A 235,115-nucleotide genomic window follows, 5' to 3' on the forward strand; every position below is an offset into this window, starting at 1 on the left:
CGGCGAAATCTGTGACGGAAAAAAACGAAACAAAAGCACGGATACGGAGATGATTTGGAAATCAAACAATTCATTGTAAGACTGCACAGTGTTTCTTACTGTGTGAAGGGAGACAGAGAGGGAGCTGCAAGAGATTCCAGTGTCACAGTATCCTAGCAACTGTCTCCATCTCCTTGGAGACAAGGACTTACATCATTTCCTGTCCGTGTATGAGAATGTATCTGTTTGTTTACGGCGAGCTTTTTTTTTTTTTTTTCATGTGTGAGTACGTACAGGTTTGTGTTTGCAAGGCATACAGATGTGTGTTCATATAGACTATGAATGTGTATATAGTGGGTGTGCTAGAAAATTGTATGTGTGTGTTTGCGCTGCGTACAGTATGGCTGCAATCCCTGTGTATGAGCACGATGTCGATATACAGTATAGTATGTGTCTTACTGGGGTTATTAAATTAATTGCAATTTATTTATTTTTTAAAAACAGTTTATCAAATGTAAAACTTTATGTATTTATCTGAGACGTCATGTAATAAAATTGTCTTTGTGCCTTGATTACAAGGGCCGAAAGTACTATAGTTTTTAAGGAAACAGGCTTGTAACCTGAAGGTTGGCAGTTCGGATCCCAGGAGGAGGCCTGCTGTTGTTCGAATTTTTTTTTTTTTTCCCCTCTTGAGAAAGTTTCCATTTATTGCTCTGGTGAAAATATTCTGCTTACAGAAGGGGAAAACGTTACTTTGGATAACAAGCTCACGGCAGATATTTTCAGGATATTTCAAACACATTAAACAAGTGTTGGTGTTTGTGGGTTTGAATCCTTATTCTCTGCCAGATCGCATTACTGCCAAACTGGGCCATCTGGTATAACTACTAGCAGGGAGACACTATCTGGCACATATTAAGCTTCTATGGTCGCACAACATATGAGTGTAGTTAAATTTAACACTGTGACACCATTTGGCAGCGAGACACTAAATAGTCAGTGATTTTCTCCTTGATCGTCTCTTCCGCCTTTTCTCTGCTGTTCCCCTCACAGTCATTCTGCCCGAAACTGCATAAGAAGGGATTAATCCTCATAAGAATATCTTCTTCGACATGCGGTGCCGAGACAAATCGGTACAACATGACAATTAAATAATTCATTTGGAGCAGTCGGTTTCAAAGCTAAAAAATAATGCATTATCTTGTAGTAAAATGTGTCTCTTAATGCACTGTGCACCTTGCACACTTATACGGGAAGCTGTGAAATCATCGGCGGCTCTTTTTCGAACGCGCTGCACTCCTGCACTTTTTTCCGGCTGCAAATTGGTGGCTGGGGTGAACGACGGGGGGTTTTCGCACTCATAAACAAATGTGCGATTGGCGTGCCTTGGTCTGGTTCGCAGGTCCAGGAGTGGAAATCAAAGTGTATTGACCTGGACTCTGGCAGCGTCCACCATGCGGTAGGTTACGCCGCTCCAGGCTGACTGTGCGTAGTCCAGTGTTACCCCTGCGTGGCGGCTCCTCCTCTGGAGCAGGACACAGAGAGAAAGCAGTCGCCACCACCATCAACGTGGACTTCTGGAGGCCAGGGGTCTCCGCATTGCAGTGGACGCCCAGAGACCAGGGACACCTTCGGCACAGTGGACACCCCGAGACCAGGGACACCTTTACCACAATGGACACCCAGAGAACAGGAGCACTTTTACCACAATGGACACCCAGAGACCAGGGACACCTTCAGCACCGTGGACTTCACAGAGAAAAGGGACACCTTCGGCACAGTGGACACCCCGAGAACAGGGGCACTTTTACCACAATGGACACACAGAGACCAGGGACACCTTTACCACAATGGACACCCAGAGACCAGGGACACCTTTACCACAATGGACACCCAGAGAACAGGAGCACTTTTACCACAATGGACACCCAGAGACCAGGGACACCTTCAGCACCGTGGACTTCACAGAGAAAAGGGACACCTTCAGCACAGTAGACACACCGAGAACAGGGGCACCTTTACCACAATGGACACCCAGAGAACAGGGACACCTTTACCACAATGGACACCCAGAGAACAGGAGCACTTTTACCACAATGGACACCCAGAGACCAGGGACACCTTCAGCACCGTGGACTTCACAGAGAAAAGGGACACCTTCGGCACAGTGGACACCCCGAGAACAGGGGCACTTTTACCACAATGGACACACAGAGACCAGGGACACCTTTACCACAATGGACACCCAGAGACCAGGGACACCTTTACCACAATGGACACCCAGAGAACAGGAGCACTTTTACCACAATGGACACCCAGAGACCAGGGACACCTTCAGCACCGTGGACTTCACAGAGAAAAGGGACACCTTCAGCACAGTAGACACACCGAGAACAGGGGCACCTTTACCACAATGGACACCCAGAGAACAGGGACACCTTTACCACAATGGACACCCAGAGAACAGGAGCACTTTTACCACAATGGACACCCAGAGACCAGGGACACCTTCAGCACCGTGGACTTCACAGAGAAAAGGGACACCTTCGGCACAGTGGACACCCCGAGAACAGGGGCACTTTTACCACAATGGACACACAGAGACCAGGGACACCTTTACCACAATGGACACCCAGAGAACAGGGACACCTTTACCACAATGGACACCCAGAGAACAGGAGCACTTTTACCACAATGGACACCCAGAGACCAGGGACACCTTTACCACAATGGACACCCAGAGACCAGGGACACCTTTACCACAATGGACACCCAGAGACCAGGGACACCTTTACCACAATGGAGACCCAGAGACCAGGGACACCTTTACCACAATGGACACCCGGAGAACAGGGACACCTTCAGCCCAGTGGACTTCAGAGGGACCAAGGTACAGGAGACCAGCGAGTGTATGAGGGGATTCTAATCCTTCTCTAACTGTCCTCTGAGCAGGATTACCGTGGTTGAGGGTATATAAAGCATTACATGCCATGTCCTCTCCTGAACCTGGCCAAGCCCGTCCTCTCATTAGTGCTGTTTTTTCTTCCAGTGCCAATTACATTAATTTTTTTTTTTTTTTTTTTTATTATTACTTGAGCCCAAACTGATTCCAACATGTCCCATTACTTGATGACAAACCAAGGACATTTTTAACAGCACTTTTTCAGCTCAAAGTATCTGACAACTCATTAAACATTGCACGGAGCCATTACCTTGACATATTTCAGAGAAAATACTGGCTATTAAAGTTCACCCTAAACACTGGAATATTACCTCTGCAGTGGACTTTTCATTAATAGGTCTAAAAATATTCATTTAAAATTTGACTAATTTCATTTTGGCATTACACTTTCACTACACCACGTTCTTCCCCTTTTCCTTGGGTCAGTTTAGAAAATTAGACGCCTTATTTTAAATGATTAAAATAGTGGGACAGGCGGTGGACATGTTTTTTCCTATATCTTGATCCTTTTTCTTTTTTTTAATTTTCCAGATGTGTTCAATCAAAACCATAACATATAACATAGAGTAAATGCGATAGAAAGATGTTATATAATCTAAATTATAGAGAGGACCCTAAAATAGAAATAAACCTTACGTGTGGTGTATAGTCACATCTTACTCAGGCAAGGAAAACATCCACAAACATCATCTTTCAATTAACCCCTGTTAGCCCTGAAAAGAGCGTTAAAATTGCCAGTAACCTCCAAGGCGTAGGGCTGTAGGCGTGAAAAACCGATGGTTTTCAGATGCGAACATCATCAGCACCGGAGCGGCACAGCGGGTAGCGCTGGTGTCTCGCAGCACCTGGGCTTCAGGTTTGAACGAGAAATTAAATCCAGCTCAGTCTGTGTGCAATTTGCGTGTTCTCCACATGTTTGTATGGCTTTCCTCTGACAGTCCAAAGGCATGTTTTGGGTGTTCAAAGCGCAAAGGTTCTCAGTTCCGGCTCCGTTGTGGTGAAATGACCTCCCCTTGTCACTCAGAACTGCTGAATCTCTGTCCACATTTAAAACAGGTCTTAAAACTCACCTCTTCCAGACTCACTTTGCCCACCATCTCCTAAGTTCATGTAAGGTGTAAATGTTCATGCACGATAACTTTATGATCATGCCTGATAAACCTTCACACAGCTACTCCTGTAAATTTTTATACGTATCACAAAATATATATATATTGCTAGGAAGGTGATCATGAATTGTGGATATTCGGATAAAGTTTTATGCAGCTACTCGTGTGACGAACATTGGTTCATATGGTGGAAAGAAAAACTAGCTGTATTTAACAATTTGTCTGCATCTAAGTGTCTCTTCCTGCTAACGTAATGAACGCATTGTATTTTGTATGAGATGTGCGTCACTTTGGAGAAAAGCATCTGCCAAATGAATACATGTACATGTACTGCTGATCGGCATTGCCCATACAGTGTGTGTGTGTGTGTGTGTGTGTGTGTCGCTGTGTGTAAATCCCCTGTAATGAACTCATGTGGTCCAAGGTGTATGCTGCCCCTGACCCTATCCCTCCAGGATAGGCTCTGGACCGCTGTTACCCTGTGACCCTACATTGTTCAGGAGGTAATTAACAGTTAATGAATGAAGGAATCAACAGGACTAAGAAAAGAAATTTACTCTGATGAAATATGAATCACAAGTGCTCCGAACAACGTTTTGCGGGCCGAGAGAACTAACCTTTACTAAAGCGATGCTTGGGTTTGTCCCTAGAACAAGGACAGGTCTGCAGAGTCCCCAGCGTCCTTAAGGTAGTGACACTGCCTGGTCTTCCGTGGCAGCCTCTGGAATTGGCTTGTGTTTATTGATGACCTCACCAAAGTATGATTAATTCCCGAGTTTACAGAAGCGTTTTGTCAGCCCGTAGGAGGACAAGCCTCTGGACATATTAGTCATCGCTGCACCACGTAGCCAAACAATGGCCGACGGCAGAGTTCCAGAACAGCGAGGGTTCCTTACGACAGAAAAGTGGACCTGCTCCGAGTGTCCGGGAAAGGATTTAAAATTCTGCTGAAGGTGTCGATCTTGCAAACGGACATGTCTGCTACACGAGAAGAAATGCCGAGATGCAGAGCTTTTAACATCTTTCAATTCACTCGTTTCGCCTACCTCCTCGGCTAAGAGTCTGGGAGCGACGACCGCCTCGAGTCTATCTTTCTCTCAGCGCATCGAAGCCACAATCTGGACCTGCAGATACATCCTGCATAACATCCGCAGGATCCGTCCCTACTTCACGACTGACGCTGCCCAACTACTGGTCCAGGCCACGGTGACATCCTGTCTGGATATTGCAACTCTCTCCTATCTGGCCTTCCTGCTACTGCCATCAAACCTCTACAGCTGATACAGAACGCTGCTTTCCGAGTTATGTTTGACTTGCCGAAGCGTTTCCATGTATCTCCTCTACTCATTTCTCTGCACTGGCTTCCTATAGCTGCCCGGATCAAAGTCAAGACCCTGGTTGTGGCCTACAGATGTATCAGTAGAACTGCTCCCAGCAATTTACAGGACTTGATCAACCACTACACCCCAGCCGGACCCCTTCGCTCGTCTACTTCTGTCTGCTTGGTGGTCCCGCGCACGAAAAATAAAGCACGGAGGTTCTCGGTTCTGGCTCCGTTGTGCTGGAACTACATCCCCCTCCCGCTCAGAACTGCTGAATCTCTGTCCACATTCAAGAAGGGTCTGAAAACTCATCTCTTCCAGACTCACTTTGCTCAAGATCTCTCAAGCTCGTGTATGGTGCAAATGTTCATGCGCCGTAACTTTATGATCATCCCCAGATCAGCCTTTACACAGCTACTCCTGTATTGTATGTTAATGTTTGTGTACCTTATATTTAAAAAAGAAAGAAAAAAATTGTAGGGCGGTTATCAGATTCATCTATCCTGCGTTTTATGCACCTGCTCGAGTGATGAACATCGGTGCATCAAGTGGAAAGTAACAAACTAGATTTCCTTAAGAGTCACACGTCTGGAGCCGTGTCTCTTTCTCCTAATGTAATACACAAATCGTATTTTCGCATTGATGTACGTCGCTTTGGAGAAAAGCGTCTGCTAAATGAATAAATGTAAACGTAAATGTAACATGGAAAGGTTGTACTAATCATTTATACGATTCATTAATTGATTATCGAATTACTTATCTATCTGTCTACTTCCTTCTGCATGGACCTGTGCACACCTGCTGGCAAAATCAATAATTTTGACTTGACAACAGTATAAAACGGAAAGACTAACAAAAGGATTCTGGAATATATTGTATGTCACCATAGTAGGGAATTCCAAGTATCATTAGGGTTTTTTTTTTAATTTTATTTAACAGCAACAGTTACTGCAGTAATTCCTAAGTGATAAGGGCTTGCCAAAGCTGTATTACCCCCTTTAAATGAATATGTGTGGCTGTTTATGCACTTTTTCAGCTCATATTTTGACACTGTCAGCTCTACTGGTTTATCCCTGAGTTGTAACCATGCAAAAATGCAATTTCTTTTCACCCATTCTAGTTTTATACTCCAAAAAAAGGCTGAACAAAGTTTTAAAGACACAGGATTCAGTAACTGCCAACTGCATTGCCAATCTGACCAGCAGAGACCTCTGACTGAGACAAAATATTGCATACATTTTACTAGTTGAGAACGTATTAAAAAAAGAACAAAGCAGTTCCGCTAAAAGCTCAGCAAGACGTCTCAAATTGCTATACAGACAGTTTTTCCTCAGTGTCAGGATAAAAAATAAGAGCTGACTTTGGGATACTTTTTTGAATAAAAGTAATAAATAAGAAGGAGGCTAAACTGAGCAAATGGTGTGTATCTTATAAAGGTCTGTGTTATGTCGACTGTGACGACGCCGTCTGTATGTTTTCACTTCCAGGGGTTCTCTTGTGCGGACATTACAGCGTAAATAAAAGTCCAGAATGGGGCTGTCTTCATGAACCTTAACCATTGGTTAACCACCTTAAGCATCTTAACTTTAAGAAACCTTTAATTCGCCCATTTCTCCCGCCGTTTTGCCCATTTTCGCTGGCTGGTCATCCGTTACCAAGTGTACTGTACAGCACAAACGAGAAGCCAGGCCATCCCATGGCAGTCGCTCACACACGTCAAAATTCACGCACATAACCATACACCAAGAGTTTTTACCATTCCTAAGTCTCTAACCATAACCCTGACCCAATCACCATTCCCAACCCTAACCGTAACCCTGACCCTAACCCAATCACCATTCCCAGCCCTAAACCTAACCCTAACCCTAACCCTGAGCCAATCACCATTCCCAACCCTAACCGTAACCCTAACCCTAACCCTGAGCCAATCACCATTCCCAACCCTAACCGTAACCCTAACCCTAACCCTGACCCAATCACCATTCCCAGCCCTAAACCTAACCCTAACCTAGTCACCAATCCCAATCCTAACCCTGACCCTGACCCAATGATCATTCCTAACACTACCCCAATGCTAACCCTAACCCAATCACCATTCCCAACCATAACCCTAACCCTAACCCTAACCCTGAGCCAATCACCATTCCCAACCCTAACCGTAACCCTAACCCTAACCCTGACCCAATCACCATTCCCAGCCCTAAACCTAACCCTAACCTAGTCACCAATCCCAATCCTAACCCTGACCCTGACCCAATGATCATTCCTAACACTAACCCTAATGCTAACCCTGACCCTGACCCATTCACCATTCCCAACCCTAACCTGAACCCAATCACCATTCCAAGATGCCCACCCTCTGGTCACCACCCACTGACCACCCATCCGCCACTGTACTATCACCACCACCACAATGAGTGTCTGTCTTTATAATGCCCTTGTCTCCTGCAACCCCATAATCCCCACCACTAGCAATGTTTTTTTTTTTTGCACATCATTACTTGCATTTACTGTTAACTTCTATTTATTTATCCATATATGTACTTATTATCACCTCTAACTACTACAGTACCAGCTGTTATGTATTTATAACAGTATTCCTTTTTTACAGGTTTTATAAACATCACAGGGTCAGGACAGCGTACAGGTTGAGACAGCATACCAAGAAAATGCAAATACTGTATGCCCACAGAGAGCGAAGGTTTGGGGTCAAAGGTTACAATTTATATCCACGATAATTGTAACCATGTCACTTATTATTATTACTCTTATTTATACACCTCCACTACCTCAGTCTAGTTTTACACCAGCTGTTAACTGATTGCCACCTAGATGCTCGTTGCCACCCCTGTTGTTCCGTGTTTATGGTGCTGTCTGTCAAGTGTACTGTTGCACCTTGGTCCACAAGGAGCTCTATTTCATTCTCTCTAATACAACTGTATCAGTTTAGAATGACAAAAGCTTAAACGTTGAACTTTGACGTCTTGGAGGAATACTGGCAAATACAAGGAAAACTCTGTGCTGGTATTTTAACATAATTAATACTCCCCCTTGGAAATATATGCCAGATGATGTTCGGCTAGGATTCTTATGAAGATGTAGGTGCATTCCTGATTTACACGGTACCAACCGCCTGCTGACCTGCGACCATCGTTGAACCAGACAAGACCTATAGATGCATGCAGAAATAAAATCTAATAGAGGGATTATTTTTTAAAAAACGATACGTACATCATTTTCATCGGCTGTGAATAATGCTGCTGGATATATATTGACACAGTGAGTTCTGGTGGACCGAGGACCGGACACAGTACAGGACGCACTGAAGAAAGAGCTGCAGCTTCAAGCTGCCTTTTTTTACTCAACATGTATTCTGTGATACAGACACCCCTCTACTTACGTAAATTCGACTTACGTAAATGTGGATCTACGTAAAAAATTCTTGGCGCGCACATTTACGGATAGCGCTTATGCAAAACATCTGAAATACGTGACGCGCAAGTGGGCGTAACCAGATAGGGCAGGAAGCTCCATCTTCCCAGTTCTCGTGTGTTTTGAGCCGTTAACCCATTTCCTCTCGTTACTGTAGTGCTTTTTTCCCATATTTTTTACCCTTTTCATTATTCACAGTGCCTGGTGGTGAACGTGCACTTGAAGGAAAACGAGAAGCAACTCACAAGCATACAGTAATTGATGTGGAGATGAAACTGAAAATAGGGAAGTATGAAGGTGGACAAAGACTATGGTCTATAACACGGGAACCAGGTATAGCCGTATGGACTATAAATACGATAGTGAAGGATGCTGCACGTATAAAGGAGCAGTGAAAGGAACAGCTAGCGTAAAAACAACAATAATAACGAAGAAACGTCAAGGTGCAATAACTGAGATGGAAAAATTATTAGTGTTATTATATAGAATGGTGAGAGAGGAGGGGGAATCCAACATACGTAAATTTTGACTTACGCAAACTTTTGAAGAACGGTCTATTTGCGTAAGTCGAGGGGTGTCTGTATTTATGTTCGCCGGTTCTTTTTCAGCCAGGTGATGTACGCTCTACTGAGATGCCAAGTCTCGGTGTACCAATCCCTGTTAAAAAAAATAAAAGTGCTGCAACTCTGCAGTAGAAAGTGCCACAATAGCAGCAGGCATGTAAGATGTCGGAGATGAGCGTACCGGTAATAACTAAAACATGACCTGACATTATGCAAGTCTGAAAACAAAATCTCGAAGTGCGAGTTGTCAGCCTCACACCTCACCTCATTAATAGCAGCCTCACGGGAGATGTGCAGGCTTGTCCAACATTATAATTTGTGGGTTTGTGCAAATTGAAGGCAACTTTCACACATGTGCGGCGAGAACGAGGAGAAGAATGACATCACGCTTAGCATCTAACACCTCGCATTACAAGAGCTTAAAGCAGGATCATATATTCCTTTTGGGTTCAGTTTTTATGGGATTTCAGCTTCAGCTACAGAAAAAAGGAGATGTGATCCATCCAAATTCTAAAGCTTTTTTTTTTTTTCTATTGAGGTCTGGCAAAAAAAAAATAAAAAAATCACAACTTTTCTGTTGTTAAAGTTACAATATGTACAAGGAGCCGGTGCATACTGGTGTGTTGTGTGTTACAGTGTTTTACTGGAGGCCGCTCTCTTGAAGACTGGTTCCTAGAGTTGAGGGTGGCCATAACGTCTGACAGGATGGATCCTGCTGCCCTGACCTAGAATGAGATTTCATTTACTATAGTAACAAGTGAAGGTGGTACAGCAGGTAGTTGTGGTGCCTCACATCTCCTGCGCAGTAAAACTGGGATGTGGATTCAATTCCATATTGATACCAGCTTAATATGTTTGTGTAAAGTAATTAATCTGGGTTTTTTACATTTCTTTATTTAGCAGATGCTTTTCTCCAAAGCAACTTCCAATGAACTCTATGTAGTGTTATCAGCCCACACACCTTATTCGCCGCAGTGATTTACACTGCTAGACACACCACTTACACTGGGTCACTCATCCATACATCAGTGGAACACGCTCTCTCTCACTCACACAGGAGAACCTTGGCAGCATGTCTTTGGACTGTGGGAGGAAACCAGAGCACCCAGAGGAAACCCATGCAGACATGGGGGGAACATGCAAACTCCACACAGACTGAGTGGGGATCGAACGCACATCCTCTCGCACCCCTGCTCTCTAAACAGGTGAGTAATTGTCCTTTAGTGCAGTGTATGGAACATTAGATAAAAGATTTATCTCAAGACTTGTTTATAACCAGTGTATTGTTTGGGAAAAAGTGCCTATTAAATGAATAAATTCAGCGAAATATGGGGTCAGCTAAACAAATAAAATAAATGCAGGAATACGCCTTTCCAATATGTGTAATTTGGAACACCAGTATGCTCTTTAGTAATGTCACCCTGCCCGCTGTGCACTAAGAGCTGGGTGACTGGAAGAAGGGGTCAGTGTGAAAAGGAGGGAGAAACACCGCAAACCGGAGCTGTTCACAAAAGAGCTACTTAAATATGCAGCACGAGTGCGAGCCTTACAGAAACCCACACTCGTTTCGTTCATCGTTCCTGTTGTGGCCCACTTGTCTGGAGGCAGAACTTGCATAAAGCATAAGAGGCAGAAGAAAAATGGGAGTAAAGCAAATGTACATATCCATTCCATTTATTTTTATTCCTCACATTCCATATCCCAATATGCGGCGATAATCATTACAGGTAGCTGCAGTGACCTCTCTATCGTACCTCTCTTGCTCCCCGTCGTCTTCGCACGCGCTCGGCTCCTGGCTGGGTGTTACTGACCAAGTCCCTGCAATAACTGATCTCTAAGCAGCTGCGGGAAAAGCACCTTTAATGTGGAAAGAATAGAAATGCCGCACACTGCTGTAGAATCAGCTATTTATAAGCTCTGTGAAAATTACAGACACACCGGCTACTCAACAACACGCTCTCGACTGGAAGTCTGTGCATAGCTCGATTTGTTCCAACCAGAACGTCACAATTAATAAAAGCTTAATGTCAGTCATCCCTTGATTTTTTCCTCTGACCAAGCTGTGATGAATTAAAAATGCACTCAATAATTTTTATTTATTCCATTTTCATCAACCACTCATCCTTTTTTTCTTTAATGTGAAATAACATGCACCACATTCAACAGCATCTGGCAACTTTCACTTTGCTTTATTATTTATTATTTATATTATTTATCAATACCTTGTTTATTCTCGTGGTAGCTTCTGTAAAAGTCTGGGATACAGCTTTAGTTTAAAAATGTGTTCTCATGCTTTTAATTATAATATTTTAGCTACATGTCTTACAGTAATACCGCTTTCTAGATACTCAACAAATTTTTCATATCAGTCAGTAAATGGAAACATTTGGAATTCTTTTAACCACTTCTTTTACAACTGAATGTATATGTTTTCAATATACAGTACATTGGCTCCTTAGGTTACAAACATTTGAATTTTCAAAGATGTACACATTTTCCAGATTATTTTTTTTTTATTTTTCAGTTGCGTTTTGTTCACTTATTTATTACGTAAAATTTCAGTCTGACCCGCGTATCCACCCCCCGCTCTTAGTCTGCAGTAAAAATGCACCAAAACAGTACGGGACCAATCATCTTCATTCCGTTCCCTTCCACGGCGTTTACAGCTCATGTCTGGTGTTAATGAGCGTCAGTGATGAATAACAAAGTGAGGAATGTTGCACATGTTTATGGAATTAATTTCTCAATAGTCAGCTTTAAATAAAACCTTGTGGAGACAACAAATTTTTATTTTCAGTCATTTGAGTTATGTAGTTCTAATTTTACAGTAGTTAAAAGTTTAAAAAATCTTAAAAACTTTTTTAGTATTAGTATTAGTATTTTTTTACTATGGCTTTTGTATATTATAGCTTTATCCTAGACTTTTACAGATCCTAACCCATAAATAAATCAAAAGATACCTGCATTGTTAATCTTTCAAATGTGTAGATAGTAAAGAAAACTGTAAATGGCCAGAAGATGAAGAATACTGAACGTGCTATGGGATGAATTGGCCAACCGTTAGTATCGATTAAGTGGTCGTGAAAATTATGCATTTTATTTTTGGTTATTTCTTTCAGTTTTAGTGTTATTTGAAATAGGGGGGTGCGGTGGCACAGCGGGTTTGGGTCTGGTGGGTCTGCCTCTCTGGTGGGTCTGGGGCTCAAGCCCTGCATGGGGTACCTTGCAACAGACTGGCGTCCCGTCCTGGGTGTTTCCCCCCCCCCAGCCTTGCGCCCTGTGTTGCTGGGTTAGGCTCCGGCGTGCCGCGACCCCGCTCGAGACAAGCAGTTTCAGATGATGTGTGTGTGTTATTTGAAATGAATAAAAATAATTGTCTTCTTCATTAATAGGGGGTGAGGTGGTGCAGTGGGTTGGACCACAGTCCTGCTCTCCGGTGGGTCTGGGGTTCGAGTCCCGCTTGGGGTGCCTTGCGACGGACTGGCGTCCCGTCCTGGGTGTGTCCCCTCCCCCTCCGGCCTTACGCCCTGTGTTACCGGGTTGGCTCTGGTTCCCCGCGACCCCGTGTGGGACAAGCGGTTCTGAAAATGTGTGTGTCTTCTTCATTATACATCTTAAATTTAGATTTATTAACAAATTGCATTCTTAAGTCGAGAAACCAGTGTGTGTGTGATTTTATTTACGATACACTCATACATACGCAAGCAGAGTACATATAAATATGGAGTTGGGGTGATCCAATTATTTCAGAAAAAGTCATTAGAGAGTTGAAAAAACTGATAGCCAAAAGGGAAAGGAAAAAAATTACATCCTTTAAAAAGCATACTGTATTTGGCACATTGCTGCTTTACCCTCTCTCCTGGGCATCATTACACTTAAAAAGTAGCTCGGCACTGTTGCCAACATGTTTGTAAATGACACGGTAACAGGGAGGAACACTAGTAATACGTTGATATAATTAGCTGGTGTGCTGGATAATGGTTAGTTTGCAAAATTTTGCAGCTTTCTGCCTTACAAAGTGTTAAAAATTAGTTGCTGGAGGTATACCAGTACCAATATATATCACAAAAATGTGTATATATTCCATAGGCTAATTGCCATCCGAATATATTCAAGGAACTCCACAAGAAAAGATGCGCATCATATTAATTCCAGGGCTTCCACTGACCTTTTCTGTAGCATCTTCATGTAAGGCAGGAACAGAGTAATGATATTTCAGAAACGACTCATCTAATCCTTAAGCAAGTGAATGAGCAATTCTTTCCAAAGGGTTTGATAGAGGCTGTTTCAATTTTGTAACTGGATGGGGGTTATGTGTTATTATGTGATTGGCTACTGTGTCATCATGTAAGAGCAGCTCATCTCCCAAAAGCCAATATCCCTAAGTACATACTATAGGTTACATTATATCTGAAGATAACACCTGAATCTCAAACAACACACCACGGCTAACAGATGAACCATAATTAGATTTCAGCAGGAGCCTCCCAAGACCGGCAATACGAGCGGCCAACACCGTCCATGCAAAACTATGCAGCAGTGAAGATGTACAGATGGATTAAAGAGAAATCATTTGGCGAATTAATAATTTACACATCTGAGCTCATGAGTAAAAGAAACAGCAGCTCTTTACAATGTAACCGCTGTGGATTTGAGAATACGGTCTGACAGGGAAGCCTGAACTGAAAATGTGACTCTTCCGTGCTGGAGAGCTGACTGCCGCAATAGGAATAAAGAAAATGCTTGAATTTACCGCATTATAATTGTTACTTGATGTCGCGCAAACCCTGCCTCTTTTCTGGGGCGCTGTGGTTTAATCCACGTTTCGTTATCTTTAGCTTCTGATGAGTTCACGCAGAAACTGCGCCGTGAGGATGCAGTTTGCGGATCCGCTCTCTTCGCAGACTGAAAATCAACTTTAAGGCAATTCTGTGTATTATAACATTCTGACACCTTTTTCATTAGTAGCAATGAATAAAGTATGAAGATTGCTGCCTCCCCAGCCGTACATTCTGTCTTGGCTTCCTGGGTTCTTTACAGGACAAACGCTTGCGCTCAGTTAATCTGAATATGTAATTTTGCCGAAGCCCTATGGTGATAGTGTATCGATATTCCACTGAAAAGCAGTGAGAATGGGGGAGTGAGAGAGTGTGTTTTGGGAGGTGTCTCTAGGCGCATGCTCAAGTCACTGAGCATCATAGTGGTATGCCCCCCCGGCAGTGGCTGAAGAATCTCACTGCAGCTCAACTGAGGTAATGTTCAAACATACCATGTTTCCCTCCCCTCAGCTGCATCAGCCTCAGAATTTTCACCAACCCAGATCTGCTGCCCCCTCCTGGTCATAGAGAGGTTTGCGGGACAGAGTACCGATAAGAAATATAAGGGGCGCCTCTCTACGTAGGCAAATAGACCGCTCTTCAACCCCTTATGTAAGTCAAAAGTTACGTATGTCGGATTCCCCCTCCTCTCTCACCATTCAACATGATAACAAGAATAATTTTTCCATCTCGGTTATTGCACCTTGACGTTTCCTCGTTATTACTGTCGTTTTCATGCTAGCTATTCCTTTCGCTGCTCCTTTATACGTGCAGCATCCTTCACTATTGTATTTATAGTCCATACAGCTAAACCTGGTTCCCGTGTTATAGACCATAATCTTTGTCCACCTTCATACTTCCCTATTTTCAATTTCATCTCGAAATCGATTACTGTACGCTTGTGAGACGCTTCTCGTTTTCCTTCAAGCGCACGTTCACCACCAGGCATTGTGAATAATGAAAAGGGTAAAAAAATATGGGAAAAAGCACTACACTAGCGAGAGGAAGTGTGTTCAAGACTCAAAACACACAGGAACTGGGAAGATTCAGCTTCCCGCCTTGTCTGGTTACGCCGACTTGTGCGTAACATATTTCAGATGTTTTGCGTAAAATAAAAGCGCCATCAGTAAATAATGTGTATGACGGATATTTTTTACATGATGAATCCAAATTTGCGTAAGTCAAGCTATCCCCATATCTGGCTTTCCACTCATCTAGTTATTAATATCACTTCTTTTAAATTGGTCTGAATTTTCATGTATCTGGTCTGCAACATCCAATCCGGCCCTGCGAAATTCTGTCCGACACGATAAACTGAGACTGCTGTGTGAGAACGGTCGTGAGACACACTGCATTCTGGGAAATGTGTACCCACGCTCTCAGCTGTGTTCAGTCACTCTACAGTCTCTCTTTCTTTGTTGTGTTTACATTTGTATCCTCCCTTTCATACCATCATGCTTTAATTTTCAAATTTTTTTGTATTGAAATGTGGCATTTCCAAAGTACTTCATACAAGATTGTTGTGGAATTTTTTAGTGTTACAGAATGGTTGCAGAAAACAACATGAAACCATTTAGTGTTATTAAAAGTATGAATGGAAATGAGAAATGGAATTATTTTATAATTTTAAAAGGACCTGAAGTCAGCTATTTTCAAAGAAGCTGAGTATTTTTTTTATTTCTTCCAGTACATTTTAATTAGTGCATCTGTACTCATTTTCTACTCTTATGTTTGTGAAGAAGAGAGTAAGGAGGTCTGTGATGCTGGAGCACTTAGAAGAATTGATGTTCAAGCCAACAGACGAAGACATTGTTATGTTCCTGGACCTCACAGAATGAGGTGGCAGAGACATTCTGAGATGATCTCTTTATTTCAGCACCAACTGCACAGCACACTTGTAAATAACGTTGCACCTGAGGTCACACCAATTTACATCTGCATCTGAAGGTGATGAGAAGAAACAAAGCACGAAGGTCCTCGGTTCTGGCTCCGTTGTGGTGGAACGACCTCCCCCTCTCACTCAGAACTGCTGAATCTCTGTCCACATTTAAAAAGGGTCTGAAAACTCTTCCAGACTCACTTCGCCCACCATCTCTTAAGTTCATATAAGGTGTAAATGTTCATGCACCGTAACTTTAAGATCATGTCAGATAAACCTTTACACAGCTACTCCTGTAATGTAACGTAAATGTTTATATGTATGTCCAAAAAAAATTACTAGGAAGATGATCAGGAATCATTGATATTCAGATAAAGTTTTATGCAGCTACTCGTGTGACGAACATTGGTTCATATGGTGGAAAGAAACAAACTAACTGCACTTAAGAATCACACGTCTGCAACTATGTCTCTCTTCCTACTAATGTAATGTACATTATGTAAGTAATTATGTACATTAATGTAATGCACACACTGGATTTTCTATGAGATGTGCATCGCTTTGGAGAAAAGCATCTGATAAATGAATAAATGTAAATGTAAGCTGCAGTTAAAACTGTTCTAGTGTCTTGCTTCTGGTGTGATTTTTCTTAATTTAGCTGACACTTAACTTAATATGTTAGGGTACCTACAACAATTTACCCATTCATACAGCTGGGTACTTTTACTGGAGTAATTCAGGGTAAGCACCTTGATCAAGAGCACTGCAGCTGGTGGTGGGATTCAAACCTTTGCGTCCAAAAGGCAGCAGCTCTAACCACTACGCTACCAGATGCTCCGCTTATGACACCATGTTCCTTATACATAGGCATGTAAAGAGAGTTCTGAAAGCTGAATCGTAATTTCTCTTCAAAATCAGCTCTTCTGAAAGTGTTTCTGTAAGATTTTTCTATATTGTTTGGTGAACGGGCACCTGGATCTTTTTTTTTTCCAAGTGTGTGTGTGTGTTTAGGGTGGAGAGGAAGGTCATTGTAAGAAGAACAGTGTTCAGTTCAGAGCCCATGCTGCTATGGTTATTTTTTAAACTCGGCAATTAATTATTCTTGACTGAGCTCCATAAAGTGCATATTAAACTGAACACTTTACAATAGCAATTCCTACATTTGCATTAATGGAACAATTAAAATATAATTAAATACACATTTAACTATGTAAGATGCAGGAAAAAATACTTTTTTACTAATGAATCGCTCATTACATTGAATTTGTACTCCATCATTGTCATACTTTCATTAAATCATTTAAATGAATCAATCTATTTGTTTTCAGGAACATTTTATGCTGTTGTCCAAAACTTTAAATGGGTTCATGTAGTAGATTTTACTCACAAAGAGCCCCACATGTCAACTTTTTACAGCACATGAATAAAAGTCGTCCCTATATCCTGATGAAACATGTTTACATGTCAGATAAATAGTTTCTTCACTGCAGATTTCTTGCCCACACTATCATGTGCCAATAATAATTATGAGAACAATTTGTAAGTGATTGTATTTTATTATGTTTGTGGTAATATTTGTGCCTCTAGTTCAACTCTTTAATGCAATTAGCATATCTGAATGTATAGTAATTAAGACCCATCACCTGCAGTGATTTATCTCTGTTCCTGGTGGCATGTACTGTGTATCAGCACTGAATAATGTATTTTTGAAACAAAAAAAAAGATATTCATGGGTCTGGTCTGGAAAACAATGCAAAACATTTAGATAAAATAATAAACTGTCAGCGATGTGGTCAGATACTGGGTTTTCTGGGGTTAACGCTAGAATGATGAATGAGAAGTTTTACTTGAAAAAGGAGCAAACAATTCCTGATGCGATTCATCCCTGGGATGATGAACACGTTTTTTTCATCACATAAAAATCAATGCTTTATCAGTATCACGAGAACTTAAATTACTTTCTGGGTGCCATCAAACACGCTGCGATTCTTAGGAACATGCGGGCTCATTGCTAATGACATCTACTCATCTTATTAAAGGTGTGAGACCGAATTAAGAATACTGATGGTTAACAGAAGGACAGGAGACTCCGTTATTGGCCATTACTGCTTCACGAACACTGCAGCTTCAGGGTTGTTACATATCAGAATAATAACTGAGCTTAATTACCTCTGGGATACCAAGAGATACCACAGTAATATCTATATAGCCCCCTGTTATCTATATAGCCCTCTGTAATGGACTATTAGTTTTTTATATAAATGTATAAAGAGTTATACTTGGGAAAAACTGCAGTGATCCTAAAAGCAGAGTGGAATCAATACCACTGATTAGGGCCAAAAATCATGAGATGATTAAATGCTGGCTTTAATGATTATCAATAATCAATCAAGAGCTCAGGTGGTAATATAAGAAATTCAGGAGCGATTTAAATTCATTTGCATTTCATGGCTGCTAAGTCTGCCCTACATTCAGTCATTTCAGGAATCTTCTCCTGACTCATCTTCACGCCAGTCACAGTTATTTTCGTATTTTTTTCATGATGAGGAAGGAGTGGCGCACCACCCACAACCTCAACCAGAATAGCCACAAAGTCAGATGTTGAGATTTTTATCATAAGATTGCTATTAATCATATATGTAATAGAAGCACATTTGCTGAGGGGCTACATCTGAAATAATATATTGCTTACAATGTATAGTTAAGGGGTGCATGCAGAGAACTGCTGAATATTCCTTCTCATTTATTTATTTAGCAGATGCTTTCCTCCAAAGCAACTTCCAATGAACTCTATGTAGTGTTATCAGCCCACACACCTTATTCACCGTGGTGACTTACACTGCTAGATACACTACTTACAACGGGTCACTCATCCATACATCAGTGGAACACACACTCTCTCTCTCACTCTCTCTCTCTCTCTGTCACTCACACACTATGGGTGAACCTGAACAGCATATCTTTGGACTGTGAGAGGAAACCAGAGCACCCAGAAGAAACCCACACAGGGTGAACATGCAAACTCCACACAGACTGAACAGGGGTCAAACCCATGTCCTCTCGCACTACCCAGGCGCTGTGAGACAGCAGCACTACTCGATGTGCCACCGTGCCACACACTGTATCTTTATTTGCTGCTTTGCAGTTATTTAGTTCTTTATGTCACAGCAATGTTTTACATATTCACAATAAATCTTCATGAATATTTAATATAGTCCTTGTGTAATAAATCTTGTGGCAGTAGTACTGTTGTGGTACTATGCAACAAGGACTCAGGGATCATGAGCAAAAAAGGTGTTGATAAAGCAAAAATGTCATTCATTTAATCCTGTACCTTCACCTTGCTTGTCTAATGCACAGCTGAAATGGAAAGAATGCTCAGATTTGAACAGTTATATTATTGATTATTGACTGAGTCTTTAAATAGTGGATTTTGTCTGAAGAAACAGAAAAAGGAGCCAATAAACTGTACTAATACACATTAATACATGCGCCGCATAAATGTCGCTGTGAAGACCGTTTACATCTATAGAGTAAATGTTCTTCCACCATAACTTTATGATCATGCCCAGATAAGCCTTTACACAGCCACTACTCCTGTATTGTACATAAATGCTTGTGTACCTTCATATATTGAAGAAAAAAAATAATAAAATTGTAGGAAGGTGATCAGGAATCGTCTATTCTGAGTTTAATGCACCTACTTGTGTGATGAACATCGGTGCATAAAGTGGAAAGAAACAAACTAAGCTTACTTAAGAATCACATGTCTGCAACTCTGTCTCTCTTTCTCCTATGTAATGTGCACATTGTATTTCTCTGAGATGTACGTCACTACGAAGAAAAGCTTCTGTTAAATGAATAAACGTAGATGTAAATGTAAGACCAGTGCCAGAGGCCAGGTTCAGACAGCATGTGGGTTTTACTATGGTGTAGTTGAGAAAAGCAACATTCCAGTTCTGTCTGATCCGCCGGGGGACTGCGGCTGCTTTTCATCAGGTCTTGGGGGGGGGTGAGACCTAATTTATATCTTCGATAATTTAAAAACGAAATAGTGTGGGTGAGGAAAGGAGGTTCGATGCCAACAACTCCACCTCCTCCCCCACTACCTACACTTGTGTTAATAGGCACGGAGCAGTAATTTATGATAATCGAGCAATCTGACCTGAGCCGACTTGAAATGAATTTAGGCGAGAATGAAAAAAAGAAGGCGAGCTAAAGAGAAGATGAAAAACAGGCCTCAGCTTCATGCAGGCAACCCCCATTTATTAATATCTCCTAAATAAATAACTAAAATCTGCCCGTTGTCCGGGTCAAATTGAAGACCCTGGTTGTGTCCTACAAAAGCATCAATAGAACTGCTCCCAGCTATTTACAAGACTTGATCAACCGCTACACCTCAACCAGAACGCTTCACTCGTCTACTTCTTCCCGCTTGGTGGTCCCGCACACGAAAGGTAAAGCACGGAGGTTCTCGGTTCTGGCTCCGTTGTGGTGGAACGACATCCCCCCCTTCCACTCAGAACTGCTGAAACTCTGTCCACATTCAAGAAGGGTCTTGAAACTCATCTCTTCCAGACTCACTTCGCCCATCATCTAAGTTCATGTAAGGTGTAAAACGTTCATGCACCGTAACTTTAAGATCATGCCTGATAAACCTTTACGCAGCCACTCCTTTAATGTAATTTAAATGTTTATATGTATCACAAAAATATATATATACTACTAGGAAGGTGATCGTGAATCGTGGATATTCAGATGAAGTTTTATGCAGCTACTCGTGTGACGAACATTGGTTCATATGGTGGAAAGAAAAACTAGCTGTATTTAACAATTTGTCTGCATCTAAGTGTCTCTTCCTGCTAATGTAATGAACACACTGTATTTTGTACGAGATGTACGTCGCTTCGGAGAAAAGTGTGTGCTAAATGAATAAATGTAAATGTAAATTTATTTATTTATTCCCAGTAAATAAAATGCCATAAATGGATTTCCATGAGCGAATAACCCTTCAAAAGGTTGGCATTGCTCATGCCGGCATGTTAACTAGTGAGCCACATCAAAGTCCTCCAGGTAATGACCGCCACAGATGCCCACTGCTTTCTCACTGAGAAAAAGTGTAAAAGAGAGGAAAAGAGTAAATGTGCTACTAAGTACTGAAAAGTAAAGGGTGCATTTGTATTAATATTTGTGTGGGTCTTGCAGTTTCTCATCTGTTTAATGAGCAATTATGACGTGTTTCTCAAAAATATGTCCGTTATTATATGTACTGACTTATTCTATGTTCACTATGATATTACTGCAATCTGTGCTATATTGACTAGTGTAAGTGCAAGCTTACTGTGCCACATCCCATAAGGTTTTACAAGGTGAATGGGTTATGTGTGATTCTAAGCTTTTTGTGCTGTCAATCCCACAATCCCCATGTGTGCTGATAATGCACATCCATACTGTATCCTGGGGTAATCTGTCTGCACCTCTAGAGAACCAAGTTCACAGGATGCTCTGCTCCGCCATAGTCCACTGAGGCCTCTGATCAGGAGTTATATGGGTTCAAGTAAGAGAGTTAGGAAAGTCAGCTTGATGGACTGACTGCAGCCTCTCTTACACACTGTGCTTCTGCCATAGGCTGTGGACCACCGTGATAGATGGATGGATGGATGGATGGATAAGTTGGTGATTTTTTTAGGGTTTGGGTGGATGGATGGATGGATGGAAAAGTTGGGGATTTTTGTAGGGTTGGGATGGATGGATGGATGGATGGATGGATGGATAAGTTGGGGATTTTTTTAGGGTTTGGGTGGATGGATGGATGGAAAAGTTGGGGATTTTTTTAGGGTTTGGATGGATGGATGGAAAAGTTGGGGATTTTTTTAGGGGTGGGATGGATGGATGGATGGATGGATGGATGGATAAATTGGGGATTTTTTTAGGGTTTGGGTGGATGGATGGATGGATGGATGGAAAAGTTGGGGATTTTTTTAGGGTTGGGATGGATGGATGGATGGATGGATGGATGGATGGATGGATAAATTGGGGATTTTTTTAGGGTTTGGGTGGATGGATGGATGGATGGATGGATGGATGGATGGATGGAAAAGTTGGGGATTTTTTTAGGGTTTGGGTGGATGGATGGATGGATGGAAAAGTTGGGGATTTTTTTAGGGTTTGGATGGATGGATGGAAAAGTTGGGGATTTTTTTAGGGTTGGGATGGATGGATGGAAAAGTTGGGGATTTTTTTAGGGTTGGGATGGATGGATGGATGGATGGATGGATGGATAAATTGGGGATTTTTTTAGGGTTTGGGTGGATGGATGGAAAAGTTGGGGATTTTTTTAGGGTTGGGATGGATGGATGGATGGATGGATGGATGGATGGATAAATTGGGGATTTTTTTAGGGTTTGGGTGGATGGATGGATGGATGGATGGATGGAAAAGTTGGGGATTTTTTTAGGGTTGGGATGGATGGATGGATGGAAACAATGGTGAGGTGAGAAAGACATATTTCCTGTTGAGGTCACAAGTTCAATAATTGCAATGATTTTCTAGAGCAGAGAAAATGTTTAAGGGTTAAAGAGAAGTTTTTTATTATTATTTTACTTTTTTTTTTTTAATTTGTTAGTTTTTTGGGTATTGTGTAATGGCTAAAAAGTATTTGCTTATCAAAACTTCGGTGATTTCACATAATAGGGACCGGCAAAATTTTTTTATGGATATGACATTAGATTAGTTGTGATTTTTTTCAGTTTATAGAATTTTTTTTTTTTTTTAAATGCAACATCAACCTAAACAGTATTTGTCAAATCAGTCAGTACATACATTCTTTGGCTTATGAAAGTGTACCTAGCGACATGGATTTATTTACATTTACATTTGTTCATTTAGCTGAAGCGTTTCGCCAAAGCAACATTAAACGACCTGCAACTAATTACCCATTTATACAACCAGGTTTATTTATTTATTTATTTATTTTTTTAGTTATGTATTTCAGCGTATAATTTTGCAGTAAAATAAAAGCCATCTCCTAGGCTTTTCCCACAGGAAGCACATTTTCTGCAGTGTTTCATTCCCTTTTTAAATTCCCCCCTCCCGACAAGAAATTCTATCCACTTTTCGGTACTCAAAGTTATCGTTAATAAATGTCCCATTAAAACTGCAGGAAAATAAATTTTGTACGAATTTAATTATAAAAGAGACCAAAGTTCAAGATAAGTGTGCTGTACCACATTTACCGCCCATAATGCTGGTTGGTTCTTACCGCAGTTCCAAATCTAGGACACCGCATTAAGTGCAGGTGGTACACTGGTAAAGGTGCTGGTTTCGGGGTAAATTCCAAACAGGGACACTGTGACTGTTCTCTGTGTATGGCACTGCACAGAATTGCTTCAGGAAAATACCCAGCTGTTTAAATGGGTCATGTATTCTTGTGAGCTGTGCAAGTGGCTCTGTGCAAGAGAATGTGCGGAGCAAATGAATAATGTTATGTAACACGGCAGCTCCCCTGACTAATGTCTTACACTCTCTCAGACACTTCATCCGGAGCTTCATACTGCAGCGTTCTATCTGCTCCTCTGCTATCCATGAAAAACAGCTGCTGTGACAGACTCAATTAACTATTACTATTATTATTATTATTCTTATTATTATTATTATTATTATGAGCTGCCAGAAACATTAAAACCAATGTCTTTTCTTCCTTGCTGATGGAATTTCATTGTATTGTATACAGTGACAATAAAGTATCTTTTATCTTATGTGCACAACATGATCCTATGAACTGTAAATTGAGGTGCAGTGTCTACAATAAATGATTAGTCCCACTTTTTACATCTGACTCTCTTTTCAGTCCTTCTTTCGAGGCAGCGCCGGAATGTCTTTCTGTTCGTCTGTCTGTGAAAAACATTTTAAAGAAAAGGATTCAATCCCCCACAGGGAAAATGACGAGGATGAATAGAATTTAAAAAGAAATGGAAATTCAAATTTTTCGTGGTGTTTTGCACAGTGTGCAGTGTGAGTGTTTTGCTTTACTTCACACTGTGGGAAAAAGAAACCGGAAGGGCAACTAATTCAGAAATTACATAATCTCATGAGGGTAGATGCATGCAATAATAGGTTAATCGAATTAGAAATTAAAATTAAAGCATGGGCTGGGTGGCACAACAATGCATTGGGTACCATTGTCCTTCGATCATTTTCAGGGCTGTGACTTTGAATTGATCCTCAGGCCCGAACTCTCCTTGCGTTCAAGTGGGTTCTCGCGAATGTTCTGCCGCTCCTAAAGTCGTGCTGGTCGGTTGAATTTCTAGCAATGAATTACCTTTTTTGTGAATGTGATTTTGCATTATTGCTGCTTCTTATTGTGGACTTCTGGATAATTCCAGCATAGACTGGATAAGAGATGTTTGAAACTGCGCTTATTGGAGTAAAGTGGTGTGTCAGTGATTGGCTGTAATTCGTCATATGGCCGCTAGATGTCAGCGCTGTAACAATAGAGGGACCTAGACGGATAAGAGGCCCTACTGATTAAGAAATTTCCCTTTTTTAATTTAGATTTTTCTCCAAAGCAACCAACAGTGCTAATTTACTTAAAATTATCTTCCCATTTATACCGCTAGGTAACGCTAGTGGTTCAATTTAGGGTAAGTACTACAGTCGGAGGTGGTATTCAAACCTGCAACCTTTGGATCTGAAGCTCAAACCACTCAACCCGAATAGGGTCATCTACTACTTACAGAAGCAGCATTTTTCTAAGGGAGTGGAAGAACTCTAAACTGAAAAAAAGATGTTATATTACTTTGAATAAAATAATTCAATAAAAATAAAAATACTAAATTTAAATTAAAACAGAATTTACTAAATTTAATTTAAAATTTAAATTAAATCAGTTTTTCTCATTTAAATTTAAACTTAAATATAAATTTCTTTTCCTCAAGAAATGGTACTACCCAGAGAAAGCGAGACGGGGTGAGACAGCAGCGGACGAGGACAAGTGTACGAGGCCAAGGGCAGCAAACAGAAAGGCCTTTCTTTCCAACTAAGCACAGCTGCATGCAGGAAACAGCCAATAAATCGTGTCGTGGCACGGACCAGCATTGGATTAGTCTGGAAACGTAACAAATTTAGTAATGATGTTATCTTCCAATTTCCTATTGCATCACCTTTGACCTTAAAGAATAATCCCATCAGTGGTTTTTTTGTAGATAAAAAAATAATAATAAAAAGTCAAAAAAAAAAAAAAAAAGCCATTCCTAGCAATGCATTGAGGTGCAATTTGCAGTGCTTCAGGGTTTCAGCAAAGGCTCCAGTTTTCTGTCCGCGCAAAATCCACCGTCGCCCTGAAAGGCTGCTTTCCAGGCGGGAAACACACAGACAGAGCAGCAACACGGAGAATTTTTTAAATGCTAACCCGTATTGTGCGATTTATTATAAGCAAGTGTGTCATCTGCTGTCTCTCAGTCTTGCTGTGTTGCTGTTAACTTTCTTTCACGGCTCCTCAAATCTCCCACCTAAATGCTTGTGTCTCTAAACACACACTTCCCTCTTGGTCTCTCTGAACACATACTTCCCCCTCGGTCTCTCTCTCTCTCTTTCTCTTTCTCTCTCTCTCTTTGCAGCTCACTGAACTGAATGAAATCCCTGTCTGACTTAATGATTTTTTGCATGTGGGAAAGTTACCATGGAAACAGCGGTTCCCCCCGTCGCCCCTCCTCCGCTCAGCTGAAAGAGCTGTCCACTTGGCAGCGGTGCTGAACTTTTGCTAATCGCAAATTATTTAATTTGAGGTGAGGGGGACGTGCGACATCCGTGTCGGAAAAGCCCTCGACGTGCACTCCGTTGAGTTGCCGTGTTTAGGGACGGTGCGGAGAGCGTGAGCGGTGAAAGGTGGAGACTAAGTACCCGGTAACCCCCAGAGTGAAAGAGTGAGGATGCAAGAGATGAAATAAGTGTAACCAAAAGATGACAGGCGAGAGGCTGAGACAGCTGTTTAGGGGAGTTTGGTACAAGAACCTTGAGGGGGTAGGAAAGCAGAGGGAGAAAGAGGCGGTGAGGATGACGGGAGTGAACGAGAAGAAAGTGACAGGGTGTGATGGAAAAGTGCTTTGAAGACAATAGCAATTGTAACAAGTTGCACAGCGCGGCATTACTGCACGTTACGGTTATGAACTCCCACATGCGGAGCACTCGTTGGGCTGCGACCGAAGCTGAATCCCCACCGACGGCTCTCCTTTGTTCCACGGAGAAGGGGTGCGCAGAGCAGACAAGGAGGCCTTTGTGAAAGGGTCAGACAAACTAATGCCTCCGTAAAATCAAACAGATCCCGGTTCTCAAAGGGCACGGAGTTGAGCGAAGTTACCCTGCTGCACAGTACTTTACATTTATTTACTTAGCAGAGATTTTTCTCCAAAGCGACTTCCAGTGAACTCTATGTAGTGTTATCATCCCACACACCTTATTCACCGCGGTGACTTACACTTCTAGATACACTACTTATACTGGGTCACTCATCCATATAATCAGTGGAACACACACACTCTCTCTCTGTCACTCACACACTATGGGTAACCTGAACAGCATGTCTTCGGAGCGTGGGAGGAAACCAGAGCACCTGGAAGAAACCCGCACAGACATGGGGAGAACATGCAAACTCCACACAGACAGAGCGGGGATCGTACCCCCATCCTCTCACACCACCCAGACGCTGTGAGACAGCAGCGCTACCCACTGTGCCACCCACACTTCAGTAACGGTAAATTGAAAATTGCACTCAATAAAGACACGGCGTGATGGCGTTTCTTTTATTTCAACTTTCACAGTTTCATTTGCATGAACATCAAAACCATTCTCATTGTTCTGTCTTAAACAACCACTCTTAAAAAAGTACATCCCCATTCTTATTACAACACCTTTGTTTTTTTCCCCCCCAAGTTATCAGACAAAATAAATTTAATTTCAAAGCGCGACATTAAAAAAAAATGAACAGAAATACCTTGTCCAGGTAGACAGTACAGTATTAACATTGTTATCATCATACTGTAATCATCAGTATAGGAGTGTTTCATTATTGTTAGTAGCATTAGTATTAAGTCTGTTGTCTTTGTTTTGCATCAGTTATCTCATTTAAATTATATCAAGTTGACATCATTCATGCTAGTTTAAGCATGCAAACATTTTTTTTTTGTCACCATAGTCATTCTGAACAGCACTGACACTGAACTGAGAAACACACAGCAAAGGGGTGCCCACACTGTATAGGAGGGGGGGGGGGGGGGGGGCAGAGAGAGGGGCAGAGAGGTCAGGAGATACGGCGGAGATACCGAAACTGTTGAAGAATGCGGCGGTGATGTACAGAGGCACATGAGGTAGAGAAAGGCCTAAAGACAAATAGAGACACACTCAGGCAGACAGGAAGCCCAGCGGCGATAAACATTATAATAAGAAGAGATGGAAAGCATGGAATGTGCAAAAACTCCTGCCTTTTCATACAAAATATACATATATGTAGACATATATATATATATACCGTATATGAAGCACAACCGCGGAAATGAGGCCCCGGTCCTAAAAAGCCGTATGAAGAAACAAAAGGGAGGCGAAGGGGTCGGTGACACAAACGAAGCGCGGGAGGGCGAACCGGCTTCCGAACGGCGTCTCGGCTAAATGCTGCGAATCTGTGAATCAATACCTGAGTAACTTCTCGCATTATTGTGTCGATGCGCGAGGTTCTCGATGGCCCGTGAAGCCGCTCGGCCGCCCGGAGGACCGGAACGTCTCCGCGCTCCCGTGGAATTCAGGGCATCTATCCGCACATCGCCGCGACCGATCTGTATGAGAATTAGACCTGTCCAAAAGCGTCCGGGTCGGTGGCAGCGGCGAATCGGCGTCGTTCTTTGTCTCTTGTAACGGCACCTGGCGATGCTTTAACAGCGGTGACTATTAATACTTGGAGTAGTTAGTGTGGATAAGAGCGAGTAGCGATGAAATATAATAGTAATAATGAGTAAAACACAGTAATACAGTAGTGAAAGTAGTGCAGGAATTAAGGTTGACGACGGCTCTGCTGGAACTGTCTGCCTTAAATGAATTTAAAAAGGATGATAAAGGGAAAATGCTTTTCATCATTCCGTAATGACGATGACAATGACGATGAGAACGATGATGATGATGATAAAGACCATGCTACAGTGCTGTAATCCCAGCTAATGGTCATCTCTTTCCCTCTTTGTCCCTCCAGTCTGGTCTCATTGTCTATAAGCGGGGACTATGGGGGTTGGGGGTTGGGAGTGGGGGGGCACTAAGTCACAGAGATGTGAATCAACAGTCCTCACCGGATGGTGTCAAAACCGTTTTTCTTTTTTTCCCCAACAATGTGCATGTTACGTTGGATGGTAACGATCCCTCACACAGTTATGTACTAGAGTAGCTCACAACCGACGCGACCGTGTGAACAGGTGAGAGGCGACGAGAGCATCGCCCCGCCCGCGAGGGACCGGCAGCGCGGCCGACACCTCCCTCCCCGCCAAGTTCGACGTGTTACGCACACGCATTTCCTTCCACGAGCAGCGCCGAGGGCTAAATTTAGTGCAGGGAAGGGGAAATTAGCGCCCGTGAATGACCGGAGGAGGTGGCGGAAACGATTTGCGTTGCGGATAAAGTTACAGGGCAGGACGTAAAGAGAGCACGCGAGGGGCCTCGCGATCGCCGAACGTGGACGTAGGCGTGCAGGATCGGAAATGCAAAAAAATATTTTAAAAAATGCGACAACGCAACGTGTGACTGTTGTTTTCTACTGCACCCCCCCCCCCCCAACCCCCGCTGAGAAAAGAGTACAAAGGATTACCCCTTCAAAAGGAAATAATGACATTAGTCAGGAAGCAAGGAAGAAGGGTAGAAAAATAAAGTGTGATCCAAATCCTTCCCAGAAGGACATTTTTTTTGCCACGTACAGCGAGCGCACACAAACCCGAGTAGGTGCATCTGTAATTGGGCCCTTCGGCACCGACGTGTTTCGCTTCCCGGGCAGCGGAGCCACACGAACAGTCGGTTTGTCGTTCAGGAATACGGGCAACACGCCTCTCCACAGCAAGGCGAGCTCCCGTGTTCCCTCCGCACAATCTCAGGTGAGCAAAAGGAAAACGGCACTGGAGTGATTACCTTCAGAGAAGAACAAAATGTTTAAAATATGATTTTTGGGGGAGGGGGGAGAGGGAATTGTACTGCCAGACTGACTCGGGGGCTTCATCCTAAAATGCGACTCCATCTCCATTTCTCACACAGACAAGTGTTAAAGGTGATAAATGTCATGGCACCGCCAGAGGGAAAAAAAAAAAAAAAAAAAGCAAATAAAAAGTCAAATAAAAAGTGAGCAATATGAGAATTTCTGACTCTGATCCCACTTCTAAGGAATATTTCAGAATTTCACTATAAATCGACGAAGATGTTCCAAAGCAACCTGCGATGCTGACGCGCCACTTCTCTCGGCGTTCGGACTTTTCAGACACACGAGTTCCAGCGTTTCGCCGAAGGTTAGTTTCAAAAGCTCGCGTCTATTTTTCTATGTGCACCCCACACACACACACACACACACACACACACACACACACCTCCGAGATGTTTATATACACTCACGTTTATATACAATGGTTAGAACATGGTCCAGTATTACTCAGTCGCCTGGCTTTATATCCACGTGTACTATATGTCGAAACTGCGCGTGTGTGTGTGTGTGTGTCTATGTGTGTATATTTCCATGAGATGTCTGCACTGCCCATTCCGCGCAGTGTGTAAGAACTGACCGGTACTTTTCCCTGGGTGCCTGCGCTACATGGTCACACAGAGCCGCACAGGAAGCTGCAGTCACGCGCAATGATCCTGTTTGCAATCTGTACACTGTTTTTTTTTTCTTTTTTTTTTTTTGCTAACTAGTGGTGGATCGACTTCGGAAGCTTGTCTTCTCTCTCTGTCCCCCCTCACGGCCTCTTTCCGAAGCGCCGAAAACCGGTTACCGTAGAGAAGGAGCATCTGGAGCTGGAAGGAGGGTGGCAACCGGGAACCCTAGGACGGGACCTAGGACAGGACCTAGGACGGGACGAAAGGGAGCGTCATGAGGCGGGGGGCGAACAAGCAGCAGGAAGGGCGTCCGCTCCTCGACCGTGGCCTCGATCCAACGCCGAATAGTCTCTAAATCAGTTTTGCCAATGGAGCTAAATGCTTTTATGTGGAGCGCTGAAATGTGTATTCCTCCGAGTACATTGATCTACGCTGAGATAATAATGAAGGTGATCCGAGAGGAACGGACACTTCCAGTCGAGCTCGGCTGCGTTGCCCAAGGACACGGCAGAGCATCCTTAAATCCCTTCGCGAGGGCAGAGCAACACATCTTGCTAAAAAGCCAAAAAAAAATGACAACCGGCGATAAAAGGGTTATTCACATACTAGTGCCGACTTTAAAATTTTAACAGCTTCATTACTGACTCTTTGTTACATATTTGTTTGCCGCACCACCTAACGATGAACAGCCCGGAGGAATGTTCCAGAACTGTAAAGAACACTCTGTAGCTGGAAGTACCAGACAGTACAGTATATCCACCAGAAAGATGGGATTTACACTCTTCCGAGTGAATGACGTTGAAGGTAAACACCTCGATCAAGGGCACTATAGAAGGAGGTGGGATTCAAACCCGTGTCCTTTGAGTGCATTGCTGCAGCCCAAACGCCTACACCGCTTGCGTGGCGGTAAAGATTCCTACACTTCCATGAAACTAAAGGGTAAAACTGGATTTTTCAAAATTAAAAACAGATCTTTAAAGCACCTTCAATGCTTGTTTTACATTTATTCAGTTAGCTGATTCTTTTCTCCAAAGTAACTTACAGTGTTAAGGTTACAATTATTTACCCATTTATACAGGTGGGTAGTTTTACTGGATCTAGGGTAAGTATCTTAGTCAAGGGTACAACAGCCAGAGGTGGTGATCAAACCTGCAACCTTCAGCTCTAAAGGCAGCAGCTCTAACCACAACACTACAAAGTGTCGGTCAGTCGGTCGGTCGGATTTCAATCAATTTGAGCAGCTTTGCGAATTTTTCTTATTGTTTGCTACTACATATTTACTCTGCGGGGGGTGCAGTGACGCAGTGGGTTGAACCAGGTCCTGCTCTCCGGTGGATCTGGGGTTCGAGTCCCGCTTGGGGTGCCTTGCGACGGACTGGCGCCCTGTCCTGGGTGTGTCCCCTCCCCCTCCGGCCCTTTGACCTGTGTTGTCAGGTTAGGCTCTGGTTCGCCACGACCCCCGTATGGGACAAGCTGTTTCAGATGATGTGTGCGTATCTACTCTGTAAATATGTCATTTATTTATTTTGTAGTTCTGTGTCAGCTGTTTGTTGTCTGTAAATACTGGAAGCATTTAGAATCACAGCAAATTCCTTGAGTGCGTCAGCACACTTGGCCAATAAAACTCATTCTGATTCTGATACATAAAATTAATTACACATCAATTTTAGTGGTGGCGACTCCACGTGAAAGGGCTGCCTTCTAACAGAGTTTTAACCACTGTGCTGCCTGCCAGCACATGAAGAAAGGTTTACCCTTGCATCTCTCACTCATTTTCATTAATACTAATCAAGGCTGAATTGTATTTCTCGGCACGGAAAATAGTCACGAAAGCGATAAAAGCAGAACTCACAGTTCTAGTCCGAATGGGGGCTGTCCACCACAATGTTTGGCTTGGAAGAAGAAGTGGCAGTCTTCGATACAAATGAGTTTATATTCTTCTCCTGTTCAAGAAGAGAGACACGGGGCTCATTGGACTTTAACGGACAGAGCAACAGAAAGAATACCTCTATGTTTATTACGTTGGCTCCTCATAAACCTAATATAGCCTAGAAGTCTGTCTGTCAATTCAGCTTGTGCAAAAATCCACTTCTGCAAACATATCACAATCAATTACAGCCACAATACATAATACAGATGATGCTCATTTTTAGTCATCGGTTTGGCCTTGTTAAAACCTCAGATGAAGTTATAATTAATAAATAGTGCAACACCTCCATCTATCAATCCATTAACTTAATGTACTAATGCAGAGTTATCATGGTCTGTACACTATTCCTCAAGCAGAAGGCATGAGGCAGTTTACATTGTGGATAGGACAGAAGTTCGTCACAGTGTAAAACCTATTTTATTACACTTCTACCCCACTATGAACAACCAGCTTATGAATTTTCGAAGCCACAAACACTTCCCAGTTTATTTAATTTTTATTGAATTTTTCTAAAATTTCACTTTCGCAGAGCAAAAAATTGCCTGCATTTCTGCATCTTGCCATTAGTGGGCAGCAAAATGCATTCAGACACAATAGAAACTTCAATGGGGCTGCAGGCTGATTTCGGTCAGTGTATCTTTTAAATGTTATTGCTTTATCCAAGACTTTTACAGAAATGCTCCAGCAAATAATTAGAAAGTAATTAATTAGAGGTATGTTTCTATTACTACAACTTAGCAAAAAAGGGGTCAAATTACCAACGTTTCTTAGGGAGTAAAAAAAAACGCTAGGTTTCTGCATAAAATATACGCTACTGAAAAATTAATAACTAATCAAAATATAAGGTTTTTTATGCTTGACAATAATAACCATCATGTTCCATAACATATACGACAAAGTCATTGAATTCTAAAATACCGCAAAATTACAGAATTCCGAAAAGTTTGTATTGAATCTGGTGAAACAGATTTACCATAATCGACATTGTGATTGACTGAGATTTTCAAAGTGACACAAAGAGGAAAGTAAGAAGTTCTACAACAGCTGGCTTTGTTATGTACGATTCCTATTTTCTGTGTGTTTTGCAGAGTGAAACACACTAAATGAAAAAATCAAACATATTTTCACAAGCAAGTGCAGAGGGTTGTCAGTGTATGGGACCCTGTTATAAGGGAACGGTGTAATTTAAAATTGCTAACGGATCATGTAAAACTCTCACAGTTTTTCTATTTGAGCTCCATTTACTGGCAACTTAATGAAGAAATATGGAAATACATTTTTGCTTGGCTATTTTAATAAACAGAATAGTGAAGAAACTACATTTAAAGATAAATAAATCAGAAAATGTTTGTATCGTTCAAAATTTGTTACCTGAATGTTCGTAACACGAGGAGCCAGTATATAAAAATTCATCGGTCGATATGAATTCTCATTTTCGTGCTTCAGATTTATGTTATTATCACTTAAATTCGAGAGTGTGCTGTACCTGCAAAGGCTTCAGCAATACTGTATTTAGCAAGTCTGTAAATCTGCTGTGATTTGAAATGAATTGACCTGGATTAAGCTGAACTGAAGGAAATTTAACTGATAGATAAAGAAACTGACAGGGGGGTATGCGTTTATTATTGCAAACATTAGACGTAAGCTCAGATGTACGCACAGGAAACCAAATTACCAATTTGAACGTGCCGACAGGCCTTGAAACTGGAAGAGAAATGGAAGTGACAATGTTCTATAAGAGCGCATCTGCATTTAAATGTACCGCATGCAGGCGCATCCCACTGACAAAAGGCAAAAAGGCAAATTCTAACAGGAAAAACAAAACACATCGACACATAAATTGGCAAATAGAGAATGTGCATATGAAGGGAAGCACGAGCCAGGAGGGCGTGCGTTTGCTCCCTACCTCGACTAGCTGGTGCCAGTGCTCGATGGGCTTCCTGGGGTTGGCCAACATAGCGGCCCAGTGCTCGCGGCCAGGTCCGTCCGCATCGCTCCCCACGCGGCACACCCCTATCACCTCGTTGTGTCCGATACTGACACGCACACAAACGCAGGGAAACACAAAGGGTCACGTGCCGAGGGACACGGAAAAGCAGCACCGGCACAATTCCGTAACCAGACGTCACTGAAACCACTTCAAAACTCACATAATGTCCTCCAGCTAATCACTCGTGTCACTGTGACCATAATAAGAGCGGGATATTTTTAGACACGTGAAATGAAACCCAGACGCCTGCGATTATACTGAAATTGGTAATTTTATTACCAAGTTGTGGAATGTTACAAATGAATATTTGCCTTCTTTGAATATAATCTTGCAGCAATTATCTACAGAAAGCTATTTGATGGGGACATTAACTGTGCTCTGCTGTGATTCTCATTCCCCACACCTCACTGGCGTGACTCTCCTTTCCTATCACGTCCGGAAATATTTCAAGTTGCAATAAAGTCGGAATACTATTTAACATTAAACCGAATGCTCAACCCCACACCCACTAAGTGAACTATAAAGACTACTCTAAGTATGGCTATAACTACCCTAGCGCATTTCGTGGTCTGGAGTAAGGAAGTAAAAATATAGCAGTTTACTTTATATTGCAACAATCAGCTGAGCCCAGATACTCTGGCAGCTCATGCATTTTGCACTCGAATAAAAGGTTCTGTTTAAAAGATCAGGTTGTCAATTTGTTTTTTTTTTTTTTCCCCCCCAGTGCAATGCTGTGATTCATGTACTCCATAAAGCATATTATTTTCTCAAAGGGCAAGCCTACTTGATTTGACCATCAAATTTTTGTTTCCCAGTTGGGTTCAAAACACATTATTATATTTGTTGCTACATGAATAATTGCATACAGAGTGCGGCATTTTTTGTTTTAATTACTTTAATTCAGAGCACCATGAAGCCTTATCGTAAGCTCACTTGATGAATATACAGGGATTCTTATTTCACAAGGGTCACAAATGGTCATTACCGCTAATGAGTATTGATCAGAGTTTTTGTTCCATGAATATATCGAGGGCTCACTGGGTAATTTACAAAATGAAGAGTCCAATTTTTTTTTTGCCTTCTTTACAGATAGGCCTGTCAACTGGGCTTTGTGGCACTTCCATACATATCATTTTTTGTTCTTTGTATACTAATTAACCAGCATATTTTGGAACATCTTAAATAATGCCAAAAAATAATTTAGTAATAGAAAAAAATATGCTAAAACTGAATCTATAGAGTACAATAATCCACCCTTGGTTCAGTCGTCTCCTGTTTGTGAAATAAAGATACAGGCCGACCACGCTCTGAACCTGGATTTGCCACAAGGAGACGAGCTAAAGACACAAGACATGGGTGGTGGGGTCTTATCAACCTAACACAGGTCTGCTAAAGCCACTACTCACTCACAACATACCGACAGATATATAAAATAAGGCAAAAAACATTTCACCGTGAAAAAAATCCATTTTCAGAAATCACCTTATTGATAGTAGTTTAATTAGGGATGATGATTTTATGTCAAAAGAGAAAAAAACATACGGCTTAAAGCTCATTAGTAAGGAAATAACTAATCACCTTTATTATATTGTATTAATTATAATAAACTTAGAGCTTCATTAAAAGAAACACACAAGAGCGGAGTCCGTTTAGGGTAAAGTGACGCTTTACACTACAGAATTCATTGAGATAAATTGTGCTGTGACAAATAAATAATCCCAGTGGAGTGTCCAGAGCTGTATATACAGAGACCCACAACGTCTACGTTAACCATCTTTGCATCCTTTAGAGCCCTGCTGACACCATTACAGCATTATTACCCAGGACAAAATGAAAGAGTCCAATTCCAACTACAGCAGTAGCTCTAATAAAGTACTTACAGAAATATCCGTGTTGGTTTCCTCTTTCTCAGAAGGGAAGTCTGCCTAATGTACTTTCATGCAAATTTTAGGAATACAGATATAAACTATTATTCCTCTTTATTCAGCTGATGGCTTTGTCCAAGGCAATTTACAGTTAGGATTCCACACTAAGCTACTTACAATGATTTACCCATTTATACAGCTGGGTAATTTTTACTGGAGAAATTCAGGGTAAGTGCTTTGCTACTGTAGCTGGAGGTGGGAGGCAACAGTCAAAGGCACTTTCACACGACCTGCAGCCTAACTGCTAATATACAGATGCTCCACTACTTACGATTTTTCGAAGTTACGATGATAGGATAGCGATACACGTTTGGTAGAATCCATACTTTGAATTCTGCATTTCGATCTGTTTCCGCACTTGCGATATGCAGAACGGTACTCTCTCCTGATGCTGGGTGATGGCAGCGAGCCGCAGCATCCACTCAACCACGCTCGCAGGCTCTATTGATCACGCCAACGAGTGTAAACAACCGCAAGTGTAAACAAGCGAAACTGCGTTGAAAGCGTTTCTTTATTTCGTGTTTTCGCATCCCATCATGTCTACTCAACGCCCATGTGTGTCTCCTTCTTAACTTTGCCCAACTGTAGGCTATGGTAAGTGTTCTGAGCACGTTTAACATAGGATGGGCTAGGCTATGATGTTCGGTAAGTGCGGTACTGTATTTTTTATCGATTTACGATTTTTCCACTTACAATGGGTTTATCGGAACGTAACCCTGCCGTTAGTCGAGAAGCATCTGTATAAGTGAGAATTTTCCTTTAACAAGTGGTGTCACAACAATGGTTGCAAATTACCGCCCGGTATGAACACACTCAGTTTACTTTTAGTTAGTTTACTTACCAGTCATAGTCCATTACCGCGATGATTAGAGATACGTTGTCAATGTTCTCATTGGGAATGTCAAAGACCAGTGCTTCATTGTAGACGGGATTGAGTGTGTTCTTCTTGATGGATGTCTTTCTCTTCTTCAGCCTACGGCCATCACAGATCAGAGAAGCTTTCACATAAGGGTCTGACAAGGAGAGCGAAGGAGAAAAAAATTGCAGAACACTGCGAGGAACTATCGTAAACAGCCTAACAGTACGTTTCAGTTGCAAGGACAATAGACGTAAGAGAGACAAAAATGGACAGCGGCACATGTTTTACTGCAAATGTCGAGTCGATTTCCAGAACCGCTTGTCCCATACAGGGTTGCGGGGAACCGGAGCCAACCCGGTAACACAGGGCGCAAGGCCAGAGGGGGAGGGGACACACCCAGGATGGGACGCCAGTCCGTCGCAAGGCACCCCAAGTGGGACTCGAACCCCAGACCCACCGGACAGCAGGACCGTGGGCTAACCCACTGCGCCACCGCACCCCTTCTACTGCGAATGTTCTGGGTCAAATACATCTTGGAGTGTGTAACAGCTGCAGTTCTGATTATTCATTATGATTATTAGTTATTCAGTGCAATGCTCTGATTTGTTAGCAAGAATAATAAAGGTCACAACATTACCATGACATTTGCTGATGAAATCTATAGCTAAATAAATAACTAAATTTCCCCATTTTTAGCCAACAGCAACCACCCTGCATCATTAAAATGGACAATAAGTGTCATAATTATGTGTGTACATGTTAAAGCAAGATGACTCGTTGTTGCTTGTGTGTTACCTGAGAAGCCGGTGAGGTCCATAGCTTTCAGATTGGTGGCTTTGATGACTGTGGCAGTGAGTCTCCCAGCCGTGGGTAAATAACAAAGGGAAAAGTTCAGCTCTCCTAGGTCCGCTTTTTCCTGCATGGGACACGGACGCTTGATATTTTCATGCCTTTCATTCCCTTACCACTCACTTCTATTCACATTCTTGCAATGTGTCAATTCAGGAAATGAGACATGCTTAGACATTTTCGACCGAATTCACGAGGCAGGAAAATGATGTAGAGAACAACAGCGCAGCCCGTCTTGTCACGAAGCAGGATTTTTTTTTTACTGTACAGTGCAAGTCCGTAATTACTGTGATACTGGATGTTTGCCTGCACTTCGCAATATGCAGCAGAGTAAAATCAGTGAGACATAAACAGGTCATTTCCGTCCGCCTGAGTCTGATGACTATCCTGCTAATCGACATCAAGAACGTTTAAGGTAAAAGAACACTGTTACAGATTGCATTAATTTACTTAGATGGCACTGTTCCCCAGAGGGACTTACAATATTAAGTTACTTACAACAATTTACCCATTTATACAGCTGGGTAATCTCTGCTGCAGTAATTAAAGATAAGTATCTTGCTTAAGTATACCACACCATGAGGGGGAGATTTGAACCTGGACCCTTTGAGTACAACTGGACAGCTCTAACCACTACGCCATCTGCTGCCCACATGAGGCATACGTGAGTTTGCTAAGAAGTCAAAAACACAAGGAAGGGATCTTCGGACCGCTGTCCACCACCAGGCTGGGCTCTTACCGCCGTCCCCTCCACAATGTCCCTCCACACGGGCTTTTCACTGTTTCCCTCGCTGAAGTCCAGCAAGTTGTCTACCACCACCTGGCCAATGAGGTCGTGTCTGGAAAAGCGGTCGAAGTCGTAGATGGAGAAGTGGAGCTTTCGTGAGTGGAGCTCGGCGAGCGCAACCCCAAACTGGAATGTTTCGTTGAACACGGGATTTAAGGTCTTTCTGTGCACCTGTCGCAGACACAGAGACGTAGGAGAATTAGTTGGGAGAACAGCGTCTCCTTCCTCACGACGCAGGTCTCGTATCTACAGTGCTTTAAAAACAGTAAATCAGCACAGAAAAAAAACTAAATTTTTGACATAATTAACAATTTTGAGAGGATTTCTATGCAAAAATCACCGCACACTACATGAATTTTATTTTTAACAAAATGTAGCGCTGATTCTAAGGGGGATGTGGTGGCGCAGTGGGTTGGACCAGGTCCTGCTCTCTGGTGGGTCTGGGGTTCGAGTCCTGCTTGGGGTGCCGTCCTGGCTGTGTCCCTTCCCCCTCCGGCCTTATACCCTGTGTTGCTGGGTTAGGCTCCGGTTCCCCGCAACCCCGTATGGGACAAGCGGTTCAGAAAGTGTGTGTGTGGCACTGATTCCAAGAAATAGTCGGTTGTCAAACACAAAATCTATATTCTCAAAGACCTCTTTGAAGATCCTTAGAAGTAAATTGGAGAGTTTTTCAGTAAAACATATATTGGAAACCGCACCACAGAAGAAGGTATGGAAACTGAGGGGAAAAAAAAAAAAAAATTTGCTTGACCAGCCACCCAGCAGCTGGTGACATTCAGAAGGAGCAACAAGGCCACCGAGGTTAAATGGAAGCGCTACCTTGGTCTGGAATTTCTTCTTTCTATCTGGGAGCAGATAGATCTTGACATAAGGGTCAGAGAAGCCGTTGGCATCTTTAGCAGGCAAGTCAAGAGCTTTTAGGATCTTAACAACCAGCTGCTCTGTGCTGAAAGAGAACAAATGAGCACATGAGCTCAACATGCATTGAAGAAAAGCAAAAAGAGAACAATTCAAGAGTCCAAAAACCAACACTAGAGCTGCCTGTGTCTTAACTGTCACCAACACTGCAAAACACTGATATTACGGCACAACTGCCAGTTGGTATAACATCAAAGTCCTGGAATTTCTTTTTTTTTTTGGGGTGATTTTACAGTAGATTTCATTATGCCAAAAAACTCACAACAGAAGGAAAGCTGATAATGGCCATTCAACCATCCTGAAACTATATTAATTTATTAAAGAATCATAATGAGTCATCCCTTTAAGTTTAGACTTTAACAGCTTCAAAGTGTAAGACAATAAAAATATGCAATAAATTCAATTACAATATAAATTCGGAGTTTTCTCACACTGTGCATCTGATTGAGGTAGCTGCACTTTGAATGTTTGTGGATGCATTAAGAGCAAAATGACAAATTATTTGGCCTCTATTTATTTTGTCCTTTTCGGCACGAAATGCTAACATTTTCGAGATATGAATAAAGGGAGAAGAGCTGTTTTTACCAAAACAAACAAGCGGGTCTTAAAACTCATCTCTTCCGGACTCACTTCGCCCATGATCTCTTAAGTTCATGTAAGGTATAATTGTTCATGATCAAACTCACATCAGTCCTTTACAGAGCCTAATTACTTTCCTAGTGTTTATTTTATTTATTTTTTTTAAATAAACACTACTAGGAAGGTGATTAGGAATATTCTGGTAAAGTTTTATGCAGCTACTCGTGTGATGAACATCGGTGCACATGGTGAAGGAAACTAACTGTACTTAAGAGTTACACATCTGCAGCTATGTCTCTCTTTCTCCTAAAAAAATGCAAAAATTGTATTTTCTATGAGATGTACGCCGCTTAGAAGAAAAGCGTTTGCTAAATGAATTAACGTAAATGTAAATGTAAGTAACCCTTAACCAGTCCATCACAGACAGATGGACAGAGAGAGATCGTATGGTCTTATACGCTGGAGCTGAGGAGCACCCATAGATCAAAACTACACTTAGTTAATCAATGAACCATATGTGCTCATTTGCACACAGCTGCGGCTTAAGTGAAATACAGTAAGTAACAGAATTTCAGGCTTTCCACATTCTCCACCAAGACATATGTTGAGGCAGATACTTTGAACCCTCGGGTTGTGTTCTGATCAAATGTGACCCATTTATAACTTTTCTCCATCATAAATAAGGTTTATTTCGCCATAAGGCTTCGTGACATCCTCTGAACCAGGCATCTGAATACAATATTAATGATTGCCAGTTTCAATGAATATTATATGTTTTATTCACATTTTTTACATCTGTGGTGTGCGGTTACAACTTGCTGCAGGAAACGAATGGGTGAGACTGTTATGAAGAGCAAAGAGCATCAAATGGAGAATTCAAGAACACCTGATACGAATGGTATCATTCCAAGCAAATGAGGTCTTATAGACCATGAATTCGAAAAAACAAGTGTAAAATGACCAGGAAAAAAGTTGGTTAAAAGGTGTAGCAATATTAGGAAATAATCTGTTTATAGTTGGTTTACAGGCAATTTTAATCAGCAGTCCAGATTTTACCAAAAATAGAAACCAGTTTAAAACATGGCCTGAGGTTTAAAAAACACCAATGTCACATCTCCTGGGAGATGCCAGCGTAAACAGAATAATTCCCACAATGGAAATGTGCCTGTCAACGGCCAAGGTGTAAACACACCTAGATTTCCTGGGTGTGCTTCAAACATCTAACTCCATTGTAGAACTGATGACCTACAATTCCCAGCGTGAACCTCGGCATAAGGTTAACACAAATATGGACACACATAACCAGGGTTAGCTTTCAGCCAATTAAGCCTCTTTGAACTAATGGGGACCCGGCAGGGTTGCCCCCTCCAGCTTTGAAAAATAAGGGACTACCTACAAAAGAGGGTGACGGTGGAAATCCCTTTGAAAATCCCATAATTCCTTGCACTGAATGCAAAAGCTACCGGATTTCCACATTTTCTAATTGCTCTACGCATATTTTTGATAATTCCAGTCACAGTGGCGCCAGAAGACAGGAGCTCTTCCAAATTAAAACAGATAAAATCTTATCTAAGGCCAAACAGGCTCCAAGATTGACTCAACAGCCTTGCAATATTATCCATAGAATGACATGGAGTAGAAACCTTAAACTTTGACATTTTCAAAGGGTTTGCAGAACAAAAATCAAGAAAGATTTCCTAAAAAGTATTTTTTAACACATTTTAAGTCTAAATAGAAATGAATAAACATGGATTTTGTTTTTAATACAATGTGACAGCATGCACCCTGCACATAATCAAATAATGCTCAGTGCAATAAACTGACAGCAAAGAAGCTAAATACTTCATTCATTTCTGCAGGAATTATTGATAAGACAGGACTGGAAGGAGATCCGGAATCAAAGCGCTGCCATAAATCGCAAAACTTGAGTGTCAGCTGTGCCAATGGAAACGGTCAGTGACCCTTCTGCTGACGTCTCGCTGGAAAGCCAGAGGTTACCATGCCAACAGCCAAAAATGCAGGCACATCAAACATTTCATATAGGAGATGCCCATATTTTACCGTACCCCCCCCCCACGCCTTAAACATGACATGCCTTCCCTCATTCTTCTTCCATACAACACCCTTTCTGAAATATTGAAATATTGCTCCTCTGTTATTCCTCCCATATTTGTCAGACTCCCTCTTTCCGTCTCCATCCCGTCTGTCCGTCTCCTTCTCTATATTAAACAGCGAAGTGTTAGCATGTGTTGACAGCATTCACCCTTTAAAGCAGAGGCCCATATATAATTCATGCCAGCACTACCTCCTGAGCACTCGCTATTTTTTTCCCCAAACATCAGCAGTTTCTTCATTTTAAACAGTTTTCACTGCGACTGCAGAAAAGGACCCGCACAGCAAGTTATGAGTGCCCTGCTAGACCCGGACTGTAACGAATAGTGTTATTAAAACCTTTCCTCCGAGCTGCTTGTCTTATTCAGACCTTTGCTTCCACGCGTCCTGCTCATTTTCCACATAGTTTAGAATGTGACATCGGTGGGGAATCCATATATAGGCTGCACAACTGGAATGGCGATCAGCGACCAGCGAGCCGCGTGGCCGGACTTCAGACGGGGCTTCACTCACTTGAAGGCGTAGCGCAGAAGGAAGCAGATTTTCCCACAGGTGTTGCCCTGTTTTGCATCTCCCTGCTCCCCCTGCCGGAGTTTGTACAGCTCCGGCTTGATCTGACCGATGCTGGTCACCTGTTCGCTCTTCTCCTCGCTGTGGAAGTCGGGGCTGGAGAGCTGGTGTGTCATGGGGCGCGGCCTATGAGAGAGAGGAGCAGTGAGGGAGTTTGCATGCTTTCCCAGTGTTCGTGCCAAATTCCTACAGGTGCTCTGGTTTCCTCCCACAGTCCCAAGATATGGGTTTCAGCTGAACTGGTAAGTCTACCTGTGGGCAGCACACTGGGCAACAACCGCAGGAAATCATTTCATAACAACGCATGTCCAACTCAATTTAGGTGAAACTAATAATTATGTCTGTGTTAAGTATTTATTAAATAATAGTGTGATATCTGTGATTTTTTTTTTAAACAGGGTATGAGTGTATGTCACCGAAAGATTGTTCATCGGACTGTTTATCCACGACGTTCCAAAAGTTGTTTTTCACTGTAGGAAGCCTATGTTTGGTGTTTAGTATGCATTTAACACTGAATGTCATTAGAGCTCTGAAATAAATTTATTTAGCAATTTTTTTCTGGTCATTGTGGTTGACTGGCCACAAAAATGGTCAAGAAAAAAAGGATTCCTACCCTTATCCTGAATTCCCCACAGTGCGTATGTAGAAACTGTGTGTGTCACATTACACGGGTGTGTGAATGGATGCATGGTTGTAGGGAGTTGACCGTACTGACCGCGCTGTGACCTGCTGCTGGGAGTGGGCATTGGGCAGCTCTCTCTGGGGCTGGGAGCCAAGATCAGATGACGGCGGCAGTTCGGGAGAAGTCTGGCTCAGCTTTAACCCGCCTGCGGGAGACAAAAAATAAAGGTAATACAGTAGCTTGCACGTCCAGGTGGTTACATGACTGACACAATTCAAGCTTATACACTGTCCTTCAACTGAACATACAATAAAATAACAGAATTATAATATAAACAATCTATCCGTAAGTTATCGATAACTGCTTGTACAGTACAGGGACGCGGTGGGCTCGAGTCCATCCCAGAAACATCGGGCATGAGACACCAGTCCACCACATTACAATCACACACACTCATTCATTTATTCACTCACACACACACACACACACACACACAATGGGCAATTTAGAGTGACCAATTCACTGGAAATATAAAGGAAAAAAACCATCTACAAATTAGAGAAAGAATTCGTTCCCTTTCTTGCCGTCCTTGGTCTGCCGTGATTACAGTGTTACACACCAGAGGAAAAGCCTTCTACCCCTCCTCCACACTCATCTTTCTGTTTGCTTCTACCCCCCATTGAGCAGCACGCATAATGATGAGGGCTGTGGTGTACATACACCGCCACGCAAACATAGCAACACATAAACATATACAGGTGGTCCTTGGCTTACGACGGGGTATCATTCCGACAACGTCGACTTCGAAAATTCCAGATATTAGATATAACGATATATGTAATCACCATGCATGAATGCACATTTATACAACAGTCCTTTGTTAGTTTTTCACAAATTTCACATATTCCTGCTTAAATGATATTAACGTATAATAACGATATTATTAATACCATAATAATGATATATAATCATGATCATTGGTAAAGTGCAATCATTTTAAAATGAAAGGCAGGACGTGTCATTTATGAGCACTGTTGTTAACGCTGTGCGGTATTCATTAATGATAATAAATACTTGATTTTATGCTTTCCAGCTATTTTAAATTAAACGTGACTTGGAGGGAACGATGGACGAAAAGTTTCGTGAACAAAAGTGCGGCCGGCCGATGTTATCGTACGGATGGAGCCATCGCCGTCAGACGTTGCGGTTGATGGGTCGGCCGTCATAAGTCTAGGCCATCAAAAGTCACGCACGTCGTAACTCGAGGACCCCCCCGCAAAGGCATGCGGGAGCTGCGTGAGTGAGCTCACCCCCGGTGGCGTTAGGGTAGCTGTCCATGTCCAGGTAGGAGTGCTCCTGTGTCTCGAGGGGACCCCCCGCCACACCGATCGGGGTTCTCTCCGGCCCGCCTATCACTCCCCCGACGCCAAGCCCGCCTGCTTCGCCCCTCTCCACCACCAGCATATCCGAGAAGTGCGGGTGGTGCTGGCCCGACTGGGAGAGGGACGGGTAGAGGGAGGAGGAGGAGTGCGTCTCCTTCCTTTGCAACAGTGTTGGAAGGAGGGAAGACCCTCCGCCCCCGCCCACTCCCACCCCTCCAGGAAGGAGGCCTGAGGTCAGACTGAGCCCCCCACCCTCCTTGTCCCTCCAGGGCAGCCAGCAGAGCTTCCATGACACAAAGAGGGAGACGGAGAGCAGGACGATGCCGCAGAACGTCACGATGACCGACAAGAGGCTGACCGATATCTCTGAAAGAGAGCAACAGAGGGCAGTTAACAAATCCCACTTTAGGGGCAAGTTACTAGTCTGACCAGTACTTTCATTCAATGATTATTAAGTGACAACATATAAAGACCCTCTGAAATGTTAACTAGCAGGTGGTGTGGTGGTTTGGGCTGCTACCTTCAGACTGTAACAGTCCAGGTTCAAATCCCATCTCCTGTGGAAGTATCCCTGACCAATGTAACCACCCAGGATTAACACTTTAACATCATATCCACATATATGGGTAAATAAGTGTAAAAAGTCTAACACTGCAAGTGACATTGGCTGGAGGGGGAAGGGACACACCCGGGACGGGACACCGGTCTGCCACAAGGCACCCCAAGCAGGACTCGAACCCCAGACCCAACACAGAGAAAGCCCCAGCCAAATGCACTGCACCATCATGTTGCCGTGTTTAAAACATATATTCCTACCAATTCCATGTACAGCTCTTCATAGCACATGCTGGGAAAAACGGTGGAATCAGACAAAGCTTTGACGACTGCATGTGTGCATCTCTATATCTCTGCGTGTTGGTGAAATGCTCTTTTGTTTACTCTGAGTTGTACAACTGTCTGCCGCATGAATAAATATCGATGCAAATGTTAATGCGGTAAAAAAAAAAAAAGCCATGCAAATGGACATAAGCGGGACAGTAATGCGTAAAATAAGCCACGAGGTGGTACTTTGCAGTATACAATATATGCAGCCCCTTTGTTGAATTGCTCCAGCAAAGAATCCCACTGCATAACAGGGTAAATCATTGTAAGTAACAACACTGAGACCGACTTTGGTGAAAACCGTCACCTAACTAAATAAATGTAAATCTGCCGTAAGACACCTGGACAGGTAATAATTGGAGCATCATAAAACTCAAAGGGACACAGTGGCGCAAACAGGTTGCTGTTGCTCGGGGGTGCAGAGTTTACATGCCCCCCCTCCAATGTTTGCACCACGCAGGGAAGACGGCGCTGGCGAACCGTCTCCTTTCATCCCTTTCCTCGGAAGCCACGCGAGCGATCGCTCAAGGGTTCGACCTGACGCCACATCCATCAACAGAACTCAGTCTCTGGGAACTTATGAACATTTAATGTGAGCTTCTCTTTGTAGGAGCCACAAATTGTACAGAAACCCAATATGAACCCAAGACTGCCACAGATCAATTATTCCACCACATTCAGCGACCGAATCGGCAGAAACCATTAAAAGCGGAACAAAGTCGGCCAATTACATCTAACCACACTTTACATAACACAATATCGATAACTATATTTTTATAGAATGGCCATCTGCCACAAACAGAATAGCCATCTGTTGCAACTTATTTTCCTTAAAAAAGGAAAGAAATTGGGAGGGGAAAGAAGTGTATTTATGTGACCGCTGAACTGGCCCAAGCGAAGGATGAGCCGTTTCAGAACCGGACAGCTCCCCTCACACACGGAGGACCGTCAGCGTCGGCGCAAAGTCACATCTGGACAGCAGACAGGCGGCTCCGGCCTTCGGCGTGTCAGTCAGTCATTAACCGCGTGCTTTTCAGGGCTCCCATCGCCGCGTCTGCGGATCCCGCGCGCCGCTCCGCCCCCCCTCCCCCCTTTGTTAGAGTGTCGCTCCATCTCGTTTTGTTAATTATTCAGCAGTCAGAGAGCGTGTCATTAATTCGGAGGCTGTTTGACGGACGCGATGGGAGAGACACAAAGCGAAAGACAGAGGCGGCTGGAGGAAGGAACGGCAGCCGAGGAACAAATTGATCGGTTGCAGCCGACGGAGAGAAAGACGCAGCTGGAAACACACGGAGGGAGAGAGAGGCACGAGTGCACGGGGGAGTAGTAAATGTTGGAAAAAAAAAGGACACGGACACGTGCTGGAGACTGTAACCCTAAGGTTGAGTGACCGCTTTGAAGCAACTTCGTTCCTGGTCAGTATCACAAACTCTACACTTCCGTTTCGCACGTATGGTCCGTGGAGCTCGCTGACCTGAAATGATACCACTCCTGTGTGTGAGCGCGCAGGTGCGTGTGCGTGAACACCTGAACTCTGCATTTGAGCATCTTTGCTCTTTATTACAGTCTCACTCGTTCATTTCCAAGGACCAGATCTGGCCGCACGCACCGCACGTGCGCGAAACGTGAATAAAACATAATACCCAACGGACGTGGTGATCGCTGATCAAGACGCCTGGCGTGGACGATGTCACGAAGCCTTTTGGCAATCAGACGAAATGATCCATGTTTTTTATAGAGAAAAGTTATAAATGGGTCACGTTTGACCGCAGCACAAGTCTAAGGGTTTGAAAGGCCAGAAACCCGCGAGTCCTGAAATGAGCTTCACCCTGATGGGGAATGTGAGAGAATGAGAGGGCGAGCGAGAAGGGGACAGAGAAACTAGGAAAGAAGGTTGAGGAGGGTGGGGGGGGCTGGAGGGCTGGAGGGCTGGAGGGCTGGAGGGCTGGGAGGAGGGGGTGCAGCAGAACTGTACAGAAGCGGAGAGAAACAACAGTGCGGCCGCCACTATTTATGCGCTGTGCTCTGGGTGATTTATACATATCTCCCGTTACAAATGGAGTAATAACGGGACAAACTGCGTGAGGTGCTGCAACAGCCAAGAAACCGGACTATTGATCTCTTGCACGTCAGCACGCCAGTACATCACATCGCCATTTTTATAACTTAGCAGCACTGCAGTGGAGGAGGAGGGAAAGGGGAAAAAAAAAAAAAACGTCTCGGCACTGTCCCAGTTCTGTCTGGTGCTGCTGGTTTTGTGCTGCTGCACCTGAGATGCTCTGAAAGTGTGCTGCTCGCTAGCACACGCCCCCCTCCCCCTCCCCGCTCCCTCCGCCCTGCCTCGGTGGCCTTTCGCCCTCGAACCCGGGGGGGGGGGGGGGGGGGGCTTACCGGAGTCGATCGGTCTGTTCGGACCCCCCAGCATGTAGTTGAACTCCTGGCAGCGTTCGCTCTGGCTGTAGCCCCCCGGCGAGTGGAAGCACAGCTCCTCCACCAGCATGAGGGCCTTTTTGCACAGGTCTTCGTCCCAGTCTCCCGACATCCTCCTATGAGCATTGCACTCGCCGCTCCGGCCAGCCGATCACGGCACAGTCGACGGCAGCCGCGCCGAGGGCAGCCTCCCTGCGAGGAAACAAGCCGCCCACGCTGTCTGAGTCGAACCCAAGGGCTCCTCCGAGGCACCGGCACAGCGGGGGGGGGAAGTGATCCGGGGTGACGCCGTCCACCGCCGCTGTGACGGTGGGGCCTCCCCCTTAAGGTGACACCCCGCTGCGCGCGAGTAACGCCCTCCGCTCCCAAGGGTCTTCCACACACACACACACACAGTGAGACACAGCGCAAAGAAAAGGGAGATGGAGGGTTTGAGGAACAGCTGTGGAATTATGGAGGCCGACAAAAGAGGAGGACGGAGAAGGGCACACAGTGGGAGAATAAGAGAGAGAAGAAGATCTGCGGTGCCACGACAACGGCACCGCGTCTAAAGGACCGACGTGTAACTTCAGGGTCCGTGAAAAGAACGTCAGCAATGCGGATAGTTTTTTTCTAAGTTGGAAAATAAGAATAAGTCAATATGGTGCTCGAGAACATACCTGTGCTGGGAAATAGTTCACCGTCCACCGCCAGCCCCTATAACTAGGCCAAAGCTCCTGATTCGGCTGCTTCCTGCGGCAAACCTCTTGAGAAATATCCAACAGAAAGGCTTTCTTTTTCCCTTCTTGCGTCTCTTTCCCAGCCTTGTGTTTTACGACTATGGAAACTATTCACGTATTCCTCGTAATACTCCTAAAAAAATGCCCATCGAAGCACGATCTTTGCGTCTGTATGGCACGTTGTAAGGATTATCGATCACACTCTAGCAGGTATGCTTCCAGACTGAGGTTCATGTAATTTTTTAACACTAGGGATTTGCGTTGTTCTGGGCTCGAGTGTTCTCTTTAAATTCTTCCAGCTCTTGCCCTGGAAAAAAGGAGAAAAAAATTTGGATGTATCTAGGGACGTATCCAGACACGCATATACATGATACGTATAATGAAGCTTAACGACCCTCCCTTCCATCTCCCATCTTCCTCCTCTTTGGGTCCTCTGCCTTCTGGGCACCGACTGCTTCCAGGGATTTTGCATATATGCAAAACATATGACCTCATCATAATGCGCCTGACACACCTGAACGCATTCGGAATGGTTAAATTTACCGTGAGTCACGGCGGTGACATCAAACGAACGGCTCAGCCATCTACCTGTGGGAGCCTCAGAAGAAGAAGAAAAAAAAAAAAAACACCTTGAAGTGCACGGTACAGCAGCTCAATGAGGGGCACTTCTTGCCTCCTCTGAATCTATTTATGCCTCAAGATGTTACAAGTCATATTGTCTATTGACAACTTCCTCCCATGCTTTAGTCGATACAAACTAAGAAAACGACAGCGCGATCTATATCATCCCCCAGACGAGTCTGTCTGGAGGTGCTCTCAAAGTAAAGTAAGAAATGTGCATTTTGACGGAGTCGTTTATCTGCCTTCGTCTTTCGGTGATCCCGATAAAGAGCGCCCCATTACGGAGGGCCCGCTCTCGGCCCCCCTTGCCTTCGAAGCGTCCGTAAATCTGTCCACCGTCGCTCTTTAAACTCTGCTGTATTTCACACCGAGAAATGGCTGACTGGCACGGCGTGTTGCACGGAACAAAGAGAGCCGGCGAGAGCGGCGCCGCACACATGGCGCAAAGCTCCTGGATGGGGGTGATACACCGGGAAATGGAAGAGGGGAGAGGAAAAAGGCCGGCGAAGAAGCGAGGGGCAGAGGGGGGCCCTGAGGACGAGGGGTGCAGGAGTGAAAAATAGAACGAGGCTGAAATAGAGGTAAGAAACAGGTCGGGGGTGGGGACGAGGAAGAACGGAAAAAGTACGGCTCGGATGTGGATGTGCTGTTACGTGGAAGAAGAACGGAAAGGGAAGCGAAGCGAACGTGCGCTCCTCTTCTCCGGCAAGATTGATCTGTTTTCTACTCAGTGTGATCGCAGGCTGTCTAGACAGGCAGAGGCAAGTTACAAACAAACAGACACAAAGAGGCCTGTGCGGGACATGGTGAGGTGCGAACGAGCCAACGGACCGGGAATATGACACATGCAAATGAGGAATATGAAAAACCACGATCGAGAGGAGAATGCAGGGACGATCACGCAAGACAAGATGTGAAAAGACGAGGATTTGGAAAGGGGGGGGGGGGTTGTCATCTGCATGTCATACAATAATAGGCTTTTGTTTCATATTGCTCATCACTTATAATATGTGTGCCAATGGGCCCCTCTTTGGAAAACTAAGTGAATTACACCTGAATATTACTGCCAGTACATGGAGCTCTCCAGCGCACGAGCATGCACGCTCATGCACCGACATGCATCCAGAATACATCCCAAAATATTACGGACAACATTAGAGCCCCGCACTTGATCAGATGCTGCGCGTAATTATTCATAAAGGAGACGCGCTAGAAATCTGAATGCAAATCACATGCAAAACGTCCGGGGTGGGGTGGGGGTGCGGTTCCAGAGGGGTTTGAAATAATAAAAGGATATGTAAACATTAAAATAAAGGGAATGCCGGGAGCGAGACCGGTGCGCGGCGGGGTGTTGCGCACGCACGGGCGCGGACGCGCCGCCACCGCGCGCGGAGTAACGGTCCCGGGCAGCGCCCGCTCCGTGGCGCATTGACAGCCGTCCTCCGCGAGGAGCCCCCGTGCAGCGCGCCCTCCGCGCGCCTGTTTACCTCCATCCGCACCTACGCCGCGCACAGCCTCGCCTCGCGCGCGCACCCGTATGCCGCGCTCATCTCCCCCCCACCCAGTGTCGGGCGCGACGCGCGATCGCGCCGCAGGGAAAAATCGTGGGCGCCGCCGGCGAGGAGCGGGGACGCGCGGGATACACACCTGAGAGGACGGCGGAGGGGCCGGAGAGCGCGGAACGCCTTCCTCTCCTGTCTGAAGGTGCTCTGCCGCGCGTGGACTGTGTGTGTCGGCTGTCGGTGTGTGTCCGCCCTCCCTCCGTCCGTCCCTCCCTCCGACTCTGCTTCCCTCCGACTCTGCTTCCTCTCTCTCTCTCTCTCTCTCTCTCTCTCTCAGTGTTGTGTGTGTGTGTCTCTCTCTCTCTATTCCATCATCATCATCATCATCATCATCATCTCTCTCTCTCTTTGTGAACTGAATACTAAGCTCTCGACCGTTCACCCTGTAGCAGGACATGTGGTGAACATATGATGACTCGTGTGTGTGTGTGTGTGTGTGTGTGTGTGTGTGGTTACATGTATCATAGGCGTTTCCCCCAGCAAGGTTCAGGCAAAGCTTATGTCCCCCACATATTTCTGGAAAAACTCACTGATAATTATTATAATGCTCACGGGGGGACGGTACCGGGTAGAATAATATTTTTATCTGGTGCCCCCCAACAATTGACAGCTTGTTACGCTCTGGTGTGTGTGTGTGTGTGTGTGTGTGTGTGTGTGTATGCTTGTATGTGTGTGTAAAGGAGAACGGGAGATCCACCAGGTGTGGGGGGGGGGGTGTAGTGGGTTGGTTAAGGTAGTGTAAAGAGGCGGGGCTGGCGGATGGGGGCGGGGCTCGTAGAGGCCCGGCACTGAAACACGCGACCACCCACCTCCCAGGGAGCTCCGCGTGGGCGACCAGGTGGCCCGGTCTAAATGTGGAGCGCCGACCGCTTTGTTGTACTGTGATGTTATTTTATTTTTACTCCCCGACGGTGAGTGTGTGGGCGCGGATGCGCGAAGACTCGCCGCCGTCCCCGTACCGCGCATGTCAGCGCTTTTACATAAGTGCGCGCGCTCCCACCGGGGGGCTCCCGCGATCGGGCGGCCAAAGAGCGACCCTTCCTTCGCGGGGCTCCAGTCCCGCGCGCCCCCCCCCCGCGTCGACGTGAATACCTACAGCGTGATATGAATCGATGGCATCTCTGGGAAAAGGCCGTCAGCTGAGTGGGGCCACCTGCTGTTTTGTGTTGCGCTCTGTGTGTGTGTGTGTGTGTGTGTGTGTGTGTGTGTGTGTGTGTGTGTGTGTGTGTGTGTGTGTGTGTGTGTCTGTCTGTCTGTGTGTACAGTCGTTCTAACGGTAAATATATCACTTTTATGTATTTTAATAACACGTGTTTCATTATCAACAACAACAATAATAAGAAGAAGAAGAATAAATCATTATCATTATTGGAAATATTAAGAATTCTTTGTTAAATTATTTATTTTATCCATTATTTAAATAATACAATTTTCTTCTTCTTCTTCTTATTATTATTATTATTATTATTATTATATGGCTCAGTCACTAACCACTTGTCCAAGTCAGTGTCACAGTAGTCCGGAGCCCATCCCAAAAAACACAGGCTAAGTAGGGTACACTGGACCACACACACACACACACACACACACACACACACACACACACACATTTTCTGAACCGCTTGTCCCATTCGGGGTCGCGGGGAGCCAGAGCCTAACCTGGCAACACAGGGCACAAGGCTGGAGGGGAAGGGGACACACCCAGGACAGGATGCCAGTCCGTCGCAAGGCACCCCAGGTGGGATTCGAACCCCAGACCCACCGGAGAGCAGGACCCGATCCAACCCACTGCGCCACCGCACCCCCCCATAATAATAATAATAATAATAATAATAATATTTATATGAGGAGCTCTTTCCGCCGAAGACTGTAAAGAATCCATTTGCCGTAACAGCCAGGGGGAGGCCCGGCTGGGGGTTGGGAGCTAAGGTACCTACTGAGTGACATATAAATGAGCATAAACAGCTGCCTCTGCTAAGTGTCACTGCGGAGCACACGGGAAAAGATACCAAGGGAACAATCTAAGACAGCGGAGACAGACAGAGCGGGATGGAGGCAAGCAGAATGAGATCGCGGTAAAAGCCGACTGACAATTGAGGGAGAGGAGACGGGGGGCTTAGGAAGTAGAAGTGCAGGCAAAAGACGATGTGAGAGAACAGCTCAGATTTTGAGGAAATAATAAAGATTATATTGGGACAACGAGTGAGGGGTTATGAGATGGAGGGCTGTCATGGTTTGTGTCTTGTTCGGGACATCCGTACTTACGGGGCTCCGGAGGGTGAGTGTCCCGCTGGGTGAGTTCTAGCTCCGAGCACTGAACGGGGCCGAACGTAATCTTGCTCAAAACAAAGAGCCCTTTACATTCCAAGCACGCAATGTCAAATCCTCTCCCCTGTCCAACTGAGCTCAGACACAATGTACAAAAAAGGGAACATGGTAAATTTAAGCGCTAGATGCATGAATGCACATCATACGCTCACGTACATTTGCAGTCAAAAGTTTGAGTACCAGTGAGGAACCCGGGCACCATTTATATAGGATGAACTGCTCAAAAGCGTCAGTGCAAAGCAGCATACAAGTGTCCTGCATTTTTGGGCATCGCTGCAGAAAAGCTGGAAAGACATGCTGGTTCATTTCACAGTCAAACATGTTAGCTTTGTGGAAAAGACTAGTTTCCAGCCAGTGAAAAATTTTTGACTGCTCCTGTCCACGCACACTGCACACCCATTCCTCACATAATGAGGTTCATTTGTTCCATCAAATAACCCAATTAGGCAAATTCCCATTGTGAGAGGGTCAAGTTAGTATTATTTCAAAAATAATTCAAAAATTTTCTGGACAAAAATACCTCACATTTATATTATATGTCATATAATATTAATTTAAATGCCAAAATGATAGTTATTTTTCTACGTGATAATGACAATGCCAAGATATATTATATTTGTAATGAAATTATTTATATTGTGGGGGGTGCGGTGGTGCAGCGGGTTTGGCCGGTGCCCGCTGTGTGGCGGCAGGTCTGGGGTTTGAGTCCTGCGTGGGGTGCCTTGCAATGGACTGGCATCCCGTCCAGGGTGTATTCCCTCCCCCCTCAGCCTCGCGCCCTGTGTTTCCGGGATAGGCTCCGGCTCACAGCAACCCTGCTCGGGACAAGCAGTTGTTGACGTTGGTTGGTTGCTTATTTATAACAGGACTTGTAATGTTATATTTTCATTTATCATTATCAATAACTGCTTTTTAATTTTAAGGTTGTGGAGGTCTTCATAGGGCTGGAAGGCATAGGGCAAAAAGCAAGGGTGCATCAAGGGCTGTGATCGGCTGGGATTGTCAATTGGACAGTAAGAAGTTGGAAGTTGTGTGCAGCAGCTAGTTTCGTTATGAAAAAAAGCATAGCATCTGGTGCAGACGTAGCAGGCCATGAATAAAATGCTTCTTTTGGAAGTAAAACTATGATCAGCGGCAAAAATGCTGTTGTCCTGAATAATAAGGCTGTTGTGTGAAGAAAGAGTACCTATTTTCATAAACCACTGAAGCAGCATTTCGTTGTACAAGACCCCATTATAGAAGGACTCAGAGTGTTTTAGAATGCAAAATAAACTACAGGAGGCACAGCAACGGAAACTGGTAGATCTGACCTGCCGAGAGCCTGAACTTTCTCCAAGTCAGCAGTGTGGATAGCAGGGCTAAACACTTACTTCGTTAAAGAGTGACAAGAGAGTAAGTTTGTACACAAGGAGTGGAGACCTCCCGCTCTCACTCAGAACTGCTGATTCTCTGTCCACATTTAAAAAGGGTCTTAAAAATTACCTTTTCAGAATTTAACTAAAGACAAGTCACTTCGCCCATGATCTCTTAAGTTCATGTAAGGTGTTAATGTTCCTGCTCTATAACTGTAAGATCATGCCTGGATAAACCTTTACGCAGCTACTCCGGTAATGTAATGTAAATGTTTCTATGTATCTCAAAAAAAAATTACTAGGAAGGTGATTTGGAATCGTGGCTATTCTGATAAAGTTTTACGGAGCTACTCGTGTGATGAACATTGGCTCATATGGTGGATAGAAACTAACTGAACTTAAGAATCACATGTCTGTATCCAAGTGTCTTTTTCTACTAATGTAATGAGCACATTGTATTTTTTAAGAGATGTACGTCGCTTTGGAGAAAAGCGTCTGCTAAATGAATAAATGTAAATGTAGAGAGCAAAATCAGTGCAGAAAAAAGTAAAATATATTTTGTTTTTTCAGGCTTTCACAATACTCATTTATGTGTTGTAACCATTTTCACACCAAAGGGTTTATTTTAAGGTTTATATTAAGGGTTTTCTCTGCTAATTTTCATAACATAGACACAAAATACTGTAAACCGTTTCCCTCCGCCATGTCTCGCATATATTGTGTGCATGCCATGAATGCAGCATTTCCTTCCTGTTTTTGTTTCATAATTCTACACACAGACAGTGACACAGCCTGGATTGTGGTTCGAATGCATACTCTGTCATTCACTGATTGTGATCAAAAGCCTCCAGCAGTGAGCAAACTGGCTTCGTTCCACTCAAGGAGGGGAACTGGAAGGGATTTGTTCCATGCTGTTTCGACAGTCTGTCAGGTGCCTGTGAGTTACCGGGTGCCCGTGGTGGGGGTCCTGCGGCTCCTCCTATCGCGACGTAGCCTACCGACACATGGCCAGTTGATTTGCGGTATGCAACGTGGGCCGAGCGGGTAAGGCTGCGGATGGGAGGAGTGCCGTTCAGCTGCCCTCTGCCTCCTGGCGGATATGAGGCCTATGTGTGGAGCCGAGCCCAAGAAGCACAAGATTTAAGTCAAGCCGCACTGTATGAAAAAATATAAAATTTATTATTTATTCATTTAGCCAGTGCTTTTCCTCCAGAGTGACTTACAGTGTTAATCCACCCAGAGTTACTTACACTGGGTAATTTTACTGGACCAATTTAGGGTAAGTACCTTACTCACTTATACTACAGCAAGTGAGATTTAAATCTTCATATCCAACGGAAAAAGCTCCTACTACCGTCCTATCAGTAAAAAATTGTGTTAAATAATAATGCAAAAATCTTCTGTGATTGGCTGAAAATGGATTGCGTGCAACCAGAGGTCATGATTAATATTATAGATTAACTAGTCTACCATCTGCTTAATTCAATTAATTTCTATTCAGTTCAATTTATTTTCGGAGAGCTCTTCTCGCCAGGGTGACAGAGAGCGCTGAACAAGGATCCAGGGACTGATGCAAAGCAGAAAGGCGGCAGTTATAGTTCTCTATTAGGATAAGCCAGCTAGCAGTTGAGGAGAGGAAAACAAAAGAACTCTCACTGTGATGAAGTACAAAAAATGAAACCCTGGGGGTCAAAGTACCAGTGGCGGCTCACTCCTCCTGGGTGTTCTGCTGTAGTGACAGGGGACCAGCGAGGATATAACTAGTACAAAGAAACTAGTACATCTGTCAAGGCCGAGCTAGAGTCTGTGGAAGCCAAGGTGGGTATGCAGGCTCACGGTTGCTGATCTCTTTGCTCAAGTTGGGCTTGTCATCAGCTCTCTACTTAATGTATATTTATATCCAACTGAAGCTTTACGAGGCAAAATGCAGCATTTTTTTTGATTTTATGTTCCAAGTAGTTGAAAAACATTCAGTATCTTAAAACTTGGGATATGGCAGCTTCCCAAACATTATCTATCCAAAGTCCCTTTTACAATGTACTTATGCATACTGTATTAAAATGCTGGTGCGAATTGTGCACTGACTGCAATGTGTTTTCATTGTTGTTAAGTTTTACAAGAGCATCTTTCCTGTTCTTTGTATATATAAGTTATATAAGTTTTCTGCAGTTTTAGTGTGAACTTCCTCCAAGTCACTGTCGTAAATCTCTTTCTCCCAGGAATAACGTGTTGCATTCAATCCAGCAGGTGACCGTAAAAGAGAACGTGGACCAACTCTCAGCATCACTCTCATTTTCTCGTGTTGAATTATCTTCCTTTATGGCGCTTTCTTCCCTCCATCTCTTCGGATCATCACGTTTCCATGGTAATAGTCTTCCAAGACGAGTCACCTGTACATGCGGAGCGGTTGCTCCTCGGTTCTGTTTGCGTTTCCTTGTTCTCCTGATATACCTTCGCTTCTGTACCTTTCACCAAATGAAGATCTTTCTCCGTAGGCCTTTCCCTTTCAAAGCCTCCTTTCCAGCTCCTTTGCTCCTTCGCCCTTCCAGTCGACCACCCCCACTCTCAGTAGATTTAAATCAATCTCGCTCGTTTTCCCTTCTTCGCAAACAACAAAGACGTGCTTTTTGAAATTGGTCCCTTTATGTCTCCTTTTTTCTCCTCTCACCGTCTTTCTTTTTCAGCGCGTGCGAGTGTTTCTCGCAGATATTAAATTATTGAGAAAAAAGTCAACTGTATAATGCTTAAATTTCACATATGAATAATGTATGTATTATAAAACATAAATCCCGGTATTGTAAACCCACGTTCCCCTTATTTGTGGTCTTACGATATCTGACTCACCGACTCATATTACGGCTCGGAAGGCTTAAAACGTAGCTGTGATGCTGAGCGAAATAGTTTCAAAAAGGGCGGAATTGGGAAAATGTGCGAACTGCAATAAAACAGTGTGTTCAAAAGCTGTGCTTCCCTCTGTCGCACCATGACATTAACGTTCCCACTGAGTCACACATTGACTCTTATTGTTCCGTTTCCCTCATGCTGCTTGAGCGAAAAAAAAAACATTTAAAACACTTTTAAATGTCACGGAAAATAAAATAGACGCTTTTACGCATTTACTGATATATTTGCAGATGTTCGTTTATTTACAAGCACCTCGAAGTATATAGAGAACGTGGAGGCAGAGAGGAGAAAGGGTGGGAAAGTCGTAAAGATAAGCGTTTGGGAGAGCGGGATAAATCAGTCTTTCTGACAGACATTAAAGCTTCTGCTGGAATAATCTCTTCCTTAACGACAATGATAATCCTCATTACGTCGTTTCTTAGCCCAGCGTTAGTTTCAGCGTTCAGCGTTACTGTCTTTTTTTCGTGGCTGGGAAGCGCACGCTCATTGAAACCGCTGCGCAGTGGCGGATTTCCCATTAGGCACTGCAGGCAGCGTGTAGGGCCTACGAGGGAGGAAAAAAACGGAATAAGCGCGGGCGAAAGTAAGGGAAAGATTCGGAGAGAAATTTAGCGCGAGTAAAATCTACATTTATTCGTTTATCAGACGCTTTTCTCCAAAGCGACATACATCTCATAGAAAATACAATGTGAGCATTACATTAGCAGGAAGAGACAGATGCCAACGTGTGATTCTTAAGTGCAGTTAGTTGCTTTCCGCCATACGAACCAACGCTCATCACACGAGTAGCTGCGTAAAATTTTTTCCGAACATCGGCAACTCCTAATCACATTCCTAGTAATTTTTTTCCAAGATACGTATAAACATTTACGTTACGGACATTACGTTAAATATAATTACGTTTCATTTACGTTACAAACGTTTCGGACACTACATAAATTCAAATTTGCGTAAATCTTACGTTAAACATTTACGTTACATAAAATTTCAAAATTAAATTTTGAAAAGATGATTCCAAAATTTTCATGCATTCCCTAGTTTCTTTTTTTTGGCTTCCCTTAATAATGTTCTCAAAGTCATTATTGCGAGTGATGTCGCTCTCAGTTCCCACAAGAGACGATAAACATCATTCGGTTGGCGTCCGCTCGTCTTTTTTGCACATTTCGGAGTAAAAGTGCCCTGGGCCTAAACACCAAAATGTGGCCCTGCCGCTGTGCACTCCACTTTTGGGATTACCTCTCTCTCCCTGCCACTTTCCACACACTACAATCTGTCATAATTAAGAAAAAACCCTTTTGAGCGCAGAATCATCGGTAAAGATGATATTTTGTTTGAATGAAGCGCCGCGAATGACTTCGTTAATACTGTTCGGAGAAAATGCGAATTAAATTATTGGAACTTCGAAAAGGCCACCGAGAAAAGGGGGCGCGCTTCGGTGCTCGGCGAGCGGAAGCTCATCATACCCTAACGGCTTTGTCGTTAACTCTCTTTTCGATCACAGACTTGTCGCTCTTGTAAACGTTAATTGCCTTTCGACATTTAGAACCTTTAGGGTGTCGGATCATTGGGAAACGCGGCTGCTTGTTTTTTTCCCCCCCATTTCTCTTCCTCTGCGCGAACACTGTTACGTCGGCAACCGTCTCGGAACCGGACTGCAGCTCTGTGCATTTCGCTAAATTATATCATAGGCACCATGCCTCGCTTTGCCCTGTTGTCACATCGCTCACTTAAAAGTGCCGTATCCGATTTGGCCCCCATGGCAGCGTCGTGGTGCTCTGATGCCAACAAAGCACTCAGGGCTGGAAAAGAATACAAACCGAATGGAAAGTATGGCAATGACCCCCCCCATCCCATCCCCCACCCACCCCTCAATGACTCCTGCTTAAATTGGACCATCTTTACGAAGGAATAGCAGAGAGCACGATGAGTGCACTAAATACCTGGACTCGGGGAGGTGCAGCGAATGGAAAGAATGGTGGCGGGGGTGGGGGGATGTTTGTTTGTTTGCTGTCTGTCGAGTCCGTGCGTTGCTGGTTAGCGGGCGACGTTTAGGGCACGGAGACTGGACTGCGGTTGCCCAGCTGAGAGGGAGCAGGGGGAGAGAATGAAAGATGCAGAGCGAAGGAGGTGAGGTGAGAGGATGGATGGGAGCCGGGGACGAGAAAAAGAGGCTGGGGGGGCAGCGGGGAGGGGAGCGGCGGATCCTCGGATGAGCCGCGCTGACGCTGTCCCCGGCCGGCAGGATTATCAGCCACTGCGAATGTTCGCTTTCCATCTCCCCCGATGCCAGCGCGGGCCCGAATACGTGATGTCAAGCTGTCGGTGCGACGCAAGCACGGCCTAAGTGCTTCTCCCCCCTTAAGGATGCCGCTCTTTTCGCCGTGGACCGGATCGCCGTCCGGCACGGGCCCCCGGATGGGGGAGGGGGGCGGGGCTTCACGAACGGGGTTCGGCCCCGTTCCTCCGTAGCGGAGACGTCCGGTTCCCGCTCTTCAAGCCGAAGAACAGCACGGCGCCCGCGTCTGTGAGAGACTGATGGGGGTTGAGTGGAGTAGGGGTTGGGTGGTGGGGTGGGGGAGGGGGGGGTGGAGGGTGGTTAATACATAATGCACGCATCCGCGGGCCGCTGCAGTGCACTCCCGCCGCGCTGACAGACACCCCTCACTGCACTGCAGGCTCTGCCTCCTCCAGGACGGGCACCTGCTGCCCACCCCACCCCCCGCCCCCCTCCGCCAGCCCGGCCCCCACAGTAATTAGGCTAATTGAAAACTCAAGGGGAGCCATTTTCTTGATTGAGTCTCCATTTAAATGGCTGTTTTAAAAAAATGCACATTAATTCTGCCTCCTGGCTCTGTTTCAGTGCCCCTCTTTACTTTGCTGCATTGTTTAACTTATCCGTCAGATGCCTGTCTCAGCATTATTTAGGGTGAACGGAGCTCAGGCCGGGGGGGGGTTAAAAAAATATCTGTCTGGCCTTCTTCGGCAAGACGTGCAGTTTATTAGGAACGTTGGCTACGAGGACATAAATACGAACCAGTTTTTAGAGACCGGGGGGGAAACGCGAAAACACACCCAACTCCTGGGCTCCGAGACATAATTCACTTACTTGCGGCAGATGCCAGACGCCAGGCAGCCGCGGTACAGTCGAGACACAGAGCGAAACGCGCAGGCCGACGACGGCAAACCCCGTGCGCAGACGCGCGCACGCACACACACACACACAAAACACGCAGACACACACCCTCAGAAAGACACACGTACACATGCAGGCTCGTAAGACCGCTGGTCATATACCTTACCTGTACGTCCGACATGGAAACAGGCTTGGTCTAGAACCAAGAAGGAGAGATGAATAAATAATAGCGCGAGAATAACAGAATAAATCACAGCAGCAGAATGCACAGCCGCTGCCTTGCTACCGTTTGGCGTGAACTCCGTCGCTTCCGGTTCGTTCTCACCTAAGGCCTTATTACCTCTCACTCGTATTGAACTCATTCCGTTTGTGTCCAGGATACACTACGCATACACGCCGAATCACACTGAAAAAAACCAGCATTCGCTTGTCCAGTATTAACATAGACACCCCTCGACTTACGCAAATAGCCCGTTCTTCAACCCCTTACGTAAATCGAAATTTACGTATGTCGGATTCCCCGTCTCCCCCCACCATTCAACATAATAACATTAATAATTTTTCCATCTCAGTTATTGCACCTTGACGTTTCTTCATTATTATTTTTGTTTCCATGCCAGCTGTCCCTTTCACTGCTCCTTTATACGCGCAGCATCCTTCGCTATCGTGTTCGCAGTCGATACGGCTAAACGCGGTTCCCGTGTTACAGACCATAATCTTTGTCCACCTTCATACTTCCTTATTATTTTCAATTTCATTCCCAAATCGATTGCTGTACGCTTGCGAGACGGTTCTCGTTTTCCTTACATTTACACGTGTTCATTTAGCAGACGCTTTTCCCAAAGCGAAGAACATCTCATAGAAAGTACACCGTGTTCATTACATTAGGAGAAAGAGACATAGTTGCAGAGGTGCGATTCTTAAGTACAGTTAGTTTCTTTCCACCATATTAATCAATGTTCATTACACAATGAGCTGCATAAAACTTTGTCCAAATAGACGATTCCTTCCTAGTTTTTATATATATACGTATGTATAAATAAACATTTACATTACATGACAGGAGTAGTTGCATGAAGGTTTATCTGTTGTTTAACAGACATGATCTCAAAGCTATGATGCATGAACATTTACACCTTACACGAACTTAAGAGATCACGGTCAAAGTGAGTCCAGGAGAGGTGAGTTTTAAGACCCTTTTTAAATGTGGACAGAGATTCGTCAGTAAGTGAATCAATCCTTCAATCCTACATTTACCATGAGGCACCGTGAATAACGAAAAGGGTAAAATATATGGGGAGAAGCACTACGCTAACGAGAGGAAATGTGTTCACAACTCAGAACAAGCGGGAAGTGGGAAGATGCAGCCTCCCGCCTTGTCTGGTTACGCCAACTCGCGCTTAACGTATTTCAGATATTTCGCGTAAAATAAAAGCGCTTTCCGTAAATGTGTATGCCGGGAATTTTTTACGGAAATCCGGATTTACGGAAGTCGAATGTACGTAAGTAGAGGGCCGCCTGTACGCTGAAGACGTGTTTTTAAATTGTAAAAGCATTTGATGAGATTTCCTGTGGTCATCGACTGGAGGCCTCGTTCGGTGCGGAGAAGGACAGCGAAAGCCTCACCCTTGTGTACTTGCTAATGCTGCTGCAGAGGGGGTCCATGATCTCTTCCCATTCCCTGTGCTTCTGCGCCTCCTCTGAACTTTGGACGTAATCTCTGTAATGACAAATTGAGGCGTTTGGGTGGCCCAGTATGGCAGGCGAATCGTGCCCTGCAGCGGCGGTACAAAAGCCTCGAACATACTGCTCGAATCAACGTCTCCCGCTGAAATTTACTCATAACAGGCACATGCAAAATTAAATTCCGTTGGATGTTTTCAGAGGAGGACGTGGTGGCACAGCGGGCTTGGCCAGGTCCTGCTCTCTGGTGGGTCTGGGGTTCAAGTCCCGCTTGGGGTGGCTTGTGATGGATTGGCATCCCGTCCTGGGTGTGTCCCCTCCAGCCTTACACCCTGTGTTGCCGGGTTAGGCTCCAGCTTCCCATGACCCTGCTTGGGACAAGCTGCTTCAGCCAGTGTGTAGGAGTGTGATGTGTGCATGATTTGATGGTTCATTTAAGTGCTTGGTGCCACAAAAGAGGAAAGTTGAGCAGCAGCGCTCCCTGTCAGCAGTGCAGTGTAATTGCCGCAATGGTAATTCCACAGTTTCTCACTGGCTGTACTGTTTGTATTTATATTCACTCGTTTAGCTGACTTTTCCTACAGTTATTTGCCCATTTATACAGCGGGGTAATTTTTCTGGTGCAGTTTAGGGTAGGTAGGTTGCTCAAGGGCACTACAGGGCAACAGGGGCCAGTGGCGCAATGGATAACGCGTCTGACTACGGATCAGGAGATTCCAGGTTCGACTCCTGGCTGGCTCGGACCTCTTCTCCAGCTTCACTCGAGTTACTAGGGCACTCCCTTCTTAATAATTTCCCTTGTGGGATCAATAAAGTATATCTATCTATCTGGAGGTGGGATTCGAACCTGCAACTTTTGGGTACAAAAGCAGCAGCTCTAACCAATGATAATACTTAAAGATACTTAAAATGATCAATTCATTTGTACAGGTAATATTTACTGGAGCATTTCTGGGTTATTACTTTGTTATTGACAGGGGTTGCTGATACTCTAGTGGTTCGAGCTGCTTTTGGATCTGAAGGCTGCTGGTTCATATCTCACCTCCTGCTGTAGGACCCTGGAGCAAGGTACTTACCCAAATTTCTCCAGTAAAATTACCCAGCTGTTTAAATGGGTAAATAATTATAAGTATTTTTTCATTGTGAGTCACTTTGGCAAAAAGCATCAGCTAAATAAAGAAATGTAATGTTCATGGGAACGACAGCAGGATGTGGGATTTGAATGTGGGCCCTGCTGATTGAAACCTGAACCGGCATTTGTAAATTGACAGATGCTGCATAAATTGTGTATGTTCCCATCTGAATATGCGGTTCTTGTTAATATTCCTCTTGTGCTACTTACAGGATTCTCTCCATCAACTTTTTCTGCATCCCTCCTTCATTCTGGGCAACTTTATAGCGCCCCCTTAATGCCAGGGCAGCACAGGACTGAGAGACGTGTAGCTGAAGAATGGAGAGGGACGTGGAGGAGAGGGCCAGCGCGCTGAAAAGCAGAAGGGGCGAAACAGGAGTCGAGTGAGATCCTGCAATCCACTAATGCAATGATCCAGCCTCATAAGGTGCTGACTGAACAATACAGCCCATAATCATGGGCAGCATGGTGGCACAGCGAGTAGCGCTGCTGTTCCACTGATGTATGGATGAGTGACTCAGTGTAAGTAGTGTACCTAGCAGTGTAAGTCACCACGGTGAATAAGGTGTGTGGGCTGGTAACACTACATAGAGTTTATTAGAAGTTGCTTTGGAGAAAGTGTCTGATAAATGTAACGCACACCAAAAGTGAGAGGAAAGTCAGCAGACGAGGATGTATTTTTAAAATAAATATTGTGCCCTCTCGTCAAAGCAGACTAAGAAAAAAGATGTCTTCGGCCGATTCCTGAGTCGACTGAAAGCATGCGTCAGTAGAGTGAAGTTATTGGTTTAATGTCATGAAAGGCTGTTAAATACAGTGGGACCTCATGCTCTGAATGTTCAACTTTTTAATAAAAAAAAAAAAAAAATTAAAAAATAGTCTAAAAGCTAATATTAACTTCATTATTGAATTACTGGAGGTTTTTCACAGAAGCCTAACCTGTGAATACATTGTGGGATGTCTTTTATCTATAATTCATTGACTGGGATGCAGTGATTGGATTTACAAACCAATCAGATCACAAACAGATTTCCAGTCCTGGTTGTGCTTGAAAGTTAAAAACCCGCCGCAGTATAAATGACACCACAGTAGATTGTGTGTCCCACACTTTCCACGTTTTTCACCTGTCTCCGGTCACCATTCTCCTGACCGACAGCACCCTGCACACGGACCGTCCATCTGCTCGTCTGTATCGTACCTGCAGCTGGATCTGCACTTTGCCAGTGGAGAGCAAAGCTGGGGGAAAACACAGTGAAAGAAGTGTAGATATGAATTGAAACAGTGGTTATGAAAGAGGATCTTCACATAATTTCATTGAAATCGTACTGTTGATGGCAACGATTCATTTGGCTCATGCTCTTTTCCAAACATATTTTTTATTCCTTGATACAGCTGGGTAATCTTACTGGAGTAATTCAGCATAAGCACCTTACTCAAGAGCACTACAGCTGGGATTCAAACTGACAACCTTTGGGTCCAAAGGCAGCAGATCTAACCATTACACTACCAGCTGTCTTTTTTTTTTGAAGTTAATGTATTCATTTTTATTCTTTATTGTGGTCTACACTTGTTTTTTCTTTATGTATGGAGGATCCTAGTGATGGATTGTCTTTTATCGTATAAGATTATAATTGTCGGATCTGAATGGCAGCTCATAGTCTTTCTGATAACAAACTTGGACAACGGCACTTGATCACTTGATTGACCTCTTCTGAGAAACCTTGTAATGTGCTATCCTTGATTTATACTTGCAGCTGTGTGCAATATTGCTCTGCATTGTTGCCTTTTCATGTCACAGTGACTCACTATTGCTGTATATTGCAATAAAAACTTTTTTTTTCCCCCCAAAAAGGAGGGTCTTGACCCATGAGTTTGCAGTGATAGTTCCAAAATAATAACTGACAAGATAATTTAGCCAAAGCATAAAAATAATAATACGTAATAATATGATACATTTTTGTAGCTCCAACATGTGAAGTAAAGAAATAAAGCCTTAACCTTAACGATATTCGGCTATGGAATCTTTACTCAGTAAGAAAATGTAACTCAATAATTCAGTAACTCAATAAATAAATAAATAAATGCAAATGTAATGTATGTAATGTAATTCTGAGCTAGGTTCCCTTTCCACGAGATCTAAGACCTTTCATGTAGTGTTTTGCATATAAAAAAGGCAACACCCCTGTTGTGCTACTGCACCGAGACCCCGGAGGAGCAAAAGAAGCCGAGCGAGGAAAGAGGAAGAAAGACAAAGCACCGGAGAGGATTTCAGACAACCAAGCGGGGACGTTGCGAGAGAGACGACAGATTGTGGACGGCGGCTTCCGCTCATACTGACCCTCGGTATCCTCTTCACTCGCTGTGAACTGGAAGGTGATCTCAGTTGCAGAAGTCACATTGCCCACATCCCTGGTTGCCCTGTGGCCAGCCTCCCGTTCCCCTCTCACACATCTGGGAAGAGATGGAAGAGCCAGCGAAGGAGAGGGCATTACTGATGGGAGTAAACCGCGATTCGCACCCAACCTGACCGCTTTCGCTTCAACGGTCTTCTCAACAGAGGTCGAACACCTGTGAAGCGCACACGTGAGAACATGCGTTGATGCACGGAATCAGCCGCTGGAGTGTGTGTGTAGCGTGTTTGGTGGGAGCGTTCTGTTCCTCACAGAGCAGTTGGAAGCAGCACGGTGACAGTGCAGTGCGTGGCAGCGGTCACCCTCTCCACCGCCCGCAGAAATTCGGCACAAAGGGCGCTCGGACAGGCGGTCACCACCTGCGAGTGCGGGCAGGACACAGAAGGTCATGGTTTCCGCAACTGGTTGCTCTACGGTTGAGTGCGGTGATGCGGTGAACTCAACCGGGACTGAATGCGAGCGAACATCAGGAGAGACGCTCACCCTCCCCCCTGTTCTGTCGGCCAGCTTCCCAAGTTCATCCAGTCGGCAGTCCGTCCCCTCTAACGTCAGCACTGACACCGTCACCCTAAGAGGGGCGAGTTCCATCAGTGTTGTTTAAACTTTCCGTAGCGTTACGACTCATTTTTCGTCTAAATGAACTGCGATCAGTGGAGTTTTACAGCAAAGTGTCAACATGCAATGACGACTGCCAAGATGACGTGTCTTGGTGGGAAGTGGCTAAGAAAGTGCTAATGACCCATGATTCGCAGCTTGTTCTCCTAGCTCCTGGTAGAAGATGGATGAAGGGAGAAGCGAGTGAGAGTCGGTGTCGTCCACTTCCAGGTTCCCTAACTTGGTGTTGGCCTTGCTGCTGGTACAAATCACCACCTGGTGGAGAGAGAGTCATCGCCGTTAGTAACCAAATAGAACGCCGCTGCCCGAGTTGTGTTTGACTTGCCGAAGCGTTCCCATGTATCTCCTCTACTTGTTTCTCTACGCTAGCTTCCTGTTGCTGCCTGGATCAAAGTCAAGACCCTGGTTATTGCCACAAGTGCATCAGTAGAACTGCTCCTACTATTTACAAGACTTAGTCAACCGCTACACCCCAGCCAGACCCCTCCGCTCGTCTACTTCTGCGCGCTTGGTGGTCCCACGCACGGAGGTTCTGGCTCCATTGTGGTGGAATGACTTCCCCCCTCTCCCTCAGAACTGCTGAAACTCTGTCTACATTCAAGAAGGGTCTGAAAACTCACCTTTTCCGGATTCACTTCCATGATCTCTTAAGCTCATCTATGGTATAAATGTTCATGCATCATAACTTTAAGATCATGCCCAGATAAACTTTTACACAGCCACTACTTCTGTATTGTATGTAAATGTTTATATGTATCTCAAAAAAAAAAAAAAAAAAATTACTAGGAAAGTGATCAGGAATTGTTGATATTCAGATAAAGTTTTGCGCAGCTACTCGTGTGATGAACATTAGTTCTTATGGTGGAAAGAAACAATCTAACTGCACTTAAGGATTACGCATCTGCAATTATGCCTCTCTTTCTCCCAATATAATGCACACACTATTTTCTACGAGATGTGTGTCACTTTGGTGAAAAGCGACTGATAAATGAATAAATACACCACTGGATGCATTTATCTGACACTTTTCTCCAAAGGGACTTACAGTGTTAAGCTGCTTACAATTATTTACCCCTGTGGGTAATTTTACTGGAGCGATTTGGAGTAAATACCTTGCACAAGGGTACCACAGCAGTAAAAGGGATTCAAACCTGCAACCTCTTCCTCCGAAGGCAGCAGCTCTAGTCACTACGCTGCCAGCTGCCCATTTAGCATATGTGAACGTTCATCGTTTTCCATCTCTAAATTGACGGAAATCCAATATAAGTCATCATTCTTATGATACAACGCTTTCAGTTGTTGTAGGTGTCAATAATCCAGCCAGGACATTTTCCAGGCAGCACCTGTCAGTCATTTAGGTTTTCTACATTTATTTATTTAGCAGATGCTTTTCCTCCAAAGCAACTTCCAATGAACTCTGTGTAGTGTTATCAACCCACACACCTTATTCACCAAGGTGACTAACACCGCTAGATACACTACTTATAAAGGGTCAGTCATCCATACATCAGTGGAACACACACTATGGGTAAACCTGAACAGCATGTCTTTGGACTGTGGGAGGAAACCAGAGCACCTGGAGGAAACCCACACAGACACAAAACCCTACGCAGACTGAGTTGGGATCGAACCCATGTTCTCTCACACCACCCGGGTGCTGTGAGACAGCAGTGCTACTCAACAGGCCACCGTTCCACCTGTATTATTGCACCTGTCACAATACTCTAGAGTCAACATATACCTGTTCATTCCACATTTCACTTTGTATCCCTGGGTGAGAATCTCAGTACAGAGTGAAACTGGATTTTACCATCACAACATTTTCAACATAACTTGGCATGAAAATATTCTCTGCCTGGGGCTTAAATTAATGTATGAAATGAGGAAGGACACAAGCTGGGAGAGTTAAAGCGTACCTATTCACCCCAACAGCTATTCCGGGGATGGAACGGCTGATGTGAAATGCCAGCGGAAGATTATGCACCTGAAAGCTACGATGTTTTGCACGAGCCATTCAGAACAGTTGGATGCAAGCTGACCTTGGACCCCGGCTGTCGGGAGGCCATTGTGATGGCAACAAGCAGAGCGGGACCGGTGGCACACTTCCCATGCCTCTGCAGTCTCAGCGGTGAAGTGGACAACTGTGCAGGCGAAGAAAGACTGCAGACACAGTGAAACAAGTAGAGGTATATAGACTTTTATTGTGGTTATCCTTTCAACCTCACTTTTTTATTTTAATTAAACTGCATACTCTGCAAAACTATTTAATTAAATATCTATTTGTTACCACATTATTTCAGGGTGAAAAAGTTCAGCACAATTGAATCACAGTGACAGTACGCAGAGAAACCGCAATTATCTCCAACAGGCTACAACACTTATTCATTTAGCTGATGCTTTTCTCTAAAGTGACTTACAATTACTTACCAGTTGACACTGCTAGGCAGTTTTTTTTACCCTTACTCAAGAGTAGCACAGCTGGGATTGAACCTGCGGGTCCAAAGGCAGCAGCTCTAACCACTGCATTACCAGCTGGCCCAACATTTCATGCATTGGAGTTAGGGTTAACATAGTCTAATAAGTTCTGGAAAAGGTGTTTAGACATTCAAAAATTCCTTGAAATTCTCATGCAGATCAAATTTTTTTAAAAAAAAGTATAATATACACTTTGATTGATCACAAATTATAACTTTTCCCACACTTGCAATTGCCATGTGTTTCGGAAGAGTTAGTGGCAGAAGGACCCATATGCTACAAGAGTATGAGTGCAAAATAGAGACTGAGTCACCTTCAAACCAACAGCAAAGCGGCTGTGAGGCATCAGCACTGGCTGCTGTGTCATGATGACACCCGCACCTCAACCAGCAGCACCTGGCTCCAATTTAGCACCTGGCTTTAATTGGAGCACTTGGCTATAAAAGACAGAACTCAACTTTTTCCCAGTAGTGGTTCAATATCACCTGAGACAACTGGCCTGCCTTAGCCAAGTCCTGCTCCATGGCTCTTTTGTAATGACCTCCTACCTTGTGCCCTGACCACAACTTCAGCTCGTCGCCTCTGTCCACTTTGTTAATCGCCTGACCATTCGCCCATCCTGGACCACAAGAACAATCCTAATCCTTTGGTACCGAATAAACTATCCTGCACTTGGATCCAGTCTCCTCCGCATTCTCCGTTTGACACGACATGCTGGGCCACCAAGCTCGCTGTTAATTGGCCGTAGCCCTCCTATGCGCCTGTACCTGTGGATCTCTCTGTCCAGCCACTCTCTACTTTCCGAAAGCGGAGGAGGACTTGGGAATCCAGCCGCGGTCTTCTGCACATAATCTCTGTCTTCCAGCTCTTTTCCCCAAAGGAACGGGGAGCTGAGGTTCCCACGACCATGCAGGACCACCTGGCGGTGTAAACACAAACAGCTGTATACACAGCGACACACAGGTGAACGCTAACAGAGGCAGTCGTAAACACACGGACACACGCAAGAGCGTGTTAAACTGAGCAAATTACTTTTGCTGTTAATGAAAGGATCCCTTCTAGCGACTGCTCTGACACACAGTGACCGAATGCATGGGGGGGACCGGAAAATGAGGAATACAGTTAATACAAAAACAGTGGCATTTAAGACGTGAGCAAACTAAAATATGCAAAGAAAGTGCAATATGAAGTAGAAGTGTTTTAACTTTGTGTGAGGTTTGACCAACAAAGGCCTTAAAAGTAAGTCGACAGGAGATACCCGGTCCTTGAAGGTGATGAGTCCCACCCTGGTGTTCGGGTCTTTCTTGCTGAGGGTTTGTACACACTGCAGAAGAGCCTGTTGCACATACTGCAGAGAGCAACATGAAGAAAACATCAGAATTGTCATCTCGATCACCATCGGCTCAGCTCACGGTCAACACGGTACGCAGCCAAAAATGTGGGAGCTTGAACCGCAAGCAGAGGGAAAGCGCAACTCACACACACACACACAGTGATATGGCCACACATAGACACGCAGGCGCACGCAAATTGAAAGCACTGTTCTACTCCAGCTTGGATGTCTTCCCAGCTTTTATGATCAGCTCAACAGTAAAATCACAGCTATGCCACCGTTTCAGAAACTGACACTCAGTTAAACTACCTTTTAATTAAACCACTTGAATTAACTGCAGTTCATGACTTGACTGGTTCTCATAACTGGTGCTATAAATAAGATTTGGGATAAGAATAAAATCATGAAAAGGCAGTAGTGTAGCATACTGTATACTGCTTTATCCTTGCAGAAACCCACACCTAATAAAAACTGTATAGACAACATACCTGGATGTGCGGTTTGGATACAGCCTGTCCAGATTCACTAATCTGAAACCGGCAAAGAGAAAGCACTCTTTACACATTATTTAGAAGACACTTTTGTCCAAAGCACCTTACAGTGAACTCTATGTAGTGTTATCAGCCCACGCACCTTATTCACCGCGGTGACTTACACTGCTAGATACACTACTTACAATGGGTCACTCATCCATACATCAGAGGAACACACTCTCTCTGTCACTCACACAATGTGAGGGAACCTGAACAGCATGTCTTTGGAGTGTGGGAGGAAACCAGAGCACCCAGAGGAAACCCACGCAGACACAGGGATAAACCAAGAACTCCACACAGACTGAGCGGGTGTCAAACCCATGTCCTCCCACACCACACAGGTGCTGTGAGACAGCAGCGCTACTCACTGTGCCACCGTCCTGCCTGTGCACATCTGCACACACACCCCCGTGATACACAAGCATAGTGAAATGAGTTACCTCTCTGTGACATGACAGATGTGTTTCTTTGTGGGACCAAGACTAGATTTCATTTGCTCATAGAAAAAAAATCAGGATTGCTTTCTCTAGCTTTTAGACTTGTACACCGAAGCTTGCTCAAACCCATATGTTCCCAAAACTGGGCAAACAATCTAATTATGTATAACACACAGAAAACCCCGTAAACTGCAAATTCTCATTGTGTTACACTGTTGCAATACATGGAAAGAATTTGCAGACTATAGGGTTTGTCTGTATGTATATTACAGACAAACATCCATCCATCCATCCATCCATCTTCCTCCGCTTTTATCCGGGGCCGGGTCGCGGGGGCAGCAGTCCGAGCAGAGTCCTCCAGACTTCCCTCTCCCCGCACACCTCCTCCAGTTCCTCTGGGGGAACCCCAAGGCGTTCCCAGGCCAGCCGGGAGACATAGTCTCTCCAACGTGTCCTGGGTCTGCCCCGAGGCCTCCTCCCAGTGGGACAAGCCCGGAACACCTCCCCAGGGAGGCGTCCAGGAGGCATCCGGAACAGATGCCCGAGCCACCTCAACTGGCTCCTCTCGATGCGGAGGAGCAGCAGCTCTACTCCGAGCTCCTCCCGGGTGACTGAGCTCCTCACCTTATCCCTAAGGGTGCGCCCAGCCACTCTGCGGAGGAAACTCATTTCTGCCGCTTGTATCCGCGATCTCATTCTTTCGGTCATGATCCAGAGTTCATGACCATAGGTGAGGGTAGGAACGTAGATCGACCGGTAAATTGAGAGCTTCGCCTTACGACTCAGCTCCCTCTTCACCACAACAGACCGGTACAATGACCGCATTACTGCGGACGCCGCACCGATCCATCCGTCAACCTGCCGCTCCATTTTTCCCTCACTCGTGAACGAGACCCCGAGATACTTAAACTCCTCCACTTGAGGGAGCAACTCCCCCCTAACCCGGAGGGGGCAATCCACCTTTTTCCGACTGAGAACCATGGCCTCGGATTTGGAGGTGCTGATTCTCATCCCCGCCGCTTCGCACTCGGCTGCAAACCTCCCCAGTGCACGCTGTAAGTCTTGATTCGATGAAGCCAACAGGACCACATCGTCCGCAAAAAGCAGAGACGAGATCTCGCGGCCACCAAAACAGACACCCTTTGTTCCCTGACTGCGCCTAGAAATTCTGTCCATAAAAATAATGAACAGAATCGGTGACAAAGGGCAGCACTGGCGGAGTCCAACATGCACCGGGAACAGGTCTGACTTACTGCCGGCAATGCGAACCAAGCTCCTGCTCCGGTCATACAGGGAACGAACAGCCCGTAGCAACGAGCCCCGAACCCCATAATCCCGAGGTACCTCCCACAGGATGCCACGAGGGACACGGTCGAATGCCTTCTCCAGGTCCACAAAACACATATGGACTGGTTGGGCAAACTCCCACGAACCCTCCAGCACCCTGGTGAGGGTATAGAGCTGGTCCAGTGTTCCACGGCCAGGGCGAAAACCACATTGCTCCTCCTGAATGCGAGGTTCGACTATCGGTCAGATTCTCCTTTCCAGTACCCTGGCATACACTTTCCCAGGGAGGCTAAGGAGTGTGATCCCCCTGTAGTTGGAACACAATCTCCGGTCCCCCTTCTTAAAAAGAGGGACCACCACCCCGGTCTGCCAGTCCAGAGGCACCGTTCCCGAACTCCACGCGATGCTGCAGAGGCGTGTCAGCCAAGACAGCCCCACAACATCCAGAGACTTGAGAAACTCGGGGCGGATCTCATCCACTCCCAGAGCCTTGCCACCGAGGAGTTTTTTTGACTACCTCAGCAACTTCAGCCAGGGTAATGGACGAGTCCCCCTCCAAGTCCCCAGCCTCAGCTTCCTCTACGGAAGGCGTGTCGGAGGGATTGAGGAGATCCTCAAAGTACTCCTTCCACCGCCCGAGGACATCCTCAGCTGAGGTCAACAGCGCACCACTTCCACTGTAAACAGTGTTCGTGGAACACCGCTTCCCCCCTCTGAGTCGCCGGACGGTTTGCCAGAATCTCTTTGAGGCTGACCGAAAGTCTTCCTCCATGGCCTCACCGAACTCCTCCCAAGCCCGAGTTTTTGCCGCGGCGACTGCCAGAGCCGCGCTCCGTTTGGCCCGTCGGTATCTGTCAGCTGCTTCAGGAGTCCCATGAGCCAGCCAGGCCCGATAGAACTCCTTCTTCAGCTTGACGGCATCCCTTACTTCAGGTGTCCACCACCGTGTTCGGGGATTGCCGCCGCGACAGGCGCCGGAGACCTTATGGCCGCAGCTCCGAACCGCCGCCCCGACAATGGAGGCGCGGAACATAGTCCATTCAGACTCAATGTTCCCCACCTCCCTCGGGACCTGGCTGAAGCTCTGTCGGAGGTGGGAGTTGAAGACCTCTCTGACAGGGGACAGACAAACATATGTACTGTATATATGAGTACATGACATGCACAGAATGCATGTGTACAGTAATTAGCCTCTTAGTGAGCATTACACTTACTCATTTAGTCAATGCTTTTCCCCAAAGCAGCTTATAATGTTAAGGTAACAATTGTTTACTCATTTACACAGCTGGGTAATTTTATTCGAGCAGTTTAGGGTAAGTACCTTACTCAACAGTACTACAGGCAGAGGTGGGGTATCAATCCAGCAACCTTTCAATCCAAAGGCAGCAGCACAAACCACTAGGCTACCAGCTGCCCTTTAGCAACTTTCAAATGAAGGCCATGGTGCACTGATTGGTACCACAGACATTGGTAACACGCATTTGTACATCTCAGCACAGACCATGACGTACTTGTGAAGAAGCAGTCATAGACTCCGAGATATCAATACAAAATATGATGAGTGAGTCATGAGGAGACTTCGGCTTCTCAGATTCAGGAGGCAAGAGAAAGAGGCAGTCTTGACATTCCATTGAGGGACAACAAGGCTGAGAAGATGAGGAATCTGAAGATTTCCATGACTGGCAGAAATAACAACTGTCCACCTAAAGACAAACGGAAAGTTTGAAAAAAAATGTAAGCATTTATTTCAAGGCCTCATTTCTATTTCAAATTTCAGCATTAAAAAATTAATAACAAATGGCATGTATATGGCAGCGCGGAATAATGGTCAATGTAATGGCTCGTGTAAATTATTCATTATCCATTATGATTACTGTGGCAGTTTCTTTGTGGGCTTCCATTTTATCTTAGTGTATTGAAATGACTGTTATAATGAATGCAAATTACCAAATTTTCATAAATGGATTCTGACGCTGACCCACAGCGTGCGCAGGTCGCCGGCTCTTTTTGTACGATGTTCACTGCGATTGGGCACACAGAGGCAGATTCACCATCTCATTGGCTGTAGGCCATGTACCATAAAATTTAGGCCGACCGAAAGCATTTTGAAACGTTGAAAGAATTAAAAGCGACTAATGACAATGCTGAAAGCACATAAAAAAACAGAAATATATTAATTATAGCAATAGCGTTCTCACCATTTTCCTCGGTCACTATTTTTCCGAGAGTGACGAGAATAACGTTCGGGTTGCCCGGCAAGGGTTGCTTGTCAACCGGAGCTGCATAATTGATCAAGATTTATTCAGAGAATATGAATTAGCAAATGATCACCATCACTACAAAAAATAAACCATGTGCTGAGTCTAAACGAGAGATAGCAAAACAAACAGCTTTTCCATTACATTATGCATTAGGTGATTTGGAGATTAACACACATACACACACATAGAAGTGTAGGTCTAGGTAGTGATTAGCATTTACTTTGACATTAAATATTGTATGAAACACCAATGACACCAATGACAAACTGAAACCAGCAAAGTCTTACCCTCAAGTGGGGCACCTGGAAAAGGGGGATGAGTAACACTGGCTGATGTGGAAGAGGAGGAACTATCAGAAGACAAGGTGGTGTTGGACCACATCTGGTACTGTGGAAGTCTTTTCATGAAGGATGGCCTTGGAGGAAGTGGCGGCAAATCAGCTGAAATCAGAATAAAACATTACCTTTTACTGTGGAGTTCATCACACTTTTGCCCCTATTTGTAATATACCAAATATACCTATTTGTTGTGGATGAACACATAATCTGTGCAGTGTTATGTACAGTTTTGCTGCAAGCTCTAGTTGAAATGAGTATGCAGGATATGACATCATAAGGTGAAGCAGATATATTGACGGACTTATAAAAATAAAGTATGTCTGGATGTGTGATCAATGGCCTGCTGATATTTGCTGGTGACAAATGCTGACAAATGAATTTTAAGGGTGTGCAGATGTAGAGAGCAACACTGTGAAAATTTGGTACCCGATTTCTGCGGCAGTTTGATTTCAGGCACGGTGTCAGGGTATCTAAGTTGAATTCCGGTGCCTTCTGGAATGCTGTAGGAGTACTCGGGTTCGAATGGATTTGCCTCGTCATCTTCCTCTGGTTCAGGTAGGTCATAGACAAGGCCCTGCTCCGGAAAGGCAATGCAGTCTGAAGCAGAATCGAGACCAGAGGGCAAGGAGCAGCTTTTGACCTTGGGCAAAAGAGCTATGAGACACAAAGTGTGTGCGGACATAGTCAGTTTGGTGTTGTGCCATACGGTCTCCGTCAGTGAACCCAAGTAGGCTTATTGACCCCTCCATCTCCTGTTATCAGTCAACTCACCCTTCTTTTTCTCTCCTTGCTTTGGCTGAGGGAGACAATTTACAACCAGATTAGGGGCAACCGATTCACCCATTTGTGTGTTTCCTTTCTGGTGAAAGGCTGCATTCTGATAAAAGGGTTCCTTGTTGAACGTTCTCATTCGATCATCTCTTTCAATGACATGTTCCTCCAACCTTTGTCCAAGATTAGGGCTTTGGTGGCTTTTCGGTTCTTTAGAAGTGTTTGGAGGGGGAGGAGGAGGTGTAGAGGGGCGAATTTTATGTTTTGGTGGGAGAAGGGCTGTGGATAAGAGAGAGAAAGCATTTAAAGACCATTACATAATATATAGAAAACATACAGAGTGTCTCAAAAAATGTTTACACTCTATTGGCACTTTTGACTCACTTGTCTACCTAATTAGAAACTGTCTAGAAAATATTAGTGAACATTTCAAATGCTTTTTCTGAAACTCACTTATATATAGCATTATCTATCTATCTATCTATCTATCTATCTATCTATCTATCTATCTATCTATCTATCTATCTATATATATACCCCAGACCCACAGGAGAGCAGGACCCAGTCCAACCCACTGTGCCACTGCACCACCGTGCCCCTCTTAATGTATGAGTATTTATTAATAAAGTTTTGGTAGTATTGACATTTTTATTTCTATAATTTGTGAGTAACATCTCACCTGATCGTTTAATGCCATTATTATTTGGTTTCTGTGCTGATTTCAGAGGGAAAACATAAGTGTACCCACAGGCAAATTCCATTGGTCGAGCAAGCTTCCGGACGTTATCAGTCTATGAAATAATTTTGAAGAAATAGTTTAGTAAGATTTCAAATGAAATGCTCTCTTGCAGTTTTCTCAGAATTACATGAATGGCCTGTATTGTGTTTTGTAACATTTCCAGTATAAAATGCATCACACACAACCCTGGCTGTGTCACGTGGGGTTTGGCTTCTCATTGCTCATTTTTGCTTCTGAAGGATGCAAAACACTGACTGAAGTTACTGTCTTACAGTCCCAAAGATGAAAGAACTGTTCTTTAATCACATTTTTGTGGAATGCCTTACCAGACAGAAGAAAGAAAATTGTATTTAAACATTAGATTTCCTGTTCTCTTCCTATAAGAACCTCCTAGACACAACAACCACAACCACAGAGTTATTAATTTAATCAGATTAGTAAATAATTGAAACATGAGCAGATTTGTTGGACAGTCCATTTACTCATTTTCGGCTGTCTTATCTACACTGCATATTAATTGATTGTTTTATCGTAAAAAAATTTGCAGAAGCCGCCTCGTGTAATGAAGAACGTAATAGAAGTAAAAAGAGCAAGGCAGCCTGTTTGTTTCCTGTACTCTGTGCACGTTTATGTTTACCTGGACTAACTTGTTTTACTAGTTCTGTCTTTCAGATTCTTACCACACAGACACATGTTTTACAATCCATCAAAGGGTGAGTGTGTAACATGGTAAAAAAGGGCACTGTATGCACACAAAAGAGGACATTATGCAGTATATGCAAGTATACACACAGGCCAGTCGGTGTAAGTGTACAGTTATATCAATGTAAGTGTGTATATGTATATATGTACATATATATATATATGTATATACATACACCACATACTCTGCCAAAGCCACACAGCATGAACATAGCAATAAACTGATTTGCCGATGGCAACTTTTCCAGACTCTCTTCTCCCATGATCTCTTAAGTTCATGTACGGTGTAAATGTTGATGCACTATAACTTTAAGATGATTCCCGGATAAACCTTTACACGTCTACTCCCGTAACGTAGCGTCAATGCTTTTTTACCTCAAAAAAAAAATTACTAGAAAGGTGATCAGGAATCGTCGATATTCTGAGAAAGTTTTATGCAGCTACTCGTGTGATGAACATTGGTTCATATGCTGGAAAGAAAGAAACAAACCGTACTTAAGAATCACACGTCTGCATCTAAGTGTCTCTTCCTGCTCATGTAATGAACACGTATTTTTTATGAGATGTACGTCGCTTTGGAGAAAAGCATCTGCTAAATGAATACATGTAAATGTAACCGACTGACAAAACACTTAGCCAGACAAACTAGAGACACAGTAAAGTCATAGGATTTTATTTACTGTAAACCAGATTGAAGACAGTAACATAGGAAGGGATGTGTAGGACGTGCACAACAACAGCAGAGATACAGGAAGGCACTTACCAGCCTTTTCTTCCAGCGTGAAGGAACACGCCGGTGCTTAGGCGGAGTGAAAACATGGTGAGTGGGTGGAGGAAAGTGAAAAACGGAAGTACGCGGGAGAGATAAAGTCAGTTATGGTTCACCTGTGTCTTCTGTTGACGGTTTAACGTATTAATGAGAAACCATACATAGCAAACATACCTCCCACTGGATCCCACCCCCACACCGCATTCCTCCTTCTCAACGAAATACAGGTGCAGACCTGGGTCGGACTAGTTTATTTATTGGTGAGTGCACATTACACCTCCATATTAGTTAACAGTAAATTTAAGGGCCCAAGAATGCTGTAAACGTGAACGTGAGCAGGAACGCTCTGCTGACAAATGGAACAACTGGTGCTGATCATCAAGCAGAGTTTCTGCCATCACTGTGTCCCATGGCTCTTTGGTGTATTGTGTACAAATATTGATAGATATGGACAGAAAGAGATACAACCGACGCAGAATGATACTTAAAAACTTTGTCACACAGACGCAGACATCAGATGCACCAAACATATTGCGAAAATTAGAATATTCTAATAAACTTTCTCTTAAACTAAATATTTCTGTGTGCAATAGAGCAAAGCAAAAGGTAAAATAAAGAAACTCCGGTGAGAATAAACAACTCGCCATCCCTGTACAGACCTGGCAGTGATACTTGTAATGGTACAAAAGAGTAGTAAGGACAATAATTACAGGACTTTTCAGCTGAAAGCAACATGCAGTCAAATGCAGCTTTTTGAAAACTTCTGGTGGGTACATATATTAAACAATCTCAATATACTCAAATATGAATACATGGGGGGAAAAAAGGTCTGATCACACAATACACTCTCGACAGATGGTGTAAATTTTGCCCGTTCTGTCTTGGTACCATTAACCTCTTGTAAAACCCATCAAAACTGGCCTTTTCCCATGGGGCATTCCTCAACTCTGCATCCATGCACAGGATTAGCTTTGTAACAGAACAAAAAAATAGGAGGAACAATTAAGAATAAAGAATCTTTCGAAGCTCAACAGAAGATTCGGTTCAATGTAATACTGAAAGCGAGGATGGCTCAACATGTAACTCCAAGTTGGACTCATCTAGCCAATTATGGGCAGAAAAGAAAAAAAAATATCTTGGCACAGATACCTCCAGATTCTGGAAAGTAAAGATATTTGCCTGTGACGTAATGTAATAGGCAGCTGAGGGGTATTAGCTTCGATCAGCTGTTGTGACCCCAGGCCCAGGGTCGTGAACCAATGTCCCAGACTGTGAAAGACTTTCCTAAATTATGGCCACATTAAGGCAATTGTGGAGGAAATATTCTCTTTGCTGTAGCATTACACTCCTCTTGTGGCAACATTACATTACTGTATGACTTCAACGTAATTGGCTGGGTACAGCCCTTCTCTTCCTCCATCCTTCATCCCTCGGCACCATCCCTGGTCATCCTCCTCTTCGGTTTTGAGGAATTCCTCACCTGGAAGAACGCAGATTTGAGGATGGAGGAAGGGTGTTAGACAAAATCCAAAAATCCTTTCTAAGACGGTGAGGGACACTTGCTAAATTTCCATGGCAAATTTCTCACTTGAGAATGGATGACCTGTGTGCATATCTAGGAAAGTCTGGGCTTTGGTCCAGCTGGAAATCAAAACACAGTGTCCCATAATGGAGAGGGCCTTCTTTATAACTTCAAGGACATTAAGGTCATAATATGAATGTCTCCGTGTCTTGCTGGACCATCTCATCATTCCATTTGCCAGAATTTACAGACTCCTATTAAGTTAAATATAAGAGTGCATGAACCTCCTGGCAGCCTGACAGAGAATGAGCCACTTTTTCAGCCAGACAAGGATGGTATGACAACAGTAATCAATAACCTCCAGAAGTAATTTCAGCCAGTAACAATACATTAGTTGAAATAATGTGGAAAAGTGAAACATCAAGGATCCATACTTGGAGGAAAATGTGCATGAAAAAGGAAGAGGTAGGTAACATGTTCTAGGAGAGCATTACCTGCTTTAAAGGATAGTTCATCCGTTTCTTGACCCACGTAGTCATATAGAGCCCTCACTCTTATACCTCCGATCATCACACTGATGCAAAGTCATCAGAAAAGACTGCAGGTTAGCATTAGGGTAGGGTGAGTTCTGCTGAGTCAGATTTGAGTCATGGCAACCACTCACATCATTTTCATAGTAAAGGACGGTACAAAAGGGGTCTACCACTGCGTTCATCCATGCGGGTCCTCCGATTTCAAACATGGGGAGATCATGCTAACTGAGCCATGCATCATGTGGATATGTTAAGACTGCTGAGAGCAAAATATGACCACGAGAAGATCCAAGCATCTCACTTTCTTTCTGGGCTATTCTGCACAACCTCCTTCTTTCCTTTCTTCTGCTTCTTCTCAGGTGGAGTCCACTCCTGTAAAAAATGACATCAACTGTTTGTTTATTCTGTCAACTGCATCCTTCTCAAGGCATGTGAAAAAGTGCAACTCTATTAACACCGCACACAGCTGGACAGTCAAACAGAAGTTGGGAACATGTCCTGATGGCCCTGAGCATCCTTCTGTTCAGCACATCATGCGTTAAAGCTTTGATGCCAAAGCCAAGCATAGCATACCTGGAAGTGTGGCCAGTCAGTCGGCATGCCGGGGCCATGGTTGTTCTTCCACCAGCGCAAGTCGTCCTGCTCGCTGATGGACATCAGGGTGTGATGGAGTTCACTGTATACAGCCTTCACACTGAAGTACAGGTTGGATAAATTAGCATACTGAAGTATCTAGACCATGTTGACAACTGCGGTATTTACTATGTAAGTGGCTATTAACGGGTGTCCACTACAGAAGAGGCAGTCGGCCGTTAGGAGAAGCTCAGAAGTCCAACTGGAGGCCGCAGGTACCATCGTAGGTATAGGTGCTGCCGTATACTTGAATGAACAAGGTTCAAATCCCACCTCCTACTGCGGTACCAAGGTACTTACTCTAAATTGCTCCATTAAAAAAACTTCCAGCTTTATATTATAATAAAATAATTATGGAAAATTGTGTCTCCTTTAGAAAAGTGACAGCTGTTAATGTACAGATGCTCCTCAACTTATGGTGGTTCAACTTTACAATGGTGAGTTGGCGATAGACATTCAGTAGAAACCGTACTCCGAATTTTTAATTTAGATTTTTTCCCAGGCAACCAATATGCGGTGCAATACTCTCTCGCGATGCTGGACAGCTGGGCAGCGGCTGTGATCCGCATCCCCCAGTCTGCTACGCATCGCTAGTGTGTACAACCGATACTTGACAGTGTTCCATGTTGTCAGCGTTTTACGTTGTGTTTTGTGGATCCATCATGTCTGCGAAACGCCCATTCGTGTCTCCTGCTACTGGTGAGAAGAATAAGGGGAAGGCAATTACTCTTGAGGAGAAACTCAAGGTAATTGGCCAGCATGAAGGCGGCAAGCTCGTAATGGCCTTCACACGTGAACTTGGACTTTCGCAATCGATGATCTCATCCATCTTAAAGGATAAGAAGGAATGATGTTCGGTAGGTTAGGTGTATTAAGTGCATTTTCAACTTACGATATTTTCAACTTACGATGGGTTTTGCGGAACGTAACCCCATCGTAAGTCAGGGACCGTCTATAAATATAACACCATAGGCAGAGAATGGAACGTCGTAAGAGGTGAAAGCAAAGCATGGATCCAATCCAAATTCAGGGGTACAACAGAAAAAGCTGCGAAAAAATTCAAACAGCCTGGGGCACTTTCAGTCTATCTTTGTTGCAAACACACAGCAATTTATTGTCATTACCTAAACAGTCTAATTGATGGTGTGAACTTGTATGTAAAATGTAGCACCTCTCTTGTCATTGCAGGGTTTACCTCTCATTGTTGGTGACATCGAGGTGTCTGTGTATGGAGAGGAAAGCCTGTTTGAGGAAGCTGATCCTCTTCCGCTCTTCCTCCTGGCACTGGTCAAAAACGGACTCCATTTCCTCCATGTAACGTGGAGCATAACGTGTAACTTCTTCCAGAACCTTCTCATAGCGGGCACGCACCTACGGAAAGGCCACAGTCCCATGCAGGTTATAAACCAGAGTTAGCTAAGGTTCTGTTCTTCAGTCTCTTCTAATTAATACATGTTAACTTTGTGGACACATCCCCTGTTATTTGGTTTCCCAGTATCCAGTTTTTCTCGTATTTAGTCAGTGGTGATTATTAAAACCTATTGTTAAAAAGTCCACATTTTCATTCATTCAGTGTCCACATCCACAGTGTGGGCCCATAACGTTCAGTGTACTGTGATACACTGAGACTGCATTTAAAAATTATGCCAAGGGGTTGTGTGAGAGAGACTGTGAGAAGCGATGTATCATGGGAAATGCGTACCAACGCTCTCACCTGCATATTGGCGCTCTACGGTCTACCTTGTGTACTCAATCCTTTGTGTTTGCATACTCTGATTTGTACTACTGTGGGTTCATTTTCTAATTATTCATTAATTTCAATGCGATATATAACTTTCTTCCAGCCAATACACAGACTGTGATGGTAAATTTATGTTATGAAACTGTCTTTTTTTATTTATGCTTTATACATTCAATCCTTCATGAATGGAATTTATGTGTATAGCTTCCCATTACTTTACAGACCCTTTAAACCTCAAAAATAGCAATTGTAAAATAACAAGTCTTTATCTAATTTCTGCATTTATTCCTAATTTAGAATACACACACACACACACACACACACACATTTTCAGAACCGCTTGTCCCATACGGGGTCGCGGGGAACCGGAGCCTACCCGGTAACACAGGGCGTAAGGCCGGAGGGGGAGGGGACACACCCAGGACGGGACGCCAGTCCGTCGCAAGGCACCCGAAGCGGGACTCGAACCCCAGACCCACCGGAGAGCAGGACTGTGGTCCAACCCACTGCGTCACCACACCCCTTAATTTAGAATAGAAGAAGGAAATTAAAGTATAAAGAAATAAAAAGAAAATGCATTGTTTTTACCACTGTGACGGATGTTTTTGTCTATTTTATCTACAGGGTGTGATGCCTCATGTGACACTCACTCGCTCTTTCTCTTCTCTAGCCTGCTCCCTCTCCTCCTGGATCTTCTTCTGCTTCTCAATGGCGATGTCAGGGTTCCCTCTGGCGTGGGTCTCCCGCTCCTGGGCAGCATGCTCCTTGCGGCTGGCCTTGTGGTACGCGATACGTGCTTTGTCCAGCTGGGGATGATCACAGCAAAGCTGCATGGGCAATGGCCCAAAGCACAACCACCCCATGTTCTCTCTCAAATTGACAAGAAACAACCTGCCATAACGAACAGGAGTGTGTGCTAATGTAAAGGAAATCCATAACACATATTTAGAATGAACGTTTACATAGTAATGAAAAACACTAGAACAAAATATATGATGCCCAGTAAAATATCAGCCTTTATGTGCTGAAAATGAGAACAAGCAATTTTCCTATGAAATTAAATGCAAAGATGCATATTGCCACTCACTATGCAAATTGATCTTAAAACACTGCAAAAATCTGTGACCTGTGTCACGAGAACAGTTGTCCACACATCACAAAACACCTTAATCCTGAGCTACATTGCCAGTCGACCATGATCACTTAATAATCACTTTAACATTATGAAGTACATGAGGGATGGTTGCATTTCTTCGGTGTTGAAGCATTTATTCATTTACTCATTTATTTAACAGTTTGTTTTTAATCCTTATTATCTTAGTTGTTCTTACTTTCATACAGTAATCCATTACACCTGTACATCAACTTATGAACACAACTGGCACCAGAAGTCTGTTCACAACTCAGATTGATCATAAGTCCATACCACTACGTCATCCATAAAGCTTAATAATACAGATGTCCCTTGATTAATTCTATTCTAAGTTCCTTGAAAAATATCAGATAAAGTAGTCATGAATTAAAAATTAGCTGTATTTTACGTGCTTATGATATTTTCATTAACAGCTCACCCAGTAGCAGATGCGACTCCATCATCTCCAGAACTTCCCATTCAGTGTGTGTAGTGCTTTGCTTTATATATGTAAGACAGTGTCATGTTCCTCTTCTATATAAGGAGTATATTTGAAAATAGTGTGAAGAGAATGTACTAAAAAATGTTTGTCCTTAAATACAGACTGAGTGCCTCATTTGCAACTGAGGATACAACAAAACTGGCGACCAGGACGGGAGCCATTCTTCACACAAATATGTGAATCATTTGTCTGCACGTTGCAACCAAAAAACTGCAGCAATAGATACATAGATCTATTTATTCACTTTGTAGTTTCTGTAAAAGCCTTAGACACAGCTATAATAAGCAAAAAATATGCTGAATGAAATTGGTCCTGCACTGTTCCATCAATCTGCCCCAATACAAACGGCATTATGGTTTCCATTCTGTTCTAGTGTGTTTTGCTGACAACTAACGGCAGTAATAGGAAAGGCGGGACATCTTCAGTGTGCAACACAGAAATCTTACAAAAAATAACTGTATACAAAAACTAGGAAACTTCGAAAAAAAACAAATTTTTGTAACTTGAGGCAACGGTGAATGTGTCATATGTGATGTTTTGTCATTTGTTTTATCTGTAACCTTTGTAAATGCACTGTGAGCCAGTCTTCATAATAGTTAACTATAAGAGAATACATTGCATTTTTTTCTTTTATGCTCAACAGCATATACAGCCTTTTCAGTTCACGTGATAGCTTTTACCTTCTTCAGCCTTTTAGCCCAGGGTTTCTGGGCACGAGCGAAACCCGTTTCGAAGTCATGTGACTCTCGAAAGCCCCCAAACATCTTCTTGTGAAAGGTCTCCTTCTGCCAGGTCCTCACCCTATCACCATCTTCGGAAACAAGGGATCGACAGATGGATGCGTGCAGGACAGACAGGCGGTCGGCAGAGGTGAGAAAGCACTGCCATGCCCGTAGTAGAGAGCCGTAGAGTGGACCTTTGGAGGGAAGAGAGGGTAACGCATAGCATATCAGCCTCAACTCTCACCTACTACAAGGATTTTTTTGCCCATCAAAGGGACTCGGATGAAGAGGCCACAGTACTCACTGGAATCCACCACGGGCTTCCACTTGCTGCTCCACTCACTGAGCTGCTGTGCATACTGCCTCTCCACTCGAGCCCTCTCCTGGAAGCACGCTACAATGTCATTGCATGCTTGGAAAGCGTCTTCGGTGCGTCGGACGGTGCGCTGATAATTCCCTGGCTGACAGAGAACAGGGAGTGGGTTGAGACGTGGAGAAGGTGGGACAAAGATCATCCATGCATCCATTGTTTGGTGGGTCTGAGGTTCAAGCCCTGCTTGAGGTGCTTTGCAACGGACCAGCATCCTATCCTGGATGTATCCCCTCCCCCTTCAGCCTTGCACCCTGTGGTGCCACTTGGGTCATGCGGTTGTTGACAAAAAATGGATGGGCCAAAGATCACATCCATTAATCAATGGGAGATGGGAAGGGACTGTGTGAACAATGTTTGGATTATCATTAGGCATTAACATCAAGCATTATTTGCACACAAAGCTGCTGTTTTAGAGCCTCTTATGATGCTTCAGTCTGTCTGAAGCTATGTTTCTCGGACTGAGCTACTAGCTATGGGACAGCTGATAGCGTAGCGGATAAGGTTGCTGACTTCAGATCCGAATGTTAGAGGTTCAATCTTTAGCTTTGGTATCCCTAAAGAAAAGTGCAGGTGGTCCCTAATTTATGATGGCTTGACTTATGATTTTTCAACTTTACGATGGTGAGCTGGCAATAGACATTCAGTAGAAACCCTGCTTCAAATTTTGATTTTTCCTGGGCAAGCGATAAGCGGTGCGATACTCTCTCGCGATGCTGGGCTGCGGCTGTGATCCGCATCTCCCAGTCTGTCACACAGAGGTGTGTATTAGTTGTATCAAATGCATTTTCGACTTACGATGTTTTCGACTTACGATGAGTTTCGCAGAACTTAACCCCATCGTAAATCGGGGACCACCTGTCCTTACCCTAAATTGTTCCAGTAAAATTACCCATCTGTATAAATGGGTAAAAATAGTCGTAAGCCTCTGACCTTAACATTGTAAGTCGCTCTGGAGAAAAGCGTCAGCGAAATGAATTAATGTTACTGTATATTTCTGTATGTTCTCTGTTTCTGCACTCTCGCATGGCACCAGCTCCTGCTCCACTGGAATGAATTAAGGCACCGTAAAAGGGATGACGCCACAGACTGAAGTCACCGCAGAGCACATTAAAGGACCAGGCTGTAGAGGGAGAATTTAAAACAAAGAGTAAAACTCGCTATTGCGCTGAAAGCGAGTCAAAAGAAGAGATGGCGTAATGGTATTTCCAGAGCGGGTATTTGTTTGTTGACGTGGAGTCTGGTAAATCCATCTGCTATTTTCCTGGCAGTGCGGAGGCTTCCCTCTCTGCTGTTACTCCAGGAATCTCTCACTCCCAGTGTGAGAAAGCCAAAACCAGCCAGTACTCCCAGTAAGATTTCAGCTCACAGTAAGGGGCAGCGAGTGGTGTAGCAATTGCAGCTACTGTATTACGCTCGAAGGACATAGGTTTGAATCCCACCTCCTACTGTAATACCCTTTTATCAATTTACTTACTCTATAAATTGGAACCCACCTCTGTTCCTCCCTTGACTTGCCTTGAAGACCATGCAAGTGGTTGCTATGGGTCAGGTTTGACTCGGCAGCTTGCATGCATGCATTCATAAATTGGTAAATGATTGTACATGGTTTGAAACTGTAAGTTGCTGAAACTGTGAATTGCTGAAAGGTTGCAGGTTTGATTCCCCCACCTGTAGCACCCTTGAGCAAGGTACTTACCCTAAATTGCTCCTGTAAAATTACCCAGCTGTGTAAATGGGTAAAATAACTATAAGATTATAACCATTGTAAGCTGTTTTAGAAAAAAGTGTCAGGTAAACGTAGTGTTACCACCATGCAGACAAATTTTGATTCCTCTAATGTCTCTGACAAAGGTCCAGTTCTGATTCAGATCAAAAAGTGATAGAAGGAAGTTGAAGGACAAAGGTAACAGTCTGCAATCAGAACATAAGAAAGCCAACTTGCATTGCAGGAAAGGTAAACAAAAAACTGCCCAAAAAACAAAAATGGGTGAAAGTAAACCTCCGCGGTCCGCTGCTGTCTCACAGCCCCTGGGTGGTGCGAGAGGATGTTGGTTTGATCCCCGCTCAGTCTGTATGGAGTTTGCATATTCTTCCCCTGTCTGTGTGGGTTTTCTCTGGGTGCTCTGGTTTCCTCCCGCAGTGCAAAGACATGCTGTTCAGGTTCACCCATAGAGTGTGAGTGACAGAGAGTGTGTGTGTGTGTGTGTTCCACTGATGTACGGATGAGTGACCCATTGTAAGTAGTGTATCTAGCAGTGTAAATCACTGCAGTGAATAAGGCGTGTGGGCTGATAACACTACATAGAGTTCATTGGAAGTCGCTTTGGACAAAAGCATCTGCTACATAAATGAATGTAAACATGAGTCAGTTAAACACATTCATCATATCCCAGGAAAGACGACGCTCTCTGCACTTCTCCAGGAGTTAAGTAGAAACAGCAGTAGAACGAACTGTGAGCCAAGAGCAACAGCAGAAAGCAGAGCGGCAACAGCAGCGCTCCTTGAACGGGAGCCAGTCAGCGAGTAAAACCAGGGGTGCAATGTAGCATAACACAGTTAGTAGAAAAGAGGTGCATCCAATGGCACGAGCGCCAGAGCGGGTCAGTACTGCAAGAAGAAACAGAAAGAGGAGAAAACAGGAGAAGAGACGTTCTTGCAGGAAAGTGCATGCTCAGCGAGGACGAGTGGAGCGTGTTCAAAATAAATTCAGGGCGGCGCACGCAGAAGCCACGTCAGACGTTTCTCCGAAGAATCAAGGGGCCCGAAATCCAAATCCACATATGTTCTGCGAAGCACGGGCGAACAGCAGCTGGGGGAAAAATATGGGCTCATGTCTGCTGTTTTAGTGGTCCTTTTATGGGGCTCTTTGGTGAACTGCACTGAAACATTTACACAACGTCAGTGTGCCAGCGTACAGCCTCTGCTCAACTTTGACTTGTTCTTTTACTTCTTCTCACCATCCAGAAGCTCTGGTTGTTGGAGTCTTCAGGCGTGGTGTCTTTTTGGAGGCTCGACATGTTGGAGACTGAGAATGAAACGAAACGCTTTATGTAACAGCACCTTAATTTCATCCTGCTGTAATTTTTTTGCCAGCATTTCACAATTATTTGTGACATGTGCAGGTATTACAATCAATATTTAGCAGTGGTATGAAAGAAGGGTACCTTAGGTAAAAATTTAAGAAAAATAACTCCAGTGAAATTACAGGCACAGAGGAAGTTTAATTCATTTTAAATAAAAAAAACATAAACCCTCCAAATGCATAAATTAAAAAAAAATAAATAAATAAAATTGCTTTTGATCATTTTAAGCTGCAATCACTGTGGACTGTAAAAAGTATCACAGTAATATGTTAATACCTCAAATGGTAGCTGCTATGAATTTCTGATCAGAAAGGTTTTCCAGATTTTGCAAAATGCTAAAATATTAGTCTGCATTACACTGAAAGTTACAGTAAAATTAAAAGTGGTTTTAGCCTAGGCATTGAATTTCCAAATAAATGTCATTTGAAGTGAACATTTTATGAACGGGTTATTTTCGGACACCACATATTTTTCAATATTCCCATTTCATGATCCCAGCTCTTCAAACAACAGGTTTTTGGTACATAATGAATATCATCATATTGCATAATGTACACAAGTGATAAGATGCAACCCAGGTGAGTGAAAATGGTCAAACTTCCCATGCTCTGTTGTCCCTAACCCCAAAATTATTACAATGGCACAATGGTTTTACTGTATACATTGCAGAATGCTGAAGTTTAACTGCATCTCAGAAATATTATAAAACATAACTGCTGTATAGGGGAACCTGAACAAACATCAATGAAAGTATCAGTCCAGTACAGGAAAATCAAATGTATAATAATACCTCTATAAAGGTCTTAACTAAATTGCTAAGTAATAAAAAAAATCTGTGTCATTCACTGCATTTACATGTAATAAATGATGCCAGTGATGGACTTCATATTAATGTACAGGCCAAAATTTTAGTAAAATGAATAACAAAAGGATTTTTAGACAACTATGAGTTTTAAATGCCTAAAAATTAATAAAAGGTAAATTTCTCATGTACAAATAGAAGTGAAGTAGAAGTATGTGCAACCAGTTAAAATGCAGAAATTTCAATTTCTCTTTAAACTTTAAAAGAACATTGGGATTGAAAGTCTCTTTTAACTTGCTTTGTTTGCACCTCCCAAGTCACTTTTACCCCCTAAATGTAAAACAATTAAAAATTAATTATACATGCATCCTGTGATTTATTTACAGGTTACGGCCTTTAAAAATCTCAGCCATAACTATAATATACTTTGAAAAATTACTCCATAAAATATATTTTACTAGCTACATGATGCATTAAAAATAAAAATACTTTAAAATAAGTTAAAATATGCAGTCTCTGCTAACTTTTATTCTATCATGACTGTTTCATGGTCAGTTTCGGTTTATTATCTACATTATCATCTCCATGGTAACAGGACGCTTTGCCTTTTTTGTGGTACCAGAATCACGAGGACTCACAAACACCAGATACACACTGTAGAAGCTACTTGAATAAGGTGATTCCACACCCATATTATGTCTGGGGGTGTTTTACTGACAGGTTGCTCCATTATAAAGCAAAGCTTTATAAAATATACGATTAGAAATTTTTTTTTTAAGTGTGTCTGAGAACTGGTAACTTGACTGTTCCTAACCTGAGGAGCAAGAGGTGGGGTAACCTACATGTTAACCACCTTTACATTACTTTTCACTCCCTTTTAACAATGTTCCTGCGTGTGTTAAAGCTGCATTTATCCGCCAATAACTGCCCAGTATGTGTGGATACGAAAGCAGGGCTCGAGGAATGCAGTAGTAACTGTGCTGTGTCTGTGACCATTTTATGGGTGCTTGTGGTTTGTTAATGTGTAATAACCAAGTGGCAGCAGTATATAAATATCCATATTAAAGCAATTCAATAAATGTTTATTTTGGGAATACGATCTTCTATTGTTTCCAGTGACACTCCTTGGAAAGTGACAAAAAAAAATTTGTCGGAATGAAAAGCGACCCTAAATTTTATGTCGGCTCACACTTGGTCCATCTATGGCACCCTTCTGGATCACAAGTGTCAATAGCATTCTCTCACTCTGTGCAAAATAGTATTTAAAAATTATGATATCGTTACAGAATCCGAAAAGATATTTGTAAGTAATGCGGCTGTTGTGTATATACAGTTATACATAATTAGCACTGTATGTGTACAGTGTACTGTTTGTTTTTCATTGAAACAATCAAGATGCTCATACTCATAGTCATAAACTCTACTAAGAGTTCTGGATAAAAATATCTCACCCCATTACATGATACAGCAGTATGTGATATAGCACATGATACCGACAGAGAAAAAGACCATAAGAAACAAGCACGTACTACAGATGCGGACATAAAGACGGTAACTTACTTCCCAGCCCTTCTGCAACGGAGACGCACTGTAATGAAACGCACAACTTTGACAGTCCAACCTCAGGGCACCAGCAGAAGGTGATGGAACGACCGACTTGGTTCAGTTAAACAAAGTGTAGCCCCTCGACGTGAAACATACACAGCAGCAAAGTATGTTTTGAATCAGGGGCGCGGTATTCCACGTGCACAGCTGGTAGGGTAGTGGTTGGGGCTGCTGCCTTTGGGCTCCAAAGACCCATGTTTGAATCCCTCCTCTGGCTGTAGTGCCCTTGAGCAACATACTTATCTTAAGTTACTCTGGTAAAATCACCCAGGTAAATTAATGGAGCAGCTGGTAGTGTAGTGGTTATATACGGTATATAATACTTTCTCTATGTATGTATATATATCACGTATAAACCATACAACTGTGAATTACATATAAAAAATATATAGGACTATCTTTATACTGTAGTGGCTAGAGCTGCTGTCTTTGGATCCAAAGGTTGCAGGTTCAATCCCCACCTCTGGCTGCAGTGCCCTTGAACAAGGTAGTTACCCTAAAAATTGCTCCAGTAAAATTACCCAGCTGTATAAATGGGTAAATAATTGTTACCTTAACATCGTAGATTGCTTTGGAGAGAAGTGTGAGCTAAATGTAAATGTAATCTGGAGGTGGGATAGTGGCAGACAGATGAGAGCGGTGCTGGAGGACTCGGTGCTCCCTACTGTATATAGTCCATCAGTCAGAGGCTTGGCATTCTGGGAGTGGAATCTGACAGCCAGAATAGAATACCCCCACCCAGCATTCCTAGCTGTGAAACCCTAGCCATCCCGAAATAAACAAGGGGGAAAGGTCATCCCATCCCGATCGCTGCCGCGCTCCATCTCGGCCGATTTTGGAAATTTACATCGCATTCCCTAGTCGTCTTTCCTTCCGTTTCGTTTCGTAATAGAGAGCGAAAGAAATCATAATAATGTGTGGAAAATGCAACCTGCTAGATGCGGGGGCGGGGGGGGGGGGGGGCTACAGTTGCGACAGCTGCCTACTTCACCCTGCGCGGCTCAGGGCTAATAATGTCGCACAGCTTTCGGAGCTGCTCCATTAGAAATAAATAAAAAACACAGCCAGTGGGGAACAAATCGGAACTGGCGTATTATACGTTAACACACCATGGGCCCCAGAAAAATGGTAAATATAATATAGCATAAACAAAGTATATGCTAATATAATAAAAATCAAAAAATAATACAATACTGTTTCCTCTTTGAGTGATAAATATATCGAAGCATAAGATTCAGCTATTTTTCGAGTTCGAAGATTTTTTTTCGGATTACTTTCACCCTGCCTTGTGGACACTGTTTACATACTGGACTGCCCCCACCCCCCCCCCACCCCCCACCTGGTGGGGGAGGGGTAACTGTCCAGTCTGTGAGGTCATTGCCAACATCCCACAATCCCAGGCTGGACACGGCCACTGTATTCTGGAAGGATATTAGCAGGACCCCCTTCTGTGTCGTCTTCCGGCCCGAGGTTAAGGATTTAATTCATTATTTCGTCGACGACCTTTGACACCGCTTCCTGTAAAGTCCACCGCTTTCTCATGCTCGTCTTCGCCGTGCGTCACGGACTCACGGCACGACCGGTCTCCCAGACTTTACCCGAGCGTCACACTCCTTTCCCTACTTTCCGTACGAAAGTTGTCAGCAAGGGTTCGGCCCATGCAAATCCGAGCTCATGTCAAAATTTTTCTTTAACTTCAAGAAAAGCAAGAACTTGCTCACTTCACAATAATACGTAACTTTCTTTCATGTAACGCTGGCACTTAATTTGTAAAATGCGGCTGGATTGCTTTTAACAAGCCGTCGCAGTTATAAATAGGTATAAAATACCGAAAGGTGCGCTTGAGTGCCTAGTAATATATGTACCGCACTAACAATAGCACCTGACATTACGTTTCTAGAAGACGTATTGTCGTGTTGCACAGAAAAACTGAGCTTTGAGAACAGCTGGAAATATGAAATATTAAATTCAAAACATACGAGTTATCCTTCGCTCCAGCCCAAACGTTCCCGTTTTTCGGCATCCAGGCACGAAGCGCATGAATTCGGCAGCTTATAAATCGGCCCATAAGTCAGTGACGGGTTCAGATTGTCTTCCCCCCGTTGACTTGAGCCTCCACCACCCCCCCGGCCGCTCTCCGCTACCGTGCTCCGTGCTCAGCGACAGATAAACGCGAACAGCCTCGCCTTCCAAAACTGCAAACCGCAAAGCGTGAAAGTTCAGAGACACAAGTGATGCACTGAAGGAAAGAGCGGTAAAAAGGCCTGTCTCTAACAGTCGCCTGCAAGACGGTTCATGTGTAAAGTATCAAGTTTCTTACGTTCCAGTCTTTCACTGATGACTTTCTTCACCGCTTTTCGTTCACTTCTTAACGCTCCGGTTTTTTTCCCTGCTTTTTTTCTCGTCTTGTGATCTTACGCCCCTTTTCCTTTCTCTCCCCTCAAACTCTTTTTCTCCACAGCAGCCTCCCTCTTCCTCTGGCTCAGCCAGTCACTGTCAGATGATGTGGCTCTCTCTCTCTCTCTCTCTCTCACACACACACACACATACACTCTTTTTCTATCTCTCTCTCTCTCTCTCTCTCTCTCTCTCTCTCTCTCTCTCTCTCTCACACACACACACACACATATACACTCTTTTTCTATCTCTCTCTCTCTCTCACACACTCTCTCTCTCTCTTTCTCCCTCTCTCACACACTCTCTCTTTCTCCCTCACTCATCCTCTCTCTCTCTCTCTCTCTCTCCCCCTCATCCCCCCCCCCCCCCCCCCCCCCCCCCCCCCCCCCGATGCTCTAAACAACAGCTGCAGGAAGCCGGTTGTCTTCCCTCCCTTTCTTGCTCCTTCCTTCTCTCAGTGCGGCACCAATGAATCGAGTGCCCCAGAGGTCTGTATATTTATGCGAATGTTGCCCTGAACATTAACCTTCGGTCAGTTGCAGCTCGCTGTTAATGTACAACAACGTCTAGTGAGATCATTAGTGCAGCATGTGGCAGAAAGAAAAAAAGGTTTATAGCACCTTTGCTACTTGTACATGGGGCTACAACAAATATTCAGTTGAAAAATACAGTTTGTGAGGAATACAACATGGAAATATATAAAATAATATATGTAAGTATGAAAACACAGTCAGCTCCATAAACCAGTGGAGCTTTGAGATAAGAGATGTTATGCAGAGCTAAATACAGCTTAAAAATCATATTAATGAAGATAGTGATTCACTCCACTTTTGACATCATTATTTTAGGGGTCAAACTTAGAGATTATAAACCGCTTGCCATCGGCTGGTAAAGGTGCAGCTCTGTGTTGGTGTCAGATGGGTCACAAATAATAACTGGTAGGGATGTATATACAAGGATAGTGTATAGAAGGGTGAAAAATTAATGAAATAATGAACTACTGTACATCGTTGCTACTATATTGGGAATTTCCTGGAGCCACATGTTATTTCCACAACAGGAGCTACAGTATGTTAATAAGACAATAATAAATATTCCCTAAGGTAATTCTGTCTGTTGTAGTCGGATGGACCAAACACAATGGTACACTTTATTAGCAACTGGTACTTTCTCTTTAACCTTCGGGGAATTACCATTTGTTTCTTTTGCATATACTGTTTGATGATCTAAAAATAGCCGGCGACAGCTTCATAGATGATAGATAAGAGATGTTCAGTTATTTGGTGCACGAGATAAAGTTAGTCTCTTAGATTTCACTGCTGGTCCCACCCATCGAGTGTGTCAGGTGGTTGCAACAGCTGCCGCGGTCATCCGGAGCAATTTGGAGGGGAAAGCAGAACGCTAACATCTGTGTCAGGGCAACGGACTCTGTAAGACAACATATTTACCCAAATGGCGGTCACATTGTTTCAGCAGATTTGTGTATCATTTATGTAATTTTCTTTGGGATCTATCGATCTATCTATCTATCTATCTATCTATCTATCTATCGTACAGGGGTAGCCTGTATTTGAGTACAGGACTTAAGTATCAAATAAATAAAGATATGGTTCAAATAGGGGCGGTTGGTAGCACCATGGTTAGAGCGGCTGCCTTTGGCTCCTAAGGTTGCCAAAATGATCTCTGCCTCCGGCTGTAGTGCGCTTGAGCAAGGCGCTTGTCCGGCAATTGCTCCGATACCCTTACCCAGCTGTGTGCCTGGGTAACTAGTTATGGCCCTGCGATAGACTGGCATCCCGCCCAGGGTGTGCCCCCCCTCCATTCCGTCAGCCTTGCGCCCAGTGTCTGGGCTAGGATCCAACTCTCTGCGACCTCCGCTCAGAACAAGCAGGTATTGAAACTGGTTGGTCATGATTCAAATATGTGCTTATTTTACAATTTAGGAGGTAGTGTAGAGATTAGAGTTGTTGCCTTTCAAACTGAAAATTCCCAGTTGGATTTCCACTCCTCCAATACTACCCTTGACCAGGTTACTTCATCTGAATTGATTAAGCGGAAATACTCTGTATAAATGGGTACAATCATTTTTCCTCATGGTGTTTCCTGAATTTAAAGGTAATAAAGATGTTTAAGTACTAAGGCCACTTTCAACCGAAACATAAGACTTTTTTTCGTGTATTTGTCCACCTGGCATAAGCTTGAATTTCACGGTTGCTCGATGCTGCTGCTTCACAGTGTGGGATCTTGTGGGCAGGAAGCAGTGTGTGAAGGGTGTGTCTGAAGGCAGCGGAACCTCCAACCACAAAACGGTCCCCATTCACCATCCCCCGCAGCAGTGAACCTTCAGAGGTCCCACCCCACCGACATGTGTTTGGTGCTTTTTTTTTTGGTAGTAATAATAGTACCACTGTCCCTTTAAGAATCACGGCCGGCAAAATGAAGAGCTTCTGCCCCCTGGCGGTCGGGTCTCACACTGTTGAAACTGCATTTTCTCGAGAGGAGGCCGAGCGGAACGGACGCATGGTAGGTGTAGTGGTTGATGAAGGGCTGTTTTTAACATCTAAAATGAGAGCAGGTGAAAGTTAGAGTACTTGTTTAGCTATACATATTCACAAGCATTTATAAGTATTATTGTATTCCATTATGCTTCCAAAATTCCAACTAGTTGGACAACTCGGGGATGGTGCTGTTGTTGCTCAGTTTACACTCGTGGAACGTCGACCATTTTTGATTATTTTTCCTATGCTATAAATTATAATTAGCTTTAAGATCACTTGCACAGTAGTATAAATGTAGTAAATTGTTTCCGCTGAATTACTATGATTTCTGTAACTTAATGTAAAGTATGTACTACATACTTTTTTTCTTCAAAAATAGTAACAAAATTAAAAATCTCACGTGAAAAAACGTAGTTACGTATATGCCCGGTACCGGTACGTAATGAGTAAGATGAATCTATTTCAGCAATTTCTAATACCATACGTACATACGACTATATATTAATAGTTGTCTAAACATCACTGCAAAATCTGTTAAACGTTGTGTAGTTTTCCAATTTAAGATAAAGAGCTCACGTATTTTGTTTTAAAATACCGAAGTAGCCAATGGGAACTCAGGTGGGCGTGTCCTAAGTGACGTATTCGCTGCGCCACGTTACGTGGGGCGGGGGACCGGTGAAAAAGCGCGCACGTGGCCTGTGTCGTCATGCATAGACTTGAGTGCTTGGCGAGAGTTTCAGTTTGTATCGTCTGCTTAAACCCTACATCATGGTGGCGCATAGGAGCTGCGTGTTCGGGACTGCGGTCGAATCCGAATCGGCGGTGTGTCTGTGGAGTTTGCAGATTCTCCCCGTTGGTTTCCGACAATCGTTCAAAGACATAGCAGAAGAAAACTTAAGTACGCGCGCACATCACGGAAACCACGCGGTGTCGTCGCCACCAGTCGACTGGCGCGACGGAGACAGAAGGGTTAGTACTACTACTGTCACGCTTCAGATGAGCTTGCACTGCAAGTTTTAAACCGGTAAATAGTAATATTGTTGTATAACATTTTAAATATTTTCCCGGCTCTGGGGGTTATCGGATTTTCTTTCCCCAGGAAGCAGCGGTTCAGCAGAATAAACTAAACTTTAAGCGTATTTTCTAGCAGTACTATTTCTATCTATAGACTATTGTATGACGTGCTACACAGGCCACGTGCGCGCTTTTTCACCGGTCCCCGCTCTCTTTGTTCTTTGACTTTGTTTGGTCGACAGTCAGTGTAACGTAATACTTTCGCTATTGAATTGACACGAACTACGAATAAAAAGCGTAAGTAGCGACGGATTGGTCGTGAGAAATATCGTAGCTTCGCACCTTGGTAGACCACGTGGCACGTGCCACATATACCATACATAGTAAACACCGAAAATTCAGGTAGTCTTTTCAAAAGCGCACGCATTGTGAGCGGGGCGGTGCTTGTCTTTTTTTATGCTGTACGCTCTTTAGTCATGAGCTGCAGCCCCAAACTGGGGAGACATTTGTATTCACGTCAGGGAGTAAAGGATTTAGCGCGCAGACCGCGTGCCAATTCTTCCGGCTCCACCATGTGCTTCCCGCGTCACATCCGGCCGCCCACGAATGGCGGGTAATTAAATAAAATTTTTAAATATGAAATGAGTGCAACAATGGGGTTGTAGCTTTGGAATGATTTTTGAAAGTGCCGATCACACTGTTTGATCTCCTATGATGCTTTGCACTGGGCTCTGAATGTATATAATATATGCTGACATGTGCAGCTCTGCCCTGACAAGGCAGGGAGTCTGAGGAGATTAAAGGTTCATTTTGCCCTTATGTTAATAGTGGGTTAAGACTGATATTCTGATTCTTTCTTTTTTACCCTATAGGAGTGAATGGAGAACTTTCCTGTAATTCTCGGATCCTTCAAGGCAAGTTTTAATGGTATTTGTGATGTTTGTGCTTTTGTGTAAATATTGGTATAAACGAACAAATGACAACACTTGGTCTAGTCTGTTTTTATCGATTTGCCTGCTGTCTTTCACATTCTCCTATGATGCTTTGCACTGGGCTCTGAATATCTGCTGACATGTGCATCTCTGCCCTGACAAGGCAGAGGCTGAGGAGATTAAGGTTCATTGCATTTCATATCTGTATACTGCTCATCCTTCCTTCGTGTTTGTGTTAATGGTGGGATTTGAGGCTGACATTCTTTATCTTTTTACTTATAGGAGTGAGCAGAAAATTTGTGTAATTCTCATTCTTTCAAGGCAAGTTTTAACTACTTTTGTGCTTCTGCATATATCTGTAAATATAAATGGCAATGTTTAGTCCCCTCTTTTTTTTTTTAACATGGATTTATATCTACTCTATCATACTCCCATGATGCTTTGCACTGGGCTCTGAATATTATGGTGACATGTGCAGTTCTGCCCAAGGCAGCCTCTGAGGAGATTGAGCTTCCTTCTTTACACTGTGTGCTTTTATGCTGTTTAGTTTGGTCATGGTAGTTGTTAACCCTGCTGTTTTGTTCCTTTTTAAACTAAGCATCTTCAGTGATAGAAGTTTAGTTCCTTTGTTTGCGTATGCATATACATGGTGCAGTCAAAAAGTTCTAAGACTTTGTCTGTTACAGGTGGTGGTGTGAAAGCCGTGAGCTGTGCTGAGGTTTGTACAAGTGGATGTAGGTGTATTCCATGAACCAGCTACTCCCCCTACTTCAAACCAGTTATGAGAAAGGCATGTTTAACAGCAGGTGTAAGTTTTCCGATTATAATATATATGGATAGGGCAAAAAAAAGAAGTGTATCTGATTTTGTTTCAGAAATAAAGCAGAACCAATTCTCCACGTGGCACACGTTAACCTTCCACATGATGGAAAGGTCTTAATATTGCCTCATTTGTCTGCAAAATTTGTTTCAAAATTGTTGAACGATCCAAAGTTTCATTGTCAAGAAGTGTGCGGGGATCTGAAAAGCATTGAAATCAACCTTCTTTTAATCACTTGCATTGTTATTGATGGTGAGAGGTGTGTATGATCATAATCCCAACAAAGCTTCAGTCACCCCAGTAGAAATTGCCAACTTGGCTCTGTCAAAAAAAGGTATGACTGCCAGTCTATCAAACTTTTTTTTTTTGGATGTTCAGTGTATTGAAGAGGTTTTAATTAAATTGAAGGGTAATTTTTAGGTGAAATCCACATAAACTGGGGGGAAAAGGATCAGTGGTTTCTATATTGCAACATCATGCCTCTATTCAAGTATTTTTGGCAGGATGTAACAAACAAAAAGTTCATACATCTGCCGTATAGACTGTGGCACTTGTAGATGATCCCTCGTGCATATTGAACATAGAAGGGAATATTGCCCTTCCCATTCTCCCATGATGCTTTGCACTGGGCTCTTACTGGAATAGCTTGTTTGCCACCTCTCTTTACAGTAGTTAAGTTCACAAAGGAGCACTTAATGCTGTGTTTTACACTCTAAACATCAGTGGCAGGGGTAACCAACATTTGTAAATATATACTGTAAATTCTGCCAGACTACATAGTACTGTTATTCAGCCACAGTGCATTGTGGCTGATGATGGTGGACCTGCTGTCCCCACTGGATTCAGACCGTGCTCTTCAGTGTTCATCCAGTTTGGAAGTTCAAAAATCTCTCTTCTGGAGTTTTTCCTCGGCAGTCATAATTATGGCTTATCCTGTGTTAATGTGTGTCAGATAATCACTTAAGGATGTCTAGTTAAAGAAATTGATTCTGTTGTATTGAACGATTTAAGTTTAGGCATTTAAGATTTGGTGTGTCCCTAAAAAATTATTGAAGCCCTTTGCCAAAAAATTTGAGGCTGCTGTTATCCAGGCAGGTAATAGCTTTGGTCAACACATTTTAATTGAAGTGGTCTGCAAAATATTTAGCCATAGATTTTTATGTACAGCAGTATTCAGTGAATGTGCACTGTGCTGCTATTTGTACTGGCTAAATTCACAAAGTCCCTTGTGCTTTATTCCCAGATTGTGTTGCTGTCTCTTTTTCACCCCCCCCCAAAAAAAAAAAAAAATATCCTCTGGGTGACTTGACAAACTACATTCCATTTGTTTAAGCACCTTTGAAGATGCATTGCACTGTATTGTATTTCACATTCTTGCTGAATGTTACGTGACTCTCAATGCATTAAAGATATTTTTAAATACTATCTGTAGTTCGGGCAATGATGTCTGTCTACACTAACTTCTGTAGTCCTAACCATGGCACTTAGACAGGCATGAGGCTTATTAATTGTAGGTTGGCATGTGGAGTATATTAGGTAAGTAGTCATGGCATCTGGGGATTTGATTAATATGACAAAAGTACATAATCTCTACAGCCTCCTTTAGTGTGTTTTGTTCACCTTACACATGCAGAATGGTGTCAATGTTCCATCAGGTGCAATAGAAGAATCGAACAGTAAGGGGGAGAGTTGCAGTGTTGCAGAAATATATAAAAATATTTCTGCATCTTGCTGTTGTTGAGTGTTAATGGGGAAACCCTGAAGTAATTTCAAAGTTGCCAAGAATGCCTCTGTGCCTACACCAACATGCATATCTCCTAGGAAACAAGTACCCATGTGGGCATTTTTATTTTTTTATTGTGAATCGTTAAATGAGAAGTGTATGAAGCCTAGAGCTGAGAGAATAGGATGGATGGGGGTTGGAGCTGTAGCTCTAGCTCATCTATTGTCTGAACTTTTGACCTCAAAGTTGTCATAGAAACCATCACTTCGGCTGCAAGAAATCTTTATTGTACAAGGAGAGTCTTCACATGAGAAGAATTATAGTCTACCAAGACTGAAAATGCAACAATTGCCATGTTTGAGAGATGACTTGCAGAAGCTTTCTGTGCATACAGCTGGTCTCCCTAATAAAGACAGCCACCTGCCCAACCAGCTACAGAACATGTAGTCTCCTGTCATCTGCCCCATCTCTAACCCAGCCTAATCTCCCTAAACTCTTGCCTCCTTTAATAACAGTACATTTTCATGCTTTCATACAGTCAAGGAATGCAGCAAAGGCTTAGGCAAGATCAACATTTGCAGAACTATAGCAAAGACTTGCAGAGGTTTCAGAATTTTGTCATTTTCTTCATATAGCAGGGGTGAACTTAGTTGTGAAGCATAAGAGGTATTGTCTTAGAAGGTTGCACCACATTTGTTGTAAGCAAAAACTCAGTAGGATTCACCTGCAATTCGTTTACCAACATCAACAACCACTTGTCTCGAGCTGTCCCTACGCGGCAACACGGGGCGCTAGTCCGTCGCAAGGCACCCCAAGCAGGGCCTGAAACCCAGACCCGACCCCCCCACCAATTCGCTTACCTAAATTATAAAATTTTAAGGAAGACAAACAATGATGGACTGGTATTCCGTCCAGGGCATATCTTCCCTGCCTTGCACCTGGTGAGTCTGGGACAGGTTCTGGACCTCCCTCACGCTGAGCAGGGCAAGCAGTAAAAATGAAGAGAAGAAAAACCACTGATGTACAATGTCGGGATATTGCAAAGAAACACAGGATGGATCATGACTGATAGAAGTGAAAAAGAACTTTCGGAGAATCGTCCCTCAGGGTAAGTTTCCTATCTGTTGAGGCAACACATTGATCTATATAGCTAGATACACCAGTCCATCTAAGTACAAAGATGGACTGATTTAACTGCTTGGTCTAATGTGGAACTGGAAACACTCATGTGCAAATGACCTTGCATCTAGGAAGCTAAGTTATACTAAATTATTTTAACTATGTATACATGCAGTTGGTGTAGACTACCCATTATAATATTTGTTGAAGTGCATGTCCTAAATCAGTGCAGTTTTTTGGATCGCCAGTCTAAAGGAATAATTGTAACATCTCAAATTTATTCTGCCTACAGTTCTGTTAAAGTTTGATGCCTAATCAGAATACATTCCTGCTTACCAATAGCAGCTTAGGTTTCTAGGCATTTTCACATCCTGACTCAGTGTGTGGGAGTGGTGTGAATGTTCTAATAAAAATCTATGTCCAATGGGGTAGTCATGCAGATTCAATTGTTGGGTGTTTATTAAGGTGCACTTTCCTGCAAAATGGGTGAAAGTGTAATGTACTGATGTTTCAGTGTTTAGATATTAGCCACTGACGGCTTCCATAGAGCATACTAATAGTGATTCTCTTAATAAACATTTACATTCATTCATTTAGCAGACACTTTTCTCCAAAGCGATGTACATGTCACAGGAAATACAATGTGTTCGTTACATTGGCAGAAAGAGAGACATAGTTGCAGACGTGTGATTCTTAAATGCAGTTAGTTTCTTTCACCATATAAATCAATAGTTATCACATGAGTAGCTGCATAAAACTTTATCCGAATATCGAGAATTCCTGATCACCTTCCCAGTAATAATTTTTTTTTTTTGAGATAAACACCTTCTCAACATAGTTGGTCTCTTAAGTCATGCACAAATGAATAAGGTTAAAGCGGACGTTCGTGATTTTTCACATCTCGACTTCAGTAAGTTTTGATATGTGAAACAAAGTTGTGTGCTACTTGTATTAGTGTGTAGCTACCAAAGTTGCATTTACAAACTTTCACACTGTAACTGGTTACAGTACACCTCGTTTTGGCTAGAGTTTCATCTGATATTAGCTTTACTTCGCATGTCAAAGAAAGCTAGCTACGTAGAGTTTCTAAAACCGCAAGCTAGCTACAAAATCTAGCTAGCTAATCTATCTCTCTAGGGTAGTATGGATGGCAGATTGTGATCCAATTATCTCTATTTACTTTCTTTGTAAATGAATTACAAAGACTTCCAGTTCCACTTGTGTTCGTAAAGTTAAGGACCTGCTGTATTTAGGAAACGAGCATTTTTGACGACAAATACAAAGTGAATAAAATTGCAAGTGATTCAAAACAGCAGGAAGACCTTTTACTTCCACTTAGAGCTCTAGTACAGCAGAGTGGGAAACCTTTGGTTATGTACCAGGTGGTGAGCTCAGGAACCCCTGGTGAACCCCAAAGAAAACCGCGGGAGAAGGCGACTGCATAGCGGCGACCAAGAATTGTGGATTCTACAGGTCTTCCCATTGTTTTTCACCGCTTTTGTTTAGTTTGGAAAAAGTTCATCACAACTGTGCGGTTAGGATCCCAGCATTTGCTGCAACATTATTTGGAAGGTCAGCTAATTCATGTCATAGCAAAGTGCTGACACATACACATGCATGAACAACACTGAACACGCACGTTGGGAATAACACTGCCATACACAGATGGGGTCTGAGTAATTGGACGCAGATGGCTTGCTGGGACTTACTGATTTAATGTACTCACATAACGAAACACATTTATGGGTGTGCAGGATTTGTGACATTCATGATTTTTTTTTTTTTTTTACAGTTTAGGACATTAAAATGAATGCGATTTAGAATTCTAAACACTGAGTGTTTTGTGTTATACAATAGATAGGGCCTACAGCACTTCACTGTTGCCATTTAAATGGGGAAACCCAACATTGTAGGAGCTGCAAAAGAGAGACCCAGACTTTGCAACCAGCTTTTTTCAAGGCTGAATATTGTACGTTTGCATTTATTCATTTAACATACTTTTCTCCAAAGCGATGTGTATCTCATAAAACAATACAACGACGCATTACACCCACATTGTAGCTACTTAGGTATATTCATGGTCATTCATACTCTCCAGCTCTTGCCAGCATACACTAATTTCAGTGGTTTCTGGGGTTAGTTTTACTATCTTCTTTTTTTTCATTTCTACTGCCTTTTTCATATTTGCTTCTAAATACTCTGCAGAGCGCAAAAATAAACAAAACTCATGGAGTAACAAGGAAGCTCACAATCCAAGCTGATTTAAAAGGTTCTTTTGCAGCAAGGCAGTGGCCCAGAGAAGGTCGCAGAGAATGTTTTTGGCTCTGCAGCCTGTTGAGCAGTAGAGATGGACGGGACATAAATTATGCGGCTTGAGATATGCTCTGAAGGACTTTAACCTCCGTACTGTTAATATTACAGGTGGTCCCCGACTTACGATGGGGTTACGTTCCGTGAAACCCATCGTAAGTGGAAAATATCGTAAGTCAAAAATGCATTTAATACACCTACCAAACATCATAGCCTGGCATACGTGCGATGGTCATTACGGGCTTGCCGCCTTCATGACGGGTAATTATATGGAGTTTCTCCTCAAGAGTAATTTCCTTCCTCTTCTTCTTCCCACCAGTAGCAGGAGACACAGATGGGTGTTTCTGTGACATTTTGGATACAAAAAACACAACTTAGATACAGGGAAGTATCTGTATAGCGACCCCGTGACAGACTGGGAGATGCAGATCGCTGCCGCTGCCCAGCATCACAAGCGAGTATCGCACTGCATGTCGCTTGCCCGGGAAAAAAAAAAAATCACAATTCAAAATTCAAAGTACGGTTTCTACTGAATGTCTATCGCCAGCTCACCATCGTAAAGTCCAAAAATCGTAAGTCGAGGAGCATCTGTACATTACAGTTAGGGACTGCTTTGGCTTTCTTTGCTTCGTAACCGTATCTGAAGGATCCATTGGGCCCAGTGGTCAACGACCCTGTGAGGATGTCCCTTTCACCGGCTGTACCATGTAGTTATCAGAAGTGGGTGCAGGAACAAGTTCTTTTGTTGTTTTACTGAAGTGTTTGACTCTGCTTCATCTGTACCGTACGTACTTCTTAGTATCTATGTCAGTCACCATAAATAGATCGTTTAAGCTAAATTCTCAACTGTCGCACTTGCTCAGATTTTTTTCAATATTTTATGGCGGTCATTCCTGTTTAGCAAGTAAGTTTCCACTTTTACTAAGAAATTCTCAAGTAATGGGGAAAAAATATGAAATTTTAATTTTTGCCAAAGGGGGTCAAGTATAAAAGATTAAACACTCAGTATTATTACCATTATTAAACTTTTCCAAAACAGCATATAAATCCATTCTACTCAGTCAAGTGCTCTTTATACATGAAGAGAAATAAACAACGCAAGCATCTGCTTTTTAGCAACAAAATCTGTAATACTTAAAACATAATGTATATTGGAGCTGAACCTAACTTTAACAAATCCCCTCTGATTAGGTTTAATGATTTTTGGGAAGTCTTCAGCTTACTATCCAAAGTTTTGGTTGTAATCTTAAACTCCACATTAAGAAAACTCATAGGTCAACAGCAGAAGCATTACGAAAGATTGTGGTCTATCTTAAAATTTAGTCTAATTGAGGTCACGTTCCAGAATTCTGGTATACAGCCCTCTTTCTTATTGCTTGGCATAAGTATAGAGCACATCTCAAGCCAAAATTTCTTATACCATTCTGCAGGAAAATCATGAAGCACTTGGGCTGTTCCCAGTGAGTAATGTCCCACACCTCATCGGACGTAAATTGGCCATTCAGTTCAGTCCTCTTGACACATGGCAGTCTTCAAATATGACAGCAATTGTTCAGTTAAACCTTGTCCTGAGAAATATAAAAAGTATTAAAACCCTCTGACAGTTTTATTAAGTGGCATTAATAACATTATGATTCTGATTTCAGCTGATAGACAACTAAAACCAAAGGGCTTATTCTTAAGTTTATAATTTTTAAGAACAGTCACATTTAATTCGAATAACGCATTAAACTCCAACATTATACTAATTAACCAGTTTTAGTGTTAGTTGGTGACCTTTTATGTTCTTCCTCCTTTTACTGCTAATTTTTATGCTTCTCAACTCATAGTTTTCTCTGATAGGAAGCTTTGGCAGTAAGATGTGCACATAATGTGATTTTTGCTGCATCCCTGACAACAGAAGCTGAAACTTGTAAATGCTGATTTTCTTGCCAGTGCAGAAATATTTTGTTGTTGAATGTGCAGACACAATAGGTCATTATTTAAAAGAGATGTTTAACTCCATTCAGACTGCTCTTCTGTTAAGCTCAACACACTGTGTCTCATTCATCCATGCTACAAGCTCTTCATATGACAATGAAGCTGTATGATTGTACGCCACACTTCCATCTCTCGCAAAGTCCAGGAAGTTCGGATGGCCCTGATCACCAATGGCCTCTTAAGTTCTACTTCAGCTTTAGAAACCCACGGTTTAGATGTTTTTTTTTTTTTTTTCACCCATATCAATTTCAACAGGTTACATGTCATAAGCTTTTCTCTGTTTCACTCAAAGGACAACAAGTTCTATTAATTTTTTTTTGTTCAACACACTCTCAGCAAAGTTAAGGAGCTAAAAAAAGGAGCTAAGGAGAAGAAGCTGGTTCAGGGTCTCTAGTCTGGGGCAGTTTCTATGAGTGCATCCAAAGGAATGGACGCATCTGCGGTGCTGGAACTAGTAACTGGGAACCAACTGGTAAGGCAGACTATAGGATTTGTCGAGGGATGGGAGATAGATATCTAAATCAGTTCCTGAAGCCTGCCCAGAGTTTCTGGTTACATGGCATTGGTCAACAAAGAAAGGCAACAGTGGTCTCAGGTTACCATGACAAGACATTTACATTTATTCATTTAGCGGATGCTTTTCTCCAAAGCGATTTACAAAGTTAAGCTACTTACAATTATTTACCCATTTAAACAGCTGGATAATTTTACTGCAGCATTTTACCATAAGTACCTTGCTCAAAGGTACTATAGTCGGAGGTGGGAATCAAACCTTTGGGTCCAAAGACTGCAGCTCTAACTACTATGCCACTAGCTGTCCCACATGTCATGACATTGGCATGTCCTTTACTGTGCCTTGGGAAGAATGCATGAAAGAGGTAATTGAGAGGAAATTGGCCATGTATTAAGAGCTGATGGAATAAATTTCTCATTTTCTTGTTTATGCAATAGAGCAGTGTAACATACACATCCAAAGAGCAATTTTTAGATTAGACTATGTCACCTGGAACACATTTTTTGGACTGTGGGAGGAAACCAGAGCACCTATAGGAAAGCGATGTAACCTTTACATGATGGGTAAAATAGCTCCATGGTGAAAAGTCTCAGGTTCATCAGAATAAAATTAAAAGCTTATATAAGGATGGAATTATGAGGATCAAAATTTATTTTTAAAGTTAAAATTTTTTCAGAAAAAATGTGTGCTCATTTTAAATATCACATCTGGACTTAAACACCAATATGTTTTTGGGTGATACATTTACATTTGCATTTATTTATTTAGCAGATGCTTTTCTGCAAAGTGACTTCCAATGGATACTATGTAGTGTTATCAATTTAAATTAAACAATTTAAGTTGGTGAAATTGATTAACTTGTTCAAAACGTCTAAGTCACACTTAAGAACCTGTACAATTAAACTGAAAGTTACTACAGGCCAACAGTAAAAATATTGTTTACAGATCTGCACACAAGAAATTTAAGCTTACATTTATAAAAAATATTTTGTCAATTAATTCAGCTGCTGCTTTTCTCAAAACAGACAGAATTATTTACCTATTTATAAAGCAGTGTAATTTTTACCGGAGAGTCGCAGGATAAGTACTTTTAGCTCGAGGGAATTGCAGCAGGAGTGGGATTCAAAGCCGCATCTTCTGAGCGCAAAGTGTCAGCTGTAAACACGACACTACCTGGTGCTCCTTTCTTAATAGCCATTTTGTCCTAATATTTCAATTTCGGTCTTTGCGATTTGTGAATTTTGTCACGCGCAAGTCCAATTTTTTTCTACATGTACACCTCTCAGGGATGGTAGGCATCTAACATGAGCAATGTATTTCTAAGTGGGGGAAAAATAAGTTAACAGAAGAAAGAAGTAATGAAAAGAGCTCTTTATTCAGAACATTTTATTTCAGCATCTTTATTATAATACTAATATTTAGTAACTATTGTCATCTCTTAAAATGTGTAATTCATATATGGGTAAGTATATGTGTATATGTATTTCACATATACATATATATAATTTATATAGATATATATATCTGTAAATAACCTTTAATTTAGTCATATTTCATATGTTATTTTTTCTTTACAATTTTAAAATATTTTAAAGGAAACAGTAATGCTTTCTATACTCCCTGGCCGATCCCTTCTTTGCAGTTATGCTCTCTTAAGCTGCATAGCACTAACACTTCTTATGTGATTATTTAAAACCGTGGATGATCCATTCCGGTGATACCTAAATCAGCTAAGTGGTGATAATTGTTTTTCGGAGACTGGAATTCAGATCTGGACTACAGGGAACAAATAACGTCGTATGGCAGGAATGAAAATTTAAAGAACAAAGTTTAAGCACAGAGCTGATTGTGACTGCGGGATTGGAGAGAGAGAGGTGAGGTCCAGCAAAATTTCTGGGTGGTCCACACATTCGCTGAATGTTGCTTTGAAAGACAGAAAGAGAGATCACAGAGGGAGTAGAGCAAGTTGTGTAGAAAGCATTTAAGCAAAAAAAAAAAAAAGAAAAAAAGTGTACATTTTTCTTATTACAAATTACTTGGAAGACAGAGATTCTGCAGAGCTATAACATCTAGTATTGTTATTATGATTGTTACTGTTACCATCATCTTCAAACTTTTTCCTGCCAACGTTACCGTGTTCCCTACTACATTTTTCCCATGTTTACAGTGGGATTTCATTCATTCTTTTTAAGTGGAAAAAGTCAAATTTACAATTTAAAACAGGTGAGCCGGGGGGGGGGGGGGGTTCGGCACAACGTTTACTTCTTAGTGGTGAGGCGGGACCTCTCTCTCTATGTGTACGAGTGCGTAAAAGCTGACGCGCAGAGTCGATGGGATCAGGGGAGCAGTGAGGAGCGGCAAGGAGAGGAAAAAGATCAGTGGATGAGGTAGACACACCAACAGATAGGCGGCAGAAACACGGAAGAGCCCTTGTTGATCGGATTTCTCGGACAGCGTACAAGACATTAGGGGAGCTGGGAAGGAGGAGCGTGTCTGAAATTTTGTTGGCTACGCGCTGTGCGATCCGGTCAGCCACCATCACCCAGTCAGTTATCCAAGTGTCCGTTTCGTTGCGCATCATTTTTGGGGGGGTTAGCCGTACATCTCACTGTTGTCAGTAGAGACAGAATGGAAATTAACTAAATGTTCTTCTCATAGTGTTCCTGGCTCTTTCGGTTTTGTTTTTCTCCCTAAAAATATTTTACCGGATCATTTCAACGGAGCACCCACTCACGTCATGCTTATGGGAGGAACCATAACTCTGATTAATAATTCTCATAATTGCAATATGATAATGACCTAATCTCTCCTAGGAATGGCAAGGGAACTTCAGCTGACAACTATGACAATAACAATGATGATGGTAACAATAACAACACCAGCAATAACAATAATTCTCATTATATTAATAGCAATACTTTTGCTCATTTGAATGAACTATAAAAGTGTTTTAAGAACAATCATCTTTTCAACACAGATGCAAGTGTATATTCATTCATCCATCCATCCTACTTTATATTCATTTATTCACTTGTTTTATATCCTTATAAAGAGTATTTGGAAGGGGGTGGGCGGAGTGGGTGGGGGAATGAATCTCTTAAGTCTGTTTTCCCCTTCACCCACCTCCTCTCTTTCTCTCTCTCCAACTAAAAGCCACATTTATAATTATGATCGTAGCGGTCGCTCCCACATCGTAAAGTCTTCAGTGCCTTCGGTCTTTTTGGAATAATTTTTGTTTAAAGATTTTTTTTCTTAAAAAATAATACTTAAAAATTCTCCTCTGCTTTCTTATGTATTCATACTCAGTAATAATAAAAATAGTTGAGTTTGCGTGTCCCTCCAGGCTTCTGTGTATGTGTGTAAGGGGGAAAGGTTATGTATGTATATTTTTAAAATCTGAGTGTGGGGGCTGTTTATGTGTGCTTATACATACATACATACATACATACATACATACATAAATAAATAAATCCTAATAAAACATTTTGTGTTTGAGCAAGCAGTTACACACAGTGGCAATCAGTTTACTGAAGGTCAGTTTGCCATGCTGGCAGTGGTTTCTCCTGTATAGAGCTTTACATTAGCTGTGGCACATTGTCACTGAGTGCAGAAGTAAAAGTACACAGGTACCTCCACAGCGCAGCCCTTCTTTCCCTGGTAACAGGGTAAGTGGCCAAAATAAACCAAAAACAGGGGAGGGTGAAGAGAACAGGCTTGTGGGCCAAGACATGTAACTGCTTCTCGCTCCTTCCATCTCCCTTCTCTCTTCCTCTGTCTTTCTCACTCTCTCGAACAGAAAAGTTGTCTTCTGCTTTTAAACTTACAAATAAATGAGATCAAAAATGTCTGTAAAATTCTAAGGTGTTCTGTTTTATATATACATTTATATCTCTCCAAATGTTGCTGCTGAAAGATGTGTATTGTGTCTGTGATTTGTATAAACCTGTGGCTGTATTTATTTGTGTGTGTTGTATAGTTGCTCTATTAATATACTGTTTCAGTTGTGTGTGTGTGTGTGTGTGTGTGTGCGCGCGCGCGCGCATGTGTGTGTCATTGTGCACACAGATCAGTTTGCAGTACACATGTCCAGCCAAGCTTTTTGCATCGCTTCTCTTTTCCCATCTCTTCTGTCTTCTCTTTTTCTTTGATTTGTGTTCATCCTTTACTGTCAGCGGCAATAAGTTTGGTTTCTGACAGTCCTTGGATCCAGTATTTACAGCAACTGATGTGTTCTCTTTTTTTCTCTTTCTCTCTCTCTCCTTCCTTTTTTCCTCATCCTCACTCTCTGTCTGTCGTCTCTGCTTCATGTTTCCTCATTCCTCCTTCGATCAGTCTGTCCCTCTCGGGGGGAAAGAGCAGAGACAGGGAATGATGAAGAGAGCCTATGAAGAAAGGAGGGGATACATCAAACAACATAAATTAAAACAACAGAAAATGAGATGGAGACTAGAGGAAGCGAACACAGTGACGGAGAGATGACAGAGGAGGGCATCCGAGGTAGACCGCATGGTGACAATAGACATCATGGAACGTGATGCGGACGAAAAAAGAAATCACAGCACTCTCTTCATGAACCATTGCCCTTCTCTTTTGTCTTACTTGCAGTCCATTTTGTTCTTACCATTTTAAGTCTTCTCGCTCTTTCCCTGACCTATCAGGGCTCTCTGTCTTACGACTTTTTCTCACCTGTCCATCAGCCTTTTCAGTGCACGCTCAATATTCATGCGGTGACCGACACGGGTCACTCCCAGGTCCAGATAGTCCTCCTTGGTGAGGGAGGGAAGATGCGTGCCGTCAATTTCATTGTCCAAGAATTTCTCCCTGTGCTCCCCCAAGTTTAGGTAGCTAAGCCAGTCCGCCACATCGTACTTCGTCCAGTATGGAAGTGGCTTGGAGGCAAAGGGCTTGGACGATGGAGGTGGGGGTAGGTGGGGGTAGCTGAGACAGGCTGGTGGGGGAATTGGATGCAGTGGTGGAGAGGAAGTGCCTGAGAGAAACTGGGTAGGGGAGAGGGAACGGGAGACTACCAAGGAGGAGTTTGGAGGAGGGGCCCCAGAGGGGGCGAAGAGTGGTGGAGAAGAAGAAAAGTAAGGGTCTCCTAGGGGATTTGCTGGCGAAGGTGGGGTAACAGAACCACGGAGCTCATAGGGGCTCCCGTACAGAGGGGTGGTAGGTAGGATTGGGAGAGAGGAAGGTCGTGGTGGGCCCAGCTTTGGCCTGTCAGACAGAGAAATGAGGGGACTTGGTGCACGGCGACGCTGCACGTGGTGCGAATGGGAGTGTGACTCAGACCTCCGAGAGTCCCGACTCGGGCCAAACTGGAATTCCAAGCCCTTGGTGCGGTACGTGTGCCTGTGCTTCGGTGAGGTTGGGTATGGAGAGTAGGAGGGCGAGAGGGGAGAGTGGGTTTGTGGCGACTGGGAACGCACTATGGGTGGCTGGGGAGATGGGGAGCGGGCCCAGTTGGGATACAGCGAAGGCTGAGAGGAGGGGGAAGGAGAGGGGGTGGGAGACAGGGCTGGCTGGGGTGTCAGGGTGGGAGAGGTGGGCAATGGGGAGGGGGAGCGAGCAGAGGGTGGACTCAGGGCAGAAGAGGAGTCTTCCGAGAACCTGGAAGGAAGAGAGCGGTAAGCCGTTTAGTGCACGTACAAGTGGTCAAAGCTCCGGACGATTGACAATGGCGAGAGCGGAACAGGAATGCAGAATGAGGAGGAAAGATCATGAGGGAACGTGTTAGGCATCTGTCCCTCTTGAGGAAGACGTAGAAGTACAAAGCAAGACACAAACCTAAGTAGGAATGCAAAAAGTCAAGAAATAGACAAGGACTTTAAACAGATACACTTCATCTGAATACAACTACACTGTGGCCTGTAGACTCTTCTTGCTGCCTGGTGATTATTATATGCGATACACCATATACAGATAAGTGCAAAAGACAAAAGAAATGAATATACATGGACATCCACAAGAATAACATAGAAGCGCAAAGGATAGGGCACAGACAAGAGTCCTCATACCATGTGGACATGCAGTTGACTTAGTCACACTGTAGCAGGGAGGAAAGTGACTCAGTCCTGTTATAACAGGCACCGAGACAATGACACACAGCTTAACCACCTCACTCACAGACAGCGTAAACAGATACCCCCCAGTGTACAATATGCAGGACAAGCCAATGTTGTCAGCACAGTACGTTATGGAGACACATCATTTAACATGAGTGCACACAGTTCATGTGTACGTAGCTCCACAAAAGGGACGTTTACAGATATGATTCAGACCTTCAGGTTAAACGTGGAGCCACAGACCCCCAGCAGCCATACCTGTGTCTGGCCAGAGACCTCTGTCCTCCCCAGCCCTCCATGCTTTTGTTTCCCATCTGCTGCAACTTGGAGCTCAGTTCATTGATGATGCTGGCCTTCATACCGGAGAGAGGTGGGTGCAGCTTCCTTGCCTCCAGAAACATCCCACCTCCCTGGTTTCCTTCTTCCATCTCCCCTTCACCCACTGCTGTAGCGCTACCCTCACCCCAGAGAGGTTTCATGTCTGGGGTGCGGGGCCTCTCAATATACAGAGAACCAGGACGACCCAAGTTCTGCGCATCTCTGGCACCATATCCATCATGGCCACTGTCCTCTTCATTGTCCTCTTCGCCTTCCAGACATTCCTCCTCCACCTCATCTCTTCGTCTTTGGGAGTGAAAGGAGGCAGGGGCGGTGTTGGTTTGCCGGTGAAGGTCCAATACCGCTCTTCCACCCTCTTTGTATCGCTGCACTTTGGGGTACGTGGAGGTGGCAGTTTTTGCATTGTGCATTTCAAATGATTGCCCATCCAAATAAGTCATGTAGGAATCCAGTAGATCACTACCTCTCTCTCCCTGTACTCCTCCCTTTTCTCCCTTTTCTCCTCTCTCTCCTCTTATTCCTCCTATTCCTAAGATGTTATCCAGGTGGTGGTCGCTGCTGCTTCGACTATCCAACTCTTCAATCCCAGAGTCCACCACCGTCTCCTGGGACTCCCCACTCTTTGCAGAGGTAGGTGTTTGATCACCTATCTTTCCCCCACCACCGGCACCTGCCGCGGTAGCTGCTGCATGCTCTGAGTGCATAGTGGTGGCTATAGTGGTCGTCGCAGCAGTTGTTGTTGTGGTAGTCGCATAGGTCACAGTTGTCGTCAGGGTGGCAGTTCCTCTGTCTTGTGCAGAGTTAGCTGAGGGTGTGGGGCTGCGGACCACTACTGTAGCTATGGAGTTGGGGGCGGACAGTGGCGGGGGCGTCGGAGAGGAACGCCCCGAGGTTTGCGTGCTGTTGTAGAGGTGGTGGGTGTGGCTGATTGGAAGGGGCCCGTGAGACGAGGAAGTACTGGGTGGATGTGGAGAGACTGAGGGTGGTACAGATGATTCGGTCAAAGAGGGTTGAAGGGTTGAAGGCGATGGCGGAGGTACGGGGTGGGAGGCAGGAGATGGTGAGAGGGCAGATTGGGTGAGATTAGCTACTTCACTGTCATATGAAGTCAGGCTTGATGTGGTGGAGTCCCCAGCCTGTGGGGATGTAAGAGGCGTGTGAGAAGGGAAACCTCCGATCAGAGGTTCTTTGTGTGAGGATGGAGGTGGTGGGGGAGGAGGTGGCGGGGGCTTAATTGTGGAGTTCAGGTTGCTGGTCATTATCCCTCCTTGATGGCTATACCCAGACAGTCCTCCCAGCCCCCTATCAAAACTATTAGCGAACTGTAGGGGTGGAGGCAAGGGGTCGGCAAAGACAAACTCATCATCCATATCTACAGAGGGCGCAGGGGGTGGCAGTACCATGAGACCCAGGCCCCCACTTTCTCCTCCATTGCCCTGTGTCGGCACTGGAGCCGAGCCTACAGTAGGAGGGGATGGAGGGGTAACTGACAGAATTGAGGCATTGGCATCATTCTCCATGCGCAAGTAAGTCGGCCGCTGGGGAGGTAGATGGGTAGATGGGTGAGACGTTACCTGGGCTGTCTGTTGCTCCGTCTTCTTCCCATAGCCCTCCCTCTCTCTCTCCCTCTCCCTCTCTCTCTCTCTCTCCCTGTAGTTTAGCTGGTAGTGCTGTGATTGGTAGTGATGCATGTGGATCGGCTTATCTTCTGAAAATCGCACTCTCAACCCTTCTCTGGGTCCCACTTCTTTTTCCTTATCTGCACCCTCCTCATCCCACGGCCCTCCGCTGCGGAATACCCTTGGGGAAGGTGGGCGGCCCGGAGTGGAGGTGGTGGCAGCTAGGGAGGAGGAGGTGACGAGGTAGGAGGAGCTGGAGGACTGAGAGGACGAGATTGCGGATGGAGTAGAAATGTGAGGCAGAAGGGAGGCCGAAGTGGCCGAGGCAGCCGAGGCAGCTGAGGGAAAAGCCCCTACACTGGAGAGCTGGCGTCCAAAATGGTGCTCCCCTCTCTCTCTACGCATCCTTCCGTCATCTTTCAGAGCCCTCTCTCTAGCAGCCAAGGCAAGGCCCAGCGGTGATGAGGGGTCCAGCACCTTTCCAGTCAGGGGGTGGATGAAGGTGGTGGGCTGCTGTTTCCCTGTCCTGTAGAAGTCTGCTGGCACAGATTTTGGCTGGTAATCCCCAGGTGGGGCTGGGGTGGAGTACTCAGGCAGTCCAAACGCGGGAGGCATGCTGCGTGTGTGGTGGATGAAAGTGTCTCCGGAAAACATGCCTTCATCAATGGATTTGGAAGGGCGCAGGCGAGGAGACGGATTATCGATCTGAGCGCTGTGCTGTTGTGCAGTCTGGGTCCTTCCACCCGCTAGGCCTAACCCAACCTCATCTTCAGCCGAGATGAAGAACGATGCACTCTTTCTCCTAGCTTCATGGAACCGCTCCCGGTCTCTGCGGGCTGCTCCCACTATAGCAGCACCAAACTGACTTGTAAAATCCATGCTATCCTGGGAACGGAGAGAAGGTCGGAAGGTTGCTGAAGGGAGCGGGCTCATCGGAGGCGGTGAGGCTGCGGTCGAGGTGGCTGTGGTCGTTGGGGGATCCTGGGCGGCTCCTGGGCCTGCGGGAGGGGATTTGGTACCAGTGTCTGGGGCTGGCTCCGCATCCACGCTGCTGCCTTGGCTGCTGCGGCCACTGCTGCTGGTAGAGGGAGCCTTCACTATAATGGTGGGAATCGGAATGGAGCTCTTCTCCACTGGGACCTTGTTCAGAGCATGGGTGGGTGTCTGGTTCTCCACTTTGGACTGCTTGACTAAATGGCCCTTTCCTCTCCTGGCTGGCCCTTTGGGCACACCAGCGCCAGCTCCGACACCAGCTCCAGTCCTGTCTGCCCGAGATATCTGTTGGGATACCTGGGAGACCTGACTCTGAATAGACTGTTGCTGCAGCTGCTGGGTCATCGGCGCCACGCTGGAAGGGGGAAGAGCATTACTGTAGCCTCTTCTCAGGCCTGCTGCTCTCCCTCCACCAGCTCCAATTCCACCAGAATCGCCCAAGAAGCCACCTCCCTTACGAGACGCAGCCCTGCTTGGCTGGGGGTGGGAGGGGTGTGAGGATGGATGGCCAAAAGGGGATGGATGGTCTGTACTTCCACCAGCTCCTGCTCTCTCCCGGCTGGTCTGAGAATAGTGTCCTGGTTGCGAGTACATCTGGTACTGCGTCGACGTAGAGGCCTGGGACACCGAAATGGAAGCCTGTTTCTGGAGCTGTTTCCCCCTCCAGCCCAAGGAGGGCCCTGCAGAGAAAGGGGGGTCAGGCGGGGCAGTGGTGGGGGGTGGGGGGATGTCATCAGAGCCAGGAACTGAGAGGCTGCGTGAGAACTTCATAGATGGAGGGTGAAGGTACTGCTTTTCCTCCTCTGTAACACCTGGAGCAGAGCCAAGTATGGGAAGTAAGAATACACATATAAAACAGGAATACAAGGCGAGAAAGAGAGGGGGAAACTGTACAGGAGTTAATCATGTCTGGACACAATAAACCTTTCAATGTTGTTGAGAAACATTTGGAGAAATTTGGAGACATCTATGATCTACATGCCCGTTGGCAAATTCAATGGGTTCATTTTGAAATGAGGCGTTTACTATGGGGACTGAACTCATATCTGTCTGTCCGTATCTTTTGGCCTTACGTTTTATTCTTTCTTTACGCAACTTTAGCTGTACAACAGTGTGCAGTTCAGCCGACTGTATGTTCCCATGTGCCTGGATGCGTGTTCTGCATGAGTTAGTCTGTCCCATAAATTCAAAATTGTCACCGTTATCTGTAAATTTGACTGCAGTGATTTACAAACAGAGAGGGAGGTGAGACAGGTAAGTAGAGTACAGTGCAGTACTCTACTGAATAGTAGTAGCTTTTACTGCACAAACGACACAGCAGAGACACAGAGGAAGAAACAGTACAGACAAAGAAGGCTACAATACAGACCCGCGAAAGCTAAACGTTATATACTACAGATACACAGAACAGTACGGTAAAGCAAAGCGATGACGGACAGACAGATAAACAGACAGCCTCACCGATGGATTTTTGTCGCAGCATCATACCGTGCTGTGGAGCATGGCCTGACATTAATTGTGCGCGGTCATAGCCAAACCCTGATCCAGACGACATCACGCCTACTCCTGACTGGTCAAAATTAGGCTGCGAAGGCAATGGAAAAGTAAAACAGAAATTAGGTGGAAATACTCGCACTAAGACACACGCTGTAATGCGTTTCATTATATGTACAGCTACATTACATGGAAAAGTGAGCTAGGTTTGACAGAAGAGAGCAGTAATTCATTCCTTTATCATTTGTGGCCCGTTTGCATTTTCAAAAATGAGCCTTTTCGACGCGCTGAACTAAAGTAACATTTGAAGTTATGGGACCAGAATAAATTAATTTCAGTTGTTTTGTAAGAAAACACCTCAATATTCTTGGAGGAGAAACCGGAAATGACCTTGTTCTTGTACTATTCTCGGAAATAAGCCACCTTCATCGAATTTGTACTATTCGGCATTGATTCACAATAGGGATATCTAAGTTTTTTTTTTTTTTTTTTTATTTTGAGATGTTGCTGAAAAACCAGCATTTAATAAATCTGAATCAGCCCAGGGGTGGCCATAGAGAACCACACAAATTTGGTGCTGTACTTCATTGGTGTAGATGCCCCTTGTCCTTTCCCTTTTTCCACCATGGCTCCGTGGCCCTTGCCCTTCAGTGGTACTGATTGTCTGCTGAGCAGCAGCCAAAATCTCATCCAGTTTATCTGAGACACAGAGAAACAGGTAGAGTTTCACCACCTCACATCACAAGAACCAGAACAGCAACCCTGGCCAAAAAACGAACAATGAGATTAATAAATGTACTCACTTAATGCCATTTGATAGACCGTCCTCTTTTTGTCTGTTGCCTCATATTCTGAAAGACAGAGCAAACACGTATTACTATATATTTGTTAGACAGGGTCATTTGATTATGATGCCCTAGCATTGCGTGTGACACAGACAGTGCACAAACTGGAATGCACAAAAACAAAAATGGAGAGAGCCGACTTTACCTGCTTTCTTCTTCCAAGGAGAAGCCGCTAAAACATCCACATGAAAAATATTTCAATGGCTGCATTACCAAGATGAGGCCCAGAAATGACAGATATCGATGCAAACATGCAATATATGCAGTGTCTTGCATAAGTATTAAGACCCTTGGCCAACTTTCTCAATTTACTGAATTAAACATGATGTTTCTTTCTGTGCCATGTAATTTTATTTTACATGTGATTTGTGGCACACGCAGCAGTGTGAGTGAGAGTTTTGACTAAAAAGCTCTATCTTCATCTCATTTGACCACAAATCCTTTTCCTACATTACAGCTGTATCACTCTCATGTGCTAGATGTACTTGAAGTTAGTTCTTTTTCAGTAGTGACTTCTTCTGTGCCACCCTCCGATATTCATACCTAACACTAGCCGTATATCAAGAAACACCATCCATACAGTGAAGTATGGTGGTGGTAGCATCATGTTTTGGGGCTGCTTTTCTCTAGCAGAGACTCAGCATCTCGTTTAAATGCAAGAATGGATTGAGCAAAGTACTGGGAAAGGCTGTAAAATAACCTTCAGTTTCAGTGCACTAAATAAACTGAAGTTTGAAAATTTTTCTTTTAGCAGGACTGAACCGAAACACAAGAAGGTGGCGTATTTCATAAATAGCATATTTCAGCTTATTCCTGCTGAAAGATACCTTTGAATATTAAAGCAGTCACTTGTTTCAATGTTTTGAAATAAAATGACAGAGAATGACATTTCAGTGTGCCATCTGAAGAACTAGCCAAGACCCTGAATACTTTTCATTGTTTGTATAAATATGTGCATGTGTGTATTGACCACAGATTTCAGTTTGTTTCTCTCACCTTTCTCCACTGTTAGATGTCCATGCAGCACAAAAATAGAGAGACACAGAAGATGGGCTTTGAGTCAAGGTTCAGGAGCATAACACTGCCTTTTGGGTTTCAGGGGTATAAGTGGTTTGCGTTGGGTCACCATCACTTGCGTCCAGATCTAAAGTCTGTGAAGGTCAGATGTACTAAAGCTACATGGTGCACAATGGACTGTAACGCACTGATACATATGGCAGAGACTCACAGAAGAGTTTTGGTATAAGCAGTCATCAATTGCTCCTTGCACTTTGATCAGTAATCAGGACTGAAGGGGTCACAGTCCTTTCTGCTCTTACAGTACATTGAGTCACATTGGTATACAGTGCTTCTGGGCAGCAAATAAGAGCAGGCATGGAGGGAAAACTAGAAAGTGTCGGAAAGATTTGGGTGAGTGACATACTATCAGTGTGGGAGTTGCCTGTAGAGGAGTGCAGTAAACTAGGAGAAATGGAGTCTAAAGGATGTAGATAAAAGGTTGTGCCAAGTAGAGATAAGACACTGCATCACATAGTTGTGCAGCTTTTGTATGGCATATTGACTTATTACATACCATGCCATATGCTCTATGACCTGTTATGTGTTGTGAAAATCGTTGGACATTCCTCAAGAAGGCGTAGTGTGCATACATCCCTTTTCTTGAAACAAAAAAGAAGGTTAGCCAAAGCCGTTAACCTATCAAAACACATGTTCAGATTTTGTAAACCATGCTCCAACCAATACTGTTTCCCTGCAGGTAGCGTATTTACTGAAGCGAGTGAGAGTCTTTAAAGGAGGGCTGATTCGTTCATAGATTGCAGTCATGGAGTCCACACAGCTGATCCCGCTGCAGATTAGTCTTTATTCCCCACCATGCCCCAAGGTTGCCAAAGTGTGCCAGCGCTCTTAAGGTGTGGCAACCAGTTCTTAAAGGAACATGGCCCTTATTTTGAATATGCATGACACTGATACGAGTTGAAATCCAGAAGGTATGAACATCGAGGAGAAATTCTCAAACGCTATGTCTGTTAAAATCTTCCTTTATAACGTTTGCTTGTGTTTTTATGAGTTTCCTGACCTTTAGTTTTGAAATAGCTTGATCGCTGGACCAGATGTTTCCTAATGGTACGGTTCACTGAGACCATGTTCAACTTAACATGAAAGGACTTCACCAGAACATACAAGACTGCCTTGCAGATCAAGAGCTCAGTCATAGCAGACAGCCAAAAATGCATATCAGGTCTAGTAAAGTCAAGAACTCTACAGACAAGGGGTTCAACTCAATGGCGGGAGACACTTGGTCCTGCCTACAGTCATGTGAGAATTATTGTACCTTTGCCTTCATGTTTATCTCCCGCCGAGAACAATCCAGTGCCACAGTGCCACCCACAGCCAGTGTCCCACTCCGAAAAAATTTCTGCCCCCTACTGTGTTACCAGGGAAACATACTGCCTATTAGGTATGGTATATTAGTGAGAATTTTGGGAGTTTTTAGGCACAAGGTTTGAGGATTGCAGGCTGGTGGACAGTGAGGGATGGTGGGGTGGGGGAGGGAGTTGGTGGGTGGTGGTGGTGGGGGAGGGGGCGGGTGTTGTAAATTTGGGGTTACCTGCAGTGGGGGTGCTGGAAGGGACAGTGTGGTATTTCTGAAAGAACAGTGAAATCCATTGAGAACTTTTCCCTTGGAGTTTGTTCTTGGTTTATATCTCTGCAATTTCCAGTACATGAGGGTCTACACTGAGACATTACTGCCTTTGACCATAAATAAACTAACAATACAAACTTCACCTGCTCAGCCTCTCTTGCGCTCCATTCCTCTCCCACTCTTCTTTCAGCACATCCATCCTTTCTGCCCCCTTTTGCCTTGCTGGTACTCTTTTGTTTACTCTAACATACTCTTCACTGTCTCTCCCTACATGTTCTCATCCTCCTTTGTCCTTTTTTGTCTCCTCCCTCCCCCTCAGCATGTCTTACCCATCTCCTCCAGCTCTGAGGTCATGGATTTGGAGCGCAATGCGATTGCAGGTGGAGTCAGTCTCTTGCTCTGCTGGGGAACTGCCAAGAGAAAGGAATGAAGGAACAAGTGGGAGATAGGGGGGTGGGAAATCAGATGCTTCCCTTGAATAATTATAACGCAGATAATTATTGTAGGTATACAACACTGTATGGTTATCTGAGCAATATTAAATGATTATAAAGCAATGTAACATTGTAATCTTTTAACATTATAACAATATAATGTGACTTGTTTTAATGATGATAACAGAGTCACTTGCATTGGTACTACAGATAATAATAACAATTCTAAAAAAAAATAAATAAACAAACGACGTGATCCGGGACATTGTGATCTCACAAGCTCCTTGGATGCCTTTACCTTTCTTCCTGGATGCCTCCTCCATTTCTGGATTGCGTGTTACCATGACAACTTTGACCATGAGGCTGTTGCCTCCTTGCCTGATCATGTTGACCACCTGTCGGTGTCCCACCTTCACCACATTCTGACCATTCACCTTCGGTAGAAACGGGAAGGTTGAAGAGAGAAGCATAGCAGGGCATCACAAGTCGTGGGGGCAGTGGCAGAAGCCCATTAAGATACGACGGTGTAGAAGTACTGACTCCCCGGAGGCTCGGAAGTACAGCTGTGGAACTGAGGACACCGAGGTTAAACGCATTACGTGGCGCGTGAGCCGCTGGAACCAGCGGAGCGTAAAGCGGTGCATGCCGTAAACGGATAGCAGAAGACACGGCGAAAAAGCTTGGCTGCGCGCACCTCAATGAGAAAGTCTCCCATGCGCAGGCCGGCCCTCCAGGCCACGCCCCCCTCATCAACCGATTCCAGGTACTGCAGCGCAGGGAAGGCTGGGGTCGGAGTAAACTCCTCTATTGGAGTCTGAGCTAGAGAGAGAGAGGATGCAACGGGAGAGGGGAGACACGGAGATTATTAGAAGGGACGAGGGCCTGCCGGGAGAACGATGAGGCGTATTTATGAAAATATGTCTGCACGATAATCGTGAATTGACACGCGCCATAGAAATACCAATGTGTCTGTGAAGGAGATGACAAAGAAGGTGAGGCTAAAGGCGATAGGTAGGGGCGGCAGGGAAGCAAGGCGAGCGCATGCCGGCGGACAGGGGTGGCAGGGTTCGAGAGGGACAGCTGACCTTTGGCACCCCTCAGCACAAAGCCAAAGCCCTCGTTGTCTTTCTTCTGCAATAGCACGGTCTTCTCCTTGATAATGTAGTCACTGGCAGAAAGGGAGAGGTGGGGAAGGAGTCAGTGTTGCTCACATGCTATTGTACAATCACACTGCACCAAGAGGTGGGAAGAGTTTATCCCGGCAATGAACGCCGCTGCATTATAATAGAGGAAGGGAGATGGAGAAGGAGTGCGATTGGAGGCGGGGGGTTTCGAAAGGGCGACTTTGCGCTGTTGAACGGTCTTTAGATGCCTGGTTGCCTTAACCGTTCTTATCGCGCAGCTCCCAAGCAGTCTGTCCCAGTCTTGGAGTGGCAAAGGGACCAAGGAGCGACTGCGAGACGTGTGTTTCGGGCGTCCCGCTCGGACGCGCTCGGCTCTCCCTGACCTCCGTGGCAACATCACCCGATGTCGTGCTTGAGGAAGTCGCGGCCATCGGCCGAGTCGGAAGAGCTCGTCCCAGCCGCCGTAACGCATCCAGATTTACGAAGACGCGGCGAAGGACTGATGCACTTAAAAAAGGCGCTTTCGGAACAGCAAGGAACTCGGAAAGTTAACGGCGGGCCGGCGCAAAGGAGAAATCTCAACGCGCCGTCGTCACGTCGCTTAAGTAACTCTGCTCCGTGTTTCATAACACAAATGGATCTCGCAAAGACTGAAGTTGTCGCGTCTTTCTGCCAGTCCCTCCTCGGCGCTCCGTCCGCGTCCTGCCTGCCGTCTCCTGGCGCCAGCGTTATCCCGCGTGCAAAAGCCGACACTTAGTCACGCTGTCTTCCAGCCGGTCGGCGTGTCAATCGATGAATCGGGGCCGTCAGTCAGTCAGACGGCGCGTGTCAGTCGGAGGGGCGCGCAGTCAATTACAGAGCTCAGCTACTGTAACTTACTGTACACACATGCTGATCATCTCGCGGTACGCTGGCACACAACCTCCCCTCGCCATCTGTTTCGCTCTCCTTCCTTCCCCCCCTCGGCGTTCCTCGCTCTTCCCCAAGAAGTCAAGAACGCTTCTTCCCGGATGCACGACCGTAAACACGTCGCCGGATGTCGAACGGATAAACGTCAGCGCGGGGACGAGTGAGCCGTGAACCTGTGCGCCGCGCCGGCGTCCCCGTCTCCGTCTGTCCGTCCGTCCCTCGAAACCTCGGCGAAGGGTGTTGCGCCGCACGCCGGGCCGTTTCGTCGGGCCGTTTCTCCGGGAAGACGTTTCTCCAGCCACCTCTTTAGCCACAGCAGTCACGGTCTCGGGCGAACGCAGGTTTCCTACGTCCGCATCACCTGCCTCGCTGTTTTTCCACCCCTGTCCATCTGCACATCTGTCACATTCTGTTCCTGTCCTCGCACCCGACTCTTGCGCTGCAGAGCAAAGATCTCGCCTCCCCTCTATTTCTGCAGCCTCTGTACAGTCATATAGAGAGGAAGCAGCTGTGTGTCTTCTTACTGCACATCCTGTAAACACACACACACACACACACACACACACACAAGCATGCACGTACCCTCCCTCTTTGCGAACAAACGAAGCAAAGCAACAGCATCTCTACCTGTTTAGCAGCGTCAAGAACGTCTTCTGCGCTCCCCTTTCTATTTCCACAGCAGCCCCATGGACCACGCAGCCCAGTCCATGCAAACATACGCACCACACACATGCGCGCGCGCGCACGCACACACACACACACACACACACACACACACACACACACACACACACACACACACACACACACACACACACGCGCGCGCAGAGAAACGCACACACTCCGCCAACCAGAATATCATCAGTTTGAGATCCCCCTCATCGGACAGAGCCGCACGCTGCATGCTGACGATCCTGGGAGAGATTGGCATTCAGAGGGAGGCGCACATGGATTCATAAATACATGGGAAGGGAGCCGCTGAGGCAAACAAGCAAGGTAAATGCAGAGGTTCCCGAATCGCTCCGAACGGAACGCGGACGCACGGACGCGCACGCACGCACATACGCGGAACACACACGGGTGACAAAACACCCTACCCGCCTGTCTACCCTTCTCTCTATTCCCTTATCCATCCGTGTCCTCCTCACAAACGCATCTGCCTGTCATCAGCCTCTCTCCATCGCCCTCTCCCTCCCTCCACAGCCGGGGAACAAAAAGAACCAGCCGCTACCTGTAAATGAACCAAACGCTCCTGTTTTTGGGGCCTAGGGATGGCCAGGAAGAAGAGAGGGAGAGAGAGAGAGATAGATCCCCCTCTCCGCATCCCCCCATCGCCATTTCCCCCCCCTCCTCCTCCTGCTCCTCCTCGTCTTCCAGCGAGAGAACAGCCAGGGAGAGCCGCGAGAGGGGAGGAGAGGAGGAGAGAGAGGCAGAGCGAGAGAGAGAGAGGGCCCAGCACTCCCAGGCCCTTCATGCTTAAGACGGCGCGAGCGAGAAAGAGAGAGAGAGAGGGAGATGGTGTTCTTTGACTGCGACAGCGAGAGAGAGAGAGAGAGAGAGAGAGAGAGAGAGAGAATGCGAGACGGAGCGAGCGAGAGAGAGAGCGAGAGAGGGAGTGAATGAGAGGAGGGGGGAGGGGCAGCGAGTGATGCTTTAACATAAAAGAGAGAACGGGAAAATTAGGTAATGTTGGGAGAGGGAGAAGAGTGACTAGGTCTGCAGATTTCATGACGGTGACTATTCCCCCCCCCCCCCACACACACACACACACACACACACACGAGCAACCAAATTCCCCAGTCCGATTCCTTTCGCTGTCATACGCACATTCCAGCTGACACACGCATGCATATGTACACATACATACACACACGCCCTTACAGACACGCACCCTTACGCATACACACACTTGCGTGAGAATAGTCACATTTCGAAAGGGAACGAACACAAACGCATAAGGCCGAAAGAGAAATTCTATAGGAGGGGAGAACCGGTTTGGTCGACACATTACGTTCCCTATTTCGGAGGGTAGCGGCCCGAGTTTTACCCTGAAATCCACCAACGTGCCTGCACTGCAACACAGAAAACACTCGTCTCTCCTTGCTGCTGGCCTGTACCACAGCGCTAGACCTGGTAAATCAGGCTCCACATCACACATCACTTTTACACACCTAGCAAAAGGCGTTATATCTTGCAGTGCCCAAAATGCAATATAACACCATGCATAATAAATCAGAAACTTACGCCGTTATGAAATATTCAAAAAGTCCACTGAATGAAAAAGCTGCAGAGCTTCAAACCAAATAATTACCAAAACCACTACAAGGGGAGCTGTTATATTCAGTGGAAGGGACAATATTTAATGTATGACTGTACTTAATGCACATTTTGACTCCATGTGATTTTTTGCTAATGAATAAATAGCGTAAATGAGAAGGCCGCCCTGTTCCAGTCTCTGCAGTCAAATCTAATGGAACTGTATGCATAGGAAAAAACATGGTATAAATAGGGTTCGGTATCGTCCACGGTATCAGGCATCTGCTGTGGGTCTTGGAACATACCCTCCGTGGATAAGAGTGGACTACTGTATTTAAAAAAAATATATATATATTATTATTAATAGGAAGGTGATCAGGAATCATTGATATTCTGATAAAGCTTTATGCAGCTACTCATGTGATGAACATTGGTTCATATGGTCGAAAGAAACTAACTGTACTTAAGAATCATGCATCTGCAACTATGTCTTTGAGCATCAAAAGAGCTGGTAAACGACAAATATGGCTCATAGTTTGTTCTCCGATTTCCTTGAAACAGTCAGCGTTATTCCAGTTTCTCCGAACACGGCTGTCTCTGCGATTTTTTAATTTACGTTGAATTTCGTCTTTTGTGGTGTTTTATCTCTTTGGAACAGAGTATGCGCTGGTAGGGGAGCTTCCACACAAATTTTCTGCCTGTTCAAAGATAAAAATCATACGTGAATGTATTTGGGAGTTTTTGACATACCCTTTCTGCCTTTATGATGCCATGATCCAATGCTGTTGTTACTTAAAAAAAAAAAAAAAAAAAAAAAAAAAAAGAAATAAAAAAATAGTCACGTGAGCCCACTGAGCTCCATGGTGTTTAATTCATACAGTCTCACTTGAATACGACCTTCGGTGACTTCACTGTGGGTTTTTACGCAAAAACATGTCACATTCACTCCCTTGGGCAATTTCTAGCAACATGTTATGGCTACGACGAGCTTCTCCAAACACCATTTTCATAGCTTATTTTGTTGAAACAGACACCATGGGTTGGAGGACAGCAGTGCCACTTGGCTCAGGATTCACCTCATGGGGGGGCTTCAACTCAGCCAAGGGTGCATTATAGTATCATATATGTATTAGTTGAGTTAGGGTGCTTAAAGCTAGATAAAATTATACCCCGATGGATTCTACGGATAATTTTTTTTATGTAGAAATAATATTTTTCCCTCTTCTAAACAATGAGGGGGGCTCACAAAGTGAAATGGCCAGGACCTCATTTCAGCTAAAAAACAGGACCTGTGCTGAAATGTCGTAACGACCCACGCTACCGAAGAGCGCCCCTTTGAGTGGGAACAGATGTTTATTGTAAATTGTCGTAAATGGCGGGAACTGTGGGAAATGTAAAATAGTGGTGCAACCGCAGAGGGGACTGTCAAGGACTTTAAGGGGGTGAGCGCCTGTTGGGGAGTGCGTAAGGCTGGCTTAAGGTGCAGATCCTTGAGGAAAAGGGTTTCCATGGAGTGAGAGTATACAGTAGTCCCCCTTATCCACGGGGGATATGTTCTAAGACCCCCAGCGGATGTCTGAAGGAGAAGAAGAAAGAAAACTAAGGACCAATGCCCAGGACCTCATAAGTATTGATTTTTTCAATAAAGTTTTTTATTAAAAAAAATAACTTACTTGAACACAAGCACTGGGATACCACGATAGTCGATCTGATAACCAAGGCGCTACTAAGTGACTAATGGGCCGGAATCGTATACAGCGTGGATACGCCGGGCAAAGGGATGATTCACGTCCTGGGCGGGACGGAATGAGATTTCATCACGCTACTCAGAACGGCGCACAGTTTAAAACTTATTAACTGTTTATTTCTGGAATTTTCCATTTTATATTTTCAGACCGCGGTTGAATGCGGGTAACTGAAACCGCGGATGAGGGGGGACTACTGTATTTCCCTGTGCACTTGCTAATACTGGTACTTTGTGCATCTTTCCTTGCCCCATCAGAATCCAGACCTGTGCTTGCTACAATATTATTAATTTGTGACTTGGGTCCCACTTCGATGCAAAAACTCCTGCAGTTAAACACAGCTAGCGTGACACCTGTAGTCCAACATGGCGCAAAGGGCAGGGGCAAGATGAAGGCCGAACACACTAGTAGACAATAAACCCATTATTAAATCAATTTTTAACCTTCTCCCCACACAGCAGGAGGTGTTTGAAGAAGAAGGCTGAAGCACAGCTAACCTCAGACTTGTAACCTACTGCTCCCTGAAAGCACCTATTACCTTAACTGTACTTCCCCTCCTTGTCACTCTCTAGAGTGTGTTCACCCAGTGGCGTCACTAGTGGGGTGCGGGGGTGCAGACCACACTGCGTGACACCATCAGAGGGGGTAACGCCAAAATGACCATCTATAAAATGTTTGTGCAGTGTTTCAGCAGAAATGTATTATTTTTTAAATAAAAATATCCCTGTAGTTCAATATAACAACAAAAACACTTTTCGTAATAAAGCCCAGATTACATGTATTAATATACCTACAAGGGTAGAACTCTGCTCATTTACTTTTTGAACCTTCCGCTCAGAGCTCTCATTATTACCAAATTACAATGATGCTTCGAATCACGTGGTTTCGTCCCCAAACGCTACAAGCTCGCGCTCTTGTTTTCGTCGCCGCAGCTGTTTTTATAGTTGCTGATTTTGTCACATTTTCTGGTGTTTTAGTTACAATATTGTGGTAATCAGTATTTGTGAACTTCTATCAGTAACGTTAAAAGAAATAATTCCGATGTAGTTCTTTAAAATGTTTTTACTTTGAATTCTATTGTTTTCTTATCGAATTTCCACTTTAACCACATGAAACTATGTAAATGTAAATACATTTAGGCTGTGCATATGATGTCATTTAAATTTTGCTAGTTATTTCACTATTATTGCCGTTACATTCAGTGATCTAGGGGAATTACGATTTATGAGTAACAATTAGTACAAAAAACATTATTGAGGATTCTGTATGGTCTGGTATGGAAGGAGGTCTATGGGGGCGGTGACACCAACCCTAGTGACGTCACTGTGTTCACCAACCCCGAAATAAAAAGTTCATGTTTCCCCAGTGTGAGTTTTGGGAAATGCTATAATTGGACATTTTCTAGAGCAATTGTGGTTAAATGTCTAGCTCAAGGGTACAAGAACAGGGCCTTTGTATAATTTGCACCCTTTCGGTTTCCGGCCTATGACCTTACCAGCTTGTTATCTGCCGCCTTATAACTAATTTTGTCCAGTAACTGGAAATTACACGATACTGGCAACAAACACTGAAGAATACAACTATGTACATTTACCCTGTACCAGAATGATCACAGTTAAGTTTTGCCCAATTTTTAGAATCAGCTTCAGAAGCATTTAAGTATCTGAAGATACACTGTGGCACTGAGGAGTAATTAGGAGAGTTCAGATAATATGCAACTGCTAGGATTATTTTCAGATGATCAGTACTTGAAAAACAAACAATGTGTGCCAAGCACAGGGATCTTTTAATCTGTATTTATTCATTTAGTGGATTATTTCCTCCAAAGCAAATCACAATCTTAAGATACAGACATGCATCGCTTAACGACGGGGAAATGTTCTGGGAAATGCGTCTTTAGGCGATTTCATCATAGTGCGAACATCATAGAGCGTACTTATACAAAGCTAGATGGTATAGCCTCGATCATAGAGCGTACTTATACAAACCTAGATGGTATAGCCATGATCATAAAGTCTACTTATACAAACCTAGTTGGCATAGCCTCAATCATAGAGTCTACTTATACGAACCTAGATAGTATAGCCTCGTTCATAGAGTGTACTTCTTCAAACCTAGATGGTATAGCCTCGATGCAGTCAAGAGATGTGATAAACACGAGATTTATGACGCTGCTGTTGGCGTAACACAGCATACTGTTTTACAGTATCTACAGTATGTTTTACAGTAAGCTTTTTAATAAGTAGAAAGAGTACACTGTAAAATGATGATTAAAAACTACAGTAAATACATAAACCAGTAATATAGGTGTTTAGTATCATTATCAAGTGTTTTATACGACTGGCAGCGCAGTAGGTTTGTTTACAGCAGGACCACCACGAACATGTGAATAACACATTGTGCCATGACGTTATGACGGCTACGACATCGCTAGTCGATAAGAATTTTTCAACTCCACTATAATCTTATGGGACCACAGTCGTATATGGGGTCAGTAGTTAAGTGGCGCATGAGTGTACATTAAATTATTTACACATTATACAGCTGGGCAGTTTTCGCTTACTGTATTACTTTAGGGTTAATATCTTGATCAAGGGTACTATAGCAGCAGGTGGGAATCAAACCAGGGTCTTTGGAGTCCAAAGCCAGTAGTTCTAGCCACTACGCTAGCTACTCCCCCCAGCATACATAATCTTTTCATTTGGATCAGCACTTTAATTTTGTGTGCATGGATGCGTGACTGCCTGTGCATGCATGCTTACATTAACAATACACAGTTAATTCATATTTTGATGAGGAATTTATTGTCCATTCAGTGGTAATATGGACATACATGTCTCTAGGCTGTCAGCTATTTTCAGTTGACCAGTGAATAGTTTTTGAAAGCCCAGTTATCCCCGGGCAGTTATTCTACAATGTGTGAAAAAGCCAGATTTTATGTTTTTAAAACAGTTTATGAGCAGTGTACTGGTGTGTAATACACCAGATGGATATCATTGCATGCATTCATTCACGGAAGTGCTTTTTAGGATCATGTGTAATGTCATTTTCACTTTTCTTCATGCTTTTCTTTTTATTGTGCCCATTTATATATTTGTGCCAATTAACTTGCCATAATTAGTTTCTAATTGTATAATTAATCACAGTTCATATGCAGATTGCACGATGAATGCTAAGTTTAAAGTGACTACAGGGACGCCTGGAGGATAATGATTGAAATAGGCCTTTAGATTAGGAGTCCCAAATGTCACGTGGTTAAGAGAAACTCCAGGATGTAGATTCAGGAAATTCAAAAATGGATCATTACAGCACCTTCTGGTTTCTTTGTGCAAACAAAGCAGTTGAAAAACAACAAGCTGCTCAGTAACCAGTCAAGGAACTTCACATGACAGAGTTGCAGGTCCTAGAAGAAATGGACCCTTGGGAAAAGCAACTTGAAAGTCTTCACCTATATACTCTTACCGTTTCTCTTTGAAAAACTGTTAAACATGCAGCCTATAACCAGTTATCTGCAGTTCTTGCCCAAAATGATTATCAGTGATCAGTCTAGATTCAAAGTCAGCCATTTCATGGAGACTGCCCTCTTTGCAGTGTCAGAAGCTTTCTAATCATCTAGAGCTGCTTCTCTTTCCTCAGTCCTCATTCCCCTTGACCTCTCAGTCAAATTTGAAATAATTAACCACCAGATCCTGCTGTCCTCTCCTGAACAGTTTAGAAACTAAGGACGAGCATGGCAATATTTTGAGTTTACCTACTAGATAGATCCTACCAAGTGGTTTGGTGTGGCTCCCTGTCTTGCCTTCACTTTCTCAACTGGTGTTCCACAGTAATCAGTGATGGGCCCCTTACTCTCCTCCATCTGCATTACTTCCCTTGGCACTGTCATTGCCTTTCATGGTATGTCCTATCACTGCAACATTGATGATACTCACCCCTTCTTCTCTTTTCCCCTGCAACCCCCTAAGTATTTTTTTTCTGTTGCATCTTTCCAGTCAAACATCTCTGCTTGGATGACCGACCACCATGGACTTAATTTCTCAAACATTAAGACCCTTCATCTGCAGGCAGGTCCATCCACCTGTCATAAACACTATCAAACTGAATGATTTGCTCATTCCATCTGCTTTATTGATGAAGAATCAGAGTTATGATGGCACAATGAAGCCATAACCCCATCTTCCAAATAGTTCCTGCTTAACATCCACAGAATGTGCCCTATATCTCACAAAAAACTTGTGACAAACATACTGATCCTTGGCACAAGAGGACACTGACTGTGGACATCAGGATTCAACAGTCTTTATTCTGGAACTCTAAGGTTCAGCAAGTTGTCAGGGAAAAGGGATCAAAAAGCGAAAGGAGTAGCTCAGCAGTACTTCTTCCTAAGGCGAATAGCTAAATAAGGTTCTGCATCGATTACAGTTTCACACCATCACCAAAATGAAAGTATATCCAATGCCTCTGGTGAAAGACCTCTTAGACCACAAAGGCATGGCTCGGTTTTACTCAAAATTGGGCCTAGGGAAAGGCTACTGGCAGATCATCCTGTCCCCAAAATTCAAGGAGACCTTCTCAACTCCGTTTGGGTAACATCAGTTCATTACCCTTCCATTCGGGCTTCACACGGCCCCCACTATGTTCCAACACCTAACGCACCAAATTCCACACTCACCCTATGTTGCTGTGTATCTTGACAACATTATTATTTTTAGTGACGACTGGCATTCTTCTCTGTCTCTCATTCACAGGCAAGTGTTTTGTCACTGTCAAGCATAAATAAGAATTTCATGGCAAGTGAGTATTTGTAAATGGTAACTATAGTATGTATGTGTTACGGTGGTATGGCTACCAGCAAGTGTAGGTCTTACAGTGTGCATATGATATTTTATATATGGTATTGGTAGTTTGTTGCGCTCCATACTGAATGTGGGTGTTGTGTTCGGTTCTGGCTCCGTTGTGGTGGAACGACCTCTCCCTCTTATTCAGCAGTTCTGAGCCTTTGTCCACGTTTTAAAAAAGGGTCTTAAAACTCAACTCTTCCAAACTCAATTCGCCCATGATCTCTTATAATCGTGTAAGGTATAAATGTTCATGCCCGTGAGGTATACATGTTCATATCATGCTCAGCTCAGTCCTTTACAGAGCCACTCCTGAAATGTAACGTAAATGTCGAAACGTATCTCAAAAAAAAATGGAAAAAAAAAAATACTACTAGGAAGGCGATTAGGAACGGCGATATTCTGGTGAAGATTTATGCAGCTACTTGTTTGATGAACGTTGGTGCATATAGCGAAGGAAACTAGCTATAAAGTTGGTCCCCGATTTATGATTGTTCGACTTGCGAATTTTTCGACTTTATGATGGTGAGCTGGCGATAGACATTCAGTAGAATCCGTACTCTGAATTTTGAGTTTTTCCCGGGCAAGCGATACGTGGAGCAATACTCTCTCGCGATGCTGGGCAGCGACATCGATCCGCATTTCACCAGTCTGTCACGCAGAGGTGTGTATTAGGTGTATTAAATGTATTTTCGACTTAAGATGTTTTCGACTTTCGATGGGTTTGGGGAACATAACCCCATCGTAAATCGGTGACCACCTGTACTTAAGAATCACACATCTGTGGCCATGCCTCTTTCTACTAAAGTAATGCGCAAACTGTATTTTCTATGAGATGTACATCACTTTAGAGAAAAGTGTTTGCTAAATGAATAAATGTAAATGTGTTCTGCATGGTATATTTCTATGTGTACCGTCTTCCTGACACCCTACACAGCTCCTGGTTCAGGCTGTGGTGATATCCCACTTCGGACTACCGCAGCTCCCTCCTGTCTAGTCTTCCAGGCTCTACCATCAAGCCTCTCCAGTTGATACAGAATGCTGCAGAGAGTTATGCATGCCTTGTCTCTCACAACTGGCTCCCTGTAACTGCTTGCATCAAGTTAAAGTTAAAGCTATGGCTTACAAGACCAACAGATCTGTTCCCCATTAACTGCACCCCAGCAAGACCATTGTGCTTCTCCTCTGGCTGTCTGATGCTCTCGCTTATGAAATGTCCAAAAACGCAAGTCTATAGGGTGCTGGTTTTACCCTTAGGATTCCCTTTCAAAACTGAGGAAGGTTTCAAAATGTCTCTCTCTCAGATCAACTGATTTCCTAAATGAAGCTGCACTACATGATCTTTTATTATTATATCACAATAAGCTTTGTATTTCTTATCAGTTCCGAAGGCAGCTACTCGTGTAACACGCACCAGTAAAAACGTGGCATTGGACAAACCGACTGTGCTTCAACAATCACATTTGCATCTACAACTCTGCCTGCCGTGAAATGCACTTGTGTTTACTCTGTGTGCGTCACTTTGATCTGGCATCCGATAAATGAATTAATCAAAATGTAAATTTAAATCTACATTTACTGGGTGAGAGTGCATGCTAACTAATGAAATAACAGTAACCCAATGTTCCTTGCATGGTCACCTGATACACTTTCAGGCTGATTGATTCATGATTTTCATCCATATCAATAATATTCCGGGATGTTCTCTTTTGAAATAAGTATTCCATCTCTTCCTCAATCCATCTTTCTGTCTTTATCTGCAGCATCAGTCTTACTAGCCAATTCTGTTCATCTGTCACTCTTCCTTTTCCACTTCCCTCTATTTATCACCCTCAATAACCACCATCACCCTAAATGGCCCCTCGCTCATTTTTCATTCTCCGTTTGCACTTATTTCCCTTATAACATTGCAGACTCTCAATTATAATCCATGTCTCTCTTTACTCCCGTCTTGTGACTTCCCCTCGCGCTCTCTTGCTGCTCGCCGTCTCCCAGCACCTGGGTGGTGCGAGAGGACACGGGTTCGAGCCCCGCTCATGTGAGGTGAGCGGGGTGTAACGCAAAAGTTGGGAAAATTATCTAAACATGTACAGTATATGAAACAATTTTACTGCAGTTTAAAACATAAGTCCGAGTGAAGCAGGACATTTGCCTCCTTTCACAGCTTCAGAATGTGAGCAATATGTCATGAAGATGACAGTGTGTCTGCATGTGCTTTTGGTGAGGGGAGTGGGGTGGAGTGGGTGGAGCAGTGACTCGCTACCCAAAGACCAGCATTAAGCTTTATTTGGAGCAATATGCACACCGTGCACTCTGAGGCTCTGGAGCGTCTTGAAAGAAATTACATATCACCATGAGTTACACTGCATAATTTCTGCTGTTTCATAATTATTATTCACTGCTACAGTATCCAGCCTTGAATTAATCATGCACCGTTTTGTGACGACAATCCAAACAAAACACGATGTTAAAATGTAAATGAGACGCATTCCCATCTCTAAATGCGAAAAATACACAAGTAAAAATGGAATTCATAAACACCTGAACGTTAATGTTAAATAAGCAGCAAAAAAAAATTAAAGGCAGCCTCAGAAAATCAAATGCATAGTGTAGCATATTAAGAGATGCTGAAAATAATAATTTTGACATCAAATCATCCTTTCAGTTGCGTACCATCGTATGTGTTCGTTTCTGAAGAAGGCGCTTACCCCCAAACACTCTAATACCAAACACTTAAAAAACATTTGGAACTTAATATCTGCAAGGATATTTTCAGTGTCAATCGCACCTCATGACAGTCACAACAGAGAGGAAGTGAGACATTGAGATATGAACTGCTGAGGAAAGAAAGTGATGCTGTATTGTGGCACGCACTTGCTGTTCTAATGCTGCGACACCTCTGCTTGTTAAGAGATGAAAATGCAGCACTGTACATCTATTTGATTAATAATTTAAATCAAGTAATCTTACTCATTTATCTGTAGTATCATGTGAAATTTACCAAAATTCAAAGCTCTGTGGCTGAATGGTTTATAAAGTGTATATGTAGACAAGGGAAAGCATAATAATTCATATTATTATGATAATTATCACCATGACAAATGCATTACACTCAAACCAAAATAAAGCCACGGCGAATAAAAGTACAGGTAGTCCTCGATGAACGTTTTGTTATTACACTATGTAGCAAGCAAAAAGTGAGTGTTGTGGTGGCGCTGAAAGGAAAAAAAAAAAAAAAAGCAAAAGACGACAAATTCAGAAAAAGTGAAAATAATAGTGCAACATTAAAATAACACTGCAGTATGTTATCTATTGTATTATGATATTCTATATACCTTGTTGACGTATTAAGTAATGTATTACAACGTGTGCGAAATTACAAAAAAAAAATCCCTATTACACAATGTTGCATTCATGCATGTTAATTGTTTATGTATCCTTATGGTTTATATAATACAGCATAAGATGATTTACTAAGTGAACTTACAACGAGATCATTGGAATGGAACGCTGCGGTAAGTCAAGGACCACCTGTACATTGTAGTGTTGAGACTCTGGGAAGCAGTGGCAGGACCAGCAGTCTGAGCAGATGAAGGAGTTCATGTCAGATTGATAAATGAGGGGGAGGGCAAGGCAGGTGAAGTGGAGGACAGGAGCACGAGAGCAGGGCAGCGAGGACACGTATGGCTGACATTTACATAAAAGGTGACTTCAAATTGCAGGACGAACAGCTTTATTAAAGCCATCGGGGTAAACGACGTGTTTGAAGAATATGCCAGCTGTGTCGTTTTGACCTTCGTACCCTGGACCATACGCCGGTCAACGCTTATGCTGCAGGCCTCAGTTTGACTACATGCATCTACGTTCTTCTCGCTGCCTCTGTCCCGTGGCCCCGTTGAGTGGCGTTTCACAGCGTGAGGCCTCAGATAAAAACATCGCAGTGGGGATAAAGCGGTGGAGAGAAAATATAATAGTGAAAACGGATGCTCCATGAGGGGAACGGGAAGGAAGGAAAGAGAGGAAAAAAGAAGAGATGGAAATACGAACGAGAAAATAAAGTCCAGTAGGTCAATCAAGAGTTTGCATAGGAGACCAGAGCAGAATAGCTATTCAGGACCTCCCGTATGCTCCCTCATAACAGGTAGCGCAAGTAAAACGAGGTATAGCAAGAATGGGTGTAAATATTGTACAGACACCCCCCGACTTACGGAAATAGACGCAAGTCAAAAGTTACACCTGTCGGATTCCCTCTCCTCCCCCACCCTTCGACATAATATTAATTTTTCCATCTCAGTTATTGCACCTTGGCGTTTCCTTGCTATTATGTTTTTTCATTGCGTTCCTTTCACGTCCGGCATCCTTCACTTTCGTATTTATAGTGGATACGACTAAATCTGGTTCCCGTGCTATAGACCATAATCTTTGTCCACCTTCATACTTCCTTATTATTTTCAATTTCATCTCCAAATCGATTGCTGTTCGCTTGCGAGACGCTTCTCGCTTTCCTTCAAGTGCACGTTTAGCACCCGGCCTGAAAAGGGTAAAAACTATGGGGAAAAAGCACTACGCTGACGAAAGGAGATGTGTTCAAGACTCAAAACACACAGGAACTGGGAAGATGGAGCTTCCTGCGTTGTCTGGTTACGCCGACTTGCGCTTAACGTATTCCAGATGTTTTACAGAAAATAAAAGCGCTATCAGTGAATGTGTATGCCAGGGATTTTTTTTTTTTTTTTTTTTACGTAAATTGAGATTTACGCAAATAGAGGGCTGTCTGTATATGCACATGCACTGAAGTGGGGAGTAGCTTAGCGTCACACCTTCGGATTTGAAAGATCCAGGTTTGACTCCTACCTCCTCGTATAGTACTCTTGAGAAAGTTATTGCCTTGAACTGATACAGCAAAAAAAAAAAAAAAAAAAAAAAAAAAAAAGCCCACTAGCATAAATAATTGTAAGTAGCTTAACGTTGCAAATTGCTTTGAAGCAATATCAGCTAAATCACATTTTTTAAAAAAAAAATATGGTCTTCCCACATTGGATGGTAGTATAAAATAAAGATGCGTTTCGCCGTCTGCACGTCGGGAACGGTGCAGGAGGAACATCTGGGATGGCGCACCAAAGAAATAACGAAACGCCTTCGAAGCGGAGGGACTCGGACCGAACTGCGGAGGACCTAAAACATGGAAGACGATTCCGGAAAATCCAGCCAGGAAACGGACATTTCCACCAGGGCCGTGCTGCCGGACCGCCGTCAAAGGAGAGCTGTAATACGTTTTAATTTCGCGATGCAGATTGATGACGCATTCCACACACACATTTCCATGTGAACAAAGCGCTCGCCGGAGAGCGGAGGGACCGTGCCAAATCAGCGCATCCCCAAGTATCGCTAAACTCAATCTGTGCGGAGAAACGAGTCATCTGACATTTAAAAACTCCAAACCAGCAGTGACGGCACGCAGCCCACTTGCGTCCAGTCCGATGGGAAATCCAGCGCCGCGCCGCCCACCGTTGTCAGGGATGCCTTCGCCGCCCTTCTCGTCCCACAGCGCTCCTCTGATCTTTGTTGGGCCGAAACGGAAGGTGCCTCGGAGCCTCCGAGCTCCTTGTCATGGCGGCCGTGCGCAAGCGAGCTTTCCGACGGTCGGTTCAACGGTGCCTCATCCGTTAGGCCGAGCGCATTACGGGGCGGAAGAGCGAACGTACTAAATCTATATAGTCTGAGAGCAGATAAACTGATACACAGAGTCCTGCGAACAGCTGCGATGCTTCACGTTGTCCCCGCACGGTGACAGATGGGTACGCACCGCACACCACAGATGGTGCGCTGCACCTGTGCATTTTTCCATTCAGACAATGGCATTCTGGACCTTGGGCAAAGGGCAACATTTGGCCAGTTCCAATAGCACTGCAGGGGGCAGCCCGCTGGCTAAGGGCCACAAGTGACAATTTCATAAATATATGAATTCACACACACACACACACACACACACACACACACACACACACACACACACACACACACAGCTGAACCCTATAGGGATGGTCATTCTTGTATTTAAAAATGAAAAACTTATAAAATCAAAATATTAAAATAAACTGAATATGAATAAATGACTATGACTTACACACCTGGTTCTACTTAGTTTAACCAGTTCAACTTGGGCTTCACTTATTTTTACACCCGCACTACTTGTGCGTTTCCACTACGCGCATGATTTCCTCTAAAGCAACATGTGGAATTAGTCATTACACACCTATTATGGCACATGAGAAACTGATTGTCATTAAAAAAACCATTTTGTGGTGAAACTAAGGGACATGTGTATTTGTATATATATGAATATTGTAAAATTTGTTATAAATATGTAAAAATATATAAGAGGTAGACCAGCAATGCCATAGCATTATAAGATGATGCAAAAAATTCTGCACATCTGTAATGCAAAACAATGTAAAATATTTCTCATGAGCTGGATACCTTTGGAAGTTCACTATTTCAACACAAAAAGTTCATAGATAGTTGTGCCGTTGTGTATATATTTCACTTTGAATGTCACTACAGTCATTAAATAAATTTTGCTTTTGTTTTTTTTTTCTTAAATAGTGTGGCCATTTGTGATTGACTGGGCACAGGGATGATGAGAAGGGGAGGGGAAAAAAAAAAAAAAAGGGATGCCCACCCCTACAATATTATGGACTAAAACGCTTCTAGGCAGCTCAATAAGAGTGAGAGCAAATTCACCGCGGTCCAGTTCTTACCTTGGGGCTTCGAAGCTGTCGTACGATCCAACAGTATAGTGACGGAAGAGCTTCTTGGATTTGTCACTCCGGCTCTCTGCGAAGCACAGGTGTACCGGCATTTACCGCACTCTCATATCCTGCTGTACATACCTCGTCATGCCTCTGGCACAGTAACGCATGGGTGTCCAACCCGTTTTGGCCGAGGGCGGCAATCATTATTATTAAATTACTCCAAGGGCATCTAAAAATCATAGTGACATACCGAATGTTAAATGTCTAAACCAGAAAATTGTATTGCATTTTATTTAGTTGCAATGTGTTGAAGTGTGTGCCTCCAACTATAATTGTACTGTCGCATAATTAGGGGCAGTAGGTAGTGTAGTCAGAGCGGCTGCCTTTAGACTGAGGTTGTTGGTTCAAATCCTAAATCCTACTGAAGTATCCTTAAGCAAGGTACTTAACTTAAATCGCTCCAGTAAAAATTACCCAGCTGTATAATTGGGAAAATGGTACCAAGTGACGTAATAGTATTTAGGGTAGGTGTATACATGTAAATAATTTTACAACTGTTTGAAATTGCGGGCCACGCAGCTCTCAGGCCACATATCGCATACCCTTGCGATCGGACAAGCCGTGTTGAGACTCCTGAGCCGTGGGAAAGCCGCCATCCAGGAGGTTTTTGCCATTTCCAATGGGGTAGCCTTATGGTTACGGTGCACGATGGGCACGGAACAGGGGTGTCTGGCACTCGCACCAAAGCAGCGTCCGGATCAGGGACGGTGTCTGACCTGAGCGGTTATCTTGGCTTTGCACGGCAACCTCCTGCACGCAGTCTGCCGGAAACCAGCCGGTGCGTCCCCTCACCGTGCCTTCCCAGTATCCCCCTTCGCCCACGCTCAGCACTGAGGGAGAGGAGACAGGTGGAGTGAGGACTCCACATAAAGCCACATGCACACACTTACAGGGATTTCCCAATTCAGAAGCTCCAGAACTCGCAGGTCTCACAATTCCCAATTTCGAACCCCCCGTCCGCCTGCTTTTCCGCTCCAAAGTGGCCGACCCCGGTGAACGACCCCGGCCGACCGCGGCCGTTCTCCACCCTCCGACTCACCTTTGACTTTGTCGCCCTTGTTGATGCTGATCTCTCGACTTCCCTGAGCAGCGTGTGAGCGCATAGCCACAAACACCCGTCCCGGGACTGCGCTGTAGAGCCGCCGCCGCTGGCCGCCCCCTGACCCCGTGCTGTTGGCCGACATTGGCCTGACAGCAGGGAAAGGAACGTAGAGGGGACAGGTCGGTCAATGAGTACCGAGTATTCGACAAATGTGGATGTGCCTGGACTAGCCTAGCACCTTGTACTTCTGGGATATGCTCTGGACCACCGCAACCCAGACCCGAGGAGAGGCTTTATAGTAGGGAATGGGTGAGGGGTACAGTAAATTGCTTTAAACTGGCACCTAACAACACCGTCATTTAAAATGACGACACTTTAATCTTTACCACCTGTCCAATATAATCAGTAGTGGCTACTTTTTACTGAAAAAGGGAACATTTAGTGACAAGAAGTGAAACGAAACAATTTCCATAAAGCAGTAACTTGAGTCCTGCATGGGGGACACAGTGGCACAGCGGGTAGTGCTCATGTCTCATAGTGTGAATGGACATGGGTTTGATCCCCATTGATTCCGTGCGAAGTTTGTGGGGGTTCCCTCCCACAATGTGTTTCAGGTGAAACGGTCACTCAGTTACCACTGAAGTGTGTGTGTGTTATGTTGCTCTACTGCATAGACACGTGATTGACAGTAGGGAGCGTATCCAGAACTGTAGATGCCCTTTGGGAAAAGGTTCGACTAAATAGAGTGACAGAGAGAGTGTGTGTGTGTTCCACTGATGTATGGATGAGTGACCCAGTGTAAGCAGTGTATCTAGCAGTGTAAATCACTGCAGTGAATAAGGTGTGTGGGCTGATAACACTACATAGTATCCACTGTAAGTCGCTTTGGAGAAAAGCGCCTGATAAATAAATAAATGTAAATACCAGTTAATACTCAAGGGATTCATAGAAAAGGAATACATTTAAAGTGTAGAGAGACTTTGTGCCCCTGCTGCCCCCGCACCCATCCCGTCTCACCCTTGTCTTCCACGAGGTTGGCGGCTTCTCTCCTCCTTGTCCCCTCGTCCACGGGATGGGGAGCGAGTACGAGCCCCCCGAGGGCTGCTGGAGCTGCGGGAGGCTCCCGGGTTCTTGTACCCCTGGGGGAAAAGAAATAAAGAGGAGACGGGCTTTCGTGAAGAGGGTTTACATCACACTCCCATCCCTGTACATCACAGTTCCCCATGCCCCCGCTTACCTGCACCGAGACTATGCTGTTGGAGGCGGCGTTGGGAACGGACATCCAGTCCGGCAGGTTCATGCTGTTGTCGCTGTTGGCACGGAGAAGGGGATGCGGCCGAGGAATGGCGAGGGTCCGGGCACTCTCTAACCTTTGGGGGGCATATTTGGGCGACTCCAGAAAGGGCACTGAGAAATGGAAAGGAGGTGAGGGAGAGATACAGGGAGACAGTAATCCATCTTCATTTTTTTTTTTTTTTTTTTTTTTAAAAACACAAACAGGAGGGAAACAAGTGCATGACAGTGAGATGTGGACTAAGGCCAGAACCAGGGGATTTAAACAGCACTCAGTGGGTGGGAACTGCATGTAACTGACCGTCACGAAATATTATAGTCTCAAAGTAGGGGAAAAAAAAAAAAAAAATTCGTATAGAGGGAAAAAAAGTACCAGATAATACCACGTTATAGGAGATGTACACATGCGACATAAAAGCCAGAATTCTCTCGTTGCAACAAGATGCAATTTCAGAGGCGAGAACACAGTTTACAGAAAATATGACACAGAAATACATAGGAAAATGGTACTGGTAAAAAATATATATAATTAAAAAAAACACACACAACAAAAACAACTCACCTACATCTGAGTCACTGTGGTTTTTAATGACCTCTCCCAGTTCAAAATGGCCAGACATTATAGCTACCTGGAAACCACACAGTACTCTGACTGAGTGCCAAAGGTACATTTCAACACATTATATTAGATGCAGACATTTGCAGATTACAGCACATGACATTTACATTATTTCTGGGATTTCAAACAAGTATTTTTACAGTAGGCTATTTAAATCATGTTATGCATTCATTTAATCAAATCCCTTGCATAATAAATTGTTACTTAACTGCATTTGACGTGTTGGCTGCAGCCACAAATTCATCTACTATAAACGTAAACCTTAAACAGGGTTACCAATTCTTCGTAACAAGACAAGCCCAACCGTCAGTAATACCCAATCGAAACCCACCCCAGCCCAAATGGGTCTTAAACCAAACTCAAACTGAGTCACAGGCCGGTGTTCAGCGAGAACCGGGGATTGCAGGATGAAACATGAGAAAATATTGTTTCTGAAATACAAAACTACTGTTATTGCTTTATTAACTGGGCTACTTGAAGCAGTTAAGGTCATATATTCAACCCGTAGACAGACAAAAATAATTACTTACACCTATCTGATGCTCTTCTCCAAAGACACTTACAATTATTTACCCATTTATACAGCAGGGTAATTTTACTGGAGCAATTTAGAGTAGAGTAAGTACCTTGCTCAACGGTACGACAGCTGGAGGTGGGATTCAAAGCTGCGACCTCTGGGTCCCAAGGCAGCAGCTCAAACCACAGTGCTACCAACTACACCCCAAAATGGACCTGTGGTGCTGTGAAGAGTGTCTCACACTTTGTTTTTGCAGCTTCTTCACAAATTAAATCAGGTCTTTTTATCAGTACTACCAATATAGCAGTGGAGCCTGAGAGAGGAGGGACGCATCTTGAAAATCTATGTTTTCTTGATGTGGAAGATAATAAAATTTGCAATCCTAGGTGTGAAAAAGTCAGTTTGTATCTGGTAGTTTCACCTTTAGCAGCAATGACTGCAACTAAAAGCTTCTTGTAGCCGAGTCTCACATCACTGCGGAAGAATTTGGGGGTCAGTACGGTGGCACAGCGTGTAGAGAGTTAATTATTGGTGTGTATATATATATATATATACACACATATATGAGTTATAATAATTCATTATGAAATAATGAATAATTAAGCCCCCCACCCGTTTATCAACCAACTTCCAAGTAGAGCAATCTTCATAAAGGCATGAACGCAAACTAAACTGAATTTTTTTTATTGGCGTATCAGGATAGGTTTTTACATTCCGTTTTAAAAATTGTCAAGTTCCATAATTGTCGACTGCATCAGATAATTAATAAATAGAAATTAATAACCAGCATGCCTTTACTGGATGGTGGGGTGCCACAGTGAGTAGCGTTGCCGTCTCTCAGCGTCTGGGGGGTGCGAGAGGACATGGGTTCGATGCCGCTCAGTCTGTGTGGAGTTTGCATGTTCTCCCCGTGTCTGTGTGGGTTTCCTCTGAGTGCTCTGGTTTCCTCCCACAGTCCAAAGACATGCTCTTCAGGTTCCCCCATAGTGTGTGTGAGTGACAGAGAGAGTGTTTGTGTTCCACTGATGTATGGATGAGTGACCCAGTGTAAGTAGTGTATCCAGCAGTGTAAGTCACCGCATGGGCTGATAACACTATAGAGTTCATTGGAAGTTGCTTTGGAGAAAAGTGTCTGCTAAATAAATAAAAATAAATTTAGGCCCACTCCCCCCATGCAGAACTTCTGTAGGTTTTTCTGCATGAAAATGAAATGTCCCCTAATTTTAATCAACCAAATTAAAAATGAAGAACTGAAAGGTGGAAACACTTTGCCACAGCACTGGAGCTACACAGAAATATTACAGGCTGGGGAAATTTGCCCTTGGGACGTTGACCGAATTACCTGAAAAGGGGTCTGTCCGTTGTTGTTCTTTGCCTCTTTATTGGCTCCTCGATAGAGCAGAATGCGGACACAGCCTTCCTGATGGGGCCATAGAAAGGGCATAAATTATTTCCTTATATCGACCAATCTCTGCGATGAGGAATGGACTGCGCCTGTCAGCGGTTTAGGTCAAAACTGTGCACTGTACTCTGCTATAACACAACTCAATGCGTTAGACCACAAATTTGGAACGACTTTACAGTTCACTGCTCGGTCATTCTATACTTATGGACGTAAACGAATAAATCCTCAGAGATCATTGCTGCCTCCACCTGCACCCAGGCTGTTTATTACTATAAAGGCACATCACTGCATAATTTTATGGCATTTAGCAAGGTGATAATAAAGCCAGGCTACTCAATTTTCTGAAATTCACCATTATACAAAAAAAAAAAAAAAAAAAAAAAAAAAAGAGAAAAAAAATCCTCTCTCTCTCCACTTTTTTTTTTTTTTTGTTTAGTTGTACGGTTCAGTTCAGTTCAAAGCAACTGAACCCAAGCACATTTCTCTTAATCACCTTCTGATGCTAAATAAGCATGAATAATTTCAATAAAAAGTTTTGATATCACAATATCTGCATTCGTGGTATTATTACACCTTATCCATTTTTATATAGACAGTATGCTCATTGTGAGAACCTGTTACCTTATTATATAAAGCACTAATGTGCAGAGCAGTGTTTCCTGAGGCATTCTGGGAAGTGGAGTCTGCACCATAAAAAAGGAGGTGCTCCAGATGTTGAGCATGACCATGCTGGCAGGCCTGGGGGGGGAACAAAGGCCATGTAGAAATAAAGTTAGGGTTTAAGAGGAAGACGATGGGAACGAGAACAAAGTAACTGGTTCATAGTGGAGCATATTAACACAAATATTTTTTTTGGGGGGGGGGGGGGAGTTTCAAAATTTGGTGCAGGAATGGGTACTGGAGGAAACACCATCGATAACGTTAAGGGAAAGTTACACAGAGTGAGCGAGATAGAAACATCTTCACCAAAATAAAGTCGAGCAAAACACCTGAATCATTCTGTAAAACACTGGAAGTGAAGACAAGAATTTTTTTTTTTTTAAAAAAAAAAAAAAAAAAAAAAAAAAAAAAAAGAGTACAAGAGCCAAAAGTAAATAGAGGGACACGAGCACAGATCACACAGTCACACAGCACAGAATGGCAGCGATGATCCAAGCAGTCACATACACCTCAAAATCACATTAAAGCAACTGCAAAAACATGTATAATTTACCTTGCAAGATCTAGATCAACTGAGTGATGGCAGGGTGATGATGAGGATGGAGGGATGGACTGATGAAGGGATGAATGGATGGGTACCTTGTGTATCTCCTGCATTCCGATTTCCTCTTCATCCCTGATCTATGGAGAGAGAGAGAGAGATAGACAGAGATAGACAGAGAGAGGGGGATGGAGGGAAAGAGAGAAGGTGGGGAGAGATGAGCATGGAGGTGCAAACCGATGGGCGGAGCCAGTCGGCTGGCCGGGGGAGGGAGGTCGGTACAGAGCGAGGAGAGCGGAATGGCGGCGGCGATGGGGAGAGGAAGGAGGCCGAGAGGGAGCGGCGGAGCGGAGGAGTCCCGCGACACCGGCGGCGGACGGAGAGACACAGGACACGGTAAACACACGTTGGGGCAAGCGGTGCCAAACGGCCAGCGGAGACAGACAAGTGGACAGAGACGTGTCCAATAGACACAAAACACCAGCTTTCAGATACACGTGCGGCCCCACGATCGACTGTTCCGCATAATCGACTTCCGTCTCATACAGCGAAATATTTCTAACGCTATCCCAGCGCTTGGTGTAGCCTTGTTTTACTTCTATTCGTTAAAATTTCTGTATGTTCATGGATATGTGCAAACCACGTGGTGGGTCATGAAGCCAATTTACTGTATGTTACACCCAAACAAACCACATTTTATTTACATTACAATTTATTACGTTAATTTTCTCATTTAACTGGCTTTTCCCCAAAGCAAACTTGGTCTTAAGCTACGTACACTTATTTTCCCTGTTTATGCAACCGGGTACTTTTTACCATATCAGTTCATGGTAAGTACCTTGCTCAAGGGTGCTACACTGGGAAGTGGAATTCAAATCTGGGTCCTGCGAGTGAGAAGCAGCAGCTCCTAGTACTACACCCCCTTCTATCCCTTTTACGTCTTCCGTACATCTTTGTATGATGAAATCACAGCAAACAAGAACGGTGAAGTTCAAAACAAAGTGGTAATGAGCATAAAAGTGCTGTTTGAGGCAGTATGGGACACTTTTGTTTCAAATTTACATTTATTCATATGTTCGATGCCTTTTTCCATAGCACCTTATAATTTCAGAGCACTGTAATAAAGTACTTGGAATTATTTACATTGATTTATTTAGCAGCCGCTTTTCTCCAAAGCGACGTACGTCTCTTAGAAAATACAATGTGTCCATTACATTAACAGAGACACTTAGATGCAGACGTGCGATTCTTAAGTGCAAATCATTTTTTTCCCCCACCATATAAACCAACGTTCATCACACAAGTAGCTGCATAAAACTTTATCGGACTATCTGAGATTCCTGATGACCTTCCTAGCAAGAATGTTTTTTTTGAGATATATATAAACATTTACGTTACATTACAGGAGTAGCTGCGTAAAGGTTTATCCGGACATCATCTTAAAGTTATGGTGCACGAACATTTACACCTTACATGAACTTAAGAGATGATGGGCAAAGTGAGTCTGGAAGAGGTGAGTTTTAAGACCCTTTTCAAATGTGGACAGAGATTCAGCAGTTCTGAGTGAGAGGGGGAGGTCGTTCCACCACGACGGAGCCAGAACCGAGAATTTATCTAACTCATAAATCATTTATACCGCTGGATAATTTTTACCGTTTCAAGTCAGAGTAAGTACCGTGCTCAAAAGGCGTTACAGCAGGAGCAGGGATTCAAACCCGGGTTCTTGGATTGCAAGAGGATGCTGCTAATTACTATAGTACCTGGTACTTTGGTACCCCCTGTAGTGGCGTTACATTACACTTAAGGTCACATCTCACAAGCACTCAACACAAATGGCGCGTATGGTGGCGTAACTGTTTTACCTTAGCCGAGACCAGGGTGACGCGTGCGAAGGAAATGAGGTGAACACGGAAACTTCTCGGAAAGCTCACTGAACCCGATCTTATTTTAACTCGGAGAGTTAGATTTGCACGGAGCCTTATTTCGGCCCACTTACAGCATTCATGCCATTGGCCTATTTTCTTGAAGGGCAGATACAGACTTTAAACTCGTCGGGTTAGTTAATTTTAACCTTCATCCTCTTCTTATCGGAAATGTTTTAGATAGCTACGTTTTCGGAGCGCTCGATTCGTCGGTTAACGCGTTCTTTTGACAATCGCTTACGCTCTTCAGTCGTCACGACTTCGCCATTACGCCGAGCGTAATGAGGAAGCTTATTGTGGCAGTCCCTGGATCTGAACCTGCGGCACCCTGGTAAACAAGTTACGCGTTAACAATGTCGCACTCGTGGACCTGACGCATTTCCAAAAGTACGGGGTTATGAAATAGAGGCACTGGCCATATGCAAAAATATGCACGGATGTGGTGCCTTAAGAGTACGGATGGAACAAGTATCAGGAAGAGAGTGAGAGGGGGGGAAAAAAAAAAAAAAAAAAAAAAAAAAAAAAAACACACAACATTTCTGAACCAACAAAACACCTAACATACGACCGGCATCACACTCGGACAGGGACCACGAGCCGCTAGTCCTGCGACTATGGGGGATACCTGGTGCATCTCGTTCCAGCCGTTCTCATCCCTCACCCCCAGCTTGGCCCGATGATACAGCAGGGTCTCGCAGCAGGAAGTGTCGCCACCTATCAGCACGCTGTGGTACAACGGCGTCAGCCCCCAGCGGTCCTTGTAGTCGGGCGATGCCCCGAGTGCCAAGAGAGCCTTGAACAGCGAGGACGAGAGGCAAGAGGAACCCAGAAGGCGACAGGAGAGAAAGGAAACACGGTTGGGAAGATGGTGAGACAAAAAGCAGGAGACGACATAGGACACGACGACAGGGTGGGCCAACGGACGAGGCGCTGTAAAAGCGGCGTAACCCTGAGGGACTTAGAAGTGGAACATATCCATGCCTGTGTGTGCCGCTTGGAAGTATGCGAAACCTGCAGGGATGGTCATTATTCTTGGGTAAAATATTGAAATAAACTTATAAAATCTAAATGTCAAATCAAACTTATAATGAATAAATTACTACGATTTACACCTCTGGCTCTACTTACCTACTTGGTGTAACCAGTACAATTTGGGCTTCACTTTATTTTTACACCTTTACACTACTAGTGTGTTTCTACTGCACACAACACATGGAACTGGCCATTGCACACCTATTACGTCACATGAGAAACAGGGATTTTCATTAACTGTTTAGTGATAAAACTAAGGGACACATGGGGATCACATACTTTCCAGAATATTCTGTATGTGTGTATGTATATATATATATATATATATATAAAATATAGCACTGCACTAAAGCTAAATGTAGCACAACAGAAAGCTGTTCAAATGTGCAATAGCTGTCATGTTAATATGCCATCAGCTGTCATACCAATAAAGCAGCTTAATTGAATTTAAGGATATTATATTAGCCATTAATTTGGCCAGTTAAAAGTGGCTGCATTTTGTGTACAATACTAAAAGTAATTACTAAGGAAAATCATCATCATCATCATCATCATCATTCTCCAATATAATAATGGTAATAATGATATCATTCAATATAACAACTAAGGAATCACAATGGCCAAAAATGCGAGTGCTGCAAAGCTGAGCACTTCAGTGTTCTTAACCTGTAGTCCTTATATAAACATATCCCAAAAAAAAAATTGGAAAATGAATATCTGCATCAGCGGTGACGCATCGATGAACAGCCGCCCCATCCGAGGGAGTTACCAGCAGCGCGGAGTGGTTGTGGGCTCTGACGGCCTTGTGCATCGGCGTGAGTCCATCCTTGGCTCGGAAGTCGATGTGAGCGCCCCCCAGCACCAGGACCCGGATGCTCTCCGCTCCGCCCTGTTCCGACTGCACCGCCAACGTCAGCGGCGTCTCTGGCCCACAAAGACACCAAGGGTCAGCGCACATTTCAGCGACCCGACGGGCACAAGCGGGCCGCCGCCGCGTCTCACGAAGCCGGCGGTTCCATTCCGCAACACAGCTATGAACGTGCGAAGCGGCATTTACCGTGTTGTACCCACGCTTACCACTCGATCGAAACGGGCAAACGCGACACCGTAATATTTGGACTCGAGTGCCTGTGACCGGCAGTCATCCAAAATGCCCGTGTTACCATGTTTTTACCAGGCTTCCAGGCAGGGCTGGCAGCGGAGGTTTTGTCACCCCAGGCAAGAATAAACCTGGCACCTTCTAGACTTCTATAGAAGGTACAAGATTTATACACGGGGTGGACAAAATAAGGGAAACACGAAAAAGGACTTTAACTTTCTAAATCAGTTACAGAGACAGGCGTAAAGGGGAATCATATTAGGTTAATTCGCAGTTTGTGTGTGTGTGTGCGTTGCTATAACAGAGCTCTGACAATTAGCACTTTAATATGACTGCTTTCAAAGCAAGAGGAGGGAAATGACAGAGTTCCAAAGAGGACGGGAACAGCCGGTGTCTGAACTGCAAGCGCATCCGTCACGAAAACTGCAAAATTATGTCAAGTGGAACCATCTGCAAACTGCGTCAAGAGGAGAAATCTCAAAAACGGCGAGCGCGTACGCTAAACACGGACAAAGCGCGTCGGCAAAGAGGACCGGCGGTCACAAATCGAGGCTCACGGACAGGGATGGATGTTCACTTCTGAGGCTGTTCTTTCTAAATGCCACAAAAAGCTCGGCCTCAAAAATTACCGGCGAAGTGATTCAACGCCTCTTTGACTCAACCTCAACAAAAACTGTACATCGTGAGCGCCACAAAGCTGGAGTTTATGGCAGGGCTGTTATTCGGAAACCGCTCGTATCCGCGGGCGACGCATAACAACCTGGTGTAAGGAGCGCAAAACCTGGACCTCTGAGCAATGGGAATCTAATGTGTTCTGATGAGCGACTTCCACCCGTTTCCTACATCCAGACAGGTTTACGTTTGGACAACGCCAAAGGAAGCCTTCAACCCGAAATGTTGATTGTCAGCTGTTAAACATGACAGGATGGTTTGGGTAGACATCTCATGAGAGTCGTGAGGTAAGACCGCCCTACACGATCACATAACAGCCAAGGATTATGAGGTCAATATATTGACCCAACTGTTCCCTCATGATGTTCCCGTATTCCAGCAGGATAATGTTATGCACAGAATGAAGTCAAACACCTTCCATGGCCTCGTCTATCACTGGACCTACTATACATCATTGAAGCTTCATGGAAGGTTCTAGAGCACAGCATGAAATAGATTTCCACCTCCTTCATCCCTCAAAGAACTGGAGGCTTTTCTTCAGACCAGGTTCACCAAATTATAAAACCAGCCCTGGTTACAGGTATAGAACTCATCAGCTCATTCTCACGCATCAGATTTATGAACTAGGGCAACGTGATAATAAACGGAATTAAAAGAGCAGATTGACCATTTACTGTAAAATCACGGGCATCAAAACACATGTTAAACACACGCAAATTTAAGAATAATAAAAAGTTGATCATTACAAAACCGTTGACAAGTGTCCTTTTTTTTTTTAAAGGCGACGATCATTTTAATACTCAGCATTGACAGCTATAGGAACTACTTACTATGGTAAATTAGGAAGTGTTTGAGGTGATGGACATGAACAGGTGCTGGAATCATCTGCAGATGGTTTTACAGCTGTGTTTCTAATAACCACAACCAACGAGTCAGTGTGTTATTGTGCCGTACCAAACCTGTCTTCGCTGCGTCATGGTAATTTAGCATAATCCTCACTAATGAGCACATGGCAGCGGGTGCAATTCGGAAAAATGCCGAAACGGGCCGTTGTACACAGAGGGAATTATACCGCGTGTCCGTGAGCACGATGCCTCACCCCCAGTATCGGAGTCGTGGAAGTTCGGATCGAGGCCCTTTTCCAGAAACTTGGCCGTCTTCTCCACCAAGCCACCTTGAATGTAGTCCATGAACTTCTTTAAACTGGCCTGTGATGAGATGCAAAAAGCACTTATGGGCAAGTACACTGTGTAAAACAATAGTAAACAGTGCGTATTAGTCAGGTAACCAGACGTCACTGCACAAGTGATGCAAAACTTACTGCAAACAATGCTGGAATAGGGTAGAGTAACAAAAGGTAGTAATGAGTTGGAAACACACCCACACAACAGAAGTACCTTAGTGTGCAGTTTGGCCAGTTGCTTTTCATCGAGATTCGTCTGCTTATACACTCTGGTCTTGTATCGAAACTGAAAGAGAAAATATGTCAAATTTTATCAAAATTTCAGCATCCCTTCATTACATCTACATATTTAGCAGATGCTTTTCTCCAAACCGACTTACAGTGGATACGATGTAGTGTTACCAGCCAACACACCTTATTCACCGTGGTGACTTACACTGCTAGATACACTACTTACACTGGGTCACTCATCCATACATCAGTGGAACACACTCTCTGTGAACCTGAACAGCATGTCTTTGGAATGTGGGAGGAAACCAAAGCACCTCGTGTGAGCAGAAAGAGAAGAGGCAAACCAACAGACTGAGCCAGATTGAGCAGGAACCATCACTTCCTGCTGCACCACCATGCTGCCCCACCATGCTGCCCTGGTTCCCAAGACAACATCATTAAAAGATTGCACGGTGGCACAGCAAGCAGTGCTGCTGCTGCCTCACAGTGCCTGGATGGTGTGAGAGAATGTGGGTTCGATCCCTGCTTAGTCCGTGTTGAGTTTGCATGTTCTCCCTGCGACTGCTCTGGTTTCCTCCCACAATCCAAAAAGATGCTGTTCAGGTTCACCCATAGTGTGTAAGTAGTGTATCTAGCAGTGTAAGTCACTGCGGTGAGTAAGGTGTGCGGGCTGATAACACTATATAGAGTTCATTGGAAGTTGCTTTGGAGAAAAGTGTCTGTTAAATAAATGTAACGTAAACGGAGCGAGGATGTGCTTTTTCTACACCAACCTCCAAATACGGCACCCCTTTCTCAAAGGATTGCGGGTAGTCCCGCAGCATCCTCTCCTCCTCCAGGAACTTGGCATCGTGTCCATCCGTCGCTGGCTGGAAGAGGCCGTAGTTGAGCACGTCTCGCAGGGTCTCAGTCAGGGAGCACAGCACCTGTTGCTTGGCGCACCAGACCGTAGCATCGGGGTTGAATCTCAGACACTTCTGCTAAGAGAGCAGCAGGGGGAGACAGAGAGGAAGACAATGGGCACCGACACAAATCAGAATGTCCACTGACAACAATACACAATGAGAAGGGAATGCACGGAATGCACGTGTAGTTGCGGCACCAGGGGTATTTGAATATGCGCGTGCGCACTTCGATCACTGTTCTGTCGCTCAATGTCGATGCTGCGCAGGTCCATAAACACTAGAGGGCGACATTGTGCAAATTATGTCACAGGCCTTACAGGTGACTTTTTTTTTTTTTTTTTTTTTTTTTTGAAGTTGGTGGACTGGACCAAGTGAGCTGTAACTTTTTAATTGCTGCTTAATACTCCTGTTGACTTTCATTGTCTGATATGGCTTCATGTCATCTATGTAAATGCGATCCATCCAGGACAACAGAGTTCCTCCACTTAAAAGCTGGAAAGATTTTAACTGAGACGGAGACACCGGACAAGCTGCAGCTGTAACTGCAGGATTTCTCCAAATCCAGAGGATGAGGCTCAAACTTCTACTCTGTTCTGGCATCACTGAGCTCATTATCACTTGTTCAAGAGATAGCTTATGGGGAGGTGGGGTGTTTCAGATTCTAAAAATGTGCTAATTGCATGAAATTCAAAAATGAAGATTAATCAGTCATTCACTGTAGATGTTGGCTGTTAATTAATTAAAAAGCTTTTTTTTATTTTTACGAAAAATTAAGTTGAATATTGCATTAGTAACTCCGAGGGAGAGACACATAAAACATTTTAATAATCACTTTTTTTTACCGTTTTGCAAATTTATTTCGTTGCACGTTCGGTTCAACTTAATCTGTGCAAATTCTGAAAATCTCGAAAGGTCAAAAAATGCCACACGACGATTGGGACTAAACCATCTATAACGGAAAGCCTTAAATTAGGATTCAGTTAGAACCAAGACCATTCACAGGTGGTCTCTCCATGGCAGCAGTGGGATACCCAAAAAAAAAAAAGAAAAAAATCTGCCTTATGCATTCAGTCATCAATACAAACTGCAACACACTGTAAACAAATTAATAAATAAATAAACAACACCCACCACATCTCTCGAGTGTAAAACGCTTCATTCCTACGGTGCACCAGGGTACAGACACGGCACCCAGCAGCTGCTGCTCCAACAGCACCATCATTCAGCACACAGGAGACAAGCAGCACCGCTATATCTCTCTTTTAACGATTAATGTTGCGCTCCTTTTTTCTAGAATTAATTTTGCTTTGCTCACCAGAGGGAAAGAGTATTGCAATATATATTTTATAAAATATTCCTGCCAGTGTTAATGTGTCAGGAACACAATTACATTGTAATCATGTTTGAAAGGCCCATATTATTTTATTTTTCTTCTCACCGGGCCTAGGACTCTTTCCTTCCCTGGGTAATTCATTTTTTGGTATGTACTTTAAATATGCATCATAGGAAAAATACAAAATAATTAATAAATGGAAAGAGAAGAGAGTGAAATGCATTTCTTTAATGCATGCTGCTCCGAGAGAGAGCGTTGCAGAGAAACTGAGCGACAGCCAGGAGGCCAAAGGGAGGTTCAAAGCGGAACCCAGCGCCGATGTCTTCTTCCATGCACTGTATGAAAATTAGGAGTAAGGGTCTCTTCTTGTCGCCTCCATCGCTAAGTGAAGTAGTTTAATACGCCAGGATTAAACATCATTTAACGGAATTAAGTGTAGACGCCATTTGTTCTCGACAGCAGAGTACATTCACAGCAGTTACTTCCTCAATCAGGGTCTTTGTGAACGTGGTGAAGGTGCAGTACATGTAATGAACCCCCCCCCCCCCCCACACACACACACACACACACACACACACACACACACACACACTTTCAGTTTGCACACAGTCAGCACCATTGGCATGGCAACGAGTTCTTCAGTGGAGCTGGCTGCTGGTTGCCGTGGCAATGACTCGCTGGGAGGCAGGGCATTATGGGATGCGCTGACTGAATGAAGCGGTGTGATTGTGTGTGAAATTATGAGAAAGAGAAATGTGGAGGATGAAAACAAGAAGGATACATAAAGTTCAGATATGGAAGAGAGAGGAATCATAGAGAGGGTGTGCAGCTGACAAAAATGAGGGGAGAGCGCAGAAGTAACTGTTCGGCAATGTCACACACACACACACACACACACACACACACAGGTTAAATGAAAAGCACAAAGCAGTGATGTAAGTGGCTGAGAGAGAGATAGATGTAATATAGTGCGAATAAAAGAATGATAATTATAGCAATCGCGCCCCTCTCAACTAATTATCCATAGCAGTTCATTTATAGCCATTTAAACTGTATTAGCGCTGTTACATTAAACATCGCAGGAGTCCGTTTGATGCCGCTGTCCTGTGACACACAAATCATTATACAGTGTGGCAGGCGAGACCACACACGAACTGACTCGCGGGAGGGGGGAACTAAAAAGCAGATGGGAATACACTTGAGGTGTCCCACAAAATCATGTCGGAGCCACAACTGGCACGTTCGAACAGGCGCGAGGTGGGCAGGGAGGGGCGCGGCGGGGGGCCCTGGACACGGACGAAAAGAGAAGTCCCGACACCTGCGGCGGAACGGAAGCGCAAAGGCCGCTCGCCCCACGTGTGCGTCCCCGGACAACGTGCTCCCGTCCCAGCTGAAGGGCCCGCGGCTGCGTGACGACGGTAACCGGAGCACTCTAAGCGGGGCCTCTGATGTGCGCGCGAGGCAGGGCGTGTCCCCCGCAGCGCTCTCGCGCTTTATCTCTGTGTGAGCTCCCGCGCGCCGTCCGCTCGCGCCTTCCCGCTCTTCTCCTGCGGTTTTTTTTCCACAGGGCACGAGCACGGGGTTCGGAGGCATTAATGAGACCTATGGGGAGTTGGGCTTCTCTGGACTCCCGCTTTCGAATGCCCCCTCCCCTCCATGCGTATCCGAGCTGCTCTTTATTTATTTATTTATTTTTTTATTTATGTTTGAACGAACAATGCTGTCACTGAGCCAGTCGGTTTACCAGCGCGTTTGCATCGTCACGTATCGGCGCAGGTTCACGCGCATCGCACGCGGGCGCTGACTGTGACGTGACGCATGACCGCGCGCCATGTGGCCGCGTGCGTTGCGACAGTTACGTCGACGGAGCCGCGGCGGACCGCCGCTCATCGCTGCATTACTAAGTGGTACCGTTTGATCTGCATCTTTTTTTTCTTCTTTTTTTTTGGCGTAGGTTTTCTCAGTTCTCACCCGCACGCGAATGCTCGCGCTCGCAGGGGTGCGAGAACGGAGGTGTCGTTGTTCATGGGCCGCGCGCGTCCACAGTTCAGGGACCGCGGCTCCGGACTGGCGCGCTCCATCATCGGGCTCGGTCGACCCAGGCGCCTCTGAGTTCCCGCCCAATGGCGATCACGTGACTCCCGCCGCGGCGCTCCTGTCCCCGTCGACCGAGCGCGTTCTCGCTGTCTGCCGCGGATCTCTCCCCCGTCTCATTAAAACCCAATTAACGGGCAATTAGCATTTATCGAGGGCGAATCGCTGCTATGTTCATAACAAACTAAACGTGTCGGGACTAAGAAGGGGGCGGAGGTGACAGACAAGTTAGTCATGAACACGAGACGGGCGCGCGCACGTGGCTACGCGCGTCCGCTGCCCGCCCGATCGCTTCAGCCTCTCCCGCCTTTAAATGTTGCGCTTTCGCCTGCTCGATGGCTGCCTATTAGAATAAATAGGGGCCTCTAAATTATTAAGAGGCATAAGCAAGAATACACACGCGCACACAGAGAGAGAGAGAGGGACCAGCAAGGGTCGATAAAGGAAGGATCAGCGCGCGGGAAAGGCCACTCAATAAAGACGCTCTTGGCGCACAACACTATTTGTGCTGCTCCTGAGAATAAAGAGAGCTGCAGCACAAGTAACGAGATGAGGCCGCATTAGCGGAGCGGCGCCTGGTCCTCCCCCGACGTTTCCGCTCAAATGGACCGCATCGAGGCGGGCCTCGCGCTCACGCCTCTCGGTTCGGCACGGTTCGAGCCGGCGTGATGCGACGCCCTTGCGTGGCAGTCATTAAATAAGGGAACGCGCTCGGCCGTCGGATGCCCCGGACGCGCGAACGAAACACGGGCCTGCTGCTCACAGGTTAATCCAAGATGATGTCTGGTGAAACCCAGCACAGCCGCGTCCACCCCAGTGGCCCCGGCGTATCCGGTTCCTACAAAGTCCATCCGGCGACCATTTAATTTAATCAATTAAGCGAGAGCTGGCTTGCTTCCACATATAAGACCCCTGTTGGTCCACATTAACCCTGTCAAAGTTAATTTACCAGCCTGTTGATGGTGCATAATTTAACTGTGTGGAAAAAAAAAATTAAGAAAAAGCCCCGCTGCTGTTACGTCTCAAGCATCACGTATGCACAAGAGTCGGGGGAGGGTCACGCGTCGATAATTCAAAGCATGCTTCCGTAGGCATGAGTATCCAGCACGTGTCAGACGTGCAAAGCGGGTCCTCCGCAGTCACCGCTCAGCCGACGGCACCTCTCGCTCCCATTTTACCGCGTCTCAATGCATGAACGTCACACTCCTCCAGAACCGCTCCATATTGCCACGATCGCAGTGGGACCCTTAGCCGCGCTTTTGAAATGCGAGTTTAATTTAGGGCGACGGGCAGGGTGGTAGTTCCGGACAGGCACTCGGAACTTGAAAGTTGTTCATCTGATCCCCGGCAGGGCTACTCCGCTTGAATACCCTTGAGCGCGGTACTGAGCCAAGCGCACGGACCATTAACGGGTTAACGCTAATCGAGCGTAGACAAAAACGCTGGCCAAGCCAATAATGATATTTATTATTAAAATGTGTACCGTCACTTCCTCAGCTGTTACAGATCCATCATCTTTACTGCCCCGCCTGGTGCTAAAGGCACAATTTGTTACCCCACCTGCTGCTGCTCCTTAAATGGCATTTAATTCCACCGCTGCTGGTTGGTGTTACGGCAAGCCTAAGAGATTCCGTTCGTTCCTTCAAAATAACCGTTATTGTTTGCAGGGAGACTGAGGGCGAAGGCTGCACTTTAAGGAGCTTTAAAAACGATTTCCGTGCTTATATCCCTCAGTGCCGCCGCTGCCGCTATTTATGTGGACGCCATTCCAATTTTTATTACTGTCGCGCGATTGTAACACGGTCCATCTGGGTTTCATTATCGACGCCTTCGGCATCCCGCGATGGCAGATACTCGTGCTCCCTACGGTTCGCGACGGGGCCTCGGTGCACGAGAGGTCAAAAATCCCACCCCAGAGAACCTTTTTGGCTGTAATGCAAACAATGGGCCAAAATTAGGAAGCGTCAATCAAAAGTTCCAAAACCTCATTGGAAGCCTTTGATGTCACTCTTCAACTCCACCGTTGCCGTAGTAATGACAACCGAAATTGCCCCGGCTCCAGGCTTTCGATACGCTCGTCACTATAGGCTAATGCAATAGTTTGCCCCGTAATGTGAACATTTTGGCTAATTTTCGTTCGGATGATCTGATGCACAAGCTCCTTTCTGCTGAAGAGAGGCGCACCGCTGTGCGTGACATTTCAACATCCTACCCGACCTTTTTATAGACGTACCACCGGCTTCTGTGTGCATTACTGTACTTAAATGAATTTCAAGTAATTCTGATTTATCACATATGCATGAGTGTGTTTTTTCTTTTTTCTTTTAATCCCACGAGGTCCTTCTGAATTTGCGTATCTAACACGGAGGTGAGCAGCTCGGATTCTTCGTTAGTCCCTCACTTATACCTTACCACCATGCGTGGAAGCCTTCGAACCTCTTAGTTGCTGCAGTACCGTAAGGAAGGGTGAATCCCTCTTATTCTATATACTTCAGTGGATCTTATTTAGGGACTGCGGTCGAATGAAAGCTGCGCTACCCTGCAGCTCCCAAGGACCGGGACCGGCTGCCTCTGATCTAATGGACGCTTCTCGTTAAAGTGTCGAGGTTGTTGTTTCCCGGCGTTTTGATCCCACACCGCAGCTTCGTGATGTGCACGGCATAACTCCCCGGCTATTTTTAGCCACGCGTGCATTATGCTGCATTGTGCATTGCAATTACAGCAGTTGCTGCAGGTCCCCCCCCCCGCCTCCCCCATGGTGCATTCACCAGAAATAGAAATGGAACTACAAGAGGACTTGAGGCGGACTGACCGTCTGTTTGATGTCGGGGATACCGATGCGGAACACCATCATGGAGATGTGTGTGTCTTCTGCCGGGTTCACTGTGCTCTGGCTGCGCTCCTTCAGTCGTCTCATCTGTTGGCGATTGCTTAGGGGATGGAGCGGCTGCTGTTGACCGACCGGCTGGTGGAGAGCGGCTCCGGGGTTGGACAGGTGGGACGTGCCGATGTGTCCTGGATTGCTGGATCGTCGTTGTCTTTCTCCAACCTGTTGTCCAACCATGTTGGCCATGTTGGCCATGTTGGCCATGTGCCTGGGGCCCTCCTCCCTGCCTCGGGACTGGACCCCTTTCGGCATCTCCTTTTCTTCTTCCTCCTCCTCCTCCTCCTCCTCCTCCTCCTCTTCCTCCTCTACTTCCAGCTCTCCGTTCTCTTTGTCTCCTACCCCCTCTGTATGGTTTTCCTCTCCCTCTTCCTCTTCATCCTCTTCCTCCCCTTCCTCACCTTCTTCCCCTGGATAGAAGTGTTGGCTTTTTCCCAGCATCCTTTGCTGTTCTTCGTCACTGGAGAGGGGACTCAGTGGCATCGTCATGGCGACAGTGGGCCGGCGGTGGCAGCGACGCCCTCATACCTGGAGACACACTGACAAATGAAATGTAACGAAAAGGAATAATTTAGAAATTACACAGGGAGCGACATGTACAGTGTTCGTTAACTGCCACTCCTAGGACAAGAGAAGCAGCTCCAATAGCGAATTTTAAATGACTGACGTGGCGCTTTCGGGTTTCGTGTGCAGTACCGCCAGGACCCCTCTTCCTTAAGGGGTGCGGAGGAAAATGAGATGCATGCAAACATAACGGCTTCGCAGGCACGCAAAACGCACTGACGCGCTGCTGTCGTTGCATTTTTACTCAATCACCTCGTTCCCCTGTAGCGTGTGGTTTCTCCTTCATCCGCTGGGAGATCATTATACGCAATGATTCCAGGTTACGCTTTGAAACACCCAGCCAAGGCGCCGTGGTTAATAACGCCAGGCTGAAGGCTCAAAAAAACGACCATCTGAACCCCGAGACCGTAAATGCTACACGACGCCCGGGGCGAACCCAAGCGAATGAAAGACGCAAAGAGGGGAAAATAAGACGAGAACATGACAGGTGACGACTTCAATGACCTTAAGGCGTTGGAATGACGGGAAGTGACCGCGGGAGCAGCCAGCTGTCACGCTGATAGACAGACTAAGAAGTCGGGGGCTCTAGGTGGACAGCGACTTGACCTGCAGTTCAGCACGGTGAGCTGGCGGGGGGGGGGGGGGGTCAACTCAACGAGCCCACACAACAGCACCGCCCCAGATTTGACTTAATGAACACCGCATACTCTCCAGCGCTGACTCCACATAGGATGCTTAATATGATCACATCATAATTTACACCCAGGGAACACTGTGTTTATATCCACAGACTCAGTGGACTCTGCTCTTTTACATTTTGCTGAGAGAGGAGACGGGGGGGTTGAAAGCTGCGCGGAGAGCGGAGAGGTCGATAGACTGTCAAAGCGTCAGCTAATTGGGGGGGAACGGGCGAGGAGAGCGCTCTTCGCACAGCAGCGAGGGAGACGGAGGAGCTGGCTATGGACGCATGTAGGGTGTCAACTGAGTTGGAGAACTTTGCACGGGTGGAACGTGGGGAAGAAAGACGTGCAAAGACTTGCTGTTGAGGTTCACCCATAGTGCGTGTGTTCCACTGATGTATGGATGAGTGACCCGTTGTAAGTAGTGTATCTAGCAGTGTAAGTCACCGCGGTGAATAAGGTGTGTTGGCTGATAACACTACATAGAGTTCATTGGAAGTCGCTTTGGAGAAAAGTGTCCGCTAAGTAAATAAATGCAAATGTAACGTAAGAAGGTTCGGAAAGACGGGTCTCGGGAGAGCGATGTGTAGATGGGACGCAAATGAAGAACTCGTATAGCAGACGGAAGAAAAGGAGAGCTGGATGTCACACCGCAGAAGTTTGATGTGGTCGGTGGTGCGAAATGGGCCGAGCTGGGAAAAGGAGAAGAAAGAGATGTGGAGGGAGACGAGTGTGTTGTTTGGTCACGAGTGAAAGATGAGGAGGCACATAATTTGAGTGATGAATAGGAACTGCCAGAGTGAAGAAGTAAGATGACAATGGTGCCAGAAAGGCTTTGATAGAGGAACTGGAGAACATCTCTGGTTGGAAATGAGCAAACAAAGATCGACAGATAAAAGAGACGAGAGATCTCCGCGTGCTGTCCTCCGCTTTGTTAATCTCTCGTTCTCCTTGAGCGAAGGACGAGTCTTATTTTGGGCCGTGCTGCCGAGCGCTCCCGCGGCGCGGTGTCAACATTCCGCCGAGTCCTAGATAGCCACTTGGGTCCGCGTGCCATCAAGCGACCTCCTCCACGTCGCATCGCTTTGACGGCGATTTACTCGTCTTTTGCGACGCTCGGAAAGCCGCCCCGCCGTGGATCTTAAATCGCTGCCGTACGGAACGCTTGACCGGAGGAGGACTTTCCCGCAAAGGAAGAGGACGAGCGGCTCTCGGCAGCTTCCCCAACGCCGCGCGCGCGTGCTTTTCGTTCCTTCTGCGAGGTGGTCGGCCCAACACGGCACACGCGCGGGCACATTCACGCGTGGCGGTGCACTAGTACGCGTGCACATGCACTTCGCTGCCCCTCCCTCTCTCTCGCGCGCCCTTCCCCTCCCTATGTAGGGCAGAGCATGCATATAGCAAGATATTTTCAGTGTCTCGGGTCCCTGGGAAATTTCATTGGAATACATCCAAGGAACAGATCGCCCCACTTTTATCCCACCAAAGAGGAGTGGCGAATTTCTTTCTCACTTTCGCTCTCTCCGATAATACGTCCCCGCCCCTCAGCGTCTCCTGCATATGGTAGGTCCTACGCTCACGCTCCAAAGATACCGGAAGCGCTCGACGAAGCCGAGCGAGGACTCTTCCGACCCGTCTGGGATGAGATGCGCGTTTTTGTGCTTGTGAGAGAGAAGGGACATGATGCATTATTGGTCTTCGTGTTAAAAATCTGCAATGCAACGACAGTACGTTCAAACCTAGAGGCATTCATCTGGGAACAATTAAATGTGAAAAATGTTGATGCTGATGTTGGCCATCCCATTTTTCCTTTCCAATACGCAAAGGCCCCGAACACATGTCAAATTGCACCCATAACATTTTATGTTCCCAAAATGTCCCAAAAAGTGGACACTTCTGGCAGTCTTGGTCTCCTGGGTGTTCCACTTCACATCGCACCGCATGTGATTTGAGCGCTGACCCAGTACACCCCAAGCCCAGCCCTTCCATATTTCCGTTTTAAAGTTTACATGGAAGGATGTTCAAAAGCGGTCTCTCCTGAAAAGTGGGTTCCGCTCTTAATTAACAGAAAATAAAAATCTCCTGCCACACATGAGCTATTTTTATATATCAGCCATTTTTATATATGATCTTCAAAATGAAAACCGCACTTTCGGAATGCAATGCAAACCAAAAAATGTACCGTTTCAGCAATACGGTAACCAGCGCTGTTTGCGAACTGTAATATTTTGGATTTATTAAATAACATCAAGAGACCGGGAGATGTCTTGGGACAAGAAGTTGGAATTAGAGCTGGAGGACTCAATTAAAACGCAGTTGGCATATCTAGAGACTATTGTATTCCTACAGTGTGCGATGAAGTAAGGCTGCGAAAATTGCCATTCTGTAGAGCAAAAACGTGATCGCTTTTCGCTGTCCCTGCATTTCATATCTTTTTCAAAACACTCCGTATATTCACAAGGCAGTGAAGCTCCTATATGTTTGGAAACACATGCGTGGGAGGGAAATCCATCCACCCGATCTCAATAACTGCTTTGTCCTGAGCAGGGTTGCGGTGATCCGGAGCGTATCCTGGACAGGACGGGATGCCAGTCCGTCCGAGTGGAACGGAAATACAGTTCGCATATACAAATTAAAAAACAAATTAAAAAAAAGAAATAAATAATGGGGTAAAGGTAATAAATACAGTAAATGGGATTATTCAAAAAAAGGTAAAAAATTAATACTTTCAGCTTGGTATAACTTGTACGTTGTAATACACTGTAATCTCTGGACAAGGGAAATTATTAAAAATAATTTTTAAGAAAACAATGAGGGGTTGTAATTTGAGCACCGAGAAAATCATATTTCGGTGGCATGACTGTGCCTCCTGGGCAGTTTTTGAGCTTTTAAAATACTGTAGCAGACAGTCAAATGCCGACTTTCACCCCACAAGCCACCTTTGCAAGAGGGCAGATGAGCCACCAGCGCACCCCTGGTGCCCAGTGATGATGTAATAAACTGGAACAGCATTTCTTTCGTGGTCCTGAATTGAATACGCAATTAGTCTTTGCAGTTTGGCCCCTGATGATTATGTAACTGTGCTGTTCCTGTCACAATTTGCTCCGATATGAAGCTATTTGAGCACCTGAGGGCTGTAACATATTTCTAGGTGGAGGGGAAAAAAAAAAAAAAACTGGTGACCCTTTGGCTCTAAAAACATGTTCAAAAATGCCTCGCAAACCAATAATATAAAAATGCTTAAAATTGCTGGAGCGCCTGCCAAGAGCACAATGCAGAACGATGCGGCACTGTGCTGCAGAGATTTTTGTTTGAAAAATAAAAACAGTGCGTCCGACATTGTGATAATGCGTGCAAATTGGATCATTACGTGACACACGCGACACGTGAATATAATACAAGTTCGCAGCCCAGAGTCACCGATACTTATATTTGCATGGATATTACAACAGTGGCTCTCATTATTCTCTCATAATGAATATGACAAGATGCCTTGAGGCACAAAAAAGGCTGAACAGCTGGGCCAACAGGTTTCAAAAGTCATTGCATGTTTTCACGGGGCAAAGGAGAATTAAGTACGACTGAGAACGCAGACGGCGAAAGGAAAAGCTTTGAGGTAAAAACGCAGCTTCTGTTTAAATACAGTAATAAAGACATCACTTTCCCACCGCTCTTGGGTCCCGATCACCTGTACGCAAATTTATTTACTTTCATTCAATTATCTGACGCTTTTTTCCAAGAGGCTCGCAAAGCGAAGCTACCCCAACCACTCCGATCACCGCACTGTCAGCTGCCCCCGTTTTAATGCAGTTTTCCATCCCAAAGCTGCCCACTGTTTTCACTGCTGTGAACCAAGACTGTTTCTCATAAACGAGCCAACCGATGTGTCATTACTTCCTCCAGCACACACTTCATCCATCACCCGATGATTCTGCTTTTATATTCTTTATTATTTATTTAGCTTCTTTGGGACTTTTTTAAAAAATTATTTATTTATTTATTTTATTTTTACTAAACTAAAACATTGGAAATGGCACAAAAAGACTTTTTTTTTTTAAGATTTTTATGATCTGGTGTTCCAAATAAAGGGAGTGTGGTGGCACAGCGCCTGGGTGGTGCGAGAGGACGTGGGTTTGATCCCCGCTCAGTTTGTGTGGAGTTTGCATGTTCTCCCCATCTCTGTGCGGGTTTCTTCCAGGTGCTCTGGTTTCCTCCCACACTCCAACGACATGCTGTTCAGGTTCTCCCACAATGTGTAAGTGACAGAGAGAGTGTGAGTGTGTGTGTGTGTGTGTGTGTGTGTGTGTGTGTGTTCCACTGGTGAGTGACCTATTGTAAGTAGTGTATCTAGCAGTGTAAGTTACCATGGTGAATAAAGTGTGTGGGCTGATAACACTACATAGAGTTCACTGGAAGTCGCTCTGGAGAAAATCCTCTGATAAATCAATAAAAATAAATAGACTTTACATCAGAGGCTAACAGTTAAATTAAAAAAAAACAGAATAATTAAATGAAAAGTAATTACAGTTAATGGTAAAAGCTACTGATAACACTTGTTTTAAAGACTCTGTCATATTAATCTATGTATAGATCAATATTTAGAAGTTTAGAAGCCTCAGTTTCAATATCAGCCCTACAAACAACCATAATTTTCTTTAAAGACACTCCTGTGTATATTTCCCTCTCTTATTTTATTTATTTGTTTATTATTTTTTCATTGCAAAGTCTTACCCCCCCACACAACATCTACCTATTGCTCACATCGAGTCCCTCCTTCTGACTAATTTTTGCAGTCATTTTATAATTACACGTATTCATTTTGCGACGCTTTTCTCCAAAGCGACATACATCTCATAGAAAATACAATGTGTTCATTACATTAATGTAAATAATTAATTACATAATGTACGTTACGTTAGCGGAAAGAGACATTTAGATGCAGACGCGTGATTCTTAACTACAGTTATTTTGTTTCTTTCCACCATATGAAACAACGTTCATCACACGAGTAGCTGCATAAAACTTTATCTAAATATCGACGATTCCTGATCACCTTCCTAGTAATTTTTTTTTTTTTTTTTGAGGCATATATAAACATTTACGTTGCGTGAAAGTTAACAAAACACCAGTGCAATGTCTTCTCATTTAAAGAACAAAGGAGCTTCTGGAATGAATGAAGTAGTAAATGAAATCACAAAAGCTCATTCATTTTTCATGGTTCCGGGTTTTTTTTTTTCCCCTTCATTTTGAAACAAGTCCATCGCTGCTCCAGAGATTGTTGGAAAAAAAATACGAAGCGCTGGCTACAGACACATAGCATTTCCGTTGATGTCAGCAAAGGGTACCGGAGGCCCACGGATCAGATATTGAAAATTCTTTCATGTTATACACTCCGCCAGGCCTCTGTGCTTTTGTGCTATCGAAATAAAATCTGTCCCACTTGTGCACTTTTGTTATATCGATGCTGTGGCTGTAACATATTGATAAATCTCAACTCTTATTAAACCTTTTTTATAACCATGCTAATCAGCCCCTTTCCACGGTATTTTACCTTGCTGTTAAACTTTCCGTAGTAACAATGAAGAAATAATGAAACACAACTACATTAATAACTTATGGTCATTCGCTGACTCTCTTGTCCACAGCCATCGAGAATTTTACTCATGTATATATATATGTACTGATGAAAGGCAGAACAGCAAAGCCAAAGGTAAATATTTACTACATTTACCTTTGTTCATTCAGCAGACGTGGTTCTCCAGAGTGACAAACAATTCAGCAAAAAACGTACATTTCAACAGATGAAGAGCTTTAGACACAGACGCGGTCATCTGACGTCATAGTGTTTGCCGCTGCACAATGATTATTTTTATTTATCCTATCACGATGATAAATCCTCTGTATGACAGTGATTCCGATGACGACGTTGTTGTTATCATCATCATCATAAACTCAGGAATCGCGCTGGCACGTTCATGGTAGTAAGAATATGAAGCAGAAAGTACCTTGGATGAGTGCTCCTTTAAAGCGCCAGTCTTATTTTATTAATGGAGAAAACTCATATTTCACAGTGAATCAGAACTTACATAAAGGCATTGTATAATGCCATAACTGAAACGGTTACAGTACGAAAAGAGAGAGAAAAAAAGAATGTGGACAGGAAGCAGTTGGCAGTGGCTGACAGAACTTAACAGGACTGTTTACAACAGTGTCAGACCGAGTCCCTAGATGATGGAGAGAATGCGGGTTTCCAGTCCAACCCAACCCCCTGCCTTATTGGCCCAATTAGTAATTAATTATTGTTATTCACACTCATTCTTCCAAAGAACAACACTGAAATTTAACTTTTATGGATCAGAGGGCAAACAGATGCCTATAAATAACATACAGCCACTTTGGTGGCAGAGTTGAATTCTTTAAAACAAAACAATAAACTGTTATTATTAGATATTAAAAGGTTTAATAATATAAATCATATTGATTATTAAATAATAATACATTTATTGAGCAATTTTTTTATTGGTCAGTAATCATTATCATTATTATTATTTATATATATATATACATATATATATATAATAATAATAATAATAATAATAATAATAATAATAGCAGCAATTAAGCAGGGTGTTGGAACTGGAAAACACCTTGTCTCACATCCTACAAGCTCATTGTCATGCACTGGAGGCAAAGCTAAGAGCATCATCAACACAGCATCATCCTCCTTGATCCGTCACATCTTTATTCAGTCGTCCTCTACGTTAGTCAAGAGAGAGGAAGTAGCTTCTTATGACTCGAGCTGTAACCCCATCACTGTTACGGAACTGAGCATAAAAGTAAAGGAGAGAAATACAAATATGTTTCAGCCTCAACAGGCTGTAGCGCCGGCTATTTCTGCTTCCGTTACCCACCACAAGGTTCCTCGCCGGACTTCAGATCCATGACGGATAAATGTTTGATGCATCATTTGCACAAAGTGTGTCATTCACGCCGGCATTTCTTCCCTGCTTCTATATATATCCCACCATCACATTCTGGCTTTTTCGTTATTAATTATTATATTTTGTTTTTTTTTTTTTTTTTTTAACTACGCTTCCATCACATGGTATACAGCTGAAGGTAAGAAGAATAATACAGCATTAAAAGTAAATTTGTTATCAGAGTAAAAGACTTAATCTGCCCCTCGATCCCATGGAATCGTTGTCAAAATCTCATTTAAACAGAAGAAAACAATAAAAAATTAAAGTATTATCTAAAATGGGGTGAATGAAATCAGGAGTTCATGCTGCAGGTAAGAAAAAAGGGTAATACTAAAGTAAAATGCATAGATAATGTATAGCATATACTGTATATAGTTAAACATATGTCTATAATCCAGAATGAAGTGCTGCTGTCAGTGGCTCATGGCACATAAAGTCGTCCCCGAAGCATCACAGTCCCACTGTCGCTGCTCAGTATTCGCCGAACGTTGGTCCACCCAGCAAAGTGGTAATTATCACATTACTGCCAACGGTGTAAAGCACTTCTGTAAAACAGGTAACACAACACAGCCCCGTCCAGACTGATCAAATGTGGGAAATTTAAGGGCCAACTTATAATTTATTTACCGCTTTCAGGAAGAGGCACTTTCATCTTAAATAGCTTAAAACGGGAGTTAAACTTCTGTACACCCCCCGTCCCCCCCGCCCCACACTCCATGGATTGCCCGAGTCGCTTCTTAATTCTCCTTAATTGTTTGTGCCCCATAGTGGTCTAGCTGATGAGCGTGTAGTTGAAGAGCCCGATAATAAGAAAAATGATTTCTCACCAGTTTGGTTATGTAAGACTGTAGGTGCCGCGGCTCACGGATCGCAGACGCGGCACAGCGGCGGTAGAGAGCTTGAAAGCCTCGCCTTTGACATCCCCAAATGTTGGCAGTGATGTAATGCTGCTGACTGGCTTCTGCCGACAGGAAAGCCTCGCAGACTGACGATGATCGATGCTCAGTAAGGATAAGCAGCAGCGCCTGCGTGTCCAGCGCCATCACCAGGAGCCGCAGCTCAACCGGAACAGGTCATTAGGAATTCATTACTGGCATCTACACCTCCCCAAAAGCCAGATGATGAGTATAAGGCTTGACGCGTTGAGACTGACGCAGCGGATGGGACGACTAACCATACCCGCCGGACCAATGGATGAGCGTGTTTGAGACGTTGCTGTGGGTCCATCGGTCTCCAGGTCAAAGAACTCCCACTGGGAATCGGGTGAAGCCATTTGTCGTAACGATAAATAACACAACGTCAGCACATTCGGGAAAAACGGCAAAATGTCGAAGGGCGAATACAGGTGGTCCTCGACTTACGATGGTTCGACTTACGATTTTTTCGACTTTACGATGGTGAGCTGGCGATAGACATTCGGTAGAAACTGTATTTCGAATTTTGAACTTTTTTTTTTCCCCGGGCAAGCGATATGCAGTGCGATGCTCTCTTGCGATCCGCATCTCCCAGTCTGCCATGCAAAGGTGTGTATTAGGTGTATTAAATGCATATTTTCAACTTCCGATGGGTTTCGTGGAACGTAACCCCATCATAAACTAGGGACCAGTTGTAAATAAAATGATCATCAGGACAAGTTTTGGCCAACATTGCCAACAGAGCCTACAACGATTTTGGAATCTACTGCCCTGAACATCTCATACTGAGAGCTCACAGCCACATCCGAGACCTTTTCCAGCCATCGTCACCGGCAGCAGCGAAGCCGCTAATAAAAGTAAGTGTTGTTTATCGTCACCTGCCAGACAGTATAGCAGAGAAGACACGGATTTGTCACCTGAAGGTTGCAAACTCAGGTCCTACTCATGTGACTCTTTGGTGCTAAGAAACCATGTTCTTCACCTGAATTCACCCACTTTTATAAATCGAGTCAAAACCTGCAAGTTCCTTCCATTTACATTACCTTTATTCATTTAGCGCCTTATAATGTTAAGCTTCTTACAATTATTTACCCATTTATACAGTTGGGTCATTTAGGGTAAGTACCTTGTTCAAGGGTACTACAGCTGGAGGTGGGTTTAGAACCTGCAACCTTCTGGTCTAGAGGCAATAAAACGAGTACTATAAATTCACCCGAAATCACTGCATTTCATTCTGCCCCTGCTGTCTATTCACTTTCTTGAATTGCACTTATGAAACATATTCAGTTTTCCATTTCATAATTGAAGACTTTGTTTTTCTCATTATGAAAACATTAAGGGTACTGGTTCAAGAAGCTGGTATGAGACACTTCTTCTTGTCTCCGTGAAGGTAAAGTTCCTGAGATAAAGAACGAAAAAAAACCCAGTGTGGTATTTTTCCTCTTTTTACTTGGTATTACTATGAACTTGGACAGCACCTATTGATTTCTCATACTCAAGCAAAGCTCACTGACAAGCTCTTAAATGCATTTCCAGCAATTCCAAAATATCTGTGGCAAATTCTTTTTCCATCATCCTTAATATATTCCTGTTCCCTCCAGCACCCTGGATACAGCTGCAAAAGGACATGTGACTCGTTTCTGAAGTCTTCATTTTGGGGTCAGGGTATTGCCTTTCACGTGTACCACGTTATAACTTGAGAATGCCTATAAAGGTCATGTTATTTCATACACAGAGAGAGGGGCAACATGAAGAGATTCTTGGCAGACTGCTGTCTGAAAAGGAGAAAATTCCACCGTTAAAATAATTCAGTGGAAGTCCTATTCACTCGCCTCCTTGCTTGAGTGAACATGGTATATTAGCCCTGCCAACAGGTATTACCGTTTGGCTGCGCATTTGCGCCGTGACAGTGATGGGTCCCGTTTTTCCAGCTGGATGTTGAGGTCATGCGACTCTGCACCATGATTTAAGGGTAGGGTTAAGGGTTAGGGGTTAGAGGTTAGCGGTAAGGATTAAGGGTTAGGGGATATAGGTTATGGTTAGTGGTTAGGGGGTCGGGGTTAGGGTTAGTGGTCAGGGGATGGGATTCGTGGTTAGGGATTAGATTATAGGGGTTAGCGGTTAGGGGATATAGGTTATGGTTACTGGTTAGGGGTTAGGTGTTAGGGTTAGTGGTTAGGATTAGGGCATAGGGTTTAGCAGTTAGGGGATATAGGTTAGGGGTTAGCGGTTAGGGTTAGTGAATAGGGGTTAGCAGTTAGGGGTTAGTGGTTAGGAAATAGGGGTTGCAGGTTAGGTTAGGGTTTAGGGTTAGCGGATGGAGAGTAGAGGTTAGGGGATAGGGATTAGTGGTTAGAGCACAGGGGTTAGCGGTTAGGGGATAGCAGTTAGAGTTAGTGATTGGGGATAGGGGTTCATGTGGATAGTGGATGGGGTAAATGGTTAAAATTAGTGGTTAAAGGATATAGGTTAGAGTTAGTGGTTCGGGGTTAGGGTTTAGGATTGGGGTTAGCAGTTAGTGGTTAGGGTTTAGCGGTTAGTGGATGAGGATTAGAGGTTTTTTTAGCGTTAGTGGTTAGAGCACAGGGGTTAGGGTTAGGAGATGGTGTTAGTGGCTGAGGGTTAGGGTTAGCGGATAGCACTTAGGGTTCTGATTTGAGGAGTATTTCATTGAGCCCCCAAGTATTTATCATTCCGCATTAATATGAGGCTCCTTCACCACCTTTTTAAAGCACGGCTGTTAATTCATTTTGCTTCACATACTATAGTCTATGAATGAATGACGCGGCGGTAAACACGAAATACGGCCATTCAGCATTGTACCTTGAAAGAAACATCGTTTCGCTGTGAACTTTCTGCAGTTCGGTGGAATTTCCTTAAGGAGGACTTGGGTGTCAACATCAGATGGGAAACAGAATCCATATCATTAAAGTTTAAATGGCTGCAGTAGCAGCACCGCGTTTCAACTGTCACCCGAGCTCCTGCTCTCTTGTATCGAATCTTTATCTAATAATAACCTTTTTCATAACCCGCTGTTGATTGCTGACTGCTGACATGACACCCCATGCACTTTTTTTTTTCTTCCCCCCTGCGGTACAAACCGCATTCATTAAATGCGTGCACACTTCGGGTCCAATTAAACCGCGGTAATAATGTAAAAGCGCTGGCCTCCACCCCTAAATAAGCAACCATGAAGAAATATGGAAAAATTAAGTGTGGAAATGGAAAGGAGAGGGAGGAGGAAATGAGCGCCAAGCTGGAAGTCCTTCTCCGAAGACGGAGCAGCTCACACACACACACACACACCCCTACATGGATACTTCATATTAATGCCCCTCCCTCCACAGGACAGTAAACAGCCAGAGTAAGAGCCACGGGTACAAGAAACTACTATTACTCTACTATTTTTTTCATTTTACGTTAAATCAAGTCATTAAATTTTTATATATTTATTACTGCAGGAACTAAATTAACATTTACATTTTAATTTGAATAAACACATTTTCTGTTTCGTTTGTTGTTCTTTTATTGTTTTTTTTCCCCCTCATTTCCTGCAGCGGTTGTCTTTTCTAATCCCCTGCTCGACTGAACGCAGTCAGGCCGATCGTTTAGTGTCCGAAGTCACGGTCCGTGCTCCTCCAGCGGTCTCCAGCTGATCACTTCCTTCACCTACTGACGGGGGGGGGGGCGCAAGCAACTCACTGGCCTACGGGAGGCGCTCATCCAGCACTCGGCACTGACTTCGAGGGTGACCTAAAAACTGTTCGTGACACATCTGCACTTCTTAAGAACGCCGTCGCAGATGACCGATGATACAGCTACAAATCAAAGCATGAGCCGCGCAACACGGACGTCCACGGAGCGGCCTTCCGGACGCACAACGGAACCTTTTCCGGTCCCTCATGGACGCGGTGCGTTATAGTAACGCAGACGCAGGATCGAAGATATATGACGATGATGACGAAGATGATGGTGATGATGAGGGTGACATTAGTCATTAACCAATAACGTGCTTTCCCATGGCAGTATAGCGCAGAATTAACGTTGAAAACAAATGTAAATTCGGAACGTCGAACGGAAGGTGCGGAGATACGACGGCAGACGGACGCGTCTGAAATATGCAACATAAAAAGGACAAAAGAAATCGACGCGGAGGACTCGTGCGACAAGAAGAGAACGAAGGGAAAGTCAGCGATGAGTGTGTGTGGCGGGGGGGGGGGGGGGGGGGGGGGGGGGGGGGGGGGGGGAGACTTGTGGCCCACAGCTATACCAGATCAATCGACGACTTTGGCCAAGGTGGCAGGAAGGGTGGAAAATGAGCTGGGTAAAAATAGACATCAAAATGAACCCCCCTCCACCGCCGCCCCCCCCCCAGCCTGGAGAATATTGTAGGTCAGTTATCCTCCAACCACAGCCACTTCAGACACCACCTTTGGCGGAGGGGCGGGGGGGGTGGTGGGGTAATTTGGACAAACAATGACTTGGGAAGCGCTGAGCACCAGTGTCGCCCCGAGGGAGGGAGGGGGGACGGCACTGGTTAACAGCACTTCCAAGGCCCATTATGATGGGCTGAAAACCACGGTATTTTACATCATCACATCAAACGAGAGCGACCACGCCGTAAGACGCAGCCGACGGATCCGTCGCCATCAAACGTATTCAAAGAAGTCCGGCCTTGGAGCGACAGTCCGGCGGCGTCGATGCGTGAGGCCGGACGAGCCGGGTCGAGCGCGTTAAATGTCACGAGAACCACGTTTGAGGCGCGAAGGCCAAGCTGCTGCGGGACCCCTCGCTCGGCGGCGGAGGAGGAATGCGTGAAGCGGGGAGGGGGGATGAAGAGCAGAGCGTGCAGTGGTGAGGACTACGAAGTTCACAGATGTAGGAGATGATAAAATAATGACATTTATTACGATGATTATTATTATTGTTATTAATAATAATGTCGTTCCGCTGCTGGTGCACATCTGAGCCCCCCTGCGGTCGGTTCCCCATCTCCCCTTTTGCATAGATGAATGACCGGTCGGGCACCACCCCCGCCGTTCAGCGCATGTGAGCACACCTCGTCTCCGTTCCTCCAGCGATGGACCACCTTCACCTCCCAGAATCCCCCCCCCCCCCCCCCAACTTTTTGTCATGCTGCCGGCCTCCTCTCCTCTAACCTCCCCTCCCCTCCCCTCCCATGACCGATCTCCGATGTTTGATCACTCACAGCTTCGCTCCACTCCATTCCCCAGCCTCCGCTCCTCTCTGGAAGCGCTCTCCACTGTATAATTATGTCCGCCCCGCACAGTGACCTACCTACAGCGTCTCCATAGGCAATACGCACAATGAGCTCGGGACAGGAGGAGACCGAGGAGGATGATGGTGCTGATGAAAGATGACAGATAGATGGACGCTATAAATAGACGCAGAAGCGGATCGCTGCAAATAGATCCCGAGGACGGACCGGTTTCTACGGTTCTCTCCATTTCGGGCTCACTTTTTCTTTTTTTTTTTGCTTTGTCCCCCCTCCTCCGTCCACAACTCTGCTTGGACACTTGGACACTTTTTCTTTCGGATCTCTCTCCGTTTTTATTACGCCCATGTAAAACTACTGTCAGTTGCACTGCGGTCCAGTGCATGTGCTTGGGAGGCCCATGACCTGCGCCTGTCAGTCATCGCACCCTGAGCCAAGATGCCTCCACTCCCCTCCCCTCCCCTCCCCTCCACTCCCCGCTCCGCTCCTTCACATGCCCTGAACGCTCATCCTGCCTTCTTCAGGAACTCTTGCTCTGGTCTCTCTCTCGCTCCTCTCCTCTCTGATCTCACCCTCTCATGTTTGTCCTCACTATAAATAACCCCTCTCTCCCGTGGGCTCGCGCACAGGAGCGCGCACATTTGCACTGTTTTCTGCCTCTTTCCCCGCTGCCCGAATTCCCAGCAGCACAGCACAGCGCAGCGGGTAGAGCACCCCCCACCTCCCCCCTCTCCAAACACACACACACACACACACACACACACACACGATCACTCGATGCCAATGTATGTAAGAAAAAAGGCACAATTGCTTTTTAAAGTTACTGTACTGCTGACCCCCAGCTGTCCGAACGAATTCAAACGCGCAGACCCACATATTCGCGGGTCAACTTGAGCACTTCTCTCTCTCTGCGCTCGTACCACCCAGGAAGAAGCCGGTTCAGCCCATTCCCGGAGCGCGCACCGGCAGCTCGCCCCCGAGCATCCCCATCCCCATCCATCCGCGATCCGCGACCCCCGATCCCGGTCCTCATCCTCATCCTCATCTCCATCCGCATCCCCGAACCCAAGAAGAAGAAGCAGGAACACGCCTTTCTCTTACTGTGTGCGCCGTCGCTTCTCGCGCCTCTCCCGCGTCTCGCGCGTCTCCTCTCCGGCGGCACGAGCGCAGCCTCCCCGCGCCGTGGGAGCGACACCGGGGAGGGGGAGGAGGGTGAGGGGGGTGGGGGGGGGAAATCGGGCGAGGGACGGAGCAGGATCCAGCGGCGGCACTTGCGGAAACGAGAGTGACGGGCAGCGCGAGCAGGAGGCACATTAAAGAGCCGAGGAGGGCGGGGAATCGCCGCGCGGCTGCGGAGCGTCCGCGGTGGGAAAGGAAAAAAAAAAAAAAAAAAAAAAAGAGAAAAAAATCACTCCTCGAGGCGCGTCCCCTCGCGTGCGCGCGCGCGCCCACCTATTATCCGCGGCGCTCGGCTGGACACACAGCTGTAACAGCAGCAGTAGTAACAGTTCTGATGCCTTGGTTACGAGGCGCTCTCTCTCTCTCTCTCTCTCTCTCTCTTCCTCCCCCTCTCTCTCCCTCCCTCTCCCTCTCTCTCTCTCTCTCTCTCTCTCTTCCTCCCCCTCTCTCTCCCTCCCTCTCCCTCTCTCTCTCTCTCTCTCCCCCTCCCCCCCACGTCTCTCCCTCACTCTTTCGCTCTCCCTCTCGCTCTCTTTTTCTCTCTCCCTTTCTCTCTCTCCCTCCCTCTCTCCCTCTCTTTCTCGCGCCATTCCTCTCTCTCCCTCTCCCTCCCTCTCTTTGTTTCTCTCTCCCTCCCCCCATCTCTCCCTCCTTCCCTCTCTCTCCCTCCCTCTTTCTCTCCCCCTCCCCCTGTCTCTCCCTCCCCCCATCTCTCCCTCCTTCCCTCTCTCTCCCTCCCTCCCTCTTTCTCTCTCCCTCCCACCCTCTCTCTCTTTCTTCCCCCTCTCTCTCCCTCCTTCTATCTCTTTCTTCCCCCTCTCTCTCTTTCTCTCTCCCTCTCTCTCCCTCCCTCTGTCTTCTTTCTCCATCCCTTCCTCTCTCTCCCTCTCTTTCTTTCTCTCTCCCTCCTTCTATCTCTTTCTTCCCCCTCTCTCTCTCCCTCTTAGCTGAGTGGTTGATCTCTCCCATCCGTTCCCCTCCCTCCGCCCTGCTCCCTTCCACTCTCTCTCCTCCCTCTTTTCCTCTCCTGCCTTCCAATCCCTCCCCCTAGTCTCCCTCAATTTCTCAATTTAGTGTGCCTTAACGGCATGACAAGTTTTGTACATTTGCATGGCAAAATAAATGTTTGAAGTGCTTTATGAACAAGAATATTTTGCAATGAAAATAAATAAGTAAACAAATAAATACAGCAGAGACCTAAATAAAAAGATACAAAGTAAGTAGTGTACTAAACAGATCCGTCAATTAGTATCTATAACAGATACGTTTGTGTCTCTGTGTCTCTTTGTCTTTAAGTCACTCTCACACACACACACACACACACACACACTTACCTTTTTGCCCCTCTTTGATGTCAGGGACTCTAGGTGTGTTTGGGATGGCAGCAGACTCCGAACAGGCCACACCTGAGGGTGCAGCCGTGAGAAATGAAACGTGTCGTGTGACAGGCACCAGCGACATGGTATGAATCACCGGCCCGCGCCTGGATTTAAAAGATCAATGGGATTAAAAGTGGAGCAAAACAAGGGAAAGACTGTAGCAGACAGTCAGAGACATTGTCAATGATGAGGAGCAACGTGATGATCAAGGCTACAACGGGGAATCGAAGATGGAGGTCGATGCTGATCACGTGGCACAAATAAGCGTGTTTAAATCCGTAATGTGCACCACCTGTGCTACAGTCAGTGCAATTAAGATATTCCAAAGTAATACAGTATACATGTTCCTCATTCATGATCGATAGATGTGATAGTCATTGCAAGATGATGATTGCTGTATAATGATGATCACTCAATCGCAGTAAAATTGTGATGATGTGGTGGTGTGAGGATGATCATTGTGTCACTGTATCATTGTGATGATCGCTGTATAATGACCATTGTATCACAGTATCATAGTGTGATGATCATCATAGTGTCATGAGATCATTGTGATGATGTACGTCGCTTTGGCGAAGAGTGTCTGCTAAATAAATAAATGTAAATGTAACTGCTCGGTGTATTACAGTATCTTTATGATGATCGCCATGTTGCTGTGTGATGATCGTTGCATTATATGATCGTGATGATCATTGTAATAATTACAATCCCTGTGCAGTCTTGTTATTGTGATGATCACTGCAACAGTCACTGTATGATAGCGATGATCGTACTGTATCATTACGATGATCACAGCGATGACCATGATCATTGTAGGTACCTAACCTCTGTAAGTGGCTGTGGAGAAAAGCATCATCTAAATAAATATAAAGTAATGATAAGCTAATCTTCCCAAATGAGCACCGCAGACTAAATCACTATGAGAGTGGTGTTCACACACTGTGCTCAATTATTTTTTTGTTTTGGCAGTAAATTCCGGTGGCACCCAATACTCCCTAAACCTCAGCTTTGTATTCAGTTTGGCACAAATTCTGTCGCTTCTCCGGTAATTTATACTTACCTCCGATTCTATTAGTCCTCCCTCGTTTTTTAGAGTGACGGATGGGCCCGTTCGCTTCGCGACTCTCCCCTTACCTCCATACCGTGTCGCAGCAGGTTGGGTTACCGCACTCCGGGGCTCCTTCCACTGCTGGTGCCGCTGCTGCCGGTGCTCCTGATGGCGGTCGTGGTGGTGCTGGTTTTCCTGGTGCTGGTTGCCCTGGTATTAGTGGTGGTGTGGCATCGCTGCTGCTCCTGGTATTGCTGGTGCTTGTGGTGGTGCTGTGTTGGTGGTGATGGTGGAGCTGGTAGTGGTGGTGGTGTTGGTGCTGGTGCAGCTGCTGCTGGTATGGCTGGTGGTGGTGCCGGTGGTAGTGGCGGTATTACTGGTGCAGGTGTTGCTGGAGTTGGTGGTGTTGGTCATGGTGATGGTGGTGGTGGTGCTGCTGGTGCAGCTGCTGCTTGCTGGTATTGCTGGTGCGGGTGTTGCTGGAGTCGCTGTGTCGGTGGTGTTGGTCGTGGCGATGGTCGTGCTGGTAGTGCTGGTACAGATGATGGTGGTGCAGCTGATGCTACTGGTATTGGTGTTGGTGATGGTGGTGTTGTCATGGTGGTGCTCATAATGGATGGCTCTATAAAGTCAATTATACATACACATATCATACATATATATATATATATATATATATATATATATATATAAAAGGGGGGGGCGCGGTGACGCAGTGGCGCAGTGGGTTGGACCGGGTCCTGCTCTCTAGTGGGTCTGGGGTTCGAGTCCCGCTTGGGGTGCCTTGTGATGGACTGGCGTCCCGTCCTGGGTGTGTCCCCTCCCCTTCCAGCCTTATGCCCTGTGTTACCGGGTAGGCTCCGGTTCCCCGTGACCCCATATGGGACAAGCGGTTCTGAAAATGTGTGTGTGTGTGTATTATACCTGAATTCAAGAGAAACCAGAACATTTTTGCCAAAAGAAATTTATTTGAAGGAGATTTCTGACTGTGGGTAAATAGTGCAATAAATATGTTCACGTTTACAGTAAAGGGAAAAATTGTGGGAAATTTTTATGACGTAAGAAATCAGTTCAAGTTGGCCACACGCTTTAAGGAAAAGGTCACAACGGGGTCCCACCACTTCGGTCGGCTATCTAGGACTCTGTGTGCTTCTCCTCCAACCCGCTGTCATCAGCAGTCCGACGGTCACTTTTACCTCATTCAGGCTGCACCGAGGGTGCAAATTGTATCTGAGAGAAGAGGGTCAAACCTGATGTGTGTGAATTTCACACATACGTCAAAAATGTGTTCTTTCTTCACTTTGGAATAAATAATTATGTTTTCTCAGTTATTATTTTCGGCAGGATTTGATTTTAGCACACCAGCCACATGTCAACCACGTCCTCTCCTTCTTCATATTAATAATAATAATAATAATACACACACACACACACACATTTTCAGAACCGCTTGTCCCATACGGGGTCACGGGGAACTGGAGCCTACCCGGCAACACAGGGCGTAAGGCCGGAGGGGGAAGGGGACACACCCAGGACGGGACGCCAGTCCGCCGCAAGGCACCCCAAGTGGGACTTGAACCCCAGACCAACCGGAGAGCAGGACTGTGGTCCAACCCACTGCGCCACTGCACCCCCTCCATAATAATAATAATAATAATAATAATAATAATAATAATAATAATAATTCCTGTCACTGAAATGTTTAAACAATTTATTGATGAATTCAGCTCTTAAGAGACAAAAGAATTTCATCCAAGCAGTTTGCACAGGGTATGTGTGCCGAGTTATTATTATTATTATTATTATTATTATTATTATCAGAGCCTCATACTTTGGCTGCTGCTCTGAGGCTGTGTTGCAGAGGATGCAGAAGGTCAGTTTTATTTCACACGTCCATCTCCGGGAGCCCATTAGTGCTTCACCAAAGGAGCACATGGCTAAAGGTGCATCATTATTGGACAGTACCATTATCAGCTCAGCCTTGGACTGTAACCTCTGTCCTTTGGGGGTCACTAGGACAATAAGTGTTACGCTGTCCTGCCTGAATGAACGGTCGTGGTTTTGGACGTGTAAGATGTACAGTACAATGGGCGCGTCCATCTGTCCATCTGTTTTCAGGCACTGCTTGTACACCTCAAGGTCAAGGTGCTCCAGAGCCTATTTTGCTATTTTGGGAGTGAGGCAGAGTACAGTCCATCACCAATCACACGCACGCACACACACACACACACACACACACACACACACACACACATCACGGGCAAGTTAGAGTGACCAGTTCACCGGAAACACACGGACAGAGAACAGATAGATGGATCCAAACCCACAAGCCCAGAGCTGCGAGGCACCGGTGCTACCCCTCATGCCGCCGTGCCACCTGCCCAGCCACCTCACGCTGCCCGGTTGCCTATGTGTGTGTGTGCCGGCTGTACGCGAGCTACCCTGATCTACGGAACATAACCAGAACACGGCACGTGAGCTGCACCAGGACACCGGGCCGCACTATGTAGGCCATCGGGGACTTGGGGCAGGCCGCTGGTGCGAGGAACGTGCAATAGGATGGATCCAGACAGCGGAAGATGACTAATCAGTGAATCATTGATCTGTGAGCTCTCCAAAGGTGAACGCCGCGGACGTACGGCTCCAGTTCCAGGAATCTCTTCGTGTCCAAAGCGATCGAGACATCTTTAGACTTTGTGAATCTAAAGTTTGAGAAGAGAATGAATTTATTTGGGTTTCATAATTTATCAATGTACTGTTGTGCAGCAGGTAGCAGAGTGAACAGCGCTGCCACCACCACAGACCCAAGACACAGGTTCAGATCCCACCTGCTGCTGCTTTTGCTGTGTAAATCACTGTAAGCAGCTAAAAAATGTGAGTTGTTTTGACAAAAGGAATCAGGCCAATGAATAAATAAAAATAAAATATTTTATATATTTATATAAGGGGGGACGGGGGGTGCAGTGGCGCAGTGGGTTGGACCACAGTCCTGCTCTCTGGTTGGTCTGGGGTTCGAGTCCCGCTTGGGGTGCCTTGCGATGGACTGGCGTCCCGTCCTGGGTGTGTCCCCTCCCCCTCCAGCCTTATGCCCTGAGTGTCCGGGTGAGGCTCCGGTTCCCCGCGACCCTGTATGGGACAAGCGGTTCTGAAACTGTGTGTGCGTGTGTATATAAGGGGGCATGGTGGCGCAGTGGTGCAGTGGGTTGGACCGTGTACTGCTCTCCAGTGGGTCTGGGGTTCGAGTCCTGCTTGGGGTGCCTTGTGATGGACTGGCGTCCCATCCTGGGTGTGTCCCCTCCCCCTCCAGCCTCGTGCCCTGTATTGCCGGGTTAGGCTCCGGTTTGCCACAGCCCCACTTGGGACAAGCGGTTTCAGACGTGTGTGTGTATATTTATATAATTCTTTTTATAGATTTTACATATTAATATAAATATATTAGTATGTATATTTATACACACACACATTTTCAGAACCGCTTGTCCCATACGGGGTCGCGGGGAACCGGAGCCTACCCGGTAACACAGGGCGTAAGGCCAGAGGGGGAAGGGGACACACCCAGGACAGGATGCTAGTCCACCGCAAGACACCCCAAGCGGGACTCGAACCCCAGACCCACTGGAGAGCAGGACTGTGGTCCAACCCACTGTGCCACCGCACCCCCCATGTATATTTATATAAATAGGTAAATCACTGCAAGTAGCTAAAAAAACGTGAGCTGTTTTGACGAAGAGAATCAGGCCGATGAATAAAGAATAATAATATATTTATATATTGAGCAGTAGGCTAATATTTTTTAATGACACCTGTTATTGTAATAGCATTTTTAAAGCCCAGCTGTAACTTTGCAGATAAAATTTAAAAAAACCCCCGAGTTACACTTCGAAACCGCAACCGGCGCACAATTTGCACACACTTCGCACGCGTTGCGGCGCAGGAGCGCGAGCGACACACACATCGGGGGGGAACGCGGAGAGATCGGACAGGCCTTCTCCCGAAAAATGAGCGCAAAAACGATTTGCTCACAAACGTGTCACGAATGAGGCCCCAGCAAGCGAACGCTTGCGGTTTTCGATATTTTCAGCACTTGCGTGCGTGTGTGTGCGCGCGTGTGTGTTTCGTCCCAATTTACGGTGCTTCGTATTAATGGAGCATCGGTGATGTGCAACACTGAAGACCCTGGAGGGGAGAGCGGACCTCTGTTCTCGTTTCAGCTGGCCTTGTCGTCGCCCGTTTCCGAGGTCCTTTTAACTGGTTTAGCGTAGGCCTCCTGCGTGCTCCTGGGAGGAGGGAGCTCTAAAGAGGTCCGCTACGCCTGCAGGACGGCCGGAGGTCCAACGCGGCGCCGTCCTCGTGCGAGAGGCCGCGTGCGTCGGCCGCGAACACGTGCGCGAGCTTCGGGAGAGCAGATTGGCGCGTTCCCGTCCTCTACGGCGGGACGTCGCTCCATAGGCCTAAAGCCGTCTTCGCCCGGAGAGACCTTTCGCCGCGCTGCGGATCTTAGCGTGTTTCCGAAATCTTCAGCTTCCCCTTTCGTGCCGCTCTGCCTCTGCCCTCATTATGGGGGGGCAAAAAAAAACGCTGCTCTACTTGCTTTTTGGATTTAACCCCTTAGACTCCTGCAGGGAGGAGCAAAAGTGGGACATGGAAGCAGAGGCGAGAGGGAGAGCACTAGAGCGAAGGGAGCGAGAGCGAGGGAAAGGCGTGCCCAGCGAGATCGAGGTCTGAAACACACTCACGTCGGGTACTGGTTTCCCTCCGTTGAACGAAACAAAGGGAAAAATCCGACGCGTGAACGTCAAACGACGCGACGTTACGTAACACACAATAAAACACAATATTCCCATGTATTTACATTTATGTGTATTTGTTTAGCAGACCAATTTATTATTTATTTAGTATGCAATATTGATACAGTGCTGCGTGTAAGTGTGTGAAGCCCTTGTGTCCTTTCGTTTTACCATAAAATTGCTGTTTAATGGGAATCGGTGTTTCTTATGTGACATAATAATAATAATAATAATAATAATGATAATAATTTGTAGGAGCTTCTCACATAACACGTGTGTAATGATCAATTCCATATGTTGCTTTAGAGGAAATCATGTGTGTAGTAGAAACACAGAAGTAGTGGAGGTGTAAAAATGAGTGAAGCCCAAGTTCTACTGCTTAAACCAAGTAGGTAAGTAGAATCAGGGGTGTAAATGATGACACTTAAGATTTCGATTTTCTAAGGTTATTTTAATATTTTATACAAGAATAATGACCATCCCTGCAGGGTTCACATATTTTCAAGCAGCACTCTATGCAGCGATTTGTTTCCTTCAACTGTGACGGGCAAGTAGAACCCAGCAGAAGTTGATTTAATCGGCTCCACAAACGTGTTTAATTCAACCGCGATTCAACATTGCGCGCATCACCCTCCTGCCTCATAAAAAAAGGCGTTTCCATTTCGTCTTCCTAATTGTGTTTCTTTCCCCCCTCTTCATTTTCGTTTCACGCGACAAGAGAGACGCATCCCGAGCGGATGCGCGCGGCGGCCTTCGCTCAGGGCCGCGGTCTGCCGTATTGCGCAATTTCGCCGGCGACCCCCGAGTCATCAGTAAACCAGTTCATCGCATCGTGAAACGGGTTTATTCGCTTCCAGCCTCCTCCCACTCTGCTATCACACACGGCCCACACCGCCACCCATCCCACCCTTGTTTAGCGCGTGAAGGTAGCAGCTGTGCCATTAGGTGTCAAGCAAGCCCTCGCTCGAGTTTTTCTCGAACCGAAACGCAAACACAGCCAACCGTGTGTAGTTATATTACTTTTGCATCGCTGAGCGCTTTCTTATTTGGCACATCGTTGCCGGGACACAAACCCACGTACTTACAGTTGCGCGCGAGCACAACCAGATGGACATATATAATTCATAACTCAGAAACTAGATAAAAATTTAATCATCTGAATGCATGTCAGGAGGACAGCTATACCGCTTGGGTCACAAGGGCTCCACCTCGTGGCTGTACCTCGTGGCTACAACCCCCCGCGGGGGTGACAGGTGCACGTTGGGCTCCCGGTGAGATGTTCCGAAGTAGCCCGGTCAGGTAGCGGGGTGAGCTGGAAGCTAACGTCCGTCTTTTTCCCCATGGCAAGTTCAGCTCTAACCTGACTTTTCCCTCCTTTTATTGTCAGTTAATTTGTTGCTTTGCTTCTTTATTATAGCAGCAGCTGATGACTTCAGCCATGAGGACAGATATTGATTCTACTGATCTGCAATGCAGCTCGACCGCGCAACAGCAGGGCCTCTCCTCGGACTTAAACCAGCCACCCCGAACAAACGGTAAGTGTGAAACAGATTTTTTACGTTACCGTTTCCCCCGCGATACTAATCGAACTCAAGTGCAGAGTTTACGAATTACAGCGAATGGATTCCTATAGGATTCTTTTTTAATGGAAAGGCACAAATTAACAGCAACAGTCCAACTGTTGATTTCCTATGACAAAATTGAGAAGATTAATTTAATGCTAACACAAAAAGTAAAAATAATCCTTTTTTGTGATATGAACTCCAACCCAGTCATGCAAGAAATGCGATTTAGACCACGAAGGGAGGTGGTACCTGCTGGATGTTTTGGGCAATATGTTGTGGAGTGGAAGCAATCAGAAAAAGTGCTGGAGTCAGGAGATTGAGTTGTTGGGTTCATCACTATCGTCATCATCATCATCATCATCATCAACATCAACAACAATAATCATACAACTTTGTTTCATATAGAGCCTTTAAAAGTAGCTTCTCAACGCACTTTGCAGCAAAGAAGGATAAATAGGGTACAATAATAAAATAACACGAACAAATATGCAATAAAGCTCAGCATATAATTAAAAAAAAAAATCAAATTAAGCAAACAAAATGAGGTTATAAGAGAGATGACAGTTAACGAAATGATGGAGGGAAAAGACACACAAATGTGTCAATGGAAAGCAATAGCGGACATGTAGGACAGCGTGGTACTTTATTAATTTATTAATCCCTGTGGGTCGTAAGCCTTGATCTGAAGTTGTCCGGAGTCGGAGATTCCCTGGTATTTTAGTGGAGGGAATTCCACCGTTTGGTGGCACGGCAGGAGAAAGAGAGGGGCCACGTTGAGGTTTCCTGCTGATCATCCAACCTGTGGATCCTCTCGCCTGATCCCCTGGTGGACCTGTGCTTTCAGGCTGGACGTCTCCAAGAGTGCAGCTCACGGTGATGATACAACTGTCCACCTTGAAGGGTCCGTCTTTATTTTCTTTGAAAGCTTCAATGAGGGGTCATCCAGCACTGGGGTGGCCATCCTGGTCTCCTTCTCACGTTCCTCAGAAACCACTTAGTGATCATGACTGTCCTTCACTCTTGCTAGGAGACCTGCCGATCCCTTTTCACCGCCGTGCAACGTTTCTGCAACATCTCGTATTCTCTTCATCCCCTTATTTCGAAGCGTCTAACGTGTTCCGTTATTTCCGAGTAATTTTTTCTGGAACATTCCACATAGGTCTTCAAGCCACTGCTCCTGCGAAGCTTAAAAAGCACGGCCCACATCTTCACTTGTGTCCAGTTTTTGGGGCTGCCGCGCTGTAGTGTGGGATGCTGGCTTGTCGTTATGGATGTCGCTGAGACGAAGGTACACTTATAATAATAATAAGCGCCAGTGAAACGGTGCGTGAAAGAAAGACAGCTGGTGTTTATAACGGACGCGTTCTGACGGCGTGTCTCACCAGCGCTGGAGGACGGGGCGCCAATATGCCCGTGGAGAGCGACAACATGTGTGGTTTCGCTCGACTGGAGCTTTTGGGACGAGGTGTGCAGGGAGAACACGTGATCAAGTGTCGGTCTAGTGAGGGAGGTGTCTGAGGAGACCACACGCATGGCTGAGATCACCGAAAGTGAAAGGTCACCACGTGGCTGGGACAGCAGTGCTCAGAAGTAACTTGACTCTTTAATATATATTATATACTGTATAATACACATTATATATTTATTTTTGTTTATACATATCTGTATATGCAATGCTGTCTCTATGTATAGCACTATATAATTATATATGCACAGATATTTAGTTATCACAGCATTAAATAGCGTATTATATATCACTATATATTATATTATAACTTATGCATTACATACTATATCAGTACTGTATACAATACATTTGCTGCTTAAAAATATCTATCTATCTAATTTAATTTTTACACATACATATGCATATACTGTATCCATATGCATATCTACACACATATACAGTAAATGCATGTTATGCAGAGTAGAGAATGTTATATCTGCCTAATTTCCAGTGTTGCTTAGCTGGCAATTTCACAGTTGACACACACACTTTGAGATGGACTGGTGTCCCGCCCAGGGTGTGCCTCTCCCAGACTTACGCCCAGTGATTCCAGGTTAGGCTCCGGACCACCGCGACCCTGACCGGGACGAGAGGTTATTGTAAACGGAGCCGTGGGAACCAGGTGATCATTGTCACTCGGTTCCGAAACCACATCAGTCCATATGGGAGTGGCTGAAAACCCAAAATGCGGCGAAGGACAAACGGTAAATTTGGTTAGTGGTACCGCAGTGAAAGAGGGAGCTACTAGGAGTGGAGGAAGCGAACGAGAGAGAGAAATAAGTATCGGCCCCATTCCCAAAGCGGAGACTCTGCTGTCAGCATGACCTTGACAAAGGGAGTAAGGAAGAGGCTCGTCGGAATTCGGCGTACGACACGGCAGTCGACACCTTGCAGCGTTAGTAATGCATATGCAAAACGGGCACCGCGAGCCTCCTCACCGCTGCTGACGGTACAGGAATTAATGCAAGGCTTGGTGTGAAAGTGTGAATCTTAACTGTTCTGTAACAAGCACGGGCCGCGCTCGTCCCCGGGGCCGACGATGAGCTCTTCTCTCAGCGACGGGTTCCAGCGGGTCATGGACGTGCGCGTTCCTCAGGCGGCGGGCAGAACGAGCGTGTCGCTGACACGCTGCGCCGGGTGCGGTTAAAGGTCGGGTAACTGTCCGGATGAGCCGGACACCTGGTTCTTACCGCAATCCAAAGAGAAGAACGTTCCGGAACCCGAGCCGTTGCCGAAGGTACCGACTCGACATTCTCCTTCTCCTCTTCTGCACCTGCTTTTATTGTTTCCATCCATATCCCCACCCCACCCCCCATTCCACCTTAGATGCATAGATATTTATTCGCCTATCGTACACTTGTCTCACTTTTCTTTTTTCTGTTAAGTTACTTAGTTATTTACCCCATTTATACAGCCGGGTAACTTCTTTTGAGCCGTTTTTAGGGTAAATACCTCCCTCGCTCAAGGGTATTACTGCAGGAGGTGGGATTCGAGCCTGCAACCTCTAAGTCCAAAGGTGAGAAAAATCAAAGAAACAAGAGCACTCAAGCACTTGGGGGTGTGGGGAGGGGGGGACCAAGCTCCCCTGCCCATCTGCTGATCTTCGACGTCCTTTTCTGCGTCGTGGACTGTTCAAGATTTGGTCAGACTCCTATTTTTCTACCAACACATGGCTGCACGAGCGTCAAATTTCTGAAGGTTCGCTGCCGCCACCCTCCCCTTCCTCTGGGACTCATCTTACAGCTGTTCTCGTCTCGCTCTCGTTTCTTCCTCCTCGCAGCATCACGTTTTTTGACCCATCTTCAGCATTTTGTTCCTTGTTCTCTCCGGCTCTCCTCTGCAATTCCGTCTACCGCCACGGTGCGAACCTTATAGGGATGGTCATTATTCTTGTGTAAAATATTAAAATAAACTTCCGAAATCTAAAATTCTAAATGCTAAATATTAAAGTAAACTAATAAATTTGATAAATGACCGTGATTTACACCCCTGATTCTCCTTACCTACTTGGTGTAACCAGTGACACTCTGGCTTCACTTATTTTTGCACCTTTACGCTACTTGTGTGTTTCTGCTACACTCAACATATGGGATCGGTCATTACGCACCTATTACGTCACACGAGGAACACCGATGCGCATTAAAAAAGCATTTCGTGGTAAAACTAAGGGTAAAACAAGGGCTTCGCACACTTTCCAGCAGCACTGTAGGAGAGCAAGAATTGTCCCACCACATTCTGATCAAATTGTCACTTTTTCCACCCATTTTCTCACACTTCATACCCGGGTTCGAATAAAATGAGTTCATTTCCCACATTCCACATCCTCAAGGTGTTTACAATATATTTTACTCTCTTGCTCTACCGTTTCCCTGCCGCTCGCCCTCTCCTCTTTACCACTTTCTTTGCGCTGAGTGTCAGCAGTTTCATTTCAAAGCTCCTTTCATCCTCTGTAAGTCCGCAGTTTTTACCCTGGTCTGTACCCTGGCCTCTGGCTTCTTGGTTTTAAACAATTTTTAAATTTGTCCTCCTTTTTCATAATTCAAATTATGTCCGTTTCTGCAGCACTCGGTTTTCCTAATTCCATCTTTCATATTTCCTAACATGTCTAGAATTTTCCTGAGTCCGGTTTATGGAATTGTTCAAAACCGGTTTCTGCTTTTAAGACATAACTTCGTCCGAAGAGCTGCTTCTCTGAGCCCCACCTCCCCCCCGCCCCAGTAGACTACAGATCCCCAGTTATGTACCGTGGATGTTGGGATTTTGACCTTCTTTTCTTTATTAATAAATTGTGATCAATTAGTGAGCTGCGTGGCGGACGGTGGGGCTCTCGCACCTCTCTCCATCGATTGTTTCCACCTCGGTCCCTCCACGGTAAATTCTTCCCCGTCCCGTAGTAAGAATGAGAACAGACTCAACCGGTAGGATGCAAGGATTCAGCATTTTATTGCGGGAGTCTGGAGTCATCCGGCTGCATTCATCACCTTCTCCATCCCTCCACACACACACACAAACACACACACACACACACACACACACTCATCACCAGGCTGCTCTGCTCAGCCCTCAAAACACAATTCCTTCCTTCTGCACCAATACGGTGCTTTTTACATTCGGATTTACTCATTTAGCTGATGCTTGCCTATAAAATATCATAACATTAAAGTACCTACAACTATTTACCCATTAACACAGCTGGGTAATTCTTACTGTATAACCTTACGGTAAATACCTTGCTCAAGGGTACGACAGCAGGAAGCGGGATCTGAACCTGCGACCTCAGAGCCCAGAGAGAGCAGCTCTAAGCACTACCACCTGCTGCCCTTTTTTCCAACCCCAAGTATCCTTTCCAATCCTTTCATTCTCGTTTTGTGACCCTTTCAAATGAATCCTTTGCTCTTTGACAGCTGCCCCGTTCTTTCACTCTGCGATGTCATGAGGTTTTTCTGAAATTAATCCCATATTCTGCTTCAGAAACACAATCGTTTGACCTTTGATTCCACGCTGCCGTCCCTCCTCGACTCGGGGCTCATTTCCAGATTTCGGCTTTCCGGTACATTTCGCACCGCGTTTTACACGTCCTTTTGACGAAGGCTTCAGCGGCGAAGATTTAATTTAAGATGCTCCTACGGCCACTGTTTTTTTGTATTATTTCGTTCAACGGAATTTGAACCTGGACTTCAATACGTGACGACTTTGGGGGCCTTTCAGTGGCTCCAGTAATGGTTTTGTTCCACTAAAATAAGACTCCATGTGAAATTCAGCCTCTTCAAGTCATACGTCTTGGGGGGGGGGGGGGGGGGGGGCGTTCAGTTGGCACGATTTAATTGACATATTTTGTTGACGATTTTCTCCATCGCGACGTACAACATTAAGCTACTTATGATTATTGACCCATTTATACAGTTGGGTAATTTTATTGGAGATATTTAGGGTAAGTACTTTGCTCAAGGGTACTGCAGCAGGAGCTGGGATTAGAACCCAGGAGCTTGAGATCCAAAAGAAGAAACTCTAATCATTACGCCACCTACCGCCCCTGTAAGTGCATGGCTCTGACAACGCAAATAATAGAAAAAATTTCAGCGCATCCCCATGGCCCACAAAGTGGTATACTGCTACCCACAATTCTCTACCCTCTCACTTCCAGAAGGTTCTGCGAGAGGTCAACCCTTAGGAAATCCTCACTGTGAAAACGAAACAATGGACAGAAACGGGACCTCCAGGCCTCGCCACCTATTCCTTGCCGTTTTTACATTCTCCCGCAGCAACCCGCCTTCTCCGCCTCCGGTTGCTGTTCTCCCTGGCAGGCGGCGAGCGAGGGAGCGGGCGCCGTAGGGTTCGAAGCCAAGTGGTAATCAGCTGAAGAGGCTTCTCTTAAGGCCGGGAAAATGAAAGTGAAGGAGGTGCAGCTGTGCAGGCTTTACGGCTGAATCCCCTCGAATAAGGATCTCATAGAAAAGGGCTCTCGCTGCACTCGGCTGGCGCCTGGCGCTCAGGTCAAACACACACTTCCGACGCCTTGAACAAGGCACAATGTGACAGTCGGGGACCTGTAATAATGGGCCAGTTAACGTGCGACTCAGAGACACCTGGGTGCCTTCGTAACACCATGTCTGGCACGGCAGGCTGGTGCTCGACGACCACTCAAAGTCTTCCAGCGCAATTTAACTCGGTCGGCAGCGTAGCAATTAGGGTTAACAATTTGTACCTTAAAGGTTGTCAGTTCAGATCCTGCTCTTGATCATAAATCACTGCAGATAAAAGCGTTAGTGAAATGGCAGAAGACGTGTTTAAAGTAGGTTTCCCACACTTTACTCTGGCGGACTGTTTTAAACAGGTTCTAAATTTAATACTCAGCTAAAACCATCCCGATGGGAACAGCAGGCGGGGTTACGACCTACGGTCTTGGAGGTTGCAGGATTGAATCCCACCTGCCGCCATAGTAGCCTTGAGCAAGGCACTGACTTACCCTGAATTGATGCAGTAAAATTACCCAGCCACTTTATAAATGGGTGAAAAACTTCCCACTGTAAGCTGATTTGGAAAAAAAGTGTCAGCTAAATAAATGAACAAGCGACTACTTTTCTTTTCCGTACTGAGCACATTACTGGTGTCGAGAGCACGGAAATGGACGGTGACTCTAGCAGCAGAACTGGGACTCCTGGTTCAACGTCCTCCTCCTGAGGCAAAAGAGGAAAGGTGGGATTGTTGGGCCTCGGAAACTGCAGCAAGAAGGAGAAGGAGAAGAAAGAGAACAGCTATGATTCCACAAACTGGATTAGTCACACAACCAGGTTCATACGATCACTGGTAGCTTGAGAGAGGCTGTGGGGAAGAGGAGACCGAGAGCCTTGAAGCAGCCCCGCTGTGACCCAGCGCAGCCCACCAGTCTGCAAGAGGATAAAACTCATGGAAGAGACTGATAATAGTACCCCAGGGTGCCCACCTCCCCTCAAACGTCATCTTTATCTGGAGTGAATGCTGGGGGAGCGTGCGGTGCTGTCAATTTTCATGTTCCTACAAAAAGCTGTGGTGCCTACACCCAAAGTAAACTTTCTACAATGTCAGATGTTCCCTGTAGAGCAAAGAGATTAGGCACAGCCTTAGCAAGTAGTGGATTGTTCTGGCAAAAAAAAAAAAAAAAAACAAAACATCAATCCATGGGTTTTATGCAGAAGTGACTATTTCCTTCAGGATTCCGCTCTGCTTATAGGTGTAGCGAGATTCCCTGCGCTGACCTTGGAGGAGCTCCCAGACGTGTGGGTAGGCAGTGAAGGCTAGCAAATGGTGCCCGAGCAGAAGAAAAATCCACATTCTTCCTGCCCCCCCCACGCCCCTCAAAACAAGAAAATAAGGTGCACCTGGGGGGTGTTGCAGCTTCCACCGCTACGGCGTAAAAACTGATCCAATTAAGTGATAAAAGGTGACGGGAACAAAACGGAGACGCGTCCCTCCCCTGGCTGGAGACGACTACCTCTATCCCATGGTCTGCAGATGCAACGTTTCCATTTATCTGATTATTCTTGAATATTTTTCTATGCCACTACAGCCGTTTTACACCCTTTGGCAATATTTCCCACTTAACAACTATTTATTATAAAGTGTTATGGACAGATGTTATCTCACACTTTAAAGTCCACCCTCTAGTCATTAAACCACTCATGGGAAGACGGAGGATTAGCATAAGCCCTTAAAATCTGTCAAGCGGATGCAGATCATCTCAAGAAAATTAGGTGAAAGAGTTGGGGATCCACGGTTTTGGAATTATCTCTGTGGGCTAATGATCTTAAGAAGCTGAGGTTACTTCGTGCGAACTGAAGCTCCGTGTTCGGCTCCTCGTCGGACACCGCGATTGGAGAACGCGGCCGTGATGCCTTTCTTCGCATCGCTTCAGTGATGAAAATACCCAACTGGTAAAGGCTTGAAAAACTAGCGAGGATTTAGAGGTGTCCAGGTGTCCGTCATTATTAAAAGTACATCGGTAAGACCATCTCTCACACATGTGATACACGTGTTCACAACAGCAGCCCACTTCTTACCTCCAGGGCCTTTATACTTCCTTTATTGAAGGATAACCCTTCTCCATACAGCTTATGGTATATGACCAGAAACACATTTCACTAAAACGTACACTTATTTAAATGTAAAATGCAGATTTCCGTGCGGTATTTAACCCAAAGTTGCAGGGCAGTCAAAGCACGTTCATTTTTCGGGACCCCCTTCCGACCCGTCTGCCGGGTGCGCCGTTCGTTCCCTTCGTTTCGTGCGTTTCTCCATACTGCGGACGCCTGTTTTGAGATTTCCACCGTTTATGGTAAAAAGAAGTTGACAGCGTATATTTGTAATTATAATGGCACTTCTGCGCCATTCACGGTGGATTTGACTTGCAGCCGAAATGTTCACTTTAAAAACAAAACAATTATCTGCTTAATTAAGTGCGACGGATTTCTCGACGAGGGCTGAGACAGAATTGCGAGCATCCCGCTGAGCGCCGGAGCGAGGGCCGTCCGCCGCTCTTACGACTCCTCGGCCTCACTTGGCTCAGCGCCACTGCTTTTCAGCGTGACATCACAGGCATCAAACTCACAACTATGTGATCAGCTTTTGGATATTTAACATGTTTTAACATTTACACTTAAGTATTTAGCCAGTGCTTTTCTTCAGAGTGCCTTACAGCGATTCACCCATTTATACACTTTTTAGCAGAGCAAATCTGGGGACAGCTAGTAGTATAGCTGTTAGATCTGCTGCCTTTGGACCCAAAAGGTTGCAGGGTCAAGTCCTACCTCCTACTCTAGTACCCTTGACCAAGATACTTACCATGAATTGCTCCAGTAAAACTACTCGGCTGTATAAATGCGTACGCTAAACACTGTAAGTCGCTTTGGAGAAAAGCGTCAGCTGAAAGAATAAATGCAAATGTAATTCTGGGTGAGTACTTTGCTCAAGGGTACTACAGTAGGAGGTGGGATTGGAACCCAGGTCCCACAACACTGTGCTACCTGTTGCCCCAGGTATGAGAATGCAGGTCCTCTGCTTGTTTTTAATTAATATATTTAACCACCCTATTTTTGGGAAGTGCATCTGCATAAATAGTAGATAATCAACTTCTCATTAAGCACAAGTCACTGCATTTATACAGTAATGACCTGACTTCAGGAGGTTTAAAAAAAAAGACTAACTGGAAGACGAAAAATAATTTTAAAAAACAAAAAAAATGGTTATTTTTGACACAAATGAAAAGTTTAATCAATTCTTCAAGCCGTTAATCAACGGACTCACGACGCACAGCAAACTCTCTGACCTCCAAGCTTCTCCGGGGCCAGACTGCTCACCTCTGGGCTCGATTCAAGACGAACCACAGAATCGTTCCAACCACGACTAATCAAAGCGCACGCTTCAGACGCTCGCACAAAATTCCAGCTGACACAAAATTATGTTTGTATCTTTAAAACTGCATACATTTTATTTTTTTAAACTTCACACGGATCACAAAAAGGCAAACAGGACTAATTTCACCCATAATAATAGCACAGTAGAAAGTGTCCTCCTCCTAAAACCTGCCATTGCACATTTAATCTCCTTTCCTCCCTCCACTGCCAAATACACATTTTAATTTACCGCTAGAATATTCAACATCTGTCGTTCCTCCTGCGATCTGGGTGTCCCCATTGCTGGTGTCACTAATTCACGCATCACTCAGCTGAGTGTCGCCACCCTGACACGTCAAGGACACATCGACATGTAAAGGGACCAGGTTTACAGCTTGCAGTTCACATTTCCTATTCTTTAACCTACATGTAAAATAAAGACACGGGGGGTGGGGGTGGGTGATTATCCTCACACAGTCACTGTGAAAATCCTCTTCTTTTCCCCTCATGCAGTTGGACAAACAATTTCTTAGAAGACCTGGCTCCATTTACCACAGTTCTGACAGTACTATTTCAATTTTTTGTTTTTTTTTTCTCAAATATGTATAGGTATGTCATTTGTAGTGAATTAAATTCTGCTCAAATCCATAAAGTGGCTCAAAAATCCAGTAAATCATATATATAGACATTTAGTCTTAGCATTTCTTATTTCTTATGGAGTAAAGTTTCGAACTCATCGCATTCCCCTGAGAACCGAACGTCGGCCGTCGAGCCCTTCGTAGCGGGTACCAGGCGTCCTCACAAATCCCCCCGGACCTCATCCTTACTCTTCCTCGTCGACACCCACTGCCTGCTACAGTGTTTAGCGAGTGTGTGTCCCTGGGTGAGCTGGTGCAACGCACTGCAATACCCATGTGCTCTGAAACGGCGATCCAATCACTGAGTCATGTGCCAGCAGGTATGCGTGTGGGGTGTGAGTGTGAGAGCATCTGCGGGGGCTGTGCTTCGCACCGAGGACACCTATGTTTTGGCGGCAGCTCACTTCTCGCTGGAGACGGAACCTGCGGGAGAACTGACAGAGCTGGGGGTGGAAGCTGAGGAAGCCGGGGTGCCGTCGCCATCAGAGACCGGGATGGCATCCGGCAAGCCGCTCTTGTCGCGGTACTGCGGGGAATGGGGTTGCCGAATGTTCAGTCGGTCCTTCTCCGCCTCCAGGTCTTCATTGTAGCGCTCGTCATCGTCGTCGTTGTCGTCGCTGTGGTGCGGAGACGAGTGCCGGGAAAGGGCCGGGGAGGGCGGCACCGAGGCCGGTCGGGGGTAGCGGAAGCCCTTTTTCTGAGATGGGTGGGAAGAGATGTTTAACATGTGTTCTGGCTACGCAAAGTGCATAACACGCGTGCATGTGTGCAGACGCACAAGCACACACACACTTACCGAAGACGGGTCCTGAGGTTCGTAGTAGTAAGACTCAGGGAAGGCTTTCGCCAAGGCCATGTGGCGAGCCGAAATGTAATACTGAGAGAGAGCGAGAGAGAGAGAGAGACACTGAAGCCCGTTATTTCAGCACTAACTGCAATTTAACCTTTGCCTTTCACAGATCTCCCCTTCTCACCGTGTCGCTGTCAACCCCCTCACCCCGCACGCCCACACTTTCCGCCCCCTGCCACCTCTCTCACCCGACCCAGATATCGCCAGTCCAGGAGGTCACTCAGCCGCTCAGTTCGGTTTCTCTGGATGATCCTCTGGCGCCGGCTCTGCTGGCAGAACTGCAGCAGGAAGGAGGTGAGCTGACTGCAGGACTCGTCCACACTGCGGTACCGCCTGTCCAGGATGTAGACGCCTGACGGGGAGAAGGAGCCCTTGAGGGAGGCGTCTGCAGACAACACGGGCGACAGGAGAGAGGCGGAAAAGGGGGACTAACCGTAGGCAGAGGGATCAGCGATGTGCTCCTCCATGAAGCAGCCAAAGCCCGAGAGGTTGGTGGAGACCGAGGGGATCCCCATCACGGTGCACTCGGCTGAGCAGCGCAACCACGGCCGTCAGAGACACAGAAGCAACCAAACTCATTGGCATCCTGTTGCATCGCGCTGCTACACTTTGGCATGTATATTTACAGTATTTCCGGGTAAACGTGACACATATTTATCAAGGACATTGAAATTAACACGTCAATACGGGGCATTTTCAGAAAGTAAGAGAAAAAGGTGACTTTGGCATTGCTGTATTTCAGGAGTGTACAATTCAGACAGCCACTGACAAGTTAGGGCAGCAGGTGGCGTAGTGGTTAAACGTGCAAGCAGGTAATTGAGGGACCCCGGTTCGAATGAAGCTGCAGTACTCTTGAGCAAGGTGCTTACTCTAAAACTGCTCTGGTAAAAATCACTAGCTTTGGAGAAAAGCAAAATAAACATCAATTTAACTGAAAATGGGGGCACAGACAATTTAATTAAACAGAGAAACAATCTGGGCTTTTTTTCTTTCTACCTTACCTCTCCCTGGGTAACTTTACTATCTCAGCTTTTAGAAGTCGGTTTCAAGCTATACTTTGGATAGTCAAACACTCTGCCTGCCGTTTTAAGTGTAAATCAGCCCCTAGAGGACAGGCAATGCAGCTGTATACAAAGAGGAGGACACAGACGACAGCGTGCGTCCAAGCTGGAGACGCACCAGGTGTGTATCCCCAGGGCTCATAGTAGGAAGGGAAGACTCCCAGGTGGCAACCCCTCACAAACTCCTCGTAATCCATGGGCAACAAAGGGGATGTGGACGATAGGAATTCTGGATGGAAGATCACCTAAAGGAAGAGGAGACATCGGTCAACACCGTGACACCAAGTGGAGAAAAATAACTTGCGGGTGCAGCGTGAATCATTTGAAAATGTAAATATAACACACAGACAGACAGATAAATAAATACAAAACACGCATGCTAATATTACGCAGCACTGGTTTCCGTAGGCATTTCTGGACGACAGCTGTTTTCAATGTCGAGACCAAAGGCACACATTTATCGTCCACACAAAAAGCAGAAACACCGGACTCACTTCTCCCACGATGTCCAAGTGCACATTAATCTATAAATGTTTGTGCTCGATAACTTTTTGATCACGACTATTGAACAGATACTCTTTATGAAGATTCTCCCTTTCTTTTAATGTAATGCACTCATTGTACTTTGTGAGAGATGTACAGCGACCCGACCCCCCCCCCCACCGCAGCGTACCTTCACCCTGTCCGAGGAGCTGTTGAAGAGCCCTATCCTGCGAAGGCAGTTGAGAATGGGGTCGCTGCTGTCATCCAGCATGTTGTGTGTGCAGATGGGCGGCAGACACTGTCTCTGGGCGCTAAAGATGGCCCTCTTCATCATGGTGAAATCCTCTTTATCCAGCATCTTCGACACATCTGGTAACTGGCCCCTGACGGTAGGGGTGGGGAGAAGGTCATTTCTTTATCGCACAGAAACAAAACGGAGGTGTTCACTATGCATCCACTCCGGGGGTTGGGAACGGCATTAATTTGTAACGTTAATTTTTACACGTAATATTACCACGAGAATCACCATTAGGCGAATTCCCACTGCGAGGGAGTCCAATTACTGTCATCTCCAAAGGAAAAAAAGAACAAAATGTAAGAAAAATATTATGTGGATTTTTCCCCCCTGCATTTTCCATTCTGTTTTGTTAGATTTAACTTACTTTTGGTGTTAGTTCATAATATATGTCTGTGTTTTGGAAAATATTACACATTCCTGAAATTAGCAAATTTCGGCACCAGGTTCCAAGTGCTTGATATTCCAGTACCCTTTAGGATCTAATGCTTTCTAGAATGTTCTGGTGCCTTCTACAATATTCCAATGGCTGTAAAGTACCAAACTGAAACTAACACTGAAGAACAACTAGTTGCATTTTTGTGACAAGCAAACTTTAATCATATTCAATGCAAAAATCGACATAATTACAAAATTATTTGTAGCTTTTCTTTAAATATTTACATTCATTCATTCATTCATTCAATCATATGATTAACTGGTTGTCCAACACAGGTGCCTCGAGGTCTGGAGTCAATCCAGGAAACATAAGACTTGAGACAGGAGGCTCTCTGGATGGAAACACTGCGACAATTTTGTCTGCAGATGTTTATGATGTATAGAAATAAAGGTCACACGATCACTGCCTCTGTCCTTCACTCTGTCAAGTGCCCCGTTTACAAAGCTTGAGTCCCCACACCCGCTGTAGTACCCTTCATTAAGGTAAAAATGACCCAGCTGTCTAAATGGGTGAATCATTATCAGTAGCTTAACACTGTAACTTTGAAGAAAACTGCCAGATAAATAATATTAATAATAGTAATAGTACTCTAATAGTAATCTATTATTTCTGCTGTGATATTGGATTTACCTTAATCGAGCGTGGTGACTGGTTGGGACTGTCAGTGCGACAGGAACTGGGAAGTTGAAATATATACAGTAGTGCAGTGAAAGACATAGTAGGCTGTGAATAAAATGCCTGTTGTGGAAGTAAAAAGAGCGTGTAACTGGGTAAAAGTGTTGCACTGAAAAAAGGGAGCTGTATGAAAAAAATATTTTATATTTACTTAGGCTGCTATAGTATTTTTCATGGTAAGGATCCCCGTTACATGACTACTGAGTGCGTTTACCTCTGACTTGAATGACTGGTCATTTCCAAAGTCTTTGATAAACACACTAAACAAACACAAAAATAAAATAATTGAAACTAAAAACAAACACATTCAGTCAAATAAGACAAATGTAAGGAACACAATGTCGGAGGTAAATACACAACAATAAGCAGAAATAATACTCACACGAGTAGAGATTCATATAACTTCTTTCCAAACTTCTCTTTCACGGTTTGCGCTGTATCCCTGCAGCAGTTTAAAAAGCGTAAATATTAATAAATATAATGCTGTGTGTCAGTTATTATACATATATTTGTTGCTAAGCCCACTAATACCAAATGTTGCCTTAAATGATAAAAATTAATTTCTTAAAGCCTGTTTGGTAAGTAGGAGGAGCCCAAGGGAGCACAAAAGCTGAAAGAATATTTGGCGCAGCCTGACCAGGGAAGGTTAACGAACAAATAATAATTCATAACTATATGGCGTAAGGCACCAGTAGCGTGTGTCCCTGGAGCAATGTGGGAATGGCTAATATCACGTCACTCGAGTGAGACATTTCCAGAAAATACAGCACAAACATTAGTTAAGCTATAACAAAATGTAATTAGCTATGAAGTACCCAGTTGGCAACTGAGGAAAGGAAAACAAAAAATACTCCCAAAGAAAAAGGGGAGGAAAGTAAACCTCTGGGGGTACCAGTGTCTGTCGAACCTGCCAGGCATTCTGTGTGGTCACAGAGGACCTGTGTGTATATAGTATACTTCCCATGTGTGCAGGCAGAGCTCAAAAATTAAGCCGCTACAGTCTATGTCCACTTCCACCAAACTACAACGTTCAGTGCCGACTCAGTAAAGCTGAATCACAGGGAGAGCGAAAGCACGAGTACCACGGTACTGAGAGCAGCATTACCAGAGCTGCTTCCTGACCGCTTGTCCCTTCAACGTTTCAATATTGAAGTTGTTTGTCCTGGCAGGCATGATGAAGAATGCAATCACGGTCACTTCGCTGTGGTTCACCTAAAATATACAAGGAAATGGTACATGAATTACTGCAATTACTCTGTTACCAGTAAATACTTCTGGTCCAATTGAATTTTGCTTAATCTGAAAAACATGTTCAGTTCCAGACTGGCCTGTACTCTCTCACTCAAAACTTTAGCGGCACTGATGGTTACGTGGGAGATGACATTACGGTAAAACGCACACGAAAACATGCACCCACTCCCTAAACACACACGTAACAATGATACAGTACAGACCCTCAGCAGGTAGTTCAGCCGAGCAAGCGCCTCCAAAAAGACATCAGCTCCTTTGTTAGAGAACTCATACCTCCCAGCAATGAAGAGGAACACAGACTTGTCTAGGTTAAAGTCCAGGTGTCTGCGAACGGACATAAACACACACACACACACACACACACACACACACACACACACACACACACACACACACACACACACACGTTTTACACAACTAACAGCACCGGGATACTGAATTTCAGAACTCTAGAAAACACACACCACCAAAAGACACACAGAAACGTGTATTCCATAAGACATGGGGGTGTAACTCGGGAGTGCTACACATCCCACACACCATGAAGTGACACTCTTAGCACTCATCTCAATAACTACAGTACACACTTCAGTAGAAGGGTATTGAGAATAAACAATATTTCCTGCAAAAATGAGAGAGAAAAGCTTGTTTCTATCAAAAGACTCACTGTATAATTTTGATCAAGCCCCCCGAACTTTAACATCACAACTGTGTTTTTACATTTACATGGATGTAGCAAAGTCAATCACCCAAATTACATGTAAAACAAGTGTTATTAACCCATAGAAATGTCCACGGATGAACTCCTGTATGCGAGCCTTGCTGTGGGCATGAAGGTTCTGGAACTCATGTGAGGCAGAGAACTTCTTCACGTTCAGCCCGTTAGGGGTGACCACATCTGAGGAGGAGGAGAGGACAAGATGAACCGAATCAGAGTGATAACTGCAGCCGGACCGCAAAGCACTGGGACAGCAGGTAGCGCAGCGGTTAAGCAATTAAACTTGTGATAGTGAAACTCAGGTTCCGATCTCTCGATGGGAACCAGTCCCCATTTGTGATGACTCTTAAACTGCAATATTGTGTCAATAATAATAATAATAATACATTATATTTTTCATTTCAAATTCTCAAAGGATATCGGTATAGTTCAAAGGAATATTCTTTTAGTACAGCGTTCAAAATTACATGTAGGATTCTGGATATTACTCCTCAATGCATTAATCAGGTGTCTCTGCAACAAAACAGTTATTCACCACTGCCTCAAAATCTGTCACAGTATTTATTTTGTTTATATCTCGGAAAAGATGTATAAGAGAAGGCTATCATCTCTCAGTTCTGGTTACAACTCATGTCTCAACTCTGTGGAGTTAAAAGAAAAAAAATTAATAAAAACATGCATCAAAATTCACACACACACACACACACACACACACACACACACACACACACACACACACACACTTGCTCAAGCCGCTTGTCCCAAGTTGGGTCGCGATGAGCCGGAGCCTAACCCAGCAACATAGGGCTTAGGGCTGGAGGGGGAGGGGACGCACCCAGGATGGGACGCCAGTCCATCACAAGGCACCCCAAGCAGGACTCGAACCCCAGACCCGCCAGAGAGCAGGACCCGGCCAAGCCCGCTGCGCCACCGCGCTCCCCATTGCATCAAAACTATCCATAGGAATTACTCTTACTCCTACTAAGCACAGGGTCTAATCTTAATGATTAAAGTGTAAATTGTAGCAATTGTACAAAAAGATGCATTTACATTAAAGAAATGTTATAGGAAATTATACAAAGAAAGAATGCCACATTATCTGCACATATGATGCAGGATTTTTGATTATTAGACTCCACGTAATTTTTTGGCCAGTTTCCTTCATACCTTTTTCCACTTTATTTTCGACATATTCACAGATTTTATTCAGCTTATTCAAATGTTATTTTTCCAACACTCCAGAGATTTTTCAGTCCACAAAGAAGCAAAGCTCTAACTCTTCCTTTCCTTTCACCACTCATTCGTAGTGGGGCCACACAGAGACCACTAGCTTATTAGCTGTCACTCTTTACATAAACTACCTAAACATATAAACATATGCAGACTCCTTCTCCTGTTACAGAACGACGTCTTTATCGTTTTCTCGGCTGCGATATTAGTCCTTCTGGGCTGCTATAACCCAAGCCGTTCTCAGCCACGAGAAAACTGCAGGTGCTAAATGAAGACAAAAATGTCGTCATGTAACAGTTATGCTCATTACACATGCAAAAAATGGTTCCCGGAATGAGATCGGTTTTGGTTAATGGTTATGAAATCTCGGGGCAGCAAAGGGGAAAAAGTTTAGTGGCGCACCTCAGGAACAATCTACTGAGATAAAGTGAGAGATAAGAAAACAAAAAGAGCTGAAGCAAAGGAGGCAGGGAGAGCACCTGAACAGAGCAGAGCGAGCGTCAACCCGCCTTCTTTCCGATGAAAATGATCGCAGATGGTACAGCCAACCTACGTTACAACTCCCCCTGAGTCAAATCGCATTTTATGGACTGAAATATTCATACTAGCGAAAAATCAATGCTCAATGGAAAGGCGACTCTGCCGAAGAGAAGCGGCACTCGGATTCAACTGCAGCTACGCAAAGGATTCGAACCATATCTGCTCCTCCCTCCGCAGAAAATCCCAAAATTCTCAGGCTCCCTCGCCCCACCTGGCTTCCTTTTGAGCAGGTGCTCGGCCTCGATGGCAGTGATGTGAGACACAGTGGTGAAGACGTGGGCGCAGTGGGCCGCAGCTCTTTCTAGACAGTAGCGGTGGTAGATCTGCCGGTCACCGGCCTCCTTGTCCACGTTGAACTAAAGGGGGGTGGGAAGAGGGTTAAGGTTAGCGTTAGGGTTTAAGGTAAGGGGTTACGAGTTAGGGTGGGAAGTGTCCTATAGTCCATGGCACAACCGAGGGGGAGTCACTGCACATAAACCGTCAAATAACATCTCAGCTGCATTACAATGCACCGAAGATACACTAATTTACTTTTAATTTCTACTATTTATTCATCTAGACACTGCTTTTCTCCAAAGCAACTTGGGTTTATACACTAAGCTACTTACAATTATTTACCCATTTATACTGCAGGGTAATTTTAACTGGAACAATTCAGGGAAAGCACCTTAAGTGTACTACAGCTGGAGGTGGGATTTAAACCTGGGTCTTTCAATCGGGAGGCAATGGCTCTATCCGCTACGCCACCTGCTGGCCTTCTAATTTCCCTGTTAAACTACAACAGCAGTAAACTCAACCCGTTAAGCAACCACTTATCTTTCTTTTTTCCCCCTTAAATAGTTATGTTTTTTCCACAGTGTATTTGGTTTAAAAAAGGGATGCTCGTTTAAATTGCACATGCCATTATAGCATCAAACATAGGCCTAAATATAAAAAGCTTTCTCACCATGACACATGTGAGACCTTTTAATGATACATCTGGAATAGCGATAAGGACAACGAATTTTCACTTCATTATATTGTATGTTTAACTTTGTTCTACTCTGCATTATAGATACATTCAGAAATTAGTGCTGCTAGAAAGTGTGTGAAACATAAGTGTCCCTTGGTTTTACCACGAAAGGGTTATTGAATGAGAATCGGTGTTTCTCATGTGACATAACAGGCTTGTAATGATCAATTCCATATGTTTCTTTAGAGGAAATCATGTGTGTAGCAGAAACACGCAAGTAGTGCAGGTGTAAAAATAAGTGAAGCCCAAGTTGTACTGGTTAAACCAAGTAAGTAGAACCAGGTGTATAAGTCATAGTCATTTATTCATTTTATAAGTTTAATATTTCATACAAGAATAATGACCTTCCCTATAGGCTTCACACACTTTCAAGCAGCACTGCACTGAAAGATTTGTTATTACATGGTTTCTGACATTAAGGTTTGCTGCATCTACAAGGTAACAGTAAGATATTCACATCAACATGATTGGTCAGGTGTAAATAGATGGTCAATATATACAACTGAGCAGGTAGTTCAAGGGCAGCCTTGTCGGCACCCTGCAACTCCTATACCTACTTTGTGGAGGTTGTTGTAAAAGTCCACGCTGCCTGCACACAGGTAGCGACCCAGCAGGGTGGCGTGCGTTGTGAAGATAGTGGCCACAGGAAGCTGCCTCTGTCGGCACAGCACCAGGCCTAGGCCTGCCAACCACTCGTGGAAGTGGGCCAGGATGTGGGGAGGCTCCTCGCACTGTGCAGCATACTGTGGGGGTGGGGGGTACAGATTACCACCACTTTTTTTTTTTTTTATCTTATTTATTTATTTTTTTTTAAAATTGGCTTGTTTCTTTAATTCCCTCAGCTCTGAAGCACATCTCAGTTCACTTTAGCACCCTGCCCCCTAACATAAACAGCAGCATTCAAGGAGCATTTCCCCTCAACCATGTACCCACCCCCCACCCCCGTGGCCCTGACTGACCTCCCCCAGGAGCCAGGCGGTGAGAAAGCCAAAGAGCACGGCGTCGTTGGCCTCGCGGTCAAACCAGGGCACCCCGATTCCACAGTTCTCCCACAGCTCGCTCTTCCAGCGGTCCAAGGACCAGGCGGTGAAGCCGACGTCAATGAGCACCACGTAGGGGCTCCCTTCGATCAGCCAGCGACCGAAGTACAGCTGCAGAGGGGCAGAAGGAGAGCGCAGCAGGACTCCACAACGTGGCAAGGACATCGTGTATAGTGGAGGACATGTCGGCAGAGTGCAGTATGTTACCCTGTTTTGTGTCTCAGCTGGCCCTGGGTGCTGCCAGCTCACTATGCACACAGCTTGGCTGAACGGTCCAGGCTCATAACTAAAAGTGTACTGTGCAACACGCAGGACCCCGGGCGCCCCAAGGGACGATTACAAAGTTATATCATGTCACCGTGATTCGTTCAGGAGCTCCGGCTTCTCTCTACCTCTTGCTGTAACGCAATGTAAATTAGCGCCGCTCCGCTAACGGTGCCAAGGCTGGGTTCATGTGACCACCGCCTCTGCATTATTAAGGGAACTAATGTCACATATCCACCCTATGGGTGATTTCGGCACATGCCAAACACAGGCGGTCCCCGACATACGAAGGGGTTCTGCTCTGACAACCTTGTTGTAACTCAACGTCATGGTAAATCCCCTCATTGCTTTATTATGTAAACCAAAAGGACATATAAACAATTAACACGCATGAATACTGCATTGTATAATAGGGCTTTGTTATATTTTTCACTGATTTCACACATTATTCATATTTAATTAATGCAATAGACATAATACATTACAGCATTAACTTTTTGTGCCGCGCTTTTAGTTTCACTTTCATTTCCGAATCCGTTTTATTTTGCTTTTTTTCTTCTGCACCGCCAGAACACTGACATTTTTGCTCAACAGCCACTGTAAAAAAGTAAGGGGAATGGAATCACGAACTAAACATTTTGTACATGAAGGAATGTTGTTGTAACTAAAACACAGTTGCTGATAGACACACCGACAGTCGTTAAGAGACATGGCGCCAATGTGCGTCGCACAGCAGATGGAGCCATGGCCGTTAGACGTTACCACCAAATGTTGCGACTCAAAAATAATAGGACTTGATCAACTGCAGGACCTGATCAACCGCTACACCCCAGCCAGACCCCTTCGCTCGTCTATTTCTGCTCGCTTGGTGGTCTCGCGCACGAAAAGTAAAGCACGGAGGTTTTCGGTTCTGGCTCCGTTGTGGTGGAACGACCTTCCCCTCTCACTCAGAACTGCGGAAACTCTGTCTACATTCAAGAAGGGTCTGAAAACTCATCTTTTACGGAGCCATTTCGCCCAAGATCTCTCCAGCTCATGTATGGTGTAAATGTTCGTGCACCGTAACCTCATGATCATCCCCAGATAAGCCTTTATACAACCGCTACTCCAGCATTGTATGTGATTTTGTATATCTTACTATTATTATAAAAAAAAGTTTTGGTCAGAGGTTATCAGGATTCATCTATCCTGCGTTTTATGCACCTACTCAAGCGATGAACATCAGTGCATAAAGTGGAAGGTAACAAACTAGGTTTACTTAATCACATGTCTGCAGTCATGTCTCTGTCTCTTCGTGTAATGCACAAATTGAATTTTTGCTGAGATGTACATCACTTTGGACTAAAGCGTCTGCTAAATGAATAAATGTAAATGTAAATAATAGAAAGTTAATGGGACGGTCGTTATAAATTTGGGTCATCGAAGTCGCATATGTCGTAACTCGAAGACTACCCGCAACAACAATGATGATTATTGCAATAATAAAAATACTAATGTGGTGTGGTGATGCAGCATTCAGTGTTGCTACCTCATTACTCTGGCGCTGTGGGTTCAAATGTGACTCAGTGGGTGTGGAGTTTGCATGTTTTCTCCATGTCTGAGTAGGTTTCCTCCCGCAGGCCCAACTGCATGCTTTTCGAGTGAACTGGTGACTCTAAACTGTCCCTTAGCGTGTGTGACTGCCCTGTAACGAGATGGCAACCCATCTAGAGTGTACCCTGCCTCGCACCCTATGCTTCCCAGGACAGGCTGTGCACCACTGCAACCCCTGACTGGATGAGCAGAAACTGAAAAGATGGATGACAATGATGATGATGATGATAATACAAACAACAAAAGCCCAACAAAATCATATATCCTCAAAAAAAAAAAAAAACCAAATACATCTCCTGTTAGTGAAAATCTACATTTATTCATTTAGCTGACACTTTTCTCCAAAGCAACTTACAATGTTAAGGTTAGAATTATTTACCCATTTAAACAGTTGGGTAATTTTACTGGATCAATTCAGGGAAAGTGCCTTGCTCAAGGGTACTACAGCCGGAAGTGAGGCTTGAATTGGGTCCAAAGGCAGTTGGTCTAACCACTATGCTAATTTGCTTTAGTTTGTCAATCAGATGCAACTGGAAAAGAACACAGTCAATAACATCAGAAAGGGACATAACTTTAGTTTAGTGATTAAGAGCCCCTGTTTACCATAAGACAAAAAATATGTAGCACCACCCATGTTTAACAGCACCATACAAGGACCCTTTTAAGACTTTTCTAAAGAGTGCGCGAGTGTGTATGCAAGCGAAGGGTGGAGAAAGCGCGCCGTACCTTACACCCACTGGAGTTCATGTTGTCGATGGTCCTCTTCAGGGCAGGGTTTGTGGGTTCAATAAGCTCCACTTGGGTTCTGACACTGTTTTCCATGTAAGGCCCAACCAGGAAGTAGTTCTCGCCCCACTCTTCCGAGGTGAGCCGGGCTTTGGTCTGGATCACAGTGTAGATCCCCCCCACTGCAGATGTGAGGATGGCAGAAAACACAGCGACATTTGTGTGTGTGTGTGTGAGAGAAAGAAGATGGGGGAGAACAGAAACAGACAGAGGTCAGACGTATGACAGTATGAATAGAGCACCCAGACAGTGCAGAAGGGCAACCCCGGAGCCAGGGGGTACCTTTATTTGCCACCTCCCAGGCAATTTCAAAGAGAACGGCATCTCCCAAGTCAAATTCCTCAGTCCAGTCATCTAGGCCAGAAAGGGAAGTGACAGACAGGCTGCGAGGCAGAGGCATGATGCTCCCTGAAAAGAGATGAGCGACAGGGTCACCATCACACAACACCACCCCCCTCACCACAAACAGAGAGATCAGCAGAGTATAGCCTCAGTTCCCTGTTGGCTGTGGAACAGCTGTGTTCCCTGCGGTGTCCCAGCACCCCGAACATCCACATTTGCTCAAGATCTGTATGACTCCTACAAACTTCACTTACCAAGCAAATCTCATTAGAGGGGGAACAATGTAAGAAAGTACCTTACGCAGGAAAAGTGAGGTGTTAGAAGTGTTGCTGCACGGTGAACTAGATACCAAGCAACACGCGGCCTTAAGCTGTGTATCGGGTTGCCATGGAGAACCAACATGACCTTAGAAGAATGAAGCCACTACAGTAACGGATTCAAGACTGGTAATGCAGCCATCCACTAGGATATTTTGAACTATTACTGTTGCGGCGTTGACCCTACAGTACGCAGGATCACTAATAACGCAGCCAAGGGTTCGACTTTTGTAAGAACTCAACGAATGCAATTATAAATGGGTCAGCGTGATGTAATGCAGACCTACTTAAAACAGCCAAACATCCTCAACCTCTGCCCCCATTATAGCAGGTTTACAATGTTTCATCATTATTATTTTGTTGATGCTTTTATCCAAAGCAGCTTGCAGTATTTGGCCCCTTTACACAGCGTAGTACAGGGAGTGAGTAACATTCACACACACACACACACACACACACACACACACACACACACACACACACACACGTCAATGTAAGTACGCCATGGTGGCTCAATACTCGGTCAAAAAATAGAGCGCATTCTGGGTGAAATGCCAAAAAAATCAAACAAATTCCCCAACATATTTCATTGTCTGATTCCTTTTTTTTTTTTTTTATAAAATGGTAGCAGGAAACGAGAAGGTTTAACACGCGTTTACACCTTCTGAATGTCGGGTAACAAAGAGGGCAAAGACGAGGATGAAATAAAATGATCCCTGTTTTCGAAAAAACAGCTGAGGCTAATTACAGCGGCTGTAAAGAATTTACATTTAAATTACACTGAACCTGCTTATATACTGTCATCATTTTAGCATGTGCTTTTAAAATAGACTTTATAACCAAAACAGGAAGTGAAAGCAAACAGTCATGCTTACAATGCAATACACTTTGACACAAAATTCAAAATAGCAGACACGCAAAGCAGGAGGCCAATTTTGAGCCAATCGCATATCTGGAGATGGTCAAAAAGTGATGTGGACAATGTATGTGCTGTGCACTTCACACCCGCAGCTTCCTACTTAACCCTGCGTAAGCCTTTCAGATGCTAAAATGACCAATGTTCCTGGAAAAATACAATGAGTATATATTCTGAAATTTACAATAGTCTCCAAAAGCCCTTCTGCGTTCCCAATTCTTGGCCAGCTCATCCCATCATCACGCGTTACCCTTGCCGTCTCCGCATTGATCACCGATGCTCGCAAACACCAGACACGAGCTGTAAACACTGTGGGAGCGAGGTGAATTCAGTCGGCCCCGCACTCTTACTCCGTTCGCGCGCTCATTACCCGCAGCTACGAGCTTGGCGGGAAAACTGGGACCGCGCTCGTGCCGCTAAACAGAAATTTGAGATGGTGTACAAGCGAAAGAAATGCTAACTGGGAAATGCGTGCATTGAAAATCTGAAGCTCGAACATCTGAGACACAAGAAGCTGGTGCGGATCACACTTTTTTTTCCCGCACTTTCACTCCGACGTGAGAATCTGAAGAGTCTCAACCGACGCGCCTCTTCGGGGGACGCGATTAACCCTGCGGACAACGCCGAAGGACACGTGCATCGCGGTTGTCGTCACAGGAATGGCAAGGCGGTGCCGGGAAGGCCAGCATGAAATCCATCGTTGGGGCCAAAAGCAAGCAGCGGGACGTGCGGGCGTGTTGAGCGAGGTCCACGTCTCCGGAAGAACACCCTCGCTCCGTGTCCACGTGCGCGAGGCTGTCCGTCGCCACGGAGTCCCCCATCCATCAAACTGCAAGGAACTCCTTGAGGACGAAGGGCGTAGGATCTACATCGCCCTGCTGGCGTGTGGAGGTTCAACCTCTTGGAGAAGCCTTTCTTTTGTGTTTTCTCGTGTCGGTCCGCACAACATCCCACCCCCACTCCCGCTTTGACTTTCCGAGCCCATTCCTCATGTTCCGACTCCAAAACCAGGCCTGTCGCCATTGCGCTGACCTACCTGAAGCCCACCTGAGTCCCAAATTACCACACTAGTAGTATAAAACAACAGGCACACGTTACTTAGTCGCCACACATTGGCTGCAATTTAGCACAAAATCATTTTAAAGGCAGTTAACAAGGCGGGATCTTGGGCCCCGCATTTATTTGCAGAGCAGTTATGCTCAGAAATGAGCAGGAATTCGAGGGAAGGAGAGTACATCTCAAGTGTCACGTCCGCCTTTCGGGCCAGTGCGCATGCGCGCTGCCGATCGCACTCACGCTCCGCAGCGCGCGGACACAACTGCGGTCTGCAAGTGTTTCTGCTTAATACTAACGTGCGAAATGACGCCGAAACTGCGATAAACCTACAGTAAATGCTGTCACTTAAAATCCCAACAGCCTCCAGTCGTCGGGAGGAGGGGGCGGCGACGGCATCACTCGCTATTAGCGGGAGAATCGCGTGCAAACGTACACGCGCACTGCACGCAGCTGCATGCAAACCAGTCCGGTTCGTCCCAGTCCTGCATTCCTCTCACGGGCACCTTGACGCTGTGCCGCGCGATGCCACTGGCACCGCCGTCCTCGAGACACGCTGCATTTCCGCAGACCTACCTTGCTTCGACTGGATATTGAGGCTTTACCTGTAATTTCACATCTGACATCAGTTTGCTTTCAGGTGATACCGAAGAGGAAGGTAAGGTGAAGGTAGAGGAGGGCAGGCAACCCATCGCCCGAATGGTGGCGTGCAATTCTCGCTTCCCATTGGTTCACTCTAACGTCAATCAATTTGACAGACTTGGATTCGAGCCGTGTTCCGCAAAGGAAGAGGGCGGAGAGACGTCGATTGAGGCGCTGCCTCGTTTTGGATGTCTATGCTGATTGGAGGAATCAGGGAGGAACGAGAAGGGGGGCCGGGTCGCTCTCAGAAAGAGATGAAAATGATTCATAAACGGCTGAATGGATACTATAACCTGTGTGAGCTGTGATTGGTCCCATTGCCGTGTTGTCTGTAACTTAAGTAGCAAACTGTCGTCTTTGAAATTTATTATGTAATCCGGAATCGTCCCAACAAATAGTAAAACATTAATTTTAATGTTCAGTCGCAATATGTTTGTTGTCAGTTTCTTATGCGGCACAAAAGGGCAACACAATGAATTTTTCCAGCAGATTGGAGAGCAGCAGTAGCTTCTTGGCTTTTGCTAAAATTGTATCACTGTCTTTTTTAATTATATTTACACTGAACCTATCCCGCTGGTTAATGTGTGCCCTGCTCTGTATATTTATGTTGTGTTACAACATGAGCACTTACATATTGACTTGATTTTAAGTATTTTTAATCATTTATTATTAAGCCCATTTCCGGAAAAGTTGGGATATTTTCTAAAATGCAACAAAAACAACAAAACTGCAATTTGTAAATCCTCTTGAACCTGTATTTAACTGACAAAAGAACAAAAATATGATTTTTAATGTTTGGGCTGAGCAACTTGATTGTGTTTTATAAATAACCAAATTTAGAATTTGATGCCTGCAACACACTCAAAAAAAAGTTGAGACAGAGGCAAAATAAGAGTGAAAAGTTTATAGAACATTCAAGTAATGCCGTTTTGGATGATTCCACAAGAATAAGCAGGTTAACTGGTAAAAGGTGGGGGTACCATGACTGGGCATAAAAGGAGCATCCAACAAAGGCACAGTCTTTGCATGCAAGGGTGGGTCGTGGCTCACCGCCACCTTCTGCCAAACTTCGAAGGGGAATCGTGAATCACATCAAAAAGAAAACTGCAATGAGTTGAGGTCTTTCACCGTCTGCAATACATAGTATTGTGAAAGATTCGGGGAATCCGGAGAAATTTCAGCGTGTAAAGAGCTAGGCCGGAAACCACTAATGAATGTACGTGACACCCTGTTTCTTAGTTATAAGTGTATTTTTTACCTTTACATTTCGTCAAGGAACAATTTTTTCCAAGAAAATGTAAATGTGGGCATCTGTCTCACTCTTCTCTAGCAGGAATAGACATTTATTTATTGAGCAGACGCTTTTCTCCAAAGCAACTTCCGATGAGCTCTATGTAGTGTTATCAGCCCACACACCTTATTCACCGCGGTGACTTGCACTGCTGGATACGCTACTTACAATGGGTCACTCATCCATCCATCAGTGGAACACACTCCCTGTGAACCTGAACAGCATGTCTTTGGAGTGTGGGAGGAAACCAGAGCCCCCAGAGTAAACCCACGCAGACACAGGGAACTCCACCCAGACTGAGCAGGGTATGAAGCCATGTCCTGTTGCACCACCCAGGCAGTGTGAGACAGCAGCGCTACTCACCGTGCCCCTTTTTTCTTCTTTTTTTTTTCTGCAGAAAACGCAGTTGCACCTCTCCTTATGTGCCGTGTCTTTGCTGTAATTTCATCCTTCCTTTACAATTTCTACACCACCATGCAGTTTGTAGGACAATAATGCACTCCAGAGTGCCAATAGCCATTTTGCCAGGTGTAAAGGAGTATCACCAATCTGTCCTATTAATTTAACAGTCTTTTGTTTGCCTCAAATATGTTATTTTGGAATATGGTAATGAGTGAAAAAAATCAGTATATGCTGAGAGTCCTCCCCTATTTCCTCTACATAACACCTTTGTCCCCTGTACCCCATGTGGGTTACCCCACAAAATATAATAATTACCACATACAGGCTACCCCTCACCAGATGTAAGTTACAGAGCAGCCAAGATCGAAAGTCAACAGATAATCCATTAAGTTCTCCACAAATTGTAAAATTCCTCCAACTGTTTGTAAAACAACTCGTAATTTGATAAATGAACTTGTAACTCTGATCTCTCTTTACACTCTATAATGAAATAATAATAAAGATAGCCTGTAAGAAAAACTTTGTGAACCCCTTGGAATTTTCCTTATTTCTGCGGGAAGGGCTCCGAAAATGTGACCTGATCTTCACCCAAATAAACAGTTTATTTGTGCTTATGATGCTCGTCTAGGTGTGTAGGCAGCATTCTGGTAGAAGATTGAGCAGCAATGGTCGTATGTATTAAATGTACAACTGAGCTGTTCGGGAACTGCTGCAGAGAGCCCATTGTGTGGGAGGCAGGAATGTACCGAAATTGCAACCCCAGCCCTAAGGGAACTGCAAACAGGCACTGCAAACAGGTGCTGACCAGATGACCAGATGCTGGTACTGAAAAAACAAGAAAATCAATAATGCTGACAGCTTTAGAGATGAGGGGGTGCAGTAGCACAGTGGGTTTGGCCAGCGTTTGCTCACGGGTGGGTCTGGGGTTCAAGTCCTGCTTGGGGTGCCTTGTGGTGGACCGGCGTCCTGTCCTGGGTGTGTCCCCTTTCCCTCCAGCCTTATGCCCTGTGTTGCCGGGTTAGTCTCCGGCTTGCCACGACCCTGTTCGGGATAAGTGGTTTCAGTGTGTGATGGTTTAAAGATGAAGGGGTGTATGGTGGGGGTGGCACAGTGAGTTTGGTCTGCATGTGTGGTGGGTCCTGGGTTTGAGTCCTGCTTGAGGTGCCTTGCAGCAGACCAATGTCCTTTCTTGGGTTTGTCCCCCCCCCCCCACACCCTGTGCTGCTGGGCTAGGCTCCAGCTTGCTGTGACCCCTGCTTGGGACAAGTGGCTTCAGTGTGCGTGTAGGGTGCCTGCTCCACTATGTGTGTACCTTGCTTTAACCTTTAGGAAACGTAGTAGATACTGAGCACGTGTTGATCGTGCAGAAAGAAAGCCAATGAGAAATGTTACCATATATGTAGCGTGTGTTTCTAGAACAATATAACGTGTGAATTTGATGCTCGGAGAGACTCCCTAGACTCTGACACAGGGGACAGGAAACGCTCCCTTCAGCTGGGGTGAAATAAAGTAAGATACCCTCTCTTATCTTGGGTCCTTTGAGTTATGTCATTTCTTCCACAGCATGTTGTGTGTGTAGAGCATTGCTGTTCCAGGAGGGTTGATTCCTAGTAGCATTACGTGATTGTTTGCTGTTCTTGCACAGCTTAACAGTGCTGGCTGAATTTTCCTTTCTGTTCTCATGTGAGCAAATAGGAAAAGATGCTGGTTACCTATTATACTGCTGTGTCATGTGGCGGGTGACGGGTGTGAGCGAGTAGATGTCACTGTCAGCGAAGGTCTTTCGGAACAACAGCAGTGAGTCTGAATTATTTAGTGCATATACAGGCAGTCCCCGGATTACGAACGAGTTCCGTTCCTAAGTCTGTCTTTAAGTCAGATTTGTACGTAAGTTGGATAATTGTACATTTCATCGGGACAGAGCCTTTTACACGCTCCATTATTTTCACTTTGTCCTTTAAAATTGTCCTGATCGTTGACCGAAAGTAGCCTAACACTTTTCCGATGTTCTTTGGCGTTGCAACTTTTCCCAGTCGTTTTATTATTTCCACTTTTGTTTCAGTCGTGATAATTATCGCTTTCTTTATTAATTTCTTTATTTATCACCATCACTTACATCACAATTAAGCTTTGGTGCCACGGTTATGAGGGTCAAGACAGAAAAAATTAAAGCCAAACACAGTAACACACAAGAGACACTGTGAACAGCAACATAATCTGACAATCTGAAAAGAAGGCAGTCTTATTCCTATCTCGGGTCCATGCGCCCACGAGCCGATAAACTGCTGTAGACACGCGATGTTTTGATGTGATGCAATAAATTGCTGTAGATGCAATGTTTAGATGCGCGTCGCAAAGTGACGCTCGTTTGTCATTCCGAACCATTGTATGTAACTCAAATTTTTAATATTATAGGCTTTACGGGGAGTGGTTCGTAACTACGGGTTGTTTGTAAGTTGGACGTTCGTAACCCGGGGACTGCCTGTAGTTGAATATTTTACTGCAGCCGTGCAGGTTAAATATGTTGTTCAGTAATAAAAGGGCAGAGCTGCTCCAAGGCTCTTGTTTTTAATCATAATATTTATGTTTATTCATTTAGCCAATGCTTTTCTCAAAAGAGGCTTGGATGTTAAGGTACCCACAATTATTTACCCATTTCTACAGGTGGGTCACTTCACTGGAGTAATTTAGGGTAAGTGCCTTGCTCAAGGGTGCTACAGCTGGAGGTGGAATTTGAACCTCTGACTGCAAAGGCAGCAGCTCTAAGCACTAAACTACAAGTTGCTTCTGTTGCTCTTATGACAGCAGATTTCAATTTTTGTGCATTACTTTCCTTTTTTTCTTTGCATTATACAGCAGTGTCATTTAAAGGTGTGGTACTCAGTATTTCCAGTTCTCACACTACTATTTACTGTAGTAGTTTTGCATTCACGTGGTTTCATCCAGAGCAACTCCCATGCAGTGCTTTGCAAGACATTATATATTTGATGAATGACAAAGGGTTCAGAGATGTTTTTTTTTTTTAAAGTGAATGTTTTGCTTTAAACCCCAGGCAAAATTATTTATAAGTGCAGTATTTTTATGCTGACATTTGATGTAAAGTAAGAGAGCTATGAACTGAATTTAATAAATAGTGTAAGCACTTTTGGCAGCAATTACAGCTACAAGAATTTCTCCAGCAGGATTTTATGTAATTTGCAAAGTGTGCAGTTTTTGACCTTTACGCTACATTTCCTAGCGCTCTCCAGTTCCTTGTAGGGTTGCTTATGATGCACTGCTTTTATGCAAAAGGCAAAAATTGGTAGCAAATGTTTCTGAATATATACTGCGTGCAAAAAAAAAAAAAAAATCGCATTGAAAGTGTAAATGGAAGGTGTTTGCTTGCAGTTCGGTAAAATTATCAAAGAGGCCCTTAATCCAAGGTCGGTAGATTCTTCATCCCTCCACTTAAAGTTACAGGACTTGCCGTGAGGTCAGATGGTCACCCACACACCGATTCGTTTAGTAGGTGACCATCAGGGAGTGCAAATGGGGTGACGTTCACCAGGTTGAGATGGCTTCCCCAATATGCTGGTACCCAGGGTGAATCAGAGAGGGGAATTTAAGATACACATGGCTGCGACACATGACAGGCAGCAGCACCAACAGCTTTATTCAAAGTGCTAAAGCAACGTTCTGGGCCTTAAGCGGTGGTCTCGTGCACAAAAGGTCTAAAAGCAACAGCACAAAGGTTCTCGATTCTGGCTCGATGTGGTGGAACGACTTCCCCCTCCCACTCAGAACTGCTGAATCTCCGTCCACGTTTCAAAAGGGTCTTAAAACTCACCTCTTCCAGACTCACTTCACCCCTCATCTCTTAAGTTCATGTAAGGTGTACATGTTCATGCGCCGTAACTTTGAGATCATACCTTTCATGCAGCTACTCGTGTAATGTAATGTAAATGTTTAAAAAATTATTAGGAATGTGATTAGGAACATCTCGTAGAAAATACAATGCGTTCATTACATTAGCAGGAAGAAACACTTAGATGCAGACAGATTCTTAAGTGTAGCTGATGTTCGTAGCTGTGGAGAAAGTGTCTGCTAAATGAATACATGTAAATGTAAATGTAAATGCGAGGCTGTATTTAAATTCATAAACTGAAGGGTGTTCTTAACAAGAGCTCGTAGACTGTTCCACTGTTTTGGAGCCTATAGCCGAATAGGCTGAGAAACTTCTGGAAGGAGGGAGGCATGGTGGCGCAGTGGTGTGGCGGGTTTGACCGTGTAGAGTCTGGGGTTCGAGTCCCACTTGGGGTGCCTTGCGATGGACTGGCGTCCCGTCCTGGGTGTGTCCCCTCCCCCCCCCGCCTTACATCCTGTGTGTTGCCGGGTTAGGCTCTGGCTCAACGTGACCCCTGCTTGGGATAATGTCTGTGTGAGTGTGTGAACTACTGGAAGTCCAGTCTCTGCCGTCCCATGTCTGATCACTTCTCGAACCCGCCAGTGTCCTAGCATATCTCACAGTTCCCTAATTAGTAGTTTGCCAGAGCATAACCTGCAACGAATTAAATTCACTGTGCACAGCACTGGCAGACACTGATTCTGTCATTTTCTTTATTTGTTTCACATCGGAAATAAGTTCCGTTTTAATATCTTGCATTGCCAGGACCTGACGTGATTAACACCAGCGTGGACAACCAGGGTAAAAACACCATTACAGCTAATGGAACCCAGGCAACCCTCAATGCTGATAAACTTGGCCCCGGGGAGGAGTTTTATTCTTCCCTTATTCTTCAGTTGCCAGCAATAACAGGCAAGTTGTTGAGCATCGTTGAGCTATAGCGCGTCAGACCTGGTGACCAGCGTACAGGAGATCTAATCATCGACTTTTTAAAATAGTTACAACAGCAGTTGCAGTAGTTACCCAGCAATAATGGTGTCGCAAGAGTTTCGAGGAGGTTTTTCAGTTCCCAGTATTAAGCCTCTATTGTAAATGCGTCCCAACGTTGCAGATCGTTAATTGGCTTTTCAAAATGCTTTGTTTCTGTTTCGTTATGACTTTCCTGAGCTGCTGCTGAGAAATGAATTGCGGTACGATTTTTACGAAGTAACGATCGTCTCCCTGCCCATCTTCTTCCTGTCTGCTCAGCCTTTATGGGAACCGCAATGGCCAGAGTGCAAAGGAGGGTTTCATTTTTGTTCAGTATTAAATGTGCTGAAAATCGTGCCATTTGACAGGCTCTTCAAACATACTGTTTTTTTTCTGTCTCTTTATCTGCCAGCTACCGTGGTAGCAAATAAGGTTTCTTTTTAGACCAAAGGGTAGTATGATGCAGCATAATGAGCTTTTACCATATTGTCCTCTTTATTATTACAGGCAATTATTCTTCTCCCTGAAGGGGTCCTGCAGCAGTCAGTTTAAACTCAAATTACCTTCAGTTTCATGCAGCACGCAGTTATATTAGGACTTACTTTAAATACCATTCCTGTTTCGACATTACTTCTTGGTCGTAGCCGTACAGCAGCTCACATGTAAGAACAGTTTCAAGCGGGGTGATCAACATAATTTTGACATAAATTTAAAAAAAAAAAAAAAAAAAAAAGAGGATAAATAAATTGAAATAAGGGAAAGAGAATGAAGATGTGACATATGGGCTGAATTTGGCTTTGTTATCTGGTTGAGATTTTCATTTAAGTTATGGAAAACGAGAGTTGACGAATTAGTTTGTCTATACTGACGGAAATGTTTTAATATTCATCTGTGGTATTTGTCAGCGTAGTCTGATATGGAGAAAAAGTTTTGATGAAGCTGACCGTTATGGAACTTTAAAAAATTTCAAACTTTTATGAGAAAAATTTCCAAAACGGAATGTAAAAACCTATGCTGATATGCCAATAAATAAAATTGAGTTCACTTTGCATTCATGCCATTAAGAAGACTGCTCTTAGATGACTCTTTATACTGAATAATTGAAATCACCCACCCCTGTTTATCAACCAGCTTCTCAGTTACTTGACTTAGTTATTCTTTGATGGTTGCATTATAAGTGGACATTTCATAGTTCCCTCAAGGGGGTGCGGTGGCGGAGTGGGTTGGACCGGGTCATCCTCTCTGGTGGGTCTGGGGTTCGAGTCCCGCTTGGGGTGCCTTGCGACAGACTGGCGTCCCGTCCTGGGTGTGTCCCCTCCCCCTCCGGCCTTACGCCCCGCGTTGCCGGGTAGGCTCCGGTTCCCCGTGACCCCGTATGGGACAAGTGGTTCAGAAGATGTGTGTGTAGTTCCCTCATTTATATCCCAATTATGTTACCCTGTGGCATAAAAATCAAAATATCAGACAGCGTAACATTATCTAATTCATTGACTGTAGTTCTGCTAATAATTCTTCCTTGTTTATTCTGCAGTAGGAATCTATAACAAATGTGATTAATTTAATTTTCCCAACAGATATACATGTGGTTTTTTTTTACTGCAAAGGAATAATAGTTTGCTTCACATAATTCCTACAGTGAACTCTACATACAGTCCAATTTCCAGTGAGATTTTGTAAGAATAACAGAAAGATCCATCCATCCAATGCCAATAACCACCTGTCCTGAGCAGCGGTGGGCCGTAGCCTGTCATGGAAAGACGCAAAACAAAATTGTGCACACATTGCATTTCTCTCAAAAAACGTATTTAAACCCTTTGCTCAAGAAAAGTGTCTTTCCTTCAGGTGGTCAATTAAATTTTCTAACGCTGGAAATAAGTTTAATATCCTTTTGGGTGCAATAATATCTGAATAACTCCAGCATGGACCGCCAACAAGGAAACTTCATGACATCTCAGCTCTTAGGGACACCTGGAGTACCCTTGTTGGAGGCCTATGTCCCTGGAGGGGTGGAAGGCATAAGAAAAAGAAGAAGAATATTTGAGTATTTGACAGTATCAGAATGTGGGTATGAACTGTCTTCTTTTATTTTTTTTTTTATCAAATGGACTTCCTCATATTCTAATTTCTAGCCTTTCACCCATCACTCTTAATCAACAGCTAGGGCTTATCAAAAGTGACTGAAGTGCAAAGAGCGAAAAAGTGTCAGCTGGACCGAAGCAGAAGTGCAATGGTGACGGTGACACACCCAGAAACCCCCAAACCTTAATAGCATTTTTAGTGTGTTTGTCTTTGAAATTTTTGCACGGTGATGTCTATGTCTTGCACTATTGTCGGCACCACCTGGAGTCCGTGCAAACACAATGCTTATGCACATCATTACTTCATTTACAGCAAATATCTATCTATCTATCTATCTATCATTCAGTTATTTGTGTCTGTATTTATCTATATATGCACTCATTACACACACACATTTTCTGAACCGCTTGTCCCATACAGGGTCGCAGGGAACCGGAGCCTAACCCGGTAACACAGGGCGTAAGGCCAGAGGGGGAGGGGACACACCCAGGACGGGACGCCAGTCCATCACAAGGCACCCGAAGTGGGACTCGAACCCCAGACCCACTGGAGAGCAGGACCCGGTCCAACCCACCATGTCACCGCACCCCCCCGCAGTCATTACATTGTTTTTATATTTCCACACACACACACACACACACAGTACCTCACTCAGTCAAGTGTATTGTTTTATCCTGTCCTAGGAGGAACTCCATTTCATTCCGTTTGTACTTTTCTATAAATGTGGCATGACGATAAAGTGAACTTTGAACCTTGAACAAGGGAGGGTTACTCAAGTTCGTTTACCCATTTTGCTGGTGGTGATGCTTGAAGTTACTCCATACTCGATTCATTTAATCATTGTTTTTTTTTCCATTAGTACCTTCCAGCAGCCTTGTCCGGTGTTCTTTTCGCTATTGGAATTCGTTTTTCTTTGACTCTTTCATGGCCGGGACCTCTTTGACTCCTGCTATATCTGTCTCCATTTGGATTAACGCCAGTGAATTTATTTCTCGCCGTACGACAGCAATGAAATAAAGTCATATGTGAAGGTTTCCTGTGTTTACGAGATCACCGGATCTGTTTGCGGATGTAACAATATGACAGAAAAACCCATGCAGGACCTCCCAGCGAGAGGAGGGGCATTAGATAATAGTGTGCACGCAAGCTGGCCAGTTTTGTATTTTCTTGTCATTCTTTGGTGCAGTTTCAGAAGAGGAAGACAGCCAAGTTCCTGTATTAAAAGAAAATAAGAAAAGAAAAAAAATGAGCTGCTGGTAAAGTTTTTAGAAATAAACCTATGAAAATGCAGCTGAAGTTGCGAAATTTTCTCTTTTTTTCAGTATGGCATGAGTGGGATCTCATGATAGTGCTTCTTGCAGGTCACCAGGGTACGTTCAGGTGTGTGTGCTCCATATGTGGCGCACGGGATTCTTTTAGGTGTTTTCGCTGCTTTGTGGGTTTAAGAGTCTACATAGTGCAAGACAACTGGAGCCCCCCCCCCAGTCTGTGCTGTGCTCATAACCGGTGGCTCCAGCTTTCAGTTGTACTGATTTAACTTCAAGCTTAAGAAACTTTCTGGGAGAGCAGCATTGATCTAGGAAGTGGACAGTTTATCGATTACATTTATGTTGCATTCACATTTACATTTATTCATTTAAATTATAGATTAGTACTCTTCACAGTGGCTAGATTTTTATTTTTACTGTCCTGGGGGGGTGCTTTGCAGTAAAGGCTACACCCTTTCTTATCCTGTATTTGTGTTTTGTTGTGGTAGGACATTCAGGCAGATAATTTTTTTTTTTTTTCCGTCTTAAATACCATAATTGCACTGACCTGATTGATTTTGTGGTACATTGGTGTTATTATTACATTTGGAAAATTCCATAACTTTTAATCAGCTTTTCAGAAATCTGAACTTTTAGACTGACTGCATGTTTTTGCTTGGCCACATAAGCCACTAAGGAAGGAAGGAAAGACAACTCCCAAAACAGAAAGGAACCAGCAAACCTCAGTAGCAAAAGCATTTCACAGGACACTGGCATTCAGCATAAAAATTGATTATTTGGAAATGTCTGTAATTCACCCATGAGAACTGTGAAAAAAGTGATGTGAATCTTACATTTATTTAGCAGACACTTTTCCCCAAAGCGACTTCCAATGAACTCTATGTAGTGTTAAAATCCCACACACCATATTCACTGCGGTGACTTACACTACTAGATACACACACTACTTACACTGGGTCACTCATCCATACATCAGTGGAACACACACACACACACACACTCTCTCTCTCTCTCTCTCTCTCTCTCTCTCTCTCTCTCTCTCTCTCTCTCTGTCACTCACACGCTATGGATGAACCTGAACAGCATGACTTTAGACTGTGGGAAGAAACCAGAGCACCCAGAGGAAACCCATACAGACACAGGAAGATCATGCAATCTTCACACAGACTGAGCGTGGATCAAACCAATGTCTTCTCACACAACCCAAACGCTGTGAGATAGCGTTACTACTCTCTGTGCCACTGTGCCCATCTTTGAGCAATTGCATTACAGTGGTAACTATTTGTGTAGGATTTTGCAAAGATGTTTGCATTCATGCTGGGTTTCAAGGAAGTATCATGCCGCTGTAGGAAGGAGAAGTGGGGGAAAAGAACTACGTAGCTGTTATATTCTGACATTCATTTTACAGTGTCAAGTGCAGTAAGAAAATGCAAAGCTACACCTCTTCAGCACACTGCATCAGCCTGCCCTTAGACAAAAATTGAGAAAAACTCTTTGGAGAAAGTGTATGCATGCTACAAAAATAATCATTAAATATTATGTCACTCTTCTGAGACTAAACTGACTCACATTTGTTTCTTTCGTGAGTACTGTATAGATCATATAGATACGAATACTGCCTTTTATGCAATAGCTAAAATGTCCTCAGCAGTGGTATAAAATGTAGACTAATAAATAACCAATTTCTCCTTTCTGAAATTGTTAAGCTGCAACGGTTTAGTCATGTCTGTTGTTTGTGCATTCCATGGTGAACCACATTTAACTAATAATGCATCCACACTACAAAAGTATGTAGACACATATGCTATATATGCTTGTTGAGCATTTCATTTCAGAACTATGGGTGTTAATATGGAATCGGTTCCCCGTTTGCTACTATAATGGCCTCCATTCTTCTGGGAAGACTTTCTACTGGATTTTGGAACATGGCTGCAGGCATTTGCTCCCATTCAGACACAAGAGGAGCACTGAGCACTGAGGTCAGGCACTGATGTTGAGTGATGGGGTCTGACTCGCAGTAGGCATTCCAATTCATTCCAAAAGTATTTAAAGTGGTTCAGGCCTGGGTTCTGTGCAGGCCGGTGAAGTTCTTCCACGCGATACTTAGAAAATCGTTTCTTTATGAATCTTGCTTTGTGCGCAAGAACATTGTGATGGTGAAAGAGAAAAGGGCCCTCCCAAAACCATAAGCATGGTTGAAAGCTTGAAGCATGCAGCTCTCTAGAATTTTATTGTATGCTGTAGAATTAAAATTTCCTTTCACTGGAATTAAGGGCTTTAGATCAAACTGTGAAAAGAAGCCCCAGACCATTATTCCTCCACCACCAAACTTTGCAGTGTCACTATTCATGCAGGCACGTAGTGTTCTCTTGGCATCCACCAAACCTAGATTTGTCTGTCACATCGCCAGATGGTGAAGCGTGATCCATCACTCCAGAGAACGCTTCCACTGTTCCAGAACCAGTGCATCCTGCTTTACACCACTCCAGATGACACTTGGCATTCCACATGGCGATCAGCTTCTGTGCAGCTGCTTGGCCATAGAAACCCAGTTCATGACACTTACAACAAGCAGTTCTTGTGCTGACATTGCTTCCAGAGGCAGTTTGGACCTCAGTAGTGAGTACTGCAACCAAGTACACCAGAACACAGGGGTCCTGTTCTGTGAGATCTTGTGGTCTTCCGCTTTGTGGCTGAGCTGTTGTTGCTCCTAGACGTTTTCACTATAGAAAACAGAACTAACGGTTGACCAAGGCACATCTAGCAGTGCAGAAGTTTGGCAAGCTGATTCGTACTTTATGACAGTGCCACACTGAACATCACTGAGCTTTTTAGTAAAACCCATTCAATCCCAAATCTTTGTCTAAGGAGATTGCATGACTGCATGCTTGATTTTATGCATCTATTAGTAATGGAAGTGGCTGAAATAGCCAAACCCATTAATTAGAAGTGGTCTCTACATACTTTCGGCCATGTTGTGTATGTTGATAATGCCGTTAAAATCGTTACTGCATCATTACTCCAACTTGGACAAGCAGCTAACAAGAGTGGGTAAATCTAGAAGTATTAAAATTGCACATCTTACATTTTGCCAAAATACAGCACATTTTTAGTGCAGCAATCCAAGTGTACTCCAATGCATTCTTTTTATTGCGTAGTACACTTAAAAGTGCAGGATGTTTTATAGAGTAGACTGTCATGAAACTGTGTACACCAAAGACATAGAAATTGTATTGTATTTATTGTCCAGTTTCTAGAATAAGAAGTAAATGTATAGTTCACTTCATACCCTTAAGTATTAATACCTTTTAAGGGAACCAAGCTGCGAAGATAGCTGATGCACGGTAGGAAAATCACAGAGAGCAGAAAGCATCCAGGCCCAAGACAACTGTGAAACACCCATGGCCTGCAAACCGAAAGCCTCTTAGTCATGCTCAATTCCACTTCTGCAAATTATAGGCGATAACACTAATTAGCAGTGGGGAGCAAATGCAATGCTGTTTGTTTGTGTGGCTCTGCAGAGCTTGCTACGTGCTGTGATAAATTTAGTTGGTTCAGGCATTATATTGTGACCCTCTTGGACGTTTCTTTTTTTGTGTGTGTGGTTCTGTGGTCCCATGCAGATCTTGACCACACTGTAGCACTGTGAACATGGCACTGCATTCTTGTGTGGTACGAAAGAACAACATCACCTTCTCTCTCTCAGGTTACAGAAGCCTTTAATGCAATACATGCGCACGGGTGAGACTCCTGGGAGAGTCACACCGAGGCAGGCAAGCAGGCAGATGTTTATACACACAGGGGCAGGGTTGTTACTTCTACCCTAAGCTTGTCTGTAGATGTAGACGCAAAAGACATCCTTTTATCACACATACCAGTCACGTTTAGTCACATATGCAGGTCCTCCTTTTCGGACACTCTAATCCTATTCTAAGAACACATGCCCTTCACCGAAATGGTTGCAATTTCTGGTCTCATACTAGGGCGTTCTCCTACAAGCACATGCTTCCTTATCTTAGAGTAACAGTCTTCATACAAACAACGGCTCAAAAACATGTACAAAGTTCACATGATTACTGCACAACAACTTAATGTTACAGCATAGAATAAGTAAAAGAGAATTTCATTCCACACTTGCAAAGAGGTGAGAAAACAGGCCCGGTGTCATCGCGAAAAGTGCCACGGTAGTCTTTAGGTCGACAGAATTTTGTAATTATTCTATACAATTATTAGAGCTGCGTATAATACTTTAAGATTAGTTGAAACAAAGACTGCAAAGCTGTAACAAATGTAAAAACTCCAAATATTCTTTGTAGTACATTGACTAAAGAGATCATTTCTATTCATTTAGCTGACATTTCTCCAAGCAACTTATTTACCCCTTTACGCAGCTGGGTAATTTTACTGGAGCAATTTAGGGTAAGTACCTTGCTCAGGGGCAGTTCAGCAGTACATGGGATTTGAACCTGTGGGTTCAAGGGCAACAGCTCGAACCACTATGCTACCAGCTGCCCCCTAAACATCCTTGAAATGGCTTGAGTCTTCCCTGGTGGCTCTTGCCATGTAGATTGGGGTTGCTCCCTATCTTCCCTTCAGTCTCTCTTAACTGGTGTTCCACAAGGCTCAGTATTGGGCCCTTTCCTCTTCTTCATCTAGACTGCTCCCCTGAGCTGTGTCACTGCATCTCACAAATTCTCCTATCGCTGCAGTGCTGATGACGCTCAGCTCTAGCTTTTACTCCAGCTGACACAAATGTACCCCCTTGCACAGCAATTTTCCTCCCCAAAATCTCTGTTTTAATGGCTGAAGGTGTGATTTCCAACAGTCTTCGGAGTAAGGTGGAAAGTAGTGTAGAGGAAGCTAAAAACTAGCCATGTGCTCTGTAGAGCATTGGCCAAGATCAGCTGTGCATAAATTTGGGTTTGATTACCTGCATTTGTAACTTGTGTAAAATGACTATTGATCCTGTATTTTTACTCTCTTTCAATTGAAAGGGTACATCTTTAAGCTGATTTAGAGCCACTTCTTTGCACCGAGTTAATTTACAAGAAAAGAAATAGGAACTTCAAGTCTGTTTCATTGCAAAACCATTCGCAGTTGAGCAACACCATGACATTCTTTCCTATGATTTTTTTAAGAGTCTGTAGCACACCAAGGCGGCTGGGGAAGGGGCAGGAGATGGGGTCTAAACACCCACAGCTGAGGCTAATTACTTTGCCTGTCTTCCCCTGCATCTGGCGGTGAAAGGGAGAGATAGTGGAGGAGAGCCGATGCAGGCAACGAGAGAGAGAGCGAGCGCGAGCATGAATCCGAGCCTGCAGATGACGCCGACAGGACTGGCCCAAAACCCCATCCTACCTGTTCCCGGTTCCCCCTTTTCCATCTCCTTCCTTCTCCCCCTGCAAGGGAGTGAATAAATGTCAACAGACGAGCACCGCACCTGTTGTCTCCTGTCTCATCTCTTGCAGAGTCACACTGTGCTTTAACCACCCCCCAAGTGCTAGCCACAGCTTTAGTGCTTCATCATTGCTTACAGCACAAAGATAGTATTGTTATATGTAAAGGGCACCTATTAGGAACCATTCAGCTTGATCTTACACCGTTCCGCTAATGCAGAGCCGAGAAGTGCATTTGATAAAGTGATTCCTGTTGGTTCCTCATGACCCTTCTCAGGAAACAAGTATCTGGATAAACTGTTATAGGAGGTGCAGCTTGAAAGCTGTCGGCAGACAGGGAACAACTGTGGCAACACCCACCTTGTACTGTCAATGAAGTGTGCATTCAAAATACTGAAAAAGTAAAAACCACACAGAATTAAAAATATGAAAATTGCATTTTTCAAACGGTAAGTCAAGTGGCGTTAGCGCCACGCAGAATCCTGAGAAACACTTTGGATGAATTCCAGCACACATCACACTTCCCCTCCCTCTCTCGGCTCTTGGTCCATTTTAACCTACCATAGTGACTCACTCTTGTTACAGTTCAAATTTCACTAGAGAGTACCGCTGCCTCTCTAGCAGTCCTGACAATGAAAACCCTTCCATTTCTTCTTTCAGGTAAGATGACCCATCCATTCTTCTATGCAATTTGCATACTTTCCCTCATTCGGTACGAATTTCCATCCAGTGACATTTTACTGTCTCATTTTTCTTTTGCATCATTTCGTGAAAAATGCAAATGTAAAAAGGAGACAGAGGTTATATGACTAGTGCCACAAACTACAAGGCTTTATGGATAGCCTGGAATCACATGTTTATACCAAGCACTGTTTAATTTCCCTTTTCAAAGTTATAGGTGTGCAGTGATTAGTCATTTGCATTTCTGAAATATACTCGTGTTGTTATGAATGGTTTATTTATAACTTACTTTATTCTTAGTTTCATTATTGTTTCCTATCCAAACGTGTCTTTCAACCCTAGTTGAGGTTCAAAAGTAGAAGGTACGGAAAACAAGGATCATACATTTTGTTACACCTGCTTCATTTCAATAATAAGAAATGTGAAAACTCAATTAGAATCATGTGCCAATAAGTCTTTTTTGCAATTCAGTAAACGTAAACAACAACAATGCCCATTTCTCAGTTTTGGTTTCTCGCCTCTTTTTACTTTAGAGTAAATTACCAAAATATGAAATTATCTCCCAAAATATATCACTAATTGTGAGAAAAGTTTCCTAATAATCTTTTTTTCCTGTAGAATTTAAGTGGAAGTTACCTTCCTTACTCATAAAGCTAAGTCATTTCTTTGCTTTTCAGCACTGAGCTACAAACAAAATCGTAAATAGAGGATATTTCCACCTATGGACAAAACAGTTTGCTTATTTAAATATAATTTATGTTTTAAAGCACAACTGGGTTATTACTCTTCCCAGTTTCTGAAATCCTAAAATTTATTCCTTAATGTTGTTAATGTCTGTACACGTGTTAATACCGTTTTACCTAAGAACGAATAACTATTTTATATTTTAAGTCTGATACACAAGCTATTAAAACGACTAACACAATCAGTGGCATTGTTTAAATTGTTTTTAAGTTAGCTGTTAACCAGGGATGGGGTGGATGGCCAGCTGACCTAGTTTAGTCCGATTAATATTCCAAATAGGGCTTCATTTTCTCCAGTTCAGTGTCAGTCTGGAGTTTTTGTTTTCCTCTCCTCCGTTGCAGGCTGCCCACTTCGTCAACATTTAATCATCAATGTGCTACTTTAAATTACATCAGTGTTTGCTGTATTTAATGAATTTACCAACCTGTGTGGTCTTTTTAAATCTTACAAATTTGTGTTACACCAGGGTGGCCAATGTAACAGAAACACCTAAGAATATCTTGATCTCAATGATCAGCCTTTGCCTTCAGAATAACTTCAGTCCTGCTTAGACTGCTCCCATACAAGTTCTGAACTGTGCGGATGTTGCACTATTTTTACAAAAAGAAAAGCTTCCAGGGGCTGTGGTGGCGAGGTGGCTTCAGCCGGTACCTGTTGTAGGGCAGCGCTGTGGTTCGAGCCCTGCTTGGGGTGCCTTGCAATGGACTGGTGTCCCGTCCTGGGTGTGTCCCCTCCCCCTTCGACCCTGTGCCCTGTGTTGTTGGGTTAGGCTGCGATTCTGCCTGGGACAAGCGGTTATTGACGATAGATGGAAAAGCTTCCGGTTCTGAGAAATGAAGAAGGTGGACAACTACTTTGTGCTCCAGAAATTTCCATAAAGGTTCAGTGATGTTTACATCTAGTGAATGTGGAGGACTTGGAAGGCAATAAACTTTCTCAGCAGTGTGTATGAGGGCATTTTCATTTTAGAATATGGGAACATCATAAGGGAATAGTGTTTGCACCATAGGTATTATTATTCCTTAGATGTTATACGACCATGCAGAGCTATCATTGGCCTAATGACTGTTTTGAGATGGCTGTACGCACCTTTACTGGTCCTGCACCATGTTTAACAGTTGGCAACAGACATTGTGGGTTGAAGGCCTTCTTCGGTGTTCTCTAACCGTAAACCCGTCTGAATGTAGCGAATAGCGTGAAATATTCCATCCATCCATCTATCTATTTTTCATTAACCACTTGTCCTGATTAGAGTGGCCAGAAGTTATTCCGAAATCACTGGGAGCAAGGCCGAGGGGGGTACACCCTGGATGGGACGTGAAAAATTACTCATCAGACCATATTGCTGTTTTCCACCGCTCAGAGGTCCAGGTTATGTGTTCCTTACACCAGGTTATGTGTTTTTGTGTTTTGCCCTTGGATACAAGCGGTTTCTGAGTCGCAGCAGCGCCATAAATTCCGGCTTTCAACACCAAATGTATATTTTTGATCAGACTAGATCACAGAGATGCCCATTCACTTCTGCGGTAATTTTTGAGGCTGTACTTTGGTGGCATTTAGCAAGTATCATGTGAAGTGTCCGTCTATCCCTGGCTGGGACCTTCAACTTGTGACCACTGTTGCTCTTTGCCAACACAGTTTGTCCATGTTTATCATATGCCGTCAATGTTTTTTCATTGTTCCCTTTGCAACTCTGTTATTTCCTTCATGTGACTTTGAAAACTAACATATCAAACTGCTTATTGTCAGAGCTCTGTTATAGCAACACAGACACTGCTACCTGGGAATGAACTTAATATGACTCACCTCTGCATTTGTGTTTGTAACTGTGATTCAGTTACTTTGTTTTTTTTTTTGGAGCATAATTTTGTCCACCCGGTTTATGTTGGGAAGTCATTTGCCTCTGATTTGTCTTTTGTTTCGTTTGCAACGCGTGAAAGCACTCTGGCTTTGCCTGCAGGACTGAAGAATAAGTTGTACCGTGTCGTACTTAGACGCATCGAAACAGGGGTGTCCAGCTGTGGATTGCAAGGGCTGGGGTACCAGATGTTTTAAACACTAAACTGTAAATATTGCGCAATCGCCAATGAGGAGACTCACTGTCCCATGAAATACTTCAATATCGTGACTAAGAGATGAGACAGCAAATGCAGCAGCCCAGGACCAAGGCTGGACAAATGCAAAAAGAGAAGATACAAACATTTTGTCAGTGTGTTTATAGATAGATATACACACACAGCTGCTGAAACCACTCGTTCCAAGCGGGGTTATGGCAAGCCGGAGCATAACCCGGCAACACAGGATGTAAGGCTGGAGGGGAGACACCCAGGATGGGATGCCAGGCCGTCGCAAGGCACCCCAACTGAGACTTGAACCCCAGACCCTCCAGAGAACAGTATCCAGCCAAGCCTGCTGCACCACCACACCCCCTGGCTAAACTTATGTTTTTGTTTTTATTTTACATTTTATGCCTTCTGCTATATCACTTGGAATGCGCTGCTCTCCTCGTTCTCCGCTCGGTGTCTTTGTGAGTTCGGACCGAATGATGCACGTACTCTCTTTCTTACAGCGTTTTTGGCAGCTGTGACATGTCAAGATGCACCAACAGGTAAACTTTGTCTGTTTCAGGAACTTTCTTCCCTCTGTCGATGTACTGCTGTCTATTTGGATGGAAGCTAAGCGAATAAACGTAAAAGCAAATGTAGACGTAAATGTAACTGTTCATTGTAAAAGGTTGTTTCTCTTTTCTCTTTTGCGCTTCTCCTTCCCAGGCAGCCATTCATAGCTCTATACGGGCGTGGCGCCTATCATTTTTCATTTTGGCTTCCTCTATTATACACGCATACGAATACTGGAAGTGAAGTCAATATGGAGCGTTATTAAAAGTGAAAAAAGCGCAAAGATACAGCGCCACCGTGTGGTCGCCATGAGATTTTCTGTGGTTCTGCAGTTGAGTTCTGTTAGTGTCTCACTGAGAACAGGTGAAACACACCTGGACCATGAATTTTTTTTATTCTCGTATTAGCTTCAGAATAGAGGGTTCCCAGTCCCCAGGTTAACGTGCCTGATTTATTCTTCTTCTTCTTCTTCTTCTTATTATTATTATTATTATTATTATTATTACATCTTGGAAAATACAATGTGTTCATTACATTAGGAGAAAGAGACATAGGTGCTGACGTGTGATTCTTAAGTACAGTTAGTTTGCTAGAGTTGGTTAGAGGAAATCATGTGTGTAGTTGAAACACGCAAGTAGTTCAGGTGTAAAAATAAGTGAAGCCCAAGTTCTACTGGTTACACCAAGGAGGTAAGTAGAGCCAGAGGTGTAAATTGTAATCATTTATTCATTATAAGTTTAGCATTTAACATTTAGATTTTCTATGTTTTTTTAATATTATTTTGTTTTATACAAGAATAATGACCCTCCCTATAGGGTTCGCGCACTTTCAGGCACCACGGTATGTATAACGTGCTGGCTGACAGTTTGTCTTGTCGTTTTTTCAGTGAGTATTTTGCAGAAGTTTACCGATATCTACCTGGGGGATACACTGGTGCTCAGGTGCTCAGGCTCAGGCTCAGGTGACGTCAAATGGTACCACAAGGATACGCCTGTGGCTCATACGAAACCCGTGTGGATCGTCCCAGTGCTGTCCGCGAAGGGCACGCTTTCATATTCTTGTGAGCAGAACGGAAAGAAGAGCAGCACCCTTACACATAAAATCAATAGTAAGATTAATAACTTTTTTCCAAATATTTTCATGTCCATTTGCAGGTGTCAAAGCAGATATTTCAGTAAAGGATTTGCTAAATGTCATTTCTGCCACATTCTGCTATAGCAGGTAATTCATCCCATAGGGAACTGGTCTGCGGAAACATGTGATGTGTGGCCTATCAAACATCTCCGCCGTCATATTTATGGCGGTTTGGCGTTTTCGCGAGCGCCCTAATGATGTGCGCTTGTCTCTGTGCTCCTTTTCTTTCCCAGGATACATGCCCCCGGGGATCCTGTCCATAAAGACTGGAAATTCCGTGGTGCCCAACGGCGAATCGGTCATACTGAACCTTGAGGTGGATGGAGATCTAAATGGATGGATCTGTTTTACAATTAAGGGAGAAAAAGCTTATGCCACCGTTTTTCAAAAAGAACTGATTGAACAAAAAATTAACAATATAGATTTTCAGAGCTCTCCCATCTCCATCGAGCAAAGCCCTCTTATTTACTGGTGTAAAAAAAGAGGAACAAACACCAGAAGCAACACTGTCACTCTGACAGCCACAAGTGAGCCATTTTATTATTGCATTTTTAGCGGGAACCTTTTTCCAAGGCAATCTCACAACGTTCGGTTGGGGAAACATTCAGCTGACATTCATTCACCCGTTTACACAACAGGGTTCTCTTAGTGAAGTAATTCAGTGTAAGTGCTGTACCTCGCTCACGTTCAGATCGCACGGCAGCATCCCTGCCAAATAAGCTGTGGCACAAATCAATACCGATCAGTAGCGCCTGGAACAGCATATACCCTCAGGGGGATCCAACATTTATTAAATTATTCATGTAAATTCAATTATTTCATACGGATCACATATTGATCAGGTTCACCCATAGTGTGTGTGTTCCACTGATGTATGGATGGGTGACCCAGTGTAAGTAGTCTGTCTAGCAGTGTAAGTCACCGCGGTGAATAAGGTGTGTGTTTGCGTGTGTACATAGATTTGTTGGAAATTGTCAGCGCATCATAACGGACCCGATCTGTAACGTCTCGCCGTGACCCTTTTCGGAACATCGACCCAACTTTCGCTCCTTTTTCATTTTAGCCTTGCTGCGCTTTGTTCACTTTTGTGGTTTTAATTTGTTGTACATATTTTAATTGTTTCCTCTTCTTTCTTTCTCTTTCTGTCTCTTTCTTCCAGACAAAAAAGCAGTATTGGTTTCCCACCCTGATTTACCCGTTTCTGGCACGGAGGTGATTTTGGAGTGCATAGTGCCCGGTGCACGGACAGTTGAAAAAGTTATTTTTTATAAAAATGACAAGGAAGTGGTTCCCTATCAATCAGGGAAGACCTATACTATTAAAAACATGACAGAAGACTATTATGCTCCATACTACTGCAATGCCAGTTACAAATATATAGAGAACAGCAACAGACTAAGCGACAGTTCGAACGTTCAAAAACTTGAAGGCAGAGGTATGAGATTTTGTTCGTGTGGCCGTGCAAGTCACTGAGTGTCCCTGTGCATCTCTTTGTCGTCCTTCTCATTGTTCTCCTCTTTCTCCAGAGGCATCTCTGAAAGCAGTGATTTCTGGGGATGCGTCTCACCCGAAGTGTTCCTGCTTTGAATGTCCAACATCTGCCGAATACCGGTACTACAAGGACTTGGAGGACGGCGGAAAACAACTGTTTAATACAGCTTCGAACCTGCAGCCGGGGATGTACAGCTGCAGGGCGGTGTGGGACTTGGGAGTCTCCATGATGAGCGATCCCAAAAAGAGTGGGTCTATTACATCTTCTATTCTCTCACGTGCAGGATCTGTCGAGGCCAGGGAGCATTTCATCATTTACGTTTATTCATTTAGCAGACGTTTTTCTCCAAAGCGACTTCCAATGAACTCTATATAGTGTTATCAGGCCACACATCTTATTCACCGCAGTGACTTACACTGCTAGATATATTACTTACACTGGGTCACTCATCCATACATCGGCAACAGGTAAATTAATAAATGACTGAAAAGCTGGTTCAGTTCAAATTCTTTTTTTCCAAGTGTATCACACTCTTTATTCCTCCACTCACATTATAACTAGCAATAATTATAGCAAAAAAGTTTCTCCAAAAAATAACACAGATGTGCAAATGATGATGCTTTTACTGTGAGTCATCTGGCAAACAAACAGTAAATTTTTTTAATTCCTTTATTGCATTTCCTTCCCTCCAACCCCTCTCCTTTCCACAGTGGACAACGGAGAGAATCTCGAAATCCCTATAATTGTGATTTTAATTGTGATTGCACTGATTCTGATTCTGATTGGAATTGCGATAATTGTCATCTGGAAAAAACGAAGGAGTAAGTCTGAGCTTCATTTTGTCTTATTGTCTCATTATTATTGTCTCAGTTTACTCCTTTTCTGTGAGTTCAATCGCATCACATACTCACCTTGTTTACGCAACTGCAATATTACTTAATTAGCTTAGAATTATTCTCATTTGGTTATTTTCCATGTTTTTTTTTTGGTATCTCCATTAGTATTCCACCCTTCCGGGATTGACGTAGTCTGTTTCTCCTCCAGCCGAAGCCTTGTACCAAGAGGTGCCACTCAGGGCTGTGAAGTCCAACAAAGGGGATGGAGGTTACCAGGACCTCCAAGAAGCCCGGAGCGGAACGAGAGGTGGCGACTATGAGACCCTGAAGGGAGAAAGAGAGCAGGGGGGAGAGGTGGAAGGAGCCAGACCAGAGAGAGGGTACGAGGCTTTGAAAACTGCACCTGGAGCAGAGAAGGACACTGTTTACCACACGATTAAACCAGAGGGGTCTGATGGTGCATCGAAGGGTGATGCCATCAAAGGGGAGGAGGTTAAAGGGCGAGAGGGGGGGTACGAGGCACTGAAAATTGCTAAAGAAGAAGAGAAGGAAGGCTTGTACCAGACGATAGGACAAGATGAGGTTAAACAAGAGTAGGGTATTTACCAGATGTAGGGTGTGGGCGAGGTGAGAGGGTTGAGACCTAGAAAGATGGAAATACTGATCTGCAACAAGGGAAAATAACAGCAGAACCGTAGACATATACAGGTAGTCGATAATCAAACTCGGACATCAGCGTGAACAGTGAGAACTGGGAAGGAAGACTAGGAGAGTCGTGTTGGTATCAGCTGTACGCGTCATCATTTACATTTTTACTATCATTTACTTTTCTCATACCGCAGCATTACTTGCTTCTGTAAATTTATTCATAACAAAGCACCATATAGCCGAGCATCCTACAGTATCGCAAACCCCAGATTACTGCATTGCAATTCAGTCTCATTTACATTCATTCATTAGGTGACACTTTTCTCCGAAGTGACTTCCAACATTAAGGTACTTTTCCCGATCAATTTTCCTTTTATAGCCTGTATTCCTTGCATCACCCTTTGAGTGCATGAATGGCTCTTTTGTCATAGTGAAATACTATATTTGAGAACTTGTAAAGCTATTTTTGACTCTAACTGAAGCACTTTTTATAACAAGATACAATTTAATTTTACATTACGCTTTAACGCGTGTTATAATTTATGTTTTATACTTTTCTATTTACATGCTTTTAATTTGTGCAGGGATGTGAATATTTTGCATTTTAAAATGTGTGATTCCGTGCAGTAACCGGTTGAAATCCTGTTACTATAAAGCATATTTGACATGGTATCGGAGGAGGTAAATTCTAAGACTGACCACCGTGTGACACTGTTGTGCCGCACCCTCCAGCGGCTTGCGGCCACAGCAGCTCCGAACTAGCATTCTTAGCACCTCCTGACTCATCAGCACCTTAAAATTATACTCTGGCAGAACTAGTTTGATACTGAGTTAAAAAAATTGTGTTTAGTCGATGTGTACATTACCACCAAGCAAAAGTCTGGCTTGTGTCATTGCTATGCAGTCCCACATTAATGGGAGGGCAAAGTTCATCATACAGTGATTTATGTAGCATTCAGGCAGCTCCAGTTTTCTGGCATAACAACAAGATCCTGACACTGGGAACTACATGGTATATTACACAAGTATTGATCCACACAAAATGCTGAAAGTTTCATTGCTTCTTATTTCATTTATACAAATAATCATTCATTTTCTGTAGTCTACAGAAGCTCAAAAATGATTATTGTAACGTTGCCAATATGTATGGAATTTTAAGTTTCTTTAATAAAATTGTGAAAAAAATATACCATTGCGTTATAAATGTGGATTTTCTTATTTCATCAAAAAACTGAACAAATTAAGAATAGTGTTTAAGGGGCTCTAGTTCACAGATATTTGTGCTCATTTGAAATACTCTATTTTGTTTGGAAAGTACAGTGACCATCCTGTCGTGTTTCAGACTTGCACTGAGTGTAAATAACTACTAAACAGGACTGCAAAGATTTCTTTAAAATGAATACTGTGTCGCCCGCGTTACTGTAAGTTTAAGCGGGAAATGGGTCTATTGTAAATAGTTGCATTGTGGGAAAAATGAGTTAAGTGCAACCACTGGGGAGACTTACAGGCAAAATAAAGGGGTGTCTGTGTTGGGCAGTGGGTAGAAATAAATATGGGGGTGCTAAACGGGTGGGGAAGGGTGGCTGTCTTGTGGGAAAGGGGTTCTCGAAGCAAAAGCATTATTTCCTTGTGCCGGTGTTCTAATAAAACATTAATTATGAGCACTGCTTGTGCATCCTTCTTCGTGCCATCTGAACCCAGAGCGCCGCAGCTACAGTACTCTCTTGTTTCCGATACGTAAATAACCAGTAACTACTCCAATAACTTTGAAACCGTTTGAGTTCTACCTTAGTAATACCATAGGAGTGCAGTTTCATCAGTAAGCTGTGATCAGTGGTCCCAAAAGCTTCTGAAAAATTAATGAAAACTCCAATTCATTGTTATAAAAAGCTTGAGAAAATGTATCCATCAACTGGGCTGAGGCCAGGAAGGTGGAATGATTTTTTTTTTTTTTCAGAATCCGCACTAAGAATAAAGCAGATTATTAGCTTGTAAGTGTCCCATAAGTCCTCTCTAGTCAATTCTTTCAAGAATTTTTGGAAAAAATTAAAAGATGGAAAGTGTAGTCAGCAAAGTTGCATATACTGTCAGAGTTAAAAGTTCAAATGACTTTGGCCTACCTGATGGATCAGGGAATATGTCAGTAAGAAGTGAGCAGTAGACATCTGTGATAAAGGTTTCCGAATGACAAATATGCACTTTTTAAGATGATCTTCCAGACCATCATACCAAGCTCCATAGGATTTAAATTTGCAGACAATACTGTATCTTCAAGTTCTAGACGATCCCCAGGACTAAAGACAGCAGAAGGGTCATTAGATGTAACAAAGACACCCATAAAATCCACAAGAGGTTTAACCATCCTGCTCAGATGTGAGCATGAGTGGAAAAGTCTCCTGCTCAACAGCTCAGGGAACACTTTTCCTGGCTTCATTTATATTTGTTTGCTTAGCAGACACTTTTCTCCAAAGCACCTTCCAATGAACTCTATGTAGTGTTATCATCTCACACACCTTATTCACCATGGTGACTTACACTGCTAGCTATACTGCTTACACTGGGTCACTCATCCATACATCAGTGGAACACAGTCTCTGTCACTCACACACTATGGAAGAACCTGAACATCATGTCTTTGGACTGTGGGAGGAAACCAGAGCACCTGGAGGAAACCCACACAGACACTGGGAGAACATGCAAACTCCACACAGACTGAGTGGGGATCAAACTCATATCCTCTCACACCACCCAGGCACTGTGAGACAGCAGCACTACTCAATGTGCTACCATGCCACCTGCTTTTTGGGGTTGAGAAAGATTCGTTTAGATTATGAACAGCTTGAATCTTCTGCTTATTTTTTTGGTCTTAAGTTACTTTCTGGAGGTTGCTTTTCCTCGTATTTCATTGTTTCCATCCAAAATAGTCGTAGTTTGCAACTTTCCCTCCTTTTTTTCATAACGCTGCGCTTTAAACCTGCATGAAGCAAAGCAGAGCAGTAGATGGCACCACAAACATTACATAAAGACTAAATCTCTGCTTTTCAGTGTCTACTAAAGAATAAACATTTAGGATTATAATATATCAGTAACATGTACGTGACAGAAATACACTTTTATTTTCAACATCGTTCACTTTTTTCTACATTTCATTGAAGACAGTGTGACATCATTGGCCCCAGTCAAGTAAGAAGACATTCCTTGTGTCTTTATGTTTCCTGTCTCCTATGTGGACAGGAAGAGTGATTAACCTCTTAACATACATCCGACTTATGTCCATTTTGAGATCCGACTAGTCAGATCTCGAAATGGACATAATTCAGCCGTATGTTAGCGTGGCATGTAGAAGTCATATGCCTGTACAACATTCTTTTATCCTACTCAATTTTTATCATAGTTATCTCATTTTTTATGAACCAGCTTTGATAATTGAATTTTTTTATGATCCTGTTAGTTTTTTTTACCTTTTATTTAAGAGTCTGTAGTTCATATTTCATTATTTTTATTTTTTACTTTATGCAAGTTCTATCATGATTATCTCATTTTTGTTTAACCAGTTTTATGAAGGGACATTTTTTGGAAATCACTCTATAGTTTATTTTAAAAAAAAAAAAAGATTATTTGGCTTATTTTTTACCTTCTTATCTTGGTCTTTTTATGATGTCACCAAACATAGTACAGTACAATAGTATATTTATACTTCTTTAGTTTCTATTTGTAGGCGGTCGCGGTGGCACAGTGGGTTAGACCGGGTCTTGCTCTCCGGTGGGTCTGGGGTTCGATACACCCTGAGTTGCTGGGTTAGGCTCTGGCTCCCTGCGACCCTGTATGGGACAAGTGGTTAAGAGTGTGTGTGTGGTTGGTTGGTTGGTTGGTTTATATCTTAAAATACTTTTGAATACATTTTTGATGTACACAATGCCGGATATCGTCTGACAGTCACTATCGTCAGCACTGGCGGACATGCGACCAAGCGTAATTTTTATATTTATATATATTTTTTCTTTTTTTCTTTAGTTTATATAGTTTTTTTTTTTTGGGTCATATGTACAGATGGTCTTAAGTCGCGTAGGTTGTAAGTAGGGGAGAGTCTGTACTGGTAATACGTGTACTGTGATGATAAGGTGTGCATGTAGAACCAAATATGAAATATATTTTATATATATATAGTATTTTAATGGTATGAAAAACAAAAGAGAGGTGATGCTGAAGAACCTATATGCTAATATTTCATTATGTAATATACAGGCCTGGAAATAGAGATGAACAGAGAGAGCAGAGAGAAAAAGGGCGACTCATCCATCTTGTCATTAATTAACTGCCCTCACCCCCCACCCCACCCCACCCCCTGGCCCCCTCCTTCTCGGCAGCTCCCTGACAGATGGGTGCAGGATTACCTCAGTGATTTTAGACAAAGATTAGTGAGCAGAACATATGTACGCTGCACAGGGCGACAAGAGCGCTGCGAAAACACCCAGTTGCAGC

General features: G+C 44.4%; 6 protein-coding genes and 3 non-coding genes across 16 annotated transcripts; 4 read left to right on the forward strand and 5 right to left on the reverse strand.

Annotated features, from left to right (window-relative positions):
* Positions 1-29,981: 29,981 nt before the first annotated feature.
* On the reverse strand, positions 29,982-50,858 carry LOC108923941 (synaptotagmin-C-like). Its single transcript, XM_029246689.1, has 13 exons — positions 50,716-50,858; positions 48,388-48,754; positions 47,690-47,920; positions 44,345-44,782; positions 43,128-43,239; positions 42,356-42,538; positions 39,053-39,179; positions 38,186-38,404; positions 37,393-37,513; positions 36,580-36,751; positions 33,730-33,859; positions 31,746-31,836; positions 29,982-30,142 (listed from the first exon to the last, which is right to left on the reverse strand). Exons 3-12 carry the CDS (start codon positions 47,838-47,840, stop codon positions 31,750-31,752), a joined length of 1,740 nt encoding a protein of 579 aa, XP_029102522.1. The 5' UTR covers positions 47,841-47,920; positions 48,388-48,754; positions 50,716-50,858; the 3' UTR covers positions 29,982-30,142; positions 31,746-31,749.
* Positions 50,859-59,152: 8,294 nt separating this feature from the next.
* On the reverse strand, positions 59,153-77,897 carry LOC108923884 (circularly permutated Ras protein 1-like). Its single transcript, XM_029246688.1, has 21 exons — positions 77,828-77,897; positions 76,303-76,414; positions 75,624-75,902; positions 75,279-75,506; positions 74,802-74,954; positions 74,452-74,532; positions 74,201-74,274; positions 73,765-73,956; positions 70,485-70,526; positions 69,922-70,011; positions 69,431-69,582; positions 68,228-68,348; positions 66,313-66,443; positions 66,057-66,141; positions 65,826-65,932; positions 65,501-65,613; positions 64,287-64,398; positions 63,373-63,513; positions 61,974-62,067; positions 60,514-60,543; positions 59,153-59,746 (listed from the first exon to the last, which is right to left on the reverse strand). The coding sequence occupies exons 2-21, from the start codon at positions 76,382-76,384 to the stop codon at positions 59,651-59,653; spliced, it is 2,403 nt and encodes an 800-aa protein (XP_029102521.1). The 5' UTR covers positions 76,385-76,414; positions 77,828-77,897; the 3' UTR covers positions 59,153-59,650.
* trnar-acg (transfer RNA arginine (anticodon ACG)) lies at positions 62,699-62,771 on the forward strand. The gene has a single exon. It is a non-coding gene; the product is annotated as a tRNA-Arg (tRNA).
* LOC108923940 (protein kinase C and casein kinase substrate in neurons protein 3-like) lies at positions 77,744-93,042 on the reverse strand. 2 transcript variants are annotated; one of them, XM_018735007.2, is made up of 11 exons: positions 92,802-93,042; positions 92,461-92,676; positions 87,949-88,016; positions 84,923-85,079; positions 84,577-84,812; positions 82,913-83,068; positions 81,717-81,892; positions 80,462-80,582; positions 80,190-80,260; positions 79,850-79,929; positions 77,744-79,313 (listed from the first exon to the last, which is right to left on the reverse strand). In XM_018735007.2, the coding sequence occupies exons 2-11, from the start codon at positions 92,519-92,521 to the stop codon at positions 79,201-79,203; spliced, it is 1,239 nt and encodes a 412-aa protein (XP_018590523.1). In that variant the 5' UTR covers positions 92,522-92,676; positions 92,802-93,042; the 3' UTR covers positions 77,744-79,200. The 2 variants fall into 2 exon arrangements, with proteins under 2 accessions (XP_018590523.1, XP_018590524.1); XM_018735008.2 differs by lacking the exon at positions 92,461-92,676.
* Positions 93,043-97,093: 4,051 nt separating this feature from the next.
* LOC114909242 (small nucleolar RNA SNORD88) lies at positions 97,094-97,189 on the forward strand. The gene has a single exon (XR_003797183.1). It is a non-coding gene; the product is annotated as a small nucleolar RNA SNORD88 (small nucleolar RNA).
* Positions 97,190-97,418: 229 nt separating this feature from the next.
* Positions 97,419-97,503, forward strand: LOC114909241 (small nucleolar RNA SNORD88). Its single transcript, XR_003797182.1, has one exon. It is a non-coding gene; the product is annotated as a small nucleolar RNA SNORD88 (small nucleolar RNA).
* A 9,830-nt stretch (positions 97,504-107,333) lies between these two features.
* LOC108923943 (SH3 and multiple ankyrin repeat domains protein 1-like) lies at positions 107,334-173,206 on the reverse strand. Of its 5 annotated transcripts, none has more exons than XM_018735016.2 (27): positions 172,816-173,051; positions 157,269-157,879; positions 150,898-151,101; positions 150,108-150,179; positions 149,810-149,918; positions 147,709-147,863; positions 146,533-146,700; positions 143,406-143,522; positions 142,722-142,799; positions 140,806-140,872; positions 140,188-140,357; positions 139,968-140,089; positions 138,948-139,096; positions 138,625-138,738; positions 137,855-137,930; positions 121,307-121,389; positions 120,916-121,040; positions 120,520-120,655; positions 120,117-120,197; positions 118,140-118,148; positions 117,289-117,315; positions 117,102-117,149; positions 116,882-116,997; positions 116,293-116,389; positions 112,112-115,616; positions 110,475-111,398; positions 107,334-110,170 (listed from the first exon to the last, which is right to left on the reverse strand). In XM_018735016.2, exons 2-27 carry the CDS (start codon positions 157,827-157,829, stop codon positions 110,092-110,094), a joined length of 7,392 nt encoding a protein of 2,463 aa, XP_018590532.1. In that variant the 5' UTR covers positions 157,830-157,879; positions 172,816-173,051; the 3' UTR covers positions 107,334-110,091. The 5 variants fall into 5 exon arrangements, with proteins under 5 accessions (XP_018590532.1, XP_018590533.1, XP_029102616.1 ...); XM_018735017.2 differs by having other exon boundaries at positions 112,112-115,484; positions 116,266-116,389; XM_018735015.2 differs by lacking the exon at positions 172,816-173,051 and adding an exon at positions 173,167-173,206 and having other exon boundaries at positions 110,092-110,170; positions 116,266-116,389.
* Positions 173,207-188,276: 15,070 nt separating this feature from the next.
* On the reverse strand, positions 188,277-207,235 carry LOC108923853 (glycogen [starch] synthase, muscle-like). 3 transcript variants are annotated; one of them, XM_018734873.2, is made up of 17 exons: positions 207,156-207,235; positions 204,205-204,330; positions 203,863-204,044; positions 201,199-201,390; positions 200,797-200,982; positions 199,439-199,583; positions 197,520-197,637; positions 196,943-197,063; positions 196,594-196,700; positions 195,871-195,930; positions 194,270-194,462; positions 193,715-193,841; positions 192,969-193,064; positions 192,724-192,887; positions 192,482-192,562; positions 192,090-192,382; positions 188,277-188,398 (listed from the first exon to the last, which is right to left on the reverse strand). In XM_018734873.2, exons 2-17 carry the CDS (start codon positions 204,320-204,322, stop codon positions 188,317-188,319), a joined length of 2,265 nt encoding a protein of 754 aa, XP_018590389.1. In that variant the 5' UTR covers positions 204,323-204,330; positions 207,156-207,235; the 3' UTR covers positions 188,277-188,316. The 3 variants fall into 3 exon arrangements, with proteins under 3 accessions (XP_018590389.1, XP_018590391.1, XP_018590392.1); XM_018734875.2 differs by lacking the exon at positions 207,156-207,235 and adding an exon at positions 206,534-206,652; XM_018734876.2 differs by lacking the exon at positions 188,277-188,398 and having other exon boundaries at positions 191,116-192,382.
* A 15,840-nt stretch (positions 207,236-223,075) lies between these two features.
* Positions 223,076-231,027, forward strand: LOC108923909 (uncharacterized). The gene is made up of 8 exons (XM_018734947.1): positions 223,076-223,140; positions 226,475-226,513; positions 227,410-227,631; positions 227,891-228,184; positions 228,817-229,092; positions 229,184-229,396; positions 229,860-229,970; positions 230,194-231,027. The coding sequence occupies exons 1-8, from the start codon at positions 223,113-223,115 to the stop codon at positions 230,580-230,582; spliced, it is 1,572 nt and encodes a 523-aa protein (XP_018590463.1). The 5' UTR covers positions 223,076-223,112; the 3' UTR covers positions 230,583-231,027.
* Positions 231,028-235,115: the final 4,088 nt, after the last annotated feature.

The sequence above is a fragment of the Scleropages formosus genome, chromosome 20, assembly GCF_900964775.1.
Source record: "Scleropages formosus chromosome 20, fSclFor1.1, whole genome shotgun sequence".
NCBI lineage: Eukaryota > Metazoa > Chordata > Actinopteri > Osteoglossiformes > Osteoglossidae > Scleropages > Scleropages formosus.

Coding starts and splice junctions, on each gene's coding strand:
- LOC108923941 (XM_029246689.1), bottom strand. CDS start 47,840: ATGTCGGGAGACTGGGACGAAGACCTGTGCAAAAAGGCCCTCATGCTG. Junction 38,405..39,052: donor AGAAGAAATTCCAGACCAAG/GTAGCGCTTCCA, acceptor TGTCTGCGACAG/GTGCACAGAAAGACCTTAAA. Junction 37,514..38,185: donor ACATTGTGGAGGGGACGGCG/GTAAGAGCCCAG, acceptor TGTCCCATGCAG/GAAAAAGCGGACCTAGGAGA.
- LOC108923884 (XM_029246688.1), bottom strand. CDS start 76,384: ATGGAATTTGCCTGTGGGTACACTTATGTTTTCCCTCTGAAATCAGCA. Junction 62,068..63,372: donor AAGTTGATGGAGAGAATCCT/GTAAGTAGCACA, acceptor TTGTCATTACAG/AGATTACGTCCAAAGTTCAG. Junction 59,747..60,513: donor TTTCCATGTCGGACGTACAG/GTAAGGTATATG, acceptor AACCCCCATCAG/TCTCTCACAGACGCGGGCGC.
- LOC108923940 (XM_018735007.2), bottom strand. CDS start 92,521: ATGCGCTTCGTGCCTGGATGCCGAAAAACGGGAACGTTTGGGCTGGAG. Junction 85,080..87,948: donor ACAACCAGAGCTTCTGGATG/GTGAGAAGAAGT, acceptor GTTCTCTGTCAG/CCAGGGAATTATCAGCGCAC. Junction 81,893..82,912: donor CTAGAGAAGAGAAAGAGCGA/GTGAGTGTCACA, acceptor GCCTTTCCGTAG/GTGCGTGCCCGCTATGAGAA.
- LOC108923943 (XM_029246783.1), bottom strand. CDS start 157,829: ATGACGATGCCACTGAGTCCCCTCTCCAGTGACGAAGAACAGCAAAGG. Junction 149,919..150,107: donor TGGCCAAACTGCACACTAAG/GTACTTCTGTTG, acceptor ATCTCATCACAG/GCCAGTTTAAAGAAGTTCAT. Junction 140,873..142,721: donor ACGGACAGACCCCTTTTCAG/GTAATTCGGTCA, acceptor TGTGGTTTCCAG/GTAGCTATAATGTCTGGCCA.
- LOC108923853 (XM_018734873.2), bottom strand. CDS start 204,322: ATGCCTCTGCCTCGCAGCCTGTCTGTCACTTCCCTTTCTGGCCTAGAT. Junction 193,065..193,714: donor GCCCTGGGGATACACACCTG/GTGCGTCTCCAG, acceptor TGCGCTGCTCAG/CCGAGTGCACCGTGATGGGG. Junction 192,563..192,723: donor ACTGGCGATATCTGGGTCGG/GTGAGAGAGGTG, acceptor GCTCTCTCTCAG/TATTACATTTCGGCTCGCCA.
- LOC108923909 (XM_018734947.1), top strand. CDS start 223,113: ATGAAAACCCTTCCATTTCTTCTTTCAG. Junction 229,093..229,183: donor TCAAAAACTTGAAGGCAGAG/GTATGAGATTTT, acceptor CTCTTTCTCCAG/AGGCATCTCTGAAAGCAGTG. Junction 229,971..230,193: donor CATCTGGAAAAAACGAAGGA/GTAAGTCTGAGC, acceptor TTTCTCCTCCAG/CCGAAGCCTTGTACCAAGAG.